Source organism: Nymphalis io, chromosome 23, assembly GCF_905147045.1.
Source record: "Nymphalis io chromosome 23, ilAglIoxx1.1, whole genome shotgun sequence".
NCBI classification, from domain to species: domain Eukaryota; kingdom Metazoa; phylum Arthropoda; class Insecta; order Lepidoptera; family Nymphalidae; genus Nymphalis; species Nymphalis io.
Window position 1 is genome coordinate 9,691,570 of NC_065910.1, and position 288,358 is coordinate 9,979,927.

At 34.2% G+C, this 288,358-nt stretch overlaps 11 protein-coding genes, 1 long non-coding RNA gene and 5 other non-coding genes across 25 annotated transcripts; 6 read left to right on the forward strand and 11 right to left on the reverse strand.

Moving 5' to 3' along the window:
• Positions 1 to 5,912: 5,912 nt before the first annotated feature.
• On the reverse strand, positions 5,913 to 13,880 carry LOC126777560 (ELAV-like protein 2). The gene is made up of 2 exons (XM_050500621.1): positions 12,784 to 13,880; positions 5,913 to 6,564 (listed from the first exon to the last, which is right to left on the reverse strand). The coding sequence occupies exons 1-2, from the start codon at positions 13,807 to 13,809 to the stop codon at positions 6,484 to 6,486; spliced, it is 1,107 nt and encodes a 368-aa protein (XP_050356578.1). The 5' UTR covers positions 13,810 to 13,880; the 3' UTR covers positions 5,913 to 6,483.
• Positions 13,881 to 27,137: 13,257 nt separating this feature from the next.
• On the forward strand, positions 27,138 to 73,244 carry LOC126777609 (uncharacterized). The gene is made up of 2 exons (XR_007670067.1): positions 27,138 to 27,188; positions 73,067 to 73,244. It is a non-coding gene; the product is annotated as an uncharacterized LOC126777609 (long non-coding RNA).
• LOC126777494 (uncharacterized) lies at positions 37,220 to 47,706 on the forward strand. Of its 2 annotated transcripts, none has more exons than XM_050500501.1 (7): positions 37,220 to 40,521; positions 41,181 to 41,392; positions 41,911 to 42,115; positions 43,560 to 43,681; positions 44,507 to 44,685; positions 46,452 to 46,561; positions 47,178 to 47,706. In XM_050500501.1, the coding sequence occupies exons 1-7, from the start codon at positions 37,311 to 37,313 to the stop codon at positions 47,480 to 47,482; spliced, it is 4,344 nt and encodes a 1,447-aa protein (XP_050356458.1). In that variant the 5' UTR covers positions 37,220 to 37,310; the 3' UTR covers positions 47,483 to 47,706. The 2 variants fall into 2 exon arrangements, with proteins under 2 accessions (XP_050356458.1, XP_050356459.1); XM_050500502.1 differs by having other exon boundaries at positions 46,452 to 46,566; positions 47,178 to 47,478.
• On the reverse strand, positions 48,021 to 76,519 carry LOC126777503 (hyaluronidase PH-20-like). 2 transcript variants are annotated; one of them, XM_050500516.1, is made up of 7 exons: positions 76,310 to 76,519; positions 63,353 to 63,702; positions 61,381 to 61,520; positions 57,762 to 57,937; positions 52,660 to 52,849; positions 50,738 to 52,348; positions 48,021 to 49,626 (listed from the first exon to the last, which is right to left on the reverse strand). In XM_050500516.1, exons 1-7 carry the CDS (start codon positions 76,366 to 76,368, stop codon positions 49,519 to 49,521), a joined length of 2,634 nt encoding a protein of 877 aa, XP_050356473.1. In that variant the 5' UTR covers positions 76,369 to 76,519; the 3' UTR covers positions 48,021 to 49,518. The 2 variants fall into 2 exon arrangements, with proteins under 2 accessions (XP_050356473.1, XP_050356474.1); XM_050500517.1 differs by lacking the exon at positions 63,353 to 63,702.
• An 11,215-nt stretch (positions 76,520 to 87,734) lies between these two features.
• Positions 87,735 to 98,070, reverse strand: LOC126777514 (G protein-activated inward rectifier potassium channel 3-like). The gene is made up of 9 exons (XM_050500540.1): positions 97,262 to 98,070; positions 93,801 to 93,927; positions 92,230 to 92,418; positions 91,848 to 91,919; positions 91,484 to 91,591; positions 90,151 to 90,257; positions 88,847 to 88,999; positions 88,432 to 88,551; positions 87,735 to 88,115 (listed from the first exon to the last, which is right to left on the reverse strand). Exons 1-9 carry the CDS (start codon positions 97,795 to 97,797, stop codon positions 87,755 to 87,757), a joined length of 1,773 nt encoding a protein of 590 aa, XP_050356497.1. The 5' UTR covers positions 97,798 to 98,070; the 3' UTR covers positions 87,735 to 87,754.
• A 461-nt stretch (positions 98,071 to 98,531) lies between these two features.
• On the reverse strand, positions 98,532 to 113,456 carry LOC126777521 (G protein-activated inward rectifier potassium channel 3-like). The gene is made up of 10 exons (XM_050500561.1): positions 112,728 to 113,456; positions 109,619 to 109,760; positions 109,124 to 109,315; positions 104,946 to 105,017; positions 104,531 to 104,641; positions 104,059 to 104,165; positions 102,253 to 102,402; positions 100,257 to 100,376; positions 99,447 to 99,545; positions 98,532 to 98,783 (listed from the first exon to the last, which is right to left on the reverse strand). Exons 1-10 carry the CDS (start codon positions 113,159 to 113,161, stop codon positions 98,654 to 98,656), a joined length of 1,557 nt encoding a protein of 518 aa, XP_050356518.1. The 5' UTR covers positions 113,162 to 113,456; the 3' UTR covers positions 98,532 to 98,653.
• A 4,874-nt stretch (positions 113,457 to 118,330) lies between these two features.
• On the reverse strand, positions 118,331 to 150,955 carry LOC126777504 (uncharacterized). 4 transcript variants are annotated; one of them, XM_050500521.1, is made up of 10 exons: positions 150,804 to 150,955; positions 139,983 to 141,491; positions 139,536 to 139,697; positions 138,279 to 138,480; positions 123,619 to 123,850; positions 122,610 to 122,737; positions 121,047 to 121,189; positions 120,510 to 120,597; positions 119,984 to 120,030; positions 118,331 to 118,865 (listed from the first exon to the last, which is right to left on the reverse strand). In XM_050500521.1, the coding sequence occupies exons 1-9, from the start codon at positions 150,853 to 150,855 to the stop codon at positions 120,012 to 120,014; spliced, it is 2,535 nt and encodes an 844-aa protein (XP_050356478.1). In that variant the 5' UTR covers positions 150,856 to 150,955; the 3' UTR covers positions 118,331 to 118,865; positions 119,984 to 120,011. The 4 variants fall into 4 exon arrangements, with proteins under 4 accessions (XP_050356478.1, XP_050356477.1, XP_050356476.1 ...); XM_050500520.1 differs by having other exon boundaries at positions 120,510 to 120,600; XM_050500519.1 differs by lacking the exon at positions 119,984 to 120,030.
• Positions 133,374 to 134,146, reverse strand: LOC126777597 (uncharacterized). The gene has a single exon (XM_050500669.1). It carries the CDS (start codon positions 134,144 to 134,146, stop codon positions 133,634 to 133,636), a length of 513 nt encoding a protein of 170 aa, XP_050356626.1. The 3' UTR covers positions 133,374 to 133,633.
• On the reverse strand, positions 134,300 to 135,524 carry LOC126777569 (uncharacterized). The gene has a single exon (XM_050500632.1). The coding sequence runs from the start codon at positions 135,254 to 135,256 to the stop codon at positions 134,300 to 134,302; it is 957 nt and encodes a 318-aa protein (XP_050356589.1). The 5' UTR covers positions 135,257 to 135,524.
• Positions 150,956 to 155,714: 4,759 nt separating the features above from the next.
• On the forward strand, positions 155,715 to 155,918 carry LOC126777744 (small nucleolar RNA U3). The gene has a single exon (XR_007670087.1). It is a non-coding gene; the product is annotated as a small nucleolar RNA U3 (small nucleolar RNA).
• A 7,781-nt stretch (positions 155,919 to 163,699) lies between these two features.
• LOC126777496 (NADPH oxidase 5) lies at positions 163,700 to 229,729 on the reverse strand. 2 transcript variants are annotated; one of them, XM_050500505.1, is made up of 21 exons: positions 229,696 to 229,729; positions 224,039 to 224,402; positions 172,984 to 173,078; positions 172,459 to 172,570; positions 171,779 to 171,876; positions 171,301 to 171,421; positions 169,700 to 169,850; positions 169,248 to 169,443; positions 168,661 to 168,887; positions 168,401 to 168,586; positions 167,919 to 168,112; positions 167,106 to 167,242; positions 166,810 to 166,994; positions 166,635 to 166,740; positions 166,075 to 166,220; positions 165,782 to 165,896; positions 165,537 to 165,712; positions 165,122 to 165,258; positions 164,525 to 164,740; positions 164,213 to 164,410; positions 163,700 to 164,012 (listed from the first exon to the last, which is right to left on the reverse strand). In XM_050500505.1, exons 2-21 carry the CDS (start codon positions 224,360 to 224,362, stop codon positions 163,815 to 163,817), a joined length of 3,318 nt encoding a protein of 1,105 aa, XP_050356462.1. In that variant the 5' UTR covers positions 224,363 to 224,402; positions 229,696 to 229,729; the 3' UTR covers positions 163,700 to 163,814. The 2 variants fall into 2 exon arrangements, with proteins under 2 accessions (XP_050356462.1, XP_050356463.1); XM_050500506.1 differs by lacking the exons at positions 224,039 to 224,402; positions 229,696 to 229,729 and adding an exon at positions 174,433 to 174,580 and having other exon boundaries at positions 166,635 to 166,994.
• On the reverse strand, positions 176,230 to 176,428 carry LOC126777746 (small nucleolar RNA U3). The gene has a single exon (XR_007670089.1). It is a non-coding gene; the product is annotated as a small nucleolar RNA U3 (small nucleolar RNA).
• LOC126777745 (small nucleolar RNA U3) lies at positions 179,714 to 179,917 on the forward strand. Its single transcript, XR_007670088.1, has one exon. It is a non-coding gene; the product is annotated as a small nucleolar RNA U3 (small nucleolar RNA).
• LOC126777585 (uncharacterized) lies at positions 195,769 to 196,888 on the forward strand. Its single transcript, XM_050500654.1, has one exon. The coding sequence runs from the start codon at positions 195,965 to 195,967 to the stop codon at positions 196,685 to 196,687; it is 723 nt and encodes a 240-aa protein (XP_050356611.1). The 5' UTR covers positions 195,769 to 195,964; the 3' UTR covers positions 196,688 to 196,888.
• Trnar-acg (transfer RNA arginine (anticodon ACG)) lies at positions 211,474 to 211,546 on the forward strand. The gene has a single exon. It is a non-coding gene; the product is annotated as a tRNA-Arg (tRNA).
• Positions 229,730 to 232,351: 2,622 nt separating the features above from the next.
• Positions 232,352 to 232,424, reverse strand: Trnar-acg (transfer RNA arginine (anticodon ACG)). Its single transcript has one exon. It is a non-coding gene; the product is annotated as a tRNA-Arg (tRNA).
• Positions 232,425 to 240,566: 8,142 nt separating this feature from the next.
• Positions 240,567 to 248,456, reverse strand: LOC126777559 (hydroxylysine kinase). 3 transcript variants are annotated; one of them, XM_050500619.1, is made up of 7 exons: positions 247,567 to 247,584; positions 247,013 to 247,305; positions 245,487 to 245,686; positions 244,172 to 244,291; positions 243,292 to 243,407; positions 241,379 to 241,568; positions 240,567 to 241,093 (listed from the first exon to the last, which is right to left on the reverse strand). In XM_050500619.1, the coding sequence occupies exons 2-7, from the start codon at positions 247,293 to 247,295 to the stop codon at positions 240,890 to 240,892; spliced, it is 1,113 nt and encodes a 370-aa protein (XP_050356576.1). In that variant the 5' UTR covers positions 247,296 to 247,305; positions 247,567 to 247,584; the 3' UTR covers positions 240,567 to 240,889. The 3 variants fall into 3 exon arrangements, with proteins under 3 accessions (XP_050356576.1, XP_050356574.1, XP_050356575.1); XM_050500617.1 differs by lacking the exon at positions 247,567 to 247,584 and adding an exon at positions 247,385 to 247,491; XM_050500618.1 differs by lacking the exon at positions 247,567 to 247,584 and adding an exon at positions 248,323 to 248,456 and having other exon boundaries at positions 240,568 to 241,093.
• Between the last annotated feature and the right edge of the window lie 39,902 nt (positions 248,457 to 288,358).

The following is a 288,358-nucleotide window of genomic DNA, read 5'->3' on the forward strand; positions in this document are numbered from 1 at the left end:
CTCAATGCGTGATGACCGTTGGCACCCACCATGGATCCGCAGATGCATGGGTGTGGTTGACAAACATCGCAGCCAAGGCGGAGAGCCACAGCCACACGCAAAGAGTCACTGTCGAGAAGAGTCCATTCAATGACACATTCAAAATACTTTCCACCGTACACTTTAAGGAGCTATCAAAGGAAAATATATCTTGAGGGAACAACCAGACAGGAGACGTCCTTAAAAGATAGGTAATCTTTCGTACCGCAAAACACATTCTCAACAGAACCAAGGCTACATGCGCAGAGATCCCAGGGAGACGGTTCTGAGCAAGTAAAAGAAGACGTCTCCCGACTTCAATAGCTTCGGGAACAGCCTCCGGAAAAATAGGTGAACCCAGAAGATTAAAGGTTTCACGAGACAGCTCCTTGAGGCCAGGTAGAATGGAAGAGAAAAGGGAGAATTTATTAAAGGGGCCGGCTCCACATTGAAAAAACTCGCACTTATCCGAGTTAATCTCTAACCCTAAGTCTTTAAAGAGGGGAATCAAAGTAAGGATATCTTGCCTCACGTGTTCTGGCTTTCCCCCAATAGTGCCATCATCTAGGTACCATATATTAAGAGGAGATTTTAAGGACAAGATTGCCTTATGGATTGCAAGGCTGAAAGTAAGTAGTCCAAGCGGATCCCCCTGCTGTGCACCAACTTGGGAAAGTATTAGGGAATTTTCGAAGAAGAGCTTAGAAGGGAACTGATAGACCTGTTGAAGAAATGGATAAAGAGAAGGAATGTTTCTACTGACCTCATCAAGGAGTACGTCCCTTTCCACTGAGTTGAACGCGTTCTTAAGATCTAATTTTATCACTACACAATCTGCGTTCCCTGGTTCTGTTACAAATGTACGTGTTGCGTGTATTGCTCCCTCACACCTCATTTGGGTTCCGAACCCCAACTGGTGCGGCTGGAGGTATTTGGCCATATCCTCTCTAATAGCACGACACCCTAGCTTAGCCACTAAACGACGAAAGATGCTCCCCATTGCAATTGGTCTAATGCCCCCATCTTTTTTTGACAGCGCGCACAGACTCGCCCCGTACATATATGGACAAACTTCCGGATTTAATTGCCCACTAAGAATGAAGTTACACAAATCAACCAAAGATTCAAGCAAACGTTGCCCGTTGTCCCCTGTAGAATTCGTGATCAGCTCTTTTAAATGAACTGGACGAATACTATCCAAACCGCCTGCTGAACCATTATGAAAACTGCCTAGAGCCTGGACTACGTCTTCCTTTTTGACTTTTAAGATTTGAATGGATCGATCCGGCGCCAGAGGAAAAGCTAATGGACGCGATGGGGATGGATGTTTGGACCTCAAGGAAGCTAGAGTTTCGGGACCAGGCGGTGCTATTGCATCATCAGACATTAACAAGCGCACTGCCCCCCTCAAGTCACCCTCAAACACCTTTGACTCGATCGCCTTTTGGACTGAAGACGCTCTATAGGACACATCTTTTTCGACATCATCGGGTGCGCCACAGGATATTATGTTGGCCTTCACTTTGGACGTAAGGTTACCCGAGCGCAGGGCTCGGGTAACCTTACGTTTACGTTACAGAAGTGGTAATTTAAGCGCAGTATAAGAAAATGTGAGCAGTGTACACCAATCTGTTGTTCCATTGGTCTCAATACACCTTCTTATAATATCGCACAGTCTACCGGCCGCTAGGTTCCTCACTCCCTTAGGAACATGCCTTAGCACCCTTACAGATCTCCTGAGTGACGCTAGACCATCAAGGACATTAATAGGAGGCTGTGAACCCAGAGATGGTGCACTTATACCGTCGTCGTCGGGTTGAAGGGACTGCTGCGCGCTAGCGGTCCCGACAGGGACAGGGCGTAGCGGGATGTTTATGCCCAATATGTATTTTAAGCCCATGCGAGTTAAACGTTCGCGTCGAACTGGGGCAATGAGGACATGTTAACCTTAGAAAAGGGGAACTCATGTTTTACAATATAATAATAATATCATTGATTTTGAATGTGAAAATTACATTTTAAAATATTAAATTAAAAAATAATAATATATATATATATAATGAAATTATTAAAATGTCAAAGTTTTGAAATTTTAAACTGTTTGTGTTCCGCTCGGGATCGAACTCTTTCCAGTTGAATAAACGCAGTACTTGAGACCCCTAGACCAACAGATCACTAGGTGGCTTTGTGAAATTTAGCAATTGAATCTTCAAGCTCTTGATGATTCGTTGGGTAGTTTATAAAGTTCTGTTCAGGCCACCCAAACATTTATTATCACTCCTTTATAACAACACCAATTGTAATTATTAATTTAATTCCTTCACCTCCCCTCGTCTTCACATGTGGTTCAACTGTTCGTTTTCATGTCATTAGGAAGGTCAAAGGTTTAGCGATTTAATTATCAATTTTTGATTTTGTTAAGTCTTCGTCACGTCATATGTATATTTGAACGTCCCTTTTTGTCGTCATCTCTGAGTAATCCGTTTGGATAACATCATCACAAATTAATTACAGATATATATGTATTTTTAACACAACAATAATTGATAATACGCACTTATATAATTTTAAAATTGTATTCTATGTGGAGCGTTTACTATTGTCCTTGCGTGCAGCGCCCTCCATCAAACATTCAACAATTGAATGTAACCACTGAAGTGGTTAGATACTGTTCTTAATGGATTATTATATATATATAAGTCAATATTGTCTTGTTATTAGTGTCTGATAGACAGACATACAAAAATAATAAATATAATAATAATATATATATTCAAGTAACAGAAGACTCATTAATATAATTACAAAAAGAAAACGGTTTTAACTAAATAAAAATAATAAAAGAAAATAAACACTACTTTTTACTACTAATAAAATAAACAGCACGAAATTCTTTTATACCGTCGTCCGTCTTACCCCTCTCCGCCGCCTTCCTTCCCCGCTCATTGCTATATATTATTGTAATAATAAGAATAAAACATTTTATTTATTAACGAATCTCTATGTTTTTATCTGGTGGTGAGCATAACATCTAGGATATTTGGGATCTGAATTTGTACCTGTTTACATCTTGCATAATTATATTAGGCCCGCAAGTATTGTGTTCATTTTTTTATATGCGCCGGGATTTTTTTTATATGGCAAATGACTACTCCACCTGATGGTAAGTGGTAGTAGAGTCCAAACGCGACGACGTCCAGTACAGTCGGGAAGAATGTTCTGTACTAGCCGTCCCTGCCTTGCCGGCCCGCAAGATGCCTTTTCAAGCCTCGTTTAAAGGAACCCGGGTTGTGATTATGTAATCATTTTAGATTTTTGTCAGTAGATATCAATATTGATTGTCAAGTCATTATATTTATTATGTAGATATGTCTGATATTGATCCCTATAAATGTTAGCAAGTAACTAGGGAACAATTTATGACAAAGTTGTTGAAGCTGCTTCCACAGATACAGAAGAAAAAAAAAACTGACTTGGCTTAACGTGAGATTTCAGATTTTTTTCAATGGGAAGGACTGCTTTGCAAGACTTTATGTTTTCGATGGGATTTATTAGACTCCACATTTATCTATTTGTATTCTATAATTATAAATTATTTCAAACCATCCGTCTTGATGTCTCTCGGCGTCCTGTGTCGACAGGGTTTTTTATCGTAAATAATGCAAAAGTCCAAGTTTAAGACGTTTACTTACTCGTTCTATAAATAGATCATAAATAAGTAAAAACATTATATGATCTAAATTGTAGAGCGTAAAAAAGCAACAAAAGAATATAGTATCCCAATTTTCTAATTATTTGGGACAGCCGAATTATCAAAAAAAATTAACCCTTCTTTTCAAGATGGTGGCGGCTCACCGGTATTAATCGACAATTCAAGTTAAGCTTTTCAAAGCCCCTTCTACACTGCTTGCCTTTCACGCTGAAGGTTGTGGGTTCGATTCCCACCCAGGACAGATATTTGTGTGCATGAACATGTCTGTTTGTCCTGAGTCTGGGTGTAATTATCTATATAAGTATGTATTTACAAAAGAAAAATAGTATAAGTAGTATATCAGTTGTCGGGATTCCATAGTACAAGCTCTGTACAAGCTTAATTTGGGATCAAATGGCCGTGTGTGAAAAATGTCCTCGAATATTATTTATTTATTTATTTAATGTCACATAACACTTTCTGACATTTCACGAGCCTTGTCTGCGGTGAGTTTCGAAATTGTTTTTACAGAATACCCTACAGTACTAATGTCGTAAAACTTCAACTGGGACTCTCGATGGTTACCTCACGATATTTTCCATCACAAATTTATCACGAGATTAATTAGAAACACAAATCAAATAATTTATTCAAGTGGGCTTATAAGGGCACTTTTGAATCGTCATATTGAATTTAATGTAAATCTAGCATCGGTTCGTAATGTAGTCACAAATTAAGTTACATTAAAACTCTGTGAGGCATGTCTGTTTGTACCACCTATATTATCTTAGGATTCACCTATCCTCAGCACTTGTGTGTTGCCTATTTGTTATTATCATTCATCATCACTCATCAAGAAACCGTCTAATGAAATAGACTTTAAGTACATACCTCATGATGCGTGGGTCACTTCTTGCGACATGGTATCGGTGACTCTTCAGCTGCTGTTTCATGTACCTTAGCATTATATAAATAATCATCTTTATATATATATATATATATATATATATATGTATATAAATAATCTTTAACATAATTCTATCTTTTGTCGGAAAATATTTTTGTTATATTTATATTTTGCCTTCATTTATTTTCTAGTTTATACAAAATTATTATTTTGTTAAATTAGTATATAGAATTAAGAATTATGTGAGTCTATGTGCAATAAAAAAATACTGAAACGATTTTAATGCAACTAATCGAATTGATATCTTACTTAGAGTTTAGTTTAATAACCAATTGAAGCGAACTATTAATAGAGAACAACTAGTAATTACTAAACAATTTTTTATGTAACATATCACATTATGGTATAAATTTTTTTTTAGTTTTACTGGTGGTAGGGCTTTGTGCAAGCCCGTCTGGGTAGGTACCACCCACTCATCAGATATTCTACCGCAAAACAGCAATACTTGATATTGTTGTGTTCCGGTTTGAAGGGTGAGTGAGCCAGTGTAATTACAGGCACAAGGGACATAAAATCTTAGTTCCCAAGGTTGGTGGCGCATTGGCTATAAGCGATGGTTGACATTTCTTACAATGCCAATGTCTAAGGGCGTTTGGTGACCACTTACCATCAGGTGGCCCATATGCTCGTCCACCTTCCTATTCTATAAAAAAAAAAATATTTTTGCAAATAAAAACTTTTTTGAATCAAAATATATTTTATTCATTATTTTTTATTGGTGGCATGCTAATGATAAGGTAATGTTGTTGTTATATTATTTGTCTCTATCACACATGCATGGTGGTTTGTTAAGATGAAAAGAGAAAGAGATACGAATTATTTTTATTGTTTTTACTAACACATTTTAGATATATAATTAAATATTTTCTTTTGCATTGTAATTGTACAATAATAATTGCTTGTAAAGCTACTGCCGGAACGAAATGTAGATTCTACCAAGAAGAAATAGAATAGTTACCATCTTTTATTGATAAAATATTTGTTATAAGAAGAATTGCTATGCAAAAAAAAATTAATAACAAGTAAGTATATTTTTATAAAAATAAATGAATTTCATGGAAGAAATTTTGTTGTTTTTTTTTTATTTTATCAAGAAAAAACGTATTTGAAAAAATAAATAAATATTAATTTAAAAAGTTCGAAATCGATTCTCGTCTTTGACATTTAAAAAAAAATGTGTACAGGAATGTGTTGGGGGATAAGAGGGTGAAATGAAAAAAAATAAAATTTCGGGTTTTTTATATATTTAGAACAAGAAATGTATAGTTACAACCATTGAGGATATTAAATATCATATTGTAAAAACTATTGTATAAAGTGAAGAAATGTGACAATTTTTCATTATTTTTTTATTCAATTATAATTAATTCCAATAAATTAATAATTATAGACACATAAGTTACGTGAAAATATTAATTAATGAATAAATTACTTAAAACAGCCAAGTCACCACTACTGATGTAAATATTTGGTTAATAATGTCTTACTTTAGGAATGAGTACTTTAAAAAATGTCTACACCGAGCTTTAAACAAAGTACGGTTCGATGCGATTTTCCAAAACGCAATATAATTTTTATTTAATATCAACCCGGTAGGGCTCAGCTACGAGTTTGGAAAACCACAGACTTACAAAATATAGGGAACAACATTTATACTACTAGGCTCTCCACAGGACCTTACTCGGTCGTGACAGATAAGGACGGAGCTACGAGAGCGAGGGAGGGGTCCATATGTACGCCCGTATAGCTCCATCCCTCTCGCGCGCTCTCTTCACGCGACAACTAAGTAAGGTCATGTACGAAGCCCCTAAGATGATACTAAAACTGACTTCACTCGGAACTTTTCAGTTTTTTTTAACGGGAAATAACGGTTGCATGACCCAGTTACCTGAAAACACATATTTTAAAAAATAGGTCATTCGATATTTTATATTTGCTTTAAATTATCGCTAAATTAAACATTTATGCTAAATTGTACTTCATTGCATTTGTATTATGGCTCATATTAGTTCAACGAACCGAGGGTAATGGCGATTAGTCCCATTTTACCGTGTTTCCCCGTTAAAAATTCAACTTCCGTCACTGTGCAGGGGCATCAGTAACTGTATCGTTAGCGCCTTTTTAATTATCGTGTTAACCTGAGCACTTGTGCAACTCATTCTTTCGGCTTTGTTTGCTGTAGTCCGGCTTGTCGTTCCGTAAATATTATATAAGCAATTTGGATTTTTATCGAAACAACATCGATATAATAATAATAATAATAATAATAAAAGAGCTATCTAAAGACGCCTAAATTAACCTAATCGCACATATCAGCTCGATTACAATTCATGACAAATGTACACGTTGCTATTGCACAGATTATGGACAGACGTGTTCAATACACAGACGACACGATATATAAAAAGATCGCTAAATAGTTCAGGTTTAGCCTCAATCTTATTCTCACTACTATCTTGTGCAAATAAAACATCTTCACAAAAGCTATAATGAAGAAGAGGTAATTGTTTAAACAGACACAAGAATATAGAAATATCTATCTCTTAGGTACAAGGCAACGCAACCGCGATCCGTGCACGCGCCCATGGATACAATAGCCTTTATTTTAATGACTATTACCGCGCGCGCAGATCGCCCTACGTCGCGGCACAACAACTAAATCTGTTAGTACGACCAACACAGATACCTACGTCTTAAATGTAATTAAGAAATAGACGAAATGAAACGCCTCTGAGATTTCATTTAATATACATATGTATGGGAAGTATTTCGTTTATATTTCGCGCGTTTCATAAAAAACGTTTATCAAATGAACGTCAGCGGGATTTAGGATGTCGACTGACTAATAATATATATGTATATATGATTGCTTTATTAATTTCATTCCGGAGTTTTGGTAAAATACTTACACAATACTATGAGATAAATTTTTATCTTACGTTGCATTTCTCTAATTACTCGCTAGCCTTACACAAATTGGAAGTCGGGATTCATAACACCATTTGCAACCTTTGGATATTTAAGGGCGTATGAAAGAACTACTTTTTTTATAATGTATCACATACTACGCTGCTTCACGTGTTTGTTCCCATCCCAACCCGTTGGAATCGATAAATTTATTTCACTATTGATGCCCGGTTTAAGAATTAGGCCTCGTTTTGGTTTTTCAATGTGAAACAATGAAACCTGGGAGATGAACGGTGCACCATAGTGGCGCGATCTTTCGTATGTTCAAATGTCACGAAATGGGAACGAACCGTTGTGCAGAAGAGGAATCAACACCGAAAATAACCTAATAAATAGACAGTGAAATTGATATTACATGATATTACTTTTTTTTTTAATTTAAATTCGAAACTATTTCGGTTAACCCGAAGCTGCTCCTTTGCCTGTTTATTTACATATTTATTGCAATCGTTTGTTCAACCGAAAGCTTTAATCGAAAATTACGTTCAGAAATCGAGTACGTTTTTTTTTTTTTTTTTTTAATTTTACACGTTATATCCTTTTTCGCTCCGGTTTATACTTTCACTGTCTATAATGATGTTTGCGATTACATACGGCACCGATTTGTTATCTGTGAATAGGAAATCGATACAGGGTGTTCTGAAAGGTGATATATCTTAAGGCTATAGAATTTTTTAAATAGAATCTATTTAATCTTTTCTTTGTTTCTGCAATTGGCTCGGTTTAAAAACGCTGTCGTATGTTCTCACAATGATAATGAACATGCGATAGGGAGGCGAGAGTTTGGCTTGGAAACGGCTGTATATTGTAAAACTATTGGAAGGAGTACGCTAAGTTAACTACTAGAGAAACAGTTCCAAAAGGCAAGGAAGTACGTAATGAGCAAACGTATTTTTTATTATTTATATTTTCAATAATTTTACAACAATAGCCCCCAGCATAAAGAGTAGGTGTTGTGCAATGCAATTACTCAACTAACATTTCGACATATGAAGTAATAGTAACACATTTAGTCGATGTCTCGAATAGTCTGCGATGTTCAAAAGATCCCAATTTATCGACGTTAAACTGCAGTTGCGTCACAACACTAAATGCAACATATAATTTTGAGCATTCGACTAGACTTGACGCATCCAGTGTCGACACAACTGAAAATTGAAATATTTTTACGCGCAGACGTTAAACTTACGTTATTTCCTATGGAAGATTTCATTTCTTCAATTTGTGTCTTAACTATGGGAATAGCGTACGACTCGGCCATTTATTTTGTGTTTTGTGCTTATGCCCGAGACTAAGGCCATTCCATATCACCTATACCACGAATAAGCTTACTGAATAGAAAACGCTGTTAGCTTTTTCCATTTATATTTTATTTGGACAGTCAACGGTCACGCTATATCATCGGATAAGTCAATTGATTTACTTATTAAATATGGGCCATTAACCTTTTGCCTGTACGCGTGATTGAATGATTACCGTACACAGAACGAGAAGTAGAAATGGCATCTGAGTGTAATGGAACGTGTCAAACACTCACGCCCGCCGTACGCACCCTGTCTATTAACAGATGACAGCTGTCAAATTCGGAAAAAAAGCGCGAATTTATAACGCTCACATCTCATTTCTACCGAATATTACAAAAAATACTCTATCATTCTGTGATTCCACTTAACACGATACTTTATTAATTAAGATCATTCGCCACGTGTATTTTTTATTTTTATTTTGCTAATTTCACAGCCTCAATGTCAATTAGCCTATGCATATTAGAGTATTGTTTCTGGATTGCCAATAATTAAGTTTATTTTTAATATTATTTTTTAAATTTCTTAAAAAATGCATCAAAACACCATTCAAAAAGTAGCAGTTATGCTATTGATAATAGATTTGAATATCCCTTGTCTCCTGTCGGATTTCACACATCGACGACACCCACAAAGCTATCGGTCTAGCTTTGTAGATATATTGCGATTATAGAGCATTAATGACTACCGATTTCAGAACGTATTTTTCTTTGCCTCGTCCGCGTCCAAACCGAACTTTCTTAAGTTCCAAATGGTGTTCTATAATGTTTTATTGCTTTTAAAACAGCCTTCTTAATTTCATAAAACTTATATCGATATTTCGAGACGGTAAGTCGATAGTCATAAACGCAACAATCACAAAATAATTAGTAGAACGTTTTGCAAGTCGGCCGCTTATATCTATGAAGATACGAATTACAGTATATTTAAAATACATATAAAAATATCAAGTTAATTATATTGTAGCGTACCTACTCATGTGTGGTTAAAATTCACAATTTATTTTATTATTGCTTTTTCAGTTTTTATATTTATTCTAGAAACAGGCTCGCGCCCTCTACCTATTGAGCACTATTATTAATTTAACATTAATATTATTTTTTATTAATTATGTCCGAAAGAAGAGAGGGAACGCACAAAACATTCTACTAATATCAGCACTAAGCGACTATTTCATCACCTACCAATATCTTAACCAACATTTCGCTCCAAAATATTTTGTGTTTTCACATTTACATTTATTTATTATCTAAAAAGTCGTTGAGTTTTCATTACAATACTTTGGTGTTATTGTTTCGATTCAAACGTACATCTTTTACACGAATATGTAAAATTAATATGTAAGAAATCGATATATAAACGAACAATTCAAAATATTTCAAACTAAACGGATGAAACGAATATTCCCTTTAAATACTTAATCGATTAATCGCCCGATATATTTTCCCTAATAAATAAATCAATTTGGGTCACCTCCCTTTACCCCCCCAAATTTAATAATACAAAATATATTAAATAAGTTAAATGCACACCTAATATAATATAAATATAAGTGAAATATACAACTAATTGCACATACACTAAATGAATGAAAGTTAATCTAAGAACAAATATTGTTGAAATAATTATCATTATAGTAATTTATTAACATCGATTCGACTCAGAGAAACATCAAATAATTGTCCGTTAGTACGGTTGACTAGTATAGTTATAGAAACTGAGTCGAAACATCACAACACAACAACTATTTTAACCTAAAATACGACTACGGTTGAATAAATATTGTTAGTTTGCAAAACTTGTGCATCACTTCGACCACTCTGACCACTCATACAGCTCGTCACCACCGTACGAACCTTTATATTAATAAATAAATCAAACATTTAAGTAAATATTCCACGCGCCATTCCGTCGAAAAGTTTTTTTTTTTTTAATTTATTATATTATAAAAATTACAACAATTCAACGATTGTTTATTTATACGCGACTAATGACGCATGGTTTTAGGTAACTCACAATTCATCTAAATTAATACAATACGCCTAATAATAAAACATATTATCACTAAATTGGATGTCAAGCATATTTCAAGCTGGATCAAAGAAAGCGATTTTTTTTTTTTAAATTTTTCATTAATTAGATAAAGAAATAGAAGTCGTGGCTCGCTCGGGTAAACGGGTTTACAATAAATAGTAAACAAACGCGGCACACGTACTAACCCACATGACATTATGTCTAGCAACGCCTCTTCGAGTCATTTGTTTAATATATTTTTATTAAATTACTGACTATCAGTTATTGCACGTTTTACATTTATAATAAATATATAAATACTTGTAAATTTAAATCTTCATCTTTGGTAATTATGAGTACCTATTTATTAATATCTGAAATGTTACAAAACTGTTTTTACATATATTTAAGTATATATTTTTTTTACAAAAATCGTTAGGGTCGTTAGGACGGCACGATAATAAATCTATTCAATTTCGATGTTTTCCGGGTTGTAGTTTCTGTGTTCTGTGGCGTATCTGACGCGAGAGCTCTATTTTTATATATTTTTTTAAACATTTTTTTCTCTATTTACAAATTTTCATTTAAACTAAGACAATTAAAGCCTACTTCGAATAGACGCAGGGTCGCATCCATACATTATTAATATAACAGGTACCGATCATAATATGTTTAGACGTCGACTTACTAAACGACGTCGTTAGACTAGTATGCACCATTGTTCCGCGAACGGACCATTCTCGTCACCCGTGTGACCGGCTTGAGTATTCCGTCTCGCTCTCGCGCGGGCGGTGCGGAGGGGTGGCCTCCGCTTCGCCCGGGCCCGGGAGAGCTGCATCGATTTCGCATCCTCTTTGATTGCGCGTGCCATCCGACACCGCCCTTAAGCGTAATCCGATTTCTAGTCACCTCAAAATGTTTCTCAAAAACTAACCTACCTATGCTCTCCGTGGTTACGCGGCCGCCCGCGACGGTGCCGTCGCTGCGAACGTCTCGCCGACCGCTGTACCACCCCCATCTTTTCATTTCATATCCCGAGATCTTTCAAGATTTATTTTTTTAAAATTTTATCAAAACCTATCACAGTTTTTGATTAGTTTCATTCTTAATTAGATTAATATATGATTAAAATATAAGTATAGATAATATATATTTCCAATCATTAACAATAACTATTTAATTTGCGCCGATCGCCTCCCCGTGGAGGCCTGGCCGGTCTACAGTGAGCGACAGACGAATACATTTGGCAAACATTATCGATTTGAGCCGAGCCGGCCGCTGTACATAAGATATGATCGCCTATGTGAGAATAGCATTAGGCTATTATTGCTAATTACTTTTATTTATAATCGATAACTATTTCTCGATAACCACAACCTTTCATAAGCGATGATTGTCATTATGTTATTGACTATTAATATGTATGGTTGCTGTCAGAGCATTTGATGCCTCGTCTTAACATATTATTGCGCGCTCCGGCTCCCTGCCCGGCGTCGCCATTTCATCCGGACATGCGCAATCACTTTCCGCCATTTTGATTTCCGTAACACTTAACCCAGTTGCCTGGGGGAAAATGGCGGGCGCCGAACAAAGAGGTACAATGAGCAAATCGATTAAATATACAATTAATGTACAAAATGCCCTTGCGGGCGGTCTAGTCGGGAAGACAGTCTGATCAGGTCCTTTGTCTGGGCGGCGATGTCCTCCGCCAGTATTAAAGAGTAGTATGTATGGGTGCGCGCCTGCTGTGCCGTCCTAGCGTCCAGCTAGGCCGTATCCGGGACGACTTAGATCGTTTTGATCTTGTTCGTCTTAAAACTGACCTGCAGCACTCTGTTCCCGAGCGTGTAGCCGTTGAGGGACTGAATAGCGACGACGGCCTCGTCGTAGTTAGTCATCGTGATAAATCCGTACCCTTTACATTTGTTAGTCTGCAGGTCGCGGATCACTTTAACGCTCTGGACGGCGCCGAACGGTCCGAACAGCTGCCACAGGACGTTCTCCTCGGTCTCGGGAGCTAGGTTGTAAACAAAGATGCACCACTCGGAGCCGACGGCGCCCGGCAACACGCCGCCGAGCAGCTCGCCCGCCAGCGGGCTGTAGCGCTGTAGACCTTTATTGATAGCGAGTAGGGACTTGCCTGAGCTGAATCTCCCGAGAGGTGCCGGGAAGCGCAGCGCTGCCGGTAAGTAGGCGGCGAGAGGCGCCAGCGCCTTGCCGTTGTTGCTCGGGTTGTTTGCGAACTTCACTGTGATCGGCTCCGTCGCTCCCTTAGGGACTGTTCCGTTCAATTCTTGAATAGCCCTCTCAGCCTCCACTCTCTGATCGAAGCGGATGAATCCGACTCCCTTTGATAGGCCCTGCTCTCCTCCAGTGAACGGTCTTCCTCCGGAATTCTCACAAAGGATGCGCGAAGTGATGATGCGGCCGTACGGACTGAACAATCTCTCCAGCTCGGTCTGTGTCATCGTTTTCGGTAGGCCGGAGACGTACAGGTTCGCTCCTTTGATGGCCTCGCTGCTGGGTCTGGCGTATGATACCTTGATAGTTTTGTTCTGCAGGCGCAGTCCGTTGAGAGTCGCGATGGCCTTCTCTGCATCCTCGGGGCGGTGGTAGTTGACGAAGGCGTAGCCTAGGCTCTGACCTCCGCCGTGCAGCGCATGATTCAGTGCATCGGGGAAGGCAGCCCCCTTATTGCGTATTAATTTGCAGGACTCCACCTCACCGATGCTCGAGAAGAGGCTCCGTATCTCTTCCTGGGTCATGCTCTGCGGCAGGTAGTTGATGATGAGGTTGGTCTTGGACTCCTCGCCGGAGCCGTTTTGTTGTTCACCGTCGCCCTTCGACATGGTGGCTTAAATCATAAAAGGAAAGAACGAAAGGGAAACAAAACGCGGTAAAAATAAAACACGGCACGTCCGTAACGGCGGCCCGCGAGAACGATTATGAGAGGGTCGTTCGTGGGGTGCGCGCATGTCCCGTGCTATCGATCCCACCTTACATAACCCGGTTCGTTCACCCCTCCCGGTTGGTATAGTGTCCGAAAAAACCAGATACAAGTCGGGATCGATCCCGTCCCGGGAGCTAGCTCGTAACTCGGGTACCGTTTACGTTTCTCGAGCGATTTTCGACCCTAAAGACTGAGGACAAAGAAATTACCGCCCTCGCCCATCCCCGGCGACCTAAAAAGCCCGGTTCTTGATATTTCAGTAATAAAATGTGACCCTAAAGATTTCTGGAGCGCTTTGAAGTGTTAGTATTTATTACAATTGTGATAACGAATTGTTTCTTATAATAATCGGAAAAGACATTTGGCAAAAGTTGCCTGTTAATTGTTTATGATTATAACATACATAAGATATATGACTTGGTTAGAGTATATAACCATATATATCGATAATTATGTATTTATATATCTTCAAATAAATTAGGAAGATATGAATTAAATGTATATAATGATAATATGAATCTAAAACAACAAATAATAAATTTGTAAAGTATTAATTAGTATTATAATATGTAAAGTGTAATTAGGCATTGTTTTAGTTTTTTAATTTTATAAAAAAAAACAGAGCAATAATTATGTTTAAAAATAAGATAAAAATGCAACCAAATGCATGGACGAGCATGTGTGATTAATAAATAAAAATATATAATTGAAAGTGCTTGTTAAATTAAAATTACAGAATTACAGATAACAATTAAAAATAATAGGTAAATACTTATTTTATTTTAATAGTCCTTACTAATATTATAAATACGTAAGTGTCTTTGTTTTTTGCTTTCACATCTTAAAACTCAACCGATCAGCATGAAATTTTGAATTCATCTTGTCAGGGGTAAAGAAAAGGAGAAGTTAACACGCCACCACCCCTGCCGTGTGCGGAAACTAGTAAATAATAAATGGTAACAATAAAGTATATTTAGAAAACAAAAATATGTGGTATTTCCATGACTCTATAAAAGTAATTACAAGCAATACAAATAGAATTATTAATTATTTCAAGTCTATGACGTACTAGCAATATTGTTTTGAGTTTTAATATTTAAGCTTACATGAATATCGAAAGGCGTGAAAGTAATAGCCAATCAACGTCCAATTTCTGGACAAAAAATAAAATTTTTAATATTTAATAATTTTTTACTAATGTCTTATTGACTGACAGAAATTTATTACCTTTTTCTTAAAACCTGAGTTGAATCTACCCTGGCGCTGCTATATGTATAGCTATATCACAATATTTATCATTTATGTTTTACATTTATAATATATTAACGTATATAATATTAACGTTAAAAAAGGACGCTACGTTTTTAAAATTTTATCAATTTATCGATTACTTTTTACCATTTAGGAAAATGTAATTATTTTCTTATTTTTAAAATTTATATTTTTGACGTTTACTGGGTACTCTATAGTAAAAGTGTATAAATATCTCTATGCTTACAGTTACATGTGTTCCCATTAAAAGTAGCATTGAATAAAAAAGGTTAAGTTTTGTTAGTTATTTCTCTCGATCACGTGACCTAGGTCCAAGAGTAGGTATGCTTTTTAATCCGCGACCGTTTCGATAGCCCTTTGTTAAGGCTTCCTTATTCTCATATTTTTCCTACCCGTTACTTTGCATCACTGTGTTATTAGACTAAGCCTAATCTTTTTTGTTATGACTTCTTTCGACCGGCATGTCGCTCTAATAAATATATTTACATTGTTCAACAAAATAATTAATTAAGGAAAATAATTATGACAATATGTAAAATATTATACTCACATAGGCAATCATTTTTATTTATCAGTAAAATTAGACAGAGGTGGTCTCTGCGCTTAAGATTTTGTGGCTGTAATTTTACTGATTTACTCTGGGATCTTAAAAATGACAGGAAGTCTTATAAATTAATAAAAATTTTAACTCATGGAATTTTATTATGTCTCGTTTTGTTTATTCAGAAGCCTACCTTTATTGTGAATACATTATAAAGAAATAAAATTGTATAAGCAAAGCTTCCTTTGAAATTCAGCAGAATTGGGACAGGCGACTCTTAAACTTTAAACATTCAAGAGTTTCCACGGCTTCTCAGTTATCGTGGAAAACATTCCTTTGTACAAATACATAATTGATAAAGACGATATAAATTGTTAATATGTCGTTTGATCAATGAGTAATCAATATATAGGAAAAAAATCATAAACAATAGTAGATTATTGTAATTTTGTGTTTATAATTCATCTAGTACTTGAAGGTAAAGTAAAACATCAAGGAAACCTGCTTGTGTCTTATTTCGTTGAAATTCTGCCACATGTGTATTCTACCAACTCGCATTGGAGCAGCGTGGTGGAATAAGCTCCAAACCTTCTCCTCAAAAGGGAGAGGAGGCCTTTAGCCCAGCAGTGGGACATTCACAGGCTGTTACGGTACGTTATGTGTGTATATAAATACATAATAAATGTATTTACCCAAAGAAAGTGATTTTGAAAGGGAAAGTGATCAAACTGATTTTTCAACCCTGTGACAATGAGCAGTCCTTGTGGCTATACAATATATATTTGTTGTCGCTCACTTTAGGATGTATTTTTTATTATAAAATTGTCTAATACTATTTATACTTCACTACCACCCACTCATCAGATATTCTACCGCAAAACAGCAGTACCTGGTATAGTTGTGTTCCGGTTTGAAGGGTGAGTGAGCCAGTCACATGAACAGTAGTCACGTGAACATCTTAGTTCCCAAGGTTGGTAGTGCATTAGTGAAGTAAGAGATGGTTAACATTTCTTAAATGCCAATGTCTTGGCGTTGGTGACCACTTACCATCAGGTGGCACATATGCTCGTCCGCCTACCTATACTATTAAAAAATATATAAATAATTTAAATAAAATATTTATGAACTTAAATTAATTGTGCATATCGAGGTAATAAATAAAAATTTATAACTTATATTAATCCTTTCTTTGGGTAAATACATTTATTATGTATTTATATACACACATAACGTACCGTAACAGCCTGTGAATGTCCCACTGCTGGGCTAAAGGCCTCCTCTCCTCTTTTTGAGGAGAAGGTTTGGAGCTTATTCCACCACGCTGCTCCAATGCGGGTTGGTAGAATTCACATGTGGCAGAACTTCAGTGAAATTAGACACATGCAGGTTTCCTCACGATGTTTTCCTTCACCGTAAAGCACGAGATGAATTATAATCACAAATTAAGCACATGAAAATTCAGTGGTGCTTGCCCGGGTTTGAACCCACGATCATCGGTTAAGATTCACGTGTTCTTACCACAGGGCCATCTCGGCTTTATTTAGGTATTATTATTTACGTGTGTGTTCACACACATAAATAATAATACCTAAATAAAAACGAGGTATTATTATTTATGTGTGTGTTCACACACATAAATAATAATACCTAAATATTGCTTCAATTTTTATAACTTAATTTATAACGTTGTATTTTAAAATTGTATTTAAACCAGTACCAAACAAGTTCTTTGAATGGTTGCTCATAAACAAAAATTGTGTTGTAACTTTAAAAGAGATTTCTTTCAGCCACCCTAATAAAAGTATGCGTAAATTGATTAAGTAGTTATACTAATAAAAGCACAGGCAAGAATAAGATTATTATACACATTACAGGTCTAGTAATATGAAGCATATAGAAAAAGAAAAATAAACAAATAGATATGTTGGTAGGTTGATTAGATAAAAAAGCCGTTAAAATTACAAATTTTATTTTACAAATTCGTCGCGTTTGGACTCTACTACCACTTACCATCAGTTGTAGTAGAGTCATTTGCTCTCCCGGCAAATATAAAAAAATGAATTTAATAAAGCAAACAGAATTATAAGGTTAAATCTTATACAGACTTTAGAAAAGGATTAACACAACACATCATCAGTGGTATAGTAGATTCAGTTCTCTATCAAAATATGGCACACTGCCCAAAAGGCCTGCATTACCTCCCAAAAGGGCTATCTCAACTTCAGCCAAGGCTGTCTGCCAACACTTCGAATAGATTATAATTGCGTAGCTTTATATCTAAAATTTTCATGACTAAGTTTTAACTTACTAATTTAATCGTTGAAATAAATTATTTTTATGTATATTTAAAATAATTAACCAAGCAAATTATATTAATAAATTAAAATCTCATGACGAATATCATTAATATATAAGGCTAACTAGTAAATAAAAGACAACATAGATAATAAAGCCTGTACTAAGTATCCGTTGATTTTCATGCATGATAAATATAATATAACAATTTTACTTAATATACCTAGTCACTGAGCTACCGGCCGGTGCTTTTCGGTAGAATCTACATTTCAATCCGGTGGATGCTCTAAATTCAATTACATGTAACAATAATATCAAAAAGTAATTTGATTAGCTTACTTGAATAAAGAATATTTTATATTGTAAACTAAAATTTAAAGTTTTAGTTTTAGCAAAATTTTAGCTCAATCGATTGGTTGGAACTAGTTTAAAATTCAGATGCAAAATTTGACCCAGATATACTAGCAGGTGAAGTTAGATAACAGCTTTTAAAATGTAGAGAATATTTGATTCGCTTTTGTTTTTTTTTATATTAACCATAAAGTAAAGAGGAGACAAAGATTGTTATTGTAGATATATACTACGTCAATGTTCTGTAATATTTATTTATTAATAAACTTGGTTGCACCCAAACAATACATGGTTTTAGCATGGCATACAAAGCTGGTTGAAAGCGTGCAAGGCTTATCGCTTTATCGATGATGTATAAATTAAAATGAAATAAAATACTTTACTATAATATAATTAAAAAAAAAATACACGGAAGACTATAAAAATGGGGCATATCTATTTTAAAAGACATAACATTTTGTTATATTTAATAATTACATTACATAAAATAAATTAAATAATATTTATACTTTTAAGTATAACAAGGACTTTTGAATCGATATTTTACGAGATTATATTCAATGTAAAACCAGTTCGTAATGTAGATTCTAATAAAGAACCGGTAAGAAACTTTTAAAATCATGTACATCATCAACTATTAATATTTATATTTATATATCTTGCATGGTAATTAAGCTAATATCAACTGCATATTAAAACATTAATATATTTGTCTAAGCATAATATGTGTGTTTATCAATTCGCAAAGTTGAAAATATCTGCGCGTTTTTATTATAACGCAATCGTTAACATAACGAACCTTGTCCCAGGAAGGCTGTATTGATTTTGTGAAGGCGGAAGCTTGCTGCTATAAGTTTATCTTTGCTAGTCGCTTTGAAATGATTGTCACTGCTTTTATAAAAATAATCGTAAAATCGTTAACTCAAAGTCAATTATTATTATGTAATATATAAGCTTAACATTTATTTATTGATTAAAAAGTGGAAGTTAAGGGCTTACATTTTTTCTTTATGCCATGTAGGTACATACAAAAAATAATACATAGACGATCTCTCAAAGAACACACCGTGTTTAATATTGTATGTGTGTAAAACTTGTAATTGTTTTTAATGTGAATATTGAAGTCGTTCAAGGTCATTTATGTTTCTGATTTTTATATTTACAGACGGTCACCAAGTCAAAACATCAGTAACCTTAAACCACAGGCTCGGCTTACGGATATATAATATTCGTGGGTGTAAGTTCACGGGGTTTATACGTCAACAATGTTTGATCAAAATGGCTCATTGGAAAGAATTGGAAAGAATAGTTTTTTTTTTTAATCATAAATTGAGCATGTGCTTAACCGTATTCACGCTAGGTTGCCAGTGTGATGACCAAGATGATTATTCATTATTAATTTATGAGGGTTGTTTCAATTATTATTAGAGTTAAATCTCATCTTAAAACATTAATAAATAAGATTTATTACTCGATAAAGGATTATAGAAAGCATGTGACAGGATTTGAAAATTTTCATTTAGGATATATTTAATTAACATACCTACGTAAATGTGGAAAAGAGTAAAATCGGCGGAACTCAGGTTTGTTGCCGGTTCTTGTAGAATCTACATTAGCATTTAGGTTTAGTTTAATACTGTAACATTTAAAAATGCTTTTATGGATCTAGTTGAATAAACAATACTTTGACGTTGCGTTTTTGTGAATAGGAAAGCTATTCCAAAATATATATCACAATATAGGAACGGATCACGGTGGATCGGGGCGTGGCCTTTTATATTAAAAATTGCATACCCGTTTCATGTTTTCTTTCTACTAAGAGCAGCATAAATTTGTAAAATATATCTCCAAACCTTCTCATCAAAGGAAGAGGAGGCCTTAGCTGTAGGATGTTCAGGCTGTTTACTATTCTACAATGGGAACTAAGGAACTAATTAAAACAATTGTTATCCCATAACTTTCCATACATTTTTAATGTTCCGATCTGGGGTTCGAATCCATTACCTATTAAGTTGCACTCGTATAATCTAGTCATTATGCCAGCCAGTCTATAGTTATTAGACATATCTACCCATTATTAATTTGCATTATAAACGAGAGACCAGCGTCACCGACATCACTCTGTCAATGTCACTTAGCAAGTTTGATTGGACGTTGAATTTTACCTGTCCCTACAAGGGTTGGTGACGTCTAATAAACTATACATAAAAAAATATACATTATAAAATATAAATTTAAATTAAAAATAACTACTGTACAAATCATGACTAGTGAATGGAAGCAATGCTCGCAGCGTTCCCCGTTGAATCGCAATTCCGTTTGTCTCGACGAAATTAACCAGCCTGTCAACATTGGAGGCAATAAGACGGGGTTTTATATGTTTTATAAAACGTTTGCGGTATTACAACAAGGCTGAAGCGTTTCAACTGCACACGGAACAAATATATAATTTGAAATATATATACGTAGAGAATGATTGATATTTGTTATTTAATTTTTTATTTGAATCTTTGTTCGATATTTAAATTCTCAAAAACCATCATCCAAAGCAAGGCTCACGCCTGGAGTGGGTTAGAGACAAAAGAGAGGCGTGGTTGTCAATAAGAAAGATGGAGTTTGAATGGTAGAGGCGGATGATTATGGGGTGATTGAGGATACTCGGCTGTTGCGATACTGCTGTGCTTTATGTTAAGTAAAATAAATTGTAATATTTCGTGATTTGTTAGTTTTAAGTGTTATTTAATTTATGAAGTCATTATTTGTTTTAGCTTGCATTTCACCCAATATAAAGCTCACACACCAAATGACAAGTAATAAAAACATCCAATAATAAGGATATTTTTGGGAATAATGCTTCTCCGATATATATTTTACGGCTACAGATGCAGTATTGGACCTCTGTTTCCAGAAAGACAGCCTTTTTTGTCAATTATCAATTGCAGCGCGGATGTAGGAAATTGGCTGTATAATTCACAAGCCCTAGGTAATGGGCCATTGTGTACAGTATAAAGTTAGTTAGACAACAGAGTATCTATAAAGAAATCTTCAAATACTTATATATATATATAAATCTTTTGTACATGTGTCATTGAACTCTTAAAAACCTGGACCGATTTTGACAAAAAAATGTGTCATTTTACAGGATTTCATTTATATTCTTATTCTTAATTCTTATTTCATCCGCGCGAAGTCGTGACGGCAGTAGTATATAATAAAAAGGCGTGGTATCATTTCAATTAATTACTATTAAATTAGCGATTATTCTAAGTACAGACTACATTCCGAACCAGTTAAAATTTTACGTTCGTGTAATGACGATTCAAAAATTCTTGTTATCGACTTCAGATAAAGCTTTTTTTATTTATGTTAGCTTAATTTTGAATAATGTTTATGGATAACTTTGAATGAAAAATAAAAAAAGTATTCAAAGCTCTCCCAGCCCTGCGTGAATTCTGAAACAATTTAAATGCAAATTCGGCTCTAGAGCTAACTGCGCGATCGCTACAAGTATACTTCAACGGAATGAGCGCGTTTTAATACGAGTACAATTAGTTGCTAGCAATTCGACTCAAATTAAAACATTATATTTTTTCATTTGAAATAAATTCTGAAAATCGTTTTGTTTTATAAAATAATTCGACTCAAATTCGACAATTACTCATTAATAGTAAAAAAAAAACTTTAAACGGTCCAGATATAACAATACCCTGATCTAAATAAAACCGGCGAGAGAAATTTACATTTATTTACATAAATTACATTATATAAATTTACATTTATTTACAAAGAAATCAAAGAGCGATGTAAGAAATTACCGACCGATTTCAATGTTAAACATATTATCCAAAACCTTTGAAAGTATAATTACCCCAATTTTGTCCCAATATATCAATACCATGATTACAAGTGATCAGCATGGATTTTGCCAGCGTAAGTCAACCACTACAAATCTCACAGCTTACATACATTACATTTCTGGGTGCATAGACAATAAACAACAGGTTGACTCGATCTATACCGACTTCAGTAGCGCGTTCGACAAAGTTAATCATAAAATCTTAATCTACAAGCTTAGGTTATACGGCATTCATGACCCCCTGCTATCTTGGTTCCGATCGTACTTATCTGATCGAGTACAGAGAGTTACACTCGGTGATTACAAATCTCACGAGTTTATTGCGACCTCTGGTGTTCCACAGGGATCACACCTAGGCCCAATATTATTTATCATCTTTATCAATGACATTGCACACTGTATCAAGAACAGCAAATGTTCTATCTTTGCTGATGATTTAAAGATTTACCGCTCTATAACATCCATGAATGATTGCAAATTGCTCCAAGACGATCTAAACTCCATACAAAAATGGTGTGATTTGAATGGAATGGAACTAAATGTCGATAAGTGCCAGTTTATTAAGTTTACGCGAAATAAAAACATAATAAGACATCAGTATAGCTTACAGGGCAAATCGCTCGGGGAAGTTTCGGTTGTTCGTGATTTAGGTGTTATGATCGACGCCAAACTTAAATTTAACACTCACATAAATCATATTGCCACGAAGGCCTGGAAAAGCTTCGGTTTTGTCAGACGTAACTGCAATGATTTTAAGAGACCGGCAACTATCATAACTTTGTACAATTCGTTTATACGTAGCGCTTTAGAATATGCGGTTGTAGTATGGAATCCGCATTATAAGATTTACATTGAAAGGTTAGAACGCATACAACACAAATTTACAAAATTACTGGCTAGTAGAAGTAACAGTTGCCCTTATAAGGCCGACTATGAATCACGTTTAAAATATTTTGGACTGTGCACTCTAGAAAAACGCCGCGAAATTGCCTCTCTAATTACTCTCTATAAATTATTGAATAACCACTTGGATGCAACAGATCTACTACAAAATATTAACATAGCAGTGCCACGTACTGCACCTAGACAACCTCTAAAAAAAATTTTCTCCTCTCGAACTTCCAAATCAAATATAGGTAAATACTCTCCACTCATCCACCTCATAAACTTATATAATAAAGTCAACAGCGATGGCATTGACATTTTTCACGACTCACTACCTCTTTTTCGCAAAAAATTAACGCTGGGAGCTTTATTGTGATTGTGATATCTTTACTGTTATATTTAGTTTGTTATATTCTACTTAATATTAGAACTTTGTAAATTACGGTATTATCTCTAAAAATCTTATATTATCATTGTTTGTAATTATTGTTAGTTATTTTTATTTTTTTTACTTCATTTTTTTTTATTTTTTTGCTAATTGTTTGAATGTCAAATAATTAATAAGCGTGTTATATTGCAGTCTGTAGTATTTATTAAATAGAGTATTGTTAAAAAAATTGTTTTTGGAGGCTAACGTAACTATTAATGCTGTATATACCTATTAAGTGTTTGAAATTGTATCTGTCATTTTATCGTATTCTTGTTTTAAGTGCCATATTTCAAATACTGTGGTGTATCGATTAAATAAATAAATAAAGAAATTTTTGTCTTATTTTATTTGTGTACAATTTTCAATATGATACATTAATAGCCAGGGGGCGATCGTTTCATTCCCAATGTGTGCTACGAGTATGATCTATGAACTCAATAAATATTTAATAAACACATTCGTTCACATATATTTTTTTATTTTGGAATAAGAGCATTTTGAACAACTCATATAATAAGTTGATTGAATAACTAACATGATGATATTATCCTCACCGATTTCAGCCACGGCGAACATTATCAAGGGAGGCGAACCAATACGTACGACATATTGTGTACAAATGTGTGCGCTAACACAAGTGCACTCTCATAATCTGACAGGACGGCAAATCCGACACGACCGGAAAGAGTTCAGGCGCAGGACCAACGGCTTTAAGTGCTTTCCGAGAAAGGGACTGCGCACACTTCCAATTTCCAGAGTCCGCGCTGATATTCGGCCTGACCTGTAGTCTGAACCCAGGACCTTAGTGTCTGCGGCCTTTAATTAGATACTAGATTAACGAGGCAGTCAACACATATCTTTTATTTATTTGGGAAACAAATAGTACATTCATTCTTAAAAGTATAAGAAGGGGGAATTTTAAATTAAAGAATTAGGTTTTTATAGGCTGTAATTCAAATTTCATGAAGTTTGCGATTGATTCCGTAAATATACAAATAAAGTGTAGATAATATTAGAAAGTGACAAAACTTGTACATACTAAAAAAAGGTTTGAGAAATTAGAATTATATAATTTAATATATTATAATAGTTAGAACAGTGTTCGCCCCAAAATAGGCTAAAGAACCAACATAATTCAATCGCCAATGCCACACAAACCTTAGGAACTAAGAAGTTTTGATTCTCGTGCCTATAATTAATTACACTGGCTCAGTTACCCTTCAAACTAGAACACATTACAATACTTAGTAATGCTGTTTGCCGGTAGAATAACTGATGAGTGGGTGGTACCTAACATGGCTTGTGCTCAGCACTAACTTCAATTAATATAGTATAATAATGGTGATAACCAGTGTTTATTGGAAACGTCTTTAATCAAGAAATTATTTTGTTTATATTTTATGCTTACTTACTTTTTTAGATTAATTCACAGCTGTGCTATGTATATATATATATATATATATGTGTGCGCCGCTTATGCACACTGCTGCAAATCGAGCGGAATTATCGTTTAAATAATATTGATCCTTTTTAATAAAATATGTAATTCAAATTTAACGGGTTAAGCCAAACAGCACGGCCTGCTAATATGTAAATTAATTAGTACTAGATTAGCTTATTATTTCATTTCGAATAATGTTCTACAATACATATTTTGATGTAGACTCTAAAGTTCTTTATATTAAAAGCGTTATCAAACAATTGTTACATTTTCTTCCTATTTCGCATTAAGACCCTTATATTGCAAACTCTTAAACAGTATAACAACGAAAATACGACTTTAACGATAAAACATAAAGCTTAATTTCAAATAACAATAAATATAAAACACGGAAATTGTAAAGTTAATGAAATAAGAACCTTATTCATGGTAGTTAAAGTTCTGTCTTTAATGTGTGCTGTAAATGTTTTATTTAATGGAAATGTTTTGATGGTAAGTGAAAATGAGACTTGGACTATAATTATTAAGGTTGCATTTTGCTTGTAAATGTCTTTATTAGGGGCCGAAGCCTTTTTCAGCCACCGTAGAGGGTGGTAGCTTGTTTCCATTCAGTATCTTATTAAAAATTTTATTTTAAAATTAGCTCTTGAACAAATAAAGTTGATGGAAGATTTTTTTTATTTCGGTATATAATATTTTACATACGATTACTGTTTATTTACGTTATATTATGTATTCGCCTATGTATATAAAATAATAACTGACTCACATATCAATATAGCCCAAACTAATGGGGCTAGTGAAAATTCGAAAAAGGCACCATGAAAATTTACAAACAGATTCCTTTTACACGGCAGGTTAGCACTGAGGAAGGATTTCTGATAATGTAACCCCTAATGATAAAGGGGATGATGATGAAATGTTTGTATGAGAATCCTTCATTTTTGAAAACGAGCTGTGAAAAATAGTATTTTTCAATTCTGAATTATGACGCGAGCATAGCCGCGTGTAAAGCGCTATTCTGCAAATAAAAGGTGTGTTTATAACCAGTAAGCGTAACAGAAGTTAATAAAAAAAGCTTTTTCCTGTTTCGCTAAAAATAATAAAAATACCCTGAAATTTGTCTTTAAAATTTTCTCATCTACAAAGTGAATCAGGGGTATAATTTAATACGACATACCTACCGGTAATGGGTACCATTAAGTTGAGTAGTTAAGTTCAGATCAATCTTATTAAGTTCATCACTTCCTGGGTACCAAATATTGCTTTTTACAGAGGAAAGACTGAGCCGGTGTAATTAGTGTCATACCATAGACATCTAACAAATTATGATTCCTTATTATAATAAGCTATTAGACAATTGAACCTAGTACCCCGTAATCTATATCCTTATAACTAGCCACCCACTAACAAAACTAAATAAGGTCATATCGTTACAAATATGACGATTTGATATCTGTTAAGTGTTTACTTATATACATATAAATATAATTTAAAGTGCAAGCGTTAATTTATATTATATATTTGATTTCATATTATTTTGTATATGAAAATAAATAGCAATAAAGGTAACAATATGAATATTAGAAACAATATTTTCTGTACTGAAGTAGAACGATGTAACCCCAAACATTTAAACCAGCGTGCTGCCTGGTTTAAGGTAAAACGTATGATTTGTTATAATATTGCTAATAATACAAATTGAAACAAGAAATAAAAAAACATTTGCTTGTATTTGCTTGCTATTTTAACAATTAACAATTTTTTCATGATTCATATATTTGTGTACACATCAATTATATATTATCAATATCCATGCTTAATTATAAATAAAACCCGATGGAAGAGCTTTGTTAAGGTGGATAGTACACAAAACTTAGTATTGTTGTGTTCAGACTTAAAGAATGATAAGTCCAATATAATTATACACAAGATATATAACATCTTATATGTCTTAGTTAGCGGTATATATACAGCATAAGGAGTGGTATTTATATTTGATATCTCTCAGTACTAATGTATATATAAACAAAGACCCTATTTACCATCTGGCCCATTTCTCATGCTTTTTCCCAGGATATAGCATTAAGCGAGCGACAATTCAAGATATAGTTAATCAATACCCACAACATATAAGATAATTATAATTATAAATAATTGACGGGCCGGTTAGCGTGGTTGGTAGATACTTGCCTTTCGCGCCGCAGGTCGTGGGTTCGATTCCCACCCAGTACAGATATTTGTGTGCATGAACATGTCTGTTTGTCCTGTGTCTGGGTGTAATCATCTATATAAGTATATATTTACAAAAGAAAAGTATTATATGTAGTATATCAGTTGTTTGGTTTCCATTGTACAAGCTCTGCTTAGTTTAGGATCAGATGGCCGTGTGTGAATAATGTCCCAGGATATTTATACAATTAATTAATTAGAAACTTTTTACAGTTTTTAAAATACAGATTTATAACCCATCAGTATCTATTAATAGTTCTATTCTAAGTAAAAATTATAATTTATCATAATTGTTTGGGTTTTTTTATCGACAAGTGATGTAACAATGGAAACTCGTAATGCAATCAGGGTGGCCACCCCGATGGGTTCAACGACCCATCGCTCGGTTTTGTAGGCCGAATATAAGTGTTATTTTAGGATATAACAGCTTAGAACTTATTATTAAGATCGTTTTTCATACTACTGATCTTCTAACCTTTAAAAATGGATGACTTGATATACATTTTTTTACAAGTTAAAGTCGGGATGGTATGTGGTAACTGTAAGAAATATTAAACATCCCTTACATCGCCAATGTGCCAAGCTTCAACCTTGGGAACGTCTTAGTTATGGCCGTTGTGCCTGTAGTTACTCACTCATTCTTCAAACCGGAACATAACAGTTTCCTAAGTAGAATATCTGATGAGTGGGTGGTACCTACCCAGAGAGGCTTCCACCAGGTTATTTTTTTTTAATATAAATAGAAATGCTTATAGAATGCTATGTTTTTCGTATAGTAACAAAATTGTTTCATTTAACTCATTGAGTTGTTCTGTTAAGAAATAATCAGTAGAGTACCGGAAGTTTAGAGTTGAAAGTTACACTCGGATGAAACCTGATAAAAGCTGATAAATTGATTTTGGACGTATGAGTCTGGCTGTAACTTTGACGAAGATTTATTATCTACTCTAGTTATATATTTGCTTATTTTAGTATAGTGGCTATTGTTCACAATATTGTAAATTTGGCCTACCAATATATCAACTGCCTCGTTGGATTAGCGGCTAGATATGAGACCAAGGATCTGGAGATCAGCATGTTTCACGGGTGAATCTACTTTTTCAATATACTTTATTGATATTTCACAGCAAATTTCAAATAACACTGTCGTGTGTTTTCAAATTAAAATTCACTCGTGGTAGGGCTTTGTGCAAGCTCGTCTTGTTAGGTACCACCCACTCATCTGATATTCTACCGCAAAACAGCAGTACTTGTTATTGTTGTGTTCCGGTTTGAAGTGTGAGTGAGCTAGTGTAATAAATGTTACATGCACAAGGGACATAAAATCTTAGTTCCCAAGGTTGGTGGCGCATTGGCTATGTAAGCGATGGTTGACATTTCTTACAATGCCAATGTCTAAGGGCGTTTGGTGACCACTTACCATCAGGTGGCCCATATGCTCGTCCGCCTTCCAATTCTATAAAAAAAATACAACTGTGTCATGTAGCTTGGATTGGCCATATTGTTAAAATTAAATTGATAGGATTTTTCATTTTACATCTAGAGCTTAGTTCGCAATGGTTTTTTTACAATACCAACTAATCGTCCCAGCTTCACACGGGTAGATAAAAAATATTAATATATATATTTTTAGGATAGGATAGGGATAGGATTTGCGCAAAATCCGCTATAAGTGAGTGTTTACGTCGGAGAAAGAGTAACTGTAATAAATTTCAAGTGAATCGGGCGTATACTTTATGAGATCTCATTATGAGTGTTATTTCGCTTATATATTTCGATATAAGTGAAATATTAGGTCCTTACATATGAAATTGGCGTTTTGTACGGAAGGAATATTAAGTCATTTTTTTTGTAAAATATATTTAATAAATAAAAGTAAGCACCGTTGTTATCTATGCACTTTTGCCACCTCATAGGTAGTTTATTGATCCCTTTCCTAAAAAAACCGTGGGGGCGAGAATCAATAAACTCTTTGAAGGCGTTGAATTTTTTCCCTTGTAAGAAGTTGTTTAAATTCGGGAAAAAATGGTAATCTGTTGGAGCAAGGTCCGGGGAGTACGGTGGATGTCACAGACAGTCCAATTGTAACTCATCTAAGTTAATAGTTGTTTGTTGTGCAGTGTGGTCTTGCGTTGTCGTGAAGCAGCAGTGGCCAATCTCGGTTGTTTAGCAGCTAGTTTTTCCTTCATGGTTTGCAGTTGCTGACAATAGATATCTGCCGTAATCGTTTGACCAGATTTTAAAAAGCTGTAGTGAACGATACCGGCGCTAGTCCACCAAACACTCACAACTTTTTCTTAGTCAATTTTTCTTTAGGGCAAGATTTGGCTGGGTCTCCAGTGTACAGCCATTGCGATGAGCGCTTCCGATTATTGTACAGTATCCACTTTTCATCACAAGTAATGATTCGATTTAAAATCCCTTCATTATTGTGTCGGTTGAGCAAAGTAACACTCAATTCATGAGGTACCCATCGTTCAAGTTTTTTTACTTTCCCAATTTGCTTCAAGTGGATTAATACAGTTTTATCAGTTACCCTGAAGCCTGCAGATATCTCTGAAGTGCTTTGTGATGGATCCGCTTCTACAATAGCCTTTAATTTTTAATTTTCCACTTTGGTCTCCGGCCGTCCACGGGGTGAGTTCTGAAGGTTGAAATTTCCAGAACGAAAACGTTTAAACAAAAAACGTACCGTGCTTTCTTTTGCAACACCAGCACTGGTGCCACGTCAGAACTCGTACTCGTAAATATACCGATATTTCATGTTTTCCATTGTGCGAAGCAAAGCCAAAGAAAAAAATAATGAGCAAAAAACAAATAAATGACTGTTTTCAAAACTCAAATGTACCAGCTAAATGAATTTATAAATGTGAATTTGGAATTCTTAACCAAAGAGGAGATATTTCAGATCAAAGTGGTCATTATAACAAAATGCTAATTTCATATGTAAGGAAAGTTCCATATATATAATCTTTATATTTAGATTAAGTTGATAATTATGCTTAAGTTATCTATGTATAAATATTGATATCCCGTTCCGAACTCCCACGACTGGGAACTATGTAAATATATATCTAATAATAATAATAAATTAATTATTGCTTTAAAAAAACAATTTAGTAATGTGTATATTATTAGCGTGTCTAAAGAACACGGACGTTTGAATAAAATAATATCCTGGGACATTATTCACACACGGCCGTCTGATCCTAAACTAAGCGGAGCTCGTACTATGGAAACTAGTCAACTGATATACTACATATACTACTTTTCTTTTTTAAATACATACTTATATAGATAATTACACGCAGACTCGGGACAAACAGACATGTTTATGCACACAAATGTCTGTCCTTTGCGGGAATCGAACCCACGACCTGCGGCGCGAAAGGAAAATATCTACCAACCACGCCAACCGGCCCGTTATAGAAACGGATTTAGGATAATTAGTAGGTATTATGATAATGGGTCGCACTTTGTGGCAAGCTTTAGGGGAGTGCTATGCTGTGAAGATCCAATCTTGGCGAAACTGGTGTCAAATAATAAAATTTAATATTTAGGAAAGTACGAAAGAAATATGTATTATCATCCTACGATGGTTAAATAAATCCCCAGTGTCAGCTTTCCTTTTAGCATCAAGCAAATCCTTTCATGCTTTATATACGAATACATCATACCATAGTGAAACCAGAACCCGGTTCCACCCCCATAGGACCCGGGTACCTTTTTGAAGGTTTACACTGCGAGAAAAAAAATAAAAAGTGAAACCAGAACAATGAAGATGAATGTTTTTACTGATTCGAAGAGACCTTCTTTTTTATAAATAACGCTCATGATTTGTTGAAAATGAAAATAAATATATTTGTTTAGGATTGACAAATATATAGCTTTTATAATATTCTGCAGCACAAGTTTTCTAAAGTTGTAAATTTTATAAACAGAATGACATTACAACAATATGTCACAGGGTCAGCTGTTTCGTAATCGGCCCGGGAATCGAACCAAAGCCCCGAATTATGGAACAGTCACGCACAACGTAATATCGTTTTTAATGCAGGGAATTATTCAACAGGACATAAATTTTTCGTGCTAGCCATTTACATATAACCACAGAGTAATTGGCGTACAGATAATTGCAACTGTCAAAAAATACACTTAGGTATATATTTTGAAAGGTACTTAATACTAAACATTTTTTCAAATATATTTTATATATCTTTAATTGTTCTTAAATCTGTCATAAGGGATATTAAAAAGTAAATATTGAATGGCGATATTTTATTTATATAGATACTTAGTATGTGTTATAACAATGTATAACTAATATGTCAACATTAATTAATATGTTTGGTCCGTTACTAATGTATTATATATTAAAGTCTTGTAATACAATCTGACTTACACTACTCTGCGCCGTCCTCCCCGGGCGAGGCACGCGCCAAACATGTGCAGATTTATCACAGACGGGTAACTTGTACGGAGAAGGAATTTATTTATTTATATGAAGTACATAACATTGTGAATTTATAATAATATTTATTTTTATAGTTGAAGTCACAATATATTTAGTAGAAAATCTTTTATTATCATATATTGATCATTTTAAAAGAATCACCAACAATCATTCTAGAGACACAGTAACAGCCTGTAAATGTCCCACTGCTGGGCTAAGACCTCTTCTCCTTTTTTGAGGAGAAGGTTCTGGAGCTTATTCCACCACGCTGCTCCAATGTGGGTTGGTGGAATACACATGTGGTGGAATTTCGCTGAAATTAAACATATGCTGGTTTTCTCACGATGTTTTCCTTCACCGTAAAGCACGAGATGAATTATAATCACAAATTAAGCACATGCAATTTCAGTGGTGCTTGCCCTGGTTGAACCCACGATCATTAGTTAAGATTCACCCGCTCTTACCACTGGGCCATCTCGGTTATATATTTAGTAGAAAATATTTTATATTAATATATTGATCAATTTAACAGAATCAGCGACAATCATTTAAGAGACGAGAGAGAAAGTCATGACACCCTTCATGAGGTAACCTCTTTGTCTTTATAATAATTGTCTGTAGATATTTTTAATTTTGTCTATTATACAATAACATATAGATGATAAAAGCGTGAAGTTGTGACTTTCATACATAGGCCATACTTTAATTGTATATGTATTTACTTGGTGGCTTTGTGCAAGTCTGTGTAGGTACCACACACATATCACAAATATAATTATCTTCTTATATAACAACTTATTATAATTATCTTATTACGTATTTTTTATTAATTTGTAATAATTACATACTTTTATTATAAAAAGCAGTTGCAAAATGAACTGTGGTATTATTACAAAAGTGTTCTCCATACTACTTGTCGCGTGTCCGAATGCGTGTGCGCAGTTATAATTAGTTTACGCGGTGTCTTTTATCTCCCCTCGCAGAGGGACGCGGTTTCACCCTTCTAACTTTTTATAATCTAGGAGGCTATTTTTGATATAAAAAAACGTTCGATTTAATAGAGATATAATTAGAATCCGACGTCATATTCTAGATAGACTTGTTAATAATTTAAAACTAAATTAAAATAACGGAAACCAATATTGTAAAATGTATCTTCTAATCTCTAAACATAATACATAAAGTATTAGTCATTTATATTATTTAATTCGTTAACAGGAAAAATAGCAATGTAAAAACAAGTCAATTTACGTACGTATACACGAATAATTATAAACAATTGTTTTTTTTAAACGTTTCATTCTAAATTAAATGCTCTGTTCACAATTTTTTTTCCCGCTCACAATCTGTGTAGTTTATTATAAATTAATAATCCTTACAACATACACGAACTGAAATTAAAATAACTTCGTATGAAAGTGCTCTAAGATATGTCCTGCGTTGGTCAGCCTCTCTTGAAAATGGCCACCGTGGCCGAAATCGCTGAGCAGTACATGATCATGTCAAAGTTATAAATCTAGCCTACACTGTTTTCGATAAACGGACCACGGAACAAACTTCTATTATAATTCCAACTTTGTAATAAACATAAAGTCTGTATTAAAATTAAATTTTTTATTTCAAAGTCAGCTCTTTAACTATGTTTTTTGGGGTGCACCAACCCTTCTTCATTAGCATTTTAAAACGGGGGCCACTCGATCAAATGACGGATTGTCTAACTAAATACAATTTAAATTCACCCTTCGTGCACAACAATAAGAGCTACAATCCGATATCATTGACTGTTTTTTTTTTTAAATCGACATAGCAAGGACCGCGTCTACGAACGGTTTTTATGTGAGATTTATGTAGGTCATTTCGATTTTCTTTACATGACATATTGCGTTGTATAAGCATTGCTTTGTTGTAAATTTTTAATGTTTAAATCCATTGTTAACTTATTATTATGTGTGACTTGGATACAGTTTCGACATGCGTCAAAGCACTTGAATTAAATATGAGATTAGCTACGATTAACATTAAATATTAAATAGAATAAAGTAACGCACCGTGAATGGAACTTGGCAGCCGCTTGGCAGAGGTCTTCTTTTCCCTTAAGGACAATTATTGTAGCTTATATAGTGCTTTGATTAAAGGCAAGACACATGTGGCAAAAATTATCTGATGCAGGTTTGCTTACGGTGTTTCTTACGGTGTGTGTGTGTGTAGACACAAGTTGAGAATATCAAAACTCATGCTTACTCCTATTTGGACCCGCACTCTTTGATTAAGATCAACTTTTGTTTGTCTTTGCGTGAAATTGTCTGGGTAGCACCCACTCATAAGCTCAAATATCACCGCAGGACATCAAAACGCTACTTTGATTTCATTTTGCCTTAGAAAAATTTATACATATCAAAAATATGTATATTATTATAATATATTCTTTTTTTAAAATTCATTATTTAATTTAGGGACTTTTGTCCTACACAGGCACGTCAGTCCCATTGTCCCTTCTAAATTTTGTAACATCACTTATTATTTATTGCTATTAGATAAAATTCCAAGAGCATCCTAGCAGATTTTTTTTTTATAGAATGGGAAGGTGGACGAGCATATGGGCCACCTGATGGTAAGTTGACCACTTAGAACGCAAACGCCCTTAGACATTGGCATTTTAAGAAATGTCAACCATCGCTTATAGCCAATGCGCCACCAACCTTGGGAACTAAGATTTTATGTCCCTTGTGCTTGTAATTGCACTGGCTCACTCACCCTTCAAACCGGAACACAACAATACCAAGTACTGCTGTTTTGCGGTAGAATATCTGATGAGTGGGTGGTACCTACCCAGACGAGCTTGCACAAAGCTCTACCACCAGTAAAATATTTCTGATAAACGATCCGTTAGAATGCTCTGAACTATCCAACATCGAACAAACATACTTTTAAATCATTTAAGAGTAACTTCCTCTGATTCTGTGTCTTGACACACTCCATCAAGTGATGTAGGTTTTCAATACGTTTTTGTGCGACCAAGCTTCGCTCGGCTCTAATAATGATTTTTTAGAAAAGATAAATGTGTGCAAAATAGTTAGAGCCGTTTATGATACAGTCGGTTGTCAACATTTCGAGGGATAAATGAAGTGAATTCTTAAAAAATACCATTACTACGGTTTATTTTTATATAAAATTTTATAATAAATAACATTATTATTATATTGATATACAAAGTTTTAAAAACGTCATTATGTTGTACCATACCATCACATCTGTGCGTTTTTTTGGGGGTTTGTAATAATTGCTGTTGACCCTACTGACGTTTGATGACAGTGTCATCTGGGGACTTTATTCGGTCAATAAATATGACCTTTGCGCACAGGTTCAATTTGACACTCGACTTCCCGTTATATCACACCTCAGTTATAAACATAATCGGTAATAATAATTGATATCAACTTCCATAACACTCGATCATTTTAAGAAACTTTTAAAGAAAGCACTGAATTCGTTTTATTTATTTATTTAAAGTTTGAATGTTATCTGTTTGTTATTTCTTTCTACCTTCAAAAGTCAAAAATCTTTATTCAATATAGAAGCGTTACACTCGCTTATTGATTGTCATAAATCTACCACCGGTTCGGAAATAAACACCTCAGACCTGAGAAGAACCGGCGAAAGAAACTCATCCTTTACAAGAAGTATAATACATATACAACACTAGCCAAATATCGATCGTTTCATTTCCAGGGTGTACAATCATTTAAAAAGTCATCGGATGAGTAATATCCTTTAGCACACAAAATTCTTCTTCTTCAAAATTCACTTCTACATTCGATTAAGTTGATTGTAGTGTAAATGCCTATAACTGTGGATAACATTGTACTGGAATACATTTGTCGTAATTATTTCACGGTTATTTTGTGATTACGCCATTGGACCATCATGGATGGTGCATCATTTTCCTGATGGTAAGGTGGTATTCTACCGCAAAACATCACTACTTGGTATTGTTGTGTTCCGGTTTGAAGGATGTGTGAGCCCGTATAATTAAAGGTACATGGGAAATAGCATCGTAGTTCCCAAGGTTAGTGGCGCATAGGTGATGTAAGCGATGATTAACATTTCTTACAATGCCAATGTAATATGCGTTGGTGACCACTTACAATCACGTGGTTCATACGCTCGTCCGCTTACATATTTAAAAAAAAATCAAATTGTGAGTATGTTTTAGTGTAGTTATGTTTATATTCTATTTTGATATATATCTCGCAGATTAATAGTTATATGTTAACGTAAGGCTCAAGCAGTTACAGAGCCTCATGGTAGCATGCGAAAGCGATTCCGTGGCGGTCCTCGTTAAGACGGAAAGGGTACCGCTGGTTTGCTTGGGTACCAATGGTTTGCCCACTGGCCTTTTTGCTTCTCTAGGCCACCACTCCGTGACGACTTTAGTCCACCTTCCACCATCTCCACTTTAACCTCGTGATACGCTTCCCAATATCTTCGACTTTCGTCTTTCGTCGGATTTCTGCGTTTGGTACACGATCAACGAGGGAGATGCCTAGCATAGCACGCTCCATCGCCCTTTGTACCACTTTTATTTTGTGCATGTTATGCTTAGTAAGCGTCCATGTTTCGGCACCGTAGGTGAGTATAGGCAAAACACATTGGTACGTGATACTCGTAATAATAAAATTCAAAATCCAATTTTAATAGTAAAGCATCTGTACTTTGCTGCAAGGGATTGTAAAATGTATTTATAATATTTAACTTTTACCAAGGCAACCTAACCTAACTATAAATATATGAAATGTCTATGAAATATTATTATGTTCGCTTATTAATTGTTTTTATTATTAGCTTGTATGAATATAGTGAAACGGGCAGACGGCAGTGAAATGGTAAGACGGTAGTAATGCGGACGGTAATAATCAATTGCAGGATTTTATAACTCGTTTTTAACTTTACAACGTTTTTATATACATTTTAGAAGTAAATACAGAACGTTAAGATAAATAAAACTTTTAAATAATCATAAATATAAGTGAATAAATAATTGATATATGTAATTAATACAAACCATACAATTTGTATACGAAATTATTTGTAATTTATGTATGTAGAAGTAGCCGGTAGCTCTAACAATATACTTGTTAAATTGGATAATAATAGTTATTATGTTGTTGGCTTAAAATAAATTAAACTACCTTATTAGATTTGTATATTTTTATATTGATTTAATATTATTATTGGTTTGTTTATTCAGAAACTCTATGTCAACTAAGTCCTATATCTCATCTTCGATTAGTGCCTATAGTTACAAATTTCACCGCCAATAAATCCGTTATATTTTTAGATCCGTAACAGTGCGAATGCACTTTTGGCAACCCACTCTTCCTCATTGCTATCGGCATTTCGAAAATGTTCACCTATTAACGAAAATAGAAGCTTATTTATATTAGGTATAAGATTGATTTTCTATTGCAGGATTTAGGGTATGACATTTCGTGCTCGGACACGTTGAAATTTTAGGATAAGAATAACAAGTGACACACAATTCGATCAGATGCACATAGAAAGTTGTATTGATCGCACGTTGTTAGATTATTTATTAACTTTATTTATGGGTGAATAAAAAAGTGAAAGTGTACTTATCATAAAAATGAATAGCAAGAAAGGAAAAACTAAAAATCGTCCTAAGCCATCAAAAACTGCTCAAAATGTAGACGAAACGAAGGAAGCTGAAAGCATAAATAATGCTGATGAAACTGTTAAGTGCGAAAGTCTTAATAAAGAAGAAATTTCTTTAACAGAGCGTCCTATTGAAGCTGCACCTGAAATAGAAGAGCAGCCTGTTACAGCAGCTATTGACGCTCCCAAAAAACCAAAACGAAGTAAAACTAAAAACAAACAAGACACGTGGATTGAACCAATAGTACAGGACAATTCAAATACAAATACTGCAGAAGATGATAAAAAAGAAAATACTGAATTGCAAGAATCTCTTGATGTAGTACCAGTCGCTCGTAAAAAGAAAAATAAAAGTAAGAAAGTTGTGGACCAACCAAAAGTTGATGTAGAACCACAAACTTCAGAATGCGAGATTAAAGAAGTGGAAGAAAAAAATATAAAAATTAATTTAGAAATTCTTCAAAAAGAGCACATACATGATGTAACAACACAGGATGTAGAACCACCTAAAACCTGCGAAGTATTACAAAAAGAATCAATAGCTTCTAAGAAAAAGAAAAAAAAGAAACATCGCAATGATTCAGAAAAATCGGACGCCAATGATCCTTGTACTCTAGCTTTCCAAAAATTGTTAGAATCATCAGAAGATGTTAACGAAGAAATTGAAACAGACAAAGTATCCTTGGACACTTTAAATAAAACGGAGAATACGGTCCCTATTCCAGTACTTTTCGCGGACTCAAGCCAATCTGGAGATTTACAAGGAAATTTAAAGGATGAAGCGACGAAAAGCAAGAAAAAAAATAAAAAAGGTAAAAAACATCCCCTCGAAACAGAAACACATGTCAATAAAGAATATAAACCGGAACTAGAAGAGAATATCACAATGGTTACAAAATGTGAAAGTATTACTACGGAAAATGTTCAATTAGACACAACAACAGTAGACCTGAACTTAAAACCAAAAGCAAAAATTGTTAAGCCTGTTCAAAAAAAACGTAAGGCAAAATCAGAATCTCAAGACGAAAATATCCCTGAATCATTAGAAATTGATTCAGATTGTAAAATAAACGAAAGTACAAAACATATACTTAATGAGCCTAAAATTGATAGTGTGTTTGAAGAAAAACAAATTAATAAAAGTAGTCAAGAAAGTGAGATTACTGCTGATAAATCCATAACTTTGAATGACGATACAAAGGATATTGAAAATAAAGTTTTATCAGAACAATCTGATAAAATCGATATTAGCGTTGCAAACCTTGACAGTAAATCATCTTTTTCATCATTAGATTTAAGTAAAAACGAAGAAGAAAATGTTGTTACTGAAAAAACAATGGATTTACCTAAAATTTTTGAAAATCTACAAGAAAAAGACTTTACAAAACCAGATATCGATAAAGGGTCAGACAATTTGGGATTTGTTAAAGTAAAGTCAGGTAAACAAAAGAAAAAACGACAGCAAAATATTGACAACGTACCTGAAATTATAGAATCTGTTGGTCCATCGACAGGTAAGGATTCTGAAAAAAATATATCTGAACATGAAACAAAAACTAATATAGATCAAAAAGAAACATATTTTGATGCAACACATTGTGATTTTGTAGAAAATAAGCAAGATGAACTAGAAACATTAAGTATAGCTACTCCTGATTTGATACAATACCCGAGATCTACCAGTCAACAACATATTGACGACAATAATAATGAAACAGTTATTGAAGAAATAACAACAACAGATGAGGTTAAATTAGGTATTCCTATTTATACAGCAACACCTATTATTCAAGGTTCAGGTGAATCACCAGATGCTAAAACTCTTACTGAACCCATAACTGTTAAAGTTACCGAAATGGCTTCGCCTCTTAGCACTAGTAATGAAAAAAATGATATCAAGTCTAGAATTATTGAAGTAAATAACGATATGGAAGAATTAAGGCGATCTATTGAACGATCACTGGCAGAGTTAACTGGTGCTGAAATATGCACTAGTGAAGTGGATAAAGAGTTTGAGGAATTGTTTCAAAAACAAATTAAAGATTCACAGGTTAAAAAACCATCTGAGGATAAATTAGAAAGTTTGCAAGCAGAACAATCAATATTGCCGAAGCCATCAGATGATGAAATTATGAAGTTACAGAAAGAAAGTGCTGATATAGTAAAAACTAAAACCATTCGTGTAAATAAAATGGAAACACCTGACGAAAGAAAATGTGACCAAACAGACCCAACAGACCAACCGATACCTACAGATACTCAAAAGCCTGATGTAGAAACGGATGCAAAAAGCACTGTTCCCATTTGTCCTGCTAGAAGTAAAGGCAAAAGCAAGTCAAAGAAAAAAGGCAAAAAAGAAGCTTTATCTACCAGTACTAATAATTCCTCTACACAATCAGACGCAACAAATAAAGACACAACTAAAACATCGAAATCTAATAACTCTGAGAAATCTGATCAAAAACCTGAATCATCAAAAGAAAAAGGTAAACAACAATCAATAAATCCTATCGAAGGTCCTGAGGCTGATTCGAAACATTTAAAGCTGGATTTGTCTTTTGAGCTAATAGAAAATTTTGAAGACGCTCTTACATCAAGCGCTGATGATGTTAATAAAACTTTTGAAATAATTGTTAATGAAGCAACTGAATCATTACGCCAAAACAATCCACAAATAAACATAATAGCGCCAAAGGAAGATATCGAAGAAAATAATAAAGAAAAGAAGCGAAGACAAAACTCTGTATCGCAGCCAAAAAACTTATTAGGCAAACCCAACATTCCTGCATCATCGAATAAAACTGATTACAAAAAAGAAAAAAATAAACCTCCCAATTCTATACAAGCTAAAGTTAAAATAAAGGATTCGGTAGAAATAGAAAAGATCAATAAAGAATTAAAAGAATCTCATACCGATAATAAAAACAAATTCATTAAACAGACTCATAGTTCGGATACTTATTCATATTTATCTAATACGAACGAAGATTTCATTTATAAATATAGTTTCCGTAAAGTATTCCTGCAAAGTAGCTGCCACGTTTGTAAGAAAACGTTGACACAAAGATTTCCTTGTAAGTTTTGTTCATTAGTATTCTACTGCAGTCAAAAACATCAAGACGAAGATTGGGCTAAGCATCAGTTTTTATGCTTCGCTGTTTCTACTATCGCTCATCTAAAAGGTATCAAAATTTATTTTAATATAACTGAATATAATATATATTAGAGGCCTTACTTATAAACTTTGTAAAGCGGGTGATTTTGAATGCTGTGTCTACTTCTTTAGAATGTCAAATCAATGATGACAGAAAGAGATAAATTAGTGTTTAACTAAACGGCTTAAAAGTACAGCCGTTTAAGTTTTTTACAAGAGGTCGATTATAATTAGGTACATAAAGTAAAAATATTATGTATTATGCTACATGTAACAAATTTTCGATCAATTTTACCTATTAGTTGGTTGGGGTTAAGTCCACTTTTTCGATTGAGCTGAAATTTTAATATAATCAACACATTATCGTTATTTGTTCTCAAATGTTACAAAATGGAAGCTTGTTTTTAAAAATATTTTATTTTATATTAACTTACTTTTACCTAAAATAGACCTAATTTTAATTATTTTTCGGCAGTGCTTTCTGTCATTAAAATATGCCAAAAAGAGTTTTTTTTTGGTTCTTATGTTGATCAGACTCAGGAGATCCTTCAAGCTGCTTCAAATTACATTAAAAAATTCTGTGTAATTTACACGTGATTTTTTGAATCGTTTTCATCTATATTATAATAACCACAACGATAAATACATTTAAGAAGTATTTTATCTAAGTTCATTATATTATTGTAGAACAAAAGCACATCTACGCCGATGTTCAAAATATTACCGGACAGGATTATCGAGTGCTCAGAATGCAAATGATACTGTCTTGTGAGAAGATTCTAAAACGAAAGCTGGTACCTTGGGAGCAGGAGGCCTTGCTGTATCCTAGACTTTGTGCGGATACCAATTGTAGACAATGGAAGCAAACGAAGTTAAAAGATTGCGAGGGATGTGGTCAGGTAATGTGAAGGCTTTAATCAAATCCACCTGACATATTTTGACCATGATAATGAGTGATGTGTTGTGAGTGTTTGTTCTCTATTCCTTTACTTTTATGATCCAATGTGCCACGGTAAGTGAGCTCAATCGCAAGATGATGCTCAAAGATAAGGCGTTTACGTACTGTTTCGAAGCCGCGGGAACTTCACAACTACCAACTGTAAAGAAATATTTCAGGAAAACACAATGAACTTTTTTTGGCCCAATACGAAATTTATATCCGAGAAATCATTGTCTGTAGAAGAGCAAGTAGCCTTAGTATTAATTAATTTGCTGGCCAAAGAGGCGGTTAATAAATATGAATCGGATTATCAAATTGTTTCAAAATGCACATACAATAATATCCATTGGCTTATGTATAAATGTTAAAATGCATATTTACCATTTATATAAGTTTTGTAAATTTAATTACCTTCGCTTTTATTAAGGCAATAGAATTGACAATGCGTTATAGCAAAAACATTTCGTAAAATTACAGATATCATATTGTATTGAGCATCAAGATCACCTGCCGTTATCTCATCAACGTTGGTGCAAATCCTATGCCTTGTATCAGAAACTTGTGAACTATCAGCAAACGAAAGGGAGACTGGAACCGAAGCTCCCCACCAAAGTCATGGAACATTACAGAATACCAGAGAAAATTAATGAGGTACTTGGAGCTATGTATGAGGAAAAAATCGGTAAGTTTGATAATTACCAGAACTAGACGCTTTTGCTTTATAAAAAGAAAATCAACAACTGCTTTATTGTTATAAATGATGTAGTAAATACAGTTTTGTCATTTGGTTAGAGATACCTAAGATGTTTAAAAGGACACTAAAACACGAATGTATTATTTAAAGAAAACTAATAATTAAGGAGGGGACTGCCTCATTTGTCTAGCGGTGAGCTTATAGAGCAGATCCTGGGTACAAGTCCCGGGTAAGGCCAATATAAAAAAATAAAACAATTTTATTGCCAAACATTCTTAGTAGCAGCCTGATGTTTGGAGTTGACAATGACAACAATCTCGTGCTTTGAAAAGTACGTTAAGCATTGATATTGCACCTGAATCCTTTCCGGTCGTATCGTATTACTATCCCATCGGATTAGGAGGGTGAGGGAATAGAAATTGCACCCGTGATTTCCCACACACATATGTACTATAATATAGCGTTAAGAATAGCCACCATGATAGAAATCGGGATTAATATTCCTATTTCACCCCTACACTATCGGAATTAGTGCGTTCACATTGAGCCTGCAACTTTTGCACAACTATGCCTCGTAGACTCGTAGACCGTTACGCCATAGTGACAGTTCGAATGATGAATGTCAACGTATGATAAGGAAAATTGTTTTCAAGAATAGAATCTCACTATTCATACTATTTCATTCATTTACGAGAAATTTCTTTGATGAGTTTGAAGCTGATTCGTTTTGTTAATTAAATCATTAAATATTTGATATCGTGCCAAGAGTGCGTGAATTACCTCTTACACCCACTTAAATGAAACATTTTAGGTGAAATATTCATCAATTTAAAGAATAATTTGAATCACATGCTATTTATAATTTTTTTTATACTATATGTGCTCATAACTGATTGTTGAGCTATGAGCAGCACTTCATATTCATGTACTTAATTGTTAAAAGAATAGATCGTAAGGAAACCTTCATTTATATTACATGAAATACTGCCTTGCATTTTAAGGAGGTTTGTTTTGAGGCGTAATTGTCACAATAATTATCTGTCGAAACTAATTAAAAACAAATAGTTTCTCTTATATACTATCGCTGTTTTCAACATTACCATTGACGACTTTTCCGAAATAGCCCAGTGGTTAAAACGCGTAATATTAACCGATAATTCAATACTCGGGTAAGCAACACTGAGTTTTCATGTTCTTAATTTGTATTTATTTTTCATCTCGTGCTCAGCGGGAAGGAAAACATTGTGAGGAAATCTGCATGTGTCTTATCCACATTGGAACTGCGTGGTAAAGTGAGCTCTGAACCTTTTCAAAAGAGGTCTGGGCTAATGCCCTCTGCATTAGCCCAGCAGTGGGACATTTACAGGCAGTTACTTAACGTTAAAGCAGACGGCTACAAATAATATAGTACAAATTTTTTTTTATTCATAAGATATGGATGAGATCCAGTATGCAGCGTTGACCCAACTTGCATCAGCTCCTTTGACAGCAGCGTATGGCTACCAGCTTCACACCACCAAGATGAATTCGACGTGTGCTAATGGAGTCTCAAAGGTGATTACAACAATAATTTAAGCAGCTCATTTATAAAATAAATACGTCCTAGAAAAAAATATAAAGTAAGGTATGTATTAAACAAAAAAGAAAATGAGTTCATTTATTTGTTACGCTTACGCGTTTTAACTACTCAATCATTATGATATTTTGCAAATACGTTGTAAGGGAGAGAACATAGGATCTAGCATGTGCCTCCTTAAAGACGCGAAGCCGTGGGTGGAAACTAGTTTACTTATCAATCTTATATAGATAGATTGTGTTTTTCTTGCTTGAATATATCAGATACATAATACAAAAGCTTCGGCGCGCGTAAATCGTCCGCGATACGCTAAGAAGGATGGAATATAATGATCCTCATGTTTAAAGAAGAACGGTCGGAAACGATTCTTATGGTTGGAATAATTTTCGCAACATACAATTTGGAATAATCAGTTTCTCATAAGGAAAATTTCTATACTTTGAAATTTCTAAATTTCGTTTTGGGGCTATTCAGACGACTAGCGGCGGATTTATAATACGCATAATTTTAATATTATGTATATATAAACAGTAACCGCCTTAAATGGCCCACTTCGAGTCTTAAATTTCCATAAAAGAAAAATACTAAAATAATATGAACCGTCACATGCAAATTACTCACGTTTTCCTTTAACACTGAGCACGAAATTGTATAAACCAATTAAGTATATAAATACTCAGTGGAGTTTTATATATTTTAATTCGCAATCATAGTTTAAGTTTCACTTTTTCTAACTGCTGGGTCATCTTCATCAGATACACTTAGTAATAAAAATAGTTTCAAAAGTTTATCATTATTTTCAGAAAGTTACGTTCACCATCCATGCAGTGGGTCCAGATCTTCAGTTTGAAGCTGATGCCTTGAACAAGTGGGAGGTATTTTTCTTACACTTGCGGCCTGATGTCCAGGAACTGAGAGTGGTGCTGGTTGGACCAGATCTAAATCCTTCAGAACTTCCTCTGGATTTACTTGGAAAAATCAAGTACGTACACATGAAATCCGATAACAACGCTATAAAATTATTTATTATTAGCAGGAATACAGTTAAGAATTTGCTTATTGGTGAATGCGGAGTCTCTTACAATAATTGGTTCAAATGGGCCGCCCAACGTTGGTATTGAAGAAAGACAAAAATCTTGGGTTGTTTAGATAATGTTAATACATTTCACACGTCATATTATTATATATTAAGTGTAATAAATTGTATAACATAAAATTTGAAACAAAAAAATGGCACATTTTACTTTTAAATTTTAAAAGTATTGTGTATTAAAAGAAATCTTTAAAGAAATAACAGGACAGAAATATGAATAACTATGTTCTCCTGTTACTGCGATATTATTTGTCTAATAACAAAAGTCTAGACTAGACGCGATGGAGACAACTTTACGACATGACATGCTCATAAAATAAAGACAGTGGCTACTTCGAATTCTTTGACAATAGATATAAAATCATATACAGGTTTTGATATTAGCCACTAAGTTAATAACGATTTAACTCATCGGTCAGTTAAACAATCACGGATCTCAACTTAAAATCGCGTGTTCAAATCCGGGCAAGCAACATACATTTGTTTCTTGATTAATTTTGTTTATAATTTATTTTGTGCTAAAGAAAACATAATATAAAACTTGCATTTATCAGATGTCGTTCTTACATGTTTATCCAACCCGCTATAAAGTAGTAAGGTGGAATAGAGGAGCTTTATGTATATATTATATATATATCTACATATATTACATATATATCTACATAAAGCTCTTCTATTCCAAAGTATAAATATAGTCTATATACTTGTGGTAATATATCCAGCTCCAACGGCGCTTGCCATTGAAATTAATGTCCGCAAATTCTAAATTCGTTCTGAAAGACAGAAACTGTTGTTACAAATTATAAAACATTAAATTATAAAACACAAACATTTAAATTTTATAGCAAAATCCTTGTCAAACGATTATAGATTAAAGTTTGTGAAATCAGTACAGTACAGTAACAACCTGTTAATGTCCCACTGCTGGGCTAAGGCCTCCGCTCCCTTTTGAGGAGAAGGTATGGAGCTTATCCCACCACGCTGCTCTAATGCGGATTGGTAGAATACACATGTGGCAGAATTTCAATGAAATTAGACACATGCAGGTTTCCTCACGATGTTTTCCTTCACCGTCAAGCACGAGTTGAATTATAAACACAAATTAAGCACATAAACATTCAGTGGTGCTTGCCCGGGTTTGAACCCACGATCATCGGTTAAGATTCACGCGTTCTCACCACTAGGCCATCTCGGCTTCACATTTTTTTTTTGTGAAATCACATATTTTTATTGGGAAATGAAATTGACTATGAATCCGATTGTAAAAACAGTCTACAATGGAGCGCTTGCCTAGCAGAGTATTTACTCTTGCCTTGAAGACAGTCAAGATTCCTAGTTGTTTGATAATAGAAGAAAGAAAAATATATTAGATTTATAACTCCTGTATACACTCTAAGAAGAAAAACCATTGGAATCCCCAAACGCAAGCTACTTCGTTCGATTTTCTAAACCTATTAAAAATAAGCTATTATTAATAAGAATCATTACACTATTTTATATTATCTCAAGCATCAAATGTTTGTACAAAATTTCAGTTTATAAACAGTTGCACGATTTGACCCACAAATAAAATTCAAGTTAAATAAACGCGTGTTAACATCGACATAAACATCAGACGTTGGTTTTTGTTAATTAATATTTCCATTTGTTCACAGGTTATGTGAGAACTGCCGCGTAAACAAACGTAGAGTAATATTTCATTTCCACGATAAGGAAACGTACCACGAATATTATTCCAGCGACGACTTCATTACGCCAGATATCAGTAATGTATTCATTTGTTTTTAATTAACAATCATAAAATAACACATTTTTTTGTATCTTTTTTTATATGGAATAGTTGAGAAGATTGGCAAATTGGTTATCTGATGGTAAACGGTCACCGGCGTCCATATACATTGCCACTGCCACAATTAACCATCCCTTACATCGTCAATGCGCCACCAATCTTGGGAACTAAGATGTCATGTCCCTTGTGCCTGTAGTGAGACTGGCTCAATCACCCTTCAAATAAAAACACAATAGTATAAGTATTCATATTTGGCAGTAGAATATCGCCAAGTAAATATTTCATAACATTAAGGAAACAAGTACAGATCGTCCTTCTTAAATACAGAAATAAATAAATAAGTAAAAACCGGACAACTGGTAAATAAATGTCTGTCTAGTCCCATTTTTCTTTGTCACCAATAACTAAAAGACCACGACCTTATATACTAGTTCCGCCATCTTTTAGTCCTACAGTTAATGAAAAAGCTTTTATTGAGTCTTTTTATAGTAGCGCCATCTATTGCTTACAATAAAAACTAACTCCTCAAAAAGTTTAGTTCAGTTAGTAATTATTTTATACACATATAAGATATATGATTCAAATATTTCAGTTTGCGCGTTTAACCCGAACATACAAAGATCTTCCATGTACAATGTTAATGATACCTGGCCGTCAACAATAAACAGTATTGTGAAGCAAAAAGTACCTTTCATCATAACTTCGTTCAACATTGAAGAGTTGGAAAGAGACATGTCGAGAGTGAAAGAAATATCACGATACAATTTCAACGTTGTTTCAGAGCCGAAACATAATCCCTTCAGTAGTTTGAGACCGGATAGAAATTTCATAACGGACCATGAAATACCTTTGTTATTCAAAAATTATTGTTTTAGTATACTGTGTGGTGTTTTTTAATCGTTAATGTGTAAACATATTAGCGCTCGGTAGGGGCTAATATGTTCGGGGTTCGAGCGTCAAATGACGTCAGCGTAAGATTTATTGTAGGTGTGTTAATGTGTGCGTGAGACCGGTACATGAGCTTGTTTACTCATCAATTCTCGTGAGGACCTTGGAACTCACACTATGTTTTATTGTTTTCTTGAATGTTATTTATTTCGTATTAAACATTTGAATTTTAATGTTTTTTTAATAGATTTCCTGTAATTAATACAACCATTAATCTAAATCGAAAATCTCAGATTTAATACTAGAAATAAAAATAAAGTGATTACAAGCTTTCATCTTCCATTCGGCTACAAATCTTACTTAATCTTTTAATATTGTACATTGAAATAAAAAAATATAGTTTCTTTGATAAAATATTATATTATAGATAAAATATTACAAACGAATTCGATAAAAATAACTTAAAAACTATTAAACTTATAAATATACAATTATAATAATAATATTTACAAAAGTAAAATTATCTTATTGTTACAAAATTATGGGCGTATCACAGATAAAATATAAGTGATGGAATTATTTAAGCAGTTATTAAAATTTTGGTTTACATTTTTGTACATTTAAAACTTATAATATTTTAATATAAAATTCAGATTTACAAATTGTACATTGAAAATATGTACACGCAACAATAAAATATTTACTACTTAAAAAAGCTTACTTTCATGTTGACATTTTGTTGCCAACTTAGATTAAAGATTAAAAATTTTAAACTAACGTTCTTATTGCGTGTGGATTGATAAACACTGATATCTCTCTTTCTGTCTTAGACAATTTGAGATTTGAAAAAAGAAGACAAATAATTGTTTAATTGGGTAGTTACGACTTTTATTAATAAAGTAGTTAGATCAGTAAATGTAAATGTTTCAAGTTAAGGGGAATTTGAGACAGAGAATGTAATGTGCTTGCGCAAAATGTACATTTTTTTACCGTAGAGTAATCACTCTTAGTGGATTGTTTGAGTTAGATGGAGTGAATATTGAACAGTAAAGCTTCCCAATTACTGGCGTATGAACCACATCGGAAATCATTTGAAAGGTTGACAGGGACAAACAAACGATGGATGGGAGCGAGTTTATATTTGTAAATGAAATAATGTAATATATAAGTGAGTACCTTTTTAGTTTATATATTTATGGAGAATTAAAAAAATAAATTAAAGAAGGATTTGCAATACTTTGTAGATACAGCAAATAGAGATCTTTAGTCCTGTGAAATTATATTATTTAAGAGAATGCACAACAGAATATACACTATTGGTACACACGTGAATATCTTACAGAACACCCCTACTCGAACTTCATTAAATCAGTCTAGTGTGAAATTATTTTGACCACATCTTTATAATTTTGACGAGAGGGTTGGCGATTCCCACCCAGGACAGATATTTGTGTGCATGAATATGTCTGTTTGTCCTGAGTCTGGGTGTAATTATCTATATAAGTATGTATTTACAAAAGAAAAGTAGTATATGTAGTATATCAGTTGTCTGGTTTCCATAGTACACACTCTGTATAAGCTTAATTTGGAATCTGATGGCCGTGTGTGAAAAGTGTCCCCGGGTTTTATAATTGCAGAAGAATACAGTACAAGGAGTATAGTTCGTTACAGTTAAAATATTAAATATTGGTAACGCCTGGCATACCTGCAATTGCAGGCAAAATGTCTGTACAGTTTTTTGTTTTAATTTAATTATAAATGCATATTAATTATTTACATTAATTATTTATTTAAGCTTTTAAAGATATTTTGTTTTAAGTCGATTAATTTTATGTCGAAAATTTATGTCGATGTCATTGTGACACTTGAAATGTAAAAGAAAATTATATTTTCAGTTTACTTTATACATCAGCAGTATTAAAAAATAAACATAATTATCACGACAGTTTAAAAATCCCTGAACAATATGAAGAATCCTTACTGACTACATGAAATCCACAATCACGAAGAAGAAAAAAATATTAAATGCAGTTGAACCGGATATATTACATATTGTTGATAAATATATTATTAAAAAATATGAATGTAGAATAGATATAGAAATACATGGAATTCGAGTTGGATCCCAAAGCGAAGCTGGATGATACACTCACCTAAAGGAAAATATAAACAATAAAATATATGATATAAATAACGATTTCGATATAAATAAATTATTAAATCAAATGTTTACGTTACAGATAAAATAAATACACAGTTTAATATTGTTAATAATAAAATAAAAATATAAGTACTAATGATTACACTGGTTAGTAATTAATAATTAAAAAGAAAATTATGCAAATGTGACATTTATAAGTATGCATAGTAAGCTTTTTTTTTAGTCAAGAGAATATAAAAATTAGAATGCAATAAAGAAGCATAATATGTTATCACAAACTTAAATATTAATAGAACTGAAAATAAAACTGATGACATTATAGATACTAAAGCTATTCTGTCAGAACAAACTCGAAACTCACCATAGACAAGCAACGTGAAATGTCAGAAAGTGATATGACGTAATGTTCACCCTTTAACCATGATTTAACTCAAGTCGTAATATTGGTATTACAATTTAAATAATACGTATTATATATTAGCTCGCTATGCACACACAGTGTCTTCACTTCGCGCCAATACCAATATATATATTCTATTTTCCCGCGCTCCGCGATGTGTGTCATCCGAGATGACAGGTGACAGTTACACAGATAATATATATTCATTTTATAAAATACTAATTAATACATTATTGTAGATGTGTGTAAACTACATTGACTAATTATTATAACATTTTAATGTTATAACACCCGTAAATATGTGTCGGTTTTCAATTCCTCGAGTGAGATACGAAGTGAGTTTTAAGAGAATAGCTATTCAACCATTTATAAATAAAACATTAATTTCGTCTTTGTTAAGATGCATAAAATTACTAGTAACATTAACTCTTGCAGTTAAAAAATAATAAAATGTACATACAAAAACTTAAGTGGTAATTCATGCTTTAGCAAAATAAAAGTTAATATAATTAATTAATTTTGTTTTGTCTCTTATGCGAAAAACTTAATATTTCAGTGAAAGATCATATAAAAATTATCACAGTGCAAATATATTTTAAGATTCTATAAATAATAATGAAATAAATGTAGTGAAATCAATTTCGAAACAGAGACAATTAGTTTGAGAACATTTATGTCACGGATAATAAATATATGTCACAACCTGATCAGATGCAGCGTCCGATGTAAATAGCGATTCGTTTTTATCATCAAGTAGAATTTCATCTTTGTTTTCATTTCTAATAAACTCATTATCTGTATTTTCTGTCTCTGTCACGCTTTCACTCGTATTCAAATATTCTGTTGTATATCCAGTAGCATCAGTAGATGGACTAGTGTTCGTAGGAGACGAGAGATTAACTGCTAATAATAATAAATTGTCTTCATTATAGTTCGTTTCTAAAGTTTTGTCGTGTTGCGTGGTTGATTCAAAATTCAAGTCAGTGATATTTTCGATCATAAAATCATCAAATACTTCATTTAAGTCTATTAATTCCTTATTACTATTTTCTATTAATGAAAAATGTATCGATTGATTTTTTTCTAAATTAACTTCAGTAGTCTGATCCACTTCAAGAGTGGTTCCTTGAGATTCTACTTCATTGGGTTTTGGGATATCCGTGTAGCTTTCAGTATTGCTATTCATAAATTTTTCATTGGTTTTGATGATTTTATCTAAGTTTTCCGACTCATCATCCTTAATTAATTCTTTTATTAATAAATCTGAATCTTCTGTGAGATTTTTTCTTTCATTAAGTGTGCTTTTTGTAAATTGTTTTTTGTTTTCATTTTCTAAATTGGAATTACCATTTAACAAAAAATCAAATATATTTATAAAGATATTTTCATTTGTAGATTTTACAATTTCGTCTTCAATATTAGAAGGATCTTTCAGAGAATTATCGCTTTTTATTGTTGTAGTATCACTTGCAAAATCAACTGTGAAGTCTTTGTTAGATACAATATCTGCAGCAGGAGTTAAAAACAGCGTTTGATTTTCTTCAATGGGTAATATATTATCAATGGTAGAATCATTTAATGGTAGAATAATTTCTTCATCATCTTTATATTCGTCTATATTTATAGTTTCATCGAAAAACTCATTTTTTTCTTCTTCTAACGCCAAATTTTCTATAAAACCCAGTGGATCTTTGGTGATTAAGGAATTCAAGGAATCAGTATCTTTAATAATAACAGGTTCGGTTACTTCAAAGCTATTGCTAGTATTTGAAAAGGCTGTTTCGTTCAAAATATTCCTAGTTGTTGGTTTGCTATTTTCACTTTCATTGTTATTATCGGCTTTTATCAAAGCATCAAATATCATATCAACAACAACACTGTCGTTCAGCGTCTTTATTTCAGTTCTATTTTCTGTCTTATTAAAACCTTTCTTTTGTAATTCCTTTTCGACGTTTTGAGAAATATCTTGAGTGTAATTCTCTGGGGGTATCCAATCATATTCTGGGTCTATTTCGACAGGGCTATTGGTGCTTTTTTCAGCAGATTCAATTCCACTTGTCTTGTTGGTCATATTTATATCACTGGTGACAGTTTCATTAACGAGATTAAGTTCAGGCGGTGTTTCAATAATGACGTCATTGGCTATGTTTATTTTTTTAATGTATTTCGCAATAGTAGGTCCCAAAACATTTTCGACGTAAGAGTATAAATTTTTGCATTTGCTTACTGTATTCACGTCTTTGGAACTTCCCCATATGACGAATCCAGATGCGTTTGATTTGTAAAAAGACTTAAGAACAACGTTTAGGTCTTCCTGAAAGCAAATATTAGCAGTTTTATTTATGATAAATTTAAAGAACGTTAATTAGAATAATAGAGGTTTACTTGGTGGTAGGGCTATGTGCAAATCCATCTGGGTATACAGTGCCACCATCAGGTTACCATCAGGTAGCCTGTGCACGTCTGTCTACGTATATTAAGAAAAAAAATGTCTGTACGAGCACTTATCTACTAAAACTTAACATAAAACGTACATTTTTAGGATAAAATTTTATGAATGTTCAGAATTTGATATTGATTGCTTATTTAATTTTATTAAATATATATATACTTTAGTAAACATACTTCAGTCATATATCCACCCTCCCGGTATCTAAACCAATAGTAAGGCAGTACAGGTGTCTCGTATCGTCTAACTCGATTAGCTTCCCTGACCCGGCCTCGAACTAGTGACCCCAGCTGATCTGAAGATAAATTCCGTGAACTATACACCGATGGGTACAGCGCTGTACTCTCGGACCACATCCAGTAAGTTCTGAAAAGATAAATTATAACTTTCATTATTCAAGTAATACTTTATGCAAATATTTATTAATTATGAAAAGAGGATCCCTTACAAATAAAATACTAATTGAGAACGTTCGTATAAATCTATACTATATTCCAACCTCAGGAGAAGTAAAGACAAGTAAACCGAATGCTAAGTGGTTACCACCGCCCATAGATATTGGTGCTGTTAGAAATATTAACAATTTCCTACATCGCCAATGCCACCAACCTTGTACGTTGGGTACTAAGATGTTATGGCCCTTGTGCCTGTAGTCACCCTTCAAGCCGGAATACAACAATACTAAGCATTACGGTTTGGTGATAGAATATCTTTTGTGGTTGGTGAATATTATAAATATATTCGTTATGGTTTCGCGAAAAAAATGTGTTTCCAATGGCGAAGTAAAATTAAAGTCCATAATCAATTAAATGGAATAGTGTTGTATTATAAATAAATATATAATAATCAAGAACTGTTAGTATTAATTAAAATATCAGCGTAGAGATTAATGCAAATTCAATCAATTCAATCCAAATTGCATGGAATATATAAAACTAAGGTGTGTTTATTTTTAGGCCTTCTTCGATTGGAATAACGTATAATATATCTATATAAATAGGCGAAACAAAATAGTTATTCACCCTTTTCTGCTCTATTTGTCAACCCATTTACTTTTTTTGTTTGGTAGCTATTGGCAAACAGAACTTTACATAGACTCGTTATAAATAAATAAATAATGTAACTTATTTTTTTTTAAAGTAATTGTATACCGTGTGTATAATATGTACTATACATACAGTATACTCACTCTTCAATTGTCCTTTATTTCCGTAAACGATTCAGTGAATTTAATACTAGGTACTTACGCGTAATGATACTAGAACCTGTCTCAATAAATTGGCTATCTAACGCGAAAAAACTACTTTAAAATTGGACTGGTAGATACTTGGATGGTAGCAAGCCGTCAAACAAAGGTAAAAATTCTTCAGCTCTATATATATAGAGCTTAAAATCTGGTGGTAGGATGCTAACATCCGCCTGGCTTGTTACCACCGTACGCATGGTGAAAAACTCGTGAAGTGGCTTGCAGCCGCGTTTCGAGGTCAGCCAGCGTACAGCCAGAGCCCGAGCGAGTATTGCCGCGATGGGTGTTGGTCCGATTGGAGACGGCTGTTGAACCAATGCCGGGGGAAACTGTATTGACCTGCCGGACAGGGAGACCCGAAGAAACGGCTGTTCCGCTGGCCGCCCGTGGCATAGTACAGGGGCCCGAGCGTGCCTAACCAGCTCGCGAGGCTGCCCCACCAGGCCACGCATAATCTCGGGGTGGACCGTCGTGCCGGTTGGTGACCGGTAGGTGGGGTCCCGGCGGCCACTTCCGGGGGGGTTCGGGGGCCCTTCCGTCCGGCGGGTCAGTGTATTTTTCCTTTTGGCAACCACTTGGGGAAACACGCCTCCGCACTTTGCCCATCCCTATCGTGGCAATACATCGCTCGCTTCACGTCTCTTTTCCATTTCATTTTTCCCAAATGGCGCAACAAAACAGAAATAACGGTCGTACAGCGGTGCACACCCCCACCATACCCTCGCTGTTTGAGGTCGAGTTCTCTAACATCCGAGGACTCCACACTAACCTCAACGCTGTCCACCACCATCTCGAGACAGCACGGCCAGCAATGTTGTTTCTCACGGAGACACAAATACTCCGTCCTGCCGATACCAGCTACCTTAATTATCCCGGCTACACGCTTGAAGAATCCTTCAAAGCGAAAGCCGGAGTATGCTTGTTCGTCAGGACGGATGTTTGCTGTCACCGACTGCGCTGCTTGGAGGACCCCTCCTTCTCCATGTTGGTGGTACGTGTGGACCTGGTTCGTCAGAGCCGAGTCTACGTGTGCCTCTACAGATCCCACAATGGTGACTTGGAGACAAGCCGATTATTTGACTATCTTAGTCGGGTGGCAGATGCTGCGCAAGAGCAATTTCCTAACGCGGAATTGGTGTTTTTGGGGGATTTTAATGCTCACCACGAATCCTGGTTGAAATCCCTCAAAACTGACCATGCTGGAAGGACTGCTCATGCTTTTGCTCTCACACATGACTTGACCCAACTGGTTGATCAGCCCACCAGGATCCCAGACATTGATGGGCAAGCACCTTCTCTACTGGACCTTCTGCTGACTTCTCACCCGGTGGAATATCAGGTTGTGGTTCAGGCTCCTCTTGGCTCTTCGGATCACAGCCTTATTTCTACCAGAGTGCCACAGGCCAAGCTGCCGCCACTAGCGGTATGCAAACGTTGCGTTTGGCACTATAAGCCGGCGGATTGGGACGGTATACGCGATTACTATGCGTCGGTCCCTTGGAAGGAACGTTGCTTCAGTGGGAATGACCCGTCAGCTAGTGCCGCTGCTGTTACTGGCGAGATCATGCTGGGAATGGAATACTACATTCCTAGCTCAGATCTCGTCAGTAGGAGTACGCGTAACCGTTGGTTCACTCGTGAATGTGCCGATGCTGTATCATCTAAGCAGGCGGCATATCGCAAGTGGATCAACGGCTGCATAACCGGGGCATCTAACATTGACTCACTGAAAGCAAACTATAATAAAAATTCCAAGTCCTGTAGAAAGGCATACACGAGAGCGGATGCACAGCGCATTGTACAGATTGGTCATGACCTTGTTTCGCATCCTAGGGGCTCCCGTAGCTTCTGGCGTCTGACCAAGTCTGTGCAAAACAATTTCTGCCAACCTTCGCTGCCACCGCTCAGAAATCCGGACGGATCGCTAGCTCACAGTCCGCAAGAGCAAGCTGATCTCCTGGCTAAACTCTTTGCCGACAATTCCGTCATCGATGATTGTAGTGCACTGCCACCTACAATACCTGCATGTGGCCATACGATGCCTGACATCAAAATCAGGCAACGTGATGAGTGAACGTGCGTGCGGAGCTGCAATCACTTGATGTACGGAAAGCTAGCGGTCCCGATGGAATACCAGCCATAGTGCTGAAGAAGTGCGCAGCGGAGCTGTCTCCTGTGTTAACGCGCCTGTTCCAACTTTCTCTCTCTTCGGGAAGTGTGCCGGAGGCTTGGAGAAGAGCTAATGTGCAAGCGGTTCCCAAAAAAGGGGATCGGTCTGACCCGGCAAATTATCGGCCAATAACTATCACCTCAGTACTTTGTAAGGTGATGGAACGGATTTTAAACAACCAACTGATCCATTACCTAGAAGATCACTCTTTAATTAATGATCGTCAATACGGGTTTCGACCAAAACGGTCCACAGGTGATCTTCTAGCGTACGTAACGCACCTCTGGGGTGAAGCTATCGACAAGCATGGAGAATCGTTGGCTGTCAGCCTCGATATCTCCAAGGCTTTCGACAGGGTCTGGCACAGAAGTCTTCTCTCCAAGCTGCCGGCATATGGTCTGCCTGCTCAGCTATGCACCTGGATTGCCAGCTTCCTACACAAGCGTAGCCTTCGTGTTTTAGTTGATGGTTGCGCTTCACAATTCTATGTAGTGAATGCTGGGGTCCCCCAGGGATCTGTGCTATCTCCCACACTCTTTCTTTTGCATATCAATGATATGCTCTCTCTTGGAAACATACATTGCTATGCAGACGATAGTACAGTGCATGGTGGATACCACGGACGTGCAGTGGCTGGGCGAGCGGAAATTGAGGAGAGGCGGAAGAATCTTGTCATTGAACTCGATAGGACGTTAGAGCTCATCGCCAAATGGGGCTCTGATAATCTTGTTGAGTTTAATGCCAAGAAAACACAGGTATGCGCTCTCACGGCGAAAAAGTCAACATTTTCCCCTCTTCCCTCCCTCTGTGGTACTCCGCTGGTGATGCAAAGCAAAATCGCCATGCTGGGGATTGACGTTCGCTGCGACCTTAGTCCAAGGGATTACATCGAGGCTGTTATAAAAACAGCTTCACGGAAACTCGGAGTTCTGAACAAGGTGCGGTGCTTTTTCACGCCATAACAACTGTGCCTGCTGTACAAAACACAGGTACGGTCTTGCGTGGAATATTGCTCGCACCTTTGGGATGGCTCCGCTAAGTACCTACTTGAGGCCTTGGACCGGTTGCAGCGACGTGCCGTACGCATTATTGGCGACGTAAAGGTCACAAACACCCTTGAACCTTTACAATTGCGTCGTGAGATAGCAGCACTGAGCGCTTTCTATCGACTGTATCAAGGCGAGTGCTCTGAGGAATTATTCTCTCTAATTCCTGCTTCCCCCTTCCTTCTTAAGTCCACGCGAGCTGGTTCTCGATGTCACCGCCTAACTGTGGCATCAATTCCATCGCGAACAAAGAAATTTGGCAATTCCTTTCTTTGTCGCACTTCCAAAAAATGGAATTCCTTACCAGCTCACGTGTTCCCCTCCTCTTACAACCCGGGTTCCTTCAAACGAGGCGTGAAGAGGCATCTTGCGGGCCGGCAAGGCGAAGGCGGCTAGTGCAGAACGTTTTTCCCGTCTGTACTGGCCGTCGTCGCGTTTGGACTCTACTACCACTTACCATCAGGTGGAGTAGAGTCATTTGCCCTCCCGGCGAATATAAAAAAAAAAAAAATATTGATTAGATTTTTTGATACTTAATTGTCTAAGAGTTTTAATAACTTGGCTTATAATTATCAGGTAACGAAAGGCAGACTTTGGCCATTGATTTACTTGCTTTGCATATATAGTAGAACCCGAGATTAATTATAAACAAAAATTTAGCATGCAATTCTAAATTAAGGATACTGCCCGGTAAAAAGCATGGAGTCACATTGAAATAATATTGAATCAAATTATAATATGTATGTGTATAGATTTTAAGCATTAAAATACTTTCTTTTGGCGTTCTTTTATAAATAAATAAAAAAACTAACTTACATATCGTTTTCCGCTAAAACATTCGACGCGCAATCCTCCTTTAAATTTTGCCCTGCCATGTTGAAGCAGTAAGGAAACCCGTAGTATCCCCAAAGCGCTTTAGGGCGCATCTGCTTCGCAATAGACAACGTCGTCTGCATAAATGTTCTAGCAGATGCTTCGAAGCGTTGCTTCGCCTGGAATTATAATAATTATGCTTTTATTATTTAAATTGTTACTAAATTATAATATCTTTCAACTTTTATGTTGGATAGTGCGATTGTTTATAAAATTAATGGTTATTTAAGGAATTTACAATTAAATATAACCAATAAATTAATGTGAAGTGAAAATAAAAACATATACTTTCGTTAACAGTTAATAGCTATTAAATGTATAATCGGCTTGAAATAAGTATACGCGCTACGCATACACAAGAGAGTTAGGCGCCATTGGAGTGTGTGGACTGGGTGGGGCATTACAGCATAGATCAATGTGAATCGTTTTCCGTCACGGCATACGAGCCGGTCTTACCCACTAGGCGCGCCAATAGACGTTTCACATCACGACTGCTCGAAAAGCTTATTTTCATCATCAAAATCGACGGATAGGTTATTGACATACATAAACAAAGTGTTCATACCAATAATAATCTTTAATCTACGATCCGGTATCTGAATTATTATTATCAACTCACTCTACTGCAGAACTGGATAAAATCACCAATTTTAAATCTTGTCCAGTTTTTATTTAAGCTGTTAGTATATTTTAATAAGTAAGTAACTTATATATGTCACACTGTTGGGCTAACGCCCATTCCTTTTGAAAAGAAGTTTTGGTGTTTATGCTTCAATACACGTGGCAGATATTCATCCGACACATGCAAATTTCCTCACGATATTTTCCTTTTAGTGGAACCCGAGATTAATTATAAACAAAAATTAAGCATGAAATTCTAAATTGAGGATGCTGCCTGGTAAAAAGCATGGTAACTCCATCTATTGAAATAATGTTGAATCAAATTATAAGGTACACCAAAGGACGCGTCGTACAACACGTCTGTAATACAAATACAATAAATAAAATAAAAAATACGCATTTTAAAATAAATGTAGCTGAGATTGCAGGTTCAAACCTAGGTTAGGTTTTATTTGATTCAATATGATTTCAATATGACTCCATGATTTTTACCTGGCAGCATCCTATTTTAAGTTCCAGGATTAATTGATGGGGATATGGTATCCATATGCAATATAAATATAACTTTGCATTTGACGTCGTAAAATCTTGACTTGTGACTTCTTCCGTAACAGCCTGTGAATGTTCCACTGCTGGGCTAAAGGCCTCCTCTCCTCTTTTTTGAGGAGGAGGTTTGAGCTTATTCCACCATGCTGCTCCAATACGAGTTGATGGCATACACATGTGGCAAAATTTCAGTGAAATTAGACACATCCAGGTTTCCTCACGATGTTTTTCTTCGCCGTAAAGCACGAGATGAATTATAATCACAAATTAAGCACATAAAAAGTCAGTGGTGCTTGCCCGGGTTTGAACCCACGATCATCGGTTAAGATTCACGCGTTCTTACAACTAGGCCATCTTGTCTCTTTAAGCAAGAAAAGACTTCTTCATTGGCTCGGAATGTGGGATATTTGACATCTTTGAAATAACTTTATTTGTCTTCGTGGGATTCCGGCTTCCTTAGTCGGTCTGGATATTGTAATCCAAGATCTCCTTGTTGCGTAAATATTTGACAAGGAACACACATACACATCAAACTAATTCCCATAAAGCGATGGTTAATAGGTTACGTCATTGCTCTAATTACAACATTGCATTAATGAGGACGAACAGATTTGAATGGGATTGCGAAACGTTATGATATACAAATAATATGTCGGTTGTGCTTCTAAATAATGTTGATAAATACGAACACTATTAAAAACATTACATTTTTTTAAGCTTTACCTTACTACAATCGACGAAATAGAGATAAACAAGCCTTAGATTTACGTACTTAAGAATATACTATATTTCAAACGATTTGCTGATAGCTGTACTATATAATTTACTTTATATAATATAATAAATGATACATTAATCGAGAACTTTACTTTATAAGTAAAATTAAAATGTAATAATAATAATATTCCTCCAGATCGATTTCGGCCACGGCAATCTATCTCAAGAGAGCTTAGCCAACTGCGCAGGACATATTATAGTGCACAAGTGTGTGCGCAAACACAGGTGCACTCTCTATTTCCCAACTCTCATAAGCCGATGGGATGGCAATCCAACACGGCCGGAAAGATTTCAGGCGCAGGACCAACGGCTTGCACGGGAGTGTAACTTCCAGACTCCGGGCTACTATTGAGAATTTTTAGACAGAAAAACTCGAATAACTTTTTTATTGGCCCGACTTAGGATTTGAACCCAGGACCTCCGGGTTTGCGGTCTTACATCTAGCTACTAGACCAACGCGGTAGTCAATTAAAATGTACGTATGTATGTAGAGAAATGGAACTTTGTTATTACAATAATATTTGAGCAATTTCTTCGATATTCGAAACGTATTTTTTTTAAATTTATTATAAATACCATAGATTAATCGAAATCTCGACCAATGATATCGCGTCAATTCAAGGTCAATATTGTTTATTATTTTATAATCCATGGTTGGCTATAAATGTAAGTATAAAGTTACAAATAATTTACAAGCACTTTGGAACCGCTATTCTTCAAGATTATAGGTACATATAGGTTTCTTAGTAGATAATAAATAAGCAACCACAATATCGAAGAAAAATCGTCTAATTTTCAATATTTCCATATTATACTTGTACAAAGATTTAAATTATTTTCAAATCATATATAACAAGCCTCTCCCCGTAATTGATATGCCTTAGTCAAGTTTCAGGCTACCTTAATGTGATATTTTATTACGATCGGTTCAGTAGTACGGTACTAATGTCACATACAGACTTATTTTTGCATTTATAATATTAATATAGAGTATAGATAAACAGATGCAATCCTATCATATTTCAAGTATATAAGTAACATGCGCTCACGTTAAGCTATAATTATCTATTTTATGCTAGTCTGCGACCTAGAATTTATAAAACATACAACACTCGGCCTCATGGCTCTACTCTGTGATTCATGGGAAATACTGTTAGCATTATTCATATTATTCAATTCGTGCTTGATGGTGAAAAAATCATAAGGAAACCACAAGAAGAAAAGAGCCCTTTATCCAGCAAAGGTTTTACTTAAAGCTAGCAAAATAACCGATTTCACCAGCGGCCTCCTTTATCCGCCCCTCCCGTGGAGTTATTTTTAATTATTTTTTTCGCGTTTTACATATTTTACAAATCATTGTAGAGGATATATAACATCCTTCTTCTTTTTCAGTTCTATTAACTGTAATATGACAATTAAAATAAATTGCAATTTTTTTCCATAGTCCTGTCGTCTCAAAAGCTGTGTTTTTTTCTATCGAGAAAGGTAATTACGTTGTTGATCAGACACAACCTTTGATAATATCGTGTAGTTTTTTTTTAACTTTGAACTAGACATATACAAAATCAAATAAAAGATTAGTAATTTTGCTCTACAACTTAAGAACAATTTGAATTACCTCAGCATTAATCCAACTCTTGGGCCACCACCAATGTAATTTCTTCTCAATCTCGTACGAAACATCCTTGTAAGGAACTAGCGTGCCGAAGTTCTGTCGGAATATGGGCCGCCACGATTCAAAGTCTATTATTCCGATGCCTGAATATCAAAACGAAATAAAAATTAAATTACGAGTTTATAAGAACGATAAATTAAATCAACACCGATTTCATACTTAAAGTAAAATTGCATAATTAATATTGTATACGCTAAGCTGCCTCATGATAATTGTATGTAATTGTACTTTACTTTTTAGAAATGTAGATAATTATAATTCATTTGGCATTTAAACTGTGTTAAAACTTTTACCTAAGCTCTTCGAAATTCCTCGATCTATGGCTTTTTGTTTTATACCTTTGTATGGTTCAAAGCAACACATTAAATCATGTAATACTTTATTCTTTGAATCTTCATGGAATGTTTCTGGGAATTCAAGTTGAGATTTTGTTTCAATATTCGATTATTCGTTTTGTTAATAGACTAAACGTAAGTCTATAGCTAAGCGTTGTGATTCGTTTAAGAGGATATAGAGGTTTTGTTTTATCATCTTTATTATTTTTATCATATTTTAAAATATCAGTATATTCATAAAAAATATACTTATCGAAATTTTGCAACAAAATGACAAAACAAAAATAGTATAGTTGTACTTTAATGTGCACAGCCATTTGTTGGTAAAACATCACTAACTATATTTTCTGAATACTTGTTCTCCATAAAAAGCGATCAAAGTCGAAGTAATCAAGATTCCATAAAACGTAGTTAAAAAAAACGGTCATCAGCGAGATAAATTTGCTCACTATCAGTTCCGTAGTATACTTTGTTTTGGACTTTATTATTTGTCATGATCGCCGTAGTTCCAAGTATATCTGTGAAATGGCAATTTTATCTAACTAATGATGCCTGTCAGAATAACACGCAGACGATATAGCTTCAGTAATAGGGTTCCATCATTTGTAAACGGAATCCTGTGAAGCAAAATAAGTGAAATAGTGCGACCAAAAATGAATATGATGAGAATGTAGCCGGTTTATCAGACATCGGCGCCCGCTTTGCTGTGCACTGCTGGCGAGGAAATTTTATATTTTGAAGCAATTTTAATAGCTATACATATTACACGACATAGAATATGAATCATACTAGTACATTATTTCGTAAGTCTACGTCAATATATTACTGACGTATGTTATTAACGCTATTGGTGATAAATAATGTTATTTATTTATCCTTATTTTAAATGTCCTGGCTGACTGACTAATAACGCACAGCTTCAGCTATACGTTATAGATACTTAAATTTCGGTAATCCGCAATGAGTCTCAGTACGCTTCCACCGTATTTTAAGAATACGTGAAATTTGAATTTTAATTAGTGATAGTATAATATTTTAGGCTCATCGGGACAAATTAGTTATAAAGTCTGTAAATGACTGAGCATTTTAAAACTGCAATGTACAATTTTTAATAATATCCTGGTACATTATTCACACACGGTCATCTGAACCCAAACTAAGCAGAGCTTGTACTATGGAAACCGGACAACTGATATACTACAATTACTACTTTTTTTTTTGTAAATACCTACTTATATATAATAATAATGATATACGAATAATGATAATTACACCCAGTCTCAGGACAAACAGATGTCTGTCCTGGGTGGGAATCGTACCCACAACCTTCGGCGCGAAGGCAAGTATCTCCTAACCACGCCAACCGGCCCGTCAATTTTTAGACGTACTTAGTCAATTTTATATTTAGTTTATTTATAGAAAACACTACTGAATAATAAAATTGTGTATTTGCAAGAGACTTATGCCTGAAGGCATTCTCTGCCAGCCAACCTTAAGGCTAATCAGCAATACATACATGGGCACGCTACAGCTATTAAGCCAATACACATATAAACAACCAACCTAAAGTCAATACTTGCCACTAAAGTCTGGGTTAGGAACAATTTCTGCAATATCCTCTCTAAAGGCCTTCAAATGCTCCTCCAAATTCCCTTCCTGTGGTACTCCACCGTTCCTAAACCTGTATTTCCCACTGGTTTCATTCTTAAATATAGCCGGAAACAGACCCGGTTCATACATTATCGTGATTTTTTCGCCATTAAAATGGTCACCATCATTCTGGATGATACCATATTTTTCATATAAATTGTCGAATGGTATCTTCTTTGATTTGCATTGAACTGTCGGTACGTTCCAGTAAACTCGGAAGGGTTTCCTGAAGTCTCTGCCCATTTCATCATCGAGCACTTCGACGACGTAATAATTGTTGCTGTAACAATAATATTAGGTTTAGGTTTAAAGAATATTTATTCCCATAAAGACTAACGTCACTTACATGAGAAAATTTTTAAACTTAAAATTAGTTATTACATTCGTCGTTCGTTGTTACATCTGTCGACACTTTATTAATTCATACTTATTAAACACATTGTGACTTCTTGCTTAGAATGGAATGATCTTTTGTAAGATAATAAGAATAATATCCCCGGGACATTTTTTCACACATGGCTATCTGATCGCAAATTAAGCTTGTAAGAGCCTGTGCTATGGAAACCAGACAACTGATATACTTCATATACTATTTTTCTTTTGTAAATACATACTTATATAGATAATTATACCCAGATTTAGGACAAACAGACATGTTCATGCACACAAATACATATCCTGGGTGGGAATCGAACCCACAACCTTCGACGTGAAAGGAAAGCATCGACCAACCACGCCAACCGGCTCGTCAAAGATAGAAGATACGTGGCTAGTCGTGTCTTAAATAAATAATATAAAGCGAGTTTTCATTTCTTATATTTGAGGGTATTTTCTTAAAAAGTTGCACTCCTTTAAATGTGATAATTTTTTTGCCATAGTTCGTTCTTATCTTTGGTAGGACAATGAAACTCGCTCTGAAATAAAATATTGAGTTTTATGTACGGATTTAATGAAATTAAGAAATGAAATTCCGAATCACATTAAAGTTTGTTTCAGCGTTATTTTTATAAGAGTGTCAACTAGTGGTTTTGAGTATACAGACGTAAGTATTTAACGTTTTGTTTGAAAATTTAGAATATATTATTCTCTATAATTTATTTTGAAACCATAAAATTTTTATAAAGAGATTTCCCCTTCAAACAGTAATTTGTGAACTGTAATGCTCTATGTATGATTTGATTTTTGTAAGTATTGTACATGAGTATAACATATTTATTTTAACGCAGCATTAATTATAAGATATTTTAAAGGTAAAAAATAATATGTAATTTGTGCGCAAACACAGGTGCTCTAGTTCCCACTCTCCGAATCCGATGGGACGGCAATACGACACAACATTAAAGAGGTCACGCACTGGCTTCACGGCGCAGGAATTTGTATAGCATTTATTTTGGGGCCGGTATGGGGTTCGTTCCAGTACTGGGAAGATCTGTAGCTTAATAAACTAGCAATTAGAACAACGAGGCTGTCGATACAGACGTAATAATATATATTAAGTAAATAATTTACACTTATATTATTCTAGCTTGTTGTCCTCGTATGTTTAATTGATAGCTTGTAATAATACATAAAATATCACATAAAATTATATTATTAATTTCCGCATTTAATAGTTATCTCATAAATACCATATTTTATTGGGAACAATAGACGTGAATACACTATGAATCTTATATAAATAGCCTTGACATTGTATTAATAGCGGAGTTGAACGACCTTATGTGACGCCTCGTGATTGTTGAATAGTTTAGTATGTATGTACATATGTTTAAAAAGATATTTAGGTTAAACTGCAATAAATTACAAATATTATTCGGTCACTTTTGTAACTAATTTTTGGCCGATTATCAAGTACTTATGATTTATTACTTTTAAGCTATAATCAAACAAAACGAACGAATATTAAGTTTTTTTTATTACGTGGACCAATTATAGGAAAAATATGTGTTTTTTTTATGGACAATTACCAATCAGGACACAATTTGGATCAAATCAAATACAGTCGAATAGTTTAGCTAAATTTTTAGCTGTTCTATTTCTCATCGAATATTTATATCGGGCTCCTGAGAATATACGTTAAAACTCTAATTTTTATGTTATATTTGAGAGACAGTCGTGTCTTGTTTCAGGGTAAACTACTTTAAGAATTTCAAGTGCTAAATTAATATTCGTATTTTAATTTCATGTTCGGAGTATTTGATTATCGTGCACTCATAAAGAATCATGCGGCCCCTATAAATCTGGTCAAATTTTAGTATTGGATTACACTATAGGAAAGACCTTGCGTTCAACTAGATACTCATTTAAGCATCGCGGGTTATAGGTAGGCGGATTATCATATGGGCCACCTGATGGTAAGTGGTCACCAACGCCCATAGACATTGGCATTGTAAGAGATGTTAACCATCACTTACATCGTCAATGCGCCACCAACCATAGGAACTAAGATGTTGTGCCTGTAATTACTTTGGCTCACTCATCCCTCAAACCGGAACACAACAATACCAAGTACTGCTGTTTTGCGGTAGAATATCTGATGAGTGGGTGGTACCTACCCAGACGAGCTTGCACAAAGTAATTACCCTACCACCAGTAATTATTGACAGTATAGTACATGACTGTACAATAAAGACTTAAATGAGTAATTAATAGAATCATTCTATCGATGCCTGTTTGAAGATATGGTTTGGACCTTGTTCCACCACGCTCGAGAACGGGTTTGTGAATACACCAACCAAAACTAAAATCCATTTTAAAATTTATGATATCATTGGCAATAAAGATTGCTATTTGTGAAATATTTAACGGTGTTTTTAAAATGAAGATAAATAATATACTTTTAAATAAGAACTAACGTTATTTCAATACATTGACCCAGTAACAACATTCCAAGTCAAAACACTAGATAAGACGATTATCGTAAACTAGATTGGCGGTACGCTGCAGGAATAAACTCGATAGCCAGCGTTGAACTCGATCTTGAAATGTCAGAGTATATAGACATTAACTACAATAATAAATTTTTAACATCAAGTTCTTTACATGTAAATTAATAATTTTCGCCCGCGACTTCACCTGCGTGTTGAAGGGGGCATATGTTAGGTATAAAATAGTAGCCTAGGTCCTTCTTTAGACTTCAAGCTTGTTTTATACCGAATTTGATGAAAACCGGTTCAGTGGTTCAGACGTGAAAGCGTAACAGATAGAAAGAGTTTATTTCGCATTTGTGATATTACTATAGATTGACGGGGTAGGTTTTTGATTCTATAATAATATCCTACTTATACTTTTATATTTTATAAGCTGAGATGGCCTAGTGGTTAGAACGCGTGAATCTTAACCGGTGATCGTGGGTTCAAACCCGGGCAAGCACCACTGAATTTTCATGTGCTTAATTTGTGTTTATAATTCGTCTCGTGCTTGACGGTGAAGGAAAACATCGTGAGGAAACCTGCATGTGTCTAATTTCATTGAAATTCTGCCACGTGTATTCTACCAACCCGCATTGGAGCAGCGTGGTGGAATAAGCTCCAAACCTTCTCCTCAAAAGGGCGAGGAGGCCTTAGCCCAGCAGTGGGACATTAACAGGCTGTTACTGTACTGTACTGTACTTTTATATTTCCACCAACCCGCATTGGAGCAGCGTGGTGGAATAAGCTCCAAACCTTCTCCTCAAAAAGAGGTGCGGAGGCCCTTAGGCCAGCAGTGGGACATTCACAGGCTGTTACGGTTTACGGTTACTTTTATATGAAAGCCAATTCATAATTTTAAAGTTTATGTTATAAAACGTTAATATATAGAGTAGATATAATCTGAGGAATTATTCTCTCTAATTCCTGCTTCCCCCTTCCTTCTTAAGTCCACGCGAGCTGGTTCTCGATGTCACCGCCTAACTGTGACATCAATTCCATCGCGAACAAAGAAATTTGGCAACTCCTTTCTTTGTCGCACTTCCAAAAAATGGAATTCCTCAAATTCTCACGTGTTCCCCTCCTTTTACAACCCGGGTTCCTTCAAACGAGGCGTGAAGAGGCATCTTGCGGGCCGACAAGGCGAAGGCGGCTAGTGCAGAACGTTTTTCCCGTCTGTACTGGCCGTCGTCGCGTTTGGACTCTACTACCACTTACCATCAGGTGGAGTAGAGTCATTTGCCCTCCCGGCGAATATATATATAGATCCCAGTGGTTAAAACGCGTGAACGGTAACCGATGTTCATGGGTTCAAACTCGTGCTTAATTTGTGTTAAATGTCATTGAAATTCTGCCACACGTGTATTCCATCAACCCGCATTGGAGCAGCGTGGTGGAATAAGCTCCAAACCTTCTCAAAAAAGTAGAGGCCTTAGCTCAGCAGTGAGACATTCACAAGCTGTTACTGTACTGTACATAGATAATATTATTCTATTCAACACTATGTATAAATATTAAAACATAAATTACGAAACAAAACTAATTCGCTGAATATTACATTATAGAGAGTTCAGTCCAAAGTCCACTATCAATTAGACTAATTCATAAAAAAAACATCTCAAATCATTTTGAGCTTTAAGTCAAATATGTTAGCAATTTGTTTATCTTAATTATCAAGACTGTACATTGTTTATATTTACTATTGTATTACGGATCACAAGTGCTGCGACGAACAAAGAAACTATTTGATTTTGGACTTAGTAAGTCAATAGAAAGCCATTCTTACATTGTCAACATATGGGATTTATATCAAGCGGTAAGTTGAGTTCAATTGTTTTGTTATAATAAATATGTGTTCACGTTTGCTATAATCATATTTAAGCTTGTAAGCGCTCGTTCGTTTGTTATTTTTTTGTTATTTTATATTCTTCGTTCATCTTAAGGTTGTGTGGAAGGAAATGCCTTTCAGTATTGTCTGATGTTGCAAAATCTATGCAAATAAATAATAAGTACATTGCCAATGCGTTTAAAACTGATATTTTACTTATTTATATACGTTCAAAGTTTTTCAAAATCATTTATAATATATAGAATTACATATATATCAACATTTGGTGGTAGGGCTTTGTTTAAACTTGTCTGGATAAATATCAAGATTCTTAATATTGCTGTGATCCGGCTTGAAGGGTGAGTGAGCCAAAATAAAAACAATGGGATATATCGTTGATATTCATACGAGAATATATAAATGTAATTGTATATAATTATAACATGTAATATTTTAATTGTTAAATACAGTAACTACTGAGTTTCTTTCCGGTTCTTTTTGGTAGAATCTACATTCCGAACCGGTGGTAGCTTTATGTTAAATTTGTAAAATGACAATTGAAAAGTACCTGTCAGAGCACTTGAATAAAGTGTATTAACTTTGATTGTAACATTTAGTAATGTAATAAAATATTAAATCCAAATCATACCTTGAATATACTTCCGGTTCTATCTTGTATTGAAAAGATTAAGTGCAGACTACACTGGTATAATCTTGATATTATTATTTTGACTTGCAGACGGATGTAATCTGCGTTAAGACATATAGAGGTCGGTAAGAGTTCCTTGTGTTCGCTAACGATATTAAACAGGATTCATTAAGATTTATTGTAGTCGTGCGGTCGTGATCTCAGCGTTTTAAAAGTTAAGTAATGAATGAATGATTTGAAAAAATGATACTTAGAATTATCATTTATAACCCGACAGAGCTCAGTGGGTAAAATGCCTACCTTAACGGAAGATCGTGGGTTTACGTCTTGTGAATTTGTGAACGTATTTTAAATTTGTTACGGAGCTAACAAAATTGCTAATCAGTAAAAAAAATACAACCAATAAATTATCGGTACAGGTATAAAATAATACTAATAAAAAAAGTAATAATAACAACTTCAATAATTCAAGAGTTTAGTTAAACACTGATTTCTTTCTTTCTATCATTATTAATTTGACATTCGAAAGAAGAAGACACAATATTATTTGACTACCACCCGTAAAAAGAATTTATAAGTAAAACCGTTATATTATTTACACCGAATCGGTATAACTTATATATTTCTCTATATATATAAAGGAATAATTGACTAACTTTCACATCATATATAATGCACAGACCAAACTACTGAGGCTAGCAGTTAGCACCACGAAAATTACACAGTAGGTTAGCACTAATGATGGATTTTTGAAATGTAACCCCTAAGGTAGTGATAAAGGGGATGAAAGTTTATATGAAAATCTTACATTTTAGAAGAAAGAGCTATGAAAATTGGTATTTAGTAATTCCGAAACCGCGGGTACAGCGCTAACACTAATAAAGTTGATGATTTTGTTTGTTTGAGCGCTCTAGCCGCAGTATCTAGCAGTAAGTTTTGAAAAAATATCTTTGCAATTTGCCCATTTATTAAGGAACGGTACAGGCTATATAGCATTATGCTGTGACCCACAGAGACAAGCTCGTTTGACGCGGGTGAGACCGCACGGAACAGCTACTCTAACTCCTATAGTATCACAATAAATTATAATATAATATTTAGTGATATATCAAGTAAACGACCTACATATTTATAATAGTTTTGAGAGCTCACTGATTTGAAACAATTGTCTGACCTCTGCAACCCTTGAACTGCGATATCGTGTTGAATAATATATAGTGTTTTTTTAATGATATTAGGCAGGCAGACTGACAAGGGGCCCACTATTATAATGTTTTCAATTGGTTTTTCAAGTCTGTCCGAATTTTGGAATGCAATACTCTTTGTCAATTGTTGTGAATTTATAAAATTAGATAATTTGTAAATAGCTTGTCTATATATAACGTGTTATATATAAATACTAGCAAAACCCGTGGACTTCGCCAGTAATACAGTTTGTGACAAAAATCCTTTAAAATGTGCTTTTTTACCGTACATAACGTCTATTATACTTGTAAATATGAAATATTTAAAATTATTAGATAGCAGTGGTAGTCTAAAATAATAATTTGCGTCATTTTATAATAATTAGTTTTGTAAATGGCGGAAGAACTTTTGCCAACACTTGCAGACCAATCGCATCTGTGTTGCACATTATCTGTTTAAAAAAAATATTGAAAAATAGAATTAGTTCGAATTTTGAAAAAAATATAAACCTGATGTTTTAATAACGCCAACTCTTATAACAATATGAATATAACAATAAATATAATTTATTTCATTAACATCGTATCAGCAAAAACGTTTGGAATAAATAGTACTTTACGCCATATATGTACATAATGTTATATAAGAATGCATAACATTATATGAACGTATAAATGCACCACGTTGTTAATGTTATAAAAATATTTATACAGAAATAGGAAATGTAAAATAGGTCGCAATGGAACACGCGATAGAGCGATTGAAGCAAATCTAATAAAAATCGCTTTAATGGCTCTATCGAAAATATTTGTATATAGCTGAATTTAAACTATTTTGAACTTATAATATTATATCAATTATAGTATAAGCGAAGGTACGCCATTCAGTAGAACAGATAAGTCTTAACCGATAGCGATTTCAAGCCGGTGAAGCACTGCTGTATTTTCATGTTTTCATAATTCATCTCGTGCTCGGTGGTTAAGGAATTGGGGCATCGTGGTGGAATCAGATCCGAATATTTTCCGTAGGATCACAGATTTTGCCAATCAATGGAACATTTACCGGTTGTTACCTAGTTTTTTCTTTGACATTATACAATTCTAAATGCATGACCTAATATATAAATTTCTAAATCATATCACATACTCAATCAGTGAGAGAGCCAGTGTATCTACAGGTACAAGGGACATTCCATATTAGTTCCCAAGGTTGGTGTCGTATTGAATGAAACGCAAGGAATGTTTAATATTTCTTTAAATTGCCAAAGGGTTATTATCATAAGAAGGTTAATCTGCCCAAAGAAAAACTGTTACATTCTCATTAATAATAATAAAATTAATTGTTATAATACAGGTTTCATGTAAACTGTTATTATTAATAAACATTATCGTTTCTATAGCGTTATCATGAAAAACTTCAACGACGTGAAATTGTCAACGACGCTTGAACCTTAAAAAATATACTTGTTTTTTATTCATCTTAATTGTTATTATTAATTGTAATCATTCTTTGTCTTCTGAAATTAGAACAGATAAGCAAGAGTCAGTTTATTTTACGTATAAAGGTATTGACACGTTACTCGTACAAAGAAGAGGACGTCATTGACCTCCAGCGAATGCGTTGAAAATTTGGCGCAAGGCCGGACCGGGGAGAAAGCGGAAGTGATTGCATGATTTATATTAAAACATGATTATTAACTATTTGAGAGAGTTTTAAAGTTTTTTTTAATCATCACATCTCCACAAACGTGTCGACCGTGCCTTTTATTTATTTTATTTTTTTACCGAGTTAGTAGTTTTTTGTGCCTGCAAGTTTATATTTCCAGGCAACATTACAATCTAGAGTTTATGATTTTATTGATGACTATACAAGTTTTAATTGGAATGGAATTCTTCGTTGAACGAGTTGTGTTCTTTGTTCATGTAAGATTTATTTTATAGTTTTGTTATATTCGTCATAAAATGAAAGTATAAGAAAAGGATTATTTTAAGAGAGTGAAGAGATGCTCCAGTAATAGTAAATCTTAATCAAATATTAGGATTTTAATCCTGGGTAGCTCATTTGTGTTTATTCGTCTCGTTGAACACAACGTGAGGAAATCTGTGTGTATGTTTTGGATGAAAGACTGTGACAAATATGTGACACCCACATTTGAGCAGCACGATGAAAAGGCTTCAAACGTTCAGACCAAAACTAGAGGAGTTTAACCAGCTGTCTGACATAGTTGCTGTTGATTTATTACACGTCGCGGCTTTCTGCTTTTAAATAACGAATGTATACAAATTGATGTTTGTATCTTATAGTATAGTTTTTGTCACAAATGGAGAGAGACAATTACTTGTTGAAGAGCTTTGTAATTATCTGGGTACCATCCAAGTCTCTAGGCCTATCAGATAGTTTTCTTTGAACTCACTGTGTTGGGTGAATGAACGAGTTTATTTGTAGATATGTCATTAGCTTAAAAGCTGTCAGTATATTGTCAAAATATAGCTCTGAAACTGACGTCCATTGGCTGAGGTGACGAATGACGTAGGAGGAATCACTTGTGTAGAGAAAATCCCACAGCGGTCGTCCATTTCATTTTTAGAAAAGGACAAAATGTATTTGTTTGATAATATACGTCTCACATTCATTTGTCTTATTATTATATTATGTTTTAATAAAGATATATGTTTAAAGATTATATACAAATAAGAAAACATTATTATAAATAGAGAGGAATATATTCATTTTTTAGTTACTGCCTATGTTAGTTTTGTTTAATATTATAATTTTATTTATAATATAAACTTATGTAGTTTATATTATTAATAAAATTATGATTAAAGTCACTTATTAAATATGCGCTTTCATTTATATTATTACTACTTTCCGCAAGCGGCGGCTTTGTTCGCGTGTGACTACCTAACAGTCAGATGTGAGGTAGACTATTTTTTTGACACCTGATGTTGTGTATGCAAAATTTTATGATGATTGGTGGAATACGTGAACAAGCAGAAAAACTTTTGCATTTATATTTTTATAAGACGGGCCGGTTGGCGTGGTTGGTAGATACTCGCCTTTCACGCCGAAGGTTGTGGGTTCGATTACCACCCAGGACAGACATTTGTGTGCATGAACATGTCTGTTTGTCCCGAGTCTGGGTGTAATTATCTATATAAGTATGTATTTACAAAAGAAAAGTAGTATATGTAGTATATCAGTTGTCTGGTTTCCATAGCACAAGCTCTGCTTAGTTTGGGATCAGATGGCCGTGTGTGAATAATGTCCCAGGATATATATATATATATATATATATATATATATATATATTATTTAATTTAAAACCAACAACTAATTCCTTAATCATTCGTTTTATTTATTTTTATCTTCGGAAATAACTACTCTTAAAACTATGGAGAGATCATCAGAATTATTAAAACAATCATCATCTATCATTTCCAGAAGATATAGAAGTAGAGTAGACAAGATAAAATTACTAACTAATAGACTTTAGAATATTTTAATTTGGCTGAATAGAACGCACGTGTGACTATTAATTTGAAAGGAAAAAAAATCACAAGTCGGAAATACCGGTATTGATGTCAAGGCTAAGAATATTTATACATTAATTAAAATAAGAGAAAATTACGGTAAATAGACGGGCGTTTGTTTAATTACCGATTTGAGTTTATCTATCTATAAACAGTCTAAAACAGAGTAGCAAACTTCCTCGTTCTGTATGTCCGCCAACTGCTTTTAAGCCACGGAACGGATTTTGATACGGTTTTCACCAATGGTAATAATATAATTGGTATATATTTTGTACAAAATTAACTAAGTCGGTGTTTTTTGGTAAACGATGTATACTTTAGGATATTATATATGGTTTAAATATTAATAAGTTTATTAATTATAAATGAATGTTGATAAATATTGTAAACTTTGCAGTTCAAACCAGTAACTTTAGAAATATTACAATATATATAAATAAAAGTATGAAAAATACGCAGGGCAGGTTGTACTACGCTTTATGCGTATGAATTATTTTATGCTCTTAGAACTGTACGGACAAATAAATCGATTATAGAATGTTTATATCTCATTGTATAAAAACGCACGGGATAAAATATTCATTTCAGCCGTAAGTCGGCTCGGGCAGCTATATTATATATTTACTCGAATTCTGTGTATAAATTGTTATTTCTTTATCTGATATTTGCCTTGTGGGTCAAGTAGCTTATAAGGCCCCGATGTCCCGGGTTCAAGCCGCGTCGGGTCAGTAAAGTAGATTTTGTGTTGTTCTTATTCACATAGAGTAATCATATACAATAACATTTATATAATGCTAGTATCCGACCGCGGTTTCGCTCGCGTGTGAGAGGAAAGGAACGAATTAGGCACTCTGTCCTTTTATGTATTCCTGAAACGTTACACGTAAACACGTTTTATGCCAAATTCCATAATAATCAGTTGAATTGTTCAGATGTGAAAGCTCCTAGCTCTTCTACTAAATAAATAATCTTTAACAGTGTAATGTGCCTTATTTATTAATATTTTAACAAGGGCTTTAGCGATTTAAGAACAAAGATATACCAACCGTTTTGTGTCATTGAATATTTACATCTTATACACTTTACACTGCCGATTGCCTAACTCGTGAGCTACTAAATATTTCTCGTCTGAAATACCCAATAAACTTATTTTGGCTCGACCCAATTCAAACCCATGATCCTCTTGAGCCGTAGCTTTATTATCCACTAGACAAACGGGTATTTATATAAATGTATTATTGTAATAGGAAACGCGTTGAATATCGTAACATTTAAGTATTAAAACGCATCATTGACATTATATTGTTGATGGGATTTAAATAAACGTGACAATAACACGCTATAAAAGAGTATTACACGAAATGTACGTTTATATAACAACAGTTCTATAATTAAATAAACAAAAAATATATTCATATAAAAAACTCATGACCTAATTATATAAAAGTTAAAGATTTTTGTGTATTTTTTTTTAAATTTTGATATATAGCCGAAGGCTCAATGTTTTAATGTTTATTGGTCCACAAAACAAAATGATAATAAACAAAATGATTTCATGATGTCATGTAGCTGGCCATCCTTAACACAGGTTAATCCTGTAATCTAGCAAGGATGACCAGGCTGTACTCTAAAATGTCTTTCTTAACTTTAATTATTGCATAAGTTATTTTTTGTCTCGGCTGAGTAAATTTATAAGCCCTTATGTGAAATAATAAATATTATTATTATACATATGCTTAAAATTTGACAAAGCTAAACTATAGAAATAGAAACTTAACTAAACAGTCATTTTAAAATACTTCGTAATTAGTCTACAGGACTTTCGGTAAAAATATAATATTTTAAACGAATACTATTATAAGACGAACACATGCGGTATAAAGGCGAATGGCTAACTACAAATTTGTAATATTTAGCAATTAAAAAAAATGTGTTTTTTGGTACACTATAAAAAAAACTTGTCAATAGTATTACACATATAAAGTATTATAAGGATATTTTAACAACTAATTATTAAAAAAGAAGTAACCAGCATTAAATGTCCTATTACTGGTCAGATGCCCTCTTTACGATTGGGTTTTGTAGGGTTTGTGTTGCTTCTATTCAAACACGAAATCTTCGGTTAAGATTCACTTTGAGGAGCAGGGTTGAAACTTAAGGGAACCGTCAGGAAATTTACATAATTATGTATATAGAATGAAAGCCTGTCGCGTGTGTATTCTAAACATTCATAAAGCAGCGAGCATAGGCTAGTATATATATGAAAAGCCTATATCATTTGATAGTCTAAATACTACTAATCATTTTTTAAATATATATTTATATATGTATATTTCGTAAAGGACGCCTTATATATGTGATATCATATAGCCTGTAACCAGCAGACGATTAGATGCTTCTAACTTTACCTCATTCTCAAAATTATGATTTTTAGTTTAGGCGATATAACGCGGAAACAGATGAACATAAATATTATTAAATATATACCGTAGTCAGGTGATACTGTTAATTGTAAACAAAGTGTCAAAGTGTCGAAATTATTTGTGTTAGATAATGAGTGATCCAAAAAAATAAGACTTCAAAGTCGCACTCGAGATTACTGTCTTTATATTTTAACCAGTAAATTAAAATGGTAAGTTAAGTGAATATTTATCAATTAAATACCTAAATATTTATCTGGAAAATTTGTACAGTTTTCTTTTAATTTATTTAGATATATTAATCTCTATTTTTTTAAATAGCGCATAGGACATTGGATAAAATTAACAGTAAATTCTCCTTACCTAACATCATCGCATTTCACCGCACATAATATAAAAATTGAAAACAATAAAAACTTCATCGTAAGAACTTATTATACAAACACAAAAAAATTAATACACTAATTCCATTGTCTTAAAAATTAAAAAAAAAACAACAAATTCTTGTTTTTAGCGCAATTGAAATTAACGTATTTTGCCGCCAATTTTTGACATAACATGATGCGTTCATAAAGCGCGCTCGTACGCGACTAAGGTATGCTCACTACATCATTCCATTAAATACTTCTTATAGATTGTATACTCGGAGAGCTTGTGCATTATTGTCATTTATAAGAAAATATGTTATGAACGATGTTTTGAATAGTAATGTATTTTGATGTATATCGGTTTTAAGTATTAGCGTTTATTGAATTCTAATTTGTTGCGTGTTAGAAATGTTAATAATATAAATATTATAATAGTTTTATGTTACAAATATATTTAAAAATAACTTTTAATGGTATTCATTTTCTGTTTCCATAATATTACTGAAAATAAAATTATGAGGTTTGAATAAGTAAAATGTATTTAAAAATAGTTTATATTAGTAATATATTTGTTTTATTATAAAAACAAACTTTCTATATGTATGAAAGAAGATAATCTATTTTAATTAATTTTGTTTTTTTATTACTACACAGTAACATCAATTGTATTGTTCAATAAGATCGCTGAATTGTTCTTCACATACACAAGTTTTCTAGAGCATCTCATTACTGTCGTCGAATTGATATAAAAAAGGTTTTATAAACATATTTTATATTACAAATATTGTACTCTTTAATTAAGATATTTTATAAGATGCTCTATTACGTGTAAACAGAACAATTAGATGTTGGAATGAAACATGACAGTGTTAATTGAGATGATTTTGCGATCGTTATTGTTATTGATACAATAGGAATTTTACATATGAAATCTAAACGAATGCAGTAAATATGGTGTGTCTAGCGCTTTATAGAATATTGTATAGATTCGTCGAGATAGGGGAGGTGTTAGGTACTCGATGTCCTTTTCTATGCCACTGATAACGTGTATACAAAATTACATGATGATTGGTGAAAGCGTAGCAAATAAAAAAACACATTCGCATTTATAATATTAAGTAAGGATAATATACAATACAATACATACAATACAAGTACAATAAATTTCTAAAGCTTAAAAACTTAATTTGGTATTTCTGTTCCATCAAATATGGAATTCAATTTATTTTAAATTGTTACGTTTGCACACCTTTCTTACAATTTGTACTGTTATTTTAGTTACATCATTTAAAATTCACAGGTGATTATATTTTTCCAAGTAACAAACATCTTATAATACTATATAATACTATAATAGCAAAATCCGACGGACGGACTCCGGCTTATGAATATAAAACTGTTTGTCATGACGATAAATTTAACGAATAGAACAGAATATGCTACAACGCCATATAGTATCGAGTTAAAGTGAAGTGGATAGTGCGAAAACCATCTCTAACTTTCATGGTAATTCGATTAATTATGTCGCAATATTTTTAATTTTTCTTAAACAGTTGAAACAACTCCAAAGGGGGATAATTTTACTAATTTATAATGATTACAACACGTTGCCGATTTAATTCCAAACCAACTTTGGCTATTCTATTTGGATATGAATCAAACCGATATGATGTTGCCATACATCGTAATGTCAACCCAAACCTTATCGAAAACTATTATATAATTAAATTAAATAATAGGATAATATACGCATCGATTTGATTGCGACAAAGTTACAATAAGTTAGTAGAATTATTCTCAGTCTTATATATAAAATTTAAAATAATTCAAAATAAATTTACTTGACTTTTTTACCAACTATATGGTACATACATATGCCCTTATACTATTAGTTTTATCAGATAACACCTCGTATATTTTATTAGAAAATGTACTTAAGTAAATTGAGGCTTCAAAGTAAATACGTAATGTTTCAAGTATTCTTGTTATAATATATTATTTGATTGACACACATTAATTATCACAGTTACACTAACATGTCACATTTAACAAGTATCTGTTCAAGAATTCACTATAAACGAAACATCGCACCCGCGACTTAATTTACATAATATATATACAAGAACAAAAAGAAAAGGATTAGTAAGCTGAAGTGGCAGTGGGCTGGACACATATGTCGCAGAACCGACGACCGTTGGAGTAGACGCGTTCTGGAATGGAGACCACGGCTTGGCAAACGTAGCGTAGGACGCCCTCCAGCTAGGTGGAGTGACGATATACGCAAGGTGGCTGGCAGCGGTTGGAGATTAAGAGCTTAAAATCGAGCTCAGTGGCGTGCCATTGGAGAGACCTATGTCCAGCAGTGGACGCGAAAAGGGTGATTATGATGATGATGATATGCAAGAACAAAAAGTAGTAACAAAGGCAAGAAGTACTATAGGAAATGGTTTCTTCTCCTTTAACAGAGAAGTTTCGAAGCTTATATCACCAATATCACCTAAATAATTCCTTTTCGTTTTTTTTTTGTTTTGATGACAAAAACGTTTCAACGTAAACTACGTATTGTTTGTTTGTAGTGTAGTGAGTGAACACTATATATATTTCATTTATTTGTCATGTCATCATTCTGGTATGAGACTTGGTAATAGTAATTTCATAATCAAACATTAGAAAATACTTATTAATATTCCTGTTGCGTTGGAAATTAAATTTGATTAATATATTTTTATTTTTATTTTATGATTTGAGGAAATATTAATAACTCATAGATCAGGCGCTGACTTCTAGACTACAAGGTTACATTCATCTGACTTAGCATCATACACGGAAGCCGTGAGTAAACATGCCCTACAATTATTACGCTAATTAGTCATACACACGAATAGCAGTTCATTGATCAATCAAAAATAACCACTTTGCGAATTAAATATTAGAAATAGTGACGAATTATAAAGGATTTTAATTATGATATCCCGACATATGTCAACATAACATAAGAATCTTCGCGAATGGTACAACATGTACGCTTAATACCGAATATTTTATGACATAATCGACTTCTATGCAGAATTTACGTAACTTAACGAACATTTTCGCGTTTTGTGTTCATAGTAACATTGTTATCAAAACTACTAAAATCATTATATTAATAAATATAGAATAGCGCTTACCGTTGTGGTATATCAATAATTTATTAGTCATTATGTTTTTTTATATAATAAATACATTTTTAGGGTATAGCTTAAATCTTATAATTGGCAATGTATCAGTAATTTTCTAAAATTTAATTATTTGTCAATGGTCAAAGTACTAACATACATAAAAATGATTCATTTCTTACTCTTAAAAAATTTAAACAAGTTAACTTTATACCTATTCTCGTATTTTTCTCGCATATACATTTTTTTCTAATCGTTTGATAAGATAGGGTTTAATAATGTTTTTATTTAATTTATAATATTAGGGAAGTTTTCAATATTTATTGTAAGAAACATATTTGATAGAAATATTGGCGTTTTCATTTAGATGATGAAGAAGAAAAGAAAACGTCGCATTTTTCGTTTCTTAATTTTTCATTATTTGTGTTGTTTATTTACAGTTATTTGTGTTATCTTTTCATTAGATTTTAAAAACTGATTATAATGTGATTTTAAAATAAACTTTAAATTCAAAATGCCGTAAGCTCCTAGACTATTAAGGATTTTTTTTAAAAGAAATATTTTTTTATATTATGCCAATTACATTTTGAAAATAAGTAATTTATTTTAATGTATAATTTAATAAAAAGTAATAACAACATTCGACGTTGAATTTGTGTTTAAGCTGTTTGTTAGCAAGCGAATGTTCTTTTTTTAAAATTCATATAAGTCAGCGCTTTAGCAAATCATATTATGTCACGTACACAAACAAAACTATTGACAAATAATGTGTATGTTTGTTCATTTGATACCTATTACCTACTGACAAGCAGTGGTAATACGATATAGGATTAAAGTTCAAGTTCGCTGGCCTTATTGTGACCGTGTGATTATTATACGACCCGCCATTATTTTGCACAGGTTCAATCAATGTTTATAAATATCAGGGGTAAAGATGTTACAAAATTTTTATTCATCTATTAGCTTGTATCTTTAAACTTTCACGTTTTATAATTTACGAAGTTAGTTTTATGTCAATAAAAAAATATTATTAAAAAAAAAAACTGGGACATTGAGAATATAACTTGTGAATTTCTTAGACCACAATGAATTAAAAAAAATTAAATGACTATTTTGAAATGAAAAATGGTTATTTAGAAAAGTATCAAAGTCTCGTGACGTCCCAGGCATTTGAATGAGTCTCGAGACTGAAAAAAATATTTAAAAAAACTTATGATTGGCCTAACCCAATACAGGGGGTTACGATCCACAACCTCTACCCCTACCTCTAAAGACTATCGGGGTCACTCTTAACATATTACTACACAACCTTATAGTAATACTATGCTCTACGCTCGATGTTCTTTATGCAAATAGCTTTACTATGAAATTAATAACACATTACATTTAGTTTAAATACGAAAACATACAAACTAACATTTTTTATATTATTTATATGATTTAGAATATATAAATACACGTTTAGCGAACGTTTCTTGTATAAAAAAAAAACAAACAAACAGACTTTATTTATAATGTTTATGGGGAAATTACACTTTGAATTGTACTCGATCGAGTTTAAAGAAATTCATTTTAGGGTTGTCACTTGTGAATTATTCGATTAATATAATTAATTTGAGATTGTAAGTAAGTAACAGCCTGTAAATGTCCCACTGCAGGGCTAAGGCCTCCTCTCCCTTTTTTTGAGGAGAAGGTTTGAAGCTTATTCTACCACGCTGCTCCAATGCGGGTTGGTGGAATACACATGCGGCAGAATTTCTATGAAATTAGACACATGCAGGTTTCCTCACGATGTTTTCCTTCACCGAAAAACACGAGATGAATTATAAACAGAAATTAAGCACATGAAAATTCAGAGGTGCATGCCCAGGTTTGAACCCACGTTCATCGGTTAAGATTCACGCGTTCTTACCACTGGGCCATCTCGACTTATTTGATTTGAGATTGATTTAATATTTATTAAATCAATGCTTGTTTCGTTTTAAATCGGTGCTTGAAGAACCTATACATTAATATTTTAACTTTGATTTTAATATGATAATTTAATTAACAATAATAATTTTTAATTGAAAATCGGTGAATGGTCAGAAATGAGTCACCTGATGGTGAGTGGTCACCACAGCCAAGGGATATAGCTGTAAGAAATATTAACCGTTCATTACGTCGCCGTTACGCCACCTACTTTGAAAACTAAGGTGTTATATCCCTCGTGTCTGTAGCCACACTAACCTTGAAGAGTGAGTATCGGAATACAATATTAATTATTGCTGTTCAGCGATGGGACAAAGGCCTACCACCAAGTGATATAATATTATTTGGCTAGCCTCTGTTGTTTATGATATATCCAAATATTACAAGGACAAAAGTGAATTTGTTTGTTACGCTTTCACGCCTTTACTCAACGGATCATCGTAAAATCTTCCAGCCGTCATCCGTTACAGGCCGACAGCGCAATCTTTTTTTTATAGAATAGGAAGGCGGACGAGCATATGGGCCACCTGATGATAAGTGTTACTGGTGGTAGAGCTTTGTGCAAGCTCGTCTGGGTAGGTACCACCCACTCATCACTTACCATCAGGTGGCCCATATGCTCGTCCGCCTTCCTATTCGATAAAAAAAAAGTGGTCACCAACGCCCATAGACATTGGCATTGTAAGAAATGTTAACCATCGGTTACATCACCAATGCGCCACCAACCTTGGGAAGTAAGATGTTATGTCCCTTGCGCCTGTAATTACACTGGCTCACTCACCCTTCAAACCGGAACACAACAATACCAAGTACTTGCTGTTTTGCTGTAGAATATCTGATGAGTGGGTGGTACCTACCCAGACGAGCTTGCACAAAGCTCTACCACCAGTGACCTATTTGTTTTATAAATTTAATTTTGAAATATTATTTTATTCTAGCAACCCTAGTGTAATTAATGTGCGTGGGTGGTAATTCTGTTATTAAACGTTTAAGATCTGTTCGTCGTTATAACAATGATAGACGTTGCAAATAAATGCAACACCTCTCATGTGTTGTTTGTGTTTTTGGTTTATTTCAACTAAAGGAATTGAATTGAAAGTCTTTGTTTTCATTTATTATAATGCACTAACTGTAGTCTCCATCATTACTTATTTTTTTTTTAGAGTTAAGGCAAATGATTATATGTGACAGGCCAATTTATTGTGTCATAATATTTTTTCTAATTCAAACAATCAATCAACAGCCAATCGTTGTCCACTGCTGAACATAGGCCTCTCCCTGGGTGCGCCAAAGCTCCCTGTCCTCCGCCTTCCGCATCCAATTGGTGCCCGCCACCTTCTTAAGGTCGTCGGTCCACCTGGCTGGAGGGCGCCCTACGCTGCGCTTGCCGATTCGCGGTCTCCACTCTAGGACTCGTCTGCTCCAACGGCCATCGGTCCTACGACATACGTGACCAGCCCACTGCCACTTCATCCTGCTAATTTTGCAAGCTATGTCGGTGACTCCGGTTCTTTTCCGGATAATCTCATTTCTGATCTTATCCTTCAAAGATACTCCGAGCATAGCTCGCTCCATAGCACGCTAAGCGACTTTGAATTTGTGGACTAGTCCCGCAGTTAGTGTTCACGTTTTTCTAATTTTTTTAATTTTTTCTAATTGTTTTTATATTAATATCAATTGTTTTGTTTTTTATAAATCATTAATCCATCTACACTAATTATAATGCCAACATATAACTGGAAGTAACCAATTAGACCATCTTGTTGAAATAAATATATAATTTCAATTCAAAAAAGCATTTTCGAAAGCAAGCTTTTGTTGAATCCATAATCTGTTGTGCGCAAAATTTCAGCACGATTGGTTACCATCATCATCATAATCATTAGCCAATCGTAGTCCATAGCTGGACACAGGTATCTCCCACGTTGGATCAAAGCTCTCGGTTCCACCTTCTTCAAGTCATACTTATGTGTATAAGCTTACAATTATAAGCTTTACACTTGTAGACTTAAATATTTAACAATCTTTATTACCAGTGAAATAGAGATGGTACCTTGGAGCGATAGGGAACTAAACACAAAATAATCATTAAAATAAATATATACTTACATATATACGGACGAAAAGAGAACCTCTAACTTTTTTGAAGTCGGTTAAAAAGCTTCTGTGACGAAACTACGTTTATGGTTTTAGTTTTTTTTCTCCTTAACTTATGCTACATTACATTGCTTCTTGCCGAATTTCATGATTCTAGGTCAACGGGAAGTTTTGATTCCCTTACTATTGTTAAAATATGAATTTTTTCACTGCTGAAAATGGGTTTTTATACGGACAGTGGACGACGTGACTCTCTACGGGTTCCGTTTTTACTTTCGAGGTACGGAACCCTAACAAACGTAAACATTTCTGTTGTGAACATGTAGTGAGCGTGTATTAATAGATTTTATCGAAATATAATATTCATTAAATGTTTACCTAGAACTACTTTGAGGTTAATTTTAATCATCTAATATGCGCGTTCTACTTTACATAATTAGTTACGACTTTGTTTTGATCGGTTCATTGAACTCGAAGCCATTACGTTTGTCGAGTGCTTATGTTCAACGTCAGAGCTAAGATAGCCTAGTGGTTGGAATACATGAATGTTAACCAAATATTGCAGGTTCAAATATTTAGGTATGTGCTTAATTTGTGATCATTCATTTCGTGCTCGGCGGTAAAAAAAAGCCGTGAGACAACTTTACGTGTCGGATGAAAGTGTAGGCATGTGTATATATAAAGCATTGATGTTTTCCTTTACCGCCGAGTACGAGTCTAATTATAATAAGCACAAACGTAGTACTCGAAAGTTTGAACCCGCAATCTTCGGTTAAGCCTTTTGCGTAAAGGATATCTATATATTCTAAAATCATAAATGCGAAAATGAGAGAGAGTTATCTATTTGTTTGTTACACTTTCACGTCTTAAGTATTTATATATTATCATGAAATTTCATACACATTGTTAGGGGCATAACAAAGAGCAAGGGTTTCACGCGGGATAATGCGCGATCGGATTCGAGTAGTAATATATGAATGTAATTGTATATCATTACTGGACATTACTTACGTATATACTCTCTCATTTTGATTAATGTATGTATTGAAAGCATAAAACCTGCCCTACACCTCACACTAGGGTAAGCCGGCGCCAAGTAGTACAATATAAAATAACCTATACCTATTAAAATAAGTTAAAAAGAAATTGTATTGATTGAAGATATATATTAGAGCCGGTTGGTGTGGTTGGTAGATACTTGCCTTACACGCCGAAGGTTGTGGGTTCGATTCCCACCCAGGACAGACATTTGTGTGCATGAACATGTCTGTTTGTCCTGAGTGGGTGTAATTATCTGTATAAGTATGTATTTACAAAAGAAAAGTAGTATATATAGTATATCAGTTGTCTGGTTTCCATAGCACAAGATCTGTACAAGCTTAATTTGGGATCAGATGGCCGTGTGTGAAAAATGTCCCAGGATATTATTATTATATTATTATTATTATTATTATATTATTATTAATTATATTTTATATGCATAACTCAACTTTCATAAGATATATAAAAAAATAATTGTAAATCACATGTCAAGGTAATTTGTCTTATTTTTTGTACACTCATTGCGGAAAGATTTTCAAGAAATATACGGTTTATGGTATATGATGATGGTACGGTAGATGTTTGTTGTATAGATAGGGCGTTTATACCTAACTGTATATGCCTGTTATTGATGTGCAAGTTGCAGGCTCGATACTAAGCCCTCGTGCAATTGTCATCTTGACTCCTACGTGTAAACTTTACGCTTAAAACAAATTCTGATAGGTTTTTTTCAAAAATACTTCAAGGTCTTCCGGTTTGGAATGTGGATTCTACCGAGAAAGACCTGCAAGAAACTCGGTAATTATTCCATCGCCGTTTTTAGGGGAAACGCAAAATCCTGATTTAAAGACATGTTAAAGTAAATACGTCTCATTTTAGGGTCAATTGATACTTCGTTGTTGCTGATTATAAAAAATAATAATTTTGTTTTCCCAATTAAGCTCGTACAGAACTTATTTGGATTTAAGAGCGGACATTTAAAGAACTATTTCGGAATTTGATAGCCGTCCTTTACACGGATCAGTGTGTCTACGGGATCGTTTCGACATAAAGCATTCAAAGAACTCTCCTTAGACCGACCTCCCGGGCTGTTCCTGCGCATGCGCATGCGAGTGAATACCGACTTCCTAGGTAGTGCTCGTAATCCATCCAGCCGAGCTCGCATCATGAGGGATTCCAGTAGGTGACTGATCTACGCCTAAGCGTTGGCTCTCTATGTCAAGCTACAACATCATAAGTTAGAAAGAATAATAACACTATTATCTTATAACGTACATTCTCCAATCTGTGTAATATAATTATTGAATAAAAGAAAGTATTAAGAACAAGTCGAGTTTAATATCAAACCTTGAATACGAGTTATTTATACCCCTTTTATTAATGTATCTTTTGTAACTTGCAGCTTGAGCATCTCTTATTTTTTTAATTATTGCGATCATATTTTTCCTGATATTTTATGCATATGATCTTTAGTTTTGTTGATGGTTTATTTCTTGGTAGTAGTTTGTAAAGAGCTGGTAAACATTACTCAAGTTTTTCTCGGTAGATAGAGAGATAGCCTCGAGGCGAATGGGGGCTGCTTAGTCCGGAAAAACGTCGGTAGTATCTGATTTTGATAGAGAGGGTAACGTTTGATTGCCACCCGAATTACATAACCAGAAATAGTGTAAATATCTTGGTGCTAAGATCCATTGTTCATTTCGCGATTCATTCATTTTCATCATTCATTCGTTCATTTGTCGTGTAATTCGTGCAAGGAGGAGTCGACGATATTTACATATTTAAAAATAACCACCACGATAACATTTAAGCTATATTCCATGGTCATACAGATTCAGTTCCGCTATCACTTAACTACATATGTACATATAAATATATACATTTTAAATTTACATGGTTTATTACCTTAACAGTACCTTTCTCTCTCAACCGATTTTCGTTTTTTGTTGTCGGAGGCTATTGATAAGATTTGGTATTATAATAAAAATAAATTTAGGAATAAGAGAAGATTAAATTAGAATTTCGAACACTAATCCTAAGGACTGATAAGGTCACAACATTGTTCAAGACTGTCAATGACAATTATACTCGACGGCATAGAGTCAGTATCTCGTTTGTGGCGCAATATATACGGTTCTACAAGAGGATCCCGCTAAACGTATAAATGCTTCTATTGCTAAATTTAAAAAAGTTGTAAAGAGACGCTTGTGTTCAAAAGTTTAGTATAAAATTAGTGAGCTTATGCATGATTAATCAACAGCCTTTCGTAGTCCACTGCTGAATATAGGCCTCTCCCGAGGTGCGCCAAAGCTCCCGGTCCTAAAATGAACCGGTGATTGTTCGCACGCCCTGCCCTGCCGATACCGTGACCACTACCTTGGTCGGGCCTAGCGGGCTTACCGGTAACGGGGGGCCTTTTCTTAAGCGCATCTACCACCTCGGAGGGTTTGCCCATACTCGCCGCGCTGGGCAGGCGTGTTGGCGAGCGCAGTAGGGGTTAGGTTGTTTATGGGTGGGACGCTGCTGCCCATCCCCCCTTTTCCCTGTCCCTTAGTCGCCTTTTAAAACACCACCATCCACGGGATGAGATTGGGGGAGTGCAATTCTAAGCTGGCACTCCACGGCGCATTATGCATGATGCACCTTGGGAATGAAACGATCGCTTCCTGGCTATACATTTTTATAATAGAATTTTGTAAACAGTTAATTGTCAACTTTTGATTTGATTTGACTGTATAATTTTGCCAAATGATTAAATAAGTGTTCTATCGAGTTAAAAGATCAATGAAAAACTACGTAGCTTTAAAACTTCAAGATTTAGTGGTTTCATTACATCCTTAGTACCGTCCACGGTACATGAGAAAATGTATATACATGTATTTGAGAAAATCTTTGTATATAAAATTCCAGAATCTTTGTATATAAAATTCCAGTGTATTGTATTAGTTATTCCTCTCCTAAATGGCTTGACCGATATTGATGATTTTTGTATGTATGTGGTGATATTGAACGCTTTTTACTTAAAACGAATTATAACAGTTTTTTAGTGGCTCACTGACCTTTCTTAACGAATATTATATATAAATTCCAAGATATAATTCCGACTAAACGAAGAAAATAAAATTCTAGCTCCTCGAAATAAATATTTAATTATAATACAACTTTTATCCTGTTTATAATTCAACCGCTTTCGCTGAAGTTATAATATGTACTCCGTGATCCTGCATATAATTCTCTGGTCGGAATTTTCTAAAATGCCATCCAAAACTTCTTTGCGTACCCGTTCTGCTAAAAGAAGGCGAGGAAGGTAAGGATTCAGGAGCTGGAGAGAGATTTGATGAATCTTCCTGACTAAGAGATAAGTTGGTAGGAGATAGAGACGTGACAGTGGGTGTTGATAGCAACTGTTGAGATGATTTTATGTTTTCCTCGAATTCTTTCAAGCGACTAGCGCTGCATAGCGGCGTTTCCACTTGTTCGACGGTGTTCAGGTTGTCCACATCGATGATATATGCTTCATCTTTTTTGGAGTACCTAAAAAATGGAAAATTCTTACAGAAAACTTTAATATAAGAGTACTGTGAAATATGTCAATATTGACTATGACAATATTAGTTTTGTACGTATCTATAAATCGAAAGCTTGGAATTCCATTACGACTCTCCATTGGCGGTTGGTATAAAGTATGTACGAAAGTTCTATCTATATAATATGAAATCTGATTTCCTTTCATTGTATTTATTCACCGATATGCAAGAGATTAATTTGTAAAACAAAAACTAAGCTATAAGTTTTTCTTAAAAATCCTTAATTATTTTCATATTAAGGTCTTTTGAATATAATAGCTTACTTCAAAACATTCTTGAATCTGTATCCCCAAATGATTTCCTTCGAGAGATACGACGTCCTACTCTGCGTCATTGTACCCATATTTTTAGATGACCCCGTCAGACATACCACTATTTCAAACCTGTGTAAAAATAAAACAATATTATATTCTAATATTATAAAAAAATCCTATTTAATCAAAATAAATTTAAAAAGAAATAAAATAATTTAGAAAAAAGGTATATAGTATGAAAAAAATTAAAAAGGAAAATACATAGAGAGATTATAAAACTAAAAAAGTTTAGTACAATATATGTTCCTAAGATGTAAGTGGTACAAGATCAACAAACAAATTAATCGCTTGAAACATTAGTGATGGTGTTCTAGTCTCTTTGCCATATCACAAATAAGATACTCAGAAATATATATATTGGTACCTGTAGTCCATCATATCCTGAGCTGTGAAGTCGTAGAGAGGACTCTGCGCGTCAATCACATGAACTACAGTGATCGGCCATAACAGGAAAGCGCGCGCCTCCTTCAGTTCGAGCTGATGAATGTAGTTTTGTACTGTTTCACCTTCTAACGTCCTGAAATAATGCTCGTTAATTAGTTTTTTATACATAAGTAAATATTAGGATTACCAACATGACATACAGTAACAGTAACAGCCTGTTGATGTCCCACTGCTGGGCTAAGGCCTTCTCTCCTTTTTGAGGAGAAGGTTTGGAGCTTATTCCACCACGCTGCTCCAATGCGGATTGGTAGTATACACATGTAGCATAATTTCAATGAAATTAGACACATGTAAGTTTCCTCACGATGTTTTCCTTCACCGTCAAGCACGAGATGAATTATAAATACAAATTAAGCACATAAAAATTCATTGGTGCTTGCCCGGGTTTGAACCCACGATCATTGGTTAAGATTCACGCGTTCTAACCACTAGGTTATGGTACAGTAATATTTTGAAATTAATAGTATACGAAAAAGGTCTAAGGGTAAAACTAGCCTTACTTACAGGTAACTACGACATGAAAAAGACACTAGCATTATATATTAAATAATATATCTTTTTAATAAATTATAAAAAATAATTATTATAAAAAGTAATGTGTTATTTTATATTATAATCAGCGTATTCAACCAACCAATAAACATCGTCTTTAAATTTATGAAATTAAATCGATTTAATTGAAGTATTTTTTCCTTCTTTTTTCTAGCGTGTATGTAACATACTTGAACGCAGTATTTCATATTTAAAACTATAATCTGTTTTATGATATTTTATATTTATATCAGATTATATCGTTGAAGTAAAAATCTTTTTTTATTAATCTTCTTCCAATCCGTTACACTTGATTATTGTTAAAAATCTATCACGAACTAGCTAAGACCTGATACAAGCGTAAGAAAGAAACTAAGCGAGGATTTATTTTCTAAGTGATAATTTGGTCTACACTAAAGTGAATAATATATGCTATTATTATTGCAGGTGTTTCAAAAAACATCTGATTATATTTTAGAGTTTTAAAGGTCGATGGGATAAAAATTATTCATATAAATCAGGTAATTTCAGCTTCAATACATAAAGATAAACAGTCATGTCATTGCAATTACAGGCATAACTTGACAAATTCATGAGGTGAGGATGATAAATTCAATAACTGTGATTTTATTCATTTCTGTGCCTCCTAAAATCAATAAAAAACTAACAATACAGCTATTTTATTTTATGTACCTGATTGGTTTCAACATGTACGCAGTGATAGTACCCCCAATCAAATGAAGGTTCAGTAGATCCCACACCCTGAACTGAAGGCATAGCTCGCCATCACGGAGACACACCTGTCAGAAAAGTGAAAGTGCCATGATCATTACGATTATTGAATATATATTATAATAGAAGAAAATTAGTAACTACTTGTTTTTTTTTTAATTTCTGCAAACAAAATAAAAATAAAAACCAAATTTATGGAAAAGTATATTTATAAGCATTTATCTCAACCCGTATGTATGTTTAGGTTATTGCTTATGTAATACATATATAACAGTGTTATTATTTCAATAACAAATGGTTTCACGGAAAAATGTTCATAGCATGGGTGCCTTATTTTTTATTTAAAAAATTATACTTGAATACACAATGCGGTGGTAACTTATCATCATAGTAGTTGAAAAACAGTTCCCTAATATTTAACAAAAAACTTCTGCAAATATATGATTTTATAAAAGATGATAATTGATTGACACACATTTCGCAAATATTTTACTTAACAAATGTATTGAATGTCATAATCTAATTTATATAATTTTTATGTTTATTTCTTATCATAAGACTACAAGAAAAACCCAGAAGATGCCTTTTCACTCTAGCCCTTAAACAAGTTTGTATTGATCGCGATACACAGACGCAGGAAGTGTTCCACGCCTTGGCTGTTTGCATCAGAAATTACGAAGTAAAGTGGTCGCTTTGTGCGAATAAATGGGCTGTCAGAGTATCTGGAGTCCTCAGCGCTCAACGTCTTGATTATTTTAACATCAGAATATCCGTATTCTGATGTTAAAATAATCAAGACATAAGCTAATAATGTGTTTACTTGTTGTTTGTTTTTATATAAAAGACTAGCTAACTTATTTTGTTTAATTTTTCATGACACAGATAACGAATAAAATAAAACCTGATGGTAAATGGTCGCCACCGCCCATAGACAGGCGTTGTAAGAAATATTAACTTTTTCTTACATTGCTCATGCGTCGCCAAACTTGGGAACTAAGATGTTATGTTTCGTACCTGTTACATTGGCTCACTCACCCTTTAAATCAGAACACAACAATACTAATAAGTGTTGCTGTTTGGCGATAGAATATCTAATGAAAAAGTGATACCTACCCAGACGACGTTGCACAAAGCCGTCAGGGCTTTCGCAAGTGTAGAATAATAGTATATTTAATTTTTCCGACTGTCCGAAGTTTCATCACAATCTGATGAATGTTTTAAAAACGCATAGAGTAAAAAATACATGAATTCGTTTTTATTTGTATAAATTGTCAAACTATGAATTGATACTTACAGTGGCTTTCTTGCTGAAACCAACAGATGACACATGTTTATTTGGTCTCACTAGCTTCGTAAACAGCAAACTGGATAGACCCCCTGATAGAGCTGTTCCTGCTACGATCTGTGTACCGCACATTTTTCGTCACAGATTAGGTGGTTAATTATCAATTTAAGAACACAACAATAACATGAATAATAAAAAGTATTGTTATCCTGGGCCTGATGTGATTTTAGTACCGACCTAGGCCGATAAGTTTTAAAATGCTTATTTCTATCAAGAACTAAACAAATAAAATACAGTTTATAGATAAAAATAAATAATAATTATCATTATTAAAAATTCAGATAATTAAAATATTATCTAGAATAATACATACCTCTAAAACCATAACAATGATGGCTTCAGGACATTCTTCATTTGGATATCTCACACCGTAACCGATGGTCATCTAAAACCATACGATAGTTACTAAAGCATGGGATTTTTATTTATATTATTATATAATTAGAATATTTTTAGAGTATTTATTTTGGAGTATGATAGAATATTAACCGATATGATGACCATGATGATTGTTTTTTTCTATAGAAATGGACTCTATTTATTACATTGCCTATGCGGAATATTATTATATATTATTGCGAAAAAAATTATTTCGAAGAAGCATTAGTCTTAGTGAAAATGATAACAATTTAAACGGCAAGAAAAAAGAGAAGAAATAACAATAAATTAAGAATTATATCGTAATTTCTATCTACCTGGGTTTCCACAGACATCATAAGGAAACCAGCGAAAGAAGAGGTTCCTGTAACGCAGTGTTCCTTCCCATCTCCTATGTCATCTTGATAAGAAGATGCCACCGCATACCAGATACCAGCGAAGATGAACCAAAAGATGAAATAAGTGCAGATCATCATTAAGATTATGCAACGCCATTTGCTGTTGATCTGAAAATATTTATAATTTCAGCAACTATTCTCAACTCTGAATATGTTAAAAATATCTTAATAATTAATTAAGACCAAGGTGACCAAACAGAGACACTCTCTTTAATTTTTCTGCTACCATGTATGTAAAATTAAAAGTTTGAGCGTATTTTAAACAATAATTTTCTTCTTACAATAACAATATGAAAATATATTTCTAGCATCGGTTTCACACATGCAACGGGGCCAATCAAAAACAAAATTAAAAACGATGACCCGAAGAACTTTTACAAAACTGATTCAATAAAAACTTTACAACTTTTAATTTCAACTTTCAACTTTTATTTATATTAAAAACATAAAAAATATATTTAAATATTTTCAATATCTTATCAGTATTTTTTGGAGCCGGTTAGACTAAGCAAGGCTAAGCAAGGCTAAGCGAATCTGTTTAGATATGACAATGACTCCAAACGTTGCTGATTAACTGATGTAATCAAGTACAGTTATATAGGATTTAGTTTTCAGTTTAATGGAAAGTTATTTGAAGTAAGTTCCTAATTTCAAGTTGGTAATCGAGTCAATTTATTTACTAAGGATTTTATACACGTCATATATGATTCACGTGTTTTATTTTAGACGCGTATAAAATGTCAGCGAAAATACAAATAAAGAGGACGGATAGCGTCTTCACTTTTCACTAGTTCGGTTACAAAATGTTCAATCAATTCTGATCGAATCATCACAACGTTTACTCAAATACGTTTTATGTTACTCGATAAATTTGTTTTACATTTTAGAATTGTTGCAATATGAAGTTGCTTTTACAGAATCTTGTTATTGTTCACAACACAGCGTGTCTAGAGATTAAATACCATTAGCAGCAAATTTTAAAATACCTTTATTTAGTATGACTATCTTAATTATTTGTGCAAAAACCATATAATAAAGTAAATTTTGTAAAATCTCAAGAATTTATCACTGTTGTTTGTTATTAGAAGAATATGTGTATGTATTTGTATATTATGCCGCGTCTAATGGCTATATATATTGCCGCAGATTCCGAGAAAAAGTTTTTGGGTTTTTTCAGTAGCAGCCCGGAGTCTGGAAGTTGTAAGTATGTACACTCACTTGCCTCGGTGCGCACGTAAAGCCGTTGGTCCTGCGCCTCAACTCTTTCCAGTCGTGTCAAATTGCCGTGCCATCGGATCATCGAATATGAGAGTGACGGATAAATAGTGAATCTGTGTTTGGGCAACCACATGCACACTATAATATGTTTTGCGCAGTTGGGTAGTATCTCTTGGCCAATGGGGCCAAAATCGGTCAGGTGTTCATCATCATGTTACATAACTGTCCAGTGGTAAGTTAATAATGAACAAAATCGCTATTTTTTTACTTACTACGGTGTTTACGATATCCCTCATGTATTTAAGGGACTTAGCGGGCACATTGCTTCTAACCGGTACATTCTCTTCTCCAGTCTTATAAACTACTCTTCTAGATCTAATTGGTCTGCCGTGTTGTCGTCTGCGAATAAAAATACAATCACGTCAAGTGGAATAGCTCGTCAAGCTTCGAAGCTTCTCCTCAAGAGAGATTTTTTTTGTTCAGCATTGGGAAATTTTCTGACAGTGTGTATATACTATTATAGTAATGTGTTTAAAAATGTGCCTTCTTTTGAAGCAGTTACTAGAAATTCCAATAAATGAAAATAGTTGTAAGGTGTTTAAATTTTAGTACATAAATAGATTCTGTATATGTTGCATAAAGCATCCATTTCTAGTTAATATTAATTTTAAAGAACAGCGTGGTTTAAGTTAAAAGTACCTTGGACCTAATACTGTGAGCGCTGTAAATACATTCTTCTTAGGGTCTTTTATAGAGATTTTTGATTATTGTGTCAAATAGGTGATTTTAACAATAAATTTTGCTTCAGGTTTCACTCCAGTGTTACAGTGTTACGCTGCTCTTTAATCCGTCTATTAAGTTAAATCCACATCAATAAATAATATTTATGTATAATAGTTTTGATTATAACTATTTCAATAGCATCGATAACTCAAAATGTGCTATTTATTCAAGCAAACTCATATAAACATTTAGATTCTACCGACAAGAAACTAAGTAGTAATTATTTCTTAAGTAAAGTACATAGACAACTATATATTACAAAATTCATGTCGTGTATATAAACCTTTTCGCCTGTGGTCGAATTGCGAGCGTAATAATTATTGAAAATTTTCGAAAAATTTAATTTTATACGAATTTTTATATTTCGAATATTTTTTTCCCTTTTTAACAAAAATGAAAAAGAAAATCGATTGAGAGAAAAAAAACCTGTTTTCTATGAATGAAACTCAATAGCATAAGACAGTCGCAAGTTCAATCCTATCATCGTACTCACTAATAACACAAGTTTTCACCCTTTTCATATATTTTTATTATCAACAATTATTATCAATTAATTCTGGTTTTGATTTCGTAGTCAATATGGAATAAAACTTTATATTTATTGATAAAATAATACAATAATATATATTATTATAAGTAAATATTAGTTTTGATAACAAGTTGGCAAATTGTTCCTTCAAAATATGTCTTATTTGGTTACATCTATCTTATCACATTTAACGATAAAATGATTTATCGAAATATGTACTATAGTATTGCGCAGAATTTCAATTTATAATTGATAAATATTTTTAAGTAAAATTTCCTTAAGCACTGGGCGGATGGCATGATGTGAGTAAAGTCTTAAGGCAGAAATTGCGTGCCACGTTTCTATATGTAACAATTTAAAATGAAACGTGTCTGACGTTTTGTTATTAAATTTAATGATTAAAAGAAGTCTACAAACCTTTGTACACGTATTTTTTATAAATTTACCGTAATGTTTTACTATTTTTTGTATGATACAGGTATGTGGACTGGCAAATGGGTCACCTGATCGTAAGTGGCTACCATCGCCTATAAACATTGGCACTATATGCGTCACCAATCTTGGGAAATTTCATGTCCCTTGCACCTGTAATTACTCTGGCTCACACACCCTTCAAATTAGAATACAAAAAACATTAAGTGTTGCCGTTATGGGGTAGAATATGTGATGGCAAGCACAAAGCCCTACCAAGTACCATCCAATTAAATATATTTTAAAGCAGATAACAATGATTCTATTTTATTGAAAAGGACCCTCCTTTTAGTAAAAATAAATTCAAAGAAAAATATCGATCCATTAGGATAGAATAGGAATGAAAAATTAATGATTTCGTCATTTGTTGTGTAATTAAAAAATAAAAAAAAATTAATAATAGTACTTGATATATTAGCCGATTATAAATATATTTTAGCGTATATATTATACTGCGGGGAATGGCTCTGTAAATGAGAGAAATCCATACATGAGATGTGCTTTTAGAAGCATGTTACCAAATTATATACAACATAAAAATATTCCAACATGATAATAACCTCTAAAAGTAAAAAAACTACGGTCATATTTGTCTAGCCTTGCTTTGTCTAACACCGATTAGGTTGTGTAAATATGTAAATATTTTTTTTTAATTTTACGAAGTCTGTATTTTTTATTCATTAATTGAATTTTATACCTAAGTCACAGAACTGGGCGGACAGAAGTGGGCGAAAAAAGGATAATGATGATGATAATTCAAAAGTTCCAGAATTTAGTCTTTACGAAATAATTATGTTCTATTTTATTTATGGCTCATTATTATAGTAACTAAGGCTATAGGACTTTTGAGCCTAGACTCAAATGCCGAATAGTGATAGTAAAATTTATCTCAACTATTATCACAGGCCAGAACATTGATACACTCATATGCGTCGAAAAACAAGTAAAAACTTTGGTCTCGCGTGCTAATCCTTGAGATTGACTGCGATGACTAAAATTCTATCAATATTTTATTATACTTATAAGTGATTCATAACAAATACGTATATCATATATTTGACGAGCCGCTTGGCGTGGTTGGTAGAACACTTGCCTTTCACGCCGAAGGTTGTGGGTTCGATTCCCACCCAGGACAGACATTTGTGTGCATGAACATGTCTGTTTGTCCTGAGTCTGGGTGTAATTATCTATATAAGTATGTATTTACAAAAAGAAAAGTAGTATATGTAGTATATCAGTTGTCTGGTTTCCATAGCACAAGCTTTGTACAAGCTTAATTTGGGATCAGATGGCCGTGTGTGAAAAATGTCCCAAGATATTATTATTATATTATCAAATGTAATAAAAATTTCAAAAAAAGTACTATCTGTATTCTTAGTTGTATTTCGATAAATGAGGCCGTATTACAGCTGGTCGTGTCAAGGTTTATTAACATCCGCTATTTTCGTATTTTATTGGAATAAAGGACTTCCAGGGGCCGTTAAATTTATCAGAGGAAACTTAAAAGAACGCAGTAACACATAATCGTTAGTAGTCGATACAGTAATTGACGACATCCTTGATGAAAAACTGTAATTCTATTACTTCTTGTAGATTATAGATGTGGTTTCAAAATTGTTTCTTGAAAATGTATATAAAAATATCAAAACCCGAGGAACATTGTTTTGTCTCTTTATATAACTCAATTGTCACGGCGATATGGATGTTTATGGACAGCTTAGCTTAAGCAGAATTTTTAGCGATTCTAAGCTTTGTACAGAACTCAGAGTTTTTTGATAATTAAACTAATTGAATGTAAATTTGGGACATAAATGAATGTAACATACTTTGTTTATATAATATATAGAATAAGTGTACCAAATGAAATTAAATATAAAATATGTTTAGAGATATTATAAATATGAAGGAGACTATTGATAATTTTATTAAGTTTTAAATGATCTTTCTTACCGAGATCGCTTGCCTTTCTTGCGTCTTTTGGTGTACGGGGTAGAATATCCATGAGCGGATGGTGCTCGTGTATCAGTATCATTGTAAATGCTAGCACTTTCGATCGTATCGTAAATATCAGTCGACACAACAGAATTGACGAGGGGTTGAGTGGATGCATCAGAAATATTCCTTTTTTCAGAACTTTTCGGACTTTCTGTCTCAACATCTATCGTCATCACAAGACCATCATCCGTGTGTTCATCTTCACTCGAATATTGCGTGTATCCTAATTCATCTTTACCTCCGGGATACACATTGTTATCATTATTTACAAAAGGAAAAGCGATTTCTCTACCTTCGACGTACGTTTGAGATATTCTGTAATGTTTTTTTATTTCTTCATTAGTGTATACTTCTGTGTTGACGATTCTTGGTATTTCAATTGATGATCTGCCAGATCCATTGCCGATCGCTTCAGAATAACTTAAGGACCTCTCCAAGGCTCGGCTTCTGCTTCCCCGACGTTCGTTTTCGTAGTTATTAATCATATTCATATTTTTAGTATGATTTAAAAGTATAAGATTTCCTGTATTTACAAGACTTAAATGCACTTGTGGAACTCTTTATTTATAAATCGATTACGTTTGATTACGCTAAGGGCTTAATCAAAGGATCATTTGCCGGTAACACTTCGAATACATTTTATTATTACGTATTATCACTATTACTCGTCACATTATTTACTTCATTGTTTTCTTCAAGTTTATTGTATTATTTACGAATATTTTTACTAACAAAAAACGAATGCGTATTTTCTAAAGGTTATGTTACAACTAATTCATGTTATCTACCTTCAAGATAACACAGCTTTATCCGAAACGAGATAAGAATATTTGTTGATAGTTGTCTTTCGATCAATACCCATGGCCTAGAATCTAAGTTTGCACAGACTTTACAAATACCCGCATTAACTATTTGCTTTGTTTCATGAATTCGAATTGTTACAATGACATAATATGTACATTGAAATTGATTTATCTTCAGTAAATGGTTTTAATTGGGGAGTTTTAAATTCTATTGTTCGATAATTATCAAGTTTGTCTAATTGCATTTGTAATAGACAAATGGGCCACGTGATGGAATATGGTCACCTTTCTCCGTATACGTTGGTGATATAAGATACATACAGCATAACTTAAACCGTAATTGCGATGACAACCTTTCCTTATTGCTTGAGAAATGAGATATATCAAAAAAGGTAGTTTATTTTGAAATCATTAAAATGAAAGAAAAATTAAATTTTATTTATTTGTATAGATACATGTAATGTGGATTTTTAATTTATGAGACATAAAATATTATCAACTATACACGAGTATATATTTTCATATCGTTTTCATAATCTTGTATTCACGTCTTCGTTTCCTTTCTTCTGAAAGACGATGTCCTTCCAAGGTGAAAGGTCGATATCCTATCTTGGAAACTCCCAGGTGTACCAGGTGTACCAGGTGGTTCTGACTGCTCAGGAGGTGTTCCATTACTTGAAAATTATAAATATAATATATGATATATTCTAAGTACTAAAACTGTATGATATAACAATAATAATACGAATATTGTTGAAAAACTGTTTTCAAAAAAACATTTCGAATAAATATTGGTATGTACAGTAGAATGTGGTTGACTGCCTCATTGCTCTAGTAGATAGCTTTTTTTTTATAGTATAGGTAATCGAGCATATGGGTCACCTGATGTTAAGTGCTAACCAACGCCCATGGACATTGTCATTGTAAGAAATGTTAACCAGCGCTTACATCGCCAATGCGCCACCAACCATGGGAACTAAGATATAATGTCCCTTGTGCTTGTAATTACACTGGCTCGCTCACACTTCAAACCGGAACACAACAATACGAGTCGAGCCAATAAAAAGTTAATGGGTTCTTCTGGAAGTAGCGTTAACATTTCTGGAAAGTATATAAGGTCCTTGGTCTTGCAACTGATCTTTGTCTCACGCTGTCGTATTTGCGATCTCATCGACTTATAAGGATTACGGAATATAGAGATCACGTGTGTGTGGGCACACCTTGTCCACTATAATATATCTTGCGCAGATAAGAATATCTGAGAATGTCAAGAGGAAAATATCATGAAAATAATTCAGTTTATTAAGCGAGTTGTATATTTTCAATTGTCAAGTTACCTATCTAAGTGGTAAGCGCTGCAGAACGGAGTATCGATATGCTCGATGGCGTCTAACTTGGAATGGTCAATGACATATTTCTGCTTATGAATATCATATCTGAAAAAAATTAATATAAAGGTCACTGACCTGACCAACTGATTATCAACGCACAGCCTAAATTATAAGATATATGAATATGGACATAAAATTACAGTATTATGGGAGAGCCTATAACTCACAGCAGAACAAAGCAGACTCCTCTCTTCTTGAGAATATGGCTATGGTATATGGCACATGGTACATAAAACTATGCCAGATAACGCAGAATTGCTTTTATACATAAATTTATCCGAAAACGAAGCTCTCTTTCAGATTGTATGTGTTGTTGTATAAGCTGTGTGATGACAGATAATCAGTCAGGGCGTTATTTTTTACAGTAGTTAAAATTATGAAATAAGATATTTTAATTAAGTTATACAATTTGTCTATGTGTTCAAACAGTATTGTAAACACTTAATTTATTTATATTAGGAATACGCAATTATTTAAATTAAATCAATGTCAAAATTAATACACTACTCAAGTAGGCATATATTCACTTTTGAATCAATCTACAAGATTATATTGTTTGACGTAAATCTACGGAGATGAACCGACAAAAACTGAGTAGTTTTTTTCATTAATCACAAAACATGGAATAATCATTTACGTATATAATATTGTACCCATATATATATTAATATTTTCATAAAATCTACTTTAAATTTATTTATTATTAAATGTAGAATGATTAAATAAGTACCTATATAATAAAATGAAAGTACTTACTTGACGACTGGGGGGAAGCGATACCCCCACACCACCTCTCTAGGCAGGTAGGATGTCTGGCTCTGAGTGAAGGTACCCATCGATGCAGAAGCACCTCTAAGACTTACTGTGACCTCGTAACTAAAGAATTTAAAATAAAATTTATTACCATCTATTTACTATTAGAATAGCAGAAGACATATATAAAAAATAAGAGGTGTTGCAAGATCGAAGTTCCTTTCGCTTATATATTATAATACTAGTTTTAGCGTGTGGGGGGGGGCAGATATTTGACCTTGTCTGTACACCTGACTACGTGTATGCAAAATTTCAAGAATTCGGTTTAGTAGTTAAGTCGTGAAAACGTAACAAACAAACAAAAAATATTGGATACCAGGCACACAGAAATAAATCAACAACGTTTGAGAATAATTAAATAAATTAATTAAGTAATATTACAGAATAAAGCCGAGCGGAGATGGCCCAATGGTAAGAACACGTGAATCTTAACTGATGATCGTGGGTTCAAACCCGGACAAGCACCATCGAATTTTCATGTGCTTAATTTGTGACTATAATTCATCGCGTGCTTTACGGTGATAGTAAATATCGTGAGGAAACCTGCATGTGTCTAATTTCACTGAATTTCTGCCACCTGTGTATTCCGCCAACCCGCATTGGAGCAGCGTGGTGGAATAAGTTCTAAGCCTTCTCCTGAAAAAGAGGAGAGGAGGCCTTTAGCCCATTAGTGGGACATTCACAGGCTGTTACGGGGCAGAATAAATTTAAAGTAAATTAAGTAAGTAGAGATAAAAACAACTTCATTCACCACCAGTTAGTGCTCAGTATCAGTCGCAGGTCTCTTTAGATTTTCTTATACACAATTATCAATATAAATAGAAAAAATACAACAAAAATAAAATAACAACAACAAAAATAAATACAATAAAAATACAAACACGCGGCCTTAGTATTTTGAGGGTACTACGATGAGGTGTCAGAAACACAAACGTGCTTTCATAATCGAATTATTTCGTAAACACGAAAAAAAATATGAAAAAAATATTTTAAAGACATAAAAATTATCAATACAAATACACAACACACACAAAACAATTTCGATAACTTAATTTATCCTATAAGATATATTAAGTTAGTTAACCGAAATATAACCAATTTCGTAAATTAAATGATAATTAAATAATACAAAATGTCGTCACATTTTATGATAGTTTTAATAATCTAACGAAATTTACATAGGGTAGATAGGTACATACATACATCTCATACAATAGGTGATAATAATTATGATGGGTGAAACATACATGCAAGTTCAGATGTGGAAGAACTAAATGCAACGATTTAATGTACCAGAGACGTAGACAACAAAAGGAGCTCACGACGAAACGGTGTTGTACGTGTACGTACGTATTGCTTGCTCATAAATCTTATCACTTTATTCAACAACCATTGTGTGCTACGGATAAATACAGAACGGGCTTGATTCACCGATTTCATGTACCAGGATAACATGTAATGGTAGAATCAGACGATGTAGGAGGAATATAAAATTTACATAGAAGGCATTGATTGGACACGACTATTGTTAGGCATGACTGCGTATTGATAAGGCCAAAAATAAACTTATTAATGTATGAAATATGTCTGAACTAAAACTAAAATAAGAATATATTTTGCCTCCACTGTTCAAAGGCACAGCCGTCAATAGTCCATATATCTATCGTCTAGAGAAATACTAAAATCCGTACCAACATTACAGTCACGTTAGCTATTTTCATTTGTAAATTCTTATTTTCAATGAAAATAATTTTTATAATAAATTTAATAAAAAAGCATTATTTTTTTACTATTGCTTCAGAAACCTTTTTCTCTATAACGTTGCAAACAAGCGTTGATTATATCTATATCGGGCCCAAAGAAATAAAACGTAAGTGATGTTAAAAAATTAAAATACTAGGGTATCAAAACACAGCAGAAGTTAAATAGAAAATTATACCTATTCTGTACAATGTCCTGCGGTGTGAGTTTGTAGAACGGACTCGATTCATCAATTTCATGTACCAGGGTAACAGGCCACAGGAGGAATTGTCGCTGCTGTAGACGTAAACTGTGTGCGTAGTACCGAATCACTTCGCCTTCTTTCGTTCTGAAAATTTATCAGCGCATTATTACATACCCTAATAAATATAATTAATTAAATTGAAATTATCTTGATTCTATACATAATCATATTTTAAATAATAAAAAAAAAGTGTAGTTTATCTTTTTACGTAGAGACAGATTTTGAGAAATAAATTAATTTCAGAGTTAAACTATGAATAGATTAAAAAAAAACACGCTTTTTAATATAAGATGATGTCAAGACATTAGATTATATTAAGGTCTTTGCCGATTTTATGATTATTACACGTAGGTAATATAATTAATGATTAGGGGTTACTATGGAAATTCAGTTTTTTCCAGGAGATTTGAAATTTCGAATTGGTATTGATCGTATATATATATATATTCGTTATTATTATAATGTCTATATAATTTTACTGACATATTTAAGGTTTTTTTTTTTCTAAAAATACCTTAGCAGTTGATAGACTTCAATAAAATTTCCATCAACGTTGAAATAACTGTATAATTACGTCGCCAAAACGTCATCACAATTAATCGAGCTGTTCGATTAACGGGACCGTTAAAGCCAATTGCCAAGTGCCAAGGTTACGCCAATTACATTCTCACGTAATAGTTTGTTTGTTCTTGCTCGCTGTTATGTAATATGATCGGAGATATTAGACATATGTATAGAATAGAATAAGAAATGCTTTATTGCACACTAAAATAATTAAGGAATCACACGGTTCTAAATGTGTACAAAAAGCGATGTTATTATAAGAGCGATTGAAGATTAATAATGGTAAAGAGGCGTACAGTTCCAGTGATATTTTTTTAATAATCTATGCTAATATTATAAATCCGAAAGTAATTTTGTCTGTCTGTCCCGCTTTAACTCACTTAAAGTCACTAAACCGAATTTAATGAATTTTTGTATAAATGAAGTTTGAAAAAAAAGGAAGGATATAGGCTATTTTTATACGTCACACCTGCCCTCCAACTCTCCCCCTCTACTGAACAATCTGGCGTACCCGTGGACGAAAACTAGTTTAATACATATTCATACAAAATATAATATAAAAAAAATTGTAATACAATATCAACTAACAAATACTTATGCGAAATTTATCAACGTAATCTGTGTTTGAAAATATCGAAATGCAATTATAATATCCACAACGCTACTGATTCTTTTTCGAAGATAGCGGACTCATAGCCCGGGCATGACACCAATGAGTTTTTATATTTTTGTATAATTCATTTATTGCTCGACGGTCAAGGACAACATCCTTAAGAAAGTTTTGCCTCACGTGTACCCGCCATCCCGCAATGGAATAAGCTCAAAGACTTCTCGTTAAGAGAAGTATTTTCCCAGCAATGAGACATTTATAGGATTTTACTTTATCTTAAAGCTTATGCAAGTCAATTACAGAGTTATAAGTATGTGTCTAATTTCATCGAAATTCTGCCAGATGCGTATTTCACCAACCCGCATTGGAGCAACGTGGTGGAATAAGCTCCAAATCTTCTCCTCAAAAAGCGAGAGGAGGCTTTAACCCAGCAGTGGGACTTTTACAGGCTGTTACTGTGTTATAAGTATTCCTATTTTATTTGTATTCAAATCTTATTTTTTTATACTTATAAATATAAAATTGAATTATTTAGCTATTTATAGTTTGTATTATATAGATCTTACCTACGAGTGTTAATAAAATGTGCTGTGAATTCGGAGGAAATAATGTGATCGTAGTTGAGGTCCCAGGCACGTATCATGAGGCACAACCGGCCGTCGCGCATGCATATCTAATGAAATAAGAATTTTTTATAAAAAAACAATACATGTGACTTAACTGGAATACCTTTTTAAATTTTCAAAATTTTGGACTACTAACGCCATCTAGTAACATAATAACGAAATTGTAATAAACTGTTATTATCAATGTGAGTTTTAAATGTTAATATTGTATGTAAATAGTAACAAAAAAAATCCGAAGTGAAAGTTCCATAGTTACATGAGAAATATTTGTAAGAGATACAAAAACATTAAATAAATCATACATTTAACAAAATAAACATGTAATTTTAGTTTGTTTCTTGATAATTCGAATTCTAAAGTGAAGTAAAATTCGACTTTTAAATGAATTTATATAAAATGTGTTAAGACTTACAACCGCCTTCTTGCTAAAACCAACGCCATCTCTTGAAAGTTTCTCTGGTCTTGTTAGTTTCGCGTAAACGACGCACGTCAATACACCAGACAGCCCGGTACCGAGTATTAACTAGTAACAAAGTGGGTCAAACGAAATAAATATTTAATTCACAAATGCTTAAAATATATATATTTTTTAAGCAATTTAAGATTTGACATTTACCTTTTCAGCATTTTGACGAAAATTAAATGCAATGACATAAGTATGCGTTTTGTTATTTTATTTATGAAGGCGCAAACAAAGTATAGTTAAACGTAGCAAAATTGAATTAACTTTACTAAACAGCTACAACCGTGTAAAGTTGTTTATATTTTATATTTCTTAACAACTAAATTTATTCAAATTAATATATATTAATAATTCATTTATTTACCTGCATAATGAATAGAAATATTGACTCAGGACATTCTTCATCTATGGCGCGATCTCCAAACCCAATAGTTGTCTGAAAATAATTACTAACTAAATGAGCAACTTTAATTTTTTAAATTTGGTGATTGTAAGCCTCTGAGTATGATCTTTTTTGGACTTCATATATGAGATGCAATTGTATGTAATTTTCAAACAATTTTAACGTACTTATTTCATTGTCGTATCGAGCTGACTGTTATACTATTATGAAGTTACCCTCTCAGGATGCAGATACAGAGTTCCAAAGTTCAAACCCGGCCGATAAAAAGTTTTAATTTTTTTAGGAAAGTACTTAAAGCCGCTGGTCAAGACCATCCAAACCGTCTGAACTGTTTCCGGTTGTGTCGGATTTACCGTCTCTCTCTCTCTATCGGATTTTAAGAGTGAGGAAATAGAAAATGCACCTATGCTAGCGCACAAGCTAGTCCACTAATAATATCTGAAATTGGTCAGGAGACCAATTTCAACATCGAGAGAGAGATTCAACATTAACATAATCAAGCTAAACGTATAATGAAACCAAAATATCGCTAGGGATAGTAGAAATACATAATGTTTACTAAGAAAATCCTCTAGTTTTTTGCTCATTTGGTTTATTTTAACGAGTTATATAAATAACATTGTTTGTAAGTATTATTTAAATATCCTGGGACATTATTCACACACAGCCATCTGATCCCAAGCTAAGCAGAGCTTGTACTATGGAAACCAGACAACTGATATACTACATATGCTACTTTTATTTTGTAAATATGTATTTATTACTTATATAGATAATTACATCCAGTAACAAGACAAACAGACATGTTCATGCACACAAATATCTGTCCTGGGTGGGAATCGAATCCACAACCTTCGGCGTAAAAGGCAAGTATCTACCAACCACGCCAACCGGCCCGTCTATTTACCTACCTACCACTAGCTTTTGCTGATGTAACCTAATGTAGATGTTTGAAAAACAATAATTGTAAACTTTGCTTAAAAATCAACCTTGAAATTGAACACCAAAGTGTGATCATTAACAAGATCGCGTGTGTGAAAACGTGATCCAACGATTGAGCAATTTATCAATAAAGTTTGATTAAAGCATGTCTCCATGGAGCTCATTGCAAGCGAGCATAGCGTTATTGCTTAATGGATGATAGACGCCTTTATAATGGCAGGAAAGATTCCGCGCGTGGTAATGGTTACCACTCTATATATACGATAAACGGACAGACAATTATCTATAGAAATGTAATATACATTTCAAATCATCTTATCGTTGGTTAAGAATACCGGGATGGCTCATTGGTTACAGGTTGTCGAAATTTACCGAAAGATGTGGGTTTCACATAATACACCCCGTATTTGACAATGAAGAGAACAGATCGTGAGAAAACCCTCGTATATTACTTGGTAGTAGGGCTTTGTGCAAGCCCGTCTAGGTAGATGTTACCCACACATCACATATTCTCCCGTTAAACAGCAACTCTTAGAATGGTTGTGTTCCGATTTGAAGGTGAGAGAGCAAGTGTAACTACAAGCACATTGGATAAAATCTTAGTTTCTAAGTCAGTTGCGCATTGATGATGTAAGGGATGGTTAATATTTCTTATAGTTCTAATATCTACACGCGACGGTGACTTACTATCACGTATCCCATTTTTCAGGATAGCAACCTACTTTAACTAAAAAAAAAAAACTTTACACATGCGTTTTGACCAACCCCCACAGTGTAATGGAATGTTACTAAAGAGCCTTTTCCTAACGAGAGATCTTTACCGAAATATAACCAATTGCCGAAATAACGATCTTGTTCAATTGGAAATTACGAAATTAATTAATTGAAAGCGGTTGACCAAATTTGACTAATTGGAAATGATTATTCGGCTTCTTTTGATCTGTGTACCATAAATGACTAATGAGTGAGTGGTTTGTTAGATATGAGTTCTATTAACAAATATTCCCTCTATAAAGCTTGATGATAAGGCTTGTGTATATATATATACCTAATTATATTACCGTCTACCTATAAATACTTTGTATTGCTGTTCGGGTTTGAAAGGTGAGTGAGCCAGTAAAATACAGATACAGGAGACAAAACATCCTAGGTTAATTATAGTAGTATATACTTCCTGCAATGCCAGTGTATATTAGCCATAGTGACCTCGTAGGATATAGTTCATTTGCTCTTTTGCTTTATTAAAATTAAGTTAAAACAAATCACAGGTCGAAATTGTTAGTTGTAAACGAAAACTGGTTTATACAACATTATTTGTTTTGGTAAAGATAAATATGGTCGTAACTCGTACCGTATGGCAAATAATTTTAATCTATATTACCGGTTACATTTTTCAATTGTCAAAATAATAGATAATATTATGAATATGTACCCCCTGAAAAATTTTGGCCATGGCAGCCAGTCTCTCGTGAGAATGGCCATCAGCCCGTGACATATTATAATGCTCATGTGTGTGCGCATACACAAGTGCACTCTCTAATTCCTAACTCTCGTAATCCCATGAGACGGCAAGACCGATACGATTGGAAAGAGTTCAGGGGCAGAACCAAAGGCTTTATGCGCTTTCCGAATTACAGCCCTGAATGGGTTGTTGCTGAAAAACCCAATAACATTTTATTGTATTTGTATCTAGGCGCGATTGAATTATGTTCGTGAATTTTACTTTCATCTCGTATACCTTAAGAAAGGCTGGTTAGAAACTGAAACTGCATGGAAAGGAAAATATATAAATTTCTGGAAGTTGTGAAATGAATATTGATAAGCAAACAAAGTCAAAATCTACATTTTATATGAATATTAATATTTAATTTATGAATATAATAAAAAAACTACTAGATTGTTAAAAGAAAAAGGCATGATCCATAATTACATAAACTTAATGGAGTAAATAAAAACTAAAACCTTAAGCGAGACGAGATAAAAATGAACGCGCTAATTTTAGACGTATCATAGAGCAAACACCGACAAAATCCAAGATCAGCGAGTTGATATAGTCTTGTTACTCATGCTGTGTATGAGCACCATTATTTACAGGAAATATTTCGACAAGTAACAGTTTTCGATGTACACAACTGCCCTACCTGTGTAACTGTACCCTGCTACTGCAGCATCTTATCCGAGACGTGGGATTGTATGTGCTTAATTAAAATTTATTTACATCGGGATTCTTTACATCGTGATAAGACTGTGTACAAGCTCGTTTGGCTACTACTCACTCATCAGATATGCTATCGAAAAACAGCAATATTTAGTATCGTTATACTCTGCTGTGAAGGCTAAAATAGCCAGTGTAACTGTAGGCACAAGAGTCATAACATCTAAATTCCCAAGGTTGGCGGTGCATTGGTGATGTAAGGATTGGTTAATACTTCCTAAAGGCCAATATCTATGGTGGTGATCCATTTGCAAGTCCAGCAAACTATGCCATAAAAAAGCCTTATATGCTAGCCACTATTAAGACGAGGCAATACTAGAATGTAATTCACCCCGTAACAGCATGTGAATGTACCACTGCTGGGCTAAAGGTCTCCTCTCCTTTTTTGAGAAGGTTTGGAGCTTATTAAACTACGCTGCTCCAGTGCGGGTTGGTGGTAATTCACCCGCGCTGGTTTATTGTTATTCTGTTTTTATTTTTTTTATTTTTTATAGTCTAGTTTGGCGGACGAGCATATGGGCCACCTGATGGTAAGTGGTCACCAACGCCCATAGACATTGGCATTATAAGAAATGTTAACCATCGCTTACATCGCCAATGCGCAACCAACCTTGGGAACTGAGATGTTATGTCCTTTGTACTTGTTATTGTTGTGCGGAACAAAACAACAACAAGTATTGTTATTTTGCGGTAGAATATCTGATGAGTGTATGGTACCTACCCAGACGGGCTTGCACAAAGCCCTACCACCAGCGTACTACTTTACTACAGTGTAACGTACTTATGTATCTGTAACTTCTGTAATTGTTCATTTGTGGCCATAATATGAGTCTGCGACTCAATCTTGAATCGCCGAGTATGTCAAAAATTTTATTGGATAAGCTAACTATTAAAATAACGAGGCAGTGATTATAATCCTTAGAATGCAAGTCATTGATTAATAGTGATCAATGAATCCGGTCGGAATTTATTTCATACATACCTGCGCTTCAACTGAAGCAAGAAAAATGGTGACAAAGTCCTTTCCACCGGTGACACAAGTTCGTTGTGGGGGTTCCGGCTCGAAGTCGTAGTGGGCCAAAGCAGTGATGTACCAGAAAACAGCAAACACTAACCAGATGGCGAAGTGTACCACCACCGTGCCAATTACAATCCAGCGCCAGCGAAGATTTATCTAAGAACATGAAGTCTATAGTTTATTTTTAAATAACACTTGTAATGACTGTTGTCTAGACATTGTTATGTTTGCTATTTACCATCCCATTTAACATAAAGCATGTCTTAGACAATATCGAAACCTAGAATTTCACATAGCCATATGGTCTAACTTTATTTATTTTATTATCTCCACAGAGGTATTGGTCGAGCTTTTGGTGGTATTTTCTATTATTTTAATTGATTATAAGTGCCTGCTATTTTTACGACGACTTTGTATGCGAGTTTTTTTCCTAGTGTGTCTGTTAAGAATTGTACTTACCAATGTATGAAATGTGTCATTTAACAAACGAATCTTTTCAAAGGGTACGTTAGATATGAGAGCAACGTTTTCCACGCCATTCTTAGAGACGAGTCGCTTTGGTAACTCACAATATGCTTTGTAACGAAGATGCGGTTCCGTTCTGAAATTTAAACAAAAGTTATTGTGGATTATTAATTATTTATTATTATAAAAAAGCCGAGATCACCCAGTGGATAGAAGACGTAGTTAAATAAAGATAGCTGGTCAATATCATAGGCTGACAGCAGAGGCGATCCACCTCCACTTGAGTCGCTGTTTCGGTATATGTTTATTCATTTCATTTAATCATAAAATAATCATTAAATAGTTAATATAATTCATCTTCGGATAAATTAAAAAAAAAACTTAATAAGCTTATACGTTGAATTTCTTACGACATAACCTTAATGGTCGTAATAAATTCTGTTACAAGTATATCCCAACCCTTAGTAATCCGTAAACAACGTGGTTGCAATTACGCTCCAAATCTTTTATATACACGAGATACACCTACACATACACATGTCTTTGATCTACTGCTAGGTCTACTAGCTAATTCCTCCACGCTGCTCCAATAATAGGAGGAATCACCGTACGCGAAATAATAAAAATAATAATCAATAAAATATCTGACAGAAAACTAAATAACTCTTTAAGAATACTTTGATATACCTACATGATTTCACCAATAACAAAATCAATGACATAATGCTTATAATGTTGCAATTTAATATATTGTTCAAAATATTATAAATACCTCAATGTATATTTCCTTAAAAAAGTACTTTACTTTTACGTAACTTTAATGGTGTAGTGGTAGGGCTTTGTGCAAGCTTGTCTGGGTAGGAAGCACCCTCTCATCAGATATTCTACCGCAAAACAGCAGTACTTGGTATTGTTGTGTTCCGGTTTATAGTGTGAGTGTGAGAATGTAATTAGAGGCACAAGGGACATAACATCTTAGTTCCCGAGGTTGGTGGCGCATTGGCGATGTAAGCGATGGTTAACATATCTTACAAAACCAATGTCTATGAACGTTGGTGACCACTTACCATCAAGTGACCTATATGCTCGTCCGCCTACCTATACTATAAAAAAATAAAAAAGTATGGTAATTTTGTTAAAACAAAACAAAAATTGACCTGCCTCCTGTTTATTTATAAAAGTCACCTTACCTACCTTGACTCTGGATGTGTCGTGTCGCGGCTGTTAAAATGTCGACATCCTAATCTCAAAGGAATATATATAAATGTATATATAGATAAAGAAATTATGAAAAAGTCTGCTATATAATACTTTCATAATTGTCTACATTTTTCATGCGTTACGTCATTTTATAGTAGTTTACACATACATATCTGTATCGCCAACATAAGATATGCACGCGAGTGTGTTACATTATTGTTTTATCATAAAACAAATATTAAATCACTCATGAAATATGACTACCGCGTAGTGTGTTATATTTACAATGTATATAATGCTTCAGGAGCGAAACTGTACATAAGCATGTACATATATTAAAATATTCCAATTTGCATGTGCACGTAAATGTGTGCATTTAAGAAGTATAAATCGCAGCTGATTTTATCTAAATTAACACTTTTTGGTTTCATTCTAAACAAAATATTCTTTAATAATAAAACAGAATTAGCCTGCGTGTGAGGGGAGGGGAGATGTTAACTTAAATTTAGCTAGCCTTTGTCTTAAATCAGGATATAAACTATCTCTATACCAAATTTCAACCATATCCGGTCAGTAGTTTTTGCGTGAAAGAGTAATATAGATCCATCATCAACTTTTCGAATCATCTGGTTACAGTATTAAATTAAATTTAAAGTTATATGGTTTGAAATATAGATTCTACAGAATAGAACTAGCTAGAAACTCAGTAGTAACTCCATTCCACGAATTAACATAGTTATGTTAATTACATACAATAAAGTTATTGTTGCTTAATGAAATGTGACGAAAACTGAATCAAATTATACGAAACGCGAGAATTATTTACCCGAAATAAACAGTCACGAACATATGAACAAACAAACTCGCAGATATACAAGTAAAAAACCCAAAATCAAATTAAGGGGACCTCAAAAAAGACCTCAGATAGGCATTCAAATCAATTACAATAAATTCACATTAAAATGAGACGATTAGAAACAAAACATTCTAAATAATGTTTTCATTCTAATTTAATCCTTATTATTATAATAATTTCTATTATAAAGCTCAAGCCATATGGAAATACGTTAATTTCCATAGCGATATTTTTATTAGCATGACAAATATGTTACTTGTAAACACATAATATGTTATGAACGAGTTGATTGTGACTAAATCCCTTGTGGACATCGGACGTGGAATTATTTAAATAGTTTATTTGAGGACATGAATATCACAATCTCTCTGGATTTACTATATTATGAGTTATTAAGCTATGAACATTATCACTAAGATGATATCTTCTAAAATTATAATTTAAAAATAAAAGTCTAGTCATTATTATTATTTCAATGGAAAGTTACTTTTAGAATTCATTTGAATTATAATTATAAATTGCTAAGCGACAAAATTAAAGTTTCTTATAGGAATAAACGGACGGATTTTTCGTAATAAAGTTTTTCGTAAACATTATACTTTGAGTAATATTAAGGTCATATGATAGATATTTATTTACATAACTACTTATAATAATTGTAAAATTATTTAAATATTCGTGTAGAAACACGTTTCCTTCAAACAAACGAGTCATTTTACAAATATAAAGTATGTAAATTTTTTCAGATAGAAACTGTATCAACTTTTTTAAAATATCAACAGTATATTCTTCAAAACCATTGTAAAACACATTTATTTAAGTTTACTCCATCTAAACGAGGATAAAACTAGCGTGGATAAAACAATATATAAACTTGAGAAATGCAGAATATACAACCGTAATTGTAACCGTAACAGCCTGTGAATGTCCCACTGCTGGTCTAAAGGCCTCCTCTCCTCTTTTTGAGGAGAAGGTTTGAAGGAATATACAAGTATTTAATTAATTAATACAGTACTACAATGTTCATTTTATAAATTGACATCTTACCTTTTAATCGTTTCCGATATTGTCATAACGCTCCTCCGTGCCGGAGCTACTCGTATGTGATTTTCTTCTTTAGCCTTTTCACCTTTATTTATATTCAAACTTGTATTACTTTGAGTAATAATTATCTTAGGTAGCTGTTGAGATAGACTTTTCAACCTTTCAGACTTACAACTAGAATTTAGACTTTCATTTGATAACAATTCATTTTCAATTTTCAACTCAACATCGGAGCCTGATTTGTAAGTTTTATTTGGTACACTGTAAATTGATTCGATGTTATCAGATGTGTTTTTATTTACTTCTTGTATTGTTTCGTATCCTGGATCGTTATTATCATCAGATTCCTCTCCCTTAACTGTTTTTAAATAGTCCAGACATTCGTCATAAAGTTGATTAATTCTTTCGTATTCTATATACTGTGCCTTGTCTTCCATTTCAACACTTATTGTAACTTTTCTATCAAGAAATAAGTTTCAGCACTTTTATTACTATTTTTATTTTAGTTATTAAATAAACATTATATTTATAATATTATTATATTACACTTATTGAAATTTAGCTAATATCATTAGCGAAGAGCGTAATTTCTATGATGTGAAGTGATAGTGTTATCACTATTATCAGTGGTAATTGCGCGAGTGAAGAGCGAGTACTAGGCGGCCTGGACCGGAGCGACCTTGTACGGATGCTGCGGGTTAATCTGCGTAAAGAAGACGCTTACTTAATCTTGTTTTATCAAAATTTATTTTTTAGCGACGGAGTTTATTATATTTAAATTATTAATATGCTGATTTTTTTTATGTAGGCTAATGTAGAAAACATTTAGTTTTCTTATTCTATTGATTTTGTAGTTTTACAATTAAAAAAAAAAGTATAAACAGTTATCCATTCCATGCAATCCAAGTTATATTTTTGTACGTTTTTAAAAATATTTTCAATGCTCTTTCATGTACACGTCTTATAAAAATAGAAGAATAATTCATTTATAAAATCTTTTCCAAATAAACCGATAGTGTAAAAATATTTTAGTACTTAATCTTACACATGTAGCAGTACGTCTCATTGTTTATACAATAGAGATGGCATTCAACGTCTGCGAGATAATCCAATTAAATTCAATAAACACTTCCTCGATTTGAAATTTTAACATATATTCCGACCATTCGTCTCGTCGGGTAATTTCTACAATTATTATAATAATAGCTATTATAATAACAAAATAATATTTCTTTGATTTCTCGTCAAAATTCCTTTAGCGGAGAGATCGTATTTTATCTCTTATGACTTTTTAAAAGTAATAAATGGATTTTGTTGTAATTCCCAAGATGATAAGCTGACTGGAATATTTCTATATTTATATGTAAATTATGTAAGAAATCGTTTCATTACTCACCCGTTAAATGTTGACAACCAACTTATAGTGATATACTATGTATTTTGACGCGAGTATTATTGAAATGTTATAATTATTATGTTCTTACATAATAGCTCTACAGGCTTGTCGATTTAGAATTTTTTGAGTAAACAGTATCCCATTCCAATTCTTATGTTTTCACTCATGTAGTCATGTGTGTTCGTTAATTATTTTTATGATTTAGTCATTTGTCATAATTTGTACGTCATTCGAAAGTAACACCAACAGCCTGTTAACGTCCCACTGCTGGGCTAAGGCCTCTTCTCGCTATTGAGGAGAAGGTTTTGAGCTTATTCCAACACGCTGCTCCAATGCGGGTTAGTAGAATATACATGTAACAGAATTTCAATGAAACATCGACATACGATGTTTTCCGTCAAGCACAAGATGAATTAAAAACACAAATTAAGCACATGAAAATTCAGTGGTGCTTGCCCGGGTTTGAACCCACGACCATCGTTTAAGATTCACGCGTTCTAACCACTTTTTTTGTTTTCTTTTTTTTCAGGCAGTGGAAACCTTCAGAAAGGTACCCAGCTCCCTTGGGAGGGGGGAACTGGGTTATGTGGGATTCTTACCCACTAAAACCACTGCGATGGCCGTCCTCGGCACGGATCGGCTGCGGGATCGTGTTGATATAACGCATCCGCGGCCTCTACCGTGCCATGCTCCGCTAGTGGCTCGGCGCAGCTCTCCTCAGGGAGCGTTCTAACCACTAGGCCATCTCGGCTGTTCATTTCATCAGTTCATTCAAAAGGAAGTTAATATATTTGTTATAAGTATAAGTTAATATCGAAACATAATGCTTCTGTTAATTAATTTCCTATGTCATATTTAAAAACATGTTCCTCACCGACAATTTGTAAATTTGTTTTAGGAAGGCAAGTAGGCAAGTCACTCTCAGGTAGCCCGACTAATGGTAAAATAGAAAGATACTCGTGTTTGCACATGGTATGTGCCTTATATGTATAGTTAGCTGGCCACCCTTGAATATAGCCGCTGTGATGGATCAACCAATGTGTCAGTAGGACATCATCATAATCTAGTCAGTAAACTAATCAGACTGAAAATGAAATGAGACTTATATAAAAGTATATATGTATCAGTCGGCTGTTACCTATTACACAGGCATTATGTTGCCTGTTTTTTTAAATATATTATAAGTGGTCACCAACGCCCATAGACATTGTCATTGTAAGGAATGTTCACCATCCCTTACATCACCATCGCGACACCAACCTTGGGAACTCGATTTTATGTCCCTTGTGCCTGTAATTACACTGACTCAGTGTAATTACAGGCACAAGGGACATAACATCGAAGTGGGTGGTCCCAACCCAGACGAGCTTGCACAAAGCCCTACCACCTGTGAACCTTAGACTGCATGTAAAAAAAATATTATTAATAGCTCTGCTATATTATTCACTACAGTCTTAAATTAATTAAAATATAATTTTAGATTACTTATATCCACTTTTGAATTTACTGGTAGTAAATTACTGGTAGTAAGTAGGCAACATTTATGAAAAAATCCATAGACTATTTATAATGTCCGTGGCGACCACTTACTATCAGGTGGCCCACTAGCCTGCCTTCCTAATACAATTAAAGGAAAATAAGTCTACACCAAGATCAATATTGCTTATTTATTGCACACTTCGAAGCAAAACGGTATGGTTGGTCTTTACTCTTGAATTAGAATTGGCTAAAAATTTAACTTTAAAGTTATAGTAGCAGCCTGTGAATGTCCCACGGGTGGGCTAAGACCTCCTCTCCTTTTTTGAGGAAAAGGTTTTAAAGTGTATTCCACCACGCTGCTCCAATGCGGGTTGGTGAAATACACATGTGGCAATTTCAGTGAAATTAGAAACATGCAGGTTTCCTCACGATGTTTTCTTTCCCGTCAAGCACGAGATGAATTATAAATATTATTTTTTTCTTTAATGTTATACAACAACAAACATTAAATTCAAGTCAATGTCACTATCAGTAGAGAAGTGTCCGGTCGTAACTACAGCAGCCATCACAAATTATCATATTGCATTTGATAATTACAAGTACAAATGTAACGGCTTCTCAATGGAGTCGTATTTGCTATAGTCTAACCGCAATCGAGAATAGTTGTCAGCTAACTAACTAACTGTGACATCAATTCCATCGCGCACAAAGAACGTTGGCAACTCCTTTCTTTGTCGCACTTCCAAAAAAAGGAATTCCTTACCAGCTCACGTGTTCCCCTCCTCTTACAACCCGGGTTCCTTCAAACGAGGAGTGAAGAGGCATCTTGTGGGCAGGCAAGGCGGGGACGGCTTGTGCAGAACATTCTTCCCGACTGTACTGGCCGTTGTCGTGTTTGGACTCTACTACTACTTACCATCAGGTGGAGTAGTCATTTGCCTGCCAAAAAAAGCCTGCTGGGTAAACCTACCCCCCACTTATCACAATGGCCCATTTAACGCGTAAACCATCTATTTGAAATAAAAAAATATCTCCTATATATAGGTAAAATAATCACTTTAAGGATGTCCGACTTTACTCATTCATTGAATTCTGGCCTACTGTCAAATAAGATACATAATTACCACTTTTTAAATATTCAGACATATTCCCAATACTAGTTAAATGCGTTGGGGATTTTATAGTGTACTAACGATAAGTGTCTTAGTGCGTCTGACAGAAGATTTGTGGTATTATACACACCACAAAAAGGGAAATAAAAATACAACTTAAAACTACTATAAATACAATACACACTTACAAACACTAAAACAAGCTCACACACAAACGTACTCACACAGACTCATTCATAGATTGCTATCTCGTAATAGTTTTTATTTATTAACTGTATTCTTAGTTAAATATTCTTAGTTAAATACTGCTTACTGTGAAGTATCAATTATAATGTTAATTATGTCGATGACGGCTGCTTTGCAATGTCATAGAAACATACGTCGACTTTCAATTTCACTAAATATTTAAAATGCGAAATATTTGTCATTAATTTTTGTTTTAAGAATTTTACTTGTCAATCGTTTGGTGTTTCTTTTTAATCAAATAAGCATTGCCACGCATGACGTAATATATTTAGTTATATTATTTGATTTAATTCTAGCTACTTATATATATTAATAAAAATAAAATTAAAAAATACTATCGCGGTAAATCTGCGTATGACAGATAAAATCTTGCCACATATATACATACATACATACATATATATTATTATCCATTAACCGCCAGTGGAATGACCTAGCGGAATAAGCTTCTGCGTTCTGTAATGTAATATTAAAGCACTCTTGTACCATCATAACATTACATATTTGTTATGTAAAAACGAATTTAATTAAAGTATTCTATTTTGGTGATAGGGCTTTGTGCACCCCAGCCTGGATAGGTACCACCCACTCATCAATTTGTACTTAGTATTGTTGTGTTGAATTGAAGGGTGAGTCACTAAAACAGGCACCAAGGCTGATGGGACATTGGCGATATATTTTAATAAATATTTTATACAACCTCAATGTTTATGAGCGGTCGTTACCACTTACCAGCAGTATTATCTTGATTATATATATTATAATAAATTGGTAATACACCAAAATATGTCCTTCGTAAGTTGTTGCATTTACTCATATGAACAATAACATTTTAATAAATATAAAAATTTCAATGACAGAAATAAATTTTTTCGTTAATTTGCACCTCCTTTGCTTTGATTCAACTAGCTTTATACATATATAATATATAAACAATAAATGTAAAAAAACAATATCCCAGTTTTAAAATTATTTAATTCAATAAATTTGTGTATTTTTATCAATACATTTGTTTATAAATATAAAATTATGATAAAATTTTTAATTACTTTTAGAAACATTCCAATTATGAATTATAGTTTTTTTTTAGGATTATTACAATTATTAATGGCACACTTTAAAGGTTTTAATTTGAAAATTTTGTAATTCTATTAATCAGAATACACTTACACAACATTTAATATTATTAAACGAATGTTAAAAAAAAACAACATAATTATCATTTTAATATTATATTTTTGTAATATTTCCATTCATTAATATTTCCATCCAATTTCTCAAGTCTTAAAAAAGCTAGATGGATGATTATATGAATATTGTTTAATGAAAAGAGGTTTCATGGTAAAAAAAAGAAAAAAGCTATAACTAAAAAAAAATAAAAATACAACCATTTATTACCAATATAATTTATAGAAGAATTTAAAATAATTTATAACGTACGTTAAAATCTATAATTTTATTTTAATAAAAATCACAACAATAGGTAAGTATACCAGCTAGTCTTTTCACTATGTATAATTATGTATAAGTTATACACTATATTGTATACAACACCTATGTAGCTTAGGCTTAATATATTAAAAAACTCCTATTTGCATTACTTCATTTTTAATATATATATATATACTATATTATGTAAATAATATTTTAGTAGACATATTTTTGTAAATAAGTTTTAATATCACGTAATTAATAATATTCAATTTGTTCGTTGAGTAATATTCTTAAGGAAGTTAAAATATATTTCAACAGATTAAAAATGATAAAGCAAACAGGAGTTCATACAACAAATGGTTAAAAATCACAATATCATAGTCTAAGCCTCGAATAATAGCTATAAAAAGCATAACTTCGCCCTTCGGTATCGCTTAAACACTGTATATGTCACGTGGGCTGATGCCGGAATTTCTGGAATATTATAAATTAAACATAAGATTCATATATTTAATATATGGTATAAAAAACAAAGAAAACATTATTTAAAAGTTTTTGAAGTGAAACTTCTCAGATAGGCATTCGATAATAGAAGGTGGAAAAGAGTTGAGAAGAGAGGAGGAAAATTTTAATGACGCGTCACGATTAGGTGCATTTCGTTACGTGAAAGAGAAGAAAGAAATGGCGTAAAAGAATTGGAGCAAAAGAGAGCGACGTATACACAATAATACAAAGTTATAGAAAAACATAGTGTCGCACATGCGCGAGGTTTCATGCAAATTTTATTTTGTTGATTTCTTTTGACATTTTCAATCTCTCTGTCCCTGTCACTCCTAGTAAATAGGCATTTATGATATCTTTATTTTTTAAGAAGTTTCAATTCTATTAAGCGTAAAAAAAATCCTACCGATGAAAAAATATTTTCCTGACGTCTGGCAATTTGGTCATGTGACATAAAACACAAATCAACAGTTGACATAACATTCTAACAGCGCCAATTTGTTGTAATTCGACGTAATTGTATAGTTTCAAATTATATTATTCGTAATTAGAGCAATTACAGGATATTAGTATCTTTTATCGTAATTTTTTGCCGCTTCAAAGTTACATCATCCATTTGATCACCGACCCGTACGGAACTTTTCTCTCAGCGGCCATTATATGTTAACAATAAATACAATAGCATAACTCGTGCCGATAAATAATATATTTATAAATGGCGACCGTGCCATTCGAGGACTATTGTCTGTCAGGTTTATTTATTCACTTGTAATTTATTAATTGAGCATAAATTTAGAAATAAGATTAATAATAAATAAAATTGATAATGTTTTTGCTGACCATACTTTAGTTATTGGCACGAATTATAAGATAATAACTTATTTAGTAGAAAACTATAAATATAAAACACGCCCTTATTTATAAACGTTGTTAGTGGGTGTTTAGGTAAACAACGATTTATCTCTTTCTGTCATCATTGATTTTACATACGAAAGAAGAAGACGGCATTGTTTACTAATCACTTCTAAACATTTATAGACAGGGCCATAAGAAATGTTAAAGAATTATTAGTATGTAAGAAGAATGCATACCGATTATATATAAACATATGAGTTACGGCTACACGTCTGTTGTGTACCTGTAAATGACTGAGCTTGAGTAAACTGAGCACTAGTATTCGACTCAGTTTTGTGATTAAGCGATGACGTATAAGATGATGAAAGATGATTAAATGTTATAAATATTTAATGACGTCATACGGTCAAGCGATGATTAAACAAGCAATGATATTAAGAAATAACAAATTATTTTAGAGTATTTGAAATTAGTCAAGAAAATATATATTGTATTGAAAATTAAGAAGAATTAGGAAGTTTTTTTATGAATAATTAATAAAGTACTTTATGGTATAGATATAATACACTTATATATCAAATATTACTATAATCCGTCGGACTATTCGAGCGTGATTGTAGCAAACATATAAACTCTCGCATATAATAATAAAATTAGAATATTATAACAAATTAATAAGATCATTTAGATTTTAAGATTAAAATCATAAGCAATTGCAAATGAGTTAATAATGAGTGTTTCTGTAATTAAATGTATACAAACCTATCGCTAGGCTTCATCGCGTCCTCGTCAGAGTCAATATCATAGATGTCATTATGCATGTAACTCCCATTGGAGTAACCGCCTACGTCTACTGAAAATAAAATTACAGTTTTAAAAACCTTTTATAAACGATTTGTTCATAACAAGAATAGAATTAACTAACAAACCGGATTACTAGCAATGTGTGTTTTTTAGGAAACACATTGGATTATCCCTAATTAATTAAGTGAAAGATTGACATAAGGTTGTGCTAGAAAGGGATGCAACAATAGTCTAACAATGCACAAAGCTGCACAAAGGTCCCTTCTCTGTTTTTCTTAAGAGAAGGTTTGGGGCTTACTTCACCACGATGCGTCGGTGAAGGATGGTAGATACATGAGTGTCAGAATTTCATCCCTTACTCTCCCTTACAACTTAAATTATATAAGCTCATGAAAAGGCAGCGGTTGTTCAGCTTTGAACCCATAGTCTTTGTTTAAGATTTACGTTTCCTAATCACTGAGCCACGGTTTACGTAACTAAAGGTTAATTTACTACCTTTAGTAGAGTCATCGTATTTGGCATCAGCCCACTTGTAGTCGGTCTCGGAGTAGAGAGGAGGCAGAGTCTGGTGCGGTGTGGGGTACAGATCCAGATTACGCTTCTCTTTCACGCTGTCTGTGTCGCTGAATGATGGCATTCTGGAACAGAAATATTTAAAAGTTAAAAATATTATTTTGTAAAAGTATTAATGTCCCACTGCTGGACTAAGGCGAAGGCTAGAGAAGAGTCGAAACCAGATAAGTCTCCTTTTGAGGAGATAGTGTGGAGATTATTCCACCGTACTCCTTTAACATACACCTATACACATGTAACACACCCTACAAAGATAAAATAATTCTCACGGAGAATTCCACTCTATCATCAAATATTCAATTCAAACATATTGATGCGAAATATATTTATTATTAACTCAAACATTACTGTTAACTTTCCTCTTATCACGAGTGTTATCAGTGTTTACTCGGTCCTTATCATTACGACTATTTCTATCTTTATTTTAATCATTTACATTATTATAATCACCACTCATATTTACATTTAATTTGATATTTAATATTCCATTGAATTGACAAAGTAATTATGCAAAAGCTTTATATTTTCTTCATTTCTTAAAAAATAAACTTGAATCTAATCCGACGATTGTGAATTCAATTTCGAACATGCATTTATAAATTTTCATATGCTTATTTTGTAATATTTATTTTCGTGCCCATTCATCGGATGAAAATCTACCACGCATCGAGCCCCGAACTAAAGCAACTTGGTGGAATAAATTCCCAACTTAAGCCTCTCTAGGAAAGCAGGTCATTCACCAGCAGCGGGATATTTACAGGCTATTTTGCTTTACCTACCACCCTTACCACCAATACATTAGCTTGCTAAGATGTATCTAAATCTAGAAATTGTGCTAAGTAAGAGTAAGTACGTATTTAAAAAGCAAAACTTAAATTCGATGAAAAGTCAGGGGTATTTATAATTATTAATATTTTTATTAGCATTTTCTTTTATGAAATGATGTAATTTAATCGTGTAATTAATTCGTGTTTACGAAGACATTTTTCTGATTCCAGTGCACGTAGAACTATAGATTCCACGATCAGCATAGACAAACATGTAATGATAATCGTTAGTAGTTATCTACTACAATCTACGAAGATTGTCCTTATCGAATTTTATTACTATTGTTCTGAGAGTCTCCGATTATCAGCTCAAGTGAGTGTAAAACGACACATACGCTAATGAAACCCTGCTTTAGTAAATAATGTCTTTATGTATTGGACAACGCATGAAAAACCTTAGGAAATGAAATCGACTGTGGGGCGAAGACTTCTTCATTTTGAGGATAAGGTTTGGGGTTTATGCTATCACGCTGTTCCAATGCAGGTTGATGGATACACAAATTTTACATCAGGCACATACTGGTTTCCTTATCATGTTGTCCGCCGATCGTGAAATAGTGTGATACTTGCCTGCCTTGCCTTTAAGCCCGCAATCAGTAAAATTCACATGTTCTGACCACTGAGCCATCACTTTTTCGTGTGATACAATTAAATTTACCTAGTGTAATCCGCGAAGCAGCTGAATCTCCAAAGTGCAAAGGCCAGCATCGCCATGGAGATGACGACACCTCCGGCGATGACGAGCCACACGATCAGCGTGCCGCGGTCGTTGGGGACTTGATACTCCTGGAAATTGACAGAATATACGTTATCGAATGAAATACATTGAAAATCATATAATAATAATTAAATAATATTAATTAAAAAATGATAAATTACTGATTTAAGAGAACTAATTTATGATTAACAAAAATTATTATTAATAAAATTAAAGTGACCTATAAAGCAAGTAATTAATTATAGAAAAGATTAAGTAAATCTATGTTAAAAATTAAAATGTTACATCTGTACCTAATGTGAGAAATTAGAGAAATGAAATTATTAAAACAATGTGCTAAAACTCACAATGTAAATAAAAAGTTACAAACAATAGCCACAAAATCGCAACTGGAAAAGTTTCGCTCGTATTTTTTGCAGTTGCAGAGCTAAACAATTCTTTGCCTACTTTAGATCCAGCTAGGTCTAGCTAGACCATTGTTATTCTAATTCTTAGTACAAGCATTTTGTGTTTGCGAGATGAAAAGCATATTGTTCATGCTTTAAGATGAAGATATACGTCTCAATTTTTCTTGAATTGCGGTGAAACTTAATATTGTAATTTATAGTAGTGTTTTTACTTCTAATAGATATTTGTTCTATATTTTATTTGCACTTTTTTGTGAAAAATATCACTTAAAATTTGATCGAATTATAAGTTTTTTTTTATAGTATAGGTAGACGGACGAGCATATGGGCCACCTGATGGTAAGTGGTCACCGACGCCCATGGACGTTGGCATTGTAAGAAATGTTACCCATCGCTTCCCTCGCCAATACGCCACTAACCTTTGAAACCAAGATGGCATGTCTTGTGCCTGTAATAATACTGAGCCAGTGTTATGGCACCTCAAATCAGAACTGAAAACTTGATAATGTACTTAAATTATAAAGTTTGTATTAAATCCTTACCGTTATTCCTAACACTCTGAGTCTAACTGCGAAGGGGTCGCGTTGTGAATAAGTTTCCCACATGCTCCTCAAGTCTTCTTCGTTTAACCTCGGTTCTCTTTCTTCATCCTCATCTTCGACATCATTGACATCATACACGATGGGCACTCCGAATCTGACTTCAGTGCAAAGCTCGAATTTTGGCCAGTTGTGGAAGCAAAGCGCTTTGCTTGTTATTTGTGTCGTTTCTATTCTGTAAACAAAATATATTACATTGAATACACATTTGTAAAGAACAGATTATCAGAATAATTCAAATAAAAAGGATGTTTTGTGAAAAGACGGTCTTATTATCTAATATCAAAGAAATCTGGTAAACCGTTTGGTTACTTTTAACTAAAATTTAAAAGAAAACTAATTATTAAGTAATAGATATCGTTGTTTATAAAACAACAATCATAAGAGACAAAAGACAATAAACTGAAATGAAATTGATATTATCGCTTGTCTACTGTCTTAATAAGTATGCTCGGGTCTACACACGCATCATTTTGCACATAATATAGATGAAAATAGTACACAGTACATAGTATTTCTTTAAAAATCATCTAATTATTTATTACGAGGAAGATAGATTATTCATATTTAAAAAAATAAAATAGATTTAATATGTTAATAAATAAAAGCCAGTGCTGAAAAACATAGAAGTCCCATTGAATGTTTAGTTTCTATTCCGCGACCAAAGTATATAAAAAACGACACCCAAAAAATCGAATTAGACAAATTTGGATGGTCGCCAAAATTTTTTCGATGGGAAATCCCATCCGACTCATGACTCATGACATATCTAAACAATACAAAGAGAAAAAAACGGAAAACAAAATAAAAGTCAAAATTTCTTTTATGCTTTAAAGAATAATGAAATATAAAGGAATACGACGCGACAATAGATATCTCGACATCAAAGAATTTGAAATGGTTCCGCCGCTGCTCTTTCAGTTGAGCAAAAGTTTTTATTAACCCGTTGCAGACATTGTGGAAAGAATGTTCTGTATTTCATAGCTATTAAATATTCAGTGTATCTGTGCCGTTTCCGGCACCTTGATTGTGATCTTGGCTCATGTCCAATCTTTTGCTTTGTATCTTAATGGCGTTATTGCAAGTTTTATTAGTTGCATTACTAGTTTTATCTGCTGACGAAGAGATTTAGTATGTGTTTTCACTAGCTTTTTTATTCTGTTAGTATTCGTGTGATAAATTGCGCAACTAAATTTGAAGTGAATTGCATAATTGATTGGGGCTGTAATTATATACTTGTTTTTAGAATTGGAAGATATAATATAAAATACAAGATTTAAATTATTTTAAATTAGGACTACAATAAAAGCTTGTGTTTAATAATTAGGAACCTTAAAATTTACGTTAGTAAGAAATCTAAAAAATTAATGTTTTTGCTATTCATTTTGATGGATGATATTTTTTGCTTCTTCAAATCAAAGTGTAGATTTATTATTATTTAAGAAGGCTCTATGTTCGAATATAGTATGGGTAGGCGGACGAGCAGATTGGCCACTTGATGGTAAGTGGTCACCAACGCCCATAGACATTGGTTTGTAAGAAATGTTAAACATCGATTACATCGCCAATGCGCCACCAACCTTGGGAACTAAAATTTTATGTCCGTTGTGTCTGTAATTACACTGACTCATTCACTCTTCAAACCGGAACAATAATAACAAGTACTGCTGTTTTGCGGTTGAATATCTGATGAATGGGTGGTACCCACCCAAACGGGCTTGCACAAAGCCCTACCAACAGTAATAAATAAATACACCAGTAATATATAAACTAAATGTAAATCTATCACCGGTTTTTCGTCGATCTTCTGTCGAGAATTACGAGTTCTGTTCGCTGGACACTATCGGCTCAAGCATCATCTTAAGCTGTAGAATTGACCTTGACTTCTGCTTATGACAAAATATATCACTTATTTAATCTTTTAATTAAATAATGTAAAATAATATTTACTACGCCTTTACCTATAAAATCGTTTAAATACAGTCTGGATGTTAGTGAAATAATACCGCGTCTTCTTTTTTCGATTATCAAATCAATAATGACAGAAATAGAGAAATCACTGTTTAACGAATGTCTTCTTAAATTTTACTAAAGTACCGCTGATTCGTAATCGATAGTAATGTATAAAGCTTTATTTGTTTGAACGCGCCAATCTCAGTATATATCGTTCCGATTTGAAAAATATGTTCGTGTTAAATAGTCCATTTATTACAAGAGGTAGCCATTTCCAACCACAAGAGGAGTGAAGACAAATAAACTACTTTGACATTGAATTGAGATCTTGAATAATCTATGATATTTATTATGGTTTCGCGTAAAAATGGCGTTTTGAATGTCGACTAAGTTTTATCGAAACTTTGGAGGTTCAATTAAAGTTAATATAAGTATGATGAAATAAAACGCTTTATTTAAATAGTAGGCGTTCATACTTCTCAACAAAGTAGTTAAGTTGAAAAGTGTTATATTGTAAATAAAGATATATTGATCAAGTAAATCTTCGTTCATACTTCTCAACAAAGTAGTTAAGTTGAAAAGTGTTATATTGTAAATAAAGATATATTGATCAAGTAAATCTTTCTTCGGATCTTCTCCTCAAAACAGGAGAGGTGCCCTTAGCCCAGCAGTGGGACATGTAACTGTTAATCTTTAGTCGATTTCAATTGGGTAATATCATGCAACGATGAGACAATAACGTGTTACGCGGTTAAAGCGCGGAGCAGCTATTGGTAAAATATAACAAAATAAGATCATATTGACAATTTATCGTTGTGGATTTGTATTTATCAGCTGAATGTATTTGTTAATTGACACATAGATATTTTTCACTGTTTACATAAATACTATAGAATATATTTATATACTAAACATCACCACGAATTGTAACTCGGGCAATTACCCCGGACAAATATAGCTTTAATTAATTAATAGGAAGCTTGGAGTTGGGTACTCTGTTGTGTGCGATGCGTTGAAGTGAGATTCGATGTGATGCAGATGAAAATTATACTAAACAAACTACTAAAACAAAATGATAAAATGTTTTCATATAGATTTATTTTACTTTTAGAGTTAGAAAAAGACTATAGACTGTATCAAATCACGTTACGATGACGGTGTACGGAGCAGTAACGTTTAGAAACGAATATAACAACTAGCTACCTTATTATTGACATTAAAAAAGGTAATAGTTTTGCTCTATTCATATTATACACAATAGTATACTACGCATTCTTAGATATTGGCGTTAAGACAAATCCATTTCTTAATTGCTCTTCATCTAAGAACTGACGCAAATGTTATGTAACATGTTTCGAAATCGAACACGGACGTTTTTTATTTAATATTTGCTAAATATTCGAAATAAGAACTTAATCCCAACTTTCTTATTATGATGATGTCCTTCTCACGATTTCGGCCGCGGCGGCCATTCTCAGGAGAGATTAGCCAACTACGCAACACATATTATATTGCAGAAGTGTGTGCTCGAACACAATTGCACTCTCTATTCCCCCACTCTCATAATGCGACAGCTTAGCGTGCTTTCCAACTTCAAGACGGATAGAAAATTTTTCGATGAAAAAGTTCGTTCTCGAGACTTCGAGATCCACGGTCTTATATGGAGCCACTAAACCAACGAGGTAGTCACTATATACATACAGTAACGGCCTGTTAATGTCCCACTGCTGGGCTAACGCTTCCTCTCCCTTTTTGAGGAGAAGGTTTAGAGCTTATTCCACCACGCTGCTCCAATGAGGGTTGGAGAATACATATATGACATAATTTCAATAAAATTAGACACATGCAGGTTTCCTCACGATGTTTTCCTTCACCGTCAAGCACTAGATGAATTATAATCACGAATTAAGCGCATGTAAATTCAGTGGTGCTTGCCCTGGTTTGAACCCACGATCATCGGTTAAGCTTCATGCGTTCTAACCACTAGGCAATCTCGGCTTCTACATGTACATAGTTAAATATAATTACGAAATCAAGTATATATACATATATACTGACATGTTGTATATAATGAGGATTGAAATTGTAGTCGCTTAACAAACAAACAAACTCGCTTTCACATTTACAATATTGGTAAGGATTAACACACACACACTCACACTTTTCAAATAATTTATTTTCAATTCAAGATTCAAAAATCCATAGAACATAATTGGTACGTAAATAATATAATAACAGTTTTTACATTAACCAAAGTAAATACTTTAAAGATACGAACGAATTACGACAAATGTTCAAAGTTAAGTTTAGGATATAACCAATACTAATTTAAGATACAAGATCTAACCTTTAACGATCAAAGGCGAGCCATTGGGTTATATCCATCATTCCACGTTGTTATCGGCGGAGGTATTTCTAGATCGTGACGGAATTATATTTAAAGTAAATAATTGCATCTCTTGCCTGTATTATATATTTAAATAGTTTATGGAAATTTAAAAAAAGAACATATAATTAACGTGTTTAAATATTTGATAATTTTTACGAAATAAAGCATTAAGTGCATACTGGTGGTAGGGCTTTGTGCAAGCTCGTCTGGGTAGGTACCACCCACTCATCAGATATTCTACCGCAAAACAGCAATACTTGATATTGTCGTGTTCCGGTTTGAAGGGTGAGTGAGCCAGTGTAATTACAGGCACAAGGGACATAAAATCTTAGTTTCCAAGGTTGGTGGCGCATTGGCTATAAGCGATGGTTGACATTTCTTACAATGCCAATGTCTAAGGGCGTTTGGTGACCACTTACCATCAGGTGGCCCATATGCCTTCCTATTCTATATAAAAAAAAAAATTATACTTTTTTTTAATTTAAGCGTTTTTATTTTATTTGAACATGATATGGTTTATTTAGGAAAATATAAGACTCAGTGTACAATACCACAGTCATACAATATAAGTTTTATTAAAATTGAAATCCCAAGTGTATTTATTATACAGACATCTGTTTTACATTTCGAATGTTCTTCCCGGTTTCTCCTGTCAATTCTCCTGTCTCATATTCCAACTTGAAACTTCCAAAGTCTACGTTTCACATTTCAACATTCTAAACTCAGTAGTTATGGATGTGCGCTACTAGTCAGCCCGGCCAGGACCAACGATATAATTATATAAAGATGTGGATAATAATGATACAGATACCGCTCAGTCAAAGCTAATAAAAACGAATTGAAAATGTTATAAAAAGTGTATTAGATATTATTGTCTGTCAGAATTCTTCCATCAATTAATTGTTACGAAACAATCGTTATCAATAAGGGCTTTAAACGAAGCTATGCGTTTAATCAATTAGATTGTTCGTGTAGCGGTCGTGTTGATTGAACGATTTTAATCATACAGTACACAAGTATTCAGAATACATTGTACAGTGGATGATAGACAGGAATAGTTCAAACTAAAATTAAAATATAATTGGAATTAAAATCAAATTTATCTATAATTAAAATTAAAAAATTATGAAATTGGAATTATTTTAAAATAAAAATGTATATATGGTACCAACGGATCGGAATACATAATATATATTCTCAAGAAATCTTTTGATATAATCTGGAAATATTATTAAATCTAAAAAAAAACACTTTTCAATATATAACTAAACCTTGGTATAGAATCAATTTTGTTCAAAGTTGTGTGCACACAGGTAGAAAGAAAATAATTGTATATTAAATTGTAATGTATGTGTCTGTGTTTGTTAACCTATTTCAAAGGAGGAGGTTCTCATTACGGTAATTTTTATATTGGTTAGCTCAAAACATCATTTATGGACCGATTTGAAAAATTCTTTTTTGTTTGGGGGGGCTAACTTCCCATTTGGTACCATTTAAATTTGAAGAAAAAGTATCCCTTACCCCTAAGGGTGAAAAAAAGGGATGACAATTTATTCCTGGGCTCGAATCTTATTCGAAATCTGTTTCGTTTTTTAAACAGATGATTATGTCGCCTGCATTCCTACAACGCTCGTCCGATCGGGTTGAAACTTTACACAGTTGTTATTGACACTAGCTCGAAGGCGTCGGCGGCTACGTGAAGGTTATATATACATATAGATCTATGTTATAATTTAAAATATTTTTTATATAGTCAGCAAAATATTTGTCTATGTATGTACCTTTTACGGTACCTAATAAAGGTAATAACTATTTTTCTTTATTACAGATTCAATTCATTGTTAATCTAAACTAAGTACCTATATCCTATTCCTATATAAGATTAATATCTTGATTTTTTTATATTTTAAATTTAGATAATGCTTAAAACTTTAAACGTTCAATTACGGGAAAACACAATATGAACAACAGAAAAGTGTCCAAAGAATAATTAATAAAATGAAACTAACCAAAGGAAATTATGTATGAATTGGTATTTATTAGTAATGTAAAACAATAAATGATTCACTTTATATTGTGAAACAATATATATTGTGAAACTAACTGACTGACATCATCAACAGCCAAAACTACTGTGACTATGGTTACTACTACATAATAAGTTAACACTAAGGGAGGTTTTTTTAAAATTTATTTCCCTAGGTGATAAAGAGGATGAGAGTTTATATAAAAATCCTTAATTTTCGAAGAAAGAGCCTTGAAAATTATCATTCTGAATTATGACTTATTTATACCGTACAGGATTATATATATTATAGAAGAGTTTCGAGTTAGTATAGGTTGATGATTATGAGTCGGTTGGCGTGGTTGGTGGATGCTTGCCTTTCACGGATGCTTGCCTTTCACGCCGAAGGTTGTCGGTTCGATTCCCACGCAGGACAGATACTTGTGTGCATGAACATGTCTGTGTCCTGAGTCTGGGTGTAATTATCTGTATAAGTATGTATTTACAAAAGAAAAATAGTACATGCAGTATATCAGTAGTCTGGTTTCCATAGTACAAGCTCTGTACAAGCTTAATTTGGGATAAGATGGCCGTGTGTGAAAAATGTCCCAGGATATTATTATTATTAGTATTCGTTGATGTTCATACAGGATACATAAATATAATTGTAGTGAATCACATGTTCATTATTTTGATTGTTAAAAAATAGTAACGTAAGTTTATTTGCTGGTTCATCTCGATAGAATATACATTACCAACCCGTAGCATTATATTAAAATTTTAAATTACGATTTACAAGTTACTTGAATAAAGTATATTTTGGCTATGACTTTGACTTTAAATCTTTTGTACAATTTATATCGTTCAATAAATTATTAAATTTATTTCACTTCTTTCTTGATATAAATATCGTGCAATAAAATTTTGCAAATAAAAGGAATATCAAATAATGCACGATGGAAATCAAAGTAATCTTATTCAATCCTATCAAAGGTTATTTCTGACACCATGGTGTGGTGCATTGCGGAACTTTTTCTGCAATGTCTACGCCATACAAATGTCGCAGGGTTATAGTGTAAAATACGTGATATTTATTTTTATAATTTCTTTTAAAAAAAGGTACAGCAACACAGTCTCTGCTAGGCTACCTCCTACTCTACTCTTGGGGATGTTTGGAGCTTATTGTTCTAATTCGGATCGGGGGTTTCCATGTGGCAGAACGACATCCAAACATAGAAATTATATGAAATATGAATACAGCTTGCTTGAATTTGAGCCCGCGATCTTCGGTAAAAATTCACATCGAATCGTAATATAAAATAAACAACTATAAGAAAATGATACATAAATAACATATATATTCCATATGGTATAAAGTGGAAGATAAATATATACATACATACATACATTTTTCTGACATACATTGTCTTATACAATATTTATTCGTACATAAAGTTTCGGTTTTGGTCAGGCGACATTTATTGCTCGATAAACAATTGAAAATAAATGAGAATTTAATTCAAATTAAACTTTGCTTAACAAAAGTAGAGTAATAAGTCTTTTTAAACGATCAGAATCGCTTACGATTTATCAAGTAATCGATTCAAATTAACTCGTGTGAATGTTTTGCGATTTATGTATTCGTAAATGTTAGAAGTTGTTTTGTAATAAAGCATTTCATTAAAGATTTTAAATAATAACTCAATCAATCATCAATTACTAACTAAAATATTGATAGATAAGCGAAATTTATATTCGTTAAAGACCTTATTAAAAATTATCTATCGATAAGAAAATGTTAAATATACTTCCTAAAGATATTGTTTGTTACATTACCCGAAGGTAAGAACGAAGGATGTTATGTCACTTGTACCTGTAAATACACTGGCTCACTCACCCTTCAAACCGGAACACAACAATATTAAGTATTGCTGTTTTGCGGTAGAATATCTGAGAGGTGGTACCTACCCAGACGAGTTTGCACAAAGCTACCACCCAGTAATTAAAGATTAATAAGCATCACTAGTGTGAGTTTAATAAAAAAATGTTTTGTATCATCAAAGATATAACTTATTTTCTAACTACAATGTAGTTTTTGCAACTTTCATATCTCACGTCAACTAACACAAGATGCTGAGAAATATATATATATCCAACAAAGAACACGGTCGCTAATTGGATACTAGGTTTATTAATAGTCTAGAAAATTCGTTTCTACCGAAAAATAGAAAACTATATTAATAAAACAGTGATTGTATAGTATTATATATATTAGATTCTTACCGTATATCGAAATGTATTTTTTTTATTTTAATTTTTTTTTGTGTTAGACTGTCCTAATACATAAAGCACATTACATGATTATTTTATTATAGATAATGAAAAGCGTGGCGTTATAATAAAATATAGATTAACTGCAGTTTCTTGTCGATTCTTCTTGGTATTAATCCTTCAAATTAATATTGTAAGGTAGTTGTAAAAACCTTTAAATTAGTATATTTTTTTAAAAACTTTCTCAAATGGCCAACTAACCGTAGCGAACGTTATTTTAGCTTACTTAGAAATAATTGTAGCTGAGTTTTATCAAAATCGGGCAAGTAATACATCAGGTTGGTGGTGGGGTTCATGGCGATGTTTCCGTTAACCTCCAAGTACGAGGAGAAAATACAAGTTACGCTTATGAAATTACCAGCAATATCTTCATTACTCGATGTTACTTGCCCGGAATCAAACTCGCGAACTTCGGTTAAAATTCAACTGGGATATACCTACTCGACCATCTGAACATAAACTAAACACAAGTTACGATTTTCTAGATACTTTATAATTACGTTTTTTAATCACTAAAATAAATGTAAGTAATACAAATTAAAAAAAACGTATTATTTACTATAATCAAATCAAATCAAAATCTTGTAGAAGTATTACACTTACATATTGATTGTTAAATTAGAAACACCTCTAGTTCGAAAAAAAAAATACCGTGGCCTGAGAAGAATCGGCCAAAGAAACACAGTATCATGTCTTATATTTTTTTTACGAATTTTTAGTAAAAAAAATATAGCCAGGAGGTTTCATTTCCATACATACACACATACATTCCTATATTATATTCGGGTTTTAATATTATTTTTCTGACTCATTTTATGACAACGACAAACGCAACATCTGTTAAAATAATGTACGAAATAAAAAATAAAAAATTATAAATACTAAAGTGAAATTCCACTTACCGAATGCTAATCAGCTTTATCTTCTGATATTATTTTCTACAGCTAGATTTATTTACACGTAGTTATTACGTAACAAGTAATAGGAAGAAAGTTATACTAGTTGAGACGGATTCGACTATTTTATCTAAATATTTGTACATTCTATTACATATTGTAACGCGTCCGCTAACTACAACACCTTCGAAACCTTATCGTATGAACGAAGTTACAGCTCGCTGACTTTTAAACTTTTATCATTTACTTCGAGGTTCAATATATCCAGGATACCAGTCTTTTTTTTAATTTTATTTACAACAGCTTATACTTCGATATGTATTTTTTCACCTTATGCCAATATCTTTTCATTTTAATTTTAAATGAAAAGTTTTTGGCTAAATCTCATACAAGTTTTTCTTCTGTAAATTTAACGGGTTTCCTTAATACTTCTAGATGTTTCGATTTGGTACAATTCGATTTTATCATATCATTATTATTATCGTTAATCTTAGTTTTATTTAATTTTTTAGTTTTATTAGTTTCAGACTGTGTTTCATTATTATTATCGGCTTTTAACTCTTCGGTTGTATTTAAATCTGTTTTTCTAGCAGCTTGTCGAGCGGTGCAATTATCAGAACGGACGTTATTCTGTATTTGCGGGTAGTGATGTAATATTGCCGTAGTGTTGAACGTAATTTTGCCGTACTTCACATACTCTGCGGGCCTTTTACTCTCGTGTCTACTCGTACTCGGTGCACTTAATTCTACGTCATCGTTTGGTGATCTTAACCTAATATTTGTAATGGGACTCTCGTCTGAGATCCCCTCTATAATATCTTTCGTTTCATCTAGTAATCCTAGCGCAACTCTCTTGCTACGCTTTAAATTCTCCATGTATATATTATAACGATTCATATCTAAAGTAATGTTTTGTTTTAATGGCAACGAATTTGGCAATTTCTTTTGAGGTATATCCTCGGCCGTGTATCACAATTGCTTCTGGTCGTTCTGGTTCTTTGGATTACTCGATTCTTTTGCCGCAACGCTATCGCGCGCGGCGTTTGTTAGCTATGTCTGAGACTGCACCATCGATATACTGGTGGTCTCGGTGACGATGGTGGGAGCGGGGAAATCATCTCCCGTTGAATCGTAAATCGGGAACTCGCAGCACAACATACATTTAAGGAATTTCGGTACTTCTACATAAATAGCTGGCGGTATCGGTATAAAGGGTGACGTTGACGCTTTGTAATATAAATAATCTGGGTTATCTTTGTACTTTTCGTCAGCCGATCGTTCGAGCAATGGTATACCCGATAAGAACAATATTATGGCGGCTGTGAATAAAGGCGATAATATGGCAATATATTCGATACCTTCGATAACATTCAATGATATTATAAAAATACCCCACCAGAGAACTACTTCTCCAAAGTAGTTGGGATGTCTGGACAATCCCCAGAGACCGTCGTTACACCATCTGCCCTGATTGGCTGGCTCTTGACGGAATGCAAACTTTTGCAAGTCCGCATAAGTCTCAATTAATAATCCGATCACAAACACGCCTGCACCAGCCGAGTCTAATGTTGTCATAGTTTTAGGCGCCTTAGGATATGAGTGGTGCGGTGAATTGATTATAATGACGGGTAAACTAACAACATACACCCACACCGCCTGGAAGGTGTAGAACACGGCAAACCTCAGAGTGTTGCTTTTACGATCCTCGAACTGTTTGTCTCGGCCGATGTGATAAATTCTGTATATGAGATATCCCGAGAGCCTCACGCCCCAAACACATACAAACGCCGTCACCATTAGCTGTCTGCTGTCATAGCTCTTCAACGTGCTACCTCCTTGGCCGAGGAAGAATGTTAATAATGCTATTATGATAAAATTGGCACCACCAGTGAAATCTGTAACTTTGTCGCTCTGGGACAGCGAGGCGACCATGAAAAATAATATCTGCATCGCCACGGTGACCATAGCACTCACGGCAAAGTTGTTTCTATCTATGAGGGGCTCCATTTTAAATATTTGACACTATATTTTTGAAATTTTGGCATCAGGGAATACTGACATCGATCTTTTGGCGCATTGCTGCATTTTAACACTTATGCTTATCACATTTAGGTGCTATTATTGCTAATTTGTAGCGCGAATGCCATTTTTAAGAGCCGATTTACTTTATTTATTATTATTCTTTAAGCGTGGTTTGTAAAGCGTACGATTTATTTTACAGGAGTGAATGTGTATTTGAATTTTAAAGCGTGGCACTGTAAGCTTGTCCCGCACGAAAGCTTGCTACTAAAATAGATATGACGTTTCCACTGCGCGTGTCCGTTGTGAGCGCATGCGCGTTACATGCTTCACACACTACATGATTTAAGACTACGTACTTTTCTTTCCGTTTTTCTCTTATTTATTATATTACGAAATTGTATTTTATTATTGACGTTGTCTTGTTACGCTTCTTCACTGTATATTGTTTAGTCGTACGTTCCTGTTACGTGTTCCGAAATAAGTTCTTTATTAGGTCAAAGTGACGTAAATAAGTGCGAAACTGGGGCACGGCATGTACGTGGCGTGTACTTGTTTTCGGACGCACTGATGTAACTTGTAGTCGGGAATAATGGCTTGCACATGGTCCGAAATATGAATATGCAAAGAGATGATTGCAATATTCGTGTAATTATACTAAATAACATATAATTTTTAGCTTCATATGTTTGCAAAAAAAAAAAATTTGCTAATTATTTAAAAGGACCTTGACGAGACAAATATTATATTATATAATAATCATAAAATTAGATCTACAAGCTGAACTTACAAAATAATATTTAATTATAAAAAATCCAAGATGGCGTTAAGTCAATGCACTTGTAAAAATTGTCAAAGTTCAAATTAATAAATTATTAGTACCTCAAATTAATAATTTAGTACTTACTTTTTAACATGAGCTTAAAATGTATTTATTGGTAAGTGTAATAAATATTGCGTCATACATTAATTAATTAATCAATTTCTAATGTTGTGTCTAGTGTTATATTATCGTGTCAGATAACCTTTGTTGTGTTAATAAATGCATTTGTTACATCCCTAAATAACAAATTGATGACGCAAAGCTCAGCTATATTTATAAACGATATGTAAGAATATCTTATGCGTCTTGTTTGACCGATATAATGTTTGGGCAAATTAATAAGTTAAGAATAAAAATATATATTATATTGAGCGGTACCCTGGTTAAGATGGAAAGGGTACCGCTGGTTTTTTAGTAGGTATTCCGATGTTCGGGGCGCACTCGGCGCCTTGAAGACCGATTCCCACATACCCACCCTCTGGTCCCGTGGGGGAAACGGGTAATGCTTTTTTCCAGCGATAAAAAAAAGGTTAAGCAGCACCACTTACTGAATCCAGGACCATTTAGAATAAGAATAATTACAAACACGCGCACAGTTTAATTTTATATATTAGGATTAAAACTTGAATGACTAATCATTTATATGAACGAATTTGATGTTTATCTCAATTAATCGAGAGTCGATCAAAGATCGCCAGTTCAAATCCGGGTAAGAACCAATGATTCATTCAATTTCATGTACTTTATTTCTGTTTATGATTTATAATTTATTCGTGAAGACGAAGAATAAAAACATCTTTACATAAACATGCAGTTTGCATGTCCGCGTAAAAGCAGCGTGGTAGCAGCTCTAAGCTTTCCCCTCCAAAGGAGAAGCATTTATTTAATTTTTTATGTTAATTGTAATGGTATATAATCTACACTTCTTCCATTTCGAACAATCTTTTCAAACACTAGCTATCTCCTTCTGTTGTACTGGTTTAAATACGCTCTAGTTAAATCTCTTTCACACGACACGGCAATGTAATATTTATATGTAAGTATTGTAAAACAATGCGTTTGTGTGCTGTCATGGAATGTTTTGTTAAGGTGTAACATACTTTTTAATAATTTCTATTGAAATTTTAAATTTGTTGTTATTGAACATCAATACGTATTAAATATTTGTAATTGATTAAGGGCTACGAACTATCTTATCAAATAGTATTAAACTTTATTTCATTGTGGACAAATTCGATAAGTAATCTTACAGAATACAACATCGATAAATATCGATGTGTCTAATAAAATTTAACAATGAAGGTTAAAATATACATGCCCATTTTGTTATGTATTATTTCTAGAATTTTCAAAAGGATTTTTCTAACACATATTTATGTTGTCGGTTTTCGTGAATGGTCGTTGAATTCCTAATACATTGTGATTTTTATAATAATAATAATGTACTGCTAAGCAAACTAAGCAGAACTTGTACTATGGAAACCAGGCAACTGATATACTACATTACTTTTTGTAAATACATACTTATATAAATAAATACACCCAGACTCAGGACAGACAAACATGTTGATGCATACAAAAGAAATAAATTTGAAAATTTAAATTTGAATGAAATAAATTTATACTTTTGTTCCAAAAAATCCTGAAATCCGATCGCAAGGCCTCCTAAAAGCTCTTTATTCGGGACTTTATCACCCCCAAAAATATATCAAAATCGATGCAGCTGTTAAGGAGGTCAATGTACACACTTACAAAATAAATATATATATTTTTTTATATATAATCTATGTATGTTGTTATAATTCAACATTATTCTAATTAACTTCAATATAGTTTTATATCTAACATCCCGATAACAACTTCGCATTCAAACAAAACGCAGCGTTGTTACGAATTAATCATGAATACCATAGATTATCTCGACCAATGACGTCATGATAATTCATGGTCATAGTTGTTTATTTATTTTTTACTCCACCTGCCATTGAAATAGGCAATACTATGTTAGAAATTTCATGGTGAGCACCCTTCAGTTTAGTTATATGTATCAATCGTGATATTATACTGTATACCTAAGACTTAATATTATCTCGTGTAATATTGGTAGTTCTAATTAAATATATAAATAAACTTATCTATGAATAGCCTTTTCATGACTATGTCCTGGAATAAGGTTTAGTAACTTACGTGGTGTTAATGCCAGGGTCGATTTTGTTTGTATTTATGTACAAAGTAGCCATATCAGCGATGATCAGCCTGAACTGCTCCTCGATTCTAATGAAGTCATCAAACGTAACGCCACCTAAATTCAAGGTGAAAGTGGCTACTGGCGTTGGTGCTGGTTCCGGTTGGGGCTCTGGCTCTGGTACAGGAGCTCCAGGTCTTGGGACTGAAAAAATATTATTTTTATTAAACATTTTATTTTTTTATTTTATTTTATTGAATTATTTATTTCGTATTTTCCCTTGTTATTTCTGAAAATATTATGACAAATACAAACATGTAATGTATCGCCACACTTATGAATCAATATTATAGTAATATACTGTAAACGTTGGTAATTCCAATGAGGATATTCAACAAGAGTACATACTTAGCATTTAGCTTGTATACAGCTCAGAAATGAACATCACATCTGTGTTATAACTTCGATCACTATAATAGTGCTACAGTAGAGCGCATCAAACCAAACCAAATATTTTTATTCAAGTATACCCCTCATGGTACTTTGAATCGCCATGTTACAATGTTGAATTAAATGAAAAGTTACCACAGGTTTGGAATGTATTTCCTTCCGAGAAGAACCGGCAAGAAACTTATAGTTACAGTTTCATTCTTTAATTACAGTGTCAATTATATACAATAAAATTTATGCATCTCCTGCTTAGAAATCACCAAACACCAACTCGACGCTTTTTTATCATTTATATAATCTTATGTTGAGTAATATGCCTTATTATTATATATATTACTATTATCTATGATATATACCTGCTGAATCTTATTACACATATCCAAATTTTCGCAAACTTATCAAACTCATAGCTGTAATGGCATAGTCTCCTGGCCCATTGTCAGAACGCACGAATCTTAATCAAAAATTGCGAGACGACAAAGTTTTCGTGTAATAAATATGTTTTTAAAATACATTTAGTGCTTAGCGGTGAAGGGAAACATCGTGAAAGAACCTTTATGTGTGGTATGAAATTCTACATTACGTATATGACCGTGACGCGTTAGAGTAGCGCTGCGCAAAACTTCTCAATGGGAGGACTTTACCCAGCTGTGGGAATTTCACAGGCTATCACGGATGATATATTATTATATCATCGGCTTGTAACAATTTGTATTTAGTACGCAAACAATATACTGCTGTAGTATATTGTTATACTAATACCACGCCTATAATTTGAATTGTATCAAATAAAATAAAATTTAACTTACCAACCATACGTAAGCTTAAGCGGAAACCTCTCAAAAACTGCATAGCTTGCTTTGCTTCGAATCGTATAAACATTTTGTCGACGTCCAGGAAACGGTACCGTCTCTCCGAACGCAGTACGTATGAGAAGAGTAGACCCTCAGAACCTTTCTCGTCAACTCTTCCTAAATGTATACATTTATTAAAAAAGTGGTTATTAATGGTTTTTATTCATAATAATCAATTGGCCCAAAAAATAATCTTATTAACTAAAAATAGTCATTCAGTTGTCATTTTTTTCTTTCGTATTATTAGGTAAGTACCTATTAGAAATAAAAAATTAAATTCTACAAATATGTTCTAATAGATAATTTATCTGTCCAATTTCTACTGTAAGTAAAAATAAGAAAATAATCTTTAAATGTTATCATTTTGGATATTAAATTGATATAATATAAAAGTGATGTAACCTGGTTTTATAAGTAGGTAGTCACCAACGTGACCGTTGATCGCGAAGTCGGTTACATTTAATTCGATTCCCATACCATCGCCTGAGACAATCCAGTCTATGGTTTTATTCGTTGGGTAGTGATCCGGATAATTTGGTGATGTTATGACTACAGGTTTATCAACCGTGAGTGTGACGTAGTATGCTTCTTCCGAATAAAAGGATGCATTTATTATTTCTTCTCCATATTTTGAATGAAATTCTTGCATCAGTTCATGCACTTCCGCACTAGACAGGTTATTTAATTGTTCTGGATTGTCTAAACCTTCTATTTTCTCTGCTGTTCTTAAAACGGGCACTTTTTGTGTTGTAGTATTTTTGTTGCTTTCAGGTGTGGCAGTAGTAGGAGCTTTTTCATTACTTCCAATTGTTACTAAGTTTCTATTTTCAGCTTCACTGGCCATTAACGCATCATTAAGATAAAGTATTGGATCAGACATTTTATTTACTGTCTGTGTTACGGGAGTCGATTTTTCAGATTCATTTTCTTCAACACTTTCTTTTTCTTCACGTGCTTTTTCTGTTTTAGTTTCGTGACCATTATCGAATATTTGTTCTAAGTTTTCATCATCAATTTCTTCATAATCATAAGATCCGTCTTCTTCACTTTCTGAAGATTGTACATTTTCATCGTCGTAATCTTTTAATTTGCTCCATGTTTCATGAAGTCTATCAATATCAGACATTAAGTCATTAAAAGCTTTGTCTACTGTATCTTCGTCAGTAGTTTCTTGAGTTTGCTTACTTGTATCCTCAAGAGACTTTGATTCATTATCAATATCTTGACCACCAATATTGAAATCGTCTTCAATAAGCTCACCCTCCTCAAGTGAATCTGGAGTATCTTCTAATAGTTTACTAGTTTCTTCAATAATTTCATTGAGGTCAGTTTCTTTATTTTTTTCATCAGACTTAAAGTCTTCAAAATCATTACCTGTATCTTCAGTTAAAATGGTTTTTGTTTCTTCAATAATCTTTTTCTCACTGGCATTGCTTGAATATGCTAAATCATCATATGTTTCCGTTATGTGTTTAGGAGTTTTAACTGAATAGTCTAATTCTTCGTTCTCTTTATCAGTGACGGTAGTTGGTAGTAATGTTTGATCGTTATTTATTTTTTCAGAGGAATCATTCGAAGTTTCCTTTTTACCATCGGTATTATCGTAATCAGTCAATGTCGTTTTAGCATCGTTTTTAAAATTTTCTTCTCCTAGATCCGACCTATTATCTTCAAACTGATAGTCACTTATAGCATCAAAGTTGCCTTCAGATTTGATACTATGTTCATCACTATATGCCTTATTCTCAGCAATAATATCTTCATCGGCATAGATTGGGGATGTCTTTGTCAAAGCATCATTTTCTATAGCTGTGCTTTTAGTTGGATCTTTGATATCATCATCAAAAGATTTGTCTATTACGTCATCATACCAGTAATCATCATACCAGCCATCGTTATCGTAAGAGAGACCTAAAACAAAAATAATAATTGATATTGTAAATATTTGAATATTGATTTTGTTAATTTGACTGTAGGCTTAAAGCGTTTTTAAAAGAGAGCGAGAGAAAACAGGAGCCAGTAGTGGATTATTTCTAAAGTATAAAGGTTTAGCAATATAAAGGTATTTAACCCGCGCTACTACTGATTATTTCTTAAAATTATTTGGTGGTAGGGCTAAGTCTGGGTAGGTACCACCCGTTTATCAGATATTCTACCGCCAAACAGCAATATTTTGTATTTTTTTGTTCAGGTTTGAAGGGTGAGTGAGCCAGTGTAACTAATATACGATATAATACGAAACGATTAATATTACTAACGCCACCAATGTCTATTGGTGCTGGTAAGCACTTACCATAAGGTAGCTCATTTGCCACTCCACCTATCTATTAAAAAAGCAATATTTAATAACATTTAATGACACATTCCGGGATTAAAACGCCGGACAGAAGACTATCGTGACGGCTGTCGTGTCTTACTAAGTACAAATATAATCTTCAAATAAACAAAACATTCCTCCGTATTATTGATGACAAATAAATATGTTATCAGTGAATATACCTACAATTGATAAAAATAATATTCCTTTGTTGTTCTCTCGATGACGGAGTTTGCCAAATGCGTAAAGCGCTTTATTTTCACCGAAAAAATATTCGCCGGTCATTATAAGCTGTGCTTACACTATGTCGATTTGTTTTTTTTTAATAATCATTTGTGCACAAACGAATCTATTTAAATTGCATTGCATTATTGCATTCGTTTACGCGCACTGCAAATAGAAAACGCGTAGTTTTATTTTCGCATTCCTGTAACACTTGTAATACACTCGTGAATTTAACATTCTCGTGGTTGAAAATATCTTGAATCATAAAAAAATACGGTGGTCATTTAGGCTGCAAATATAAAAAAAATCGCACGGTGTGATTTTACATACGCATCTGCCACATGCCAACAACTTACACTGCCAATGTGCCAAATTAAAGATTGTTGCTACATATTAATTGGACACGTTTAATCGTTATTACAGTTTATTAAAGTATTTTTTATAAAATTTCGTCATATGCACTTGAACTTCGACTTATCCTCAATAAATTAGAACAAGTGAACCTCGAAGATCGCGGGTTCAAATCCGGCCAAGCACTACTGAATTTTCATTTGCATTGGAGCAACGTGGTGGAATGGGACCGTCTCGAAGGGGACCGAAAAGGAAAGGACTTACCCCAGCTAAAAACTAAACTTGGATCTCATGTAGGAGTTCATGTGTACATTATACAAATTTATATGTTTTATTTATCTTTCGGAATAGATTAGAGATTAAAATATTGTTTTAAGAACGTACTTAATTCAATATTTAATATTAATATTTAGACGTTGATGATGTTATTTTCAAATGAAACAAAAAAGTTAGTTAAAATAAAAGAGTTATTAATGACGTAATAATAATTAATGTACTCTTTGCGCTGTGCGTTGTCTCTAACCGTTACATATTTTGGGGAATCCCGTTAATTATTGTAAATACTGGTATGATATGACTGCTCTAGAACAAATAACGTTTACAGTCATGTTGTTTGTGTGATTCGCCTTATCTCTGTAGGTTATTTTGCAGCGCAGATAACCTTTTCCAGAGTTTCCCAAAACTTAAGCGTTAATTTGCAAAATAATGTTCATAATTCAATGCAATCTCTCTCTTGTCTTGATCGTTTATTTATTTAACATTTTATTGCACAAAGTATATAATGTACAAAAAGCCGGCTTAACAATAGTAACAATTTGCCATCCTTAGGAACCTTAACTGCTGCAAAGAAATTTTGTCGGTGCGCTGAAGAAAAATAAATGATTTTAAGGGAAATACAATTTGGTTAGACACTGGGCAAATTTATACTATATCTTGAATGAAAATTAGTCACCACGCTTTTTTATAAACTATATAATCTTATATTAAGCGATAGGCGTTATTTATTAACGAATTAAATACCTTAGCTTCGCGGGAATACGCGGTACTTCAGTATATACTTGAACTTACTGTAATATCAGGATTAAGGAATTTGCTCAATGTTGTCACCGACAAATAGTTTATTAGGTACGAACAGAATTTGGCAAAAATAGTACAAAGCGATACAGAGTTGCGTATGAAAGCCGTTGTCGTGGATTCCCGGAGCGTGAAACGTACCGCTGTTGAATGACAGGACCGGTTCTAATAAACTACATCACGATTCCAAGACATCTAGCGATCTATATTAGTACAGTCGAGCAGAATTGTATTTATATTATTTTAATCTACATAATAACCATTTATTTACATGTATTACATGGATTACTTAAATAAATAAAAACAAATAAAATTTAAAAATAGTTCCTTTATGAATAACTAATTTTCGCACGCAGCTTGGCCACATGTAGGTGTGTTAGGTACCGTCTGTTTTTCTCTGTACAGCTGACGACGTGTATGCGTGTGTTCGTTTTAGGGGAAAAGAAACAGCCCATATATGTATTTCCTTGGGGCTATATAGATATATATATAGTAAGATATAAAATCTTTATATATAAAGGTAATTCTTCTGTAAATGTTTTCAGTGTATTGTTATTGGTTATCTTTAATACGTAACATTTTTGTGTGTTTGAGTGGGTCCCTAGATGGTTTAGCTTGGGCACGGTAGGTGGCGATGTGATCGGGTTCCAGGATTTTTTATTATTTCACCAGAACGAAAACGAGACGGGCAGTTCATATAATATATAGACCCTGGAATATGTTCGGGTACGTTAAACTTTTATTTTAAGCGTACATTGATTATTAGACTTTTATTTATTTTTTATTATTTTGAACACTTTTTAACTTTTTATTTTTAAATTTATATTGTATACAAATCCTATGTCATAATCTTAGACTTATGGTGTAAGTAGTGATTAATTAAATCAAAGTTATTTAACTAATATTATCTATGGGCCAAGTCATAAATTGGCAAAGTCAGTATAAAACTAAACATCAGTTCCGCATCCTCGCTGTCCATTAAAGTGTTAAACACTCTTGATGTACTTAACATTATAATAGATTAGATATAAGTCCTTTACAATTTGATATTGATAAAGAAAACTCTTTTTTTTTTGGGCGCATCTGCCATTTAGGGAGGGGTTTGCCCATACTCGCCGCGCTGGGCAGGCGTGTTGGCGAGCGCAGTAGGGGGTAAGATGTTTATGGGAGGGGGGACGCTGCTGCCCATCCCCCCTTTTCCCCGTCCCTCAGTCGCCTCTTACGACACCCACAGGATGAGATTGGGGGAGTACTATTCTAAGCCGGTACTCCACGGCTGGTCACGTATGTCGTAGGACCGATGGCCGTTGGAGCAGACGAGTCCTAGAGTGGAGACCGCGAATCGGCAAGCGCAGCGTAGGGCGCCCTCCAGCCAGGTGGACCGACGACCTTAAGAAGGTGGCGGGCACCAACTGGATGCGGAAGGCGGAGGACAGGGAGCTTTGGCGCACCTTGGGAGAGGCCTATGTTCAGCAGTGGACAACGATTGGCTGTTGATTGAAAGAAAACTCTGGAGTATCAGACAAGACAATGGAAGACAACTATTTACTGGGTGACACTGTTTAAAACAATTTACTTTTTAATAAGGTAATGGTAATGGGATAACAAATGATAGTATTTGTTTAATTTTTTATGGTGATAATCTTGTTCCACATGGTCATGATTTGTACAGTAGTTATTTATAATTCGAGGACTGCAAAATTCAGGAGATATTTTACGAGTTATTTGACTTCCTCAATCTCATAATCTGATGGCACAACACTCGACAGGTATCAGATCAATTCTGTAAAAGCAAACTCGAAATTCCACCGCAGAAAACAACCTGCCACGTAACGTATGTATTTAAGGTTCTAACAAAAATATCGTTTTTTTTTTTATTTTCTTTGTCTATATTTTTTTATGTTTAATGAGGTTATCCGGAAAAGAAACGGAGTCACCGACATAGCTTGCAAATTTAGCAGGCTGAAGTGGCAGTGAGCTGGTCACGTAAGGCCTCTGCCTCGAATCTCGCGGGCAGCGGGGCGGCGGCGGCGGCGGCGCGGGAGCGGCAGGATCTTACGCGTATAATCAAATGGACCGGCCCTCGAATACAGCGGTGCAGGAGCGGCGCGGGGGCGGGCAACGAGCGGTGCATTCCAGTCAAGCGGTGACCGCCCGCGTTGCGCGTCCGCATTGTAGGTATAGTGTTGTACATTTTTTTTGTGACGTATCAAAATGTCTTCGGACGTGCAAGAGCTAATTATTTCGGCAATCTTTGAGAGGACACCCATATGGAACAGCAAAGATGTGAACCATAAAAATAGAAGAATAATTAACCAATTATTAGTCGTAGAATTTGTCGGGATTTTGTCTCTGTTCTTCATAATTTCGATAAAACTCGTCATTTATTTTCCTTGCCCTATAGTAGGGATCCACTTCTTCTTTTGCCCACAATAAATCGAGCGTTAGGAATAAATTTGAACCAAAAAGATGTCGCAGTTTTTCAGACATTTCGTTCGCGAATAAAAACAAATATCTCGACAACACAACCACGAACACAACACTACACCGCTATAGTGCCGCGCGATCTGCCCGCTAGTTTGGAGAACAGGTATGCATTGCCCGCCCCGCTGCCGCGCCGCCGCCGCCGCCGCCCCGCTGCCCGCAAAATTCGAGGCAGAGGCCTAAGTCGTAGGACCGATGGCCGTTGGAGCAGATGAGTCCTAGAGTAGAGACCGCGGATCGGCAAACGCAGCATAGGGCGCCCTCCAGCTGGGTGGACCGATGACCTTAAGAAGGTGGCGGGTACCGACTAGATGCGGAAGGTGGAGGACCGGGAGCTTTGGCGCACCTTGGGAGAGGCCTATGTTCAGCAGTGGACAATGATTGGTTGTTGATTGATTGATATGTTTTTAATCACTGATAATGAACATTTATAATAATTTTGCTAATAGCTTTAAATATTCTGCAATACATTCTCTGAAAAGTTATTCCAAGGTCAGTATAGTAAACGACGTATTGCTTTTATATATTTTTGGTCTTTATATCATGAAATGTAAAAGCGATATTTGTCTGCGGCAATTTCGGTTACAATTCCTCACGGATATACAATTTTATATTATGCAATATATTTTAGGCATTGGCATCACAATCTAACTTTCAGGATAGAGATGGTATTCATATGCAATATAAATATACGTTTGCATTTGACGTACAATATATAGAACGCAAAAAACCGATCAAGATAGGTTAAACCGAGCTGTGGGCCTCGGTTGGAGGCCCTAGGCACATACTAGTTTGGCAAAATATCGGTTATTGCTTGTTGATCTGGCAGGGGGTCCTATCGATGGCGGAGCCCTGGGTACGTGCCCAGAGTGCCAAGTGACAGCTTTACATTTAATAAAATATTGTAAAATAATTAATTTATTCAAAATTAATACTTCTACCTACCTACTTGAATCAAGTCTATTGTCATCATCATTAATCATCAGTTTTGATAAGTAACGTCAAAACTCGAATACTTAAAGCCATTTGTAATACGTTTAGTGCTAATTTTGAAAACATTGACAATCAAGTCATTACTCATATGATTCATTCAAACTTTGGTGATGGCACGGACTTGGTCGATTTGGAATGTGTTCAAATGTGACTTATTGGTTGAAAGCCCCTAAGCACTTTGACATTTAAGGCCAATGACCGGGTCCCTCAGCTGGTGGGAGCCCAAGGCGCCTTGTAGACCTATAAGTTAGCCTTCTAAGAACAAGACATTCGAACTCTTTTCATCAATGTTTTATAATCTTTTCAAATTAATGAATATTTTGCTTAAATCTAAAACAAACAATGTTCCATCCGTTTTTTACAGCCGAGCGATCAAATTCTGGTATTTCATTATTTGCCTATTTGTCGTATCCTAAAGAATGTTGACAATTATATGGTGACTTAGATTTTCAAGACCGTTGCTCTAAATATATATCACGTTCCTTCTAAACAACGACTAGGTCTCCTGGCGGCTGTCTTCGTTCCACCATCCAACCATCCTCAAGGTTGAGCTAAGTGATAGGCTAGTTGTTGCGTCACATTACTTTGTAACATTAAACCATTGTTATAGCTTTTTTTTTAATATCTTTTAACTTTTAATGTCTTTTTTTACATATTTTTAATTTTTATTGATTCAGTTGTTTTAACTTATCTGTACTTTTTTTAAGTTAAATGTGTGAAGTTGAAATAATTAAATGTTTTATTTCCTTAATACACGTAATTAATCTATAATTAATGAAAATCTTTGATATAAAGACAAACTACGGTTACATGTGGAGTTACATATTTACATATAACTCTACATATGTCTTGAGCTATAAAAGACAAAACTGCTCTATTTTTAGAACTTCATGCACAATGGAGTAAAACAGAGTAATAAAGTATCTATGACGTATTAAATAACCATCAAAATAACAAGCCAAAACCAACCTTAATGTAAACATATAAGGTGCAAAATATTTGTTAATTATTTCTGCTCATCCCTGATACTTGTTAAATGTACAACATTGTAAAATAAATTGGTGCACGCTGCATTGATCTTTATCTCCGAATATATTGGAACGAAAATTGTATACATCATCAAGATTACTAATTATGATATCCGTGAGGAATTGTAACCGAAATTGCCGCAGACAAATATCGCTTTTACATTTCATGATATAAAGACCAAAAATATATAAAAGCAATACGTCGTTTACTATACTGACCTTGGAATAACTGTTCAGAGAATGTATTGCAGAATGATAACGCGAATATTCGGCATCAATTGTATTTAAAGCTATTAGCAAAATTATTATAAATGTTCATTATCAGTGATTATAAACATATCATATCAGCCAATCATTGTCCACTGCTGAACATAGGCCTCTCCCAAGGTGCGCCAAAGCTCCCGGTCCTCCGCCTTCCGCATCAGTCAGTAGATGGAAGAAATTCATGGAAATATAGTTTACATAACTATGAATAACTTACTTTGTTGGCGTAAAATGTTGTATTTTTGAAGTATACTATATTTTAAGTGGCTTCTGAAAAATAGTTTATATATTTATCAGAAAAAATGTTGTATTAGGCACGAATATGATAATGTGATATAGACTATTGATAACCTCGATATTGAACATAGGTGTGAGAATATATCAGGTCAAACAAAATCTAACGCTGATTGAGTCGCAAGAATCCTTAGTTTATATATACTCTATATTGATAACCTCGATATTGAACATAGGTGTGAGAATATATCAGGTCAAACAAAATCTAACGCTGATTGAGTCGCAAGAATCCTTAGTTTATATATAATGCGTATATTATTTATTTTTACAATGCCACAAGACAATCTTATTGACGGCGTGTTTTTTTAAACTTGTAATATTATATCTGTGTAGTTTGTATTTTTTCCATATATACATATATTTATGGTATATTCTTTAAATAATTCTCTAGTATTTATATTGGAAATAAAATTAAAATATTATTATTTTTTTATAAATATTATAAATAAATTACGACAAAAAATATTTTTTATTAAAACAGAGATAGATTACCAATTATAAAATAATTGAACTTTTACTTATTAACACGTTTCATATGTCCTTTTCTGTATCCTGACAACGTGTATGCAAAATTTAATGAAGATCGGTTGAGTAGTTAAGACGTGAAAGTGTAACAAACAAACAAACTTACTTACGCATTTATGATATTAGTTGATAACAGCATACTTAATATTAAAAAGCACTGCTGGGTTAGCGCCTAGGTTAAAGAGGTTTGGAGTTTGCATGCTTCAATTTCGTGTGGATAGTGAATACACATGTGTAAGATACTGGTAGTAGGGCTTTGTGCAAGCTCGTCGGGGTAGGTACCACCCCCAGCCCCGACGCCCGGGGCTTAAAAGATAGGGCGTACCACTGGGGCCGTGGATGCGTGAGGTATTTCAGACGGCCCTGAGGAGGATGGCAGCCGGGATGGCCTCGCATTGCCATATGCACTAGCGAGGAGGGCGGAGGGGGGTCGAGATTAAGACAACTAATATATTTCGCTATTGATCCAGATCCAGCGTTTTATCCAGAGTATTCTAGCACTGCGGGGAGCATACATTGCTCATACCCGCAAAAGGACTGTGAATACCTCAATGATTTAGTGGATAGCTCAAAAGGCTGTAGATCTCGAAGACATGGGATCCGATGGTCCTACGCGTAAACTCAGTTCGTGATGGACTGTCCAATTGGATTATGAGAGTGATGGAATTGAGAGTGCAACCGTGGTTACGCACACATTTCAGCACTATTGTATTCTACTGAGCGAATTGAGAATGGCATTCGTAGCCATAGGATTTAAATATTTATTTACCTTGTTTATATCTAGTTCGGTTCAGCTAAACCACAGGATTTGATACGATTTGTTATGAAGGAAATTTTAACCTCAAATAAGCTACGACATACGACATTAGTCACATCTACCATTACTCATGGGACATAATAGGTGTCGTTATTGTATGGGATACGGGATGATATTTAATCGTATTTGGCTCCTGTGACCCGTGAGCCGAAATGACCTACTGGTTATAATGCGTGAATCTTAACCGATGATCGTGGGTTCAAATCCGGGCAAGCACCACTGAATATTCATGTGCTTAATTTGTCTTTATAATTAATCTCGTGTTTGACGGTGAAGAAAAACATCGTGAGGAAACCTGCATCTAATTTCATTGAAATTCTGCCACATGTATATTCTACCAACCCGCATTGGAACAGTGTGGTGGAATAAACTCCAAACCTTCACCTCAAAATGGAGAGGTCTTAGCCCAGCAGTGGGACATTAACAGGCTGTTACTGTATATTAAAATTGTTGAAAGTCGTAATCCAGAAATGTCTGGACGCGCGATGTATTTACAATAATAGTGTACTCGTAATCTCGTTTCCTCGTGAAATTTCATTCGCGGGTCATTAAAGCATATTAAAAATAGAAGATCGAAGATTAAAATGAAAGTTTTATCGAAATTTCATTACTCACACTCACAAAAACATACATGCTACACAAATGTATATATTTATAAAACTATATAAACATTCCTTAAAAAGTTAAGTATATAGTATATACTGAGCAATATACCGTAATATCTATAATGTCGTTGTTTAAGCTGATTCATTAGACCTTTGACACATGTTAACGAAAAGTATAACCGAAAAAATATATAAACAGTTCAAAGACAAGTGAAAAATACTACAATACAATTATATATATTTTACCTCTACATCCCGATATGGCTATTAAAGCCAGGCAAATCCAGAGTCTAATCATTGTTATTACACTGCACTGCGCGCGCGCACACGTCTGTTACGTTCCGTGCGTGAAACTATACTGAGGATTTATATGATAATACGTTTATCAGAATCATATTGAACACAACGCTCGTGATACGGATATGTTTGAAAATTAAAAATCAATTTTAAAGATTGGTAAACAAAAAATGTTATTGTAGAGTTCGTAAATAAAAAAAAATCGAATCGTTTATTTATGCTCGTAGGGCTCCGAGCGAACGTGTTCATAATACAACACACTCATTATTATTTCTGAAAACAACAGCAACGCTTTGGATATCTGTGTAGGTTGAGTGGGCCGGTGTAATTATTTCTTTTGTCTAAGCGTGCGCAATTGTCAAACGTTTACCGCCTGATTATCAAACAATATCTCATAAAACACTGTAACATTTTATAAAATAAAATATAAGCTTAAGATAAAACTAGGCGAGTAGCTTTTATGATGCTGTTTGTATGTATACATGAGCCTTAAGGATTTGACTGGTTGGGTATAAACGATGATGATGTCAACTGACTAGCAACTTCCCAGGGTATATTTTAGTGTGTGCGTAGACACAAGTAAACTATCGTCCTCATTCATAATTCACTAGGGCGGCAAATGCGACGCGACCGGAAGAATTCATGTGCAAGATGTTGATCTTTATGTGTTTCCGAATTTCATGACCCTATATTATAAAAATCCTATATTTTTCACGGGCTTGACCCCAAGATTAAGCTTCGGAATTTGCAGCCATATACGCTAGCCACTTAGTCATAAATAAAATTTTCACATTATTGTTTTCTGCAATATTAAATGAACTTAATAAGCTTATTTTTACTGGCGGTAGGGCTTTGTGCAAGCTCGTCTGGGTAGGTACCAGCCACTCATTAGATATTCTACCGTAAAACAGCAGTATTTGGTATTGTTGTTGTGTTCCGGTTTATAGGGTGAGTGTGCTAGTGTAATTACAAACACAAGGGACAAAACGTCTTAGGGATAAGACGTCGGCGCATTGGCGATGTAAGCGATGGTTAACATTTCTTACATTGCCAACATCTTCTATGGGGGTTGGTGATCACTTACAATCAGGTGGCCCATTTGCTCGCCCACCTAGCTTTAATATAAAAAAATATATTATCTTTAATTTTATTTTCGAAGCTCAGACAAAAACCTCAATATTTTTTTACGGGTAATGAATACCACGGGCTATTTCTGATCTCGCAGTGACGTCATGTCAATTCAAGGTCAACGTTGTTTATTTATCTTTACCCTTCCTGCCGCTGCAAACGGCTATGAATACTCATATTTTTATTTACATCACATTTAATTATAGAATATAAAATTAGAGGCTGTTAGACAAATTATCATTTATATTGATGAATATATTCATACTAACCATTAGTTGCTGGCACTCACTACTAGATGACGTTGTAGCTTAATAACTTCTACAGCGTTCTTCGCTATGAATACATAATATATGTGAATTTAATATGTATTGGAGAACAGAAACATTTTCTATTCTTGTTTTGTTTGTAGGCGAATAGCATTCAATTATTTTTTACGTGTATTTGTTTTGCTATCACAAAACTATATTATCATTGGACACCTCATCAAACATTATACACAGAACCTCATCGTACACAGAAGTATATAAATATACACGGACAGGACGTCTAGGATTGCTATTATTATGTATATACTTATGTATATTCGTCTAGGTACATAGCCGTCGGTTCAGGGGTTAAATATTGTTACATGCTCCTATGATAATATTTTATCTCAAACATAGTATTGCATTATGATAACATACCAACTATATTCTAGTACAAATTTAATAAATATAATAATTAAATTAGACTGAAAAGGTCTTTAAAGTAGTAGATATGTATTAATTTTAAGCTTAAATTGAGGAATTTTAAGCTTAAGTACTTTGTTCAAGCGAGAAACTGTCACACGAGAACTTTAAAATCCAAACAACGTTCTTTATAGGAATCTAGAATGTTCTGAGAAGAACTGTCGGAATAATAAGACAGTCTAGAAGGCACAGTGGAAAAAAACACGTCCAATCTGAGCAAACTACTGAGTTTTTAAGTGAATAATTTGTGCTTATTTGTGCTCGGCGCTGATGGAAAACAAGGTAAGGTGTAGGTTGCACGAGTCATATGAAGTTCTGCAACCGATACACTAAGTCAGTCTATTAAGACAATATTGATGACATATAAAACCGAGTAAATTAAAGTATATTTTCAAATTATCGATACCCATATACTCATACACTAACGTGTTTATAATTCAGCTTATTTAAATTAACGTTCTTTCTAACTCGGAAACTCACTTGGCCTTGTACAGCTGACGTTGCTGATCCCTACATTTGGTCTACAGCGGCCACTGAATACATGCTTAACCCAACATTATTATCATAACCTATAACTAAATGGTTCTAGCAATTTGCTCAAATTTTGTTTTTAATTATAATTTTGCTCTATCAGTGTCTGTTCTGAAAACCGAGTGAAGTCGCCAGGTACTTATATCTATTTTTTATTTTTTTATAGAATAGGAAGGCGAACGAGCATATGGGCCACCTGATGGTAAGTGGTTACCAACGCCCATAGACATTGTCGCGGTAAGAAATGTTAACCATCGCTTACATCGCCAATACGCCACCAACCTTGGGAACTAAAATGTTATGTCCGTTGTGTCTGTAATTACACTGGCTCACTCACCCTTCAAACCGGAACACAACAATACCAAGTACTGCTGTTTTGCGGTAGAATATCTGATGAGTGGGTGGTACCTACCCAGACGAGCTTGCACAAAGCTCTACCACCAGCTAAATGTGTAGTGACAATTAGATAAAACTAACTTCGGTTAGCTATCTTACATACAGACAACCATATGTTTTTCTATGCAATGTAGCGAAATTAAGATATCACGTTACGTGCGATAACCACTGACTATGTTGTTGATAAGAGTTTTGTAGAAATACACTTTTCTTTATAAACGTTATCAACAAATTGTTTTATTTATATTAATATTTGTAATTTTGGATTCTTTGTTTATCAATGTGGAAATGTTTATTTCGTCAAATGATAATAATTCCTAGCGATTATTTATTGATGTTGATATCCCAGTTATGTATACTCAATTCGGGTTTAACCCGTGTTCATTGAGAGGAAAGGGAGGATAACAGACTCGGGATTCGAAACCAGGCTTCGTGAATTGTCACCGTACAAGCTTGACATGAGACCGATGTGGCGAGCTCTGACGAGCCACAAACGGAGCACAACACAGAAAGGTCGCCGATATGTTATATTGACATGACCCTCTCTGATCCGTGTTAAAGACGGTTATCGCAGTGGTTTTAGTGGGTAAAAATCCCCACATATCTTGTTCTTCTCAGGGGCCCGAGTACCTTTTTGAAGAATATCTGTAAAAAAAAGAATAAAAGTAGCTAGGACACGAATTTTATGAAATTCTACCACATGTATCCATCAACCCCATTGGCGCTTGGCACTTTATTAATTAAATCAATTTTATAATTTAAATGATTTTATCTTTTTGTGTAATTTTTTATCGAACAAATTCTTTGAACTTTTGATACTTATTATTTTAGATCGATTTAATAATTATCACTTATATTATGGTACAGCGACATCTAACGACATTTTGAAGTTTCGAGACAATAATATAAATAAAAATGTTTTCACTTACGCCGATAGATGTCGCTGTTCTAAAATAGAATCAATCCTAAAATAACACTACCACTTTCACTTATCCATGGAAAGATCAAGAAATAATATTTCGTTAGCAAGCGATTTAACTTAAACTTCATTATGATAAATAAGATAGATATCTACGTAAATATAAATTGTGGTTTGATGTTGGAGCTATTGTAGATACTTTCGTTTCAGCATGTACTTTATTAAAATTTCCAAAAAAAATTATGGTGCCTTACATTTATCGTACATAGTCGCGTAGATAAAGACTTGCTCTCTTTGTCATTTTACGAAGCCTTCATATGCCAATACTCTATCCTAGGTGCTATTGGCGTGTACATTGCTTAAGATGACGTATGATATTTTATGCTGGAGTCCGTTTATGTAGCTTAAAATATGTCTTCAATAAGATGACGATCATGAAGAACTTTCAAATAAGATTCTTCAAATAGGCTTCGCCCTTCGCGGCAATTTAATCAATTGATTGCAATGATCATACTAGTATATCTCGGAGATTTATAATTTCTACTGAAGGCAGATTAACAGGAGGCACCATTAGAATGGATTCAATCTGAGCCCTTATTTATAAACTTGGTATTTGTTGCTAAGTTATAGTTCTAGCCACCACAACCGCTGACGCTGATAAGACCTAATTATTATTTTTCGAAGTATAGAAATCAAAAAGAATACAACACAGTCATGGTCTATGAACATTTTTTGTGTATCAATCAATCAATCAATCAATCAATCAACAGCCAATCGTTGTCCACTGCTGAACATAGGCCTCTCCCAAGGTGCGCCAAAGCTCCCTGTCCTCTGCCTTCCGCATCCAGTTGGTGCCCGCCACCTTCTTAAGGTCGTCGTTTTGTGTATCGCAGACAACAAATTACTTGTGCTGAAAAGACTAGTTAAAACAATTAATATTATATGTGAAAGTTCAAAATATCTTCAGAACAGTGAATCAGTCAACAATGTGCCTTCAAATTATGTCAATAGATGTCACTAATAAGCTTAAACAGCTGATTACTAAGAGATTTTCATTTATACCACAAGATGTCACTGTGCAATGTTAGAATATTTCTGAATCGCGCTGGCCAGATTTTTACTCGTCGAATGAGGCTCGTTCAAAATTTACTGATCGTTAAGACCTTACTTCATAGGATCATTTCTATAGTATGCTCTTCACGAGATCAACACACTACGTGTGATCGTACCAGTCGCGATGAGGAGACGTGGCGCGGCGTCCTGAGCGTGAGGCGGACGACAGCTTCGGCCGTCAGTCCTCGATGATCGTTCACCCCTCTCCTTCGGGAGGGGGGCGAGGGGCGTTGTCGCTGGCTGAGCGGCTTTTTGAACCATTATTATTTATTAACGTTGATAAATATTATATTAACAATTGAAATGTTGTTACTGTTCAATAAAATTTTTAACATGACGTCCAGATGTTGATATTAAATAAATATTTATTAACCATTGAAATTCTAAAGATCCCATCATATTCTAAGGTTTAAAATTAAATTGTGAATATTAAGTTGCAAGGAAAAACAAATGAACATTTTTTTTCAACTAAGTATTAATAAAAGTAAATTATAAAAGTATTGTAATGTGAGTGTAAAGCCACAGAATTTGTAGCGGGTAGTGCCACAAAAAAATTAATTCGAATTACTCAAATAGACACTTAAAACGAGTTATTAGTAATAAATTATAACATATTATAGCTTGCTAAACAATTTTAACACAATAACTTTAAAAAAAAACGATCCCTCTCTAAGCGCGACAACCCGCACTCAGCTAACACCCAGCGTAGACGGTTCACACAGTAAACTAATTGCGTACTTTAATATCTATGTTATTAATAACTGTCACCCTTAGTAATAATAACCTATCAAGCCCACCCTTATTTGTATGAGTAAATTACTAAATCTATAAGTTACTATGAAAGACTGCTGTCTGTCACACGGACATTACGTTTAACTAAGATAAGTATTACACGCATATTACTCGACGTCATATCAACAATACGTGTAACGTCTATATTTATACTGAATAACAATAAAAGCACTAGCGCCCTCTCGATGGTACTAATTTTCACAAAACCGTAACATTGACTGTAACCTCGTGTTTAGAGGTCGCCCTTGGATCGAGGTTTTGTCCTTGTCCCAAGGTTTTACCTTCACAGGGGACACGGTCTTGAAGCCAACCTTGATCCAAGGTTGGACGCGAGGTCGTCGCGTATTTCCGCAAAATAATCTTCGCGAATATACGCATGTACGAGCTACGTATGACGATGACGTCATCTATAGTGATTAGTATTATATCAAGTATATGTATGTTACCTACGTCGTTATCTGAATGCGGTCGCGTCTGTATATACAACGGTTGTAGTTCATTTTGTACATCATACAAATGTTCGTTATGATGGTAATACAGACAAATACATTTTACGTCGCAGTCTATTAAAGATTTTTGTAAAATCTATAGAAAGGTACTAATAAGATAATGGTATGAGACATTAATGTATATTATTTTAATGTGTACCTACACATCTTAGCGCTCAGTACATGGTAGGGACTAACTGAGACTTCGAGCGTCAGGCGAGTAAGGGTAAGATCACGTCAGCGTAATATTCATTATTTACATATAAATTCTGGTGACTACCTTGGCACTCACACCAATTTTTTTGATAATTCCTCTCGTGTTTTTGTTTTTAACGTTTCGTGGTATCCCGTTGAAAAACTATGTTGGGATTCCATTGTAATTTCTCTCCAAAGCGAGTTACTAACTCTATTTGATCGAGTAAGAGATAATTTGTGTTTGTTGGATAAATAAATAACAAAATTATAACAATCGCAGTTTATTAAATTAAACTCTCGATATTAATGATAATTAACAATTACAATAATTCGTTAAGCGCTTACGTTGCCATGGTAACAATACATAACGTCGATAAATTATTAATCTATTTACATAAGCATATCTCAAAATTTAATACTAATTTCATATGGTATATAATTTCAACAAAAAAATTAACATGTTGTAGGTATGTATACTATATATATATTAACTATTAAATAAAACGCTATATATTTAGTATATGATTGATTAACAAAAGTATTTACAATTACTGTCTAAAATAAATATTTATCACGTAAAGTTTTTCTAAAATATAAATTATAGTTGGAATTATTTTATATATTGTATAGAAGATAACTTCATATTAATAGCAAGTTAACCAGGAATTTACAGAATTATATACAAAATAATATTTGTATGAATTATATACAGAATTATATACAAAATAATAATGCCGTGGAGTACCGGCTTAGAATAGTACTCCCCCAATCTCATCCCGTGGGTGTCGTAAGAGGCGACTGAGGGACGGGGAAAAGGGGGGATGGGCAGCAGCGTCCCCCCTCCCATAAACATCTTACCCCCTACTGCGCTCGCCAACACGCCTGCCCAGCGCGGCGAGTATGGGCAAACCCCTCCCTTAATGGCAGATGCGCCCAAAAAAAGGCCCCCAGTTACCGGCAAGCCCGCTAGGCCCGACCAAGGTAGCGGTCGCGGTATCGGCAGGGCAGGGGGTGCTAAGAATCACCGGTTCACGGCAGGCTACCGTATAAAACGACTGAAAATGGCAACGTATAATGGACGCTCGATGAGGCTGGACCATCACCTCGCCGAATTAGAAGTAGAGTTAAGTCATATAAACTGGCATATACTGGGGTTATCTGAAGTCCGAAGACAGGGGGAGGACACGATAACTCTAGAGTCCGGTAACTTACTCTACTTCCGCGAAGGTGATAACCTCTCCCAGGGTGGTGTCGGTTTTCTTGTCAAAAAGGATCTCATTAGCAGCATTGTGGAAATCAGTAGTGTGTCGAATCGGGTAGCGTACCTTGTCCTAAAACTTACCGACAGGTACTCCCTGAAGGTTGTACAGGTATATGCGCCAACTTCGACATACTCTGATGATGTGGTCGAAGCGATGTACGAGGACATCGCAAAGGCCCTCAACGACACCTCGAGGGCCCACTACAATGTTGTTATGGGAGACTTTAATGCTAAAGTGGGAGTACAAGATAGCGGTGAATCGAAAGTCGGACCTTACGGCTTGGGCTGCAGAAATCACAGGGGGCAAATGCTGGTAAACTTTCTCGAAGCGCAGGGGCTTTTTTTGATGAATTCTTTCTTTCAAAAGAAGCCTCAGAGGAGGTGGACCTGGCGAAGCCCCGATAACGTGACAAGGAACGAGATAGACTTTATCATTTCGAATAAAAGGCACATATTTAGAGATGTTTCAGTGATCAACAGGTTTAATACCGGAAGTGATCACCGCTTGGTTCGAGGCACTCTAAATATCAACTTAAAAGCCGAAAGATCGAGAATGATGAGGTCTACTCTCCGACCTACCATGCTCCAAGCTGCTCAAGGCTCCGAAAAGTTCCAAATGGAACTTCAAAATCAATTCACCGCGTTGGAAACCATAAGCAGCATTGATGAGAGAACCGACACGCTGGTCAAAATACTGCAAAACACATCCCGCAAGTGTTTTCCGCCACAGAGAAGAGACAACGCACCAAAACTCTCTGCTGAGACACTCGAGCTCATGAGAAAACGACGAGAACTACCATCGTTTTTGTCAGATAAGGCCTTAAACCGAACAATAAAAACGCTGACGCGACGCGATCTCCGACGCTCCAATACCCGTGCCATCAAGGCTGCGATTGAGCAAAATCGGGGATCGAAAGTGTTCGCTCGCAAGTTTGGGAGGCCGCGTCTGACAAAACTTAAAACTGAAAATGGTGGGGTCGTTACCTCTAGGCCTGAGATTATCGGAGAAGTAGAGAGGTTTTATGGGCAGTTGTTCTCTTCAAGATCGGATAAACCCGTGGGAATCAGTATTGATGACCAGCGCGCCCCTCTTATGCGCCATTACTCCGAGGAGCTCCCGGTCGTTGACCAAGGAGAGATTAGGGCGGCTCTAGAACAGCTTAAAAACAACAAAGCTCCGGGAGATGACGGAATCACAACAGAGTTGCTTAAGGCAGGCGGGACTCCGGTCCTGAAAGAGCTAGCAAGCCTCTTTAATTCCGTCATCCAACATGGCAAGACCCCGGAAACGTGGAGCGGGAGTGAGGTGGTACTGTTTTTTCAAGAAAGGTGATAAAACCCTCTTGAAAAACTACAGACCAATCTCCCTCCTGAGTCACGTGTATAAGCTGTTCTCAAGAGTCGTCACGAACCGTCTCGCCAGACGACTTGACGAGTTCCAGCCCCCAGAGCAAGCCGGCTTTCGATCAGGCTACAGCACCGTGGACCACATCCATACTGTTCGGCAGATTGTGCAGAAGACCGAAGAGTACAATCAGCCGCTGTGTATGGCATTTGTGGACTACGAGAAAGCCTTCGACTCCATCGAAACCTGGGCAGTGCTCGACTCATTGCAGAGATGTCATATCGATTGGAGATATATCGAGGTACTGAGATGTCTGTACAACGCCGCTACAATGACTGTCCACATCCAGGACTGTAAGACGAAGGCGATCCAACTGCGCAGAGGGGTGAGACAGGGGGATGTAATATCCCCGAAACTGTTCACCAACGCGTTGGAAGACGTTTTCAAAACGCTGGATTGGACTAGGTATGGAGTCAATGTAAACGGCGAGTACATCTCACACCTTCGATTTGCCGACGATATCGTCATCATAGCAGAGTCGCTGGAACAACTCACCGAAATGCTGCGTAGCCTAGGCGAGTCTTCCCGGTGTGTCGGTCTCGGTATGAACTTGGAAAAGACCAAGGTCATGTTCAATAGGCATGTCGTGCCGGGACCGATATACGTCGAGGGGAAACCTCTCGAAGTTGTTAGTGAATATACCTACCTAGGACAGATAATACAAGTCGGTAGGAACAACTTCGAGAAGGAAGCCGATCGAAGAATTCGCTTGGGATGGGCAGCATTTGGCAACCTTCGTCAAGTCCTCAAGTCGTCTATACCGCAATGTTTGAAGACGAAAGTCTTCAACCAATGCGTCTTACCTGCCATGACATACGGTGCCGAAACGTGGACACTAACTGCGGGACTAGTCCACAAATTCAAAGTCGCTCAGCGTGCTATGGAGCGAGCTATGCTCGGAGTATCTTTGAAGGATAAGATCAGAAATGAGATTATCCGGAAAAGAACCGGAGTCACCGACATAGCTTGCAAAATTAGCAGGCTGAAGTGGCAGTGGGCTGGTCACGTATGTCGTAGGACCGATGGCCGTTGGAGCAGACGAGTCCTAGAGTGGAGACCGCGAATCGGCAAGCGCAGCGTAGGGCGCCCTCCAGCCAGGTGGACCGACGACCTCAAGAAGGTGGCGGGCACCAACTGGATGCGGAAGGCGGAGGACAGGGAGCTTTGGCGCACCTTGGGAGAGGCCTATGTTCAGCAGTGGACAACGATTGGCTGTTGATTGATTGATTGATTGATTGATTTAAATACATATTGTCAATTAATGATGCCTCCACGATCTAGTGGCTGCGGATAGCCAGGACTTCAGTTCAAGCCTCAGTCGGGTCAATAAAAAGTTGCCAGTGTTAACATTCCCGTTCCAAAAGCACGTAAAACCGTTTGTCCTGCGTTTGAACTCACCGTTCGTGACGGATTACCATCCCATGTTATCATGAGAGTGAGGGAATTTAGAATGCACCTACAAAACGCAATTGGATATTCTTTGAAAATCGGTAAGAATGACATCATCTTAACATATTATTAAAAAAATACCAATATACTACATTATAAAGGGGCGGGAATAGAAATGAAAGGGGGACCATCCATGGGCGTACCCGGGGGGCAGGGGATTGTAGCTGTTGATGGCCCTAAATAAAGACACGTGCGGGACAACTTACCGTGGTGTGCGGGGAAAATTCCGCACCCATGGCATTCCCACGACGGAAACGCTGTCGCCGGAGCTCCTCCTGTGTCTGATTGGAGATCTTTTTCCCCACCTTGACACGTTTCAATTGAAGAAATCACGATTGAAGAAATTGTGGCTCCAACACAAGTCACGGAGCGAGAGATAAAGATGGCCCTCGATCGATTGAGGGCTAGAACCACAGCGCTGGGTCTGGACGGGGTTATGCGTGATGTGATGGTGATGCGTGGAAGACCTAGGTGGGCTTCGGGAACTCGAAGCCGTGGAAGGAGGGCAAGTTGGTCCTGCTGCTGAAAGAGGGGTTCGTTGGACTTTCCTATTTCATACAGGCCAATTGTGCTGCTGAATGAGACGGGCAGACTCTTCGAGAAGATTTTTGCTGCCCGTCTTATACAGTATGCTCCATGACACTGTATGGTGCACTCATATGATGCACACTCTGACTGCTCATAATAAGGCTCTTCTGCGGATACCCCAAAGAGTCATAGCGGTGAAAGCGATACGAGATTACCGTACGGTGTCGTGGACGGCGGCAACACTTCTCGTGAGCGATTCGCCCAGGGAACTCCAGGCCGAGAAACTCGCAGAAGCGTACAAGGTGGAAGCCAAGGAGGACCTGGGGGACACGGTGCCCCCCACCCTGACGGAGTGTGTTGCTTGGGGACCCCAGAGGCATTCCATGGCGGCGATAGTCGGCGGAGATCTCTCGCTTGCGAGCGTGATGAACGCTATGCTCGACAGTGAGAGGTGCTGGATGGCGATGGTCTTCCTCTGTGAGAGTGTTACGTCGCAGAAGGCCGCGGAGCAGCAGTGTGAGGTGCTGGATGGCGATGGTCTTCCTCTGTGAGAGTGTTACGTCGCAGGTGGCCGCGAAGCGGCAGTGTGAGGTGCTGGAAGGCGATGGTCTTCTTCTGTGAGAGCGTTATGTCGCAGAAGGAGACCGCAGAATGGCAGCGTGAGGAGAGTGTCTCCACCGATCTGATCCGCCAAGAAAACCGGGCAGGAGGAGATGGTATTTTGTGCACCTTCTCTCCCCGCCGTAAGCGCTGCTAGGGCTAGTTGGGTTCTCTGTATCCCGGGAACTTAACTAGAAAAGGAGGCCCGCTTAAGCGGGCTAACCGTCGGGGCGTCACGGTAGATTTCACAAGCGATCCCGTGTTACCTCACGAAGGAACGGTAAGGGTACCGCTGGATTTTAAGTGGGTATTCGGTGCTCTGGAGTTCCAGGCGCGTGCGAGTCCAACGTAACCCCTCACTTCATGTGGGGAAAACGCGTAAATACGTTTTTCAACAAGATAACAAAAAAATTAAGTATTTCCTGCAGGAGTTTCCCCTGCACACTACATATACCTAATGCTTCGAGTAGATGTTCCTTATTGTGTGTAGGGCAAAACAAGCCCGGAGGATACGGCTTAAGAAATTTCTCAATTTCCCCCCGGGGCCAAAAGCTAAACTTGTTTTGTTCAACGAAAATTAAAAAAAAATCCAAACTGATTTTGTGCATATAAAGTATTAAAGTAAATAAAACATTAGCACCACCTATAAAGATGGTCTTGTATCTATAAGTCGTAGCTGTCCTAACGCCTAGCAGATTGCTTTAGTTATAATTTTATACAATAGATGGCGTTCCTATCTTTTTCACACATAATTATTCTACAGAATACGAAGGAAATAACAACATGAAAATTAAAAGCACTATATATATATAAAAACTATTATGATATATATTAATAATTTTAAATATATGTAAATGAAAAAACGTCTTGGAATTTGAGTGGTATTTCTGTATTTTGAGAATGACGATCGAATTATAGCGTTTGCGGCCTAACCTAGATCTCATACGCCAAGTGAACTTGCGATGAATAACTTCTTCCCCATACGAGATAAGCGACGAAAGATTTAAATTTTGCTGTAGATATTCTTCTCGTGCGAACAAAGAATGAAGAATGCCCTCGTTCATATAGATGTATAATTTTATCTAACTCAATATGTAAAGCGCTAATCGTCCAAGGCTACATTTGGAAAACGCGTCTGTCCACTACACAAGATTCCAATTAAATTTTCAAGTGGTTAAGCGCCAATGAATTAAAACAAAAGAACTGTTCCGCAACATCTCAAAAAGTGGTTTTAGCAGAAGTTACGAATACGTACTTAATATATTAATTTTCTCTGAGTAATTTCAAATCTAATATAGCGATAAAATAACAGGCCAATACAGGCCACATTATTAATTTACAAGTTTTTATTCATATGTATACTACACATGTTTATTACATTATATACAAAAACATTTTCAACAATCGAATAATAAATGGTAACATATTTAAAACACTTCCTTCCTAAAGCTAAATCCAAACTGATCGCATTTAACTCGCAGCACGCGCGCCAGTTGGGGGGGCCCGCAGTAGAACACCGTGACCTTGCCCTTTCGTTGTTCCTGCAACCTTTGGAATACTTTGTCCCAGTTCGGGCGACCCGCGTTCGTTCTGGTCTTCAAGCCCGTGATCAGGTCACGCTTTTCCTAAAAGTAATCATATATTAATAACCGCATTTCTGTTCGTCATACAGATTTCCTCGTTTTGCAATATATTTTTGTTGTGATACATTTGAATACGACCGAGTAGCACAAACTACAAAACATCGCACAGATCATACACAAATTTGTACATTAAAACCAGAATATATATGGTTGATATATTTCAAATGAAAGGCTCCTTGTACCTTCTCGTGCAGCAGATCCAGCGCCAGCTGCAGGCCGACCGCCTTCATGTCGCTGCGCTGCAGCGCGCTCGTGATGTACATGTGCATCTCCAGGAAACGCGCGCCGCCCGCCTCCGCCTGCTCGATCTCCAGCTGCGACAGCAGCGACACGAACCACTCGAACGAGCGCTGCTCACGATTGATCCAGAAGAAGTCCACCTGCGGGACTCGGATATTCTCATTCCCGCCCGAGCGGTAACAACTTTCTCGTCGAGGAAGTAAAATAGGATTTTAAATCCTTTCTTTACGGACACACGGGACGGGCGCACTCACCTTCCTGAGGCTCATGTCGCCCTGGCGCTGCGGCAGCTCGGCGGCGAAGGAGTGCGCGCACCGCGGGCAGGTGGCGCGCGCGCGGCCGTAGCGGTACATGATGGCCTGCAGGATGGACGCGAAGGGCGTGACGCCGATGCCGGCCGCGATGAGCACGGCGTGCTGCGCGTGGAAGATGTGCGACGACGGCGCGCCGTACGGGCCGTCCAGGTATATCTGCGATCGTAAGGCGGACACACCGTCTGTATTTATTTTTTATGGCAAAGTTAAACCGAATGCGAAACGACTGATTTGAAGTTTTTGGTACTAAATTCAAAAACGACCATTATTTTACATTTTCAATTTTTTATACAATTATCAAAAATAAATAAACAGGTTTTATTTATTATTTTGTGGCATTAAAGATTCTTTAATTTAGTCTTTATTTCATGAATCTAGGTCAGGTATCTTTGAAGATATCGAAGATTTTCTAATCGACCCTTTTTCTTTGCGGTCCAGTGTATATATTTTTATAAATATAGTATCTCTCCCAGCGGAATTTCAAAATTAAATTTTATAACACTTATTGTCGAGCCCGTTAAGTCAGTTCGAACTTACCTCCAGTGGTTTTCCGATCGGATAGTCCTGTGCGGATTCCTCTTCGATCGTTTCAGGCGGTGTCTCGATAACACAAGGCTTATCATTCGACTCCACGTCGCGATCCACGGACAGACTTTTTGATAAACGACGTCTTGCTAGAATATACATATTTTTATAAATAAAAGAAGAAGGCTGCGAGCGAACGCCAATGCGAACGGTGGTAAGAAATCACGACACCTGCAACGTTCCTAGCGATTTTTTCTTCAATGTCACATTAACTATAAAAGCAAATTAAGTACATGGAATAATGAAACCATGGGAGCTGGGATTTAAAACCACGATGTGATCCACGCGGTCCTCCCCTCTGGCTGTCCACGGGCGACGCACACGTCACCCCCGGCAGCGATCTATCGCGCCCCGACGTCCGACTCACCGATGCTGAGGATGCTCTCGTCGGAGCGGCGGCGCTCGGCGCCGGGCGGGCGGCACGCGATGATGGCGGGCTTGGTGCGCATGTAGCGGAAGCTGTGCGCCAGCGCGGGCGGCGCGCGGCGCGGCGCCAGCGCCGGGAACGCGCGCTCCGACTCCGAGCGCGTCCGCCCGCGCAGCCTGCGGACCGCCCTACGAGTTACTTCTCCGGTCCGATCGATCCCGACTCTAAAATACAGTCCCACTCACGATTGCAGGCTTAACTTCTTGCCGTTGCGCACGTCTGGCATCGACCGCGATTTCTCCAGGAACTTCAGCGGCGACAGAAACGAGGGACGTTTCAGTGGAGGCGGTGGAGATAAAGCTGAAAAAAATTTTATCATACCGAGATGCTTATTAAATAAAATTAGTGGAACACATTACGGAAAAAATTTAATCGCTTGCATTAATTATCTAGTCACTCTCAGCTTATGGAAACTTTCCGAGTGCGATAAGACGATCGTACCTACTCGGAAATCTAAGTATAAATCGTGACACGTTACCTGCGAACCCATTCCCCATTTCTTCTTCAATAGTGAAAGCTTCGTTCGTGTAAGCGAGAGGGGAGAAGTCGACTGAACGCTTCTTACTCGAGGAACTCCTTCTTCTACTTCGATTGCTTTGACCTGAAGCACTGCGAGTTACTTTTCTGAAAAATATGTCAGTGAATATAATTAGATTATCCTTTGGAACAAACCCGCATTGGAGCAGCGTGGTGGAATAAGCTCCAAACCTTCTCCTCAAAAAAGAGGAGAGGAGGCCTTTAGCCCAGCAGTGGGACATTCACAGGCTGTTACGTTTACGTACGTACGTTACGTTGGAACAAAAGGTTACACAAAATATATAGGAATAATACAATGCGATTAAATAATAGGACATATTTTGTCCATTTTCATGCCAATTTCTTCCAAAAGATCCTTGCATCTTTCACCAAAATTTACATTCGGTAGATAAAAAAAATCTAAATGGATTATGTCAACAAGGGGAAATTCGACAATTTAAGTCGATTCTTGGTCATTTAATTTATCAAATGTATCGATCGGTACGATCGAAGCCTACTCACTCGTGTACTTCCTCACCGGCGTTAAGTCTCCGCTGCTCCTCCTCGAAATAGGCATACAGGCGGTTGGTCCACTCGCCGACCCCTCGGATGTGAAGCCAGATGTAATCTGAAAGAGCAATGGCCGTGTGGTTACATCGCGGGCGGTCCGAGCGGGCGCGCCGCGTCGCGCACGCACCGGGCTGCTCGGGCGCGCTGCTGATGGTGAAGGGGTGCCACTCGTAGGCGGCGATGGCGGGCACGTTGACGAACACGAAGTCGCCGGCGTGGAAGTGGAACAGCGGCGGCCGGCGCACGGCCACGTGCGTCACGCGCGACGGCAGCAGCGCGCCCGACGAGATGTACGTCTTGCCGCGCTCCGACCTGCGACCGCGCGACACCTTACTACACGTATGTACTTACTTATAAGATGAGTAGTTACTTTTCTGACAATTTAGCTAGTATAGTCGACTTTTTTTAATTTGACAGCCATACCTCATCCAAGCCAGTCTCATGATCCTTTCGATGAGATAGATGAGCCCGGGCACGATGAACCACTTCCAGAAGTTAGGAGCGTGAAGGATGAGTAGGATCCAAAAAGGAACGTACAACAAATGCGCGAAATAAAACACCTGAAAATTATTGTAAGATAATATATATGTGATGTTAGTGTAATAGACGTTTTAGGTATAAACAATGATCAGGGACTTTATTGATAGTGGAAAACACAAAAACACGAATGCCATTAATGAAAACAGTACAACCTTTATCGCAAAAGCCGAATTGTAGCCGATGTAATCAAATGTATCGATAATGGTGAAAACCATTGTTAATGACTATTATGAAACGTAACTTTGCTCGTGAAAAAAATGTGACTACATTTTTGTAGTTGTAAGTTGCAATTTTCATACACAGATATATATATTGACATTAATTTTAATTATACTAACAAAAAATAACATTGGTTAAGTCGAGCCGGCCTCACAGGAGTCCTCACATCCTTATAACAGGGCACTCCCAACCTTTGGCCTGTTTCATTACTCACCACCAAACCGAGCAACGCTGCCATTGTATTCAACAGCATATAGGAAAGAAGTGGATAGTAAAAAAACCTTCTCTATAATAAAAAATACATATAAATGCCAATTTTCACGGTAATCGATTAAAAGGTATCAAAATATCTTTAATAGATATATCAACATCCATTTTAAAATAGAATAAGATAAATCTGTTCCTGATAATCCATCTTACCTCAAAGCCATTGAGGCAAAAAAACAATTATTTATAATTTTCACAGTTAAAACTAACCTCAAAACATCCCCCTTTTCTCAGGGCTGGTCGAGACGAGATAGACAGCCCAAATAACGCCACACACAATGCGACTCCTGTAGGGTTAGCGTATCCCCCGATGAGACCGAACAACCCAGGCTTGGTTGTGAAAATCCACTCCGAGATTGTGTAATTCTGAGAGTTGATAACAGGATCGTTCACTACAATTAAACCTGGAAGAAGAATTGTCGCCATGTTCTTTGTCATCTGGCTATGTTTTTTAACTGTATCTATATTATATATATTTGTTTTGTCGTAATCCAATCATAATCTTTTTTTTTAACTATGTATGGTTTGAAATATGTATAAAAAATCGTTTGAAAGGTATTGCCCAATCAAAAGTAACACATAAAACTCGATATCTAAAAACTTCTGAGATGCTAACTAATAATTTAAACAGAAAGGGAAATATGAAATGACACACAATGTCTACAGTATACGTATAATAGAGTTCTCCTCACTGAAGTTGCAGAGATGCATGGCGGTGTGCACGAGCCCGTACAGCACGACGAGCACGCCCGTCAGCTTGTGCAAGTACACGTGGCGGTCCAGCAGCGCCGCGCCCACCCCGCGCACGCGCAGCGCCGTGATGCAGCGCCGCAGCATCAGCACCAGCACCCACGTGCACGTCAGGTTCAGGCACTGCCCTGCAGCGCCGGACGGTATCATGTAGGTAGCCATCTACGACGGCTTCGGTGAAATTCGAAAATTCATCACTCACCGCAAGCCCTCGCGAACATGACGAAGACGTTGGTCTCCCAGTATTCTACAATCCTCGCGACAAACAGCCCGACGTTGACGAGAAAGAACAGAAATAAATACGTGACGTACACGTAGTTATTTTTGAAGTACGGCACGGAGAGCTGGTAGGGCTTCATCTTCAATAATCTTTGGTAGAGGGACAGCGGCTCGGGTTTTGGATTCGTCGGGACCAGCCAACGGTCTATGCTATGGATAAAATAGGAAAAGTTTGATAAATACAAAACAAACACAATTTTTTTAAACAATCATAATAAAAATAAAATGTACTGCTAATGAGCGTTACATCTTAGAAATTCTAAATACAGCATTCAAAAAGCACTCAATAAACATAAATAAACATCAAGAAAACTCTATAATCTAACTTAAATGCTTAAGCTGCATTTCCCCGAGTGCGGGGAATTTTATTAGGACATGTAATGCCATTTTATTAGTAAGAAAAGAGTTGGAGTGATCAGTTTACATTCAGACGCTATTGCAAAAACATAACTACAAGGTATATAATAAAACAACTCATAGTGGTATTAAAGTTTATATTTAAAAGTGCACCTGATGGAGAGGTTCTCGAGCAGGCCGCCGTGGCGCCGCAGCAGGTCGCGCAGCGCCTCGTACGTGAGCGCGCGCGCGTCCTCGCACATGGCGCCCGTCAGCTCCAGCAGCTGCTGCTCCGAGAACTGCATGCCGTTCTCGTGCATGCACGCGCGCATCACGTGCTGCAGCTCGCGGTGCTGGATCAGGCCGTCGCCTGGGGAAGCGCTCGGCACATTACTAACATAACTATTGATCTAAGCAAAGCCCTAGTGTCGACTGTCGCGTTACTAAGCCGTACATACTGTTTTACCTTTCAGCATAACGGAATAAAGCTTAACTTATATCTTAAATCAGTATCATCTCTATGAATAATAGCTGTAACGTACTTTAAAAATAATTTTAACTAGTTTGCAATCATTTATATGCATTCTTAAGATATTTTAAAACAATTTTTCTTACTTATAACTCACCATCTAAATCGTAAACTTTGAAAAGGAATCGGATCTTGTCCTCCGCAGTCTGTCTGCCGAACCTGTGAACTGCTTCTATGAACTCATGGTGGGAGATGGTCCCCGAGTTATCTTCATCGAAGATTTGGAAAACACGTTCAGTGAAGAAAGGCTAGAAGTAAAGTTTTTGGGAGAAAATTATACTTATGTATATGAGTGAACAGGTTTCTTTCAGGCAAGCGTGCTACATCTTAGACCGTGTCGATGCTTGAGATCAGGTAATTCAACGGTGAAACGCTTGCTTATTAAGTGTAAAAAAATATAAATTTTATAATATTACCTATGTAAGCGGATTGACAAATGGGCCACCTGATGTTTAGTGGACTCAATGCCCATAGATGATGCTGTAATAAATATTAACCACTGCGCCAACAACCTTGGGAACTAAAAAGGTATGTCCCTTGTGCCTGTAGTTACACCGGCTGGTGTTACACGTTAATATATATGTCGACGTAAAATCATAAAACTCTTTCCTAAATCTTAATTATGTTGATAATTACTAAATTAATTTACAAGTTTCTTTTATTAAGTAATGTTATGATTAAAATGTAGGTATGATTTGACTAGCTAATATTAAAAAGAAGATGTAATGGTTGAGTACTCTTTTAAGAGACGAACAATTACTCCTTATTTGTTAAAAAGTTAAACATTAAATTAAAAATTCAATTGTAAAACTATTATCTGGATTTATAAAAAACAACACATCATTGTTTAGTTAATTTGATTACATTTAAGCAAATAAGTTGCATTATTTGAGTTATCATAAAACGGCAAGTTCCGTTAACACCGTTAGTTGTTTTTAAGATGTTTTGCTTATTATTTTACGTTCTAAATTAACAAAATGATTACTACAATTAAACTTACAATTTATAAGTAACAATGGTTATTTTTTTTAATTAATTTCTGTAACATCAAAAGCAATAGGTTTCAAATTTACTCTCAGCCGGCAAAATTTGTTTGCAGTTTTAAAATGTTTTTATTATTAGTTTTACATTCTAAAATTCTAAGCAGTGTTTAAATAATTCTTAAAAATGGTTTCATAATTTAATAAATTAATTTGCAATAACATTCTTAACTTTAATTTCATTATTTTAAAAGTGAGTGTATTAACTGAGTGACGGCCCTCTTGAGAGGATAGCCGTCGCTGAGCGCCGCAGGCGATGGTTGCTAGAGGGGTCAACGGGAATTCGAGGACTTAGCTTTCTGGGCAACCATCGTCGAGGCAAGGTGTGGATTCACTGTGTAATTACAACTCCGATTTTATTAAGAATAAGGAAAGTGTTTTGTACATTAAAAATTGTTATACATTGTCCGTGGTTTTCATTAATTATTTTACTAAATTCTCATTTTCTTAGATTTACATTTTTATTAACTTCTCATTTTATTAAATTTATAATGGATAAAGAGGGTGAGGTTAGCTATGCTGACAACACCGTGTCTAAAGATTCGGTTAGAGAACCTAATCCGTTATATACATAATGTGTGTGCTTATACTTTGATTGTTATATAATAATTTTTTTCTCTTTACTCAAGTATTGTGTGATAGTTTTTTTACAACTCACATTTTTCGAAACAACAATCTTCTGGAACTGTTCCCTCGTGATCTCCTTCTGATCGCCGACCGTTTGTTTGAATAGTTGCTCCAAGCGGTCCACGCTGGCCTTGTCGATGCCTACCCGTGGGCTTATAAGCAAATAATATATAGAATATAAAGAACTGCGGGTGTTAAAAATTCTGTGCGATGAAATAGTAAATTGGACATTTTAATCTCGACAAAAATTGCTTATGAAATCAATTTAGCGTCTAAACTCCAATACATAGATTTTCTTTATATTAATAACAGGACGATTAGAAGCAAAAAGGTCTTTCGATGGTAATTTTGTAAAAGATAACATTACCCGTGCTTATTAATTGTAAAAAAAAGGATTTTGTAATTAAATAACTCGAAACTGAATAGAAACTTAATGGAATTGTTTTACCATTTTTGTTTAGAGTAATACTTAATTATTTGAAACGATATTTTTATATAATGTATAATACCTGCTGCTAGAGACCGCGGAGATGAACTCCATAATTTCTTCCGCTGTGATGTATCCGTCACCATCAGTGTCTATAACTCTTAGCAGTTTGTTTGTCACCTGTGAGTAGGACATAAAGTTAAAAACAAACTTTTATATAACGCAATGAAATTGAATTGATTGGATTGTATATTTATCAATATAGGTAAGTGGTCCGGTAAATGAGCCAACTGATAGTGCTCACCACTGCCCTCTCCGCATATACACGCATTTACTTGGTGGTAGGGCTTTGCGAAATCCCGTTGGAGTAGGCACCAGCTACTCATCAGATATTCGAACGCCAAACCGCAATACTTAGTATTGTTGTTTTCGGTGGTAGCGATTGACAATTCAAAGTACTTGTAAAAGTCGAATTGAATAAAAATAATTTGATATGAATACTTCCGGTTAGAAGGCTGAGTGAGACTGTGTAACTATAGGTACAAGGTAATATAACATCTTAGTTTTAAGAATGGTTGCACATTAACGTTGTAATGGAATGGACAGTGCCAATGTCTATGAACGGTGGTGACCATTTACCATCTGGTAGCGCATTTACCAGTCTGCAAATCTGTTTGAAAAACAAAATATAAAAAAGGGCTGGGGGACATTTGCTAGTAATATAACATTTAGACAACTAAACATTAGAAATCGGTAAAATACCACTTTGTTTTTCAATATCAGCTGAAAGGTATCAAGTGTTATCACGCCGTCTCCGCAGAGCACGTACGCTACACTCTCCACTTGCTCTACGAAGTCGAGTTGTTTTTCTTCTCTGTAATAGGAAACATATACATATAATATATTTGGGGGGTTTTACAATATATTTGGGGAGGGGGTACCAGAAGGTTAATAAAAGCGTTGAATTATGTATTTCAATGTAAGGGATATATTATAATAAATCTAATTAAAAATTACAAAACGAAACTCTTAGTTGAATATCGTGATGTGCGTTTGGTAGTTTTTGAGTTTATCGCGTTCAGACAGACATATAGACGTACAGAAGACGCATCGAAGAGACTTAGTTTTATAATGTGTAGTGATGTTCACTATACTATGGTTGTCGCCGTTTGCGAAGGCGCTGAGGAGATACTATAATATGAATAAATATGTTTATTTAATCACTTTTTACTTTTATATACCTTTTGAATAATGCATATGTATCTATATAATATAATTATACGTTACATTAATCTTTCCTTCAAGAACTCGATCCAGTCCTCTTGCACGAGGTGGTCTTGTCTTTCCACGTCGAATAATCGGAATATTCTCTCCAAAAGATCCTGAAATTAAACACATAATTCATTATTCTTCACTTCACTAAATGAGCTAAATTTTTCCTCTTAGTAGTAATAATAAAGCTTTATTTACTGCATCTTAAGTAGATGGAATAAATAAAGCAAATAAATAACAAAATAAAATGTCAATTTTTTTTGTCAATATTGTTAGTGGATTTCCTTACATTTATTATGAGTATTACTTTTTGATATCTTGAGTTAAATAAATAATCTGTAAGGTAGATCATCTTGAATCAATCTTGCAGAGTTTCATTCAGTTTGAACAATTAATATATCCGTGTAATGCTTCTACATTGAATAATTATTTTGACGTTGATTCTAATATTGTAGTTGCTAAAATTAAAGCTTTTTTAATCACAAATATCACATAATTATATAATAAATAAGGCACAGCTGCCTAGCATCACGGCCATTCTCAAAAAAAAAAACGGTTACGGTGGCTGGGACACGTGCATCGAATGGAGCAGACTCGTCTTCCAAATCAAATACTACTGGGAGAGGTTGCGGATGCAAAAAGGTCTGTTGGGCGGCCTTTGCTCCGTTACAAAGATTGCGCTAAGCGTGATATGGTTACGTTTAACATCCCTAGCAATCGATGGGAGGAACTGGCAGAGGACCGTGCCAAGTGGCGACGCCTTATTCACGAAGGTCAATCAAAGCATGACGATGCCGGTTTAAATTACTAAAAGAAAAACGCACTAGGCGTCATGAGCGGGCTTCAAACCCCCGCCCATCTGGGAGCGCATACACTTGTCGGGAGTGCGGCCGAAGGATCCTCTCTCGCATTGGTCTCTTCAGTCATAAACGCAAGGGCCTTCGCGATGCCGCTTAAATCATCTGTCAAAGATGCAGAGGCCTATATGATGATGATGATATCATTTTATTTTTCTTTTATATTATACGAAGTTGTATAGTTTGCTTGAACGCGCAATTAGAATGTTATCTGATTATACAGAGCCTCGCGTACTATAGCTACTTACATAGTATGATATTTTACAGCAAATCGCGCAATTTATAACTTTGACTCTAAAGTTTCTATTAATAAGTAAATTTAAGGAAATTGAAGTACTAACTGTCTCTTCTCAATATATATTCGATAATGTAACGTGTGTTTATAAAAACACATTAATTTTCTAGTAATGGCGACGTACAAATTAACTTTTTGCTCGTATCCCTGTGCGGTTCATGATTCTTTTGTGGGACAATGTATACGCTTTAACAGCAGGATTCCAGAAAATGTTAAAAAAAAACAATAGTAAAGTTAAAAAAAAACATGAATGAGCGTTTGTGTACTGTAGGTTATTATAAAACTAACGACTTCATAAATAACGATAGATACCTTGGAAATCGATCGGCTCCAGACCGTGTCAACTGTTTTGACGAACGAAACTATTTCTTACATCCTTTTTTTAAGTTTAAGTTGATAATAATAAACTTAGCACTCCGGTTTTATTAAAACACTTATAACTTATGATGATAAATATATAGACTCGTTTTATCTTTGAATAAATTAAACTACCTTCATTTTTTTATTATCGTATGTTTATATTATAGTCACATTAAACTACGGCATATTGAGTGAGTGAGCAAGTAAGTGAGTGAGTGTATAAATTTCAATTACAAAAAATGAGACGATTTTAACTGTAAATTGTACTGTAATTGTAATGTTTTGAGTACAATATTTTTTTATTTTCGGCTATAAATTGTAACATATTTCATCATAGATGGTTCATAAGATAAAACAAAGTAACGGCCAGTAAATCTACCACTGCGGGGGCGAAGACGTCCTCTTAAGGTAAATATTTGGAGGTACCACTCTGCTCTATTGCGACTTGATGAAATTCTGTAACACATGTGTAACAGAAATTCATATGACATATACTTACTTGGTGGTTGGGCTTTAAACCATATTCTACCGCCAAACACAATACTTAGTATTGTTGTGTGCCGATTGGAAGGGTGAGTGAGCTAGTGTAACGAAAAAACGGCTCATGGAAAATAATTTCTTAGTTTCCAAAGTCGGTAATACATTAGTGTTGTAAGAAATGGTTAATAATAATTCTTAAGGCCCATATGCTATATATATATATGCTATAGGCGGACATATATTATAGTTATATAGTAACAGCCTGTAAATGTCCCACTGCTGGGCTAAGGCCTCCTCTCCCTATTTGAGGAGAAGGTTTGGAGCTTATTCCACCACGCTGCTCCAATGCGGGTTGGTGGAATACACATGTGGCAGAATTTCGATGAAATTAGACACATGCAGATTTCCTCACGATGTTTTCCTTCACCGAAAAGCACGAGATGAATTATAAACAGAAATTAAGCACATGAAAATTCAGAGGTGCTTGCCCGGGTTTGAACCCACGTTCATCGGTTAAGATTCACGCGTTCTTACCACTGGGCCATCTCGACTTTTTAGTTATATAAACTATTATATATACTATAAAAATTAGTGTTGGTAGGGCTTTGTGCAAGCTCGTCTGGGTAGGTACCACCCACTCATCAGATATTCTACCGCAAAACAGCAATACTTGATATTGTTGTGTTCCGGTTTGAAGGGTAAGTGAGCCAGTGTAATTACAGGCACAAGGGACATAAAATCTTAGTTCCCAAGGTTGGTGGCGCATTGTCTATAAGCGATGGTTGACATTTCTTACAATGCCAATGTCTAAGGGCGTTTGGTGACCACTTACCATCAGGTGGCCCATATGCTCGTCCACCTTCCTATTCTATAAAAAAAAAAAAAAAATTAACATATAATAAATTGATATTATGTAGTTTGAAGTGAGTTATGTCGCATAATTAAATGATGTATTATTAATTTTTCTACAAAAATGTGCGTATTGATTGTATAAAACACTAATTATACAAACTAAAAACTTTATTTCTTTTAGACTGCTGATTAAATCATTTAATGATGTAGGTAATTTACTTACTAAGAAGATAATTTTGCATTTATATCTGAGCAAGGGTATCTGCTACTTACCATCGGGTAACCTATTTGTTCTATTGCCTCATATACATTATTAAAATAATTAGCACACAGAGTGCAGCTGAAAGATAAATCTGCATGTAGATTTAAGAGTAGATACGTTGTGGTTTGTTCATAATTATATATTGTTTAATTAAAGCCGCTTAGTCAGCGACAACGCCCCTCGCCCCCCTCCCGAAGGAGAGGAGTGAACGATCATCGAAGATCGACGGCCGAAGCCGTCGTCCGCCTCACGCTCAAGACGACACGCCTTGCTCCTCATCGCGTACGATCAACACGTAGTGTGTTGATCTCGTGAAGAGCTTACTACAGAAATGATCCTATGAAGTAAAGTCTTAACGTAATATAAATTTTGAACGATGCTCATTCGATGAGTAAAAATCTGGACAGCGCGATTCAGATATATAGTAACATTGGACAGTGACATCTAGCGGCAGTTTTGTGTGGTTTAATTGTTGCTTACACTAGGGCCATCTATCGGTGGCTACAAGCAACATGTATCGATAATTTTAATGTTTTTTTTTTGTATTGGTAGCCGTGCCACACGGCTTTTTGCAAGCATTTCTTTTCTGTTTATTTTCATATTTAATCATGTAATTCATTCACAGGCCATGTAAGAGCTTGAAGCGATTCTATTTTTACTTAAAATTCATTTACTCTTTTGAATACATTAAGAGTATATGAAGTTGTTCCACTCTGTACTGCATAGAATTTTCCACATGTAGGCGAAAAGTATGGCATCCGGCGTTTGTCTTTTTGCTCGATCAGACAATGGACGTAAACTAGTATTATTCGCAAAAAATATTACTTACACCACTCTAAATCCATATTAATTACCACAGCTCCTTGCTAAAAACTATCAGCAGTAATAAAAATATATTGTACTTTGCTTGTTCAAAAAGTATAGATAAAACCGAATTTACGTAATTTATCCTCCATAAACTTAATCAAAGTTATCATTACAAGCTTTATGTTTCTAAGAAATAAATACGATGCTATTTAGTAAACCATTAATTGAATGAAAAAAATGAAATATATTCATTTAGGCTATAACAATAACCTATGGTTCTTTTAAAGTGTAATATTTTATAACTATTCATATCGTTTGAGGTATACGGCAAGTATGATTAAGATTTAAACAACCGCTAATGCCTTAATTTGATTATAACAATCATTGAAAAAAAAAGTATTATTATAAGCTCGCCTGATTAGTAGTAAATAAATAAACTTAGTTTTTTTTGTGTATTTGTGATTATAATTCATCTCGTGCTTGACGGTGAAGGAAATTATGTCACATGTGTATTCTACCAACCCGCATTGGAGCAGCGTGGTGGAATAAGCTCCAAACCTTCTCCTCAAAAGGGAGAGGAGGCCTTAGCCTAGCAGTGGGACATTAACAGGCTGTTACTAGTTACTAGTTGTTTTCTGTTGAGACATTATTGTATTGCGATAAGCCAGATATTAAAATACAATCAGTATAGGCATGATGAGTTATTTTGAAATAACCTTCTATAATGTAGGTACACGTCTACTATTACTGAAAATAATTGTATTTCAGTAATAAACTAACTGTTTACGCAAATAATGAAATAATATATATAAATGAAAATTCCATTTACCTATTTTGAATTTCGCTCGAAAACACCCGCAGGTGTAATGGCGCCTGTACGTGACGACGACAATAAACGGCAGTAAATGTTGTATTATGTCTATACTCAACGAAGAAAGGCAGAAAGTATTGCGTATTTCTTAAGGTTAAAAATGAATTAAGGTTTACAAGTGGTGTGCGGTCCCTCTGTGTAAAAACACATTCGAATGCCAACCAGATCGAAGAACAATCTACAGAAGCAGAACGACCATATATATGTAAACAACGAAAGATGATGGTTCTTGAAGAATGTGAAAAGCAATTAAATGAAAGTATGGTTACAAAACATTTTGAAGAAATTGCAAATTAAGGCAGAGATTCTTAAAGATTTATTATATAGTAATGATTAGATTGATGAGTAATGATGAGATTTAGATTTATAGAAGTATTCGTAAATATGTAAATTCACAAATTCAGTACTAGTGGAGCTAAATGAAATATTGTCTTAAAAGTTCTTACTGGTAAAAATATTAGGGTTCTTCATGTGCGAGTATATAGCTAACAGACTAATACTATATAGCTAACAGAAAAAAAACCTATGATAACACTAAAGATAAAAAAAATGTACTGACAAGGAAGTTTTCAAATTTCGAAATTCAGATGAGCAAAAGTCTTTATTTGATGAAAGAAACTCTGGGCAAATTAGAGGAATTTGCCTTAACAAAACCTTGTTCCGTCATTAATAGATCTTGGATGATTTATTTTCTTCACAAAAACGGGAATAATCAACGACTCAATTAAATGATGCAAATTTCATTTTGTAACGCGTAAACACAACAACTGTTCAAGAGAAACGGTTATAGATACAAAGGCGTGACGTCATTCGCTCTGATTGGTGTTTCAAATAAAATGGCCGATTGCAGAATTTTATACTTTTATTTTATTAAATATCTTATTAATATCAATGTGTATGTTGTGTAAAATAGTTTCTTCTCTAAAAGCATTTATTTTTTAATTCTTTAATACTGTCATCATGCCTATTGTACGGGGGCACCCTTCTCCCGTACGCACCCAGCATAATGCTACCCAGTAACAATACATCTTTTATACGTTTTCCTACATGTTCGTTTAATCTTCTGGTCCAAGTACATTTCATAATCTAAGATCAAACGAACTCAAGTAAAGTTCGATGTTAGTGGTAGGTCTGTGCAAGCTTGTCTGGGTAGGTACCACCCTCTCATCAGATATTCTACCACAAAACAGCAGTAATTGGTATTGTTGTGTTCCGGTTTGAAGTGTGAGTGAGCCAGTGTAATTACAGGCACAAGGGACATAACATCTTAGTTCCCAAGGTCGGTGGCGCATTGGTGATGTAAGCGATGGTTAACATTTCTGACAATTCTAATGTCCCTTGGCGTTGGGGATCACTTACCATCAGGTTGGTCATTTGCTCGTCCACCTACCTGTACTATAAAAACTACTGTTTAGGTTCATTGTGAATTTTACTTATTTTGCTTAAACTATTCAGTGCTGTTCAGTTTTATCATTTCACTGCTAAGGAATGAGGTTATATTGATAAAAATGAAATAATTGTGTAGGTGGGTACAAATCGCCGATTAGAAATTTTACTAAAAGATTTGAAATTAAGATTCCCGGATTACATGTGAAATAGGAATTATTGATTCATAGAAAATACAAATAAAGTAAGTAATTACCATTTAACTACTGTTATATGTTTCTTTATAATAAATTATTTCGTCAAAGAGTTGTTATTCGTAACATTATTGTTAATTTCGTTAATAAAATCGATTGAAATAAAGGTAATTTATGCACATAACAGTTTATTAATGCTAATAAAAACAATTAAAATGTCGTTTCAATTTTATTATTTTGAGTAGGCAGTGGATGTACTAAGCACTTGCTTAGTTTGATGTTGTATCGCTAGATGTCACTGTGCAATGTTACAATATTTCTGAATCGCGCTGACCAGATTTTTACTCGTCGAATGAGGATCATTCAAAATTTATGTTCGTTATGACCTTACTTGATAGGATCATTTCTATAGTAAGCTCTTCACGAGATCAACACACTGCGTGTGATCGTACCAGTCGCGATGAGATGACGTGGCGCAGCGTCCTGAGCGTGAGACGGACGACGGCTTCGGCCGTCAGTCCTCGATGATCGTTCACCCCTCTCCGTCGGGAGGGGGGCGAGGGGCGTTGTCGCTGTCTGAGCGACTTTATTAAACAATGTATAATAATGAACAAACCACAACGTATCATCTACTCTTAAATCTACATACAGATTTATCTTTCAGCTGCATTCTGTGTGCTAAGTATTCTAATAATGTATATGAGGCAATCGATCAAATAGGTTACCCGATGGTAAGTAGCCGCCCTCGCTCATATAGGCATTGGGACTGTAAAACATTTAAATTTAATCCACTTCTAACACCGCCAATGCTTTGCTAACCATTGGCTCTGAAGTTATCCATTGTGCATAAATTGGCTGGCTCAACTTGGAACACAGCAACACGGAATATTGATATTTGTCGGTATTTATTATTACCACCTAAAACTAACTCGTATCATACATAAATAATCTGATAATGCACAATATGCTTACAAAATATGAGAATTGAGTTGTTTTTTAAGTTGTTATGTTATGTTTTTTTAATAAATAATTTAATTTAACTAAAAAATATAGATCAAAGCATAAATATAAATGTATAACTATGGACTTATTTGAAAAACTTTAAATATTATGTAACTAATTTCCCGCACAAGTTCTATGCTGTTTATTGTGTCTGTAATTTATGAAACAACCACAGGAATGTGGCCCACACGTGGGCGGCTGTCATCGCACTCAAATGTCATCGAGCATTAAAATATCACTATGACACGTGTCGCATGACATCGCTTTGACAGTTCACTTGACAGATCGTGTCTAATTAGTGTTGCTATGTCGATAAGGAGATATCGATTTTATTTCAACGTGTCGCTTAGTGGAATGCTAATAATACTCCTTTATTCGAGAACTTTTTTTTAAATAAAAGTCAGACTGTTTATAATGTCATTGCTACCATGTAGATACTCAAGAGAACCTTTTATGCGGTTAAGTATCGTCTGATGCTGAAGCTTATGTGCCTGTAGATACACTGGCTTACTCACTCATCAAACAGGAACAAACATCCACTAAGAATTGTTGCTTGGCGTTAGAACATGTAATGAGTGGGTGACCCAGACGGGCTTGCGCAAAGACCTACCACCAAGTGATTGAAATGGTCAGAACCACTGTACTACTCTAGAACAGTATAGTTACTTCTAATATAAAACAAAATCAAGTCGTGATGTCCTGAGGTGTTTGCAACATCTTGTCACGATCAGATCACATCGGTCTTACATGTTACAAGTTATAATGGTTTGTTTTTATTTACTTTATCGCACTTTATATTAAATACGTGAGTTTTGAAATTCACTAACATTTTAAAGCTATACAATTGTTTATATTAGACTAGTTATCTATACGCTTTCTCAGCTATAATTATATTTTCAGCTATGGTTGTATTTATAATTGTTTTTACATTTTTTGGTGTAAAATATATATATATCAATTATCATAATCAAATACAAGGATTATTTGATTTTTTTTGTCAATTATTGTAATTTAAGTTTTGTATCTCTTTTTTATCTATCTAATATATTTTTCATGTGCTGCAAGAAATCTTCTTTAAACGTTCCTTTTATATTTCTCTTTTGAATTTTATGATATATTTTTTCCTTCCTAGGTATAATAATATACAAAGTATTACAAAAGACAAATTCAAAATAAATACGTTTGAAAGCCACTTTTTTAAATAATACCATCAATGCCCGTTTTTAAGGAATTACTAATATGCCATTTACCTGGCTTATGTTAGGAGTGGGAAGGAGAATAGCCCAAGAATCAGGATCGAACCAGCGACTTATGCATCGCTAGTTAATTTTACTATGCTATAAACGCACAATAATTAAATAATTTCGTAAAAAAAATTGTAAAAAAGGAAAAGTTAAACGACGAATAATATATTTACTTACTTAACTAACAAACCCTTAAAGCTTCTGAAATCTGAAAGTCGACTTACCGACATCTAGATTATCAAGTCTCGTTTAAAATCTAGGTCACATATTGACAGTAATCAAGCGCCTCGAGCTAGACACGCAGTTGTTTTAAATTAAAAGTGACGTCAACGTTGTAAAGTAATTATATATCTTAAACATATACTTTATTAAGGCTTACATGTTAAACGTACAGCCATTCGCAATCTCTAACACTGTTATTAGTGTAATCAGTGTATGGAAATGAAGCAAGATATGAGACATACAGTCGCGTGGATTAGACAACGTGTTTTTAAAAATAGAAGAATTGGCGGTGTTAACCATAGAAATAAGATCCTATGCTATTAACTTTTTGAATTGCATAACGTCATAGGAAACTAGCGTCTGAGACACAGGATCAACCTAGTTCAGGCGGTTGTAGCCATTGAATAATTGTAATGTATCCATTTTTTTTTCTCGCAGTGGAAACCTTCAGAAAGGTCTCTAAGGTCCTTCAGAAGGGTCCTATGGGGGTGGAACCGGGTTATGTGGGATTCTTATTGTAATGTATCCATAAGTAAAGGTCACTAAATGTATTTTCTATTATTATTTGGTGTAAAATAAAGTATTTCATATTCTTGTTCAGTGTTATGACTCACCCGTGAAATGTTGACAACCTACTCATGGTGTTATACTATTTTTATGTGTGAATTCTTGAAATGTTATAATTATTACGGTCAATTTCGCATAACACTTTCTGACATTTCATGACCTTTTTCTGCTGTGAGCTTCGAATTTGTTTATACAGAATTGTAAACAGAGAGTGAGAGAAACAGAAGTGACGGTAGATTGAATAACTAGTTGCTTTCAATTACCCAGACTAGCTTGCACAAAGTATGACTACCAGTTTTTTTGTGATTGAATGTTTTAACGTTTTTTAAATTCCCTGATACTTTGTAAGAGCCAGAAAATCTCATAACTTATATTAAATTGATTTTTAATTTACAATAGAATATCTATTATAGTTTATTTTAATTGTTGTACCTTTTTCCTTAAATTTAATTTGTCATGATTTCTTATCTTTATATTTGCAAAATTACAATCGCAAACTTAGTACACGAGTCTAACAAGGTGTGACATTAAGTTTTTTTTTATTAATTTATCTTCGGATCACAAATGCCGTATGTATCATTTTTATATCATATTTTATTTATTACATAGTCAATAAAGCTGGACATTTAAACTGTTTTGTAAATTTGTTATTCAATTTTATAAGTTGTTATCGCTTTTATAACTATGTTTGATTTTAAATAATTCTAACATTATGTCCAAAGGCAAGTTATAAGCCATGACATAATGTTTCATAGAATTTGGTCAAACAGCAGGTTGTGGGTGGAGAGTACTTGATATTGTTTGACGAGCCGGTTGGCGTGGTTGGTGGATGCTTGCCTTTCACGCCGAAGGTTGTGGGTTCGATTCCCACCCGGGACTGATATTTGTGTGCATGAACATGTCTGTTTGTCCTGACTCTGGGTGTAATTATCCATTTAAGTATGTATTTACAAAAGAAAAATAGTATATGTAGTATATCAGTTGTCCGGTTTCCGCAGTACATAGTACAGCTCTGTACAAGCTTAATTTGGGATCAGATGGCCGTGTGTTAAAAATGTCCCAGGATATTATTATTATTATTGTTATGTCCTGGTTGGAAAGGTGAGTGTGCCTTTTGACGGGTACTTAATTGCGGCCAGAAGGTCAATGACATGTAGTAAGATATGGCCAGTTGAAAAAAATGCCCTATAAAAATACTATTTTATTTTAAAACCCTGTCGTCCATACTGGCCTTGATAGTGTCACTTGGTTGGAGGGTGAGTACTGAGAATTCAACGTCGGGAAACATGATGAGTACATCAACAGTTTAAGCATTGACTGACCCCTAACTATCACACACTATTATAAAACATTTGCTTATCAGCCTTTCTAAAATAAATTAAAAAAAAATGTGCAGTCAATTTAATTAAATTATAGGTTGACCAATTAAGTGATTAAATTATGTTAATTTATACTATTAAATAATAAATAGGTATATCAAATATAATAAAAGTCAACTACGACAGTTAGCGACTATTTAAATCTTTCGTAAATGAGATAATATTTTAATAAATATGCTTAATTAAAAATAATATCAACCGCATAATAAAGAACGGGTTGTGTTTAATGTCTAAGCGTAATATATTAAAAGAAATCAAGACTTTAAATACATTACTCTCTTTTTATCACGTCGTCAACTGGCGATCAAGGTATCACAGTGTAAGATCGACTTTACCGGATGTAGCTAACATATGTCGTATGTCCGGTAAGCGGTGTCTGTAGGGTGTCATGATTCTAGATAACGATCTGATTCAAATGTTTCATATGTGTGGGGTGACCTCAATTAGGATTTTTATGGTACCGTTTAAATAATATAAAACCTTATTTGGATATGAATGCGTTTTATTAAAGGTAAGGGCAATTATGCCATCAAGGCTCATCGACACTGGTCCTATAAATATTAACCATTTCTTACATCGTTAATCCACTAATCTTGGGAACTAAGATGTAATGTGCCGTAGTTATAATGGCTCAAACCCCAACCAAAAGCCTAACAAAGTAATATAATGAATACTAAATCTCTTTTTTTATTATAGACAGTGGACAAGCGAATGGGACACCGGATGGTAAGTGGTCACCACCAGCCAAAGACATTTGCGAAGAAATAATAACCATTCCTTACATCGCCAATGCACTAGCAATCTTGGGAACTGAGATGTTATATGTCTGTATTTACACTGGCTGACGCCCTGCAAACCGGAATACAACAATACTAAGTATTGCTCCTTAACGGCAGAATATCTGATGAATGGGTGGTACCAGGTAGATTGAAACCTTACGCATGGGCCATACTTAACTTTCCTGTATCATTTAGTTTAGTATATTATATAAAGCCAAAGCGAATATATTTGTTAATTTTTCTTGAATACTGAACCAATCACCTGAACTTCGTTTCAACTGGTTTTTATTAAATCATTAATTACGTTTTTATACAGCTTTATTGCAAAATCATTTGATGATATTAATTAACCTTATTTGTGTAATATATATCATAATTGCGGTTTACTTAAAAAATATTTTGCAATATTAAATTAAAGTAAAAAGTTTAAGCATCTAAATCATTAATATAGTTTTGATGTCAACTGTAATTAAGCCAGCGACCGATTCTACTAACAAAATGTCACTTTAGCGCAATCGAATCGAAGCGTAATCGTTGCCGTTTATCCGTTTTTCTTACGCTTTAATTTAATTATTATCGACTTTTGGCATAAAAGTTAACAATTAATTATCAGCCTGTAAATCTCCCACTGCTGGGCTAAGGCCGAAGTAAGTACAATTAAGTTTGGCTTAAATATAACGGTATATGTTAACATCATATCGGTTCGGTTTCGATCCGAATAAATATAGAGTAGTCAAAGTTGAATTGGAATTGAATAAGGAATGTATCGTAATCATTATAGATTAGAATTAATAGTTTTTTTTTATATAAGCCGGATGGGGCATCAGCGGAGCGTACACAAGTTACATCAATAGATGAATTATTTTGTATTTCGCGTCAATTTACGTACAGAACTTCCACAAACGATAGAAATCCCATAGACCCGAATTGAACTTTGTAAGTCCACCAGGCTGAGTTTTTTTAAATAATATCTGACTGTCTAACCGTTTTTTTTATGTGTGATTTTAGTTTGCTACTTTTTACTTTGACAATGTTGGTAACATAATGCTGGTACTCATAATGTTCTCGAACATGTCCTTATTTTACAAAGTTTTCGTATAACGGTGAGCCATATTAGAGGCACTCCGATGATGGCTTCTGAGGTATTATGGGCAACTTATCTATCCACTAAATCACTCGGTTCCATAGCTTCCTAACCGAATTAGATTTCTTCGTTTAAACTTAAGCTCGTTCGTTAACAGCATTTTGGTCTAACTGACTACTATTATTTGACGTTTCATATTTAATATTATATATTTTATAATAGTGTGAACTTTTTATGTTATTACGTGTTATTTGTAATTACTTTATTATCAGTTAAAATAAAAATATTAAAAAAAAAATATGGTCAGAGATTTTTCTCTTTGTGTAGAATATAATATTATATTAGTAAATGGATAATTTTGGATAATTTTTTTTTTTTAAGTTAGAAATATTAGCGTTTACAAAAACTTTATTTTATTAACAAACAATTACTTGTTAACAAATATATTTGCGTGCCTATCGTGGGCGAAATGTATTAGAGACTTACAAAGAAGTCATAACATCTGTAAAACTGTGTTTCATGCAAATAAATGATTATTATTATATTATTAAAAAAAAGTAAAGTAAAGTAAATACGAGTTCTCGTGTCAACTGAATAAATCGCAATGAGTATAAACTGTTGATGGTGACGACTTCGATCACGGTGACTATACTCAACGCATACTGGACAATTGGGCAAGAAATCTTATAAAATGCTCACTCTACAATCCAAATCCGACACGATATAGCTTGGGCGCAGGAACAAAGGCTTTACTTGTTGGATATTAAACCATTTTACCTCAGGGCTGCTATTAAAAAAATCTTAATAAAAACTTAATAACATTTTACTAATCTCACTCGCAGTTTCCACCAACCCGCATTGGAGCAGCGTGGTGGAATAAGCTCCAAACCTTCTCTTCAAAAAGAGGAGAGGAGGCCTTTAGCCTAGCAGTGGGACATTCACAGGCTTTTACGGTACTCGGAGTTTGAACCCAAAGCCTTGGAACCTGTAGCTTTATAAACTCGCCACTAGACCAACGAGGAACCAATTTTACTATTAATATTGTTTTAAGACATAATGCAACAAGGTATCGCAGTCTAATAATGACATTCAACCATCATTAATCTTTAGAAAATTTGCATAAACAGACACTTTAACGATTTTATTTATAGATATATAGATAAGTAAGCTATTATATTTAAATGTGGCACAGAAGTGTGCCCTTTGTGTGACGAACGCTGTATTTAGATCAATGTTAATGCGTTTCTCATAAATTATAATTGGTATTTTGTTTTGAAACGAACGAACATTATAGTGTTTGTTATTTCCATTGCTGTTACAATATTTACGAATCATGTAACAGTACTAGAACAGCCTTTGAATGCTGGGCTTAGGCCTCCTCTACCTTGGAGAATGTTTGGAGCTTATTCCACCAAGCTGCTCCAATGCGGCTTGGTGGAATACACATGTAGCAGAATTTCACTGAAATTCCACGCATGCAGGTTTCCTCACGATGTTTTCCTTTACCGTAAAGCACGAGATGAATTATAATAACAAATTAAGAAAATTCAGTGGTGCTTGCCCGGGTTTGAACCCACGATCATCGGTTAAGATTCACGATTTCTTACCACTGGGCCATCTCGGCTTAAGATAGAATTATATTTTTATTAAAGACTTTGTCTGCGTTCATGTACATATGTCAAGTTGAATAAACAACAAACAAAGAAGCAAACTAATATTGTGTCCCTTTGATCAATTTCGTCTACAACGGTCATTCTCAAAGACTAACCAGCTGCTTAGGTAGGTATGATAATACTCGTAGTATTATCATCGTGCGCGTGTCTTTTCCTAGCTCCGTTCTATTACAAATTAAATTTTTATGGGCCCGTCGAAGTGGGGACCTCATTAAATGCAGCCGAGCAGGCTAGCCAATACGCTATCAAGTTTGTTTACTATTATACATAATTATACTTTAATAACAATAATATATGTTCACACTTCATCACCACACGAGAACACACATAAATCGGAAGTTATTCTAAGACATGTATCCGGCAGCAACGTAGTTCGTTCTCTTCCCTTCCTTCCAACTTTATATTTAATATTTATCAATACATACAAAAGCGGTAAAATTCAATTTTATATCTCAAACCTATATATTGGTTTTAATTAAATCTTAGTGTGAACTAATTGCTTTTTAAAAGAGTTATAGCCTGTTATAAACTACACCTCACATATATATGAATGTGGATATACAATATAATGATCATATTGACATAGTCACATAACCCTAGTGAATAATTAATTTTATATATTATATACATTTAATATAATGTTTATTTATGTTGTTTTATCTGTATTATCTCTTTCCTTTTGTGATACCTGTAATTTTTAATTTATTTATATTACCTATTTCGTGTAAGTGTGCCATCGCCGTGTAAATAAAATAAATGAATAAGTATATCCTTTAACTAGGCCCACGCTTTTGCAGGTTGTATAGTTAATTAAAGCCAGTAACAGTAACAGCCTGTAAATGTCCCACTGCTGGGCTAAGGCCTCCTCTCCCTTTTTGAGGAGAAGGTTTGGAGCTTATTCCACCACGCTGCTCCAATGCGGGTTGGTGATCCAGTGCTGATAAATAATTAACTGACTGAATAAGAGTGCCATAGCAGCGTTCACGGTCGCAGATCTACAGTGAAGCTAATGAGCACCAGTTACGTCAGTACGCTCGAGTTTGAATACAAAAGCTTCGATTAAGATTCATATGTATTAGGCTATTTCGATTTAGCGATCTGCGCCAAATGAATCTACGAGACGTACTCACGATTTTTTTTTAAATATTTCATCATATATGTACTATGTCTGACGCAATAAATCTATGGATATTATTATTACCTGTTTGATTAAAAAGCGTGGCGTTAGTTCTTAATTTGTATACATGATATGGACATTTAATTTTATTTATGTAGTTTTATTTGCTGCAAGTTACTAATGAGCTTATCGGTTTTGTTCCGTAGGGTACATTTCGAATCACTAGTAGCTTTACATTTAATTCTTATAACTGACTTACTTAATGATAACTTACTTGAATAAAATATATTTTTTAAGCTCCCCAGATTAAAATATCTGCTTCTGTAATATCCATTATGTTCCAAAAAAAGATATACTAAGATAACTCATGTGTCTGACTAACTTACTAAAGTACCAAACCACCTTAAACTTAAAATAATAAATACAGCAAGTAAAGTAAGATGCGATAAAGAGTGTGTTATACAATTTATTACCCTTTATCGATCTCGGTTAAGCTAAATGCGCGGATACAGTTAAACGCTCCGCGCGTGACCCGAAGATTAACCTCAATGTCACAGCGCAGACGTGCAACTTTATATTAATTTTATACAAATATATTGTCCTTGCCTTTATAAAACGTTTTGCAATCTAAGTGCGTTAATTAACTTTTAAGTAATTATATCGATTACCGATATTTATAATTACTTTAAAGTAAAAAATATGTATTTTAGATCAACGATTTTTTTTTACGCTTTTTTCATAAGAAATAATAATTTAAGCTTCATTTAGGTATTTGTTCAATTGATAATATTTGTTCTTTTTTATTTAAAATAGTTCGAAAACCTTTCAAATAGGCCACCTGATGAAAGGTGGTCTTCCATAGACATTGGTTCTATAAAATGTAATCCAACACTAACATTTTCAATGCGCCACATTTACACACCACAGAGCCAAAACTTCTACTTTAAAGTATATTAAAATAACAAATATATTTTATATTTATTATATCTGTAACAAGAATAACTTGAGACGATCGCAAGTTGACGTAGTTCTAAGCGTACCAAAGCTCTTACGAAACTTCGGCGCACTATTGTCTTGAATTTGATTTCTTAATACCGACAAGGATTATCTGTACTTCAATGTACTTTATATTTATTATATAACAATTTAAAACAATTCCATATTTATATTTGCCTTAAAGGCTGATTTAGATAAAGATGTAAACTCGCCTTGAGAGTTAAACGATCGCCTCCAGGCCATTTCAAAAACAAATGTATTGTGAATAACGTTTGAAAGGATAAATCCCGGTTATATATTTTTTTTCTTGTGTCGAGTGTTTCATTTCGAAGTGGATTTCGGACGAGTAATAATCAACGTAAATATAAAGTTTTTATAACATTGATTAAAGATTTTGAATTTGGCTTAAAATTTTCTCCATGTATTCTGTAATTACGAAGATAGTTTATTGTATACTGTAATCTATGTCTGAAATTTGTAAAGGATATTTTATTATATCTCCTACAAAATTCTATTATTTCTACAAAATTGAAAAACTTGTACATCATCTAAGTAAAAATAGTATTTATTGTGTTGATTAAGTGTACCTATATAATTACACTATTATTATATACCATATTATTATATACCAAACTAAGACTTACGAGGCTCAACTGTAATATAATTAATATCTGGTGGGCGCTAGCCATTAATCATTGTTAATCAAAATTTGTATGACTATAATCTTATGGAAATATATTAAGGAAAAATTTATCCATTAAGCATATGTCGAACAGGACAGATAGACGGCCGTGCCGACGTTATTTATTATGAAGGAGTACGATAAGCCTAGTTAGTCAGGCCTATTTATGGCGACACCTGCCTGCTGGAGCCATTGATGTAAGATTACGCTAGAAGTGGCATGTCCATTGGTTAGGAGCGATCTGTGGAGCTATAAAACGTTACAGTAATTATAGTATACGGTATAAACAAACATATATATTCTTTAAAAAAAGTGCAAGTTTTTTTTATATAGTATTAGTATTTTTTATATATAGGTAGGTGGACGATAAATGATGGTGAGTAGTCACCAACGCCCATAGACATCGCCAATGCACCACCAACCTTGGAAATTAAGATGTTATGTCCCTTGTGCCTTTAATTACTCTGGCTCACTCACCCTTTAAACCGAAACACAACAATACCAAGTGCTGCTGTTTTGTGGTATAATATCTGATGAGTGGGTGGTACCTACCCAGACGAGCTTGCACAAAGCCCTACCACCAGTAAAATACATAATAACTATTGCTAATCTTTATATAAAATTCTTCTATAATTTATACACTCTTATGTCGCTGAACTGCTCCTATGCGGCTGGATTAATTTTCATGCTTTTAACGTGTACTAAAATCGATTATATTTTATTTTAGCCGTCCAAAGTCGAGACGGGCAGCTAGTTATACAATATAAAGTAAAAAGTTTTTTCACAATTTTTTGCACAACTCTAAAGGTATTTTTTAAAACATAATAATTTATTTAACTATAGAAAAAAAATTGAACATAATCATTCATTTTCGGCACTGTAAATTCTTCGTCGTTTCTAAATTCATCGTAGTTCTGCGAGATAACTAGACCAACAGCGGACGCTTGTTATTTCATTAATGAGCTACAGTCCCTGTTTTCTTGTGGGCTTTTATTTAACTTCACCTGTCAGTAAATTTGAAGCAGTTTCACTCTGAATGAGCTGAAAATTTGAATTTTGGTTTTTTTTTCGAATTAAGCTTATATAATATATTATATTATGTCTTATATCAAAATGATATACCGTGATCATAATCTTAAAATGGCGATTTAACTGCTCGTAAATGCCTATTTATATATGCAATTAAAAGCACATTACAACTTGTTAAAAAAAAAAACAAAATACACCCAATTTTTATTGAAGGCATTTATTTATTTTTCGAAACGCCCACCATCAAATAGGTCTCTGGGACAAATAACCAGTATTGTTGGAATTTACCACGACACAAAGCTGAGCCAGCCAACCGTACGGCACGCCTTGACTTTATTCTAGTTAAAATTTTCGCACTTTGTGAGTTCATCTATCTATCAATCAAGTATTTACAAATACATCGATACATATATACAAGTATATTACAACATAATATAACTGAAGTCTAAATAACAAAAAGTCCAATTAAACAACACAAACATTTACCGATATATAAATTATCTAAGCAAGTTTTCGACATGAAATATTAGATCAGCCGTCACTTAGGCTGATTCATTGTGTTGAATCATAAATCAACGAATCGTTGAATCATAAATCAGTGAGCAAATCGATGGTTTGCCTGACAGTACAATACAGTAGTATTTAGGAGAGGTTTGGTTAAATGTAGGGCTGGCACATTACTTGTTAACTATCAACTAATAATACATTATTCAGGCTACAATATATATATTTTAAATCAAATCGGGAGCTTAGTTGGATAAACAGTTATCCAAGTAAACTCACACGAGCAATGGCTTTTAAATCGTCATGTTATACTACTGAATTAAATGTAAAGCTACCGCCGGTTCGAAATGTAGATTGTACCGCGAAGATTTTTCAAACTATTTGTCGGAATATACATTCAGACAAATAGTTTGAAAAATCTTTCATTAAAAATATTTCATTGAAAGTATACACTTTCAATGAAATATTAACAATGTCCAATAACAATGATATAGAGATAGAGGTTTTCTTGGAGCTTTAATGAGCCCAGCGCAAAAATAATCATCAAAATCGAGTTATAAGCAATTACAGCGAATTATAAGCGAAAATACACATATAAGGGTATTGAGAACCTCATTTTTCTAAATCAGCTAAAAATAAGTTACCCTTTTTTGAAGACTTAAAAAGACGCTGCGGTATTTAATAGTTTGACCAGAAGCGAGGGCAGCGACTTCCGATTCATCTTCCTCGTGATAGTAAAGTGTGTGGAATTCACGGCTGTCTTACAAACAGAACCCTTCAGGCGAGTTTCGTACAATGTTTCAATTCAGACGGATGAATTGCTTAGGATTGCGTACGAGGCAAACAAATAAATATTCATTTTGTATATAGATAACTAACTGACCCACCTGACCCACGGGTAGAATATGACTCCGATATTTAGAGTACCCTACAGAAAACGCTTAAAAACAAAAAAAAAGGAATTATATTTTTTTAGAGCAGACACCATCACAACAAGGCACACACATTCATTTTATGTATAGATAATTACAGTAGCTTATTACCTTATGACCTTCTAAAACGTTGATCAATGAAGCATTGACGGATTGATCTGTTCCGAATAATCGAAAACACGATTATTATCGTAGATTACTCTTGTATTTAATTATTGCGGAGGATGCTGGTCTTATTCAAGATCATTTGTCAGTGTGTTGTAATGACCAGTGTTATATGTACTCGTGTAACTTTGTGTTGTGTTCTATTAAGTCATGCTCACTTAATTCGTATATACAAATTGTATATAACGATTGAATCGTCTACGAGACCCGAATTGATTCGAATATTGGAATATTATCTCGTGATAATTATATACACTAGTAATATACATAGGCCATATGTAAAACAACTTCCCATCGTGGTCCATTAAACTCTATCTTGCGATTCGTATAAAATGCGTATACAGACAGATATATCCACGGATCTAATTACAGTATTTAAAATTGTACATACATATGTCTCAATCCGAGCTATTTATTAGTTTAATGAATCTGTAACAACTCCAAATAAGATTTAAATTAATGAATGATTTTCAATATCAGGTTTAAGACATAATTAATAATGATTGCTACAAAACCACAATCATGTCGCCAGCGACCTTCCGAGTGTTAATCAATGTATCATATATCATATACACCGCTGGCTAGCAGTTTGTGACCAACTTTAGTAATAAAAAAAGCTTTTAAATTACAATATAAAATAAATTATCTTGTTCTTGTTAACGAATTCTGTATTCAAAGCTTCAGTGAAGTGTCGTCTCAAACTAGCTTACTTCAGTTATTTTTATAATACAATATGTGTCAGTACAATCATAGTACAATACCATACGGTATTCTTTTATGGGGTAAAATGCTGCTGACATTGAAACAACTTTTGTATTAAAAACTGCCATATGGACGGACTATTTGTTATTTAAGAGCCAGTCTGTCTCAGAGATATAAATAAATTCAAATCAAAATATATTTTATTCAAGTAGGTAATTTGAGAGTATTTTTCTAGACATTTTACAAAATTTAATTAAATTCAAAACTGCCACCCGTTCGGAATGTAGTTACTACCGAGAAGAACCGGCAAGAAACGCGGTAGTTAATCTTTTTTGACAATCAAATTACATAGATAATTAAATACAATTGAGTTATTATTTATCCCATAAGAAAATCAACAAATATCTGAACAATTGTTTAATTTTTTTAGTATTTTGGATTTAACAATAATTTTTAAATATTCCTCAATACTAATGACGAAATATATAGGCGAGCAGATATGTTTCTTATTTTACTTTTATTTAAATACACTGATTTCTGTAATACAGGTCCTTGAGCCCAGCTCAGAAATCAGGGACTTCATTATAATTTGTTACTTTTTATGTGAATAAAGATTATTATAATATTATATTTAAAGATAATCCAATTGGTCAGATATTGTCAAACTTTTGGCCAGCGGTGGACACGGACAACAAGCGGTCAAACAGATTACGGAACTTCTGTTATTAGTAAATTAATCTGTTGTCTGTATTCCTTTGTGCTTCAAGAAACATATACTATCTTTATACAAAATATCTTGGTTAACTTTATGTGAAGTTGTTTTCAGCTAATGATATAGAGAATGATATAATGAATACTTACAGTTTAAGTCAGCTTGCGTGAAGATGACTATTATACATAAACGAATTGGCATAAGACATTTGTTTTTGAACAAATGAGGCATTGAAACGCGTACCAATCATTAGCTCTCAAAAACTATGTTATTTCACCACCGTCACCTTTTTACCACAGAACTGCGAGGCATCGAAAATACGTACGTATTACGTACGTATTTAAGACACGTACGAAACGATTTGCTTCCTTGTTTTTGATATGCACCTCTGAAATACACTACCGTTTACTCCACCACCTACAATATAGGTACCTTCAAGTCAAGAGGGAATAGGCATATTTTAAGCAAGCGCGCTCCCCTTACACTGTATCTTCACTTCACTTTCCATCAAGTGTGATACCAGTTAAGTGCTAGCCTATATACATAAAAAAAAGAAAAAAAAGATTCAGCCAGGACTACGCTTTATATGTAGGTTCGAACAGACGGCAATATCTATTTACTTACTCTGAATAATTCAAAGGGGAGGTAGGAAATCTGTTATGATGATGAAGGATGAGATGCAGGGCTACTTGATTTCTAAGACATGGGCGAGAAATACGAATATATATTATTTTGTGTAATACAGAAAAAAAAACAAACCAACTAACACAACTTACCTATTTATAATATAGGAATTATTAAGTAGACAATAAATATATCGAGAGCTGCCCTACAAAATGAGTCGTTATTCATTAGTCAGGCGGGGCACAGATAATTGAAAAATATTTGTACATTTAAAACAAAATGACAGACTATGATTGGTTGATCGTGACCCGAACTGTCACGCTGTGAAGTGACCAATAGAAGTGCGTTATTGTTGCGGTGAACGCAAGGTTAGGTGACATTTGATTGATAGAACAGTGGCATTTGAAACTAGCTGGGACGGCGACTTCATTCGCAGCTTTCGACGAGAGCTTCTGTTTGTAGAGCTATTATCTGTCTTTTATTAAAATATATTAAGTGGTTTCGAATAAATATAAATATTTGAACAAAGTCCCTCTTTGCTGTCATGTTTGGTGGCATTTGGCAAATGGGTCACCTGATGGTCAGTGGTCACTACCGCCCATAGACATTGGCGCTGTAAGTAATATTAACTGTATAAGATACAGTCGCCAATGCGCCACTAACCTTGGGAACTAAAATGTTATGTTTTTGTGCCTATAGTTTCAAAAGCTTACTCATCATCCAAACCGGAATACAAAGACTAGCGGTTTATATTTCTACTGGTAAACTTCCCCTTAGGTGGTCCATGTGCCCAGTTTCTTTTCCAGGCTAGCATTATAAAAATTGTATTAATTCAATATATTATTATACTTAATAATATACTTATGCAAAATTCTTAAACCATAAATAACGTATAGTCAATTAAAGTAAGGTCTAAATACGTCAACTAAAATCTAGATTTGGAACTTGATTCATTTATCACTAGCTGTCACATTAAATAAGTTCACAAGAAATGGTGCAAGTAATGTAAGAAAAAAAGGGTAGGAGTAAAAAAACAAGCAACACCACTTTTAAAAGCTCTTAAAGATTTTTTTATTTTTATAGTATAAATATTTATTTAAAACAAGTTAATTTATAATATATTATGTGTATGTGACCTACTCTACCCACCAGATAGTGAATCCTCTTTAAAATTACTTATCACTTGAACTATTTGTCACTTTAAAACTACACAACAACAATGGAATCTATCAAGGAGTCTCTGGCTGCAATGACCGACTTATTCAACAGCCGTATGAATGAATTCCAGCAAGACTTACAGAGGACAACAACACCTGCGACTGTGCCTTCTCTTTCATCGGAGTTCAATTCTTTTAAGTCTTTTGTTCTCACTGCACTAAGTGGACTTCAGCGACAAATTGAGTTTCTCGCCAGGGAAATGGATCGGACTGAAATGCAGAGACGTCGAAAAGTGCTTCTTTTCCATGGTGTTAGCGAAGAGAGATCCGAGGATGCCACTGCTCGCGTTACCAGCCTTGTTGCGGAGCACTTGGCCTTGCCAAATTTTTCTACCAGCAGTATCAAATCTTGTCATCGCTTGGGAAGACCTTTGGACAGCAAGCCCAGACCTATAGTGGTCAAATTTACCGAGACTGCTATTAGGGATAAGGTCTGGTTCGCCAAAACGAAGTTGAAGGGCACCGGTGTCACAGAGTCAGAGTTCCTGACGAAAAGCCGACACAATGTGTTTTTGGAGGCCAGGAAGCGGTTCGGCATCAACAAGTGTTGGACACGAGACGGTTTGATACACATTATCGCCCCAGATGGATCTAGACATCGTGCCGAATGTTTATCTGATCTTGACTCGATTTCAACTTGTAAGTCCCCAGTCCAAAAAATTCCCATCACAAACACTAGCGATAAAGTTGTATTGCAGAGGTCAAAGCGCGTAGTTAAGAAATAGTTATTTTATATTTATCTTTCTTCTTATTATTGTTTGTTTTTCTATAATTTTAAAATTATTTCTCTGTCTACCTGCTTTCGATTTAATTTTTGTGTTGTGTAAAACTATTTACGAATCTATTTAGTTAAAAGTTAACGTCATTCTGACGTTTGTCAATCAGGCGCCATAGTTTTCTTGCTTTGGATGGTTAGTTTTTTAGTTCTATACTAGACATTTATAAAGATCGTCATCGTCTACTTCATTTTCATATTCGATATAGATAGATAATAGATAAATATAGATATAATATAATAATATTCCTTTTTAGTAAAAATTGTTGTTATGGCAGCCTGATAAATATCTGATTTTTTTTTTTTTTTGTTAATGTTAGTTTTTAATGTTATTATTGTTTCTATTTTGTTATGTTTGTGTTTAAGTGATTATTCCTAGGCAATTGGCGGGTGAGTGTTCATATGAAATTAATTAACGTATAATTATTCATTTACCTATTTTTATTTTGTAATTATAGAATTAATATATATTATTATTATCTTACATATATATTTTATATATTTATCTTTATATTTTTACTTATTTTATTTGCTGAATATTTAATTTAAAAATGTCTAGAAACAATGACGATTTGGACGAAACTTTTCTTTCTTTTTCTTCTGATGGATTGAGCAGTAATGACAGCTTTCATAGTATCCCTTCGCTCGGTGAAACTATAAATTCTTTATTCTCAGACTGTCTAAAATATTTTAATGTTATCCATATTAATGCTCAGAGTATTCCTGCACATTATCCTGATATGTTATCATCATTCGATTGCAATAAAATACATGCTATCCTCGTATCTGAGTCCTGGCTTAAACCCTGCTTACCTTCTACTTCCTACTCTCTTCCTGGATTTCATTTGATCCGTAACGACCGTGTAGGTCGGGCAGGTGGTGGAGTGGCGATCTATCTCCGTTCTCACATTCCATTTTCAATTATAAGTCAATCGACACCTCTGTCCGTTGAAGGGGCTGAACACCTTTTTATTGAGGTTATCTTTGGTCATATTAAGATGTTATTAGGTGTTTACTATAGTCCTAACCTCACGGTCGATTACTTTTCATCATTTGAAATCCTTCTAGAGCAATTTAAACCGTTGTATGCCCATACCATTCTTATGGGAGATTTTAATACATGTCTCTTAAAAAATGACCATCGCTCTAGTCTGTTGAAATCTGTACTGAATAGTGCAGATTTACAAATCCTACCCCTATCTGCTACTCATTCCTTCCCTAACTCTATCCCTTCTCTTCTCGACTTAATTTTGGTCTCTTCCGTTGATCATGTTGAAAAGCATGGGCAGTGCTCCGCCCTTGCTTTTTCATATCATGATCTTCTTTATCTTTCCTATAAAATCAAACCACCCAAAGCAAAATCGAGAATTCTTCTGCAGCGTAATTTTGGTGGAATGGATTTGAATAGTCTGCGGGAGGATGCTGCCAACATTGATTGGAGTGTTATTTTAAATGTTGATACAGTCAATGAGCAAGTTACAGTTTTTAATTCCCTATTAACTCAACTGTATGATTTACATGCACCAATTCGTCCTGTCCGGCTAAAACACCTTCCTGCACCTTGGCTCACCCCAGAAATAAAGAAGCTCCAAGTAAGAAAGAATATTGCCAAGGCTAAGTATAGGTGTAATCCGACTGACACAAATCGCGACAAGTATCTGAAGGTTCGCAATCGCTGCAACATGCTATGTAGAGATAGTCAACGACGCCATATCCATAAATCTATAGCTGAGGAAGAGGAGTCAGCTAGAGTCTGGAAATTTCTCAAGTCCTTAGGAGTTGGAAAATCATCTAAAAATATAAATACTCACAATATTAATTTAAATGAATTAAATAATCATTTTTCGTCCTCTCAAACTTTCGACACTGCTGTGAAGTCTAATACTTTAAAAGAAATTTCTGCTAAATCAACTTCTGAAAATTCTCCTTTTTTCTTTAGTCAATTTACTGATAGTGATGTTAAGAAGAACATTTTAGCAATAAATTCTGATGCTATTGGTTCGGATTGCATTAGTCGTAAGATGATCCTCCCAATCCTAGATATCATAATTCCTGTAGTCACACATATTTTAAACCAATCCATTATCCTTTGTGAATTCCCTGAATCCTGGAAAGACGCACAAGTCATCCCCCTCCCCAAAAAAACAAATCCTTCATCTTACACTGATTATCGTCCTATATCCATTCTCCCTTTCCTGTCTAAAGTACTTGAGCGCCTTATTCACAATCAATTAAACCAATACCTTTCAAAAAATGTCCTATTGAATCCTTTACAATCTGGCTTTCGTCCTGGTCATAGTACGACTACGGCTCTGATCAAAATAACTGATGACATTAGATTAGGAATGGATAATCAACAGGTTACTGTGTTGACATTATTAGATTTTAGTAATGCTTTCAACACTGTAGACTTTGATATTCTTCTTGCTATTTTGTGTTCTCTTAACATATCTGCTAAAGTAATTGACTGGTTTCATTCTTACTTGTATGGGCGCCGGCAACGGATAAGAGTTCAAGATTCTTTCTCAGAATGGGCTCCTATAACTGCTGGCGTTCCACAAGGTGGCGTGTTGTCTCCCCTCTTGTTTTCGGTCTTTATAAGTACCATCACTTCTCATATATCTTCTCTCTATCACCTGTATGCAGATGATCTTCAGATCTATTCACAAAGTAAAATTGCGAACCTTCCTGAAACTATACATTTAGTTAATAATGATTTATTAAATATTTCTAAGTGGTCTACTGCATTTGGATTACGAGTAAACCCAAATAAAACACAGGTGCTGATTATTGGTAGTTCAAAATTAATTTCTCGTATATCTTTTTCGGATCTCCCGGTTGTACACTTTAACGGTGTTAACATACCGTTCAGTGTTACAGCTAGGAATTTGGGAATTTCCTTTGACCAGCACCTGTCTTGGGAACCACAGATAAGTGAGGTTAGTAAAAAAATTTTTGCAGCCTTTGGCTCCCTTCGAAGGTTACGCAACTTTCTACCCATCCCTACAAAAATTATGTTAGCACAGTCACTCCTACTACCAATTCTCGATTATGCTGACGCATGTTATCTTGATCTAAAAGAGGAGCAACTTAATAAACTTGAGCGTCTCCAAAATCTTTGCATCCGATTCATATTTGGTCTTCGTAAATATGATCACGTTTCTGAATTTCGTAAAAAGCTCAAGTGGCTCCCAATCCGGCTTCGCAGGAATACTCACATCCTTCAACTTCTGTACTGTATTCTGTTCAATCCGTCTTCTCCTTCATATCTAAAAGAACGTTTTCAATTTCTTAGTTCTTCACATAGCCATAATCTTCGTTCTGAAGAGAATTTGATTTTAAAAATACCACCTCATACAACATCTTTTTATAGTGACTCATTTACAGTCCATTCAATTCGTCTTTGGAACTCTCTTCCACTAGAAGCAAGACGTGCACCAACTATTACTTCTTTTAAAAAAATGATAAAAGAGCACTATCTTGCTTCATGAAGAAATACTGCAATTAAATATTTTATTTATTATGTAAGTATCTATAGTATGTAAATGTATATATTTATAATGTGTATGTATATTATATTATTATATAATTATATATTTATGGAATATTTATTTATGTATCGTATATATACATATATATATTGTATCTATTTTTATTTTTTTTTATGTATTAAATAATTGTACACCCCTACCATCCTATCTCTCTCCTCTACCAAAGGTTGCCTGGAAGAGATCGCTGTTTTAGCGATAAGGCCGCCTATTGTACATTTTTCTTTTCTTTGTTTTGTTTTACTCCTATTATTTTTGTCTATATTGGTGTGCAATAAAGAGTATATAAATAAATAAATAAATGTACATACATATATTTATTTAAATAATATTTTTTATAACTTATTGTTATAAAGCTTTTTTGGAGTCAAAACATATGAGGTCTAACGACTGGATCACGATATGGTCATCTTTATAAAACTTGTGAAGAAAAAGCTACATTTGCACGACTGCATACGCATGCAGTGGTTCCAATAACGCGTCACACGAACTTCGTGTATACCAACGATACTGATGACGCCGAGGGAAATTGATGAAAATAGCACAAAAGACACAACACGGATATTCTGGATGTTATAAAAGCGATTCGAATCGATAGAAATGACTCTATCATGGATAGGCTCTAATTATCAGATTCTCAAAAAATTCACAAATTAATACATATATACTTTATACGCTATATACCTTACAGTTCTAAGATCTAGATCTATTAATAATATAAGGTTAAATCTAATCAGCAAAGGGCGTGTGCACCTCGTGATAGAAGTGAAAACCCAGAAAACGTGACATATGGAAACGTTGCAAAAAAAATCGATCTTGAAATTTTAAGTTTAAATAAAAGTAATCGCATAAGATTAATTGTTTTGTCATACGAGAGAACATGATTTCACGTGATATCAAAGCAAATTAATCGACTTTACAATCGTAAAATATTGAGAAATAGTGGTTACCTTTTAAGATCTAGATATTAAATCAGATCTAAGCTCTAATAATCTGGACAGGCAGCCTTGCTATTTCAAACCGACATGTTTATAGTACACCCTATTAACATGTCTCGCTGAACGATATTTGTAAAGTTACTTTACATTCATTTAGTTAATTGGATAACATTAATTATAGATATAAAAGCGACGTTAATTAACAATCTGTAAATGTCTCGCTGCTAAGAGATGTGGTCAACATTCAGGGTCAATGAAGAAGTAAATTAAATAAACACAAAAACACCGGAGGCGTGTCATTCTGCCAACAAAATTTTAAAATTGTAATTTTTATGATCACCAAAAATCCTTAGATTTAGAATGTCGAATCAAAAATAACGTACATACTTATACGTTATTTTCGAATCAAAGACCCGGACAAATCGGTTGTGGATATTAAATAAAAAGCGTATTCATTCCTTTCGTGGAGAAGGCATGGAACTTCAAATGTATATTCGATGGATGACATTCTCTCATCAAACTTCGAATATGCAAATGTGTAAAAACGACACGTGGTCTTGCAGTAAAAATAATATTATCGAATTTAATTTAACTTTCATTATTTAATTATTAATCTATGAACAGTCATTTTTATTTATATTTTCTATAACTAAAATTAAAATAAAAACAACAAAAATAAGACTTGCAAGAAAAGCAAAGTTATCCCAACGCATGTCGATTAATCTTGTGACTAATTTAATTTTGAATCGCGTTGTTTATCATAAAGCAGTTATATGTTAGAAGTCTCTATAAAAGCTTAATTTTAGTAGAACATTGAAAATATAAGAGTTTCACACTTGTTTACTCAGTAAAGTATTTTCTTTGCTCAAGGCGCTTTCATGTTTGCAGTGAGCGAGTTCTTGCGATGAGCAACGCGTTAATTTCCCGCTGTGAACATTGACAACTTTGACAAGGCCGTTTTAATGTTTTATATTATTTGTAATTGTAGACGCAAATGGGCAATAACATGGTTCCTATAACTGTGTATTTTGTTTATCATTATATTACATTATATATTTTTATATCTGCTTATATTATTAGTAAATGGTATAATATGGTATGGTTGCACACCGCATAGCTAAATACAGTTTAGAATTAAATTTATTTCGGGAATAAATATAATATCACATTATAATTATAATTACTTTATTTGAGTAACCGAATAAAACAACGCCACAACAAAATTATTTCCAATACACAATTAATATTGGCAATGTATTTACTCGTTCAACATTATTGTATTAGACAGTAATAGTTAAACGAAATTGAAATGTCTAACTACACATACTAATATGAGTGCTAACCAAAATTCATAAATATCTTTTCTATTGGCATACTACTGGTGGTAGGGCTTTGTGCAAGCTCGTCTGGGTAGGTACCACCCACTCATCAGATATTCTACCGCAAAACAGCAATACTTGATATTGTTGTGTTCCGGTTTGAAGGGTGAGTGAGCCAGTGTAATTACAGGCACAAGGGACATAAAATCTTAGTTCCCAAGGTTGGTGGCGCATTGGCTATAAGCGATGGTTGACATTTCTTAGAATGCCAATGTCTAAGGGCGTTTGGTGACCACTTACCATCAGGTGGCCCATATGCTCGTCCACCTTCCTATTCTATAAAAAAAAAAAAAAAATGCGATTATAACAAGAGCTAAGATGACATGCCTAGAATACGTGAACTTGAATCTAAGATTGTCCGTTCAAGCCCGAAAAACCCACAGGAACACTGAGTTATCAAGATTTTATAATACGTTTCGTGTTGTGCGGTGGAAGGAAAATTGAGATGAAATCATTTGGGATGATATTATGCCACATGTGTATCCAACCCACTAAATACGTCTAAAGTCGTCTTACAAATCGTCAGTGTGAATTAAACCTAAGCTTGAATTATCATAACTCGATCAAACAATGCTAGTGGGGAGGCGTTGCTTAAAATCACTTGTAACGCATGCATTGTTATGTTGATTTTAAATATTAATATTCTATAATCCATGTTGTAATATTGTTAAGACTGTAGCTGTGTTTACTACTATAAAGTATAATAAAAAATTGCTGTGTCTGTACATACGTACGTACATATACTCTGTTTAAACAACTACAAAAGGGTATATAAATAAATAATTAAATAATAATCTACTGTATTTTTTTTTCGCCGGCATCTAATGGCAACCGGTGGCGCAATAGGTGACCAATGAGCTATCAGATTAAGATCAAATTAGTTAACCTGAGTTTGACCAACGATTTAGAAATTAGATGTAAGAGTTATTAACTAAAGTATTTGTCACAACTCGTAAGTACACTGAGCAATTCTACTCAAATTAATTAATATGTCTCTCTTACTCAATACAAGTACAATTATTTTCGACACAAAGAGATTCAGTGGTTTGAGAAATTCGTTTTAAAATCTACAACAGATACAATCTCGCCGTTTACGTCCCGGCGAGAGCGGGTGAGGCGCAGACGCAGGCATCGTTGATCAATATCTCGCGGCTAACAAGCGTCCGGTTTCCATAAAAAGTATATAATTAAATCTATCAATCACGCAGCGAACCTGTAGTTGTCAGAGTGCAGCCACACTGGACGTATCACTTTAACTTTGATATACGTGGTGGAAGGGCTTTGTGCAAGCCCGTCTGGGTTGGTACCACCCACTCATCACATATTCTATCCCAAACAGCAATGCTTATTAAAATGTGTAATGGTTTAAATAGTGAGTGAACAAGTAACTACAAGTAAAAGGGCCATAATATCTTAGGAAAATAGCATTGGTGGCGTGGGTTAAAATTTCTTATAGTAACAATGTCTTTAGGCGGTGGTGACCACTTACTATCAGGTTACCCATGCCACACTCTGCTCGCCTATTACAATAAAAAATATATAAATTGATTTATTAAACGACAATTATATTATATTTAAGTTCAGTGTTTTAAGCTTTTACGACTGCAGATTCCGAGGTTGCAAAGTTGTAAGATTGTTGAGTTAAAAGTTTTCAGTAGAAGCCTGGACTTGATCGTAAAACACTCGCTGCCGTCGGTCCATCGGTTCAGGTTATGTCGGATTATCGTCATCGAACTATGAGTATGAGATTAAACACAGTTTCTCTTATGATTCGCCGTGAGACAGTTTCTTTTAGGACTTAAAACTGCAACTTATTAACGAAAATTAAACACTTAATTTCTCCTGAAGTATAGAAACTGCTTGATGATGAAAATTTAATAAAGATTTCCTATATTCAAAGTGCAATGATTCGTAAACACAAATCAATTATCGCGAAGGTAGCTCAAGCGTAACACTGACTTAGAGACAGATCTAATTAGGTTCCATCAACTGTCATACATCCAACATCCACATTCCAATCGGGTGGTAGCTTCACATAGAAGCGACATGTCTGACACATGTCAAATATGAAAAAAGTTTCAAGGCGCTATAACAGTCAATTTAAATAAAATATGTATGAAATCTCAATTATTAGCCATGTGATCTTTTGTGGTCTAATGTCGAAGTTCCCTTGGTTTGGCCGTGCAATGATGGCGTAAAGAATGATTCATATTTCGTACAGTTACAATATATATGGGTATTAAAATATTGGATTAAATCTTAAGGTACCAAAAAAGACAGACAATTGCTAGTTCCAATACCTTATAATTATTTTTAAATATTATATAACTTAATACGATAGATGTGGAATTACCTTTATCATAAAGTAGTGAAAAAGGAAAGATATACAAGTTTACAAAATAGCATATTTAGCCGCGGACAGCCGTCGTTAGCGCGGCCGGCTGTTAATTAGAGAATAACTTAAATGTATTGAATATCATTTTTCTACAGAACACCGCCCATATCCTTATTAAGACGATCATATGTTTGGATAACAGACGTAATTACATTTCGCTCTATAATAAACTTGAAACGGGGTCGAGTCTGACCGTGTATTTCTTTGAGGAACATTAATCATTGTGTAAATAATAACTCGAATAGATAATATAAATATATAAAAATACATTTTGATTATATTGACGGTAGGGCCAAGGTCGTTACAATTATGATTATAATTAAAACAGATTTTATTTTAATTTATTGGAATATATGTTTATAAATTTACATTTTTTTGACAGTAAAAGGTCTTTTGGATAAACTATGTCATAAGGCCTATGATATCACATAAAAAACGTCATCAAAAAATAATACTTTCTCGTGTTTGGTACCTATATTTTTTAAGCAATTCATTTATGTCAATAGATAAGAATGAGATTTATTTCCATTTATACAACAACTCTTTGAATTAAAATATTTAGTTATATAAATCTTCCTTGATGTATTTTTTCTTACTTCTAATATTTCTAGAATGATACAGAGATGTGAAAAGATATTTGTGTCGATTTGATTAGAAGTTTTTGAATTCCGTTATGGACATCTCGAATAAGTCTAACCGCATTAAAAACTAGACACGGTTTAATGGTAATTACAAATACTAAGACGAACATAAAATTATACAGTGTCAAAGAAACACTTCGATAATTTAAATTCAATACCGTATAAGCACAAGTAATAACAATTTGTTAAATTCATATAAAAATATAAATAAATCGATTAGCCTGGTTCGAACAGACATTTTTTATCGCAATTAACCTCATATCTAAAATATATTTTAAGAGTCAAAATTCTCATTAGGCTTAAAGTTTAAGGCTCTGTAGTCGTAACGAGGCATTGATCGTGTAAGGAGGATATTTTGTAGCTGTTTTGAGTTGCGGTGCCAGTCCCAGGCGAATGTACCAGGTTTGTCATCAGATTGCCAACTTGCTAACTGCCTTGTCAATATAAATAAATAAAAATACCTCTGTATGGGAATTTGGACATTGACCGAAGCAATTAGCTTTTGGGTCTTAACAGTTGTTCAATAAAAAATATTGTATACAATTTAATCCACCCGAGTTTTGATGAAAAATTACAAAGTTTATTTAGATTAATTTTTTACAATAATAAGTAGACAAGTATCTCGAAGTATTTTAATGATGTCATAAAACTATATCGGCTATTAAGCACTTTTAATATAATGTGGTATTTGTCAATCGCTCGTGCGTGACCGAGGCGTGTCGGCTTAAAATAAACTTAAGACTTCTATAAGCGATGTGCGTATTAAATCTTTTATAGAGAAATAATGTAATGGACGATATGCTTTTCGATAAAAATGTAATTGCCTTATATAATTTAGTCTACACAGAATTTATATTATTAACTTTTTCCTAGCATAAAGCGCTTAGAAGCATAACTCGCTTCATAATTGCCATCCCTATCATTCCAAGCTTAGCGGTATTAATGAAAGGAGTGGAATACTTTGACGGTCGACTGTAACTTTGTTTGTACCATACGTATTATATTATTGTAATATTTGTATAGATCAAGGTTTGATGTAAATTTAATAAAATGCATGACAATATTTTCACAACTGAATGTTGTTTATCAATCTTAATTTGTAAATAACACTTGAAATTTGAAAATTAAACTATTTTTATTGAACTATTTTAATAATAATAATAAATAATATCCTGGAACATTATTCACACACGGCCATCTGATCCCAAACTAAGCAGAGCTTGTACTATGAAAACCAGACAACTGATACTACATACACTACTTTTCTTTTGTAAATACATATTTATATAGATAATAAACCCAGACCCAGGACAAACAGACATGTTCATGCACACAAATGTCTGTCGTGGGTGGTAATCGAATCCACAACCTTCGGCGGTAAAGGCAATCTACCAACCACACCAACCGGCCTGTATAAACGGTATAATATATTTGATATTTTTTTTTTAAATAATATATTTGATATTTAATTAAAAAGCTAATGCAAGCAAAGTATATTATAATATATCCACAAATATCAACTCCACGCTTGTTTATCATCTAAACAAACTTATATACAGTAAAATGATTTAATTAGTGAGGTTTTTTTTTTATATTTTCTATAGCTCATAATAGAATACATATTGAAGATATATACTTAATAATAGCTAACACGCTGAGCTGTAGCCGACTCGTAAAAAGCATCGGCTCCGCGATTCAAGCATTAGTTTAATACAGCATCTGCGATGTATTCAATGGGTCGTTATATAGTTTTTCTAATCTGAGATTCAACGACCGTATTACGAGCGTCCTAATGGTCGATTAAAAAAAAAACCTTGAAGGTGTTCGTTTCACAGAAATAATACGTACAAGGCGTCTATTACCATACCAAGTGAATAGGAGACTCGAATATGGTGATGTACGTAATTTATGACTCTATCGCTAATTATCGTACTTTTTATTATAATTGGGTTCGGTTTAATTTACCTTAATATATTAACTATTAACTTAAACTCTACGAGTATATTAATGTTACAACCGTAACAGCATGTGAATGTCCCACTGCTGGGCTAAAGGCCTCCTCTCCCTTTTTGAGGAAAAGGCTTTCAAGGAGAAGGCTGTGTATTCCACACAGGTTTCCTCACGATGTTTTCCTTCACTGTAAAGCACGAGATTTATAATCACAAATTAAGCACATGAAAATTCAGTGGTGCTTGCCCGGGCTTGAACCTACGATCATCGGTTAAGATTCACGCGTTCTTACCACTGGGCCATCTTGGCTTAATGTTATAGAATCATGTAATTTATTGACCCACTTCCGGATTACCGAATAATGAAATTTCAAAACAATATCAATGCAAAAAAGTTTCTCCTCAAAATGCATATATTAAAAAAAATGTAACAAATGATTATCATAATATTTGGTAATATGGAATAAGTTTTTCGGTTTCTGTCGAACACTCTTTGAAATCGATTTGAATCGTCTAGAGATATTTTCTATTCAATTGAAACAATGAAACCTTGCAATTTCGTCAATTCAATTATTAACATCATTCCAATTTAATTTATTTTCATATTTTGTATAACAACAAATGTTAATGAACGGCACCCGATTTGTGTGAATCAGGTATAAGCGTGATTCGACATTCTTTGTCCAACTCATGAATACATTTTGTTCAAATTCGTTGATGACAAAAGTAAAGTAACTTGTGAATACTACATGTATGCATTTCTTGTACGTTCTATGATAAAAATTAGCTTATTGATAGTTAAGTTTTTTTTTTCAATAAATAAATTTCAGTTTAAAGATCTTTATTATACTCAAAGAACATACAGTTTACTTAAAGAGCAATTTAAGAAACTTCACGTAGTAAAAAGGGTAGACAATCTAATCGTATCGTATTAATCTGATTGACAGATGTAATGTTATGACAAAATACAGTACAAATCAATGACCAGAAAAAGAAATGGAGATTCTCGGAAGTAACAACAAAAAGAACAAAAAATAATAATTTAAAAAAAATAGATTTTTTAATTCCTTAATAATGTTTTTGGTGGTAAATTGCGACTGTACATTGACTGCATATTTCATTGCGGACCTTTCCTTTAAGCTATTTCGTTGAATTGTGACATTGATTCGAGCAATAAGTTATTGGTACGCTTTAATTTTACGAGAATCATTGACCTTGAACTAAAATATTTACACATTTTTCTATGAATGTAACTTAATGTATTCAAGATAATATTTTATCTTTGCTTTATTATATTGAATGTCTCGTTAATTAGTCTAATGACTTGATTTATAAGGATAAAACACTTAGTTCTGGATTAAATTCCCGAGTCGGAGTAATATATAAGTTATTCTGTTTTAAAATCCTCAGTATGAAAGTCCGGAGCATGGAAGTTGACACTGTCAGTCGGAGAGTACGTAAAGCCAATGAACTGTCTTCGATTGTGTCCGTAGAATTATAAGAGTGTCGGATTGGAGTGTTTAAATCTATAAAATAATTGTTACGTTTGGAGACTTATCTCAGGAACTACAAATCTGATCTAAGAAATTGTTCTATCATTATAAAGCGTGTTTACTGAACCGTAAACATGTGTTGAACGTATTATGTATAAAACAGCCTTATATTAAACCAGCGAAACACAGCTAAATATAAAGTTGTTTATCGTGATTTTATACAAGGATCTCTAAAAGTCGCGCGAAAGAACATTTAGATATGTTAATCGGTTCACAATCACATTACCGATGCTTAGTTTCTTTAACACCTATTTTGTAAAGTGGTTGTAACTTCGCGAAGTCGGAGTTGTTTGATGACCATTTTTATCGCTGGAAAATGCATTTATGCATCACATTTAACAAGCAGGGGCTGCCCTTCGGACAAGTGCCAGATTAACAACAAAAAATCCTAATGATCCGCAATGAGAACTGGATTAATAGTGTGTATTAACGGATACATTAATAAATTAGTAACGTTGTTCTAGTTATAATATAAGTAATGCTTTAAATTTGTCATGTGTATTTTGTTCTTTTTATTTTAATTCTGTATTTACAGGCTAAGAGTCTAAAATTACAATATTAAACATAATATTGAAAATATAATATTGATAGTGTGTCTATTCTTGCGTTTTTTATTAAAAGAAAATAAATTGTTTGGCTTCTAAGCCGTAAACATATATTAATTAAGTGTACTTAAAATTAAAATATGTATGATATATAATAAACTGAGATAAATAATAATAATTAAAATATAATATTTATCCTGTGTTACCAATATGGACTTAATTTAGTATTCGTACATAAATATGTTATGTAAATGTATTTGTAAGAAATTAGAATGTAAGATTAAGCTTATGTAACTTGAAGTATGAAGCTTAGTAGATTTCGTTTACGAGGGGAAAATATGGGGAATCAATTCTTTATAGGAAACCAGTTATATTTAACTAACATGCTTTTACTAATTTATTTGTCACGCTTAACCAAAAACAGTCTCCCAAAATGTTTTGCATGAATACAAAATAGGTATATAATAGTAACTATAATCTCTCATTTATATACACAAAACACACTATATATTATATAATAAAAATTTGATTATTATAAGTTCAAAAATTCGACATCGCTCACTGTTTTTTTAAATTAAATACTGATATTTTTATTGTGTGATTGGGCGCTAAATACGAATAAATTGAAACCTATACTAATTCTGAAAACGCGATAGTTCTTTCGATAAACGATTACTTAAATACGTTATGTATCACATTTACAAGCGAATTGATACATAATTAAAAAATATAGTTGCGCGTCATTAATGTTTCAACTTAAATAGTTCTCATAACGCCTAAAGTCATACTTAAATAAGATCGACTGACGTAATTAATTAAATATTTTTAACATTTAATTCCTAGAATAAGATTATAGAATGACATACATACAACATATGAAACGCATTACCTTTCTTGTGCCATTAACGTCGGATAAAAAGAAGTCTAAGTTTAAAGTAATGACTTTCTAATTCAACGCGAGCTGTAAGCAAAAACGAGTTATGCTTAGATTATAAGAGTCGTAACGTGAAAAAAACAAACCAGCCCGCGGTACCTTCTATAACTTATAAGGGACCATTAATGAACACAAACGTACTAACAGACTTTTTCATTCACGATTATACCGCAAAGATATTAATATGGTGGATCTAAGATACGTATATGGTGTAATTATGTGATAAGCGATGATCGAGTCCGCTTTAGGTCTTCGACTTGATGACAAGATTCCTATTATCATGAGCTATAAATCCCATGTCTTCTTCGTACAGCTCGGGTCGTTTATGGGGAAGTTATGTCTCGGTTGTATTAGTAGATGACGGATTTAGTAGGACCGTCAATAGCGGGCTTGAATCGAATTTGTAATGAATATTTGTATACATGTACACATGTAGTGTGACCACATCTCTATGTATATTAGGAATCATTTCTCCTTTGTCCAGCGGTAGGACGATCTCGGGCTGTGATTTGAAGCACAATTTCCAGGATTTATCGTTACAGCTCGGGTTAATATTGTTAAGTTATAGGTTTTTTATTATTCCGTGTATAATGCAAAATAATCTAAAGAGGGTAAAACCACGCAGCATAGGTAGTCTATCTATGTATACATATATACTAATACATGCGGAGACAAGGAGATAATTATAAAAGTGTTAGCGCTTCGCTGTTTTGCCCACTTTAAATTTAGGCTTGATGTGACAAGCAGGAATTTATTGTACGCAATATTAGAAATTTGCATAATAACGAATTATTGCTTTAATGTCTCGAACTGTATTTATAGTGCAATTATATATTTCTCGCTATTTGACATCTGGCCCTGTGGCGCAACGGATAACGCGTCTGACTACGGATCAGAAGATTCCAGGTTCGAATCCTGGCAGGGTCGAATTATTTTATATTTATTTATATAATTTTAAATTATAGACTTAGCACAGGGTAACATGATACTTTTTATTTGAATAATAATGAAAAAATATTGCTATTTCAAAGTTTAATAGAATACAACAGTAACATTTACAGCCTGTAAATGTCCTACTGCTGGGCTAAGGCCTCCTCTCCCTTTTTTTAATAGAATACAATAAAGGCGAATTAAAGCTTTGGTGGATGACGTTTTGCTTTTTTTAAAGGCAAATCGGTCGACAATCGGACAGTTACCTGATGGTAAGTGAGGAGCTGAGCTCCCAATATAAATTTAGCACTGTACTTTTCTAGTTCGAAATATATACATAATATTATATAAAAATTAACTGTCAATGCGCTGCCAACCATGGCAATTGTAATTACACAAGCTGACTCACCCTTCAATCCGTAACAACGCAAATAGACTACTGATGTTTGGCAGTAAAATAACTATATTCGAAACCTAACCTAAATGTTTACACAAAAATGTACCGTCAATAAAATTGGGGGCTTGACGTCATAAATTTGAAGTTTTGAGCGTCAATAGCACAATGGCCTTAAGTTGCAGGTTCCTTATCCCGTGGCTATTGTCCTCCCCTTTCCTAATGTTGTACGCTTAATTGGACTGGCAGTATTAGTTATTCCTCAAAAAGGGCATTGCTATTATTATTATTTTTAATGTGGTTTTCGTTGGTAAAATATCATAGATTCAAGTAATGTAAAGCTAATAATAGATTCTAATTATTTTATATGTTACTGGTAGTAGGACTTTGTGCAAACTCGTTTGGGTAGGTACCACCCACTCATCAGATATTTGAAGGGTGAGTGAGCCAGTGTAATTACATCTTAGTTCCCAAGGTTGGTGGTGCATTGGTGATGTAAGCGATGGTTGACATCTCTTACAATGCTAATGTCTGTGGGAGTTGGTGACCACTTACCATCAGGTGGCCCATATGCTCGTCCGCCTACCTATGTTATAAAAAAATAAAAATAAATATTATCAATGTTAATAGATCGTATTAACACAAATAGTGATCGTGATCTCTGCCTGATGGTATGGAATGGTTTGATTGATTGACTTGACAATTTCAACTTGATAACTTAATATTTTTTGTTTGCTACAACTAATACGATTACAACTTTGAGATCTCAGCTTAAAAGTGCTTTAAAATGAATCATCATCGACATGTTTTTATATCATGTAAAATTGTATAATGTAACTAAATGGTCGGTTTGATTTACTACGAGGTTTATCTCCTTATTAAAATAAAATTTGTCTTAAAAAATGCTATTAATTTATTTAACTTTACATTGCATTTCTGTTCTACTTGGAGATAAGACTTTGTACAATCCCGTCTGGGTCCCACCCACTCATCAGATATTCTATCGCTGAATGGCGATACTTAGTGTTGTTCTGTTCCGGTTTGAAAGGTGAGTGGGACAATACAAGGGACATAACATCTTAGTTCACAAAGTCGGAGGCGCATTGACGATGTGAAAAATGGTTTATATATGTTACGGCGCCAATGCCTATAGGCAGCGGTGACCATCAGGAGACCCATTTGCCCGTCCGATTTTATAAAAAAATATATATTTTAAATGTATATTTATAGTTAAAATATTAACGTCAATGAAACGTCACACTACGTATAAGCGTACATTCAAGCTTGAAAGTAGATCGGATTGATATCACTTAAATCGATATTACGTATAGAAGATTATGTAAATGCGGTCGGCGCTTTGATGTTATTCTAATTCTTAATTAGATTCGGCTTAGCGATCTGGGGCGCGCATTAGTGATTACATTAATCCATTGTGTCCGAATGTAATCAACATGTGATTAATATTATTTAAATTAAAAGCCGTGGATACTTTCAAAAGCCATCATTTTTCTTAGAAATATAAAGCAATATTTTTTGTTTTCACATAAACTAACTTTGATGTTATTATATATATCTTATTGTATTCATAATTTTCAAACAGATTTTTGATCACTACATACTGCTACTACAAACGTTCTTTTTTACTTACATACTACTTACTACTTATCATTACATCAATACATTTCATGTATAGGTTTGTTGTCAGCCAATCATCATCTACTACTGGACATAGGGCTTTTTCAGTTGCGCTAAAGCTCCCGCATGCAGTTAGATGACGTCACTTTATTTATGTCATCGGTCCGACTGGCTGAAGGGCAACCGACACTGCGTTTACCGAACCGCGGCTTCCATTCTAGGACTCGACTTTTAACCAGCCCACTGTCACTTCAGTGCTAATTTCGAAAGCTACGTCTACGTTTCGGTTTTACTCCAGATAATCTGATTTCTGATTTTATTCTTAAAGGGTACTGCGAGCATAGCTCGCTCTGCTCTCTCACGCTGGGCGACCTTTAATTTTTGGAATATTCCCGCAGTTGTGTCCTCATTTAATAATTTATGAGTTATTAAATAATAATTACACCGCGTGCAATTAAACACCTGTGACAAAAATCAAACCTTATTGCGTCAGAATTATTACATAAACTTTACATATAGAATAATTTAGGCTTCTTTCAACTAAATTGAGACCTTAAATTTTATTCGCATTTCTTTGAACACTTTTAAAAAATGTGTCTCGTCAAATTAAAGGTAGATTACGAGTCAGATTTAGTTCGACTCCACTCTTAGCCGTGTGTTTTCCATGTTCTAGACTTGACTTATAAAAACTGACAGGTGCGTTCAAGTCATCTTTACAGTAACAGCCTGTTAATGTCCCACTGCTGGGCTAAGGCCTCCTCTCCCTTTTTGAGGAGAAGGTTTAGAGCTTATTCCACCACGCTGCTCTAATGCGGGTTGGTAGTTGGTAGGTTGGAAGTAGAGAAATTATGACACATGTGACATAATTTCAATGAAATTAGACACATGCAGGTTTCCTCACGATGTTTTCCTTCACCGTCAAGCACGAGATGAATTATAATCACAAATTAAGCACATGAAATTCAGTGGTGCTTACCCGGGTTTGAACCCACGATCATCGGTTTAGATTCACGCGTTCTAACCACTAGGCCATCTCGGCTTACAAGTCATCTTTGCCGTTTCATATTTCTCACAATTTAAATATCTTTATTCAATATTGGTTTTTGTTATTGCTGAATTTTGTTATTATTTACAATTTTAAATATTAATAGTAGCAAGGACGTGATAGTATTATACCCAAGGTGCGCTATCGCCTATGAACTCACTAACTGTGATACGCATGTGGTAGATTTCATCCGACAAAAGCTTATGTATATTTACCAGATGAAATTATAAACACAAAAAAATCCGGTCCGGGTTCGAACCCGCAATCTTCGGTTAAGATTCCTGTCTTCAGCCCATAAGACAATATCAACTAACTGATAAATTAGTTTCAAAAGAAATCTATTACTGAATGATTATCATCTTACTATCTAACAATCTTTGATACCTTCCACAGAACGGAAGCTGAGCCGAGGTACATGACATCTCCGAGATAACAATCTTGGGCTGGATTTCTTCGATGAGATTAACAGTTATTCGATTTTTCATCTTATTCCTTAAGTAATAAGATGACATTGCAATACATTTGATTTGATTTAATGATTACGTTAAAGTTAAACCTGTATTAATTATTATTAAAATATTGAAACCGAAGTACGTACCCTAATAAGTATGAATAAAAAAAAGCTGTTGGATTAAAAATACTTAAATGCTTGTCTAAGTGCGAACATATTGTTGTTTTTTTTATTATCCGATTATATTAAAACCGAAGATGCTTATTTCCTGTTTTTAACTTAACTAAAACCTATATACTTATAAGTTTAATATTATATATGCAGAGTGTCTATGTCTGTCTGTTTCTTATATCATCGTGACAAAGCCATTAAACAACCTAATATACTTTATTGGGCAACTCAGGGTTTGAATACACCCTTCAGTGACTTGCAGTCTTATAAGCTAACTTTTGATCAACAAAATAGCTTAAACTTCGTGTTGCTTAAAACTACAAATAACACGACAATACCGAATCTAGTGGGTAGTATAACACACGAGTGGTCGGTAGCTTGAAGAGTAAACAAAGCCACGATGAATCATAAAAAAGTAATGAGCACATGAAAATGCAGTTGGCGAAAACTCGGACTTCAACCCGGAATTTTCTATTATGATTCATCCACTCTAACCACTGGGCCTTCTTGACTCTAGGTATAAATAGGCATACATATATATTATGTTATACTTCAACAAATTGTTACAAGTAACAAATGTTTAATTTCTTTGACGACCTTGACTCGCATACCCGGTCGGTAATTTATTCATTAATTAAATTATTTTTTATCATAACGATTTCATTTGGAGATTTAATGTGTCAGGGTCGATGTTCTTAATGTAGATAACTTGCTCGCTAGTCTAGATTACTGTCGATATAAGTGCGTGAAATCGAATAAATTATAAATACTATTAAATCGTCAAATATATATATAAATATATAGTGTACAAATAAATTTGTAGTGTACATCGTTCGAAATGTAGATTCTATCAAGAAGAACACGCAATAAAACTCAAAAATTGTTATTTTATAATACATATTTTCAATTAAAATTTACGAGTTATAATAACAAACTTAAGGCCTAGCGATATCAGTTGAAACTTAATTATTATTTAATTGCCCGGTTTGAATCAGATTATTTTAAAAAGTATATTTTTTATCCGTATATCGTGTCAATTAATGATGTAAGTTGCATAATTAAACAGTGGCATGCGTTCATATAATTTCATTACTTGTGAAAAAATTACAAATGAACAAAGCAAAACTTAAAACATTTGGTAAAGTTCGTCTGTCACTCTATCTAAATATAGATTTTTATCGCTACATATTACATACAAAGTTGTGTCTCTAAATCCACCACGGTAGTATTTTTAATTTAAAAACACTTGTAAAAGTATAATTGAATAAAAACCAAGTGAAAAGTCAACGATGGTTGCCCGGATTAGAACGTGCGAAATTTGCCTAATAAGACAAGTTCTATCCAGAAATATCGGTATGAAATAAATATATTAAGTATACAGGATATTGAAAATATATTGAATAGATTACAGCCTTTAAAGCTATCTTCGTTTTTACGATATTACCAAATCTGAGCGCCATCCATCCACTCCAAGCGAAATTAATAAGACCTGACCTTCACCAGCGCTAATTCATTCAGTCTGACCCCAGCCTAATGAATACTTCTTACTGCCTTAAAAGATCATGTAGGTATTAGCGATGTAGGTCATGTTAGTGAGATTTAATATGATTGGTCAGTTGCATATTTGGATCAACCAATCAAAATGGTTTATTGCCTGTCACCGGTCGGTTCAATGTTTGAAGGCGATTTGAATTTAAATTATTTTTAAAATGAACTTAGCAACATCGAATGTCTAACTTTGATCTTTGGACATGTTAACTGTTATTTTTTTATTAGTATACAATTTCTATATTTTTACTTTGTTTATTGTGACCTTCCCACATATTTTACAATTGTTCCTCCTGTTCCTGTTGTTGTTGGTGGTAGGGTTTTGTGCAAGCTTGTCTGGGTTGGTACCACCCACTCAGGAGATTTGCTACCGCAAAACAGCAGCACTTAGCATTGTTGTGTTCCGGTTATATTTTATAATGATATCAAGAAATAATACAAAAAATGCGACACAACCGTTTTCGAGAAAAAAAAAAAGTAATAATATTGCTGGTGTTGTGCCAACTTGGCACAGATTATTTCGCCAATGTCACATACGAAGAAATATTTGATGATCAAAGATACTGGCTGATATCAGTCTCAATTATAATACATCTATCGGTTTCTTTGTCAATCAAATCAAATAAAAATTAACTTTATACAAGCATGCTCTTATCAACAGTACTTGTGTTCGGGAGCTTGCTTGAATTCAATATATTTTCACATATATATAAACACTTGTGAATCGTCATATTAGTTAGATTTAAGTAAAGTAACTCTTGAATGGTTCGGAATGTTTTAAAAATTAAAAAAAAGTAACAGACTGTAAATGTCCCACTGCTTGTCTAAGGCCTCTTCTCCTTTTTGAGGAGAAGATTTGGAGTTTACTCCACCACGCTGCTCCAATGCGTGTTTGTGCAAGAAAAATTAGTGGTGGTTACCCGGGATTGAATTGAAAAATTATAAATTAATCAATACAAATAAAAACTAAGTTTTTAATAAATATTTGATGAGCAGGCCTGACCAGGTCTGAAGAAATAATAACATAAATCCGTAGATATTATGACACACAGATACAAAAACATATATTATTAATATTAATATCTCGTATCCATCATCATTCCCTCTCCTCTTCTAAAAACGATAAAACTTTTTTTTCCATTCCATTAAAGTTTCTCATTCAACCTCTGATCCAACCATTTCTCCTTAGCCATAAACGTTGTGACCGTAACTCGTAAACACTGCACGTACATCACTAGTCTGTAGATCACTGATCTATAGATCTATATATCTCGGTAGATAGATCATTAGAGTGTGATCGATATAGCCTGCCGTTCATGCATTATTTATTATTATAAGTCGTTTGATGTTTTGTGTGTTAGAGGGGGACAGAGGATAGTATTTAATGAAACATAAGATTATCAAAATCATAGTCAAGTTGAGTTAATGATCACTTAAGTTGTGCATTTATATGTATATAAGAAGTCGAGATGGCCCAGTGGTAAGAACGCGTGAATCTTAACCGATGAACGTGGGTTCAAATCCGGGCAAGCACCTCTGAATTTTCATGTGCTTAATTTCTGTTTATAATTCATCTCGTGCTTTTCGGTGAAGGAAAACATCGTGAGGAAACCTGTATGTGTCTAATTTCATCGAAATTCTGTCACATGTGTATTCCACCAACCCGCATTGGAGCAGCGTGGTGGAATAAGCTCCAAACCTTCTCCTCAAATAGGGAGAGGAGGCCTTAGCCCAGCAGTGGGACATTTACAAGCTGTTACTTACTTTATGTATATTCTACTTGCTACTGTTGTGTTTAATTTGGATTATTATTACTAGCAACTCGCCCCGGCTTCACACGGATAAATGATTAAAAAAAATAGGTTTTTCGTAAAATCCGATCTTAGTGAGCGTCTACATCGCGAGAGGAGTAACTAAGCTAAATTATTAAACAATCTGTCCTATAGTTTTTGAGATCTTGTGATGATTTAGTCAGTCAGTGGTTTTTTTTTTATATATTTGCCGGGAGGGCAAATGACTCTACTCCACCTGATGGTAAGTGGTAGTAGAGTCCAAACGCGACGACGGCTAGTTCAGATGGGAAAAACGTTCTGCACTAGCCACCTTCGCCTTGCCGGCCCGTAAGATGCCTCTTCACGCCTCGTTTGAAGGAACCCCGGTTGTAAGAGGAGTGTATGGTACATCGCTTATGTTTTATATGGAAAACTGAGATGAAGCAGTGGCTAGAACAGGTGAATCTTAAACGGAGATCGCAGGTTCAAACCAGGGCAAGCATCACTGTTTTCTCAAGTGCTTAATTTGTATTTATAAATCTGTTGCACAATAATAAAGCATCGTAATAATATGTCGAATGAAATCTGCCTTGTACTCGTATATCTCAACCAAAAACGTATCGGAGCTACGTGGTTGAATAAGCCCCAAAACAACTTACAGCACCTCAGCCACGACTGCTATCTTTAGACATTGATTTGCAAAACCTCATGGTGCAAATCGAAATTTAACACGAACGATTTTTATTTTCTTAAAATTCTTTTTTTCACATCGCATGCACATACATACATATTTACATTCAATATATTCGTATTTATCTACAGTTTGTAATATTGGGTAATGTTTATGGCGACTGCTCCGCTCCTTAGTGTAGTACCGTACCGTACCATTCATTACATACATTTAATAGAATCATCAAAGATCTACCACGCGCTCACTTTGGTAGGAGAAACCTCTCGAAATATGGCGCGATCTAATATGTACATTATTCCCCGTTACTTATTGTCCTTATAGGACACAGGATCCCTATCTCAAAAGTACTGATAATATCACGAACAATAGACAAATTAGAATAGACAAATTAAATAATAAATAACATTTATAAAATTTTTTTTAATTCAAATTCAACACAATATAATTTAATAAAAAAAAACGTTTCAAGTCGCGTTTTAAGTGGTGTATTTCACACTAAGCTCACACGATTGACGATCAAACGTGACACGGATCTGATACCTGCCGACACGACTGTAGCATTACCGAAGCGAGCTCCGGCGTGACACTATTAAGGTCACGGTATATTTATTACTCTGCACTCGTACCATTGTATCAATTTAATCTTCATATCTATAGTATTAATAAAATCGTTGACAAGGTTTGTCTATTAGTCATGTCTTGGCTGACTACGTGTGTGGTGTCATTCGTCTAAGGTTGATTATTCAACTTAAGTATATGTTGCAAGGCATAATGGCCTTAAACGATTTAAAAAGTGTAACCGAATAGTTAAAAACTTTTCGATATTCATAACGTTATTTTAATGTTTTAATAAAAACATTAAATTAAATGAATTATAAATATAAAACAGTTAAATTATCAATTAACAAGTCTAAATTAAACGTAAAGCAATTTGGAATGTGGATTATATTGAAAGAAACTAGCAAAAAACTCAGTAGGTTTACCCACGAAATTTTTTATGTAATACCATTTATGTATATTATTGTCATAATCGACGCTGTATTGTTCTTGTTTTTTACATATGCATAATTTTCTATTAAACATAACGACAGAGACATTATAAGACAATGTTTTTTTATTATAAATTGATTGATTTATTAGAGCAACCTTGAATAAAGTTCATGAATACTACCCACTACCCACACATATCTACCGCTAAAAAGAAATACTTTGTATTATTGAGCTTCGGTTTCAATGTTCTAGTGTTACCACAGGCACAAGAGACATAATGCCCAGTTCTCGTTAACTGTATAAGTGATGGTTAATATTTCTTAAAGTGCCAATAATTCGGGTGGTGACCACTTACCATCCAGATGCATATTTGCCTATCTTCTTATTTCAAATAAAAAGCTTTTATTTACGTACTTAGGTAATTAAAAAAAACTATTTCGTGTGGATGTTATTATGACAAATTTAGTACCAGGGATCTTTAACATATCTTATCCGATGTGACTGTGTGAGACATTTGACATATTACATGTAGATAAAAACTCTAAATTATAACCAAATTTCAAGCATAACTTAATTGAGGCAACTTACTTAATTGATGCAATTTGAATACCTTTCCAAGTTTATGTAAAATTAATTATAACAAGAGGTAACGCAGGACTCCATGACGTTGTATATTAAAGGACAGTTTGTAAATTTAGATTTTGTTTGAAATTGATTTATTCTAAAAGTAACAACCTATAGATGTCCCAATGCTGCACTAAGGCGTCCTCTTCGTTTGAGGAGAAGTTCTTGACTTTATACCAATGCGGTTCGGTGGATACACATGTAGCATGATTTCATTGAAATTAGACTCATGTAGATTACCTCACGATGTATCTTCAAAATTAATATTAGCTATTCCTTACATTGCTAATGCTCCACTTGGGAACTAAGATCGCTTGTGCCTGTCGTTACACTGGCTCAATCACTATTCAAACGAGAACACAACGATTCTGAGACTCTTTAGGGGTAGAAAATGTGATTAGTAACCGACCTACCCCGACGGGCTTGCACAATACCCTACAACCTATCACTGAATACAAAATCCAATCGCATTATCAGAAATCAATTAAAGGTAGGAACATATGGCTAAGTAAGTAGGAACATATGGCGATATTCAATTAAAAGTGATATATAACGATTAATCACTATACTTATTGCTAATCAATTTAATGTTATTTACTATTATTAATCACTTATTTTGTAATTTGAAACGTAATTGCTTAAACTTTATAATAACTTTTAGATTTTATCTCTAGAATAACGAATTGTGGCTTATTAATTTGTGACAAAATTTAATTTAAAAAGAAACAAACTGTGATAAGAATGTTTTGTCTATTTTAATAAGCTGCAAACGTTTAGTGCACAAGCTGTAATTTACGATAAAGGTGTGAAACAACAAAAAATGTATAATAAATACACAAATATGATTGTATCGCTCTGTGCATGCGTTACGCCGCGACATTTTAATAAAAAAGAACAATTCCGTTCTGTGATTCAATATTATTATTGTTTACTTAAAACAAAAATGGAATTTAAAAAAAGTCCCGTTATTTTAAACTTTTGCATGGTAACCTCAACGAATGCTGCGAATATTTCTTGAAAACGTAATAAAATTTTACGATCTCAATTTAAATTCGCAATACAAGGAAATAAACAATATCATACCTCTGAATCTTCATTCATGATCGCTGTGACCTGCGATGTCCTTATTAAATAATTTTAATTTTAAACATAATGATGGCCACGGCGGCCAATTTCAAGGGAAACTACCCAACTACGCAAGACATATTATAGTACACAAGTGTGTACGCAAACACAGGTGAGCTCATAATCCGATGGGATGGCAATCCGATAGGACCGAAAGTTCAGGCACAGAACCAACGACTTAACGTGTATTCTGAGGCACGGGGAAGTACATACTTCCAGACTCCGTGCTGCTATTGATTTTTCGAAGTCGAGCGTGTGCTGCGTGCTATATTATTATTACTTTCAACATAGGATGTGACGGAGCGCTTAGCAGCAGGACGAATGGTTTTACATGCTATCCGAGGCACGATAGTGTACATTAAACAGTAATCAATAACAATCAATAATATAAAGTCTATCGAAATATAGAAAAATTAATATATGCACTTTCAACGTTTCTAAAATTAGAGAAACGTATATAATTAACCCTATTCACTCGTATTTCTCATGATATATTTTATAATTAAATAATGTAATTGTGCAATGACTTCATTTTAAAAGAACATCATAATTAAATCACGAAATTTTGTAACATTATTATAATTTATTTGTTTGACATTTAGATGCTTAGACTATCGCCAATTGACTTTTTCTTCTATTTAATTGGATTGGCTAAGTGGTTAGACAACGTCTTAACGAACAATCTTAACTGATTCAAAACCCGTGCAAGCAACATTAAATTTTCATGTGCTTTTTGTTTATACCTCATCTCGTGCGCGGCGATGAAGTAAACCATCGTGAGGAAACCTTCATGTGTCGGAATAAAAACATTATATCGATCAACACGTATTAGAACAGCGTAGAAGCAGCTTCAAGCCCTCCCATCAAAGGGAGGGGAAAATAAGTCCAGCAGTGGGGCATTACAGACTTTACTTCTTAATTTTTTTTGAATTTTGGTATGATTGCTTATTAGAGTAAAAGTATGTGCCTGTGTGTGTGACGCATAATTGTGTATGGAGTTAATTAAAAAATAACAAACCATAATAGCTATTACGACATTAATTACATGTATCGTAAAGAAATAAAAAAAAAGCAACATGGTATCTCGTAGTTTTGGGGGGGCATACAAACACTCATTTTGTGAACTTTCAAAATTCAAGGCCGATTTCGCTTTTCGATGACAATTCAATATACGTTAACGGTCATAACCCGAAAATATAAAATATATTTTAATTCGGGATTATTTCTGATATAAAAAGCGTTTAAAAAATTGTTTTATTTTAAATTGTTTCAAATATTAAGAGCACGCCTAAAGCTCTTCGACCACTAATAAGAACTTCTTATTACTGAACGAAGCTAAAGCTAGAATAATTTAAGATTTCTCCGGCGCGTCCCTCACGCCTCTCTAGACACGTAATATCATTTCTACCTAAGACGACCAGATATATTGTTAGTATTAGTTAGCTCTAAAAGCATTTTATTGTTATAAAAAAAAACGATTATTTGTAAATATAATTCAGCATTACGAGTATAAACCAAAAAAATATACTAATTAGAGGTAGCATTGTGTTTTCTTTCTGTAGAGAAAATTTTATTATTTTTGTTTCTGATCTGACAAAACCCTTGATAATATAATATAGTTAAACATATAATATTTTATTCTGAACTTTGAACTGGTTTCACCCGTGCAAAATTAAATAAAAGATAAGAAATTTTGCTTTATACATTCTTACCGTATTCATACACAGATGTATATACATATTTAAGAAATTTTATCGTCAGTCGAGGGTCGTTATGATGACGTATGACGTTAAGTCATATAAATGAATAATTTATTAACGAAAGAAATGAAGATCGTCGATGAAGCGCTTTTTATTTGTTTGTGATTATATACAGTATCCTCTCAATCAACTAAAAGTTGATAAAATAAATAAATTAAAATAAATACAGCTAAGCTAAATATTGTTGTTTTATGCTGGCTATATATTGTACTTATATAAGATCGGTGTGGATTAGTACAAAACCGAAGTTAGTTATAATGCTTTCAATAAAACAAAGACTTACCTCATCCTGAAAAGCGCGATGTAAGGACTCCTTATTGTACCTCTCGTCCCCCTGTTTCAAAATGGCCGAACATTGCTTCAATAATGACAATCTAATCCTCTCTTTGATGTTTTCCTCTTCCATAAACGACATCCTATGCCCCTGTCTAGGAACTCCAAGTAAATCCATGGAGTTATCCCTTTCACTGGGATCATGTGTGGTATTCTTGGAATGATTATCAGCCATTTTAATTTCGCTGTCATTTTTCCCGCCATCAGAACTGTCAATGCTGATTGTTATATTATCTTTGACATTATGGTAACAGTTTTCCTTTTCTGACGTCATTTTGATGTTTTCACTTTTTTATTGCATTTTTTTTGTTATACTGTTATTTTATATTGCATCACCGAAATTATGTAAAATTGAAAGTAGGAATATTAATAACACGAGATTTGAAAAGTTGTCTTTTTATATTGCATACAAATTCTATCAAATACTAAACGGCATTCAATTTATAATTTATTATTAATACATTTAAACTTTAATGGCTCATTATTTTTTTACGAAACATTTTATTAATAAATGTTTTATATAATTCGTTTCTTTTTTTCTGGCGTATATCTTCGGTAGTTGTGCGCAAAATGTGCTGTCAATATTACGTATAAAAGAGATTTTATTGCATTTGGTTTTTTTTTCTTTTTAATTATAACTTATGTCTAGCTTTTACAAGTCCTTTAGAATTGATAGCGTAATCGCATTAATATTATTGTAGAAGTACATGATTGATTACTATCATTTGTCATAAATACGACTAACAGATTAGTTAAATTTCCATATTTATACTGATGAGTATTTAATATTAAAACGTGATTAACATAACCAGCGCTTAATAAATATTCAATATAGTAAGTTTTATGAATTGAAATAAATTGTAATGAAATATGATTATGCTTAACAAGAATCTTGCTTTGATGAATAACAAGTCTAACCGCTATTTATATGTTTGTGTTACGCCGTTCTTTAAACAAAAAATATAATATGAGATCTATATTATTTTAAATTTAGTTTCTGTTTTTTTTTAAAAAAAAAGGCGAAGGAGGTAAAAATTTGCTTATGAGTAAATAAGTTCTGTATTTAAAAATATACTGATTCAATTTAAATCCTAGTTAAACCCGATATATAGAATAAGATAATTTTCAATAATTAAATACAGGCAAGAGGAATGTTGTTTTTAAATTTTGATTTTTAAATCAAGTTTCTGAACATATTGTAATATAGATTTCGTTAACAAACAATAATAATGTGTACAATGTATGTGATAATTATTTTTGTAGTAATATTTATATATATACATGAATACATTAAAGATTAAAAATTTCACTAACTCTGAATTGATCTGACCCGGGAATTGAAATCAGGACTTCGAGTTATGCAGCCATATGAGATAGCCTCTTGTACTTTTACAAGATAAATCTTGTTTGAGTAAAAAAAAATGCAGTACGTAGAATTTGTAGCAACCGGGTGGTATCACACAGGGTAGCTTGTAAGTAAGCTGTCTATGGTATTTAAGAAATGCATTGCATTAGTAATCTCATAGCGTTCTGGATGTCATCCGATGGGACCAACGAATAAAATGTTAAGGTAACACCAGGCTAAATTTTATGTACGATTTCATTTGAGATTATTATCTATGATTCTAGATATGACACAGATTATACATACATGAGCGCAGATTAAAATTTTCGAGTCATCACATCAATGTACATATTCTTTGGTAGTCACAGCATCACATTTTGTTTGCAAAATTAAAATTAGTATTAGTGAATAAGCTACTTTAAATTTGTCCGTATGTATGTATATATAATGCTACATATTATAATGTCACTAATTTCCAAAAGCGCAAGGAATTAAAGGAGCCCATTCTATGACGTAACTGACTCAAGTAATAGAACGAGCAAAATAAACATCTTTTTTTTCTTTTTTTTTATATGCCCCGGGATGGCAAATGACTCTTCTCCACCTGATGGTAAGTGGTAGTAGAGTCCAAACGCGACGACGGCCAGTAACATCGCGAAGATATATGCAATTATCCTTTTCTGAGGTATATTATGAGGTATTGTTGACAATCAATAAGCAAGTGTACTGCTTCTATGTATATTGAAGGTTGATTTAAAAAAAAAAGTACACTTATACCAGAAATTGTAGCTCGTGTGCTACCAACAAAGTTTTACTTGGCGTTCAAATCTTGTAATTGATCTTGAACAAGTTCTGACAAACCAATTTAGCTGAAAACTTGCAATCAGATTGAGGATACTGTTGGTAAGCTGTATGCAATCTAGTATATACTTACTAAAAGTTAATTCTAAGTTATAAACATCATTGACTTTTGCATAAAAGCTTTTTAAACGGTTTTGAATTATATTTCACTGCATTACGTACGCGTTCTATGTTCAATCATATATCCACATTCATTTTCATTATTATATATATCAACGTAAATAATTGCATGTAATATATATATATATATATATATATATATATATATATATATTACATGCAATTATTATATATATATATATACTCATATAATTATTTTTATATCATTTTTAAATTTGCGGTCGTAAATCACACGCTATCATAGCTTACGTTATAGTGTGTTTCTATCTTAAGTTCCAGGTGCTAAGTTTTTGTAGACTCGCGACCACTCTTACCGTCGGCATGTGGTGACATGAATAATACAAAGCGATGCAAAAGTATCGCGTCCCACGCGTTACTTTGGGTTCCGTAATACGAGTATGTAATAACAAAATGTTGAATGTTCTGTATAAAAGTTTAAATGAAACCGTCAAATATAAAGTAGAAATTTAGTTGTCAAACGAATTATTTTTTTCATTTTGCTTTACTTTATAATGATAACTTTAAATGTACTGTTATGATTGTATTCACGTGTGTGTTACGATTCAAAAGCTTTTAAAAGCTTAGTCCACAATATACATGATTAAATATATTTTGATATAATTTTTTATGATACCTATATCTAAAGAACCGTTTCATTATTAAAAAAAACTAAGTAACGGATTTTGACACAATTTTGAAGTACCAAAGTACGTAATGAGTGTAAATAAAATATTCAATTCGATCACTTTATCATCGATATCTTAATATTCAATGAAACGTTTAACTTTTTTTTCTGCCTTTTGCCGTCCTCCACTGGACGAAAGCCTCCCCCATAGAACGCCAACCATCCCGATCTTGGGCAGTCCACATCCATCCCGTACCGTACACGGAAAAATAACTTACACTAGGTTATTTAATGTAAAATTTATTAAAAAAAAATGGATTTAGGAAACTTTTTTTTCACTCAGAATCTATAAATCTAATTGCATATGATTGTTATATGTTTTGATTGATAAATTGGCTACTATTACTTTCCTTTCTGATATTTTCGATGGAATCTTCATTCCAAATAATTGCTTAACCATTCATGTACATATAAGAACAACTTTACATGTTATATAATATGTAGATATGGAGTGTATTTGAAATTCGCATTTAACGAAATAAGGCATAAAAAACTGGAGACATAATCGTAATAATTTATAATAAAACCCGTTTTCGATTAAATTTATCTTGTGAATCGACGATTAAGGAGCAGTTTGAACTATTTTATATTATTTATTTGAATATGTAAATATAGAAAATTATTTATTTTTATTTTTATCCTACCAGCTAGAGTTTGTGACCTTCACTTATCGAATAACATGAGAGGAATTTTTACGTCAATATTATTAATTTTCTAATTAAGACACACGATCATTAATTATTGTCCGACTTTTTTCTCAATAAAGTGACGTTGATGACGATAAAGAATCTTTGTAATGCTAGAATAAAAACAATCTCACTTTATCGTAAAAGCGTATTTAGATCCATAAGTAAACATCACTATGCTCATATTAAATAAAATAGTATTTCAAAGCGAGCCTACGTTGATAATTATTTTTTTAGATATAAAATCGTTCAAGAAAACTGACGCTATATGTACATGAAACAGTCTTAACGTTTAAGGACTCTTCCAAGGAGAAGGTTTTGAAGCTTATTCCACCACGCCGCTCCAATGGGTTGGTGGATACAACACGGCAGGTTTTCATCCGTAACATTTAAGTTTCCTCACAATGTTTTTACAATCACAAATTAAGCACATGAAATAACAGTAGTCCTTGACCGCGTTTCAACCCGCAATCTTCGGTTAAGATTCAGACATTCTAACCACTGGGGCATCTTGGCTCTTAATTAAAAAAGTACCTGGGGGACCGACCTTTGCTTTGCGTTGCTCTAATAATTAGTATTTTTTGTGATATATTGTACTTTTTTATAAAATTAAAACCTTATCAAAATACAAAATCTTCCTTCCATGACACACGTAATTATTTTAAACAGCATTCCTTAAAAGAATGTTTAAAATAATAATCGTGTTGTTTATGACATTTTTATTTTTAATCTATACGGAATAACTTAAGTGCCAGTTCTTTACGAAGCAGATATAGGATATATGCCGACGACAGCGAATTCTTCGGAAACATTTATTTCGCTATCGATATTATTTTTAAATAATTATTTATATATATATGTATATATTATGAGGTGCTATGTATAACTAATAAGTAATTATGCTAAGCATTAAGTACGCAAAAAATATTTCGTATGAAGTCGTTTAGGTACTTCTTTTTTTAAATTTTTGGATAATTATATCCATGACAGCAAAATAATATTGTTACATGAAAAAACCTGTATTGAAAATACGATGTATTTGACAAAAAACTAATCACAATATTTTAAGCATCGCACGCGCATCCTTCTAAGCGCTTTTTAAATATTGTTAAATGTGTAAAATAATAGTTTATATTATGTTATGAAGTTACATAATTTCTTCTCTAAAAATAAAACAATTTGACTAAAATAAGTTCGGTAGTTAGTTACAATTAATACAGTAACAGCCTTTTAATATCCCACTGCTGGGCTAAGGCCTCCCTTTTGAGGAGAAAGTTTGGAGCTTATTCCACCACGCTGCTCCAATGTGAGTTGGTAGAATACACATGTGGCAGAATTTCAATAAAATTAGACACATGCAGGTTTCCTCACGACGTTTTCCTTCACTGTCAAGCACGAGACGAATTATAAACACAAATTAAGCACATGAAAATTCAGTGGTCCTTGCCCGGGTTGAACCAACGATCATCGGTTAAGATTCACGCGTCCTAACCACTAAGCCACCTTGGCTGTACATACATTTAATATGATTCTGTAAAATGACAATTCAAAAGTACTTGTAAAAGCCGATTTGTAGTATATTTTGGTTCTACTTTTGCTTCAAATTATATTTAAATAATATTTAGAATTTTTAACATATTAATACTCAAAGCTTTATACAAATCTCTAAATATATATTTTTTCTGTTTATTTTTAGCATTAATTGAAATTCGGAAAATCAGGTTTCTGTTTAGACGTCTGTTATTATCACATTTGTTAAACGATTTTATTTGATAATTTAGATTTATTTTTAGTAACAAATTATTTAATATAGGATAAAGAATATATTTGAAAAAAAAACATGATTCAACTAATTAATCCCGCAGGTAATTCGTTTACATTTTAAGTTTTTTATAATTAAATTTAATTACACTTTTTTTATTTCAAAGCCAAATTTGCATAGGCGTTCGCTTTCAATAATTTATTTAAAAAAAAAAACAAGTTTATTCACACACGTATACTACACACTATATACAAGTATTTATGTCCGCGTGTCTGTTTAACACGAGCGTTCGTTGCGCGATTACGTTCGATACTACATACAAAGCGATAGACAGGCATCGACTTTTTACGTTATATGTTATTATAATAAAATATTAAAAGTTTATCTATTTTTTTATTTATACACTTATACATATTAATAGTAGAAGGGCAAATATTATATGCGGTCACCCCAACCCACAAGCTTTGTATTCGTAACAGGCTGACAGTGGACTTTAAATGCTGCAACGACAATCATTGTGTGATGTAAGCAACTTTATCCCCTGTAACTTTAACACTGGCTCAGTTACCCTTCGTAAATAAACAACAAATGTATTAAAAATAATAGTTAACAAAATATGTATCGTTGTTATTATATTTGCTTTATTATGGACATTTTACTGGTGGTAAGGCTTTGTGCAAGCTCGTCCTTGTAGGTACCACCCATTCAGCAGATATTCTACCGCAAAACAGCAGTACTTGGTATTGTTGTGTTCCGGTTTGAAGGGTGAGTGAGCCAGTGTAATTACGAGCACAAGGGACATAACATCTTAGTTCCCAAGGTTGGTGGCGCATTGGCGATGTAAGCGATGGCTAACAAATTTTAATCATCGCTTACAGTGCCAATGACTTTAGGCGTTGGTGACCACTTACCATCAGATAGCATACTCTCATCCGCCTACCTATACCTTAAGAAAAAAAAAACATCGATAGTGAACAGCGCGGCGTTAGTATTTATTGATTTTCAATGTAATTGTTTTTTATTAATATCTTTAAGTTATTTAATTGAAAATGAGTAAAAACTTAGTTTTTTAACAAATGTACATGTAAATTAGAGGTAATATTTGTATATTAAATAAGAAATTCCCAATTTAAAAAAACTTTCATTCATATTTAGACTAAGCTTTCAAGATGGACACAGGTTGTATATTATTTGTTAAAATAGAAGGGCTTTCCGTGGAGACCAATATTATAAGGTATGATATATATTATACTCACATAGAAAAATAGTAGGGCTTATAAAGGTCTGTCAAAATGTTAGTACAATTTATAGCGGGCAATTTAATACTTGTCAAATGTTATCAAAATAATTTTGATTATCGTCAGGGAAATGTAGGTAAAGATCGCCATGAACGAGTAGTTTTAATTTTACAGTCGTGTTTACGCGTCTGACTGAACATTTGCCAATTTGTCGCTAAAATAATCCACCCACCCACTCATCAGATATTCTACCACAAAACAGCCGTACTTAGTATTGTTGTGTTCCGGTTTGAAGGGTGAGTGAGAGTTGGTGGCGCATTGGTGATGTAAGCGATGGTTAACATTTCTTACAATGCCAATTTCTATGGGCGTTGGTGACCATTTACCATCATGTGGCCCATACGCTCGTCCGCCTTCTTATTCTGTAAAAAAAAGATATTTCGTTCCGTATGCGTCCCTAAAACATACATATATATTAAAAGATATCTTCAAGGTCTGCCTTATATACTGGGTGGAGCGGGTTGCGGGTTGCGGGGGGCAAAACGTCGACGTCTGCGAGATAGTTACATGTCAGTAATTAATTGTACTAATTTAATTTTAATTATTGTATTTTATCACTTAACACACGCTTAAATATTCGCATATATTTATATGTCGTAAAGTATTTTATGGAATGGCTTGGAATGTTATTTCTTTTTATGTCGTTGTATTTAATTTATTATTAAATACTATATAACAATAACACTGACACTAAAAGTGAATCACATTTTCGACAATCGTCAGACGCGATCACAACGATATTACGCCAAACGGAAGAGTTCTCTCTTGAAACCGGACAGCCTCTCGCGAGTCTTAGAGATTATTAGGGCTCCAATCTCCGAGGTAGCTTCATACCCCGATTGCTTATTGGTTTTTTGTATCGAGAATTCCCAGTAGAAGCCCGGAGTCTAGAAGTTTCCTCATCATTCCTGTGCTTCGGAAAGCTTGTAAAGTCGTTGGTCCTGCGCTTAAACTCTTTCCGGTCGTATCGGATCTGCCGGTTTCCGTTCCATCGGATTATCGCTCTCGGACAGGGAGACTCCACTCAACAGCATACTTAATTAGAAAATTTAGATACCTAACCGATGTTGATACTTTTTGAGGAAAATTTTTGGAGCGTTTCCACCGCGCTTCTCCAATTCGGGTTGGTGGAATAAACATGTGGCAGAATTTCAGTGAAATTAGACACATGCAATTTTTTACACGATGTTTTGTTTCTCCGTCAAGCAAGGGATGAACTCAAATTAAGTACATGAAAGTTCAGTGGTGCTAACCCGGGTTTGAACCACTACTATTCCATACATTCCACCACTACCATTTTCATAGTTTTATATCTATAGAATACTGTATATTCTACATACATTGGGTAATGTGACAAATTGAAACTGTTTCCATTCTACAAGTGAAAAAATTTTATATTGACATGGCGAGCCGCAGACTGAGTCACTTATAGTTAAAATAAAATTCATTTTAAATAAAAAATAAAGACATGAGGTTATTACATATAAAATTCGTAAAAAACTAATTCGACCCTGCCAGGATTCGAACCTGGAATCTTCTGATCCGTAGTCAGACGCGTTATCCGTTGCGCCACAGGGCCACATCTTGGGTAGTAGCTCGGGCATTAATTTTAAATCATATACTGAACAAAAAAAAATTAAAAAAAAATCAATAAAGTATTTTAAGAGATAAATATAGAAGTCTTAGTCTTAGAGGACAGACAAAGGAAAGTCAAAATAAAGTCAAAATCATTATTCAATAAAGAAGCGTTTATTAGTTGAAGATAATTTAATACCAGTTCGATTAAAAACAACATGTCATATCTGAGAAGGACGAAGAGACCTGGCGAAGGAACTCAAAAAGCTCACCTCTATTTGAGTCCAAATAAATACACTTCTTCACATATTTGTGTTAATCCTTTATGTACATATCATATTATACTTGACAACTTATTATACATTTAAGCAAAAAATAATATATAAATATTTATAATTTATTTTTATTTTACTGTTATTGTCTTCGATAACTAATAAGAACTAGTGATCGAAGGTTATTGTTGATAAAATGTTAGTCCGCCCACATGTGAATATATAGTAGTAAAGGTTCTCATTAGCCCACGACCCACGTCCCAGGATTCAAACTTCCAAGGGTAAAAAAAATTAAAATAGAATATTCAGCTAATGTAATGAAATGCAATATTTATCATAAAGTAATAACCTATAAATGTCCTACTGCTGGGCTAAGGCTTTTCTATTTGAGGAAAATGTTGGGAGGATTTGCCACCACGGTGCTCCAGGGCTCGTTGGTGCATAAACACGAAGCTATCTTTCATCTGATAAATGTACGATGAACGTGAAGCTAAGTCACATTTATGTTTATAATTCAAACATAAATGTGGCTTAGTTTCACGTGTTCAAACCACTGAGGCATTTCATTTCAGGTAAATATTAAAACAATTGTATTATATGTATTTTTATAATTGCGATTAAAACTCTATACATATAAATAAAATGTTTCTTTGCTTTATATTTTTTATTTAAATTACTTCAATGCAAGTTATTTTATCTATTTTCGACTGGCACCCATCCACTGACCGAAATCAACGTCGCTTGACGTGACACACTGCAACTAGGCCACGATCTGAATCGCATATATAAAAGCATGTTTTGAGCCAATTATTCAATCCTCGTATATAATGTAACGATCTGTCAATCTGTCAGTGCCAGTTTATAAAATAAAGTATGTTTTTTAATTATAGCAATCAACTTGTCCGCCATTGATACAACGTTACATAAATTTAGGTATATGAGATCAATTATTATTAACAAGGCGTTGATAACGGCTTTGCTTTAGAACTGTTGTATTCGTAACTTGTGAGCTTCACAAATCGAATTTGTTTTAATTTTAATTTGTACAGTAACTGCTCCTAAATGGCTAATCTTCTTTTGAATAGAAGATTTGGGAGCGTACGCCTTGAACCGCACTACTCCATTGTTGTTGTATTGTGCCACAATCCCATTAAAGCTTTGACGACAATTTATATTTACAATATTCAATTTTTATTTTTTGACACGTTTTTTTTATAACAGTAGTGATTCGAGTATGTGATGATGATGATTTAGATGATGTGCTGCCTATGTATGCAGCTAGCGGCGAGTTACAAAGAGCATATAACATAAAACCCTTCTCAATTGCCAGCAGTGACCTGTTCGATCAAAGAGTGTGTACTGGACTTATGCCCTCTAGACCTATTTTCAGCCAGGAGAGCCAATCTCAGGCATTACACAACTGAGCTTAAGTTTCATATTATAATTTTTTTTATATTATTTTATAGGTAGGCGGACGGGCAAATGGCCCACCTGATGTTAAGTGATCACCACAGCCCATAGACGATGTAAGAAATATTAACCATTCCTTGCATCACCAATGCGCCAGCAACCTTGCGAACGAAGATGTTCTGTCCCTTGTACGCTGGCTCACTCATCTTTCAAACCTAAACTCAGCAATGCTAAGTATTGCTGTATACTGTATTACTGTATCTGCAATGGTAGATTATCTGATGAGTGGGTGGTACCTACCCAGGCAGTCTTGCACAAAGCTCTACCACACTCTATTCTAATAATCCAAACTGCAAAAGTTCTCTTCAATCATTCATTCTTCACTCATGATTTCATTACAATCGGTTAAGCAGTTAAGCCGTTAAAGCGAAACAAACAAACTCACTTTCGTATTTATAATATTACTAGTTACTTGTTAAGATGGTAAATTCAAAGTCTTCTAGAAGTTTATACAGCTAACTAAACTATTTGAAGTGTTGGTAGAGGTAGCCCTTAGCTCTCGAGTATGACCCGATTGCTTCCGGGTTAAAGCCGGAAGTGTATGTAGTTAATCTATGGAAAATTTAACTTTAGTGAAGTATACGAGGCAAAGAGCTGCTCCAATCTGGATTGGTGGATACCATTCAACCCAACACATGCATTTCCACACTATTTTTCCTTACGGTTAAACACGAGATGAATTATGCGAGTAGGTATAAAACTCGCTAGGGGTTTTTTTGGTTTTGAACTTACAATCTTTGGTTAAAATTCACATGTTCTAGCCACTGAGCCATCAAGGCGTCTGATTATGTAGTCTGAGCCTAAAACTTCTAATAAATACCGACTGTATCACACCGATACATTATAGGCTTCATACCTTTCTAAAATAAATACGTACATTGTAATAGACAATTTAAAATTAATCATTGAAATCGTTTATAAACCATAATTTCGTATCGTGTAAACATAAGTACGAATACGAAGGTTCAAATCTCAAGGCGACGTTAATATTTGTTGTTATTACACGTTTATCGTACTAGTCAATGATATAATTGCTTAAATCTAAAGGTTAAGCGTTTACCAATAAAACTGTTGATTAGTTCATACCGAGACGAGTTAGACCCAAGCTGACGTGACATACTGCGCTATGGGAAGCGTTAATATGTTAAAATAAAGCGTAGCTGTGTAATGAACTAGTTACCGCCTGTGTCTCCGCCCTTTTTTTATCGCTGGAAACGCATTGTGCGTTTCCCCCACGGAAACAGTGGGGGGTATGTGGGGCTCGCCGGTGTCCAAGGCGCCGAGTGCGCCCCGAACATCGGAATACCCACTAAAAAACCAGCGGTACCCTTTCCGTCTTAACGAGGAGTGCCACAGGTTTGCTTTCGCATGCTACCGTGACGCTTGCGGCTCCGCTCGCGTATCCTTTCCGTATCCCTAACTATGACTGACTGACTGACTGACTGACTGACTGACTGACTGACTATGTTAAGATGTAACAAAGAAACAAACAAACTCAATTTTGAATATTTAATATTATTATTATTTTATGCCAATAAAACGTATTGCTTTAGCGTCAAATCAATTATAATACTTTCATCCGGTAGGTAGCGCTGTCGTCCCCGACGACCTGGGACGTCATTCGCTATTATATTCCTTATAACAATAAGTCATTATAATTAACTTGTTTGTAGGGCTTTGTGAAAGCCCGTCTGGGTAGGTACCACCCACTCACATCACATATTATACCACCAAACAGCTAAGCTTGGTATTGCTGTTCCGGTTTAAAGGATGCATAGGCTAGTTTAACTACAAGCACAAGTGACATAACATCTTAGTTCCCAACTCTTTGATGGAGAATAGTTAGTATTTTTTACAGCGCCAATGTCTATGTCCATCAATGCCTATGTGGTGACCGCTAGCCATAAGGTAACTTGCGCTAGCTGGTGCAAAGGTTGAGAAAATGACTTATTTAGAGAAGCATCAGTACCATCGTCTCAACTATGTATAATGGCACTCGTTAGACGGCATGGTTTTTTTATGATTTGTATGTTTTTATAGCGTTTCTTTACCTGCATTGTATATGTATATTATTGTTAACCCTGCTGATATCGTCACTTTGTACCTAACGATCGCTTAAATATTGTTATCTTAGTTATGTTTTATTTTTTCTAAATACTTACAACAAAATTACTTTTGATTATTACAAGGAATTAATTCAATTTTTTTTTTAGTTTTTTTTTTTAGTTTGGTTGTAAGAGGAGGGGAACACGTGAGCTGGTAAGGAATTCCATTTTTTGGAAGTACGACAAAGAAAGGAGTTGCCAAATTTCTTTGTTCGCGATGGAATTGATGTCACAGTTAGACGGTGACATCGAGAACCAGCTCGCGTGGACTTAAGAAGGAAGGGGGAAGCAGGAATTAGAGAGAATAATTCCTCAGAGCACTCGCCATGATACAGTCGATAGAAAGCGCTCAGTGCTGCTATCTCACGACGCAATTGTAAAGGTTCAAGGGTGTTTATGACATTTACGTCGCCAATAATGCGTACGGCACGTCGCTGCAATCGGTCCAAGGCCTCCAGTAGGTACTTAGCGGAGCCATCCCAAAGGAGCAAGCAATATTCCACGCAAGATCGTACCTGTGTTTTGTACAGCAGGCACAGTTGTTGTGGCGTGAAAAAACGCCGCACCTTGTTCAGAACTCCGAGTTTCCGTGAAGCTGTTTTTAAAACAGCCTCGATGTAATCCCTTGGACTAAGGTCGCAGCGAACGTCAATCCCCAGCATGGCGATTTTGCTTTGTATCACCAGCGGAGTACCACAGAGGGAGGGAAGAGGGGAAAATGCTGACTTTTTCGCTGTGAGAGCGCATACCTGTGTTTTCTTGGCATTAATCTCAACAAGATTATCAGAGCCCCATTTGGCGATGAGCTCTAATGTCCTATCGAGTTCAATGACAAGATCCTTCCGCAATTCTCCTCAATTTCCGCTCGCCCAGCCACTGCGCATCCGTGGTATCCACCATGCACTGTACTATCGTCTGCATAGCAATGTATGTTCCCAAGAGAGAGCATGTCATTGATATGCAAAAGAAAGAGTGTGGGAGATAGCACAGATCCCTGGGGGACCCCAGCATTCACTAGATAAAATTGTGAAGCGCAACCATCAACTAAAACACGAAGGCTACGTTTGTGTAGGAAGCTGGCAATCCAGGTGCATAGCTGAGCAGGCAGACCATATACCGGCAGCTTGGAGAGAAGACTTCTGTGCCAAACATTGTCGAAAGCCTTGGAGATATCGAGGCTGACAGTCAAAAATTCTCCATGCTTGTCGATAGCTTCACCCCAGAGGTGTGTTACGTACGCTAGAAGATCACCTGTGGACCGTTTTGGTCGAAACCCGTACTGACGATCATTAATTAGACAGTGATCTTCTAGGTAATGGATCAGTTGGTTGTTTAGAATCCGTTCCATCACCTTACAAAGTACTGAGGTGATAGGTACTGGTTGATAATTTGCCGGGTCAGACCGATCCTCTTTCTTTGGAAACCGCTTGCACATTAGCTCTTCTCCAAGCCTCCGGCACACATCCCGAAGAGAGAGAAAGTTGGAACAGGCGCGTTAACACAGGAGACAGCTCCGCTGCGCACTTCTTCAGCACTATGGCTGGTATTCCATCGGGACCGCTAGCTTTCCGTACATCAAGTGATTAATGACTTTGTGAAGTGAATACATAACAAATACATACAGACACACGTTCATTGAAATTATACCACATGCGTATCCACCAACCCGCATTGGAGCAGCGTGTGATAAGATCCAAGCCTTCTCCTCAAAGGGAGAGGAGGCCTTAGCCCAGCCGTGGGACATTCACAGACCGTTACTTAACTAACCATATAATAACTCTGATAAGTTTGCTCGGTAACTAGATATAAATATTAAAAAGCATTTGGCTAAATGTTATTACGTTGAATTCTGCATACAATATATAACATAGTAAACAATCACTACAATAAGATTATTTTATATATAAATATATAAATCAATGCTGTCTTATTTTGAATTAAATTGAATTGAATGTTTTAGCCGTAATTTTTTTTCTGTCCTTTTATCATGATAGCTGACTATCATAGTTTGTTATTCCTAGTTTGTTCAGTTTAATTTAGTCGAGTTAGAAATTAACATTTATCTTAAAAGTTTTCATATTTTTTTATATATAAATTAAAATAAACGACTTTACTTATAAATGTTGTATAGGGTATGATTGTTTACATAATGTTGTCTTCCTCTATCGAATGTGAAATCAATGATGACAGAAAGAGAGAAATCTATCTTTAACTAAACCCGCTAAATAACGTTTATAAGTAAAGCCAAATTGTTTAATCATCGATTTGCGTAAAGCAATGTGAGAACGCAGCCTTGTCGACTATCCGCAGCCCGCGGCTGCTCTCAATCCTCAACTTAATTCGTTAATGGCTCTTACGAAACAACTTACGACTCTTATGAGTTATTAGCACTTGAAATCAAATTTTTAAATGAGAATATGACATAAGGCTTTAGGATGCCGTGAAATATATTGTTCACACACGATTTTCATTTCACGATCTACGTCTAACTTGCAGTCTTGATATAATTCTCGATTTCTGGAATTCGATAACCGTTCTTTACACGGGTTCGACAGGCTGAGATTTTCACAGACGTATCTGCTGTTCCTCTCGCGTCATGCTCAACGGAGCTCTCCTCAAGAGCGAGAGTGATATCGACCCTTCTCACTCTATCGTATAAAATTTAATAAAACGAAGAACTTTGCCTATTTACTTTGTCGCAAGCGAGAACGCTATGAACGGAAGACCATTCAAAATAATAATTTATGCAATAAATATATTTAATATTTTTTTAATAATTAGGTTTATTACTCAGTGGCGCCTACAGCTATTTAAGATCCAAAAAAAATAAGAACCAATAATAAAATAACCAAAAATGGCTATCAAAGTGTAGGCAAGTGATATGGTTAATTAATTAAATATAAAATTCTTTAATGTTACTTTTACAATAAAATCGATATTTTTAACTCTAAATATGGAATATAATGCTTAACAAAGTATTCAAAGTTAAAATTCAATCATTTACATATATTACGTTTGTCGTGACGTAAGTTTGAAAGTTTTAACGCGAGGACGAAGAAGGGCCTTTGTATATTAGTAACATATGTATAATTAATATTCATGTAAGGATTTAATTCGAGCAAACGTCTCTTTTTCATGTTTTTTTTTTTTTTGTTTATGGTTCATCTCGTGTTCAGCGATAAAGGGAAACTTGGTAGCCTGCATGTATCGGATGAAAATATTCAACATATCCATCCAGCAACGTTGGAGTAGCGAGTAGTACTCAACCAGAGTAGTCAAAGCTTCTCCTGAAAAAGAAGAGGAGACCCAGCGGCCCTTCTCCGTTTTCAAGAAGCTGCATAACATAATATTGTATGAACCCACTTTAAAAATATTAATAAGCAACTATACTAAACTAAAGACGTGATATGTTAGTTTACGAAAATTGTTTAATAACTAAGAACACACTTAAATGTTAGTGAATTGAAGCATTTAATTCATTACCATTAAATTTGATTACTTGTCCATCAGTTATGAACTTAATCGCCTGTCAAAAAGATTAATACGATAATAATAAGATTCTGACCGGCTTGATCGGTGCATGACCTCGCGTCAAAATATTACGATCTCCTGCCGCGCCGCAACATCTTCATGCTAAGAACATTGTGTGTTCATATTCGTATAATAGAATAAATGGACCGCCATGTTTCTTTGTCTTTTTGATTTTATAATATCTTACATAATTTAACTTATAAAGTACAAACATAACACCTAGCATACGTTGTCCTGCTTATGTCTGTATACAAAATCTCTGTGTGCAGCGCCATCTAGCGACGGATTTTGACATTGTGGATATCATAAAAACCTTGTGCATGGAAAACATATATTTATGTGCCAATTTAATGGAAATCGAACAAACGGTTTCGAAGCCTTATTATTCTCAAGCAGATACACACAAAATTCACTTTTTTATTTGCATACATACTCGATTACCTTTAGATGACTTGTAACCTCCAAATTCTTCATTTAAAATGTATATAGTATTTTCATCAGTTCGAAAAACAGAAAAACTAATTTCGATTTGAATTTCAACAAATGAATAGTAAGTATAATACATAGTGTAGTAATTACGCCATCTAGTGGCACGAAGGATGTTGTTTTAGTTTTAAAAAATTGTAAAAAGTGTAGGTGTTAAGCACAAGGGGGCGCGATTTATACATAATATTTTTTTATATATCATGACAATATTATTTTGTAACTACTAATGTAACACAAAAAATAAGGATGTTATACAGTCGTTATTAAATACTTTATTACAATACTTATGTTATTTTTATTTCAAGAAAAAGTAGTACAATTTGCACAATTATTACTGCGAATGTAACTAATCTAGAAACAATATTGGTACATATACGTATAACTGCATAACAAAATAATATGTAGACAAAACAACTTCTTATAACTTATAACAATAATTTAAATCAATTAGTGGCAATAAGTGATTTCATATTATTTATATTCATAGTGATTTTTACTGTACAACGCCATCTATGGATGGATACTTGAACTATGATAAAACCGCAACAATCATAAAACAATATAACAATAAAAAATTATAGATATAAGATATTTCAAAACAATGCTTAACTTCTGGTCAAGAAATCATTAGCGATGGCCTTCCAGTTGGTCGGATCATCGTCAGGGTCAGGTTTGGTCTTTCTTATCTTCTTGAGAAGCTCCCAGCCGTTGGCTTTCTCCGTTGATGTGACGTAAGTATTATTCGGGTCGTGTTCTATCGTGTAAGCACCGAGAATCAAACTCTGGACCAGACGAGCTGATATCAACGTCTAAAATATAAAATGTGCTTTAGATTTAATATTATAATATTTAAACATGGAAGTAGAAAGGTATTACTTAACATTTAATAGGTATAATCTTGTCATAAGTACCAAGTATCTTACTATACATTACCTTAGTAAGGTATCCAAAGAATCAATCGTGTTGTTTTTGATATATACTACAAAATACAAACACACAACGGTCACATGGAACTTGTATCAAAATCAGTTAAACAAACATCGATTTGCCAATAGTGATCAGAGCAATTGAAATGTATGTAAAATAGAGTTCACCTTCAGGAGCCTATACTCCTCATCAGGCAGTCTCCTGGTGACGGTATAGCCGGCCAGCACTATCCCGCCCGTGCGAGGGTCACCACTGACCAGCATCATGTATGTCATGGTGATGGCCAGTTCGAACACGTAGTACGAGTACTGAATGTCACCAAAGTCGATTACGCCGGTGATCCGATAATCGGTTTTACTGTAAGCATTCATTACATTAAATTTCTCAAGATACATATATTATAAAACATGGTCAGTAAGTTGGGCAGAACTACAAGTTTCTTTAGGCGTGATGTTATTGGTTGGAATATTGCCTTGGAAGTATTTGGTTTTGCTTGCTTCTGTTACACACTGTTGTATGTAATATACAACTAATGTGATATATACATTTATATGTTTCCACATTCCGCATTGGTTTGTCTTTAAAAAAGAGCCTCACCCGATGAGTTGCTTGGACACCGGATTTCAAGGTCTTATAACAGTATTGATGTAACAAGTTTGACTTCAAAATTACAGATAAAATAATAAATTCCATTCAACTCAATGTCTAATACATAAACTTTATTAATCATATTTTGATTTTTAAAAAATAAATATTTATATTTACAAAAATATATAGAGAGGGGAATGGCTTTAATCGTTATCAAACAAAATACAAAAAAAATTGCTTGAGCGGATATAAGAAGACATGCATTTCAATAATTAATCGAAAAAGAATGGCCACAGATTATACGAGGAGGAGTTAATAACGCAGATATATTTAAGGAAAGTAATCGATAAGAAATCGGTTAAATAAGCCCATGTAAGCATATTGTCCCCTGGCAACCACTGTCCTGACACTGGCTCACCTCAATACAATCCCATTCCGTACTTGCTTGACAACTTTCAAAACGGATGGGTTTAAGTACCTAATACATGAAATATCATTTTAACATAATTTGGAAAAAATCAACGTGAATAATTAATCATTATTTGCACAAAGCGAAATTAATGTGAAAGTGTTATATTTTTTTTATTCAAATAAAATATTACAAGAATATAATAGTTATTTAAAATTTTTCGATTATTTATCAATCAATATATTGGTATAATCATAATATTAGATAATAGGGAATATTTGTGATTGGGTAATCATAGAATATTTGGTTTTATTTATAGATTTTGCTGTAAAATAACATATTGTAATGTACCTTACTTTATATCACATAGTTTTATGTATATTCACTTGGTGGGCTATGTGCAAGCCCGTCTGGGTAGGTACCACCCACTCATCAGACATTCCGCCGCAAAACAGCAGTATATATTGTTGGGTTTCGGTTAGGTTAGGTGGCAGAGCCAGTGTAACTACCACCAGGGACATAACAAATTAGTTTCTAAGATAAGTACCGCATTGGTGATGTAAGTGATTACCATTTACCATCAGGTGGCCCATCTACCTTGTTTAAATGTAGTTTTTGATTATTCTTCTTATATTTATTTATTATTGATAAATAAATATAAGAAGAATAATCAAAAACTAGATATAAGATAATGCATTACATGCAATTCGATATCTCTCTAATTTATCTTTGTCAAAGTCTCACGCGGCACTTAGGCTATTGTACGCCGTTAGTACTACACCAGAAACATGCAAGAAAGTGTCAATAATAAGTCTACAGACGAGTTCATACGATACAAACAAAGAAACAATTATTTTAAATACACAAATATATTACAGAACCATTATTAAATTTTGTAAAAAGCGTCCACATCTATTCATTAATGACAGGTACAGGTCATTAACTTCGTCGGCCTGAGCGCGGGAACTCACACTCAATATTAGCCTAAATTGAAATAATTTAATATTAATAATAATTATTTAAATTTTCAGTTTTTAGTAACTTTTAATAATAATGCTTTTACTAGTAAGTAGGTCGACTCACCTGCCTCCAGGCTTCAGTCCTACAAGGATGTTCATCTCATTGATATCTCCGTGGATGACGCCCTTCTCCAGCTCATCGAGGCGAGGCAATACTGCGTATTTGAACTCTTCGATGACCTGTACATAAGTTAGAGACAGATTATATTTATGTATAAAAAATAAGAACGAAAAAATGTAACGGAACACGAAGCTAACGAGTTTGCTACAATTAAGAATATGGTAATAAACATCTCATTTTTATTTTTGAAATTAATACACAGGAGTGTAGAGGGTCTATGACGTCACTGTCTAACTGACCGTTGGTAGGCTGTCGCCCGAAACTTTGATGGATACAAGTCCTTACAAACGTGTAAAGAATTATGTTCACTAAAAGTCTGAAGCTTCGAAGGCTCGTATAATAAGATTAGGGCTACTCTTTAAGAACAAACTCTACACTCATTACAGAAAACGTGAAGTATAATCACAACAGTTCAAGACTACACGCATCAAAATAGTATGTCACTATAAGTAGGTTGAGAACATTTCAGGTACATTCGGGTGAGTAATGAAGTGAGTACTTACAGAATTGCACTTTGGTCGTTGAAACGTATATTCTACCGAGAATTTTACAAACGACCTTTTGCAGTATATATCACCACACTATTTTTATGGTGAAGTACCCATAGGAATATTTTATTAATGATCATACTATCCAAGGCAATTGAGGATTTTTCAATCTGAGAAAAATACAATCACTTTTTTTATCAGCCTGACCTGAGGTTTGATACCAGGACGTCGGGATCTGCGGCCTTATATCTAGCCAATAAACTAACGACGTAGTCAGATAAAAGTATAAGTAGTAACGATTACCCACGATTAGGTATTTGCGATGTTACTCTCACCTCCTCAGCCAAGTCCAGCTTCTCGGTATCCTTGATGACATATTTGAACTTGTCCAGGTCGGGAACCTTGCTCAACATCCAGATGTGCTCGCGAGTGACCAGACCGGAGTGGTTGAAGTTCTAGAAAAATACACATCTAATTTATCACAAAGTCAATTCTCTGTTACCGCAACTATTTTTCTCTTAACAACAAACGATCTTCATGAAATTCTGCATACACGTTGTCATAATTAGAAAATACCATAAAGTACCTAAAACCTCAAAATCACCGAAGACGCGGATAAAATTCAACTTAAAATTAAACATTAAATATTTAATTGCACTTACAGTAGTTTAAATGAAAAAATGAAAATGAATGAAAAAATAGTTTATTCTTTATCAAGTTGTACATAGCAAATAAAGGTTGGGACCCTCTAAAAAGTTTAAAATAAAGAAAGATAAAGTTAATATTTTTAAGACAATATTAATATATTGTGACATATTAATATTATGTTGCGTGAAATTAGAACACACGACAGCGAAAACTTTTTGCGTCAGAAACGTTTTAATCAAACGTTACATTTTAAGTTGCACTCAAATACCACTTTTAAAGTCTCACTATAAATCACAACAAAAAATTACTTTACACAATCAATAAATAATAATAAAAAATAGCTTTAATTTATTTCTCAATGACACACAACAGACAGCGGACCTTGGACGTGAGTATTATACGTAGTAATTATGTGTGACGGATGCTTTACCGTCAGCTGAGCCGGTTATATCATACAATAATACGCGTTTATGTAAAGGAGGCCATGTAGTATATGTGGCCTATATTGATAATGGTAAATAACACTAGTTGCTCAACGCGGTTTTACCCGCTTTAAACGTTACTGCTCCAACCCTGCGTGATGTAATTGCGCGAAGTATATGTACTAATGTAATATATTAGATTTTAATAAAAAAGGCATTTTATCATAGCCTAGCAATAAAAAGGATACCATTGAAAATAAGTTTTGGGTTCTCAAAGCCAACGTAAAAACTGAATGGTACCTATTTGGGCAAGATCAGGGTGGCAGACACCGTATGCCATATTATTTTTATTATTATGGATGTGCGTTTCCTATTTTTTTTATATAATTTATTTTTGTCAAAAAGGAAATGCTGCTTGCATTCTTGCCACCATTTCAAGCGATCAAGATTTGAATATAGTTATTTTTAGTTAGTTAATACTATGGTCTGGCATACAAGATTATGTCCTTAATACTTTTTCTTAAGAGAGGAGAAAAAACTTTGTCTATTAATATAGAGTTTATTATCAGTTATCACCAACCTGCAGTTTGTTATCAAGGTTCGCCACGAACTCCCCGAGCTGGTAGAACAGTGCCTCCGAACGGGGGACATCTTTAAGCAGCTCACCAGGAATGTACTCCAGGAGTCGAACCACATGTTGCTTCCCACTAATAGTTTCTATTGAGTGCAGGTGACCGAACACGTTACGAATAGGTTTCGGACAAGATACTGAACGAGTAGCTGCAACAAGATCAAAATATTTCATTTTTGTTACAACACAATATAAATAACTTTTATTTTACACCAATAAACTAACATAAAGTAAACAGTGACAGCCTGTGAATGTCCCACTACTGGGCTAAGGCCTCCTCTTGTTTTTTGAAAAGGTTTTGAAGTTTATTCCATCACGCTACTCTAATGCGTGTTGGTGGAAAACACATGTGGCACAGTTTCAGTGAAATTAGACACATGCAGGCTTCCCTTTTTTCGCGATGTTTCTCTTCACCGTCAACACGAGATAAATTATAAAACACAAATTATGCCCATGGAAATTCAGTGGTCCTTGCCCGGGTTGAACCAACGATCGTCGGTTAAGATTCACGCGTTCTAACCACTAGGCCATCTCGGCTTCATAAACTAACATACTCGTACAAGAAAGATATACAAGATGTGGCCTTATTGCTAAGATAACGATCCAACTAGGCAAATTTAAGGTAGAAGAAAGAAACGAAAAAATATATATATGTAATAATATAAATAAAATAATATTTATTATGTAACCAATTTGATTAAATTCTCACATAACATACAACAGCATTAAAGATGAAGATAGTAGCCTTTTATGAAAGTCTTAAAGGAAGAGACTTCCACAGACGAGTAGCTTAAACAGTAAACAAATAATAACATATTCTTGTTTAATAATAATTTACCTCAAGCTTTTATTTATTTCGTTTTTGAATCGTTGAAATAATTTCATACTTTACGAGAAGGTATTTATTATTATAATAAGGTGCATATTAAACGTCAGTAATTAAGGGATCTTAAATAATTTCATTTTTTTTAATTATAATATTATTTGTGATTTTTTTATGTTATAGGCGGACGGGCAAATAAGCTACCTGATGTTTAGTGATCACCACCGCCCATAGACATTGACGATGTAAGGAATATTAACCATTCCTTCGCCAATCGGGAACGAAGATGTAATGTCCCTTGTGCCTGTAGTTGCACTGGCTCACTCGCCCTTCAAACCGGAACACAACAATACTATGGAAGCCCGTCTGCTTAGGTACCACACACTCATCAGAGATTTTACCACTGAACAACAATCATTTGTATTGTGTTGTTCCAGGTTGAAAGACATGTGAGCCAGTGTGATAAAAGAATTATGCCCTTAATTAGTCTGGCTTAGGATACAATTAATTCCTATATGGTTAGCAGTGAATTGGCGATAAATATATGATTATTATTTCTTACACTACTAAACGTCATGAGCTGTGGAAAACTATTACCATTAAGTGACTTGCTTGTCTGTTTTCCATTATAAAATAATAAAAATCAACTTACATAAGAAGTTCATAATCTCGTTCTGGGCCTCAACGACGCTCAAGTTTTGTGAGTCAATCGAGTTCATTATTTTGAGGACGTATCCATTTGCACTGTGGTTCGTGATCAGCGGGTTCTTCACGTTTGGGTCCTCAATCAACTTGTAGTTCTTGTCATCGTAGCCGTTCAACTCCACGAGCTCCAGAACAGATATGCCGTAAAGCCTCTCAGCCAACAACTTCACTGCGTCGTGGTCTATCACTGGACGTATAACTTTCCCTGGTTCCAGGATCAAATCCGACATTTTAAAAATTCTGCAGAAAAAATATTTCAGGAATTTAAAACTGCACCTATCTAAACATTTAGGAGATATATTGACAGATTTGAAATTACACTCTTGCCCTTGTTAATAAATACTTTAATCGAAGAAGCCGCGGTTTCTGCTATTAATAATATATAACGGATTACTAAAGAATATGATTCGATTGTAATTCATCCCGTGCTCGGCGGTGACGAAAAATATCGTGAGGAAACCTGCATGTCTCGAATAAATTGTGCCATAATTGTCCACCTACCCGCATTGGAATAGCACGATATAATATTCTTCAAAACTTCTCCTTTAAAGGAGATCACGCACAACACTGCGTTCTGATGTGGTTTGTTAGTGAAGTTACGACTTTTCTAAGCTTAATACTAAGTTTTTACCATTTCATTTTTATTTAGCATGATAAAAAAACATTCATCAATTAATATAATAATTCCTATCTAAATATCAAGTCAACTCGTTTATCCCGAGTGTTATTAATATTATTGTTATATTTAAGATATTTATTTTACTACAAAATAAAATAGTGTCGCCCTCTGTGCGTCGTGACGTTATAACTATAATCACATGATTAGGATATCGGCCGCATCGCTTGTCAAATTAAACTATTGTCAATGTCGCAATCCTTATCACTATTTATAGAATAAACGAGACACGTCTGTACAAATATGTGTTCAAATACCCAATGTAGATACATTAGATTGACGCTTCAGTTCTGTATTCCAAAAGATAAATGCAGTATTTTCACGATATTGAACACTTTTTAGTTGGTTAAGTTATATATAACTTAAAATAATTATAATTAAGTCATGATGCTATGGTTAAGTAAGATTTTTTAATTTTATTAAATTATACTAATTGTTCTAATTTGTATTAAAGGAAACGTTTTTATAAATATCGATATATAAATTAAATTAAGTAGGTGTCTATTTCAAAATATATAATACAATTTATCAAATATAAAAAATCTCAAATATAATTTAAAATGAGAACAAAATATACAAACCAAAACAATAATAAATATCCGAGTAAGTTAAAGTCACGAGTAAGTCTCACCGCTCAGCGCCGCGTCTATAGAACGACTACTGAGATGCGACGAGCGTCTGATCACACAACGTTATGCACGCTGATAAACGAGATGACTGATAACGTGAGCAGATACACTTCAATATATCCTGTCTTATATTTTGAAAATTAATTAAATTATTATAAATTTTGTTTTTATCCCGCAAACTGGTAGGAGACTCGACTGATGCAAAGACACTTGCAACACCTGAGGGCCTGCAGGTGCGTTGCCGTTCTAGACATTATTGTTTCTTATTAGACAGAATATATAACGTTAATTCTACTTTATTATGAAACCTATGTTATTCAAGTGTTGGAAACTACTACATTTTTCCAACACTTGAATAACATAGGTTTCATAATATTCTGATTCTCTCGCCGGTTTCTTACGGTAGAATCTACTTTTGATTTTTAAGTTTTACAACAATTTTATACAAAATATTTGATTTTGGTTGTGAAAGTATGCTAGCTACCAGTCCGGGGTTAGTCAAGCAGAATAAGGTTACATATTAAACGTTTTTAAACGTACAATAAAAATATTGAAGAACAAACTTAAAAAGACACAATCGTTTCGGCACCTTCGCGAGTTGTACGGAGAAAAATTCGCTAAAGTTATATCACGACACTTATGCAAAAATACGTTCATTTTTATTTATTAATCTAAAAGTTGTATCTTTAAAGTTCTTACCCCATATAATTATTTACACAGGAGGAGTTTTTATTTTAGGATCACGAACATGACGTACAGCGAATAACACGCCATGCATAGGCGTGCATAGTCAGTCCCACTGAGCATTTCAAATTAAAATAATGTAAATTGGATTAAATCAGTATCTAAGAACAATTAAATAAAACAATGGTTTAATACAAGTTACAAGCTATCACCATAAGTACCACTCAAGATTAATATCAGATTCTTAAATTTTGCAATTTTATTTGAAAATACATCCAATTTATTATGTATATAATTATTTTGATTCAATAAATTGGCAGAATTTCAGTGAAATTAGACACATGCAGGTTTCCTCACGATGTTTTCCTTCACCGTATAGCACGAGATGAATTATAATGACAAATTATGCATATGAAAATTCAATGGAGCTTGCCCGGGTTTACTTTACCATTCTATTTATACGAGTATGTAATCGTCGATAGGAGATATATTCCTAAAATGATAATTTAAAAGATAATTAAATACACTTGTTTTAAGTCATTTAAAATCTTAATAAATTACTGCTTTCAAAAAAATAAATAAACACGTGGAATCTAATCTACTAAGCCTTATTGCACTTACTTAATTTGTGTTTATAATTCATCTCGAGTTTGGCGGTGAAGGAAAACATCTTGATATCTGTATGTGTCGAATGATTTGTTTGCAAATATGTACACACCAACCCACACTGGAACAGCGTGGGGAAATAAGCTTGTAAACCTTCTCCTTAACAGACATTTGCTCAGCTGTGGCATAGGATAAGCGTAGATAAGCTAATGACTACATGCAACAACGAGTCAGTCAATATATCCAATATTTTAATATTTAATAATAATATCGAATTGTTAACGAAGTCTGATCGAAATGTATACATAACTGTATCAAACTGTAAGTATTACATAACTCTGTAATACTGTACGTTTCTATCAAATATAAATAAATCATAAATAAACGTAACGCGCTTGTCGGTCCTTGATCGTCACCACGCTGTGGTCATTGTTAGATCGACTCGTGACCGACTACTTCACAGCTAAACTGTAGACAAACCAATTTCGGAAATTAGTATTGATATATTAGAAAAAAGCCGAGATGGCCCAGTGGTAAGAACGCGTGAATCTTAACTTATGATCGTGGGTTCAAGCCCGGGCAAGCACCACTGAATATTCATGTGCTTAATTTGTGTTTATAATACATCCCGTGCTCGACGGTGAAGGAAAAAATTGTGAGGTGAAAACCTGCATGTGTCTAATTTCGTTGAAATTCTGCAACATGTGTATTATACCAACCCGCATTGGAGCAGCGTGGTGGAATAAGCTCCAAACCTTCTCCTCAAAATGGAGAGGAGGCCTCAGCCCAGCAGTGGGACATTAACAGGCTGTTACTACTAGAAAAAAACGTTGTGATATTGTGTTTTGTTTGTTACGTCTTTGCATGTACTTATGCAAGACTAATTCCTCCTGACTAAATATTTTACACGATAACCAATCTAAATTACCTACTAGCTAATACAAGATATATTATATAGTGCACAAGTGTGTACCCACGCACAATTAGTGCACTCTCTATAGGAAATAGATTTTATAATCCGATGAGCAAGTTAAACGGCAATAGAAAGATTAGGCGCAGGATATGCTTTCACAATACGAAATACCCCAACTCGGGGCTGTTAAGAATAATTTATTGACGGAAAAACTAAATTACTTTTACTGGTCCGACCCAGGATTCAAACTTGAAACCAGCTGATAAACTAACAAAGCAGTTACAACACAATCATAGTAAAAATCTTAAATTCACTCATTATTTTTAGATCGAATCTTTTCCTTATCTGATAAATTATCAAAATATATCAAGATATAAAAAGATTGATTGAAAACAACAGTCATCGACCTTTATCTCATCTTAAGGAGATTTGTGTGAAATGGACAAATAAATATTTATATACTACACATACATATATATGTATATTCAATATGTTTCACCGACTCCATGTTTTTACCCAGGTCTACTTATTTAGGTAAAACGGCAACAAAATAATTTCGTTTTAATTAAAAACTAAGTTGAACTGGTGCAGTGGTTTAAACACGTGAATTTTAACCGAAGATTTGCAGGCCCGCCGCGTACTACTTAATTTCAAACTCGTTTTCGGATGAAAATCTGACATGTATATTCACTAAACCTGTAAAAAATAAATGCTCGAATGAGCTGACACGCCACAGATGTAAAACATCCATGACGCAATGGGCGACCAATGAGCGTTTAGTATTTTGACAGATTAACTAACTTTACCAGTAGGTGAAGATTAATATCAGATACAAGTTGTTTTCTTGCGATAATATCAAAATTATTTAAAAAACTTATACTAATACAAGATTCTTCGATATATTTTATGACTTCTAACGTATATTTTCTTTTCACTCTTTATTAAAATAATACTTTCTCAGTACACATCAATACTTAGCTATGTTATCATTTGAAAGGTGAGTGAGCCAGTGTAATTAAAAGAGCACAAGAGATATAATCTTAAGATATATTTGACTCGCTATAATATCTCCACAATTGACTAATAATCCATAACCAATTGACCAAGCTTGATCGAAATCCTTTATATTAATATATATCAATATAGAAGTATACGAAAAGTATTAATGTGATAAATATTAGCTAAATCAAGTTTAATAAAGACTAATATTGAACTTGGAAACGAGCACAAAAACAACACAAACCGTATTTTTTTTCAAAATTTCAATTAAAATTATCAACAATAATTTCGTCGCCGTTGACGTCACGAATGACAATTATTTTAATCCAGCTGTGATTTTTTTAACTATCATCTAGGAAAGCCGCGCATCGGTACACAGGGTCACCCGTGCCTCGATGAAAAACGACCTACCATAAAGCATATTTTTAGCACAAAGTATATGTTTAATTCATTTTATTCACAAACCATAAGGATAAATATATTAAGTGGACGGTAATATAGCTTTGCTAGCTACAGTTAGACACATATTTCTAACCAATTGTTGGTGCTCGCTGTTGTAATACATTCAAAGCGTCAATAAACAGCGATAATATACCTTGTCTGTTTCTGTTTCGATATTAATGATTATCAAAATATTTCAACAATGTAAAATAACGCATAAAATAGATCAAATTCTCAATATTATCTTAAAACAATAAAGCCCCGTGTTTGTTTTCAAAATACACAGTTAAGAGGAAAGTTACGAGCAATCGCTCAACACGATGACAGCTAACGATACGGCCCCCGGTCGACGAACTGATATATACACTCTTATCTACATTATATAATAGCTTAGTACATAACGTATACATATATAGGGCATTTAATATAATTTAAACGAAGGGGTTCAGTTCATTTATATCAACTAAAAATTGTATTATAATCCTGTGTAATATTATAAATTCAAAAGTGAGTTTGTTTGTTTATTTGCTACTCTTTCGTGTTTTCACTTGTCAATCGATCATTATGACATTATTAAGCGTTGTTATACAGGGTATAGAAAAGCATTTAGATTACCTAACATCTGCCCCTTCCCTCACACGGGAAGCCGCTAAACTAAACAATGTAAAAATCCATAACAGAGCTGACTCCATCATGATTCATGAACCATCCAGGTCAGCTGATGAACCCAAATTGGTAAGAGAGTACGAAACAGTGACCCGAATTAAATCATTAAGAAAATAAGCATATAATTCTAACATCAAAATTAGTAAGTCTAACGAGATCTAATAAAATTGTTACATCTACGACCAATTGTTGTTAATATTACTTACATACTTTTAGTAAAAAGCATAATTTTTTTTTTTATAGAATAGGAAGGCGGACGAGCATATGAGCCACCTGATGGGAAGTCATCACCAAACGCCCTTAGACATTGGCATTGTAAGAAATGTCAACCATCGCTTATACAGCCAATGCGCCACCAACCTTGGGAACTAAGATTTTATGTCCCTTGTACCTGTAATTACTCACCCTTCAAACCGGAACACAACAATACCAAGTACTGCTGTTTTGCGGTAGAATATCTGATGAGTGGGTGGTACATACCCAGACGAGCTTGCACAAAGCTCTACCACCAGTATGTAACATATAGATTAAAATCACTCGAAAAAAAATTGATTAATTTATGCAACAGTGCCATCTATTGCAAATTATAAGAACTTCAACAATACTAATTTCGTTATAATGCTGTTGCATAAAAGATGGCACACTTCAGCCACTTTTTTTTACATTAATATTAACTATTGAACACTAGATGGCGGCACTTACCTCAAAGCGTAAATTGTTTTAATTTCATACTTAATTCAACTATTTTCCTTATTTTCTCCACTCCGATAATTGCCGAAAACTTTTTGTATTTTCCTTATCTGTTTCGTGAAATTCTAATAAAATAACATTTTTTTATATCTTATACATTTGCTTTTTGTTCTATCATAATTTTAAATTACTTCTAAGATATATTATTCTTGCGATATATTTACACAGCTGCGTAGTGCGAACACCGTTTTCCAATTACAGGTAGTTGATAAAGTATAAAATATTTATCTAAGATTAAGATAAGGATTTGTATTTATAAAATAATTCTTCCTATCCGCTACCGTCGACGAAATAATATTAACGCATTTAATCATATTATGTAAATCTAAGTTAAAAAATAATTAAAAAATAACACATTTCATTTTGCCTTTATCTTGTAATTTTAGCTCCAATTAAATCTTCTACGGGAAAACATTTTAAAAACAACAAAAGATTGTTAGGAAAATATATTCAGGGGAATTAGATAACCGGCTATCCTATATAGTCTTCCGGTACACTATACACTCTAAATAAAAATAGCACTATAAGATTTATAATCCATATCAGATTCTTCTGCCTCGCAACAAATACAATAATTTATATATATATAAATATACCGTAACAGCCTGTGAATGTCCCACTGCTGGGCTAAAGGCCTCCTCTCCTCTTTTTTTTTTTTTTTTGAGGAGAAGGTTTGGAGCTTATTCCACCACGCTGCTCCAATGCGGGTTGGTAGAATTCACATGTGGCAGAATTTCAGTGAAATTAGACACATGCAGGTTTCCTCACGATGTTTTCCTTCACCGTAAAGCACGAGATGAATTATAATCACAAATTAAGCACATGAAAATTCAGTGGTGCTTGCCCGGGTTTGAACCCACGATCATCGGTTAAGATTCACGCGTTCTTACCACTGGGCCATCTCGGCTATATATATATAATTACATATAATTACACTAAAATTTATAGGTAAGAAGTTTTGTTTTTGTTTTTTATAAAAGTTATCTTTTCTCCACAGATTTCTTGTTTTTTGACTTCGTTCAAATGGGTTCAATTCCTAGGTCGGGCCAACAAAAAGTTATTGGGTTTTTCGGTCAGTAAAATCTCAATAGCAGCCTAGAGTCTGAAAGTTGGAAATGTGTACACTTCCGTGCCTCGGAAAGCACGTAAAGCCGTTGGTCCTGCGCCTGAACTCTTTCCGGTCGTGTCGGATTGCCGTCCCATTGGATTATGAGAGTTAGGGAATAGAGAGTGCACCTGTGTTTGCGCACACACTTGTGCACTACAATATCTCCTGCGCAGTTGGCTAATTTCTCTTGATATTGGCCGCCATGGCCGAAATCGATCTGGAGGACATTATTAATTATTATTATTATTGTATTTTGTAACAACATCTACACATTTGCAATTATACCTTTATTAAACATTAGTACTTATACATTTTTGTGCTCATGTAATACTTCAGAAATGAACTCTAGTAATACAATTAATCAGACGAGCGTCGCCGCGGCGAGACTCAGTATAGAATTCTGCATTAATCCAACTTATTGAATTAATTTAATCTCGCTCGTATTACGGTACAACAATATATTTCAATTACAGGAACACTATGGCGGCGTGATTTTTTAATTGTCGTCAGTAATTAGCTAACAGTGTCCTGTGATAATGCTCGACACGCGACCGAGGTCTTAATACGATTATGTCAGACGAACTGCGGCTAGAACGTTGCGTTTTATAATCGCTTCAGTTATGTAGACTGGTTAGAGAATCAATGAATAAAGAAATTTTGTTATTATAGTTTGTTATCTTTTATCCTGTGAGCAATATATATAAAAAAATGATTAAAAATGAATTGCTCATAAATTATTTTGTTCGCAATAAAATAGATAATTAATTAATTATATTTCTTTAATAGGGTGAGCAATGTCTAACTTTAACACTGAAAATCCACGGATGAATATTTTAAATAACACATAGATAAACAGACAACTGTAGTATCGTAATGGTAGCATGCGCAAGCGTTTTTTAGGACACCGACTCGTCCCACATATTAACCCCCCCACTGTTCCCGTGGAAGGCGTAATGCGTTTTTCCAGCGATAAAAAAAGACAAGTGTCGTAAATGTTCACGGCGTCCGATATATTTTGAGTCTAAGTATATCTTGAGTACCATTGTACATAAGTAGTTATATAATTATGACTAAAAAGTACTTCAATCTATACATCAATACATAGTATCGATGTTTGGCTGCAGAATATTTACAATGTGGATGGTAGCAGCTACCGTCATGTTAGTAATTTACTCGTGAATTGCTTTTTTTTACAATAATACATTAATTATGTTATTAAACTTTACATTACTGTGCGTTAAATCAAAAGCGTTCAGTCTGATGATGCTTGAGAGTCGATTTTGACTAACAGGGGAGAAAAATGATTTTTAATTTGTACTCAACGCTTAAGAGGAGTGCCTTTGACAGGAGGGAGTGATGTTGACCCTTTCTGACAAAGTTACTGAATAATATTACGGGATGGTCCGGGGGGGCGTCGCGCGTCGCGCGTCGTCTTGGAAATTATAGTTACTTTTGTCTCGCTTCTTTATTTTGCTGGTTAAGCGACGTTGACTGCTGTCAATAATGGATGGGTGACCAAAAGTTAACAAAGTAATTAATAAATATAATCAAAATTTAAAATTAAATTTTACGTCAATATTAAAAACAGATTTCACAATTAAGTATCTTGCGAGCCCGTGTTATTACAGTCAAGAGAGTTACCGTTTTAATTAAATATATTATGGGTAATGGCACACATACACTTAGTCACCTGATGTCAAGAAGCACCATTCATAGACTCTTTTGATTTTGATTGGCACTCTACAATGACCGCTTACCATGAGAACTAAAATATTATGCCCTTTTGCCTATAATTACGGAATGCAGCAATATAATATCGCATAGCGGTACAATAATTTATGATCCCATCATAAAAGCAAGGCTTATGTCTCCATGACATCACTTACCTTGTTCCATCACCCCTCATCACAGTTAACACGCCTTACGTAATTCGAAATAAAAGAAGAATCCATCGTACATGTTTTCAATATTATCCCAATTTTCCACATTTAAATAAAGCTTCACTTTACAAAGAACATAATTAAAAAGAAAAGCCTCGTAACAGTCCGCCGGAAATCTAATCACGAGACAAAGACGGATACACACATATTACTCCACGCCGGATAGAGACGGATATATGTTTTCGAGTACAAAGCAAGTAATTGTAGACAATGGACGCTGAAAAAGACGTTTCCTTTAACAAGATTTCTATCTTCGAGTGTTTTGCCTGAGGACTTACTCGCAACTTTATATACACACTCGGTTAAATCAAATGTACACCTTATGTACTCAATATTACAGTACACATTACAATGTATTCAAAATAACGTAGTGTTAGTATGAATTTGTAAAATTTAAGCGACTTTGTGAACGTATGCGAAGCGTGAAACAAGATTTGTCAAAGTATAATTAAATTCCATTTAAAGTAGAGCCCCGAGTGTTTGGTGGGCGTGTGGGAGGTGGGCTCCGATGGCTGGTCGCGGTCGGGTTTCATGTCAGTTGGACAAGTGTTGATCAAAGCAAAGAAATGACGGAGCGATCTTTAACAGTTAGAAATTTCCTACGACTAACTAAATACCAAAGCTTACTGAACGCTGTAAAATGCGAAAGTTATAATAGGAAGGTAGGTCTAATAGGTATGTACCCAGTTGCCATTATTTATTACACTGATATCAAAAGCTAGTCGTCAAATACTGATAGAATTTCCTATTGGCAGCATCTCTGAAAAGAAACACTCCGTTTCAATTCAATACAAAATGACATCCTCTATTTAACCCCTTACGGGAATTTTCCAAGGACTGATACTACTGACTTTTCTACCAATATAGTCTATTTTAGAAAAAAATCAAAAAATATATTCATATTTTAATCTTCAAAAATACCGCACTTCCTTTCATGCACTATGTAACCCCCTTAAGGAATAAGTTAATAAAAAACCTTTCTCAGTCCACGCCTATGTTATATAAGCAACTCCAGTGTTCAACATTCCATCCTTCCAGATGTATTGCGTGGACCGTGCTTTGTCTGTCAATCAGTATTAATTATATTAAGTAGATTCCGTTACGACAAACTGCGTAACAAATACATGTCAAACTGTGTGTCTCTACTTAATTGGTTTTGATCTTGGCGAGTTATTTGTCTATCTCTTGAAAGCACTTTATTTATCAGGATAGAAGTAAAACAAAATGTCAGCCAGAACAAGTCAATACAAATACTGCCTCAACCTACAATCCAAATTTAGTTCCTTAGAGATGAATTTCTTACATTATTTTTTATTTATTTATTAAATATTAATCCCAACAATACATATATACTATATACAACTAAAATACTGTTAAGTTTTGTCTCATTTATAGAGATTACACATACATCTAAAGTAAAATAAGACACATTAACTTGCAATAGAAATGTAATAAGTTAAAAATATTTAAAAAAAACTGCAACATCTATAAATACATTTACAAATTAATAGTATATATAAAAAAACATTTAAATTTCCATAGACTATCTAAAAATATATCAATATCCACAATTCTATTGTTTTGTTTATTATCTGTAGCAGGTTTGTCATCATTTTACGTGCATTTATTAAAAGACCTAGTAATTTATTTATTTTCAGACTATCTGAATACCCAATTCACCCCTTTAGAGGGAATTATTTAAATTGTAATTTATATCTCACAGCTTTCGAAAAACAACCTAAAGCTATTGTTAATTTCAAAATGGTTTATTGTAGCTACTTTATAAATAATTGTATTAATAATATCTAACACACTGCGATTTTGAAACTGATCCACGACTGCTGTCAACAATTTTAACGGTACGGAAGGCGGACTAATAGCTGGCAAGAAGTTCAGTTCAATCTTTATTTCTACTTAACTAAAGTTCGTGTATTATTTTCGATGTCAATAATTCAATTTAATTGTCACCAGTACGTGACAACGAATAAGTTCAGATTATTCAAGAATGTAACTTAAAAAGATAAAGAATTATCCGCATGCCCCCGCGTGTTGCGTGTGATAGAAACGCTTCTAGTCAGGGCTGCGACACACGTCATATGTCACACAATTTTACTTTCAAACGATTAAAATATAATAATATAAATTTGTATTTTATAAAAATGTCTGTAAATATGACATGTTGTATTTTATGCATAAAAAATATTAAATATTTTTTATATTAATTTAAAAATAAGAGATCCATAAATTCTCATAACCATTCAACAACTAAAATACAGCTGATGGACTTCACACGGTTGGACAGTTTTTCTGAATCATGGCTACGACCATTCTCGATCGAGTCACCTTTCAAATAAAAAAAAACTAAATCAAAATCAGTTTCACATCATAACAGTTACAAAACGCAAGCAACACGCACGATTATTTTAAAAATTTTATTAATTTTTTAAGTTAAAATATAAATCTTCAATATAAAAAAAATAGATCAGCTGTTTTCACGTCACGTTTTATAATTTTTTAGACATAAAAAATAACTTTATCTAAATTAAATGTTGAAATGAATGAAAAAAAACATTGTTCACGGTAACAGGGCTAAGAGAGTTTTTTAAACGATAACTGTCTTGTGCCAACCCTAAGTGCATATCAATAACTGACCCCGGGGGCTGTTAAAAGAAATAAAAAAGTAATAAAACGCAAGGCACAATAAAATCCGCCGGAAGGGTTCCCACCCTCACCCCTCACCCGTTAACTCTTCAATAAGAACATTTTCTAAAGATATCGTTACTATTTGCATAATTTTTCCACAATTTTTTGGTTTTTATTATTCGAAAAGAGTGGGTTTGATTTATTTTAAAAGTGAAGTTGCTATTAGTTGAACTAAGGCCTTCTCTCCCTTTGAGGAGAAGATTTATTCGACCACGTAACAGAATTTTAGTGAAATTAGAAACCTGCAGGTTTCCTCATGACGATTTCCTCCATAGTCGAGGACGAGATTAGTTATAATCACAAATGAAACATATGAACTTCAGTGTTCCTTGTGAAAAAAAATGTACAATTATGATTGGGCTCTAACTCTTGTTGCATGATGTTGGTTGTAGGCTTTACTTGTTTATTTGATTGTTTAAACGCGCTTATCTCAGAAAAAAACCAACCGATTTAAATAATAATTTTAGTTATATATCGATAGTTTACTAAGAAAGATTAAAGCTATGTGAGTTTATACTACGATTATCGTTATTCGATTAGTCTAAGTCAACAGTAACCAAAAACGTTTACATCGCATGACATATAAGGTGCGAGAAAATGCGCATCTCCAGTACGTATATATATATTTTTTTTCAAACATATATACATTTTGTAATGTTTGTTGCTCGTAATAGTTGTGTCAGGTCAAAAAGTATAGCAAAGTGGTCGGGATGATCACAGACGCGGAGAGCGCTTGAGTAGTCGACTCACTGTGCACATAGCACAGCACAGAGACTCATTACACGACTTCAAATATCAAAGAGGAGATTCAAATAAATTTCTTGCGTATTTTCTATAGAGAGGCGAGCAATTAAAGTCTTACATTTGTGTCAGATTGATCTCAAGCGTAAAAGCTCAAATTAGAGACTGCCCAGTCATTTTGTGAGCATTTATGGATTACAATATCTCGTGCGCAGGCTGCTAATCTTCATTAAGAATAGCAATCAGTTAAGAAAATCAAAGATTACTAACTCCAAGCTCTTTTATCGTGTACATAATCCTGTAGAAGATAACCTTATTCATTAAATTGCTTTACACAAGTTTTACATATATTTATTGTTAGACGTAAAATGGTCTGCGGAGTTTTATTATAGAATCGAATATTTTGCCCCAGGGAGGACGATTTAAATTTGTTGAAATTTATTATGTAAAGTTGAAAACTTTAAAACCCAAAATCAAAATATACAAGAATCAAACTTTCCTATTGATGGGTACAGTTCGGAAAGATTTAAAAATTCTTCAGTTTGTCGTGGCAGTTCGTCCCTGCATTGCCACCATGCTAGTATTTTGTTAGTCGGCTGCTTTGTCGCAGACTCGCAGTTCACTACATCGTAACCTCCCTCTTACACAGTACACAGCGGAGCAGGACGGCAACACACTCGAGTGCGTGCGACAATATTTAATCACTCATTGGATACAATGGAACGGGCAGAGCGCTCAAAAACTATTTGTGGACTTAAATTTGTGATATTTTTTTATTTGGGATCCCACATTTTTTAATGTTTACGTTTTTTTAAAAGCTACATCGTTCGGTGTCGTGTTGCGCTAACCATTACGATTTCACAACTTTTACTACGAATTACTATTTAGAAAGTAAACTGTATAGCAGTGGTAACTTTGTAGTCTACTGCCCGAACTGAATGCACTATGCTCTTCTACCAAGTGACGGCACAAAGTGGGACGGCTAAGCAAGAAGCGATCTCTTCCAGCCTTTGGGCAGAGCACCAATTGTAACAAAGCAAACTTGCATTTACTTTAAGTAAGTATAATAATAAATTAAAATAGTAATAAAATAATTATGTATTAACTATCCTAATAGTTCTCAATCGTAATTCACAGGGAAAAGTGTAGTTATTGCACAGACTTGAAGATGTGTAACCGCCCTCGTCTTCCGGAAGGTCACAACCGCTCCAAGCAACGCGTTAAGGGATTGTAATATAAAATCAGACCAAGAAAACATAAACATTGTTTTTGAGGATCTCATTAACTTACTGGTGGTAGGGCTTTGTGCAAGCTCGTCTGGGTAGATACCACCCACTCATCAGATATTCTGCCACAAAACAGCATTCCTTGGTATTGTTGTGTTCTGGTTTGAAGGCTGAGTGAGCCAGTGTAATTACAGGCACAAGGAACATAACATCTTAGTTCCCAAGGTTGGTGGCGCATTGGCGATTAAAGCGATGGTTAATATTTCTTACAATGCCAATGTTTATGGGCGTTGGTGACCACTTACCATCTGGTGGCCCATACGCTCTTTCGCCTACCTACACAATAAAAAAAAAACGAGGGCTGAAATTACACATACTCCGCGTATAACATAATGGTGCGTGATCCACGGCTGTACCACGAAGACGGAACGAAAATGAGTTCTCGTAAATTCACGAGTAACGGAGAGAATAGCACAACAAAAATAAAAACCGAAAACTGTCGAGGACAAAATATGAAAATAATGATTTTTTTTCAATGTACTTTTACTTATTAAAAAACAAAGGCATTTTGAAATGTACTATTTACGCTCTCACCTTGAAAGCGTCACCCGTTCAGGCTCGTACATTGTGTACATCGTGGGTCGTTTGCACAGAAACTAATCAACCTAATTCATTAGATATAAATTGATTGTAAGGCATCGTTTATAATGTTGATATTATATTGAAATATATATATTTTACAATGAGGATGAACATGTCCAAGACCAAAATCATGACTTATCGCCACATACGTGAACCTAACATAATCGTAGGTAAGGACACCGTACAGGTGGTCAGCGATTATATCTATCTTGGATATCGTTTATCATTTGATCAGAAATCTCAAATACAGGAGATCGAACGACGCATTGGATTAGGGTGCGCTACTTTTGGAACACTCGAAGATACGTTGACATCCAAACTCCCACAATGCCTCAAGACTAAGGTGTTTAATCAATGTGTCTTGCCTATACTTACCTACGGTGCCGAAACATGGACGCTTACTAAGCATAACATGCACAAAATAAAAATGGCACAAAGGGCGATGGAGCGTGCTGTGCTAGGCATCTCCCTCGTTGATCGTGTACCAAACGCAGAAATCCGACGAAAGACGAAAGTCGAAGATATTGGGAAGCGTATCACGAGGTTAAAGTGGAGATGGGCTGGACACTTGGCCAGACGGGAAGACGGAAGGTGGACTAAAATCGTCACGGAGTGGTGGCCTAGAGAAGCAAAAAGGCCAGTGGGCAGACCACCCGCCCGATGATCAGACGATTTTAGGAAGATGGCGGGTGCTCAATGGATGCGACTAGCACAGGAGAACTGGCGCGCCTGTGAGGAGGCCTATGTCCAGCAGTGGATTAATGTGGGCTGAATATGGTGATGATATTTTACAATAACTGTATCTTTTTTATTTGTGTAGTTATGTGAATCTGAACTTATGTAATCATGTGTACGAATGTAATAAAAATTTATGTATGCGTTTAAGACAAAATTACAAAACAGCGTAGCAGGAAATTATTATATTATTTACTTAACCAAAGTAAGTTATTTGTAAATTATTCCACCACGCTGCTCCAATGCGATTCACTGACGCATGTGTGGCAGGATTTTCCTAGACACATGCAAGTTTCCTTACGTTTTATTTTACCGTCGAAAATGATATGAATTGTTAACATAAATTAAGCACATGCAATGTCACCGCTTATCCGGATTGCAACCCGTAATCATCGATGAAGATTCACTAGTTCTAACCAGTGGGCCATTTGCCTTCACAATTATTGACATAGCGAAACAACACAAATAAACAAAAACGGTAACATTTTTCGAGAAATTGTCCTCACAATTGACGGTGTCATATGCATATAGTATATTCATCTTAGACACTTCTTTATGTGTGGAATAGTTCAGCATAGCGGATTCCTAAAGATTTTTGATTAAAAGACAAATTTATTATAAACATATAATATGAAAACGCTCTTAAGATTGGGTAACTGTTTGTCTATCGCTACGCGCGCTACCGTCGGCAAAATTTTATACTTAGTAAATTTTTAACAATTAATATAATATTTATTTGACTTTTCCGATTATGAATTAACTTTAATAATAATATCCTGGGACATTATTCACACACGAACATCTGATCCCAAATTAAGCAGAGCTTGGAAGCACTATGGAAACTAAACAACTGATATACTACATATACTACTTGTCTTTTTGTAAATACATACTTATATAAATAATTACACCCAGACTCAGGGAAACAGACATGTTCATGCACACAAATGTCTGTCCTGGGTGCGAATCGAACCCACAACCTTCGGCGTGAAAGGCAAGTATCTACCAACCACGCCATCCGGCCGTCAGTACTTAACTTAAATTATTTTATTATAGATAAATGTTATTCCAATAGGTACTATTTTGTTTATATATAACAAGTGCTTAATAAAGACCTCGAGCTTAGATCCGGGTCGTTTCAGTAAAAACATAATAGGTTTGCCTGACTATAATTTCGAAAATTGGCAGTGCCCACATTTCTGTGCCTTAAAAGCTGTTAAAGTCACATCGGATTTTGCGAGTGGGGAAATAGACGCATCTCTCTGCGTGTCTGTGTGTGTGTACACACACTTGTGTATTTTATGTATATGTATTGATATGTATTATGTTTAATACTCTACTAGTAGTTTTTTACATAAAATAGTTTATAACTTTGTTTCATTCTAAAAGATTTGTAAGTGATACTTTGCTTTGTGTATTTATTGGTGACTTGTAAATAAATTTACGAAAAAAACAGCAAGTTGCACACAGTTCTGTCAAATTTAAATCCAATAAAAAAAACATCAGCGCCATTTTTGTGTTGACGTTACATACAAAAATGTAGTCTGTTTAAAAACTGGAAAACGCATTACCGAGATAACGTGTCGAGAACAAACACACGCGGGCAATAATGTTATTCTAGCGAGTGACGCAACTATAATCTGTGCTTTGCTTAATTCTGTGTCAACTTAGATATTTTCAATACAATAGTATAATCGCAAAGAAAAATAATCCTAGAAAACTATTGCATTTATAATAAACATATATATACATAGTATAGTAAATGCGATATCGCGTTTTCGAATTAATAAAAAAATAATAGGTGTTAGGTTACCTACAGTATTTACTTTCTGAAATATTTTTATTTATTATTATAAAATTTGTGAAAATTTATAAGTTTTCATTTACACAAGACAAGTTTTTGCTCACGACTTCTCCCGCTTGTTCGGGGGAGTCGGTGTGTGTAGGTATTAGGTTAAAACGTAGCGTATAAAGTATAATGCTTCTGAATTGAATAAACAACTCGATTTGTAAAAGTGAATAACAACTACGTTCGTTAAAGAATTATTTGAATTATCAAAAGCAAATTTATCGAACCGCTGATTTGAATTATAAATTACTTTAATATTTTTATATAATTAATTTATTTATTTATTTTAAGGACCACTAGTAGCTACTACATGTTTTAATGACAAATGTAAAACAATTTAGTGAAAATAGCTAACATGTGAAGCTTTTTAAAGTAGCCACAACAATTACAATATTTGTTTTAAAAATACATTAACACATAATTATAGCAACATGAGTAGAAAGATTAAAAAAAAAAAAAAGTCCAAATTGGTACAAATTAAAGATCATAAAAAAATAAACATGCACTTAATAAAATTAAAATTAATAACACAAATAGTTATTAAAACTTTAATCATCTATAATTTGATAAGAACGAGAATTTTTCATTTTGATAATTCATATAATTTTATTGTTTTAATAAAATAAAATAAGAATACTAAGTTTCTCTCAGTTCTGAGTTCAGTTCAAGTTCAAGTTACTATATATTGAAACATTACGCTTAAATCGTTTTTTATTTACTTATCATGGTGATAATGATGCCAATTTCGGTTACAGCGGCCATTCTCAGCAGTGAATAGCTCTGCGCAAGATATATAACAGTTCTCAAGCGTGTAGGCAAAACACGGGTGTATTTCTTAATCCCTCTCATAATCTGATGGGACGGCAATTCGACAAGACCGAGGAGAGTCTAGGACTAACGGTTTTATACGCTACCCGAGGCACGAACTGTCAATTTCCAATCTCCAGGCTGCTACTTAGAACGTTACTTATTGTCAGGAAATCATTACGACTTATTATTGTCTCAACCCGAAGTTTAAAACCAGGAGCTCAATAGGAGCTCAAGAGCTCAGTCTAATAAGTTAGCCAATAGACGACGAGACAGTAAAATTACGTGATAATCGATCAAAAATAATAAATTGTTAAATAACATTCATATCAAAAATAATAAATTGTTAAACAACATTAAATATGAACGGCGTTCGGAATGGTTTTAAGTAGTGAATAATGAATTTATGAAAAATTTATCAGATCAGTGGGGCAAGTTGGATTTTACTCGAAACTCACCGCAGAAAACGGTCTTGAAATGTCACAGAGTGATATGTGACATTGACCAAAATAATTATAACATTTCCAGAATACACGCATGAAAATAGTATATTGGTAACATAAGTCGATTGTCAACATGTCACTGGTGACTAATGAAGTGAGGAGTTCTTACAGAATAGCACTCCTAATATTAATTTTCTTATATTATTGAAAGCTTAGACGAGGTCAGAGTATTTCGTTATATACAGTGTTATTGTAGTTGATGGTACAGTAACACGATCGGCTCTCCGCATGGTCGCCTAGCTGCCCCTCTATTTACCCACCACACACCACCACCGTCCACCGCCGACACAATATTTGATCGTTTTAGAAACTTCCATTTACATTTTGTACTTACGTTCACATTCCTACACCTACCACCCATTTCAAACCAGTAACTAAGCAAAAACCAAGCAACTTTCAACCTTAGTGCATCGATATAAGAAATAAGTATTTAATTAAAAACGTTAAGATAATTTTGTCAATTTTAAAATTTACTTTAAAAGATTAATATTCGATTGTAGCCACTATTGTATTATGTTAAGGGTTAGATTAGGATATACATTTAAGATAATGATTGTTTAATTTCTCAATTTTTACATTAGCTCAAGTAGGTATTACTTGTAAAAACAGTTAATATGAATTTATTTACGCAGTAATCGTGATTTGTTTTAATGAAGTTGTGTCAAGTTTCATATGTTGAGGAAAATTAAAATGTCGGTTCCGTTTGATTTATACATATTTTTCTAAACTATAGTTACGTTATCGTATACTATTTACCTACCTAAATTTAATTTAGCAACAGTAAGTAAATAAATAGTATCGTAAACCTTTTCTGTATCTGTGAAAATAAATTTCGATCGTCATAATTCATGATTTTATCTGTTAAATTAAAAAATATATGATATATACACAAAAAGGGTCAATATATCCTTTTAAGGCGATTTCTGTCTCGGAAAACCACTCTTTGGATTAAGCTTTCGCCGGCGGTTTTTCCGAACCTATATGGTTTGGGAACCTTCAAGAAAAGAGCCTACTTATTTCTCAAAGCACAAAACACAATGGCAACGCACCTGCAAGCCTCTGGTGGTGCAGAAGTCAATGGGCGGTAGTCACTTTAAAATAAAAATGAAAAGGAATTAAACAACTGAGTTATTTGACTTGGGCAATGTGATCAAGAGCTTTAACACCACAATATTTAAACGTAAGTATATAAAAACCTTTTCTATCCCACATAGTATAATACTTTAGGAATCAAGCATCACAGAATACATGATACCATTATGAAAAGGTTCGGTGAGTATTGAAAAACCACCATTTTAATTGAATAACCAAAATTTCACGTTGCATAATTTCATTTGACAAGGGCAAAAGTACAAGGACAAGGTTTCCTCGCGATGTTTCATTTACATGCCTGGGTTTTAATTTGACATAACGAGACCAATACGACTTCTGTACGTACACGGGTCCCATTCGATATTTCTTACGGGCTTGTTAGTTGATTTGTTTTTTTTTTTTCGATTTGATTTTTTGTTGGAATAACCGCACAGTAGCAAGAAACGGGATAGTTTAAAATTGTAAGTCGATACCATTGTGATGGTAACAAACAAAGTTCCTTTGAATACAGAACACAAGTGTTTAAGCATTAGCGTCTTTTGATCAATAGATTCAAATTTAAAGTAAGTTATAATATTTTCTAAATACCATTCAACTAAAACCTTTTATATTATGGGAGGAATATGTCAAATCAATAAAAAGTAATACATTGTCTGTGGTTTCATAATTTATATTTGTTTAATAATTGACAGAGTGCCACAAGCCCGTTTGTGAGTATATGCCTGACACCTCTAGTAATTGATATGTATATATTGAATGCATTTATAAACGAAACTAAGACATATTAGTGACTATAATAGATATTTTACAATATTATTTTATCTGTACCTTTTTAGCTTGATGCGATAAAATTGTATTTTTTTTATTTTTATTGATGACATACCTTTACCAACGATAGCAAACTTGCACTGCAGCGATTGGAAAAAAAAAATGTGCGCGTCATCGTGGATTGAACTATCTATATAAAAAATCTATATCTTTTTTAAATGATAAATAAAAAAAAAATAATCTTTATTCTAAGGCAAAGCAACCACCGGTTCAGATTCCAACAAAAACAATATTCGTCAACTTTTGTTATTTACATAAAAACTATTCGGACAAATACCATCTAACTTTATTGTAATTTATTTATAAAGCACACTAACAACATACATAGCACACACTTGTGCACTATAATATCTCCTGCGTAGTTGGCTAATCTCTCTTGAGATTTGCCGCCGTGGCCGTAGTCAGTCTGGAGGACATTATTATTACTATATGATATAAATACCGAGATAGCCTAATGGTTAGAACGCGTGAATCTTAACCGATAGTTCAAACCCACACAAGGCAAGCACCACTGAATTTTTATGTGCTTAATTTGTATTTATAATTCATCTCGTGCTTGACGGTGAAGGACAACATCGTGAGGAAACCTGCATGTATCTTATTTCACTGAAATTCTGCCACACGTATAATCCACTAACCCGCATTGGAGTAGTGTGTTAGAATAAACTCCAAACCTTCTTCTCAAACACAGGAGAAGTGGGCTTAGCTCAGCATTAGGAATTTCACAGGCTGTTATTGTTACTATATAAATTATAATTGTGCATAACATTAACATACTATCGCGTAAACATAATTTATGAAAGCAACAACAGGAATTGAAAGCGATCCATTAAGTAGATCTTTTTTAAACATTAAAGTATGAACCACTGTGAATTTCTCACTGCTGGACTAAGGCCTCTTCTCCTTTTTTTCCTTCTCCTTCTCCTTTTAAGCATTATAACCAATTATTTAGATGATGAACTAACAGACTTCAAATGATCGATTAGCATTTTTTTAAAGTATTTATTGTACTTTATTTAATCATCGATAGTGTTAGAAATATCAAATTGAGTTAATAAAAGCATAAGAGTATTCAGATAAATACGCAGAAGTAAATTTGAAACTATCAAAGAGACCTGTCGATGCGTGTAACGCGCGTGTAGTTACCGTTGCGTGAAATCGCTAATTGTGTACTCGTAAACGTTCTTATTAAATTGTAACACATTAAAGTTTGAGATGAATAATAACAATATCAGACACAAACACACGCACTCAGACACCATCATATTTTTTGAAAATATTTGTATTAATTTATTATTCAGCACTTATATTTGTTTATTCATTTAAATATTATTATCCACCAAACAACTGACATTGTTATGTCAAGCTAGTTAGAGTACATAATATAATTGAAATACAGTTCAATTTTTTTAATGCCTTACTGAAATAACTACTGAATTAATATAAATTAAATTTATATCAGAAGTACAGCGCGTTTCGAAAAATGTCTTTGTATATAATATTATTATATAATTAGCTGCGCTTTGCACTCTCACCCGCTTTAAATTTAGACTATTTAAAGCGAAACTTTTTACTGGTGGTAGGGCTTTGTGCAAGCTCGTCTGGGTAGGTACCACCCACTCATCAGATATTCTACCGCAAAACAGCAATACTTGATATTGTTGTGTTCCGGTTTGAAGGGTGAGTGAGCCAGTGTAATTACAGGCACAAGGGACATAAAATCTTAGTTCCCAAGGTTGGTGGCGCATTGGATATGTAAGCGATGGTTGACATTTCTTACAATGCTAATGTCTAAGAGCGTTGGTGACCACTTACCATCAGGTGGCCCATATGCTCGTCCGCCTTCCTATTCTATATAAAAAAAAAAAAAACTATATTGCTACATTGCATGTTGAGTTATAAGGTTTGATTGCAACGTTTAATTATGTTACATGCCAATATGTTTACATGAAACGTTTCTGACACAGTTTTATTTCTGAAACATGTGATACGCTCTTTTTTCTATTTTGTTTAATTTACCTTTAAAGTTAAGCTAAAGTTATTCAAAATCAAAATATATCAATTTTATTCAAGTAGATTCTTACGAGCACTCATAGAAGCTTCGTTCGGAATGTGAATTCTACCTTGAAGAATCGGCAAGAAATAGTTAATGGTAACTTCAAGTTCTTTTATCGTCCATATAATCATGTACAGTAATAATAAGCCTTAATCATTTAAATTTTTTATCACGAGTGTTTATTTTTAATTTATGTAAAATGTCTGCTAATTATCAAACACCTAGTCATTGGTTCTACGCAATATTTGTTAAAGAAATATTAATTTGATTGGAATTATTTGTCTCAACATAATTGCTATTTATTTTCCCTAGCACTTCGTATAGTCAAATCAAATCATATTATAATGCTATAAATATGCCAAACGATAACAATATAGTATCCTCAATTTCAAAGTATCTTAATTTTAGCACAATTCGCAAAATGTTGACGTAAAAAAAACGGTTCACCGAAACGCAACCGCAGTTGACGGCGCGTGAAATCGCTAATTGTGCAAACGCCCTTATTGTTGCTCTAAGTATCAAGTGTTGAGAATACTGGATTTAAGGATTTCCATAAAAAAATGCATGAATGAAACAAGTATTCAATGAAATTGGATTACGCTAAATATTGTGATGCGGACGTCGGAACTATTCAAGGGGACGATTTATTGTCTTGTATTTGACGAGCCGGTTGGCGTGGTTGGTGGATGCTTGCTTTTTACGCCGAAGGTTGTGGGTTCGATTCCAACCCAGGATAGATATTTGTTGTGGATGAACATGTCTGTTTGTCCTGAGTCTGGGTGTAATTATCTATATAAGTATGTATTTACAAAAAGAACAAGCTTAACTTGGGATCAGATGGCCGTGTGTGAAAAATGTCCCAGGATATTATTATGATTATTAATGTGCAACTTATTAAGTTAAGTTGCAGACTGTAAATATGCCCCTGCTGGACAAAAGACGTCTCTCTTTGCGAGAAGAAGGTTTTGAGCTTATCATCTGGCTTAAGAAGGAAGTCCATCATCAAAATCCAGATGGTAGATATTTTATTAATGTTTTCTTTTTATTAATATACTTCCGCGAACTTGGCGGACTCATTTCAATACAATTTCTAGATTTAATTTATTTTTATTCACTTATCAGTAGTAATAGTCGGTTTGGCGTTTACTCCACCACGCTGCTTCTTGGTTGATACATCTGTGGCATTTAATTCGACACATGAAGGTTTTCATATGATTACTTTCGTCACCGAGCATGAGTTGAAATATAAGCACAAGAAAAGTTAAGTCACGCTTGCACGAGTTAGAAACCCAAATCTTCGTAAGTTACACGTTGCCACTGGGCAAAGAAAAATTACCTCTATTTTTCTTCTAATAACTGTTGTATATGTTGTTGTAACATATTTTGTTTTTCTTACATTATATATAACAAGTACAAACCCACCATATATTATATAATTTTTGATAGGTACCATGTTTCGATTTGAAGCCGAGATGGCCCTGTGGTAAGAACGCGTGAATCTTAACCGATGATCGTGGGTTCAAACCCGGGCAAGCACCACTGAATTTTCATGTGCTTAATTTGTGATTATAATTTATCTCGTGCTTAACGGTGAAGGAAAACATCGTGAGGAAACCTGCATGTGTCTAATTTCACTGAAATTCTGCCACATGTGAATTCTACCAACCCGCATTGGAGCAGCGTGGTGGAATAAGCTCCAAACATTCTCCTCAAAAAGAGGAGAGGAGGCCTATAGCCCAGCAGTGGGACATTCACAGGCTGTTACGGTATGTTTCGATTCTTAGTCTTTTTATCAAACTTTCGAATGATTTTTAATAATGTTACACCTAGAGCCGTTCAAAATGGTGCACTGTTCATAATTCTCCCACACTCATGAACCACATGAAAGTTAATACCGGGAACAGCGTATAATCGCTCGTAAAGGTAGAAAAACCTGCAGTATGTCTGTAGCTACATGTGTATATATATACATATATATCTTTATCACTAAATTATAACTCCAAGATATATCTCATACACATTAGTATATATGTTATAAATATTCGCTCAATACCAGCGCTGGTGCTTATTGTATGTATTATTAAAGCAGCCAATTCATTTAACTATATCCAAATAAAACACAAAACGTAAGCAAACAAAATCACTAAACACCAGTCAAATGTCAAACATTTTAACATTTCAATGGAATAGACGAAAAAATCGTCTATAATGTTAATACCCTTCGAGTTTCAACCGTCAGACTATCTCCCACGCAAATAAAAAATACAATCATAATTCGTTAAACGATTATAATTCTTATGTTCAGGCAATAAAGGCGAATGAGACGCAGAACAGATTGTTAACAAATGTTTAGGGACAAAGGTTATAATAAAAATGATTCCGCTCGATTCCGCAATTATTCTTATACAATGAGTAATTGATATGTCTTCAGTGGTTTCGAATAACAACCAGCCAGCGCTAGGTGACACCCGCAGGGCACGAAGGTAAGGCACCGATCATACTGAGCGACACGAACACATACGGGCTTATTTTGAAATATTGTGTTTTAATATTGTACCGAATACACTTGGACATTTCTTTAAGCACTGGAAAGAAACGGGTATATATTATATATAGTTACGTCTAAATGTTACGCTCTTTGCTAAAATTATTTGCAGCAAAGATGTATAGAGCCTGAGAAATGTCTATTTATCTAATCCAGGAAATCGCTTATTAATTAAAAATAATAGTTTAAGCTGTCATAAACTATTAAACGGCAAAAATTATCAACGGAAAATACTACAGTTTTAGTCATTTTATTTACATAGTTCATAGATAGGAATGTTGTATTTTTTTATGAAAACCGGGAAAGCAAATGACTCCACTCTACCTGATGGTAAGTGGTAGTAGAGTCCAAACGCGACGACGGCTAGTACAGTCGGGAAAAATGTCCTGCACTAGCCGCCCCCGCCTTGCCGGCCCGCAAGATGCCTCTTCACGCCTCGTTTGAAGGAACCCAGGTAATTGTATTTACTTTAGTTGACTGTTACAATCCTTATTATTATATATTATTATAATGACCATATCGATTAAATAAATTTCATTTGAAATACAAAAATAAGATGTCGATGTTGCGTTAAGACAGTCTTAAGTAGCGTTTGTAATTGGCCTTATGAAATTAAAAATACGCGATTCGTAGGATCACTGTAATCTGGGCAATGTAAAGAGAATTTACCTGCTATTATGTTGAAATTTTCATAGTGTTTTAAGTGTTTTTTTTTCTTTTGTACAATTAAATATTGCGGTTTGAATAACCACAGCTGAGGGCTGAGGGATTGAATGACAGTATCTTTGTTTGTGAATATGAAAAAATCAACCCGTTGTCAATGGTCTTCGATTGGATTCTAGTTTATTTCCAATGTATGAATAACGATGATTGTGGATGTGGAAGATAGGATTTTTCAAGTATTCTAATATCGGGTTAAAATAATGATTTACGATATAGACAAGACAGACTTTTAAGAAAACTTTTAAAACGCCTAAATGAAGGTGTATTACGAGCTTTTAGTTTATCTCTCATTCCGAGGTTAATCCGTAATTTGACAGGTGTATAGCTTGTTCTAGGAATTAGGCTTAAATGAAAAATAATTACTGTCGCTACTTACCTTCAGCATTTACAGTCCTCATCGGACAGCGTTTACAGTCTTTAATTCTTCCCGACCTTATCTTTAACTAAATGGAGGAAGTAATTACCTACAACAAATAAACAATTTTCTAAAAATATTTAATTGGGGGATTTAAATGTTTCAAAAATAATTTACCAAACGTTTAACAAACAAATGTTAGAAAATAGAAAGTACATTATGATAAAACGTGTTTTAAAAAGAACTATTCTATTTATTAGTGATTTTAATTAAAGGATGTTAGAGAAAGTTCGCTTCGAACAATATATTTATATTTAAATGTCTTTGTATTAACACTTCCGGTGCTGCTGTGAAAGCGATCCATTATAAACATAAAACTAGCACACGCCCGGTTTCGCTTAAATATTGTATAAAAAGCTTGCAATTATCCACAATAGCTTGAGCTTTCAAAGATCGGGCGACCATCTGGCTCGGCGGCTACGATATCTGTACAAAGGCGATGAGCGCACGTTCGATTCCCGCTTGGAATGGATATCCATGAACCTCTTAATCTCAATATAGTTCAAAGTGTTTTTCCTTGTATTCCGTGAATTCTTAGAGCTCATCTATTAATTAATTGCTTTGCTGTTTCTTCGCGTCCTTGCTTGTTTTTTTTTTCATGGCATCGTATTAACTAACAAAACTCATAAAATTAATAATTTAAATTGTTCTACTAAAATCTAAATGCCCTCAAAAATCGATTCAACATTCAACAACAGAGCGAAGAAGTAAGTAAAGCCGCGGGTCGTTCATTTTATTATGATTCGCATCCCCGCCTACCAATTACCGTTACCGTCCACACCCCAACAAACGAACAATACCACATTATTATATATTTAAACAACATCTATTCAATTAAAAAATAACCAAACAATTACAAAAGAACTGCATCAACGCCGTTATTATACCGCCTTTCGTACTCGGGGTACGATGGGAAAACGAAGGTATTGCGTTTTCGTCGATCAAAACATTTTAATAATAACTGCTTGCTATAAAAATATAAATTATATTAATGTAATATTAATTATCCAAGTTGAATAAAATATATTTAGATATTGATGGTATACGATAGGTATCACTATCGTGTTGCTTTTTGCAGTTTCGGCCTTCCGGATTTCGAGATTCCTTCATTTCAGGTAATATAAATACACTTTGCCTTGTTACAAAATAAGCCTAATGTTTACTAGTTGTCACGTATAAATAACCACTCTGTGGCAGCTTTCGCCGGTGTTTTTCCGAACCGATATGGCTTGAGAACCATTAAAAGAGCTTACTCATTCCTCAAAGCTCTCGGTGTTGCAGATGTCCATGGGTACCACCCATGGACATCTGCAACACCGAGAGTCATTTTGTCACTTTTCAACAGAAGCCTATAAAAATAGTTATATATAACATTAAAAATTAAACAAAATGCCTATGTACAGCAATACGTGAATAAAGTAAGACTAAACATTATTTGAATAATATATTTTAATATATTTATTTTTATTTTAAGCTTAAATTAATTTATATTTTCAGTCTTACAAGCTCTGAACTGCGTGTTTTTGTTTTAGGGTTACTACGAAGGTATATTTGAAAATATAATGATATCAATAAATATTATAAGACCTTGTCGTACAGAGTACCAAAAACATGACATGAAAAATGATACCTGTGCGATGAAATTATTAAAAACCTCTAAAATTCGTTATTTTTTTATAAATATTTAATTCAATGTAAGTAATATACTCGATATATAATCGAATAACAATTATCAAGGGGATATTACGTTATAATAGAAATAATAAAACAATTGTTATTCGTAATTGCATTTGAGTGACTGAGTCAATGAGTAAGTGAGTTCGTGCGGTGCCCTTGTTCGGGACTCATTGTTCGGGGGTGATTACAAATACTAAACGACTATTTTTGTAATCGAACTTTATTGTTATTTTTTTTTTCAAATCACTTATTAATTGTTTAACGTTTTCGAGTTTGAGGTCGATTGCTCGACAACAGTTATTGTTTGTAAGTTATATGAAAATAATACTTACACTTAAACGCTAGCACACACATCGAAATCTGTGTAGTATTCTGTTATATTTTTAATTATAATGTTTTATTTATTAAAATGATTTCGGACGGGTAATAATAGCTGGCAGACACTCGTGTTGTAGCTAAGTCCATCAAATTGCAGCGTGCGATTATGTACAACATGTAGATTTTGTCATGATGTAAACCTCCTTAAAGCCTTGTCTTTATGACGTCATTCAATTCTAAACAAGTATCCTTGACTTGCCTTTCTATATATATAAAAATCGGCTCTAACGGTTTGGCTCAAATATTGTATTCATATAACGTTTTGCTTTATAAGTTATCTATATCTTCCATGAGCAAAGGCAAGTTTTGCCAAAAAAAATGATTTAATAACGAGCTATCATTAGAGATGAGAGAAGTCGTACCCCGGTAGCTCAGGTGCTTTTTATTAAGTCAGATACGAATAATTGTACGGGTTTTATAAAGCAAAGTGGTGTATTACTTTATTTATTTTAGTAAGAGCAACCTTAGAAATACGTCTATGAGTTGAGATCTGCGGTCGGTTGTTGAGCCTCTCTGGTACTGACTGTAAAACACAGTCAAAATTGTAAAAAAAAACGAAACATATACCTTACTAATACTTTTATAAAAAAATATTAAGCCGATAAAATCAATCCTATTTCATCCGCAATTTCACCACAAACCAATCCTTTGGGAACGTATCAATAACGTATCTATTGTCAAGCGAAAATATTATCAAAACCGGCATCAGTAGCAAGTCATTGTAACGAAATCACTTGTACAGAATACTTGCTTGCTTATTGTATTGTGTTTTAGTACGTGGGAGAGATTCCCCGATATGGCTTTTTAGATCAGAAAATATGAGATTAAATATTCGCATCTCTGTCTAATGTATGGGGGAGAGAAGGTTGGAATGGTGCACCTTAAAAAAGGAAAAATTGTAATGACATATCTCTATTTCTTTCAGATGCTTAAGGAAGAATGGGATAGACGTATTTGTTATCTTACTTTTTGCGGAATTAACCCTAGGTTTTTTGGGCAATGTTGACGAATTATTCGCTTTGTGGATTTGCTTTTGTTACTTATAAGGGTTGTTAGTTTAGTTTTTTTTTTCTTTAAAGGCTTGACGTGCAATATTTGTGTATATTAGCACCTGTGGGCTTCGTTCGCATGGGTTTAACTTGTTTAGCGTTCTGTAGATGTCTGATCGTATGTAGTTGTTGTTATAGGCACGCATAGTTATATTTATATATGTATGATATATGTGTATGATAGTATCTTAACATGAATCAACATGCACGCTTGTTTGCGCAGAACTAATTTTCCTAATCGTCACAATATATGTAATAAAAACCAAGCTCTTAATATATTTAACCGTAACAGCACATGAATGTCCCACTGCTGGGCTAAAGGCCTCCTCTTCCTTCTTTGAGGAGATGGTTTGGAGCTTATTCCACCACGCTTCTCCAGTGCGGGTTGGTGGAATACATATGTGGCAGAATTTCAGTGAAATTAGACACATGCAAGTTTCCTCACGATGTTTTCCTTCACCGTAAAGCACGAGATGAATTCTAATCACAAATTAAGCACATGAAAATTCAGTGGTGCTTGCCCGGGTTTGAGTCTACGATCATCGGTTAAGATTCACGCGTCCTTACCACTGGGCCATCTCTAGCTTAATATGTATATTAATATATTTAACAGCCAATAAAATCTATATAAAATATTATACAAGTAGGTTACAAGCACTTGTGTCATAATTTTACAGGATTATATTAAATGTGCCCCTAGTTCTGGCTCACTCAGCATGACGGTTGAATGAGTGATGATTGGATTACCCAGACGAGCTTGCTTAAAGCCTTACACCAAGCAGATTAGTACTAGTGATTATATCAGCTTGCTAGTTATATTATAGCACTAAAAACCAACTGACCGTATCAGTTAGATGATGATCCCAGGTTATACTGTTTTCATTATCCCCCCTCCTCACACAATAGTGGTAACCCTACCGTCTGACCCACTCCACGCCCTGCGAGCCACTGGATTGTGTTTCGATTAATTCGCTATACTTGTGCCGCGTCTACATTTTATATTACAGGCGACAAGTGTGGAAAGAGCTCTTGTTTCTATAACAATCTTTTCTATAATAAAAATAATATAAATGACACAAAGAACAGCATAATATAATATAAGAACTATATTTAGATTATATAGTTTGAAGGAGGTATTCTACTTTCGAGATACTCTATTGATAAAATAAACCAAACCAGATGGCATTGTCAACGCTTCAAAGTAGATATAAACGGTATGACAACGCATCATGCGCTTTATCAAATATGAATATTTGTGATTTTTTCATTACAATTAAACTTGTAAATACAAAATAGTTATCATTAAAATATAATTGTTGTCTACCTTTTGTAATTTTAATTAGTAATTTTAAATACATATGTATAAAACAACACAAATATGTATAATATATAGCAAAGAATAAAATGGCTGTTACAAAAAAAAGTATTTAGATATTGAATAAAGCGATAAGAAGTTTTTTCAATTAATGTGCCTTCAAAGTACCTAAAATAATTTTTTTTATAGAATAGGAAGGTGGACGAGCATATGGGCCACCTGATGGTAAGTGGTCACCAAACGCCCTTAGACATTGGCATTGTAAGAAATGTCAACCATCGCTTACATAGCCAATGCGCCACCAACCTTGGGAACTAAGATTTTATGTCCCTTGTGCCTGTAATTACACTGGCTCACTCTCCCTTCAAACCGGAACACAAGAATATCAAGTACTGCTGTTTTGCGGTAGAATATCTGATGAGTGGGTGGTACTTACCCAGACGAGCTTGCGCAAAGCCCTACCACCAGTACAATTCAACAACGTAATGTATACTATACATGGACAAGTAATAATAGTATTCTAAAGTATGTAAGCTGTATTAGCACAGAGTCGTGTAATTGTGTATTAATAAGAGAAGCGGCGTCCGCAGTGCGCCGCCTGGACTGTCAGTGACACTCGCAGTAATTATTTTTATTATTGACCGCGCTAAGGTTCGCGCTTGTATATTTCGCTTTTCCATTTTTGTTTCGCGTATTTTATAGACAACGACGGCTTAATTAATTTTATTCGACGTTTGATGGTTAGATGGCTGCATTTCATATCTCTGGGCTGGAATTATTAATATTGACATCTAGAAGCAAATTCTTTCATTTATTTGTTGTTAATTTGAACATTTTTTTTTAAATACTTAACTTACTTAGATTATATATTTAAATGTTAAAGTACTGCCACGAATGTTTCATACCCCCTTTAATTAACTATTTTTTGCTTTTTTAATTTTAATTTTTTTTTCTTATATTTCTTCTTTAATTTATTTGTATACGTATTGTTTTGCTTATGCTATATGTTTAAAAATGTTAAGTTGGAGTAAGCGAAGCTGAAATTGTGAAATTGCATGATGAGTTAGTCTATAATTGCGATGTATAGTGCTATTTTTCTTATAAAATAACTGGTAGCATTGGTGTTTAATGTGTAAGCCATCGGTAGATACAGTGTTAGGTTTCAGTCCGTAAGGCCTCTTGCCTGAGAGATCATTGTAAGGCATAACAGAGATAAGGCTGTCTTCACACGTTTTAACCATATCGTTCATTTTGTGATATGACATCTTATGGGCAACAAAGTTTATAGGTAAATAAATATAGTGAATTGCATGACTAGTATGCCTCGCCATTGTCTATGACGTCACATACCGTCAGTCACTGCTTTGTCTTTCTATAAGTCTTTTTAATAAAATAACATATTGTTTACATTTTGTGGGTGTTCTAACCAGTGCACCATCTTGACTCAGGCACACTCGGATCTTAAGCGAACGTTGCGATTCAAATCGTGACAAACGCCCGATTCATTTATCTCGTGATCGGCGGTGGAGGAAAACATCTAAAAACGTGATTATCCCTGCATGTTCAAAAGTGCAAGCCTTTCTGTAAATAGGAGACTAAGTCTTTGCTCAACCGTAAGAGGTTTATAGGACTTTACTAAAACGTCAAAATGACATTGTCTCAATCCAATAAAAGATTTAAAATATCAATTAAAACAGGTTTGTTTTTAAAGGTAATATTATTAAACTACAACTTTGTTAATCGGCTCAAGTACCTACTTTTGTTCATAAAAGTAATTTACAGACACAAGACCAAAAAAGTATTGTCAACTTAAGATAAATGTATGAACATTGTACATCCACTACATACTTAACAGTTCTGTATCAATATTTATATTGATTAATACCCTCTGTTCATTTGGTTGAAACTCGGCGGTAGAGGGGTACATACCCTGTCATCGCATTTTTTTTTATTTATTCATTCGTTTATGAGTTTGTTAGCGATTTTTACACTGATCATTCTTACATACGTGCAATTGTAATACATCCAGATTTCTTGTAAAATTCATTTGAAAGCAAACACTACAAGCTAATTAAATCACTAATTACTGTTACTTGCTACAAAAAGAAAAGATAAAAACAAAAACGAAGCATGAGCAAAATAGAAAATTAAAGCTTGTACACGCACACATCCTTACAATATAAATATGAAGTTGATATTTAATAGATAATAATTAAAAAAATACTAAAAATTAATAAATACTTTATATTTTACCGCCAAACAGAAATATTTAGTTATGTTTCGGTTTGAAGGGTGAGAATCTGAATCAATGGATAAACTACAGCGACAGGGATATAACATCATAGTTCCCTAAAGTCCCAAGATTTCCCTAAAGTCCCATCACAAGATTGACGCTAATGTACCACTAGCGTCGTAAGATTTGGTTATATTTCTTACAACGCCACCAAGATCTATGGCCCATTTGCTCGTCCTATCTATTTTAAATAAAAAAAATTATAATACCGATATATACCAAAAATATTTAGTTACAATACCCTCTAACCGTTAACTAGAGTCGGTTAAAAGTAACACAGTAGTCGATGAGAGGTAGAGAAGAGATTGAATCGTTTATGAAATATAAAAGCGAACGTCGTTACGTAAAGGTTTCACAACATCGATATTAAATTATTAAAATGTCTTTTAGCCTTAGCGGAATTATGTTTTATTTTCAGTTTAAACTTTGGAGCGATTAGCGACGACTCGAGAGAAATTTTACAATTCCCCGACTGAAAGCTGAAACTTAGCACAAAGGATACGTCGTCCCTCTCACACGTTCCCGGAATGGTATGCCTGTCTCGCTCGAGAGAACTTATTGTAATAGTGGTAGCGAAGTTAGAAGAAAGTATTGAATTATGGCGTTTGGAATGGTTTTATACAGTAGGGGATGATTAAAGTTATTTCTTTAATATTAAAAAAAAACGGTATATTTTCGTCTATAAAATATATATGGGATCAGTAGGGCTATTCTGTAAATGTTGCGTCGAACAAACTCAGAACTCCCAGCAGACTCAGTCTTGAATTAATGTCAAAAAGTGATATGCGAAATTGGCCATAATAATTATAACATTTCAAGAATACACGCATCAAAATAGTATATCACTATAAGTCGGTTGTCAGCATTCACGGGTGAGTAATGAAGTGAATTCTTATAGAATAGCACTACAGTTCGTTTTTATATAATTCAGTTGAAGTTTGATCCATGATCACATAATGGCACTACCACGCCAGAGCATAAATACTGAGACGGTCGCTTTATCTTATTCACATTTCTTTAATATTGCAAATTTTACTCATAAAATAATAATAATAATGTCCTCCAGACCGCTTTCGGCCACGGCGGCCAATCTCAAGAGAGATTAGCCAATTACGCAGGAGATATTATAGTGTAGAAGTGTATGCGCAAACACAGGTGCACTCTCTATTCCCTAACTCTCATAATCCAATGGGACGGCAATCCGACACGACCGGAAAGAGTTCAGGTGCAGGACCAACGGCTTTACGTGCTTTCCGAGGCACGGGACGTACACACTTCCAAAAAACGATACTCATAAACACTTATTGGTAAAGCAATCGGTCTGAAATCAAAATATTTTAAATCAAATTAACTTTTACGAGTGGGTACTTTTGTATCGGCAAGCGCATATCGACACTTGCAGGTTTCCTCACGACGTTTTCCTGCCCCGCGAAGCCCGAGATAGATTATAATCACAAATTAAGCACATGAAAATTCAAGGCTTGCCTGGGTTTGAAACCGCGATCATTGGTTAAGATTGACCCGTTCTAACCACTGAGACATCTCGGCGAATTCTGAATAGATATTATGATTTCGCCAATAGAAGCGTACCGCCATAAATATACTTACAATAATATAAAGGACAGCTGTTTCAGATGTATAAAAACTTGTATAATTAATAGTCGCCGCATGAAACCGTCGGTCGGGTACAGAATCTAAAATCCGTTTCGCGAGTGTTTGAATTATATATAAAGTTGCCCAATAACCCGCAGTCCCGCTTTGTGCTCTTCGCGTTGAAATATCTACCACCGACTGCAATGGATACCGCATGTATGTTACCTTCCATTAAAGTTTTCTGGAATTTTATTATTACCATTTGAATAAAAGTTTTTTTACTATTGTTATAGTTTTTTTCACACTGATTGTTTTTCTGAATCATTGTGCTGGAAGTGTACGTGTTTGCGTGGAAGTTCATGTGAAATTAAAATACGTTAATTATGTTGCGAATTAATGGAATATAGTACAACATCAATCATTGTCATGATATCATGATAGACGCAAATAGAGCTTCTGATGTGTACTTTAATTTTTTTTTGTTTTTTTTTTTATAAAGGTAGGAAGCCGGGCCCTCTCCATATCTCGCTGAGCGACCTTAAAATGGTGGACCAAACGCACTGTCAGTGTCCACGTCTCGGCTCCGTAGGTCATAACCGGTAAGACGCACTCGTTAAAGACTTTTGTCTTCAAGCATTGCGGTATTCGTGACGAAAAGACTTGACCGAGTTTTCTATACGCTGCCCAGTCCAGCTGTTCTCTTCTTCGTGCTTCTCCCTCGAAGTTTCGACCCAACTGCAAAGTTTGCCCAAGGTACACATACTCCTGAACAACTTCGAGAGGAACTCCGTTAAGAGCTATTGGTTCCGGACCGATGTGTTCGTTAAACATTATCTTGGTTTTTTCCAAGTTTATCCGGAGACCAATTCGAGCAGAAGAATCAGCCAGGCTGCTCAGCATATATTGCATGTCCTGCACGGTTTCTGCCACGATGACGATATCGTCTACAAATCTCAAGTGCGAAAGGCACTCGCCGTTTATGTTTATGCCCCGCCCTTCACAATGCAGCTTCTTGAACATATCCTCTAATGCATTAGTGAACAATTTCGGTGAAATGACATCCCCTTGTCTCACTCCTCGATGCAAGAGGATAAGGTCAGACTGCTGATTCTGTACTTTGACGGTACAGTACAGGCCTTTCAGCACTTGGTTGTATCACCAATCGATTTGGCACCGTTGTAAGGACTCCACAACAGACCAGGTCTCAATAGAGTCAAAAGCCTTCTCATAGTCCACAAATGCTAAGCACAGGGGCTGATTATACTCTTCGGTCTTCTGTATAATCTGCCGTACTGTGTAAATGTGGTCTATGGTTCCGTATCCTCTTCGAAATCCGGCCTGTTCCGGGGGCTGAAACTCGTCAAGTCTACGCGCGAGACGATTCGTGATGACCCTAGAAAACAGCTTATAGACATGGCTCAAGAGGGAAATAGGTCTGTAGTTCTTCAAAAAGGTTTTGTCTCCCTTTTTGAAGAACATTATGACAACACTCTTGCTCCATGCCTTTGGAGTTTTCTCCGAGAATATGAGAGAATTAAATATTCGTTGGAGCTGCGCTAGTAAAGATTTTCCAGCTGCCTTTAGTAGCTCCGTCGTAATTCCATCTTCCCCGGGGGCTTTTCCATTTTTAAGCTTCCCCAAAGCCATCACGATTTCGTCTTGGCTTACTTCTGGCAACTCTTCTGTGAAGGGGGCTAAAGTGGCTCTAGGATCCCCAGTCGACTTTTCTCTTTGAAGTGGTCAGCTTCGTCAGATGGGCTATGCTCGGAGTTTCTCTGAAGGATCGAATCCCAAATATGGTGATCCGACAGAGAACCAAGTTCATCGACATAGCCCAAAGGATTAGTAAGCTGAAGTGGCAGTGGGCTGGACACATATGTCGCAGAACCGACGACCGTTGGAGTAGACGCGTTCTGGAGTGGAGACCACGCCTTGGCAAACGTAGCGTAGGACGCCCTCCAGCTAGGTGGAGTGACGATATACGCAAGGTGACTGGCAGCGGTTGGAGATTAAGAGCTGAAAATCGAGCTCAGTGGCGTGCCATTGGAGAGACCTATGTCCAGCAGTGGATGCAAAAAGGGTGATGATGATGATGATGATGATGATGAAGCCGGGCAAACCGAGGAACATTTTCATGGTTGTTACTGATAACTTAAAACTTGGTGTTTAAAAGGTAATGGTAGGTGTAAAATGTATGGTTTCATAATACCTAGAAATAATATTTTCTGAATCTAGAAGTTACTTAATCCTTTAAAAGTTCAATGTTATATGGAAATAATACATAAATAATCCGATTTGTAGATCGATTTAACATTTAAAAAATAATTAAATTTTTCTCACACGCTTGTAAATTCAAAACATCTTAACCAACTCTAATGCTATTTAAAAACCAACAAACAATTACAGCAGTCAAATTTAAATAGAGTGCGCCCGCCATCTTGTTTGGGTCACGTGTCGGACGCGTGTTGCAAATTCGAATCTCGCGATTAACTGAATTGAAATCTTTTTTAAATTAACGAAAATTTTTGATACTTATTTTAATACATGTTTTTAGGAAATTAAACATTTGAACGTTTTGAGTAAGGTATATTTTTGAATGCGAATATTTTCACATTATTTTACAACACGAAATGCTTCCAGTACACAGTTTGAAATTTACAATACCATTTACAGACGATATTGGTTTTTATTTCAAATTCATTAAAGTTAATGTTCGTGTACTAGAATTAATGGGTAATTTTATAATAGTGGGTTGTAAATTTTTATTAATTCACAGTGGCGTAAGTTTCGGTTGACCAAATTGTTGTCAAGTGAGTTGTTTCATTGTTGTCATTTGCACTGATGAGATCAAAGGCCGTACTGCATACATTTTGGATTTTATTGTTCAATATTTTATCGAATATACAAATCTAAGTTTGTTGTGGAGAATTTAAATTAAATTGATGATATAACTTATCATAATCCGGATAAGGTATGTGCACACACATAGTAAATTTAAAGGCATTGTACAAATTTTATTTAACTTCACTTAGTGTATGGATAAAAACTTGCTAACTAATTTTAATAATTCCACGAACTCGATGTTGAAATTTCCATTATACAAATCATTTTTTACCTTCATAACTTTTATAAGAAATAATAAAAAAAAAATCATAGCGTAATAGACACATAATTATAACTGAACATTAAATAAGTGTACAAAAAAATGCAATGAAATACAAACAAATAATTTAATATAAATATAATCGATTGCGACTCGTTGTAGACTCCTTCTATTAAAGCTCTGGGCTCTCTTTGTGGAGTAAGGAAACTGAGGTTTTGGTTTTTTCTATTTCTATATTCTATACCTAAGTCCGTCAAGATGATTATCATTATTCGTGAAGTGGTTAGTGGTCTTTGCTTTCTTCTACTAGTTTGATGAGGATCAGGTATACTTTATGCAATTTGTAACAGTTTAAGACACAGGACTTCCTCATTATACATTTATGTTTTATATATTATACGTCGTCCATTAAAGTCTTTAGAATTAAGTTTTAAGAATTAATTAAGCTCGAAGTGGCTGACCTGATATGCTATATCGTATATTTTTTTTTAGTTAATAAAAATTAAACTATTGTTATTAAGCCTGTACCACACAATGCAAGATAATCTAAATTGACAATGGCTGGCTTTGTCATACATGTGGGTAGTGGACACGTCTAGACGTCTATGAAGTGGACTGTGTCTTACAGGAAACACTAAGGAATAGATTGGATTTCTACACATGGATGAATTAATTTCGCTCGATTAAATAGTGTCATGGAAAATATCGGTACAAGAAATGTAAAATATTAAACGTTTTCTTTACGTCCTAGTATGTGTTTTTATTTCAATAGGGAATGGACCAGTCATCACTACATGTTGAAAAACAAAGCCCTTCGCCGCGTCTCTGTTTCTTAAAACACGATAAACTCATAAACTACCGAATGGATTTACATATGGTTATCAATGGATGAAGTGATTCATGAGGAAGCTTTAGGTGTGTAATTTATTAAGGTTATGAGGTTTATTGAAAATTGATTGAATTATTACCATAAATGTTGATGATATCGGATTTTTTTTGCCGATTGGGAGCTTTACAGACGTTTGCCGCGTAAGCAATGACATTTTCATGTATTACGAAATAAATGTTCTATGTATACCCTTATTCTAACCGTCAAAAGCCGGAACCTTTAGCTGTTCTTTTATAATAATAGTATATAGCTATTGATATATTCACGGATGATCAGTATTCTCCAAATCGCGTTGGAGCAGCATGACGAAATAACCTCCAATCCTTCACCTCAAACAGCTTTCCGAGGCACGCGAGAGTAACATTGCTAGCTTACTGACTCCAAGCTGCTGTTGAGAATTCCCTGCCAGAAATACTCAATTACTTCTTTAAGACATTTATTTCTCAAAAAATAATACAATTCACTTAATATGAGAAATACACGTTAATCATATAAGTAAATACAAAAATTATGGAACGGGTGGGTATTAGTAAATTCTTAATCTAGTTTATTATAATTTAACAATGTTGTAGGTGGGTATAAATGTAAATATATACCAAAAATATTTACTGGTGGTAGAGCTTCGTGCAAGCTCGTCTGGGTAGGTACCACCCACTCATCAACAGCAGTACTTGGTATTGTTGTATTCCGGTTTGAAGGGTGAGTGAGTCAGTGTAATTACAGACACAAGGGACATAACATCTTAGTTCCCAAGGTTGGTGGCGCATTATTGATGTAAGCGATGGTTAACATTTTTTACAATGCCAATGTCTAAGGGCGTTTGGTGACCACTTAGCATCAGGTGGCCATATGCTCGTCCGCCTTCCTATTCTATAAAAAAAAAACCGAGTGGACAGTTCAACTCAAATTCGACGGTTTTGTAGTGTAAAAATTGTTTTTTTTTTATATAAAAATATATATGTATTTAATGCAGTTATTTAGTTTAAATGACCAATCAAACGGGTTTTATGTTTCGATAAAAAAAAAACACAATCATAACATACGAAGATAACACGACGTTAAACCGGCGTCTAATGGACGTCAACTCGACGTCACGCTGTCGGCCTCACAATGGTACGTCACTCGAGCTTCGATGTCGGCGAGTGGTTAACTGTCTGTCGGCCAGTTAGACGCACTACATTTAAGAGGTTCCGATTTACCGAGTACTGTTTTAATTTGATGTTTAATGGACCAACATATCAAAGTATATGTCAAGATTTTAAAAGTTACAAAATCTTGATTAAATCAAATGACTTAGATGCAAGTTTTAAAGAAAAAATAGCGCCTTTCCCGCGGCTTTGCTCGCGTCATAATTCAGTATTACTTAATACCAATTCCAAAGCTATTTGTTCAAAAATTAAGTTTCCAATTTTTTGCAAATTCGAATTTTCATACAATCTTTTATCCCCTTAACCACTCACTACCTTAGGGGTTAATTTTTCAATATAATCCCTCCTTAGTGCTAACCTACTGTGTAAAAAAAAGGCGTATGCAATGTTCATGGTGCTAGCCCCAGTTTGGACTATGAGTTGATATGTTAAGAATATTTAGTAAATAATCATTATATCCATAAAACTTATATAATAGATCCAAACCATTTTGAATTCAATTAAAATTTAAAATTTCATTACTGCAATGTCTCGTCATTTTTTTGTTTATATAAAAATAGAGTTTCCATATTATTTTTCTCGAATCAAATGTATGCTTTCCTTTTGTGACAAGCATTAGTCTATCATAATGTACAGTTTAATTTACTTATATATTTTTAAATTGATTTCAATGACAGTTGACACTAATTATAGTCATAGTTTAGCTCCTGCATCATCTTACCTGGATCCTAATAAATATTTTCCTCAAAAATATTGAGAGCTATGTTGCGTTGAAACAAAAAATCGGATAGTTATTAAACAAAGCTTACTCTGCATTAGAATGCACTTTCAAAATTAGAAGGTATATTTGCAACGGTTTATTTCTTGTAGCATAAGTAAGATCGTTCGGTTTCACGTTCATTATTATACGATTAATTTTTGAAGGATTTATTTGAAATGAAGGAAACAAAAGCAGTTTGCGTGTAATGAGCCATTTATTGTTCAGAACATTTACATTCAGCTATTCTAAACGATTAAACATTCCACTTCTAATATTTTAAGTACATAATAAGTATAAATACAATATTAACACTAGTTATTTGTGAACACTTATTTTAACGAGTATTTAAAAATTAAGTATAATATAATTTGTTCAAAATATTGCAATATAATTGAACCTAAGGAAAAATTTGCTACGAACATTGATCTTTGTTTATTTTTATTATCTTCATTTTAAGCGGAACTTCACGACGAAGAAGCCCTGAATGTGCTTAAAGCGTTACCCCAATCATACATAAAACATTGGCCGTATAGAAATGTGTATATGTGCCGTATATGTCACTTAAAATATAAAAATTAAAAAAGAAATACTCGCTAAAACCTTTCTATTGTATATAATCTGTTTTGGTAATTATCTATAAAAATTATTCTAGAACATCTAAGTTAATTAACTAATTACTTACAATGAAATTATTACGTATAATAGGTACTCGTTTATTTACAAAATGGCGTCTAACGCCTAACTTAGCCATTAATACTAAGATATTTATATAGCATTGAATATCGAGAGAAAATATTTGTTGAGAACTACT

Excerpts from the sequence above, each read along its gene's own strand:
- LOC126777560 (XM_050500621.1), bottom strand. The coding sequence starts at position 13,809 with ATGTCGAAGGGCGACGGTGAACAACAAAACGGCTCCGGCGAGGAGTCC. Across the intron at positions 6,565-12,783 it reads TCGGGAACAGAGTGCTGCAG|GTAACTGGGTCATGCAACCG; the intron begins GTCAGTTTTAAG and ends ATGTGTTTTCAG.
- LOC126777494 (XM_050500501.1), top strand. The coding sequence starts at position 37,311 with ATGAATAGCAAGAAAGGAAAAACTAAAAATCGTCCTAAGCCATCAAAA. Across the intron at positions 42,116-43,559 it reads TATGTATGAGGAAAAAATCG|ATATGGATGAGATCCAGTAT; the intron begins GTAAGTTTGATA and ends TTTATTCATAAG. Across the intron at positions 44,686-46,451 it reads GATTTACTTGGAAAAATCAA|GTTATGTGAGAACTGCCGCG; the intron begins GTACGTACACAT and ends ATTTGTTCACAG.
- LOC126777503 (XM_050500516.1), bottom strand. The coding sequence starts at position 76,368 with ATGAAGTTTTTATTGTTTTCAATTTTTATATTATGTGCGGTGAAATGC. Across the intron at positions 61,521-63,352 it reads TCCTAACCCAGACTTTAGTG|GCATCGGAATAATAGACTTT; the intron begins GCAAGTATTGAC and ends TTTGATATTCAG. Across the intron at positions 52,349-52,659 it reads AGGGTGGATATATGACTGAA|GAAGACCTAAACGTTGTTCT; the intron begins GTATGTTTACTA and ends ATTTGCTTTCAG.
- LOC126777514 (XM_050500540.1), bottom strand. The coding sequence starts at position 97,797 with ATGAATATGATTAATAACTACGAAAACGAACGTCGGGGAAGCAGAAGC. Across the intron at positions 92,419-93,800 it reads GGGATATCGTAAACACCGTA|ATCAACAGCAAATGGCGTTG; the intron begins GTAAGTAAAAAA and ends AAATATTTTCAG. Across the intron at positions 91,592-91,847 it reads TCATTGTTATGGTTTTAGAG|ATCGTAGCAGGAACAGCTCT; the intron begins GTATGTATTATT and ends TGCGGTACACAG.
- LOC126777521 (XM_050500561.1), bottom strand. The coding sequence starts at position 113,161 with ATGGAAGACAAGGCACAGTATATAGAATACGAAAGAATTAATCAACTT. Across the intron at positions 109,761-112,727 it reads ATATCGGAAACGATTAAAAG|AACGGAACCGCATCTTCGTT; the intron begins GTAAGATGTCAA and ends TTTAAATTTCAG. Across the intron at positions 100,377-102,252 it reads CAGGACATTGTACAGAATAG|TTACGAGGTCACAGTAAGTC; the intron begins GTATAATTTTCT and ends TAAATTCTTTAG.
- LOC126777597 (XM_050500669.1), bottom strand. The coding sequence starts at position 134,146 with ATGAATCGTTATAATATATACATGGAGAATTTAAAGCGTAGCAAGAGA.
- LOC126777569 (XM_050500632.1), bottom strand. The coding sequence starts at position 135,256 with ATGGAGCCCCTCATAGATAGAAACAACTTTGCCGTGAGTGCTATGGTC.
- LOC126777504 (XM_050500518.1), bottom strand. The coding sequence starts at position 150,855 with ATGATTAGACTCTGGATTTGCCTGGCTTTAATAGCCATATCGGGATGT. Across the intron at positions 138,481-139,535 it reads CTTAAGCTTACGTATGGTTG|TCCCAAGACCTGGAGCTCCT; the intron begins GTAAGTTAAATT and ends ATATTTTTTCAG. Across the intron at positions 121,190-122,609 it reads TGCTTCGCGGATTACACTAG|AATGCCATCATTCAGCGACA; the intron begins GTAAATTTAATT and ends TTTCTGTTCCAG.
- LOC126777585 (XM_050500654.1), top strand. The coding sequence starts at position 195,965 with ATGGAATCTATCAAGGAGTCTCTGGCTGCAATGACCGACTTATTCAAC.
- LOC126777496 (XM_050500505.1), bottom strand. The coding sequence starts at position 224,362 with ATGACGTCAGAAAAGGAAAACTGTTACCATAATGTCAAAGATAATATA. Across the intron at positions 166,995-167,105 it reads ATGAGACTGGCTTGGATGAG|GTCGGAGCGCGGCAAGACGT; the intron begins GTATGGCTGTCA and ends GCGCGGTCGCAG. Across the intron at positions 166,221-166,634 it reads GCCGGTGAGGAAGTACACGA|AAAAGTAACTCGCAGTGCTT; the intron begins GTGAGTAGGCTT and ends CATATTTTTCAG.
- LOC126777559 (XM_050500619.1), bottom strand. The coding sequence starts at position 247,295 with ATGTCGGATTTGATCCTGGAACCAGGGAAAGTTATACGTCCAGTGATA. Across the intron at positions 243,408-244,171 it reads AGCTGGACTTGGCTGAGGAG|GTCATCGAAGAGTTCAAATA; the intron begins GTGAGAGTAACA and ends ACTTATGTACAG. Across the intron at positions 241,094-241,378 it reads AGGAGTATAGGCTCCTGAAG|ACGTTGATATCAGCTCGTCT; the intron begins GTGAACTCTATT and ends TTTATATTTTAG.